At 42.1% G+C, this 238,492-nt stretch overlaps 4 protein-coding genes across 4 annotated transcripts; 2 read left to right on the plus strand and 2 right to left on the minus strand.

Annotated features, from left to right (window-relative positions):
- Positions 1-31,291: 31,291 nt before the first annotated feature.
- Positions 31,292-173,506, minus strand: rngtt (RNA guanylyltransferase and 5'-phosphatase). Its single transcript, XM_024377821.2, has 17 exons — positions 173,370-173,506; positions 173,051-173,267; positions 168,849-168,958; positions 168,244-168,347; positions 168,024-168,112; positions 164,027-164,102; positions 162,144-162,399; positions 161,325-161,434; positions 159,934-160,035; positions 136,889-137,024; positions 133,804-133,875; positions 105,423-105,587; positions 79,549-79,617; positions 43,516-43,616; positions 37,271-37,337; positions 33,877-34,000; positions 31,292-32,511 (listed from the first exon to the last, which is right to left on the minus strand). The coding sequence occupies exons 2-17, from the start codon at positions 173,112-173,114 to the stop codon at positions 32,345-32,347; spliced, it is 1,812 nt and encodes a 603-aa protein (XP_024233589.1). The 5' UTR covers positions 173,115-173,267; positions 173,370-173,506; the 3' UTR covers positions 31,292-32,344.
- A 3,147-nt stretch (positions 173,507-176,653) lies between these two features.
- On the plus strand, positions 176,654-179,854 carry LOC112217502 (proline-rich nuclear receptor coactivator 1). The gene is made up of 2 exons (XM_024377822.2): positions 176,654-177,290; positions 177,995-179,854. The coding sequence occupies exons 1-2, from the start codon at positions 176,940-176,942 to the stop codon at positions 178,472-178,474; spliced, it is 831 nt and encodes a 276-aa protein (XP_024233590.1). The 5' UTR covers positions 176,654-176,939; the 3' UTR covers positions 178,475-179,854.
- Positions 179,855-182,027: 2,173 nt separating this feature from the next.
- LOC112217503 (peptidase M20 domain-containing protein 2) lies at positions 182,028-195,122 on the plus strand. The gene is made up of 7 exons (XM_024377823.2): positions 182,028-182,533; positions 188,023-188,171; positions 188,737-188,879; positions 189,080-189,234; positions 192,050-192,185; positions 192,323-192,430; positions 194,512-195,122. The coding sequence occupies exons 1-7, from the start codon at positions 182,120-182,122 to the stop codon at positions 194,700-194,702; spliced, it is 1,296 nt and encodes a 431-aa protein (XP_024233591.1). The 5' UTR covers positions 182,028-182,119; the 3' UTR covers positions 194,703-195,122.
- A 4,485-nt stretch (positions 195,123-199,607) lies between these two features.
- Positions 199,608-207,747, minus strand: LOC112217504 (gamma-aminobutyric acid receptor subunit rho-1-like). The gene is made up of 9 exons (XM_042300654.1): positions 207,627-207,747; positions 207,078-207,184; positions 205,276-205,343; positions 204,894-205,117; positions 202,051-202,133; positions 201,765-201,905; positions 201,499-201,651; positions 201,105-201,301; positions 199,608-200,910 (listed from the first exon to the last, which is right to left on the minus strand). The coding sequence occupies exons 1-9, from the start codon at positions 207,695-207,697 to the stop codon at positions 200,617-200,619; spliced, it is 1,338 nt and encodes a 445-aa protein (XP_042156588.1). The 5' UTR covers positions 207,698-207,747; the 3' UTR covers positions 199,608-200,616.
- Between the last annotated feature and the right edge of the window lie 30,745 nt (positions 207,748-238,492).

Genomic DNA, 238,492 nt, shown 5'->3' on the forward strand with positions numbered 1-238,492 from the left:
ATGAACTCTTGGGAGAAGTCAGGAGCCTGCAGGACGGGATCAGAGCACAGGCTATCTTTTAGCAACTGGAAGTCTCATCCTTCCACCCTACACAGTTTGGCAGGTTTTTCTTGATGAGGTTTGTGAGGCAGCATTTTTTTGGATTGGCTGTCAGCCCTGTAGCCTCCAGGCTCACAAGCACCGCCTGTGGTAGCAGCAGGTGGCTATCCCAGTCCTCGCTGTGGATGACCACATTATCTATGTACGTCGAACGTAGAGATGGTGTTTACACCCCTAAAGTTGTTGCAGAGCCGCATACTACCGTCGGGTTTGGGGACCAGGACTATGGGACTGGACCACTCACTCGTAGATGGCTCGATCACCCTCATCCTCAACATCTCCCTTACCTCGTTCTTTGCGATGACTCGGTGGGCCTCAGGAATCCTGTAAGGCCGGATATGCACCTTCTTGCCGGGCTGATGAAACAGGACATCTGTTTGTCCTGGGAAGGGCGAGAATACCCTGCCGAATTGCGCAATCAGCTTGTCTCGCCGTCTCAACTGCTACGGCAGGAGAGTTCAGCCATGGCATTCATCCTCCACGGTCATCAAAGCCACACTCTCCTCTCTCCCATGGTACTTATTCAGCAGGTTGATATGATAGTCCAACTCTATCTTCCTCCTGTCCGGTTGCTTGATGAGGTAATTGACCGGTGAGACCCTTTCCGTTACCTCGCAGGGCCCCCTCCACTGCACCAGGAAGTGGAGTTCGGGCGTGGGCATGAGTACCATCACTTTCTCTCCCACGTTGAAGTCCCTGGTTCCCTGGTTGGTTAGAATCGTCTTGGGAAGGCCCACCCGGAAGAACAGCATAAACAATTCCTTGGCGATTCCTTTTGACGACATGTTGCGAAGGGGTATGGCCTCTGGGAACTTGGTCGCGTAATCTACGACAACCAGGATGTACTCATGTCCTCTGGCGGATTTCTGGAGGTGTCCCACGAGGTCCATAGCTATGCGTTCGAAGGGGGTCTCTATAATGGGGAGAAGAATCAAACGATTACGCAGGTGTGGCCGTACACTGACATTGAGCACACATCCTACAATACCTGGGCACAGCTCGGGTGACACGAGGTCAATAGAACCTCTGCATGATTCTGTTGATTATTTTGTCCCGTGCCAGGTGTCCTCCTAGGATGTGGGAATGAGCTAGCTGTAGGACAGTATCCCTGTATGGTCTAGGCACCATTAGTAATTCCTGTTTTTCACCCTTCGTTGCACGACCCAATACAAGAGACCCCACCTGATTGCATAGTAGGGAAGAGAGGGCTCATCTTCCCATCAACATTTCTCCCATTGATCACCTTCCTCATGGCATCCCATAGGTCTGGGTCTCTATGCTGAGAGGTGCCAAACTGTCTCTTTAATTCTTGTGGCAGATCGACCTCGGTAGAGGGGTGGGGAGGTTGTTCCCCATCCCCTTCGGGGGTGCCCGAGGAGAATCCCTTCCATGTTCCCTCCTCTGATGGGGCTTCAAATATAGCCCTTAGCCTCTGGTTGCTCCTTCCTTCCTCCGTCGTGTATAACCCTTCGCAGGTGTCTTCATCGGATGTTTCCTGGAACAGCTGTCGGAGGCGTTGGGTCTGTATTTCTTCCTCTGCTCCAGAGGACGAGGCCGAGGCTACGTTTTATTGTAGGGCTACTACTTCGGGCTTGGACTTGGGTTTTTTCTTTCTCTGCTTTCCTGCCCCCCTGCGGTGGCCCGGCACTTGGCGTATGATAGAGAGACCTGATCCCCTTTGTCCGGTGCATAACATCATCTGCCGAAGCTCCATATATAGGGAACAGTCTCTCCCGACCAATAATGGCACCTTCAGCTGGGGTAAATTCCCCACCCTGACTGTACACCTTCCTTTCAGGGTGAGAATGGACAGATTCACGGTGGGGTAATAATAATCAACAGAGATGATCCTGCCCTCTCGGCCCGGGATGCGTGGGGACGGGTAGCAATGACTCGGTGGCCATGGACTCGTCCTTTCTGGGACATTGTGGGGCATGGTCCGGAGACTGGCATTTATTGCACTGACCCTGTTGTATGGATGATGACTTCTACCACGTCAGGAGTGGGTTTCGGTGACGATCGTGCCGGGGTTAGTCGAGGGAACGGGCTTGGCAGAGTCCTTCCGGTCCTCCTTTTGACAACTCCCATGTAAATCAGTATGTTTCCACAGCCTGGGCTATGTCGTCGGCTGACGACGGGTTTGCTTGCCTCATGACTATTTTTAAGTCCCTGGGTAATTCCCTCAAAATCTTGTCCACTACAAGCGTCACTACGGCATGTCCTACTCCCTTTCCGGGCTCCAGCCACTGTTTCGTTAGTCTTATGAGTGCGAAGATCTGGGCACGGACGGGTTGGTCGACCATATAGGTCCATTGACGGGCAGTCAGCTGGTACCGGGATAGAATCTCGGTTTTTAATCGCCCATAGTCAGCAACTTCGCGGGGGTCCAGGTCATTAGTAGGCTTCCTGGGCAATCCCAGTCAAAAGAGGAGCTAACTAAGGTGGCCGTCCTTTTGAACGTCATGATGAAAGCCTCAACATCATCCTCCCTTGAGAGGTGAGGTAAGATGGCGTGAGCAACCGCTCTCGGCTTCACTCTCGGTTCTTCTCGCCGGCTCAGCTGTTGTTGCATGAGTTCTATGGTTGTCTGCTGTGCCGTGATCAACTGTTGTAGTAGAGTGTTCTCCATCCTTCTTGAATGGTTCCTGTGACTACAGGTAGATTTTCGTTTTCCTCATTTATCCTTGTGTCACTCGTCCACCTAATGCCCGCATTCTCCATTCTCTGCCAATGTGGACTAAGTACTTTGAGGTTGCTCTAAAGCGGGAAGGTGGAATAAACGAGTCAGGAGCAGGTTTTCTTAATTGACCAAAGTTCTCTATTGACGTATTCCTTTCTTCTCAAACACTCCAACACAATCAAGGATGATCTCCCAAGGAAAACACATCTCCTTCTTTACAAGAGCAAGGAACATAAGGAGAGTATCTTTAAACTATAACATAAATCACGGGAGTGTCACTGCCTCAACGATCCGTCCGTGGAGAGCTCCCATCGGGTGGTCGTCCGGATCCGTGGTGGCCATTCCCAAGAGGTGGTGTGTCCCCTTCTTCTCCCTTCCAACAGGCACGTCCTCTCCTTTGTAGAATCAAACATTCTTTTCTTTCTCCTCTCTCTGCCTGTTCCCTCCTCTCTCTTGTAGGGGAAAGAGAATAGCTCATTAGTACCGTCAGCTGTGCTTAATTGCCTCTGATCACCTTGACTCACATGCTGGGCTGGGCTACTGTCCGTGTGAGCAGCCTGCCCTCTGGTGGTCCTTCCACATGGACTACTGAAGAGAGTCTCTGCCACTCTTTTTGCATCTATGGATGCTAAGGTTTTTAAGCCCTCTCTACGCACAACTACTGTACCTACATGATCTACAATGTTAATATTGTTCATCCCTTATCCAACTCACACAGGCTTTTGTGATATTTAAAAAGCTGCTACACCTTCATATGAACGACATCATTTCTTAGGAATGAGTAAACACTATAGTATATAGTGTGATCATTTTGGTCAATACAGTTTGCAAATCAGATGACACAAGCGAAACACATTGCCGTCTGAGTCTCACATCATGTCATACATTTTGTTCCTGTCAGGGCTCAGATGAGCATACAGCACGACATAGAACTTGGAATGAGATATTCAAGGCCCTATCACCAAGGAATGAACTTTTCCTTATATCATTTTCAGTAGAGTGCACTTCATGAACTGCTCTCATGAACTGGAAACGTCCTGTTGCGATCACAGTCGTTAGGGTGACATGCAGGATAAGAATCAATCATGTTGATTTGAGTGAATGAAATGTATTTCCCCATTGCCATCTGTAGCCAGTGGTTATTTTCTTGTGTCCTAAATGACACAAATGATACACTACAAAGTATACTAGTTTTCTGGTCATAACTTACACTGGACAAAAATAGAAACACAACATGCAACAATTTCAAAGATGTGAATAAGTTAGTTTATATAAATAAATTAGTCAATTGCAATACATTCATTAGTTCCTAATCTATGGATTTCACATGACTGGGAGTGCAAATATGCATCTGTTGGTAACAGATACCGTTAAAGAAAAGTAGGGGCGTGGATCAGAAAACCAGATATTGGCTGGAACTGGACACACTGTCGTACACGTCGATCAAGAGCATCCCAAACATGCTCAATGGGTGACTTGTCTGTTGAGTATGCAGGCAATGGAAGAACTGGGACATTTTCAGCTTCCAGGAATTGTGTACAGATCATAGTGGCATGGGGCTGTCCGTGCATTATCATGCTGAAATATTAGGTGATGGCGGCAGATGAATGGCATGACAATGGGCCTCAGGATCTTGTCACGATATCTCTGTGCATTCAAATTGCCATCGATAAAATGCAATTGTGTTTGTTGTCCGTAGCTTATGCCTGCCCATACCATAACCCCACCGCCACCATGGGGCACTCTGTCCACAATGGTAACATCAGCAAACCGCTTGCCCACACAACGCCATCTGTCTGGTACAGCTGAAACCGGGACTCATCCATGAAGAGCACAGTTCTCGAGCATGCCAGTGGCCATCGAATGTGAGCATTTGCCCACTGAAGTCGGTTACGACCCGAAATGCAGTCTGGTCAAGACCTTGTTGAGGACAACGAGCAACAGATGAGCTTCCCTGTTTCTGACAGTTTGTGCAGAAATTCTTCAGTTGTGCAAACCCACAGTTTCATCAACTGTCCGGGTGGCTCGTCTCAGACCATCCCGCATGTGAAGAAGCTGGATGTGGTGGTCCTGGGCTGGCGTGGTTGCACGTGGTCTGCGGTTGTGAGGCCGGTTGGACGTACTGCCAAATTCTCTAAAATGACGTTTTTGGCCGCTTATGGTAGAGAAATTAACATGACATTTTCTGGCAACAAATCTGGTGGAAATTTGCGGCATTGTGTTGTGTGACAAAACTGCACATTTTAGAGCGGCCTTTTATTGTCCCCAGCAAAGGTGCACCTGTGTAATGATCATGCTGTTTAATCAGTGTCTTGATATGCCACACCTGTCAGGTGGATGGATTATCTTGGCAAATGAGAAATGCTCACTAAAAAGGATGTAAACAAACATGTGCACAAAGTTTGATAGAAATAAGGTTTTTGTGCATATGGAACATTTCTGGGATATTTCATTTCAGCTCATGAACATGGGACCAACACTTTACATGTTGCGTTTATATTTTTATTCAGTATAGGGTTCCATTTAGGACACACGCTCTGAGTGCTATGCAGTCTCCAGTCTGATCAGTCAGCCTCTCTGTGTGGGAGGAGCTGAGGCCTACACTGGCAGGCACAGTTTTATTTATTCCACTGTGCCAGCCTCCTAATGCATCAGTAAGCACCTCATCATTCTCCCAGCCTAACTGAGCCTTTGACATACAGGATCTGTCCGGGCAGCATGCATAATCAGCCCCAACCTGATTTCCCTCTAATGGGGAGAATTATATTAGCCCTCCATCCCAGCCTGGGCCATGGGCTGTGTGTCGAAAATGGCATAGTATTCCCTATATAGTGCATTACTTTTGACCAGGACCCATAGGGCTCCGGTCAAAAGTAATGCACTATATAGGGAACAGGGTGCCATTTGGGACGTAGCCATGGAAACCTGCCACACTCCTCTTCCAAGTGAAACAGCACATTTCCTGGAACAGAACACACCATAATGGCAGTTAATTAAATGCAGTGATTGTGGCAATCATTGTGGAGCATAATAAACTTATGCTAATAAAGGGTTTGTTAACAAGTCAAATGTGATTTAAAAAAAAGCTTCCTCATTTGTTTGTTAAGTTGGTAACAAATGGATGCATTGCTGTGTTCTTTTGCCAGTAAGCAATAAAGGTGAACATGACCATTTTTTCTCCTCAAATTTAATCATGTGTTTTACGCATAAATTATGAGAACTAAGGAACAAATTGCTGATATGTGGTGCGTCCATAAATAGTCACTTCAGCTATGGTATATTTACAGTTATGCAGTTCCTGATAAATGACTGTTTCTACAACTCTGTGATGGATCCAACAGCTTGCTGTAGTCCACCAGAATATCTCTGCGTCATTTTACAGTGCAGATGCTGTGTTTGTTACACAACTTTAGTATTTTCAAACGGTTGTAAAATTATGCAAGTAACCTGCAATATCTCCTATTTTCACCTGCCAAGTGCATTTTAAATGTATGTGTTTGTGTCCGGAAGAACTTCAAGGTACAATTGCGATGACGTGACATGTAATTTATATTTTATTTGCATGCATCAATCCTCCCCGGTGTCATTATGGCCACAAAACGCCTACCTGCTTTTCTGGCAATGCTTTTATTTTTTAACCATTATTTAACCAGGTAGGCTAGTTGAGAAAAAGTTCTCATTTGCCACTGCGACCTGGCCAAGATAAAGCATAGCAGTTCGACACATACAACAACACAGAGTTACACACGGAATAAACAAAACATACAGTCAATAATACAGTAGAACAAAAGAAAACAAAAAGTCTATATACAGTGAGTGCAAATGAGGTAAGATAAGGGAGTTAAGGCAATAAATAGGCCATGGTGGCGAAGTAATTACAATATAGAAATTAAACATGGGAATGGTAGATGTGCAGAAGATGAATGTGCAAGTAGAGATACTGGGGTGCAAAGGAGCAAGATAAATACAGAAATACAGTATGGGGATGAGGTAGGTAGATAGATGGGCTGTTTACATATGGGCTATGTACAGGTGCAGGGATCTGTAAGCTGCTCTGACAGCTGGTGCTTAAAGCTAGTGCTTAAAGCTAAAACTGATTGGATTTGCAGATGAATGAACACCACTATGCACCTTTGGGGCATGTAAACATATTTCCCAAACATCTCCACAAATGTAATTTACATACGAATCCTCAGTCAAAGTGACAAATGGGGTCATTTCAATATTCCCAATTGCATTGACAAGAGAATATATATATATATATATATATATATATATATTTTACAAAACAAAGCCAAAATGAAGCCATGCCTGTTGTCTATCCCAGTGCTCTGCCTATATCAAATTCAGTCAGTGCCATTAATGGTTAGATACAGGAAACCAACTATTAAAAAGCAGGTCTTTACTTATACAAGAGGATCAATTGATTGGTTAAAGAGACAATGTTGAAAGTATGTGTATGATGGTTAATTGCATTCCTCCATCCATGTCCTTTGTTCTCATGCCAGACATGTCTCACCAGAGGAGAGTATTGCCTTTGCCATATGGCTACTTGGCAGTTCCAAACTGCCAATGGAACAACAGCAGTGGAGGTGTAGAGATGTCCCAGACAGACCGAGGCTCCCTCCTCCCTATAGAGTGCACTACTTTTGGCAAGGCCCGCACTTAACCCCTAGCAGGCAGCAGAGCAACGTGGCCTCAGAGCATTTCGTATTAATCTTTATGTAAATCGGAGATACTATATTAAGTATGATACACTATATATATATACACAAAAGTATGTGGACACCGCTTCAAATTAGTGGATCTGGTTATTCAGCCACACCCGTTGCTGACAGGTGAATGAAATTGAGCACACCGCCATGCAATCTCCATAGACAAACACTGGCAGTAAAATGGCCTTACTGAAGAGCTCAGTGACTTTCCAAGTGGCACCGTCAAGTGAGTTTGTCAAATTTCTGCCCTGCTAGAGCCCTGGTCAACTGTAAGTGCTGTTATTGTGAAGTGTAAACGTCTAGGAGCAACAACAGCTCAGCCGTGAAGTGGAAGACCACACAAAAATCGTCTGTCCTCGGTTGCAACACTCACTACCGAATTTCAAACTCCTTCTGGAAGCAACTTTAGCACAAGAACTGTTCGTCAGGAGCTTCATGTGTCACGACTTCCACTGAAGTCGGTCCCTCCCCTTGTTCGGGCGACGTTCGGTGGTCGACGTCACCGGCCTTCTAGCCATCGCCGATCCACTTTTCATTTTCCATTTGTTTTGTCTTTGTTTTACACACCTGGTTTCAATTCCCCAATTACATGTTCATTATTTAACCCTCCGTTTTCCCATGGTTTTTGTGCGTGTTTGTTTGTTGTATTTACAGTCCGTATTGTGGGCTCGGTATGATCGACTTATATTTGAAAGTCTTGAGTAAATTTATGTGTATTACTCATCTCTGTTGTCCTGCGCCTGACTCCTCTGTACCAGCTACACCCAGACCTATTGCATCATGAAATGGGTTTTCATGGCCGAGCAGCCGCACAATAGCCTAAGATCCCCATGTGCATTGCCAAGCTTCGGCTGGAGTGGTATAAAGCTCACCGCCAATGGACTCTGGAGCAGTGGAAACACGTTCTCTGGAGTGAGGAATCATGCTTCACCATCTGGCAGTCCGATGGACGAATCTGGGTTTGGCCGATGCCAGGAGAACGCTACCTGCCCCAATGCATATTGCCAACTGTAAAGTTTGGTGGATGAGGAATAATGGTCGGCTGTTAGTTCCAGTGAAGGGAAATCTTAATGCTGCAGCATACAATGACATTCTAGACGATTCTGTACTTTCAACTTTGCGGCAGCAGTTTGGGGAAGGCCCTTACCTGTTTCAGCATGACAATGCCCCCATGCACAAAGCAAGGTCCATACAGAAATGGTTTGTCAAGATCGGTGTGAAAGAACATGACTGGCCTGCACAGAGCCCTGACCTCAACCCTATCAAACACCTTTGGGATGAATTGGAATGCTGACTGCGAGCCAGGTCTAATTGCCCAACATCAGTGCCCGACCTCACTAAGGCTCTTGCGGCTGAATGGAAGCAAGTCCCTGAAGCTATGTTCTAACATCTAGTGGAAAGCCTTCCCAGAAGAGTGAAGGCTGTTATAGCAGCAAAAGGGGGACCAACTCCATATTAATGCCCATGATCTTGGAATGAGATGTTAGATGAGCAGGTGTCCACAGGCTTTTGATCATGTAGTGTATGTTACATTTCGTATGGTATGTATTAACTTGTGGATGTCCATCATCCATTTCGTATGATATGTTACGAACTACAATTCGTATGATATGCTACGAATTGCAATTTGTTCAATATGTTATGAATTTGCAAAACATACAACATGTTACTAATTTGCTAAATGTATGATATGTTACGAATTCCAATTTGTTGTGGCTAACATTAGCCAGCTTAGGGGTTAAGGTTAGGAGTTATGTTAAAGGGTTAGGGGAAGTGTTAGCTAACATGCTAAGTAATTGCAAATAGCTAGAATGTAGTAAATAGTTTCAAAGTTGCTAAAACGCTAAGGTGGTCCGTGATGAGATTCAAACACGCAAGCTTTGGGTTGCTAGACGTTCACATTACACGGCTACCCATCCACCCCAACGATCTCCTTTCAGGTTTTGCCTTAAGTGCATTCAGAAAGTATTCAGACGCCTTTACTTTTTCCACATTTTGTTACTTTACAGCCTTATTCTAAAATTGATTACATTTGTTTTCCCCCCTCATCAATCTACACACAATACTCCATAATGCAAAAACAGTTTTTAGGAAATATTTGCTAATTTATTAAAAACGGAAATATCAAATATTCATAAGTATTCAGACCCTTTACTCAGCACTTTGTTGAAACACCTTTGGCAATAATTACAGCCTCGAGTCTTCAAGGGTATGACACTACAAGCTTGGCACACCTGTATTTGGGGAGTTTCTCTTTTGGCATTCAGGCCAATGAGTTCATTCTTGGTTCCATCAGAGCACAGCATCTTGTTTCTCATTGTCTGAGAGTCCTTTAGGTGCCTTTTGGCTGTCATGTGTCTTTAACTGAGGAGTGGCTTCCGTCTGATCTCTCTGCCATAAAGGCCTGATTGGTGGAGTGCTGCAGAGATGGTTGTCCTTCTGGAAGGTTCTCCCATCTCCAGAGAGGAACTCTGGAGGTCTGCCAGAGTGACAGTCGGGTTCTTGGTCAACCTCCCTGACCAAGGCCCTTCTTCCACGATCCTGTCTCAGACCTCTACGGACAATTCCTTCTACCTTCTGGCTTGGTTTTTGCTCTGATATGCACTGTCAACTGTGGGACCTTATATAGACAGGTGTGTGCCTTTCCAAATCAATCGAATTTACCACAGGTGGACTCTAATCAAGTTGCACAAACGTCTCAAGGATGATGAAGGATGCACCTGAGCTCAATTTCGAGTCTCATAGCAAAGGGTCTGAATACTTAAGTAAATAAGGTATTTCTGATTTTTATATATTTGCAAACAATTCTAAAAACCTGTTTTCGCTTTGTCTTTATGGGGTATTGTGTGTAGATTGATGAGAATACAGTGGGGAGAACAAGTATATGATAACCTGCAAAATCGGCAGTGTTTCCTACTTACAAAGCATGTAGAGGTCTAATTTTTATCATAGGTACACTTCAACTGTGAGAGACGGAATCTAAAACAAAAATCCAGAAAATCACATTGTATGGTTTTTAAGTAATTAATTTGCATTTTATTGCATGACATAAGTATTTGATCACCTACCAACCAGTAAGAATTCCTGCTCTCACAGACCTGTTAGTTTTTCTTTAAGAAGCCCTCCTGTTCTCCACTCATTACCTGAATTAACTGTACCTGTTTGAACTCGTTACCTGTATAAAAGACACCTGTCCACACACTCAGTCAAACAGACTTCAAACTCTCCACAATGCCCAAGACCAGTGAGCTGTGTAAGGACATCAGGGATAAAATTGTAGACCTGCACAAGGCTGGGATGGGCTACAGGACAATAGGCAAGCAGCTTGGTGAGAAGGCAACAACTGTTGGCGCAATTATTAGAAAATGGAAGAAGTTCAAGATGACAGTCAATCACCCCCGGTCTGGGGCTCCATGCAAGTTCTCACCTCGTGGGGCATCAATGATCATGAGGAAGGTGAGGGATCAGCCCAGAACTACACGGCAGGACCTGGTCAATGACCTGAATAGAGCTGGGACTACAGTCTCAAAGAAAACCATTAGTAACACACTACGCTGTCATGGATTAAAATCCTGCAGCGCACGCAAGGTCCCCCTGCTCAAGCCAGCGCATGTCCAGGCCCATCTGAAGTTTGCCAATGACCATCTGGATGATCCAGAGGAGGAATGGGAGAAGGTCATGTGGTCTGATGAGACAAAAATAGAGCTTTTTGGTCTAAACTCCACTCGCCGTGTTTGGAGGAAGAAGAAGGATGAGTACAACCCCAAGAACACCATCCCAACCGTGAATCATGGAGGTGGAAACATCATTCTTTGGGGATGCTTTTCTGCAAAGGGGACAGGACGACTGCACCGTATTGAGGGGAGGATGGATGGGGCCATGTATCGCGAGATCTTGGCCAACAACCTCCTTCCCTCAGTAAGAGCATTGAAGATGGGTCGTGGCTGGGTCTTCCAGCATGACAACGACCCAAAACACACAGCCAGGGCAACTAAGGAGTGGCTCCGTAAGAAGCATCTCAAGGTCCTGGAGTGGCCTAGCCAGTCTCCAGACCTGAACCCAATAGAAAATCTTTGGAGGGAGCTGAAAGTCCGTATTGCCCAGCGACAGCCCCGAAACCTGAAGGATCTGGAGAAGGTCTGTATGGAGGAGTGGCCCAAAATCCCTGCTGCAGTGTGTGCAAACCTGGTCAAGAACTACAGGAAACATATGATATCTGTAATTGCAAACAAAGGTTTCTGTACCAAATATTAAGTTCTGCTTTTCTGATGTATCAAATGCTTATGTCATGCAATAAAATGCAAATTAATTACTTAAAAATCATACAATGTGATTTCCTGGATTTTTTTAAAGATTCCGTCTCTCACAGTTGAAGTGTACCTATGATAAAAATGACAGACCTCTACACGCTTTGTAAGTAGGAAAACCTGCAAATCGGCAGTGTATCAAAATCGGCAGTGTTCTCCCCACTGTATATATATATATATTTTTAAAAAACGATTTTAGATCAAGGCTGTAACCTAAAAAAAATGTGGGAGAAGTCAAGGGGTCTGAATACTTTCCGAATGCACTGTATCTTATGTAACCATACCAAAAGTAAAATGTACTAATTTGGATGTCCTGGAATATACATGTATTATGTTACGTCTAGTCTATGAGACCAGTCTGAGGAGCGACGCCAGTCTGTACACCTCTTCCTCACTCTCTCCACATGTACTGTATATATCTGTCGACACCCTCCACCACTCGACTCCACAAGCTTACTCAACCAACCGCCTAGAATATGTTGTTGGCATGACAACCACAGAGGATTCTGACGACTGGTTGCATGACACACACGAGGACGAAACACATTATAGAGCTGAAATACAATATATATTTCACACGGAAGTCTTTGAGTGCAATGTTCCGAAAATAAGAGCCAATTACAAGACGTCTCATGTCAGAAGTCTGAAAGACATCCAACATGTTCAAGGAAACACTCGTTCAGTACAATGTGAAGTGGTTGTATTTTGCACTGATAGTGACGGTGCTGTTGAGCAGAGGAATACGATCGAAGCACCAAGGTTGAAGCAGAGCAAAAAACATCAGCATCCATTGCATAAACAAACTACAGACCAACCAAGCTCTGCTGCCAGACAGGAGTGCCACAGATGAGGTGTTGGTGTTCTTCCATCACACACGCTAACCACGTTTCATGCTGTATAAAAGTCCATATAGAAATGATCACGACAGCTGTGATGGAAATAGGAAGTTTCGGTAGAATTTTATAAATGCTGACAGTTAATTTGTTTGTTCCTCATGGTGGGATCGTTTTGTGTTGGTAATAGATTAATTATGCGGGACATTGCGGTGGAAACGCCTTATGCGCAAAATATTGATATAATAACATATACAAGTAAAATTGTCGTCACTGGATGATATTGCGCATGCAGTTCATTAGGTTACAGAAATTATTATGATGAACTTCACTGAGTGGTGAAAGCGCACGTTGATGGGCTTGGTGCTCATTTCCAATCAATATCGAGGGTTTTATGGTGACATGATCATTGATGCTTGGCTGCGGTTTGCAAATAAAAATAATCTCGCTCTTTTGTTCATACTAGTCTCATCATGTAAACTATACCAGCACCGTATCTGCAAACTGTTGACTAGAGCTTACGTGCCGATACCAGAGTGGGCATACGCTATAACGTTTTTGTTGTTGTGAGAAAACCACCAGTAGGGTTGAAAATGCGAAGGAAACCCATTTAACTTGTATTTTATATTCGGTATATGGGAATTTAACAGCAAAATGTATTTCATGTGCACTACGTCAACGCGCACATCCTTTTATGCATAATTTAATTAGATGGGAACACATCTCTGGTGGGAAAATGCGCATATTGTTTTTATGCTGTTTTAGAATATTTGCATGAAAATCTGTTGCCAATTGGATGGAAACCTAGTTTATGACAAGGGACTTCTGGAAAGTGTTGATTGAGGAGCAAGCTGTACAGGGACAAAGCAGTACAGGGACTAAAGCGTGCGTAGTCTCAGAAATCCCAGACCTAGGGTGTATGCTTGAACATTGTTAATGTGAGAGGCAACCTGTCTGCCTACAAGAGAGTACTCAGCGTGAGGAGCGTATGGTCTTTAGGCTCAGAACTCTAAACTCTATGTGTCGGGGTTTATGGTGCAGAAGTGATGAGACTCAAATCTATAAAATAAATAAATAGCTCATATAGGGAAAATCCCCTGTTGCGATCTTGAGTACACTGTCATAAAAGCCTTGTAAATGACAGCTTAATTTTTATCAATATGAACAGTGATATTTATGATGCACAAATGGTATCATATCTCCATAGGTTTGTCCAGTATCTTGTAAAATAGTTTTATGTCCTACACTCAAAACATTAGGGGTTCAACAAGGGTTTTTCTAAGATCCTCAAAGTTCTTTGAAGAACCTTAAGGTTCTTGGCACTGAAAATTGCCCCCAAAAGGTTCTTCCAAGAACCCCAAAGGAGGTGGGGTTCATCGAGGAACCTCCTTAGTTGATGGGGGTTCTTGCAAAAACCTAACTGCCCAAATGACACATTTGGATTTGAAAGGACAGCAGGTGCAGAAACTTAACTGAACAATGTAAAATTCTCCTCAATTTAAGTTAAGTTTTGTCCCTTGTAGTATGATCTAAATTAACATTGTTTTATGATGATATCATCTATCTTTTCATATTTGTGCAAATCTTTGTAAGACAGAAAATGGACACAATTCAATGGATATCAATCAAAGAGGCAAGAATATGTAGGCTATAATAATATGTTGAAGGCAAGCTGTATTGGGTGCAGGTGACTGAACTGCTCACTTTTGTGTCTGTGTCTCATCGATGGGGCTGTAGGGAGCAAGTTGAGAGCTTCAAGTTCCTTGATGTCCACATCACCAACAAACTAACATGGTCCAAGCACATCAGCACACGATTGTATTCCTGTTGTATTCGACAGATAACATTTGATTTGATTTGGTATTGATACGTTATGGGGATCACATTTACCATCCTCCTTTACCTCTTCAATAAATATCTCATAGGCCTCTATATTATGGACAAGGTATGTGTATGAAAACCATTATCAAAACAGTTTTTTCATTTACATTTACCACAGAAACCAAGGTATGAATTCTGTTGTGTGCATGTTTTTGTAAAAATAATTTGATGAATATGACAGGAAACATGTTCGATCACCATTCAGTGCAAAATCATGCTGGCTATGGATACGTAGAACATCAACACATTAACATCAACAGGCCAGAGGATATACCCATTGGACTCGGGGCTCTGCTAGGAGTATAACTCATATTTAGATTTTTTTTATTCTGTTTTGCTACTAAAATTATAATTCATCAGAGGTGTAGGTGGAGGGTGAAATTTGGGAATCCAAAAAATTGTAATTGTACAAATGATTACATTATTTTCAGACTGCATTCTTTTCCCGTTGGGTGATCTTCTTTTAGATCAAATCGCTAGGTGATTGTGTTCCCCTAGTACTCGAGAAAATCCTGTCTCCTCCATTTTCCTTTCATCTTTCTGATCGGTTGTTTTTCAGGGAGGTGTTGCTGCTCTCCCATGATACCCCATGATCAGGGGACATTTTTCAGTGCCTGGCGTTAAATATTATACCAGCACCACCAAAGACGCTGCACTAGTAATATGTTTTCTGTGTTATTGGGTTAGAACGAGGACGCTCTTTGATGTGGGTAGGGGCAATATAGCAGGGCATTCAACGTCCAATTCCTTATTACAGCATAATGCCATAACTCAGAACCACAGGGCTTGATGCCGCCTCTGCTCAGAATTACACAAAAGCACTGCACATGGCTTTACAATGCCTCTTTCTCTCCAAATTCATTTTTCTCGTGCACCCTAAGAACCCCCCGACTCAAACATGACTGGAAATTCCCCACAGCCTTGGAATAGATCATTACAAATATGTCAGTCAGAGAGGGCAATTTCAAACATCTGTCTCTCTTCACTCTCTGCATTACACAGTATCTCAAAGACTATACTGTATACTGTACGGATCACTGAAGGCTTTACCTTGAAATGCTATCATTGTCCACAATTTCATATACATAACAATCTTTCTTGTTGATACCTTGATTCAAAGTTGGATATTGTTCTAATACTCCCCTCGACCTTCAACATGTTAATCTAAGTTTGCAGGAGGCTTTGAAAACCATACCAACTTTGAAAAAAAGAAGGAGGAAACATCATTGTTGGACAAATGGAACTCGGAGTGTTGTCTCAAAGTGTGTGATCGTTGAGATCAGATGAACCTCAGACGACACAAAGTCTTGTCGCATAACAATGGCTGCTAACAGAAGAGTGGTGGGGCTCCTAGGCTCAGACAAATTCAAATCTACAGTAACACTTTCGCTGAAACCGCCGTAGATAGATGATTGTACAGAACAAGTAGATCTCTAGTGTCTGACTGTGGGAGGGTTGAGGTCAGTGGAGAGGGGGTGACTAGGTGTGAACAGCCCTCAAACCGAAGACAGTGTTCCTATCGTCACCCCATGGATGTGTTATTGGGTTACAGAGTCACAAGCCTCAGACAACCAGGTTTTGCTTCCCGAAGGTGGAAAGCCTGTGAATTGAGTACAAAGTAACCTGAAAGCCTCTCTGACTTAAACCTGAAGAAAATAGATGTCTTGTGTAATATACCCCAGAATGTCAAGGTGTAAATATTCGTACTTCACCTGATGTTTTACATTATAAAAATGAGCTGTAGCACCACTGTGATGCAGGAATGTTTTGCGGTGTGCACACAGAGCCAGTTGTCTTAGCTGCGGAGCTAGAGAAAATTTACCCTATCACACTGTATCTGTCACAGTAACAACATCAGTCTGAGACAAGACCCAAAGCCAAACGTGAGTCATAGGTTTTGTGTACACTCACATTCCAATAAATATCTGTGCTTATGCTTGTTTTTTGTAGCCCTGATCTCAGAGGATGGGGTGGAGGAGGAGGAAAAGAGATGGGTATGTTGACTGTAAGACATAACCGTCTGGTTACCAAGATGGCCCCTGTTGAAGCCCACTGCCTGTGTCCCAAATGGCACCCTATTATCCATATACTGCAGTACTTTTGACCAGGGCCCATAGAGCTCTGGACAAAAGTAGTGCACTATAAGGGAATAGGGTGCAATCTCTATGAAGTAACATGAATAACATAACTATTACTCTGCTTCTCAAGCATCTCATTCATCTCCTCTAGCAGAGCAGTACACAAACCCTCTAATGTAATAGTGATACATTATATGAATAAAGAGATTCTCTCAAACTCAAAGCTCCAAAGCAGGACAGGGAAAACAAAAGCTGATAACAAAAAAAAAGTGAATTATTAACACAGCTGCAAGTAATGGGCAGAGAAATCAAGACACAAATGAGAGGTGGTAGAAGTTCATTTGAATCCAGATCATTTGAATCCATCTGTATTAGCTTTTGGATTGACACAGTGAAGCCTTGTTGTCTGTGTATTTTGTCATCATACACGTGGGATTTCTCCACCTGATTACTGAGCTCTATATGTATGCTACTGTGCCGGGCTATAAGGTTTTTAATTATTTAATCATTCCTATTGGCCGGTCTTTGCCATTAGCACACATATTTTGGTTTATCTCTACAGAGTCCCATTACAGATGTCATCCTTTCTTATTATTCCTGCTTTGGAAGCAGTGCCGCATACTACTATTAACGTCAATAATAATGGCTGTCTATTTGAAACGGTGCCTCCCGGACTCGGTGTGCCTTGGCTCAGGTAGAGCTCATCAGAGGGATTTGGGATTTTGAAACTGTGAATGTGAATTTGGTTGGATTGGAATTGGAAACAAACAACCCCCAGCTCTCCATTTTATGTAGCAAGATATTCTACCTCTCCTCAGGATTGCTGTCATAGTGTATAAAATATAAAGATAGGAGGCATATAGTGCATTCGGAAAGTATTCAGACCCTTTGACTTTTTCAAGATTTTGTTATGTTCTAAAATAGATTAAATTACATTTTCCTTAATTACATATACACACAATACCCCATAATGACAAAGTGAAAACAGGTTTTTCATTTTTTTGTGCAAATTTATACAAAAAATGTATTTTGTTATGAGACTCGAAATGGAGCTCAGGTGCATCCTGTTTCCATTGATCATCTATAAGATGTTGCTATAACTTGATTGTAGTCTACCTGTGGTAAATTCAATTGATTGGACATGATTTGGAAAGGCACACACCTGTCTACGTAAGGTCCCACAGTGCATGTCAGAGCAAAAACCAATCCATGAGGTCGAAGGTATTGTCCGTAGAGCTCCGAGACTTGATTGTGCTGAGGCACAGATCGGAGGAAGGGTAAATAGAGCTGCCCCCCCGGCAAAACTGAGCAATCGGGGGAGAAGGGCCTTGGTCAGGAAAGTGACCAAGAACCCAATGGTCACTCTGACAGAGCTCCAGAATTCATCTGTGGAGATGGGAGAACCTTCCAGAATTTCAATCATCTCTGCAGCAATCCACTAATCAGGCCTTTATGGTAGAGTGGCCAGACGGAAGCCACTCCTCAGTAAAAGGCACATGACAGCCTGCTTGGACAAAAGGCACCTAAAGGACTCTCAGACCATGAGAAACACGATTCTCTGGCCTGAATGCCAAGCGTCACGTCTGGAAGAAACCTGGCACCATCCCTATGGTGAAGCATGGTGGTGGCAGCATCATGCTGTGGGGATGTTTTTCAGCGGCCTGGGACTGGGAGACTAGTCAGAATTGAGGGAAAGTTGAACAGTGAAAAGTACAGAGAGATCCTTGATGAAAACCTGCTCCCGAGAGCTCAGGACCTCAGACTGGGGTGAAGATTCACCTGCCAACAGGACAACGACCCTAAGCACACAGCCAAGACAACGCAGGAGTGGCTTCGGGACAAGTCTCTGAATGTCCTTGAGTCAGCCAGAGTCCGGACTTCAAACGCACATCTCTGGAGAGTCCTGAAAATAGCTATGCAAGTGACACTCCCCATCCAACCTGAAGACGCTTGAGAGGATCTGCAGAGAAGAATGGGAGAAACTACCCAAATACAAGTGTGCCAAGCTTGTAGCATCATACCCAAGAAGACTCAAGGCTGTAATCGCTGCCAAAAGTGCTTCAACAAAGTACTGAGTAAAGGGTCTGAATACATACGTAAATGTAATAACAGTTTATGTTTATGATTTTTTTAAAACTGTTGTTGCTTAGTCATTATGGGGTATTGTGTGAAGGTTGATGAGGGAAAAAACGATTTAGTCCATTTTATAATAATGCTGTAACGTAACAAAATATGGAAAAAGTCAAGGGGTCTGAATACTTTCCGAATGCACTGTATAACGTTAAGACATCAGCGGATATAGACAACATTCCATATAAGCATGCTGAAATTCTGCTATTTCAAACTATTTTTTAAAATCCAAAATGTTAATTTAGGGTCGGTAGCAGGCTGATCGGTCGGCTGTTTGAATCAGTAAAGGGTGCTTTGCTATTCTTGGGCAGCGGAATTACTTTTCCTTCCCACCAGGCCTGATCTCACACACTTTCCCATCGGCTTAGATTGAACAGATGGCAAATAGGAGTGGCAATATAGTCCTCTACCATCCGTAGTCATTTTCCATCCAAGTTGTCAGTACCAGGGGCTTTGTCATTATTGTTTATTTTATTTTATATATTTGCACACATTTCTAAAAACCTGTTTTTGCTTTGTTATTATGGGGTATTATGTGTAGATTGATAAAAAAATAAATAATCTGTTTTAGAACAAGGACGTAACGTAACAAAATGTGGGAAATGTCAAGTGGTCCAAATACTTTCCCGAATGCAATGTAAACATAAGAGAGCAATAATTATCCACAGGTCTCCACAGAAGTATTTTGCCACTTAAGAGCCGGCATTAATGCAGGACATATGTAAAATCACGAGCTTATTCTACAACCCCCCCCGAATAAGGCTCATAAGTGTGTTTCAGTTTCATTCTCAAGTCCATTAACAGCTGTTTCATATGTACACATAAATATTTCACACTTTGGAACCACTACATCACATTTTTCACAGAAAACAGCAGAAAAGAAAGACAGAAAAACTATGCGACGATGACTACCTTCTGGTACTTCACCAGGAACACGTTCAGAGAGAAACGCTTGACACCCAGTTTAAAACGAGTGAAAGGGACCTCTTTTCATGCAAATACATCAATTAGTCTTTTAGCAAATGCAGGATGAAAGTACTGTACTTTTTGTTTTTGATGTACCACCACACTCCACCCCTTTCATAACACAGCTACAGCATAACAAAATGTAACACTTTGAGGAAATGATCATTTTTGCAATTGAATATGGGGGAATTTAATGGAGATAATGCATAAAAGTTAAGTAGTATCTGTTGTACCATCCTCCTTAATAAATCACTAAAGCTGCCCTGTGCCAAAACACATGTTTTTTAACCGGAATATGAATAGAACAGCACATAAACTCAGCAAAAAAAGAAATGTCCTCTCGCTGTCAACTGCGTTTATTTTCAGCAACTTAACATGTGTAAATATTTGTAACAAGATTCAACAACTGAGACAAACGAAACAAGTTCCACAGACATGTGACTAACAGAAATTGAATAATGTGTCCCTGAACAAAGGGGGGAGGGTCTAAATCAAAAGTAACAGTCAGTATCTGGTGTGGCCACCAGCTGCAATAAGTACTGCAATGCATCAACTCCTCATGGACTGCACCAGATTTGTCAGTTCTTAATGTTACCACACTCTTCCACCAAGGCACCTGCAAGTTCCCGGACACTTCTGGCAGGAATGGCCCCAGCCCTCACCCGCCGGTCCAAAAGGTCCAGACGTGATCAATGGGATTGAGATCCGGGCTATTCGCTGGCATTGGCAGAACACTGACATTCCTGTCTTGCAAGAAATCAAGCACAGAACGAGCAGTATGGCTGGTGGCATCGTCATGCTGGAGAGTCATGTCAGGATGAGCCTGCAGGAAGGGTACCACATGAGGGAGGAGGATGTCTTCCCTGTAACGCACAGAGTTGAGATTGCCTGCAATGACAACAAGCTCAGTCCGGTGATGCTGTGACACACCGCCCTAGACCATGACAGACCCTCCACCTCCAAATCGATCCCGCTCCAGAGTACAGGCCTCAGTGTAACGCTCATTCCTTCGACGACTAACACAAATCCGACCAGCACCCCTGGTGAGACAAAACCGTGACTCATCAGTGAAGAGCACTGTTTGCCAGTCCTGTCTGGTCCAGTGAAGGTGGTTTATGCCCATAGGCGACGTTGTTGCCGGTGATGTCTGGTGAGAACCTTCTTTACAACTGGCCTACAAGCCCTCAGTCCAGCCTCTCTCAGCCTATTGGGGACAGTCTGAGCACTGATGGAGGGATTGTGCGTTCCTGGTGTAACTCGGGCAGTAACTCAGGCAGTTGTTGTTGCCATCCTGTGTGTTCAGATGTACCGATCCAGTGCAGGTGTTGCCACTGCGAGGATGATCAGCTGATATTGCAATTTATTGGCCTGGCGACATCTGCAGTTCTCATGCCTCTATTTTGTTTGGTGTTTTTCCAGAGTCAGTAGAAAGGCCTCTTTTGTCTCCTAAGTTTACATAACTGTGACCTTCATTGCCTACCGTCTGTAAGCTGTTAGTGTCTTAAAGACCTTTCCACAGGTGCATGTTCATTAATTGTTTATGGTTCATTGATCAAGCATGGGGAACAGTGTTTAAATCATTTACAATGAAGATCTGTGAGGAAATTTGGATTTTTACGAATTATCTTTGAAAGACAGGGTCCTGAAAAAGGGAGGTTCCTTTTTTTGCTGAGTTTATAAACACACTGTTCTCCTGTCAATCATCTCTTGCCATGCGGACCGGAGGCAAATCAACAGTGGTTGTCAGTCACACTACAGCAATCACTCTGACCCATATCATCCATCCCATTAGAAACCCATTAAGACAATAATTTACATCTCAAATCACTACATGGATTGGCTATAACATTATGCTAACGCCACCTACTGAAACCACATAGCTATAAAGCTACATCTATGTACACAAGCACACAGACAGTAACAGGGCAAATATAAAATATTAGCAATCAGTGGAGAGGGATGAGGCTAGTATTAATTAATCATCACATACACTGAACAAAAATATTAATGCAGCAATTGAAAAGATTTTACTGAGTTACAGTTCATATATGTATGCAACTTTTCAGGGAAGTTAGGAATCAATATTCACAGGCAGTTAGGAAAGCAAAGGCTAGCTTTTTCAAACAGAAATTTGCATCCTGTAGCACAAACTCCAAAAAGTTCTGGGACACTGCAAGAGCACCTCCTCCCAGTTGCCCACTGCACTGAACCTAGGAAATACTGTCACCACCGATAAATCCACGATAATTGAGAATTTCAACAAGCATTTTTCTACGGCTGGCCATGCTTTCCACCTGGCTACCCCTACCCCGGTCAACAGCTCTTCACCCCCCACAGCAACTTTTCCAAGCCTCCTACATTTTTCCTTCACCCAAATTCAGATAGCTGATGTTCTGAAAGAGCTGCAAAATCTGGACCCCTACAAATCAGCTGGGCTAGACAATCTGGACCCTCTCTTTCTAAACTTATCTGCCACAATTGTTGCAACCCCTGTTACTAGCCTGTTCAACCTCTCTTTCGTATCGTCTGAGATCCCCAAAGATTGGAAAGCTGCCGCGGTCATCTCCCTCTTCAAAGGGGGAGATACTCTAGACTCAAACGGTTACAGACCTATATCCGTCCTACCCTGCCTTTCTAAGGTCCTCGAAAGCCAAGTTAACAAACAGATCACCGACCATTTCGAATCCCACCGTACCTTCTCCGCTATGCAATCTGGTTTCCGAGCTAGTCATGGGTGCACCTCAGCCATGCTCAAGGTCTTAAACGATATCATAACTGCCATCGATAAAAGACAATACTGTGCAGCCGTATTCATCGACCTGGCCAAGGCTTTCGACTCTGTCAATCACCGCATTCTTATCGGCAGACTCAACAGCCTTGGTTTCTCAAATGACTGCCTCGCCTGGTTCACCAACTACATCTCAGAGTTCAGTGTGTCAAATCGGAGGGCCTGTTGTCCGGACCTCTGGCAGTCTCTATGGGGGTGCTACAGGGTTCAATTCTGAGGCTGACTATTTTCTCTATATATATCGATGATGTCGCCCTTGCTGCTGGTGATTCTCTGATCCACCTCTACGCAGACGACACCATTCTGTATACCTCTGGCCCTTCTTTGGACACCGTGTTAACTAACCTCCAGATGAGCTTCAATGCCATACAACTCTCCTTCTGTGGCCTCTAACTGCTCTTAAATGCAAGTAAAACTAAATGCATGCTCCTCAACCGATCGCTGCCCACACCTGCCTGCCCGTCTAGCATCACTACTCTGGACGGTTCTGACATAGAATATGTGAACAACTACAAATACCTAGGTGTCTGGGTTAAACTGTAAACTCCTTCCAGACTCACATTTTAAACATCTCCAATCCAAAATTAAATCCAGAATCAGCTTCCTGTTTCGCAACAAAGCATCCTTCACTCATGCTGCCAAACATACCCTCGTAAAACTGACTATCCTACCGATCCTTGACTTCGGCGATGTCATTTACAAAATAGTCTCCAACATTCAACTCAGCAAATTGGATGCAGTCTATCACAGTGCCATCCGTTTTGTCACCAAAGCCCCATATACTACCCACCACTGCGACCTGTATGCTCTCGTTGGCTGGCCCTCGCTTCATATTCGTCATATGAAACTCACTGGCTCCAGGTCATCTATAAGTCTTTGCTAGGTAAAGCCCCGCCTTATCTCAGCTCACTGGTCACCATAGCAGCATGCAACCGTAGCACGCGCTCCAGCAGGTCTATTTCACTGATGACCCCCAAAGCCAATTCCTACTTTGACTGCCTTTCCTTCCAGTTCTCTGCTGCCAACGACTGGAACGAATTGCAAAAATCACTGAAGCTGGAGACGCCATATCTCCCTCACTAACTTTAAGCATCAGCTGTCAGAGCAGCCAATCTGTAAATAGCCCACCCAACTCTCATCCCCATATTCTTTTTTTTATTTTGCTCCTTTGCACCTAGTATCTCTACTTGCACATTCATCTTCTGCACATCTTCTCTCCAGTGTTTAATTGCTACATTGTAATTATTTCGCCACTATGGCCTATTTATTGCCTTACCTCCCGAATCTTACCTCATTTGCACACACTGTATATATACACTTTTCTATTGTGTTATTGACTGTACGTTTGTTTATTCTATGTGTAACTCTGTGCTGTTGTTTGTGTCACACTGCTTTGCTTTATCTTGGCCAGGTCGCAGTTGTAAATGAGAACTTGTTCTCAACTGGCTACCTGGTTAAATAAAGTTGAAATAAAAAATAAATAGAAAATAAGGAAATCAGCCAATTGAAATAAATTAATTAGACCTTAAATCTATGGATTTCACATGACAGGGACTACAGGTGGGCATCTATTGGTCACATACCATATATAAAAATAATAATAAAAGATAAGGGCGTGGATCCGAAACCCAGTCAGTATCTGGTGTGACCACCATTTGCCTCATGCAGCGCGACATCTCCTTCACATAGAGTTGATCAGGCTGTTGATTGTGGCCTGTGGAACGTTGTCCCACTCCCCTTCAATGGCTGTGCGAAGTTGTTGGATATTGGCGGGAACTGGAACACGCTGTCGTACACGTCAATCCAGAGCATCCCAAACATCCTCAGTGGGTCACATGTCTGGTGAGTATGCAGGCCATGGAAGAACTGGGGCAATTTCAGGAATTGTGTACAGATCCTTGCGCCATGGAGCCGTGCATTATCATGCTGAAACATGAGGTGATGGCGGACGATGAACGGCATGACACTGGGCTTCAGGATCTCGGCACGGTATCTCTGTTATGACGCCAAACTGCAGTCAGGTCAAGACCCTGGTTAAGACGGTGAGCAAGCAGATGAGCTTCCCTGAGACGGTTTCTGACAGTTTGTGCAGAAGTTCTTTGGTTGTGCAAACCCACCGTTTCATCCCCTGTCCGTGTGGCTGGTCTCAGGGGATCCCTCAAGGTAAAGAAGCCAGATGTGGAGGTCCTGGGCTGGTGTGGTTACACATGGTCTGCGGTTGTGAGGCAGGTTAGATGCACTGCCACATTCTCTAAAACAACGGAGGTGGATTATGGTATAGAAATGAACATTCAATTCTCTGGCAACTGCGCAGGTGGACATTCTTGCAGTCAGCATGCCAATTGCATTCTCTTTTAGAGTTGCCTTTTATTGTCCTCGGCAGAAGATGCACCTGTGGAATGATTATGCTGTTTAATCAGCTTCTTGATATGACACACCTGTCTGGTGGATGGATTATCTTGGAAAATGAAAAATGCTGACGAACTGGGATGTAAACAAATGTTTGTAAAGAATTAGAGAAATAAGCTTTTTGTGGGTAACATTTATTTTATTTCAAATCATGAAACATGGGACCAACATTTTACATATTGCATTTATATATTTTGGTTCAGTATATTTGATTTGGAGTGCACATTCTGTAATATTTGCAGTCAAATTGCCATCAGAGCATTTCATTTGCCAGTGTATAAGTGACATGGATATGAGAGGCTGTCTTCAGTTCTACGTCCATATTTTTCCAAGACTCATCTCAATACTCTAAATGACACTGACTGCATCGCAGCGGCACCATGTCCGTTCCGGTAGTTAAACAGTTGGTGTAATCAAGAGCTAATCTCTTTACCATGCAAATACGTTCGTTAGGGTTTAATTGCATCTGTACCAATCAAGGCTTTTTTTATGTTGTTGTTGATGAACATAACACTAGGCATCAGAGTGATTCATGATACCTATCCTTCAGCATGAAGTTAGTTGACAACGTAGAAGTTCCACAGGAGGAGGAAGATGGGATCCTACTGAAGTACTATCTTAAATTTGACCAATTTCTCAAAGTAGGAAAATAATCTGGCTGCAACAAGATGTGAATTATTATGTGATAACATTAATGGATATTTTTTAAGAGGGAATGACAAACTTTAAAAGCCTTTTAAAACTTTGAATATAGTACAAGTAAAAACAAAAAAAACCTGGAAAGTTTTCCTGCAACAGGGAGATCAAATTAAGATCCTACATCTGTACATGTGGCAAATATGAGCACCCACCCATTTGTATGGCTCATCATGTTACGAAAGCCAGAAAAGATACAAAGGACTGATTGTTCTGAACTGGAGGACTTGGATAGCCTGGACCCAGAACATGTTTGTGCTCTGGCCTACTCCATTGTGATTGTCAAGCTGGCATGACAATTCCATCAAGAGTTGGCAAATGGCAGAAACAGACTGGCAACCAGGCTGGGCATTGGCATACCAGACAGACATCTGAGGGCCAAGGAATGCATGGGGCTGATAGAAACGTGAGGTCGAGACATTGTGACAGGAGCAGAAGGGCCCTGCCATGCCTACGATTCTGATGCCCAGGATCTACTCCACCAACCTGTGCCAGTTGAACGGCTGGCCGTGACACTGCAGTCTGTCTGATGAGAAAGTCATACTGTACAGTAGGTTCAAAATGGGTCCGACTCATTTTTCAGATGGCCACCTACATGCAATTAAATGTTTAATTTCAGGAGGGTAATTGGGTCAGACCAGACTGATTTAAAGCTAGTGCAAACCGCCCTGTTGAATCAGTTCTACAAAGACAGATGTATTGTGACGTTAGGGAGAGCGGTTGAAGGGGGCATTTCACATCTCTAATCATATTCAAAGTTAGGTTGTTATTAGCTACCTGCTTGCTCCTCTCACCTGCTTGATCAAAGATGTGATTTGGGCTCCCTTTTAAATAATAACAATGATTGTACACACTGCACACATGCACTCACAATAAAAGACTACGGTTCTTCTTCCCAATGCCAAACCACTCTCAACAAATGCAATATTCAAGATCACAATACATATCGAGCAGAACTGCCATTCGGTCTCTTCTCCTGTGGGGATATGAGTGTGTGTTTGAGTTACAGAATCCCAAAAGGCACACACACACCTGAACCAAGTGTGATCATCGTCCAACCCTGGAGTTAACACACACAGTACAGTTTACCAGCGGCCCACCACACCGGTACCCTGGGTCTCGATCCCACCCTGTGCAACTGGGTCCTGGACTTTCTGTCGGGCCGCCCCCAGTTGGTGAGGGTAGGAAACAACATCTCCACCCCGCTGATCCTCAACACTGGGGCCCCACAAGGGTGTGTTCTCATCCCTCTCCTGTACTCCCTGTTCACCCACGACCTGCGTAGCCATGCACGCCTCCAACTCAATCATCAAGTTTGCAGACGACACTACAGTGGTAGGCTTGATTACCAACAACGACGAGACGGCCCTCAGGGTGTGGTGTCAGGAAAATAACCTCACCCGCAACGTTAACGAAACAAAGGAGATGATCGTGGACTTCAGGAAACAGCAGAGGGAGTACCCCCCTATCCACATCGACGGGACAGTAGTGGAGAAGGTGGAAAGTTAAGTTCCTCGGCGTACACATCACAGACAAACTGAAATGGTCCACCCACACAGGAGGCTAAAGAAATTTGGCTTGTCACCAAAAACACTCACACCTTTACAGATGCACAATCGAGAGCATCCTGTCGGGCTGTATCACCGCCTGGTACGGCAACTGCTCCGCCCACAACCGTAAGGCTCTCCAGAGGGTAGTGAGGTCTGCACAACGCATCACCGGTGGCAAACTACCTGCCCCCCAAGGACACCTACACCACCCGATGTGACCAATAAAATTAGATTTGATATTTTCTTTATTTTTTGGGTCTCTTGCACTGACTCTATGCACACACCCTGGACTCTATAAAGTTATTAAATTTTTTATCTTTACCACACACTCACACATATCCACTGACACCCCAACACACACTATTGTTCAATAGTTTGGGGTACTTAGAAAGTTTGGGGTACTTTGTTTGAAAGAAAAGCAATTTTTTGTCCATTAAAATAATATCAAATTGATCAGAAATACAGTGTAGACATTGTTAATGTTGTAAATGACTATAGTAGCTGGAAACGGCTGTTTTTTTAAACAAACTATCTACATAGGCGTACAGAGGCCCATTATCAGCAACCATCCCTGTGTTACAATGGCACGTTGTGTTAGCTAATCAGTTTATCATTTTAAAAGGCTAATTGAACATCAGAGAACCCTTTTGCAATTATGTTAGCACAGCTGAAAACAATTGTGCTGATTAAAGAAACGAAGCAAAAATCAGGTCTTCTTTAGACTAGTTGAGTATCTGGAGCATCAGCATTTGCGGGTTCAATTACAGGCTCAAAATGTTCAGAAAAATATAACTTCGTCAGTCTATTCTTGCTCTGAGAAATAAAAGCAATTCAATGTGAGAAATTGCCCAGAAGCTGAAGATCTCATACAACGCCGTGTACTACTCCCTTCACAGAGCAGTGCAAACTGGCTCTAACCGGAACAGAAAGAGGAGTGGGAGGCCCCGGTGATCAACTGAGCAAGAGGACAAGAACATTAGTGTCTAGTTTGAGAAACAGACGCCTCACAAGTCCTCAACTGGCAGCTTCATTAAATAGTACCCACAAAACACAAGTCTCAACATCAACAGTAAAGAGGCGACTCTGGGATGCTGGCCTTCTAGGCAGAGTTTGCAAAGAAAAAGCCATATCTCAGACTGGCAAAAAGAAAGAAAAGATTAAGATGGACAAAGAACACAGACACTGGACAGAGGAAGATTGGAAAAAAAAATGTTATGGACAGACAAATCTACATTTGTGGTGTTTGGATCACAAAGAACATCCGTGAGACGCAGAAATTATGAAAAGATGGGGGAGTGCTTGACGCCATCTGTCAAGCATTGTGGCGGCAATGTGATGGTTTGGGGGTGCTTTGGTAGCGGTAAAGTGGGAGATTTGTACAGCGTAAAAAGGATCTTGAAGAAGGAAGGCTTACCACTCCATTTTGCAACACCATGCCATACCCTGTGGACGGCGCTTAATTGGAGCCAATTTCCTCCTACAACAAGACAATGACCCAAAGCACAAGTCCAAATTATGCAATAACTATTTAGGGAAGAATCAGTCAGCTGGTATTCTGTCTATAATGGAGTGGCCAGCACAGTCATTGGATCTCAACCCCATTGAGCTGTTGTGGGAGCAGCTTGACCGTATGGTACATAAGAAGTGCTCATCAAGCCAATCCAACTTGTGGGAGGTGCTTCAAGAAGCATGGGGTGAAATCTCTTCAGATTACCTCAACAAATTGACAACTAGAACGCCAAAGGTCTGCAAGGCAGTAATTGCTGCAAATGGGGGATTCTTTGATGAAAGCAAAAGTTTGAAGGACACAATTACTTAAATTAAAAATAATAATTTATAACCATGTCAACATCTTGACTATATTTCCTATTAATTTTGCAACTCCTTTCATGCATGTTTTCATGGAAAACAAGGACATGTCTAAGTGACCCCAAACTTTTGAATGGTAGTGGACACACAAATAACACGCGCACTCATGCATACCGACTCCACACACACATTTTCACTCACCACATACGCTGCTACTACTGCCTATTATCTATCCTGTTGCCTATTCACTTCATCCCTTCTGTACCTATATGTATATACAGTGGGGCAAAAAAGCATTTAGTCAGCCACCAATTGTGCAAGTTCTCCCACTTAAAAAGATGAGGCCTGTAATTTTCATCATAGGTACACTTCAACTATGACAGACAATTATTTATTTTTTTATCCAGAAAATCACATTGTAGGATTTTTTATGAATTTATTTGCAAATTATGGTGGAAAATAAGTATTTGGTCAATAACAAAAGTTTCTCAATACTTTGTTATATACCCTTTGTTGGCATTGACAGAGGTCAAACGTTTTCTGGAAGTCTTCACAAGGTTTTCACACACTGTTGCTGATATTTTGGCCCATTCCTCCATGCAGATCTCCTCTAGAGCAGTGATGTTTTGGGGCTGTTGCTGGGCAACACTGACTTTCAACTCCCTCCAAAGATTTTCTATGTGGTTGAGATCTGGAGACTGGCTAGGCAACTCCAGGACCTTGAAATGCTTCTTACGAAGCCACTCCTTCGTTGCCCGGGCGGTGTGTTTGGGATCATTGTCATGCTGAAAGACCCAACCACGTTTCATCTTCAATGCCCTTGCTGATGATGGAAGGAGGTTTTCACTCAAAATCTCACGATACATGGCCCCATTCATTCTTTCCTTTACACGGATCAGTCGTCCTGGTCCCTTTGCAGAAAAACAGCACCAAAGCATGATGTTTCCACCCCCATGCTTCACAGTAGGTATGGTGTTCTTTGGATGCAACTCAGCATTCTTTGTCCTCCAAACATGATGAGTTGAGTTTTTACCAAAAAGTTATATTTTGGTTTCATCTGACCATATGACATTCTCCCAATCTGCTTCTGGATCATCCAAATGCTCTCTAGCAAACTTCAGATGGGCCTGGACATGTACTGGCTTAAGCAGGGGGACACATCTGGCACTGCAGGATTTGAGTCCCTGGCGGCGTAGTGTGTTACTGATGGTAGGCTTTGTTACTTTGGTCCCAGCTCTCTGCAGGTCATTCACTACGTCCCCCGTGTGGTTCTGAGATTTTTGCTCACCGTTCTTGTGATCATTTTGACCCCACGGGGTGAGATCTTGCGTGGAGCCCCAGATCGAGGGAGATTATCAGTGGTCTTGTATGTCTTCCATTTCCTAATATTTGCTCCCACAGTTGATTTCTTCAAACCAAGCTGCTTACCTATTGCAGATTCAGTCTTCCCAGCCTGGTGCAGGTCTACAATGTTGTTTCTGGTGTCCTTTCACAGCTCTTTGGTCTTGGCCATAGTGGAGTTTGTAGTGTGACTGTTTAAGGTTGTGGACAGGTGTCTTTTATACTGATAACAATTTCAAACAGGTGCCATTAATACAGGTAACGAGTGGAGGACAGAGGAGCCTCTTAAAGAATAAGTTACAGGTCTGTGAGAGCCAGAAATCTTGCTTGTTTGTAGGTGACCAAATACTTATTTTCCACCATAATTTGCAAATAAATTCATAAAAAAATCCTACAATGTGATTTTCTGGATTTTTTTCTTCTCATTTTGTCTGTCATAGTTGAAGTGTACCTATGATGAAAATTACAGGCCTTTCTCTTATTTTTACTCGTTATTCATGTATTTATTCCTTGTGCCACTATTTCATAAAAAACAAAACATTGTACATTGTTGGTAAGTAAGCATTTCACTGTTAGTCTACACCTGTTGTTTACGAAGCATGTGACAAATGCAACTTGATTGGTTTCTTTCTCAGTCTATAGTCCATGGCACAATCACCTCCAAATCAAGCCTCTTAATGATTATTTATGTGCATGTGTGGGCCTCCAGCTGTATGTGAATGACTACATCTCTGAGGCAGTCGAATACAAGACAAAAGGTAGTGTGGCTTTGATGAGGATTGAGCAGCTTTCATGTGTTGCAAGAGGGGAAAGTGCCTTGGCAGTACAACTCATCTACCCCCCTCTGTCTGTTCCCCTGCTGCAAGAAGGGCACAAACAGACAGAAACATTCAGAAAGACAGACGCACACGCACACACACTAGGCAGACAACAATACAACCAAATAGACCAGAAATACGCAAAACATCATACACATGCAGTCACACAGAGAGACAGAAACACAAAGGAATATTCCTCAAATGGTATTTCATTTTAAGATCGAGCAACATGGAATCAGTCGTCTGTAATCAGCAGGAAATAAGTGAGTATGAACAAGTTCTGATGAAAATATGTTCCCTTTTCACATGTATTGCTTTAATGGATCAAAACCAAACAACAAATGCAGTAAACCAGTCATATTCTGTTATGAACCAGGGCAGTCCTTAAGGGGAGGAGCTGTTACAAAAGCAGGGGTTGGGGTCAAGGGTTGAAATATTGTCCTACACACATGAGAGAAGAAAAATACAAATGGAAAAACACAGGAGGAGCGGCGTGCTTCTATCATCACATTTCCCAAGCGGTTGCCGAGTTTATTCTGGGGTCTGACGACATGGTAACGCAACGTGGAGGCAGGGTGCGTTTGTTACACACCCACTGAGGATAAAGCCTGTCATGGTTACTAATGTTGTCAACTACTAAATGTGTCAGAATATGTCAGAGGAATAGCCGTCTCTTGCTACTAAAACAATACATTGAAATATGTGCTTGTGAGTTCCTTCACGTCATTGTTGGGAGATGGAGAGGAGGCATCAGATGATTGTTTGTTTCCCATCTGATTACCACCCTCCCAAATACAAATAGCTAGACAAAACATTTACAAGATCTGCATAGTCAGGTGCTGCTGTAGTCATAATACCAATTCGTCTGTTGTTGACCAATAGATTAGTTGGGAGATCCTTAAGAAAAGGGAAATAAAAAAATAAAATCAAAATTCAACATTATGTTTTTTTTAAATCCTTTTAAAGTACCATAGCAATTACAGTGAGAAGGGGTGCTACATGGGGATACCTAAGGGGATCTCTAAGCAATTCAATCAGATCTTTTTAAAGTCTTTAATTAAGAAAGCCTTTTCGAGGCCGACAAACAAATGGTCAGAGATAAGAGGGGCTTTCCAAATGTCTGTGTCACTGGGGGACGGTGACGGGACGAGGGCGGGGGGGGCTGTAGCCATGAAGGACCTTCCTCTGCAAGCCACATACACATATTTCTACACTGGCCCAGCCCACTCCCGCTGTGTGGTGCTCTACGGTGCAGCCCGGTTGGGTCTCTTTGGAGCAGGAGGGGGCATGAGCTCCGTGTCTGGGTCAGAGGGGCGTTTCCGGTTCTGTCCTTGGGCTCCCAGGGCACAGCGGTCCAGAAACTCATAGAGGTTTTCTTTCGTGACAGGATACTTGATGCTGTTACACACAGCTGGAAGAGAAGAGAGAGACACAGACAGGAAGTTAGCTCAGACATGATGATGGACTCTTCCTGGGCTTGGTCCACCTCGAAATCAGGCCGTTTCTGCAGCTACACAGAAAAAAAATACCAAAAGTCCAGGTAGTTTTAAACCTTTTCCTTTTGTGCCCTACCCCAGGGCACAATTGTACTGCAGCAACTCTAATCTCTTGTGGACAGACCACATAAACATGAATGGTACCATAGATCTTTCATGATACAACTGGATGCTTGAGAAACCGAGCAACATTAGTTCCGTTTTTTTTTTTTTTTGTCACTGGTTATTTGGACAAATCACGATTTCGCACGTCTTAGGATCTTTCAAATTTCAGAAAGGGGACGGGGGGCATTTTGTCCATAGACTTGCAAAGAGAGAGGGTGGAGCTCTTCGTTCTGGTTCTACCTCTTCTCTTAACACGTTTGGGCAACAAATGAAATCGAGAAACTGACCAAGTACGCAGGACTTCAGTTCTGGGTTAACCGATATTACAGCAACTCTAATACACGGTAACCTTCCAAAAATACTCAGATTCCTTTGAGGGAGTTTCAGGAACTTCAAAATATATGTTTTATATGTTTTGGCTCCCTTGACATTTGTAGCTAGAAGGCTGGCAGAATTCAAGCATTCGACAAACAGTTGGGAAACCGAGAAGGCAAAAGGAAAGAGTATGGTATACCATCAGTGGACATTGCTACAATAAAAGAAAAACAGAATAATGAACATCATACACAAAGAGAATAAGTTGCTCTCCTTACATGCAAGTGTAATCTCTTTTCTCTTGGGCGCACACACACATACACAGTTCTTCTATTCTCGTAGGGACCTAAAATTGATTTCCATTCAAAATAATATTTTCCATAACCCTAAACACTAACCCGTTACCCTAACTGTTACCCTAATTGTAACCATAAACCCTAAGATTAAAATAGCCTTTGTTCTCATGGGGATGTGGGACATTTTTTCTTGTTTTACTATACTCGTGGGGTCTTCAGGTCTTCATGAGGATAGAAGAACCAACCAACACACACACACACACACACACACACACACACACACACACACACACACACACGAAAGTAAGACAGGATGTGTGTTTGAAATATAGATGAACTAAGCCATTAATCTAATAGGCCCAGTAATTTTCTTATTGTAGACAGAGATAAAGAGGCTGCAGATATTAATACAGATTGCTCCAGGGCTAGCCAGGGAGTCAGTCAGGCAGCCAGGTAGGACAGGCAGGCATGCTCTCACCCAGTGTGTCCAATAAACACCAGCTGGCAGCCAAATAGCATTGATTTTGTATGGCAAACATTTTTGGGAACACCCTGCTCACTCACCCATGGCTGTGTCGTAAGAGTTGGGGAAGCTCTTGTCTACCCTCTGTCTCATGAACACCCAGGTGTTGTTGTTAAAGGAGCACTCGATGATCTTGTTGTCGTACTGCTTCAGCTCCTTGGAGGCCTATAGAAGGAGAGAGGAGAGTCAAGGTGGTTGGTTTAGAAGGTCAACATTTATAGTATATTATTGACTACAATAATTCTGGTCCTCCGGTCACAATATTGGGACTTACATTATACAGCAGTAACAGTTTGACAGTGTGTACACTGTATGTACAATTGAACACTGCATATCAGGACCAGTATTTGTGTCATCTGTTGCCCATTTGTCATGAGCTTGATTACCTAGATTCTGTTTTCAAAAACTACCATTTGTGCTATTTAGTAGCTGGATTCCTTAACAGCAAATCAAACAGGCACCTTCTACTAATGCAAAGTCAAAGGTGATATAGGATGAGCCAAACTTCAGTACGAAGCTCTCATCGCTTTGGTCTTATGTTCCACTGATATTGACTGTTCAATGATTTAATATCCATCTACATGGGTGAGGTGGTGTTTAAGAAGCTACGGAGAGTGGGGCAGAGATCACACTTCTAGGGCCAAGCTGGGTGGGGCTCAGATGACTGGTGTGGGCCTGCTGCCAAGCTGCCCCTGAGCAGATGAAGGGGCAGCAGACGCCAGGGAGTGGGCAGCCCTGCCAGGAGCACAACACCTTGACTGGCAAGACCAAGCCCTAAGTAAGAGCCCGATTGCTCTTGGAGAGAATGGCATCTGGGTACTCAACAGGGAAGGGAGGTAGCTGTGTGTGTGTGTGTGTGTGTGTGTGTGTGTGTGTGTGTGGAGAAAAAAAAAGGGTGTTGAGAGTGGGTTTGTTTGAACGAGACAGAGGGGACATGCTCAGGTGTACATCACACCACAGAGAGCATGACCTTGAAAAAAAAAAAGTGGGATCAACCAAAAATCACACATTTTAAGACTCAGGGAGTACACGTTCTCTCACACTAGCCGTATCACTAGTGTCTCAGAGCCAAGTCGCAGTACGCCGTTATTAAAATGAGAACACGCACACATTTAGCTGTCGTGATCTGTCGATTAGGTTCCATTTCCAAACCAAACACATTTTTCCCCCAGACCTTCCTAAGAATAGCTGAGAGACTAAACTCAGGAGGAGTGATAGAACGGGCGAAGAAATGTGTTACACAAAGGCAAGCGGGGCGAGCTGCCAAATAACAATGCAGGAGGCAAGTTTGTCAGGCAGGGAGTGGAGTCTGTCCTGTTTGCTGGGATCCCATCCTAGTTGTGTGTGAAATGCTGGCTGCCTTGTCTCCCCACCGCTTGGTGTTTAATCCGTCCAAATCCACTTCATTATGGTCTCACTCCTGCAGCCATCTAGCAGGAGACTCCGTGCAAAGGAAAACTCACTACCACCCCAATCTATTATTCTGGGTTTTCAACTGGACTATATAATAACTATGTCAATCTGTTCTCCATGCCCCACTCTTCCAATCATGGCGAGTTTAGGACCAGCAACTCCGCTACGGGGGGAAAAAATGATATTGTGCTTCATCATAGTGTCACAGCTGTGACTGATTGACTCATAAACAACATGACTCCGTTAAGAACAACAGCCGTGCCTTAACGCCTCTACACAGCCACCTTTTAAATGGGAAGAGTGTTAACAGTCTCGCACTGTGCCATTAAGTGAGATCAATGTCTGGCTACCAGAGGAAATGCTGTAGTTTCCAAGCAAAACTATTAACAGATGCAAATTGGTTTCGTTTTGGAGAGAGATTGAAGGGTATATTGATTTCTGTCTGCATTAAAGCAGTCAATTATCCACTTGGAAAATATCCAGGGCCTTAAAAGAAGACAAAACGGGCAAATCATAAGAAGTTGCTTCTATACGGAACAAAAATAGAACTCCTAACAAGCATATCAAATCAAGATCTTTTATGTAAATTATTCTTCCTAAAATTACTAAAGAATTGAGTCTGAAATTACCAAAACAATCTAGAGGCAAACAGGCATACATAAAATGTGTCCCATTAACTAGTGCTTAATTTGGAAATCGGGAGTTGCCGGATAAAAAAAAGTGAGGGAGAGAGGGGGGTGGGGGGACCTGGGGGGCTCTGAGCTGAGATACCGGAACTCATTAAAAAAATAAAAATCCCCTTTTTAATAAAGCATTGCATGCAGTATCATCAATTTTGCGCAGTGGCATAGAGCAGTAGAGTAAAGGTGCTTGCAGAAGTTTCAAACATGGGGGAACGTTTTTTTGTAGCTTTGGGTCCGGGAAAAATGTGGCCTTTTATAAACGCATTTCATGCAATTCGACATCATTTTACATGACTGAATCTTTTTTTAACGCTGCACAAATGATCAAAATGCCAGACTACTGACAAACTAAGAATATCTGAGATCAATAAAAACAACCATGTCTTGAATCCACCAATAATTGCCTAGGCCTAGGTGTGTGAAGACAGACATATTGCACGATATGAGGAGGAAATTATAGCCCTAAAAACAGCTTTCCAATTTCACTGACTCACCCAATGACGCGCCGCTCACTCACCTGTGATGGCAGATGCGTTTGTGCCAAAAGCTTAGCTCTCTTATTTTACTTTGTAAAACAGTGCTGTTCGCTCAATAGGCCTATTTGGAAGATAACACATTTTTGGTAGCCTACAGGTAGATTAGTCTTCTCTTTTCAGCAGGAGCCATTTTCTTTCCAACCTGTGTTCTCCTGTGATTGTATTTGAAATATTTGCGAAAGGACTGTTTTGGCTGCATGCTGTTCACAGACAGACTTGCGCACGTTCCGTCCGGACTGTAGGCCATGTCTCGTGATTGGGCTACACACCATTTAAAAAAATAAAATAAGCTATTGATCCTCTGTGGCTAAATTATAAGTCTACTCCTGGTGTAGTATTCAGAATTATTTATTTTCAGTGAATCTAGTTGTGAGAGATTCAGGCGTGCTTCTCTCTCATACCACATTGACCGCCATGCGTTGGTCTGTCTCTGGGCTACAATGTTGCGCAAACCATTAACCCGGGCCGGCCCAACACAAATCCATTTTTAGAATATCAAGCATGTTTTCACATGAACGTTTTTTTTAGGGGGCAGGAGAATTAGAAAAGATGCAACTCGAATTTACACTGATCGCTTTTATTGGAAGTTTTACATTGCAATATATTTTTTCATGCCAGGAGAGCTACCGGTACGAAATAGTCCAAAACTGAGAGGTGGATCCGGATAAAATTAAGCACTGCCATTAACCCACATAAGTATAATACAATGAGACTGAGATGCATTACACTGTCCCTCCCCTGGAAAATTGATCACTATCTGGGCAGGTGATGTACACATTGACACATCCAGCTTCTTGTCTCACCTTCATCTGTGCAAAGGGCATGTCATGGCTGCCGACGTAGAGCAATCCAACAGTCTGGGGAAGCAACCTGCAAAGACAAAACATCTTCATTAACACCCCAAGACTCCCTGAGGTCACCCTGAGCGTCAAACGCAACACAGCACCCTCCGCTCTGCTCGTTAGAGAGAGACAACAGAGTTAGCCTACTACTGCACACCGCTGATTACCAGCTAGTAACAGAATGATATGCTGCCAACATCCACCATCACACCTCCCATCTCTGGGTGCGTCGCAATAATATCGGCTTTGTACTGAAGTGTGCACTCATTCTTATACCAGTCATTTCCTTTCAAATCAGTGAAGGGAACAAGTATAGACATTGGGAGGAAGGAAAGATGTTTGGAATGTAGCCTTTTTCTCAGAGCATCTGGAGGTTCAACATGTAGGGTACTGAGTGCAAACACACGACGATGACGATGCCACATCTAGGGGGCAATTATAGCTATGCCCAAAACCCACAGGCATCAAACTGAGCACCTTCTACCTGGAATGTTATAACGGTTTTACCTCCTCTCCATACATCATCCGTCTGGCTCTACGTCAGCTATTTTAATTATGATTTCTGATCACCAGCTGTGAGCGCTCAGCAGTTAATCAACCGTAATGTGGCTTTATCAGGGGTTTGTGTGTGTGTGTGTGTGTGTGAGGCCCCAAACAAGTGGTTCGCTGGCCCCCCTGTTCCTGTAACCATGTGCTTTTCGGGTCTCATCCCAGGGAGCACACCCCACAGCTGGCCTTAATGAAACACTCATCTCTTCCCCCCAGCCCATGGTTATTTCGGGATAACCATGGGCAGCCATCGTCTGCAGTTGATACGCACACAAACCCTCCCCCCACCAGACCTAAACACGGTCTCTGACGATACTGTCACTGGCTTCCTGCTCCTGGTTGTCCCGACAGCATCACTTAACCAGTGAGACGCACCGGCGGAAAAGAGGGGGCTAGCGGAACTGATGTTCAAACCACAGTGGGTGGATTTAATCTCACCCACCATGTTGGGTCATCCTGTTGGAGACCACCTATTGGGTATACATGGATTTGGGTTAAGGGGAAGGGGAGGGGCCTGCCTCTCCACTCCCTTTTCCTTTGTAATGACAGTGGTGAAGAGAGGGCAGGCAGGAAGCAGCCGTCAACACTGCCATTGAACCCTCCGGCCTTCCATGAACTGATGGAAACAACTGGAGAGCAACCCTGAGAGTTCACAACATAACCTATCACGCCACACGCGCCCGCCAAGGGTCTCTCGCACGCTTCTTTACCCAACCTCTGTCCGACGTCCAACTTTCCTAAAATAGCATACTTTGCTCTCCTAAACTGCATGGCTGTGTATTCACCAAGCCCTCGTCACTGACAAAAAAGTAAACCATGACAAAATGTACAATTCTATTCACATGGTGCTCCGAAAATAACCGAATGTATCACAGTCATTAAGGCTGATACTGTGAAATGACAGTCTGCCTGTGGCCTCTGTCATTTCAATTTCTGGATCTTTACGTGAGATGCTAAGTTGATGTCCCGCTGCAATCTGAATAGGTTACTCCGTGTTACTTAGTGTTTCACGTTTGACGATTGCTCAATTGAGGTACAAACGACCTAAAATCCACTGAGTAAAGGTGATAACGTGCATTTATAGCCTACCTTACCCAAATTGAATCAAACACATTTGGGAACAGGACTTACGTTTGAATCCCCAAATCACAGAGAGCCACAGTCAACGATACAGCTCCAGTGTATTGAAACGGCCTGCGTCCAACAAGCTTCAAATGGACTGGGGCTGAGCTGCCGGCAAGGGCTGTGGGCCACAAGTGCATTTCAGATAACTTGTTCGACATGCACAACAGTCATTTCACAGAGAGAATACAGTCCCAAAGGAACATGTATTGTCCTGACAGATCTCCTTCTAGATGCTGAAGGATGGAACCAGATGGATCTCTGGCAGCATCCCAAATGCTACCGTATTTCCCCTACATAGTGGACTACTTTTGACCAGGGCATAAAAGTAGTGCACTAGACAGGGAAAAGGGTGCCATTTAAGACTCAGCCTCAGTCTCTTGCCACTGCAGCTGGCTGGGAGGGGGGTACATAAACTAAAGCCTCTAACCCCTGCCTGCCTGCTGTAAGCTGCTTTCCTGCAGGGCCATCAAGCCTACTCTCCCCGGAGTCCTGTTCAGCAGCTGATAAAAGTGGACACAGATTACTCACCTTTTGCTTACCGAGGTGGAACATTTGGTATGCATATACTGTACTGAGGTGGGAAGTTTTGAGCTAAGCTTTTTCCAAGGACAACAGACCTGTTAATAGAGAGCAATAGTAACAGCGTTTTTTTGTAGGCACTAACCCCGCCATGCCTCATTGGCCAAAGCCTATGGGGGAAGTTGAGATTTTTAGGGGTTTTGGAAAAATGCTAAAAATAAGGTCTGTGGTAAACACAGGCTTAGTTTCTATGTTTTGTTCTATGAGATAATCTTCATGTGCTAATGTTAGCTAATTGGGCTCCCGAGTGGCACAGCGGTCTAAGACACTGCATCTCAGCGCTAGAGGCGTCACTACAGACCCTGTAGGCTAAGCCCGTTAACTAACCCCAGACCTTATTTTTGGTATTTATCCAAAAACCCGATTCTTTCCCCATGAATATTCCCCTAGGAATGGCTGAACGAACCAGAGGTAACACATTTCCAGTTTTTAGGACTACAAGCTGGCGAGTTCTATTGCAAGTGTGTGGCTGTAACTCCGCCCAGACCTGTCAGTTGGTGTAACAACACCAGTGTCCCATATGACAGAGGCCAGGCAGAGTCAGAACAGGCCCAGACATGGCTGGCCCCCGTGGAGCATGTCCACTCTGCCTCAGCTTTGGTAATTCATATTCACACAGTGTTTTTAATGGAATGTTATTCTGGTTTGCATTCTCTCCCTACATCTCTCCCTACATTTATTAATTGCGACTTCTGATATTCAGCTGTGAGCATTCAGCAGGTAATCCACTGTAATGGGGTGCAGTATCAAATACGTCTGGCTGGCACCCTGTGGAGTGGCCCTGTCCAGTCCACCTGGGCTGCCGTGATTCATATCCACATATCGCTTTAACAGGGGCTGCCTGCAGTCAGGTCTCACCCCGATTGGTTGAATTTACAATGACGCATGCTGAAAATGTTTTATTGGCCCAATTAGAGGTAACCTCTTCAGAGAGAAACCGAACTCGATTAATCCATAAATCAAGTTGCCATGTCAGAATCCAAAGCACTACTTCTTCCATGCCCCACATGGTAAAACTCCTTTAATTACTTGCTGTCTCTTTCGCTAACTGTCTTCTTCTCTCTCTCACGCTCCCTCTTCTTCCTGCTCCCTCTCTCTATCCTCCTTTCCTCCCTCCACCAAAACATCCTTTTCTCACGGCTTCTCCTCCTGTTTTTCAGTTGAGGTGATGAAAGTCGTGAGACTGTGAGCTGCTTCTTCTCTGTAGCACAGAGAGCAGAGACACGCTGAGGGATGGAGTGGGCAGATAAACAAGCACTTGTTCCTTCTCTGTCTTCTCTAACTGAGACAAAGACATACTTAATGACCTGCACCACTAGTGGGCTCTGAGGAGAAGCAGAGGAGCGCTAATCTGCCAGCTAACAGCACTATCAGAACTACACTGAACAAAAATATAAAACGCAACATGTACAGTGTTAGTCTCATGTTTCATGAGCTGAAATAAAATCATTGGTGTGCCAGAGTTCGTTGTAACGGTCTTAGCTCCTGACAAATACAGTCATGTGAAAAAGTAAGTACACACCCTGGAAAGAATCACACAAAAAAGTAAACTTAGATCATGTTAAGTAATTAAAATAAACAAAAACGCAATATACTTTTGCAGAAAAAGTTAGTACACCCCGAGCTTTACCATCACATAAAATCGCAAAAATTAGAATCAGGTGCACCAAAACAGGTGCAAATGATTCTAAAATCATTAGAGAGTAACTTGCGAAGTTCTAGCCTTCCATAAAGATTAGAAACTTGGTCTGGTTTGGTCATGCCAACATACTATCCCAGATTATTGATGCCCATGCGTCTAAGAGGGGTTACAAATACATTTCCAAGCTATTAAAATAACATAATTCCACTGTTCGACGGATCATCTACAAATGGAGGAAATTCCAGACCACTGGCAATATACCTAGGACAGGTTGTTCCACCAAATTTAGCCCAAAAGCTCACCGAAAGATGCTCATAGAAGTAACATCAAGGGATCTACAGGCCTCTCTTGCCACAGTCAATGTCAGAGTGCATGAGTCAACTGTCAGAAAGAGACTGCACAAAGGTGGCCTACCTGGGAGGGCAGGAAGGAATAAGCCTCTGCTTTCAAAAAATTATATCAAGACACGACTAACGTTTGCCAGACAACACCTGGGTAAAGACCAAATCTACTGGAACAATGTTCTCTGGACAGATGAGTCAAAGGTCGAGTTGTTTGGCCGCAATGCCAGACGCCATGTTTGGCAAAAACAAAAAACTGCCTTTGAACAGAAGAACCTCACACCAACCGTAAAGCATGGAGGCGGTGACATCATGGTTTGGGGCTGCTTTGCTGCCTGAGGGCCTGGCCAACTTGCCATCATTGAGTCAACCATGAATTCCATATTGTACCAGAGAATTCTTGAGGAGAATGTGAGGCCATCTGTCAAAAGAGCTGAAGCTGAACCAAACATGGATCTTGCAACAGGACAACGATCCAAAACACAAAAGCCAAGCTACAAGAGAATGGCTCCAAAAAATAATCCTATCGAAATGCTGTGGGGTGGGGGAGGGGAATTGAAGCGGGCCGTGCATGCAAGAAGGCCCTCACGGTTCTAGCAGTACCTGACACAGTTCTAGCAGTACTGTAAAGAAGAGTAGACAAAAATTCCTCCCAGTTGATGTAAGAGACTGATCAACAGTGATAAGAAATGGCTACATTAAGTTATTTCAGCCAAACGGGGCAACACCAGCTATTGAAGCTAGGGGGGTACTTCATTTATCCGCACAATGGAATTGCTTTTCTGTTGATTTTTGATTAATAAATGATTGCGAAGTATAATCTTTCAGTGCAATTTGTTAAATTAGGTTACCTTTATCTGTCAATAGTGTTGAAGTGAAGATTACATTACATATCCATCTGTCCAAATATGTAGAAAGAAACTGACTGTATGCCCCACTCGCGACAGTGTTTGAGCCCTGTCTCGGACACTTTCCCGTCTATCCCCCTCTGTGTTCATCTCCCTCTCTGATTTTCCTACCATACTTTGGAAAATAAATAAATAAGGTGGTTGGAATTCTGATCTCCTTAAAAAAAACTTTTAAAAAACCTGAATGGCTGTGCGCACTGCAGTGAGTCTTACTTAGTGCCAACTAAGAAACCTCATCTCACGGACGAGCATAGCAGTACCTGGGAAGGTGCTGAGGGAATGAGGTAGCAAGCAGGCATTTTCTCAAATATACTCCCAACATGATTTATTTAGCATGTTTGATGTATTAGCTGTGGACCTATAGGAAACATTTTACAGCCCAGTAAAGTACAGTACAGCACAGCAGTGCCTGGGGTAGGTAGTAGGTACAGAGGAACTGAGAATAATGGGTCAATTTAATCAAAGGTATTTTCTGGAAAAAACTCCCACCATTTCAGGAGCAGGCTGGCAAGATGAGATTAGAATCTGTTGGTGATAAATATGGCGTTCTAACCTAATACAGGTGGAGAAAGTGAAAGAGAGCTCGATGGAAATTGCCTATCAGTAGGAAAACATCCGATTCATTTGTGGACTTTCATATGTACAATGAAAGGAATGGAAGTCTGCAGTTCAGGCAATGGCAAAGCCTGCTGACTTCTATTCCGTCTTCATTATCGGAAGTGGCAACAAAATACCAATGTGTCTTGGACAGATATTACAGTTGAATTCAATAAGGGCCCGTGGCAGAACATAATGTCAGTAGTTGTGGGTGATTCAAGGTATAGCTCATACAGAAAAAAAACATCTTATATAATAAGAATGATACAAACAAAAACAAAACAGAAATGTCTAAAAGTAACAAAACATGGTTCAAAGCGATTAGCGGACACTCACTCACTACTACTATAGTACGTGGTTAGGTTTGATGTCTCAAACTACACGTATGTGTCTAAGAGATGGGGGTTTGTTCTTGCAGTGGAATCATCACGCAGCCAGAGCGTTTCCCTAGCAACAGTGACTCACCCTTCTCCTCCGACTTTAGTGATCTTGAGGCGGAAGTCTACAGAGTTGAGGCTGGGCGGCTTCCACTTGAGGATGTCATCACATCGCCCAGCTTTGTATTTCTGCAGACACACAAAGAGAGAGACCGATATTAGATCCGATTGGCATTCATTGTCATACAAACGGAAAAGCTTACTACAGCGCACACATTTCACGCATAATACACATAGGACCACAGGAGGAAACAAACAATAGTAGACAGTCAGATTTAATAGTATACCCCCGCCCTACACCCGCACAAAGGAGGAAGCTACATGTCAGATCATTCATTCCAAACACACAGCACACTGGCATGCACTCAGAACATCACCTGTATTTAGCTTTTATTTGTTGTCTGAGTTCTATGTTTTGGATTGCTTTTATTACTGAACAAAAATGTAAACGCAACAATCTCAAAGATTTTACTGAGTTACAGTTCATAGAAGAAGAAAAACAAAATCAGTCAATTGAAATAAATTCATTAGGCCCTTATCTATGGATTTCACATGACTGGGCAGAAATACTCAGTAGCACTGTGGGACAAAATTTCAGTGGGCTTTTATTGCCCCCCAGCACAAGGTGCACCTGTGTAATGACCAGGCTGTGGGTAAAAAGGGGGTGCAACTCAATATTAGGAATAATATTTTGTACACTCAGTGCTGGGGCACGCTCAAACATTAGCAAGCTTTTTTCATCCTAATGTCACCTTGGGGATTAATAAAGTACAATCTCATCTCAATGATTTCTTGATCCATGAACAAATTACTAAAAAGGCAGAATAACATGAGGTACAGTATGTACCTTCACACTCTTAAGAGAAATTGACTGAAAATCCAAGTATTTTACACGGCTCCCTTCAGAAAATCACCACGTTTTTCAAAAGGCAGCCAATATGTCTGAAGGTAAGCTCCATTCGTAATCGATTTGGAGAGCTGAAAATTACATATTGTTCAGGGAATGGCTCAAAACCTTGAACATCGACTTTGTTCCACTTCCAATTTAGGGTAAAAATCCTGTCTTAAAAATGAGTAGTAAGGTAGTCAGGTTATACATAATGGATAATAATTAAGCTTCCATGGCAGGTCTAAAATAGGATGCTCATATTGTAGTTAAAAAAGAGAAGGCTTGTCAAGAGCAATTTATAGATAGATATTGAAAGGGCGGGAGTAGCCTACATGAATTCATAACTAATCAGAAATTAATTTCTGGAGAATCCAATTAAAAGCTGCAAATGGAAGTACAAATTCAACGTTGCTTTTAGGTCTTACGACGAGGTCTACAACGAGTAGCCATATATTCTGTCCTGATGATTAGGCTACATGTTGTCATAGAAATTAGCATGACATAGATTTATATACATACGGTACATGGGATTTATTTCATCTAACTCATATGCAACTAGTGTAAAGAGTGTGAATGTGGTATTCAGGATGTAAAGCCATACAGTGTGACGGGGCAGGAACAGATGTGTCAATGGTGTAAGTGTCAGATTGCCCGGTAACAGAACTATCCCTCCACGGATTTCCTCAAAGAAGGCATCACATGGGCATCATAGTGCCACCATCTCCATTTCCACCCACTCTCACTATTCCAGAGAGAACGTGGAAAGGAAAGCATTTCCTGGAAGAATGTACAGTAGAGAATTCCAAGAAACCAATCCCCATGGGAAAGGATGGCGCAAGGATTTCAACAAGAATTTAAAAGGAGAAGTATAGGAATATATAGACAGAAACCAAAACAAATCCCATTTCGCCATAATAAATAAATGTTTCCTCAAAGTAGCTATCAGCAAGGTCAAAGCTGGTAAGGGAAAAAAAATCAAGCGCGAGTATTAAGGGGGTGAGGAGGTAGGGGTGACATGGGAGAACTTGGGAAGGTTGAACCTCAGGCAGGCTGCAGCGTTCTGGATAAATTGTAGGGGTTTGATGGCACAAACTGAGTTCCTCAGTATTAAACTAGAGTAGAGTATTTACTATAGCCTACATCATAAATAAAACGATACATAATAATAATGTCACTCAGTTGGTAAAGAATGGTGCATAGCGTCAGGGTACTGGGTTCGATTCCCGGGACCACCCGTACATTGCATTTGGAAAGTATTCAGACCCCTTGACTTTTCCCACATTTTGTTACGTTACAGCCTTATTCTAAAATTGTTAAATTAAAAAAATATCCTCAATCTGAATCAGGTTTTAGGAAATTTTGCAAAGACAAGATTAAATGAAGTATAGTCTGATGGGTGAACATATGATCACTTGAGAGAACAGCTCTGCAGCCTGAGGCAAGGGACAGAGCACAAGCTTTCTTTGCGACTTTCTGAAATCGCCAATAGCCTATAGTCGCAGCCCATATATGTTTTTATTTCTAAAGACATTCTAAGGTTTGTATCACTCACAAGTCAAATTGACAAATACCTCTAAATCTAGCGTATAGGACCTGTTTCAAATGATCACTTTTGCCGTCAACATAGCCATTCATATGCTCACCGGAATTGGAAAAAATATCCTTTCTATTTTATTCAGCTAAATTCAATTATATTCTTCTTACTAAAAAATCATAATATAAAATAATGCCATGGGACTTACAGGCAAATTTTGTCAGCTAATTGAACAAGCCTACAGCATATGGCATGGAGCATAGCCAGATAAACGATCCATAATAATAATGTCACTCAGTTGGTAAAGAACTCATATTCTGTTCTTCTGAAATATATTTCCTTCATATGATATTGTTTCTTTAGACCTGACAAAAAAAAAGGATTTATTGTGATGGTGTATATAAAATGTATTCATTATACCTTAATGTAATGTTCCAAAGGCGTGCATCAGCAGCTTGTATGCAGAGTCCTGGAGATGCTAAAAGTGTTTATGTTAATTAACAGTCAATTACCGTGAGACCGGCAGACTTTTGCACGTCGATAACCGGCGGACAAAATTTCATGATTGCCAAGAGACCTAGTCCTGGCTCTATATAGTAGTGTGTGTTTCCTAGCCCTCTGTCCTGGACTTATGGACTGTGAAGAGACCCCTGGTGACATGTCCTTTGGGATATGTATCGGTGTCTGAACTGTGTGTTAGCTGTTTGAACAGTGAACTGTTTGGTGCTTTCAACACGTTAATACCTCTTGCATAGACAAGTAGTGATGCAGTCAATCTTTCCTCAAGCTCTTGATATTAGCCCTCAGGATACATTTAAGGGCCAGCTGTGAGGCTCTGTTTAAGGACAACTGCAATTTGCTTATGTCCTACTTTGCAGCACTTCACCATATAACTGGGCAGTAGTCCAGGTGTGATAAAACCTGGGCTTGTAGGACTTGTTTGGTTGTTTGTGATGTCAAGAAGCAGAGCAGCGCTTTATCACAGATAGACCTCTCCCAATCTTAGTAACCATTGCATCAATATTTTTTGACCATTTCAGTTTACAATCTAGGGTAACACCAAGCAGTTCACTCTCCTCAACTTGCTCAATTGCCCCATTATTCAACACAATATTTATTTATTTTAGGGTTAAGCACGGTTTTTAGTTTTTTTTATATATTTAGGACTCTCATTACAGTAGAGGTGCATGGGTAAAATGGATATTACAACCTGGGTGTTGTGATAATTGCATTATTTGCTCTAGAAACTGTTAATTCATGTGCCTTGCGACCGTGATATATACAGCCCTAAAGGCCGAGACAATAAGAGGACACAGCGGGGCAGAGTAATTTCAACCACACCTTTGTTTTACCACAAAACCAGATAGCAACCTCTGTTCGGTGAAGGCCACAAAGCATACTGCATTTAACAGACAGTTACATGATCTACAGCATGGTCAAGTTAATGTTTTTGACATTTTCGGACCACTAAACAACTATTGACTTAGAACCACAGAGAGTTACAAAGAGTTAAAAAGTCACAAAGAAAACAGGAGCTTCCTCCACTATTCCAGCACTGTTTCAACATTCCTATTTGAAGTAGATATTGTGTGTTTGCATTGATATGTAGGCTACGTGTGCCTTTAAAACAAAAAAAAGGTATGTAGTTCTGCCCTTGAGCTGTTCTTGTCTATTGATGTTCTGTATTATGTCATGTTTCATGTTTTGTGTGGGACCCCAGGAAGAGAAGGTGCTGCTTTTGCAACAGCTAATGGGGATCCTAATAAAATATCAAATACCAACATCAAATTACCTGTGCTTATGCTAATACAGTGACAACTAAGACACCAAAAACAATTCAGTCCAATCAACATAAGCTAAATATGATGTGGCTTACCATGGTTCTGATTTCGGTGTGCGTATGCAAGTAGAAAAACATGTCGACTCACCCTACTTGTAGGGAAACGCCAATGCCATCCTCCTCTCTTTCATGTTGATGAAACGGTCTATCACTCTGTCATATATAGTACACACTTATTTTTTGTTGTCCTAGGCTACCTGGCTAAAATGTTTCCTCGCTAGCCTAACTTCCATTTATGGGCAACGTTAGCCTTCTACATCTAGCTACATATTGAACTTCCATTCTCTCAGGCCAGGGGCACAACAATGTATGAATTAATGGTTGGATCAGAATCGCAGTAATAAATCATTGGCCAGTAGCAGTGGTGACCCGTCATTCAGGGCAGGTGGGGCAGAGTTCCCAGTTGTCTTGAAAGCACAATAAGACTTTGATGACAAAGTTTGATGACAAAATTTGCCCATGAAGGACCTCTGTGCCACCTTCGTGTTCAAGTGAGCACAGCACAACAAGGTGAGTCCAAAAATGTAATGTATGCTCCTGCATGAATGATGTAATATGTCAGGGAGATATGTACACTGTCGCTAAGAAAGTAATACTACAGTAAGTATGTTGTGTAGTAAGCTGTTAGTGCCTCACCCTAATAATTTGGTCTATTTTCACCTCTGAATTTCGCCACCTGTTCTGACTTCATGGTGCACATGTAGCCTATAACCTGTTTTTGAGAAATGTAATAATTGAATATTGTAAGAGCTTTTATTGTCTGATTATATGCCCCTTTTATTTATCCTACGATTCTGACTTGGTGTACAAGGAGAACACAATAAGAACGGCCCATGTTCTGAATTCTGTTGCTGTACATTTCAAGTGCTGAACAAATAGTTATATTGACCATGTCCGTCCTAGCTCGCTCATTAATGTCTTAATCAAAATTACGGATGGCCTCTTATCCACTTGTCGTCCCCTCATCATGCCATACTTTGTACATCTCAATTGTCAGTAGAAACCACATTTGTTGAAGCAAGTCAGCCAAATCAGCTATGTTTTTTTTAAAGGCAGTAAATGAGGCTGAATTAACTGTCACTGCCAGACAAGGCTCAGCTGATAGACAGGAGGAGCAGTGGTATACTGCAATTAATGTATTGTTTAGAGTTGTGTTGTGTCTTTGCTGACAAATATCCCACATTTATTTTGTTTTTGCCCCACCAAGATGTACACCACTTGCCAGCATGGAGAATTAAGTAAAACCACAAGTCCAAATCCCTATCTCCATCCATGGCTAATTTTGGAAAGTGCAAATTGTATATCTAGCTAGCCAGCCACCGGAGGACAACACCACAACGAGATGCAACAATTCAAGTTGTCAATGACGTATGCACTCAATGCGATTTAACAGGAGTGACACGAAACTCACTTTTTTTGTTGTGCACCAAGACCATTCACAGTTGAGCTCGCTCAGATTAGCACTTTTTATTTTTTAATTTTTTTTTTTATTTTTTAAATCAATGTTCGCTGGCTTCCCTTGCATCCAATGCTATGGGCTACAACAATGTCATATTATTTCTAAATCAGGTAATTGCCAACTTGTATAGAGACAGAGGGGCGCTGTTTCGTTCACTCGGATGCTTTCTACTGTGAGATACATTCAGCCTTTTTATAATTGAAGGAAAATTATGAAACAGAGAAAGAACAAAAAAATTAAATGTTGGTAAAAAAATGTTGGTAAGCCTGGCTTCAGGCCTTTATGGTAGAGTGGCCAGGCGGAAGCTACTCCTCAGTAAAAGGCACATGCAGCCCACTTGGAGATTGCCAAAAGGCACCTAAAGACTCTCAGACCATGAGAAACAAGATTCTCTGGTCTGATGAAACCAAGATTGAACTCTTTGGCCTGAATGTCAAGCGTCACGTCTGGAGGAAACCTGGCACCATCACTACGGTGAAGCATGGGTGGCAGCATCATGCTGTGGGGATGTTTTTCAGCAGCAGTGACTGAGAGACTAGTCAGGATTGAGGGAAAGATAAAAGGAGCAAAGTACATCGAGATCCTTGATAAAAACCTGCTCCAGAGCGCTCAGGACCTCAGACTGGGGGCGAAGGTTCACCGTCCAACAAGACAACAACCATAAGCACACAGCCAAGACAACGTAGGATTGGCTTCAGGATAAGTCTCTGAATGTCAAGTGGCCCAGCCAGGTTCCGGACTTGAATCCAATCGAACAACTCTGGAGATACCTGAAAATAGCTGTGCAGCGACACTCCCCATCCAACCCGACAGAGCTTGAGAGGATGAGGATCTGCAGAGAAGAATGGGAGAAACTACCCAAATACAGGTGTACCAAGCTTGTAGCGTCATACTCAAGGTTGTAATCGCTGCCAAAGATGCTTCAACAAAGTACTAAGTAAAGGGTCTGAATACTTATGTAAATGTAATAAGTTTATTTTTGTGCATTTTTTAAACTGTTTTTGCTTAGACATTATGGGGTATTGTGTGAAGGTTGATGGGATTTTTTTTTTGGAATAACGCTGTAACGTAACAAAATGTGGAAAAAGTCAAGGGGTCTGAATACTTTCCGAATGCACTGTATAACGTTAAGCCATCAGCATACATAGACATCATTCCATATAAGCATGCTGAAATTTTGCGATATCAAACTATTTAAAAAAAAATCCAAAATGTTAATTTAGGGTCGGTAGCAGGCTGATCGGTCGGCTGTTTGAATCAGTAAAGGGTGCTTTGCTATTCTTGGGCAGCGGAATTACTTTTCCTTCCCACCAGGCCTGATCTCACACACTTTCCCGTCGGCTTAGATTGAACAGATGGCAAATAGGAGTGGCAATATAGTCCTCTACCATCCTTAGTCATTTTCCATCCAAGTTGTCAGTACCAGGGGCTTTGTCATTATTGGTGGACACTCATTTTATCACCTCTTCCACACTCACTTCACAGAATTCAAAATTACTATGCTTGTCTATCATTATTTGGTCAGACGCATGGATATGAATGTTCAGAGCTTGTTGTTGGAATGAAATACGTAAGTTTGCTAATCTTGCCAAAGAAAAAGTCAGTCAAGTAGCTGTCAATATCAGAGGGTTTTGTGATAAATGAGAAATCTGATTCAATGAAGGATATATATGAATTGCCTTTTTGCCCAAAATTTCATTTAAGGTACTCACAAGCATTTTACTATCATCCATTATAATTAATTAATTCATAGTACAGTTTCTCTTTATTTTTGTTTAGTCACGATTTCTCAATCAGCCAATCGGCTGTGCAGACAGATTTATTTGCAATTCCATTTGCCTCGTCCCTCTCAACCATACAGTTTTTCAATTTCTCATCGAGACGCAGGGTTTAGTAGTTTTAAAAGTCTGTGTTTTAATAGGCGGATACTAATCAGTAACTGAATGCGCAAATTCAGAATTGTGTCAACTGATTGCTCATCATTACACACAAACAGATCAGCAAATATTCTTCACATCTTCTACATAGGAATAACAACAACAAAAAAACTTGTAGAAGCTTGAACTTCGTTTTAGTTGGAACTAAAACGACAATTGATCTATGTTATCCAGCTCACACACTCCAATGCCAAGCCCCCATCAACACGTGTGCTGAGCTATTCAGGCATTACCTTAATTAAATAAGCTTATTGATAGAGGAGCTCAGTGAGGCAAACTTTTTTGCAATTTTTGGTTCACTTAAGTGAAAGCCTGTCTCATTCAGTCCAAAGAGAATTAAAATAGAGCAGAGAACAGTGTGTCCTTCTCTTTTTCCTGTGTCCCTGATCTAGCGCTGCACGTAGGCGGAGGCCTTCCCCAAACCAGCGCTTTCCTTCACAATGGCCATTCAGCAGAAGCTGCCAGAGAGCATGAAAAACAGGGCACCGTGCTCTTAAAGGACTTCCACCCCACCAACATATGTTCTTCTGAACATTCTTCAATAAAGGCAGTTATGTGGTACGGTGGATAAACAGGATTAAGGTACAAACGCAAAACAAGTCTCAGCAAAGTGAATTACTCGGTCTGAAAACTCTGTACCGTGGTCAGTGGAGAAAAATGAGAACCGATCACTAGTATAAAAGGCTCTGCAATTCTGTTGGAGGGCACATAGTTCACCAAACTGAACAAAAAAAGGGAAACACACACACATATATATACACACACACACAAAAGTATATGGACACCCCTTAAAATTTGTGGATTTGGCTTTTCAGCCACACCCATTGTTGACAGGTGCACAAAATTGAGCACACAGCCATGCAATCTCCATAGACAAATATTGGCAGTAGAATGGCCTTACCGAAGAGCTCAATAACTTTTGTGTGGCACCGACATAGGAGGCCACTGTACCAATAAGTCAGTTCATCAAATGTCTGCCCTGCTAGAGCTGCCTCGGTCAACTGTGCTGTTATTGTGAAGTGGAAATGTCTAGGAGCAACAACGGCTCAGCTGCGAAATGGTAAGCCACACAAGCTCACAGAACGGGACTGGCGAGAGCTGAAGCTCGTAAAAATCATCTGTCCTCGGTGAAACCCTCACTACCGAGATCCAAACTGCCTCTGGAAGCAACGCCAGCACAATAACTTCGTCGGGAGCTTCATGAACGGGTTTCCATGGTCGAGCAGCCACACACGCCTAAGATCACCATGCGCAATGCCAAGTGTGTGCTGGAGAGGTGTAAAGCTTACCCCTATTGGACTTTGGAAACATGTTCTTTGGAGTGATGAATCACGCTTCACTATCTGGCAGTCCAATTGACAAATCTGGGTTTGGCTGATGCCAGGAGAATGCAACCTGCTCCCAATGCATAGTGCCAACTGTAAAGGTTGGTGGAGGAGGAATAATGGTCTGGGTCTATTTTTCATGGTTTGGGTAAGGCATCTTAGTTCCAGTGAAGGGAAATCTTAATGCTATAGCATGCAAGGACATTCTAGACCATTCTGTACTTCCAACTTTGTGGCAACAGTTTGAGCCTTGACCTCAACTCCATCGAACACCTTTGGTATGAATTGGATTGCCGATAGCGAGACAGGCTTAATTGCCCAACATCAATGCCCGACTTCACTAATACTCGTGGCTGAATGGAAGCAAGTCCCTGCAGCAAATGTTCCAACAGCTAGTGAAAAGCCTTCCCAGAAAAGTGGAGGCTATAATAGCAGCAAAGGGGGACCAAATCCATATTCATGCCCATGGTTTTGGAATGAGATGTTTGACGAGCAAGAAAACTTTAGTCAAATTTTAACAATGTGTATTTGTCCCCAGACTTTAGCACTTTTTTGTTGTTTTGTTAACCCCCTTTTCTCCCCAATTTCATGATATCCAATTGGTAGTTACAGTCTTGTCTCATCGCTGCAATCGAGGACAGACTTTAGCACTTTAACACTATGCAGCTGCAACTCTACAAAAACATTTGCCTACATCAATACGAATGAAGTGGCAACAGCTAGGCTGTAAGGTTCTGTATGACTGCAGCTCAAGTCACAACCACATGCATAATACATACGTAACAAATATAGCTCTAAAATGCTCTGGAGAGATGTAATATAGCCTTGCTACAGCAATGCAGAATTACAACCATATATAAGCTTAGGGAAGGGTTCCCCATACATACATATATATATTGTTTGTCTAATTTTCATTATTGGACATTAGACTGTAAAAAAAAACAGGAACTCAGCTCCAAGTTATTAATTTTTCGAAATCTGTTCCCAAATATTCCTAGGCATAATAGAAAGACGTGATCATTATTATTGGTGTACAATAACTAATAAGTGATTGGATTTATATGGCGCTTTTCTACCAACTGAGGTACTCAAAGCACTTTACATAGTAGGAGGAATCACACCTCATCCACCATCAATGTGTAGCACCTACCTCAGTGACGCATGGCGACTATTTTTTGTGCCAGAATGCTCACCACACATCAGCTATCAGGTGGAGAGGTGAAGAGTGATATTCCAATTAGGAATGAGGGGGATGATTAGGTGGCCATGATGGAATGTGTCCAGGTTGGGAATTGAATCACGACACCCCAGTGGTGTAGTGGAGGGTATATGCAGGTATACGCTGTATACCCACTTATTTTTCAGTGGGAATTGTGTGAACTCACTTCTTAATCCCCACTGATACGCATCAAAGTAGTGTAGGGGAGGTATATGCTGTATCAATTACTAGGGCTGATAGAACAGATTGGAATGTTTAGCTTAAAATGTTGATAAACTATTATTTATCCACATTTTAAGCGCAACAATGTACACACGGCAGTAGGCCTATGTGTGAATGTTCAAAAATGCAATTTGCGGGAAAACACCGGTCTAAAATGCGCACCGCACATGCAAGAGGTTTCATGGACAGAGATGGAAATATCCATTAGGAAGAGGGGGGATTTAAAGATGCAACAACTATCATGGGTTGTTAATATGATTAGGATAATGCCTTTGGCTGCTAGACAATGAAAGAACGTGGAAAGAAAACCAATATGAGGAAGTCGTTATAAAAATAACTGCGTCCATGTTTCTATGGTGGGATTTTGGCTATAGGCTACTTTGAAGCAAGGTAAGACATGCCTCATAATATGAAGTAAAACGTCACAGGATTGAAACAATTAAGGAACGGGAATGATATAGCGATGCGATAGGCCTAACCATCTTCTGCTAGATGGTAGCCCAGATGGCCCACGCCTACCTGTCAGAATGATATCATGATGATTATATGCATCACTCCTGTGGCCATTTCTTTTGCAAACTCCATTTCATGCATTATAGGTATTCCCAAAATGGGGTGGGGATACGCGCAATGCCGTCGGGGGTATGCCAAATTAAACCGTGATTCACTTGTCTTTTCTAAAAATAAAAAAAAACTACATTTGGGTGAGTTTCTTTTCCTCGCCCGAGTAGCCTCGTTCCACTGCCAAAATAAAATTAAGCCATCTAGTGTTCAGCAAAATAACAACACAATGTCAAATACAGGTTACCTAGTCAAATAACTAATATCCAATCACATTAACCATTACTCACAAGCGGGAAACCTTCAGTCTTGTGCAAACATTTAGAAACAAAACATGACAATTTGAAAAATAAGCCACTGGAGTTTGAGATTGCATCATCTGTGGATCTGTTGGGGCGGTGTGCGAATTGGTGTGGGTTTAGGGTTTCCGGCATGATGGTGTTGTTGTGAGCCATGACCAGCCTTTCAAAGCACTTCAAGGCTACCAACGTGAGTGCTACGGGGCGGTAAATCATTTAGGCAGGTTACCTTTGCTTTCTTGGGCACAGGGACTATGGTGGTCTGTTTGAAACATGTAAGTATTACAGACTGTCAGGGAGAGGTTGAAAATGTCAGTGAAGTCACTTGCCAGTTGGTCCGCACATACATTGAGTACACTTCCTCGTAATCTGTCTGGCCCCGCAGCTTTATGAATGTTGACCTGTTTAAAGTTCTTGTTCACATTGGCTACAGAGAGCGTGATTACACAGTCGTCCGGAACAGCTGGTGCTCTCATGCATGCTTCAGTGTTGCTTGCCTCGAAGCTAGCATAAAAGGCATTTATCTTGTCTGGTAGGCTCACGTCACTGGGCAGCCCGGATTAGTGTCCCGCTCTTAGTAAGATCCAGCTTTAGCCTTTAGCTCAGTGCGGTTGCTGCCTGAAATCCATGGCTTCTGGTTGGGAAATGTACATTATTGTGGGGATGACTTTGTCGATGCACTTATTGATGAAGCCAGTGACTGAGGTGGTATACTTCTCAATGCCATTGGATGAATCCCGGAACATATTTCAGTCTGTGCTAGCAAAACAGTCCTGTAGCATAGCATCCGCGTCATCTGACGACTTCCTTATTGAGCGAGTCACTGGTACTTCCTGCTTTAGTTTTCGCTTGTAAGCAGAAATCCTGGTCAGATTTGCCAAATGGAGGGTGAGGGAGAGGCTTTGTGTGCGTCTCTGTGTGTGGAGTAAAGGTGGTAAAGGAGTTTTTTTCCTCTGGTTGCACATGACATGCTAGTAGAAATGAGGAAAAATGGATTTAAGTTTGCCTGCGTTAAAGGCTCCGGCCACTAGGAGCGCCGCTTCTGGACAAGCATTTTCTTGTTTGCTTATGGCCTTATACAGCTAGTTGAGAGCGGTCTTAGTGCCAGCATCAGTTTGTGGTGGTAAATAGATGGCTACAAATAATATAGATGAGAACTCTCTTGGTAGATAGTGTGGTCTAGTGTGACCTCAGACGAGCAATACCTCGAGACTTCTTTAATATTAGACATCGCGCACCAGCAGTGATTGACAAATAGACCCCCCCGACTTACCAGAAGTAGCTGCTCAGCCCTGCCGATGCACGGAGAAGCCAGCCAGCTCTATATGATCCGTGTCGTTGTTCAGCCACGTCTCGGTGAAACGTAAAATATTACTGTTTTTAATGTCCTGTTGTTAGGATAGTCTTACTAGTAGATTAAGTTTGTTTTCCAATGATTGCACGTTGGCCAATAATACAGAGGGAAGTGGTAGTTTACCTACTTGTTGGTGAATTATTACTGGGCCCCCAGCCCAACTCCCCCTTTTCCTCCATCTTTTCTTCACGCTGACGACGGTTAAGAAAAAGCAGTATATATCCTTCGCGTCGGACTAATTAAAATAACAAATCTTTGTCCAGTTCGAGGTGAGTAATCGCTGTTCTGATGTCCAGAAGCACTTTTCTGTCATAAGAGATGGTAGCAGCAACATTATATACAAAATGAGTTACAAACAATGTGACAAAACGAACAAAACAGCACAGTTGGTTAGGAGCCAGTAAAACGACAGCCATCGCCATTATCACTAGTCTGAGTGCCAGTCAGTTTGCGCAATCACGCCAACTCCTTCTGTCACTAATTGTCATGCCAAACATGATTTAGGACATACTTGAGTGGTGTATTGTAGACACAAATGATAACAGCAGGAACAGAAGGAACACAGATATGCCTAATAAGAACCTACATTTACCTCACACACATTGGATGTGTAAAAGATTTAGATGAATACAGGTAAGGAATTATGCTGTCCTCAATAAAAACCACAGCGACTAACTTACCCCTCGAGACTCTAGACTCCTGGGTGACCTTAGAGTTGTTTCTCTGAAGGAAAAGTACTTTTAAAATGTTTTATTACTGTTGTTTCGCAGGAGTATCTACATTATGAAAGTACAAAACAGACACTCGACGTGAACACATAGCACTCCATCTAGCGAATCCATTTATATACAGTGTCTTGCGAAAGTATCTGGCCCCCTTGAACTTTGCGACCTTTTGCCACATTTCAGGCTTCAAACATAAAGATATAAAACTGTATTTTTTGTGAAGAATCAACAACAAGTGGGACACAATCATGAAGTGGAACGACATTTATTGGATTTTTCAAACTTTTTTAACAAATCAAAAACTGAAAAATTGGGCGTGCAAAATTATTCAGCCCCTTTACTTTCAGTGCAGCAAACTCTCTCCAGAAGTTCAGTGAGGATCTCTGAATGATCCAATGTTGACCTAAATGACTAATGATGATAAATACAATCCACCTGTGTGTAATCAAGTCTCCGTATAAATGCACCTGCACTGTGATAGTCTCAGAGGTCCGTTAAAAGCGCAGAGAGCATCATGAAGAACAAGGAACACACCAGGCAGGTCCGAGATACTGTTGTGAAGAAGTTAAAGCCGGATTTGGATACAAAAAGATTTCCCAAGCTTTAAACATCCCAAAGAGCACTGTGCAAGCGATAATATTGAAATGGAAGGAGTATCAGACCACTGCAAATCTACCAAGACCTGGCCGTCCCTCTAAACTTTCAGCTCATACAAGGAGAAGACTGATCAGAGATGCAGCCAAGAGGCCCATGATCACTCTGGATGAACTGCAGAGATCTACAGCTGAGGTGGGAGACTCTGTCCATAGGAAAACAATCAGTCGTATATTGCACAAATCTGGCCTTTATGGAAGAGTGGCAAGAAGAAAGCCATTTCTTAAAGATATCCATAAAAGTGTTGTTTAAAGTTTGCCACAAGCCACCTGGGAGACACACCAAACATGTGGAAGAAGGTGCTCTGGTCAGATGAAACCAAAATTGAACTTTTTGGCAACAATGCAAAACGTTATGTTTGGCGTAAAAGCAACACAGCCCATCACCCTGAACATACCATCCCCACTGTCAAACATGGTGGTGGCAGCATCATGGTTTGGGCCTGCTTTTCTTCAGGAAGATGGTTAAAATTGATGGGAAGATGGATGGAGCCAAATACAGGACCATTCTGGAAGAAAACCTGATGGAGTCTGCAAAAGACCTGAGACTGGGACGGAGATTTGTCTTCCAACAAGACAATGATCCAAAACATAAAGCAAAATCTACAATGGAATGGTTCAAAAATAAACATATCCAGGTGTTAGAATGGCCAAGTCAAAGTCCAGACCTGAATCCAATCGAGAATCTGTGGAAAGAACTGAAAACTGCTGTTCACAAATGCTCTCCATCCAACCTCACTGAGCTCGAGCTGTTTTGCAAGTAGGAATGGGAAAAAATGTCAGTCTCTCGATGTGCAAAACTGAGAGAGACATACCCCAAGCGACTTACAGCTGTAATCGCAGCAAAAGGTGGCACTACAAAGTATTAACTTAAGGGGGCTGAATAATTTTGCACGCCCAATTTTTCAGTTTTTGATTTGTTAAAAGAGTTTGAAATATCCAATAAATGTCATTCCACTTCATGATTGTGTCCCACTTGTTGATTCTTCACAAAAAAATACAGTTTTATATCTTTATGTTTGAAGCCTGAAATGTGGCAAAAGGTCGCAAAGTTCAAGGGGGCCGAATACTTTCGCAAGGCACTGTATGTGATGGATCGCACATTGCATATAAACAGCCAACTGTCACTGCCGATGAAATCAGTGGGTTTACCATAGTAGGACAGACAACATGAGGGTGCTGCCCAGTGGAAAGGCACTGAAGGCTGAATATACTCCGGCCTGTTTCTGTCCGGTTCTCCACGCCATCTGGACCTACTGTGGAGGAGTAGCACCAGTGATTCCCACTATACTGCGGTTAGCCTGCTTGGATGTAAAGATCACCTCTCCACACTGCTAATATGACAGAACAGTCAGGGGTATCATCAGAGGACTCTGGTGATGTGTCACCCTGGAATGAGGTATTCCTGGTGCCCATAGAGAACACACGGTGCCCAGTGCCGTTTGAGACACCTACAAAGCAAAGATACAGAGCTGTATTCTGCTATTACAATATAATCCATCATCTGACACAAGTGCAGAAATGGCAAGGCTGAATTGTGAACGATATTATATAGTGTACATTTCAAATATAGCATAAGTCAAATGACGATCTATTGCTTAGAGATCACTCCCTTCCCATCACAGTAATATTCACAGAGAGTTCTCTTCTTTGAATAACAGCTTTTTGTTTGCTCCACGGCAGGCTCTTTGTTAGTGTTGCTGAGGAATAAAGACAAAAGGAGGGAGCCCTCCACTAAATCCCCTCCCAGGAGAGGAGCCGCCTCTGTCAGCGCTCAGATATGCACGCAAGCACGCACGCATAACCTAAGTGCAGCATAAATCATGCGACAAACACCCTGCAGAGACGTGACCACAGCCACCGCCCAAAGATACCGACGTATACATTTATAAGCCCGGAGTTGAAAGGTAACATGAAAACATTCCATCTAAATTGATGATATCAATTATCTCAGGGACAATTTTCTCAAAATGAGCAGAATGAGTGTATTAGGAGGAAGTGATGTTTAAAGGGATGCACTGGCTCATTTATAAAACCAAATTCATCTGTTATCCACTGAGTGAAAGATTAGCTATAATCATATCCAAGTAACAATATTTCATTATAAATCACTCCAATCTACCACAGCCCTCCCACATTGGGACCAGACAGTCCGCACCATGATATATTTGCGTCATTTTATTTTTGTCTCCATTGGAAATTATGTATTATTTAAGATGAACACAGTTCATGGGGGGGGTCTTATGGGTTTTCGTACACTCTGTACAAAGAGCGGTGGCCCATTTGCTATTTAGCCATCTGTGACAATGACACTGTTCTGTTATTATTAATGCCCCCCACACAAAGAAACATTTCCCAAGAACACTGTGTTGGGCAAGATAACCAAAGAGCAGTGAGTAAGAACCACTGCTGTGATTATATTACTGCCTGGACATTTAGCAGTCAGATCCAAGCACCAACTGGCATTAATACTCTGTTCATCTCCAAAATATCTGCATCCCAAATGGCACCCTATTCCCTATGTAGTGCGCTACTTTTGACCAGAGCAATATGGAATAGGATGCTATTTAGGGGACACACCCAGTCTACCCCCAGTTCACGTTCAAACTAGGAGAATATACAGTGTGACTAACAGAAAAGGAAAAATAAGCATTACATTCTTCAGAAAGAAGAGATTTCTACACGGCATAAATCCTGGTCCAATATTTCCTCAGTCTTTTCCATTCCGTCTTCTTGCAGAATCCAAAAAGCCAGAGAGAGCCCGGAGGTATGAACCCCCCATGGCGCTGAAGATCAAAATAAATATTTTGTCTGTGATAGCTAGGCTATTCCTCCGTGCCACCATGGCAGGTCTATGTTTATTGGGAGTAGTATCGCTGTTTCGGTGCCAGGAGAGAGGTGTGTGTGTGTGTGAGGGGCTCTGTTCTACTGGGCATAGGTAACACTACCTGACATTTGTTTGTTTGGAGGGGTATGGCTCAGTTGGTTGAGCATGGCGCTTGCAACGCCAGGATTGTGGGTTCGATTCCTGGGGCCACCCAAATAGACAAAAACATATGCGCGCATGACTAAGTTGATTTTGTAAAAATGTCTGCTAATGTCTCTTAATTGGCTAACACAGTCAGAGGTTGTATCCCTCTACGCTGAGTAAATAACACTGTGGTAATAATTACTACTCTTCCCTGCCTTCTGCTTGCTTTAGTTCAAGCTAATGAAAAAAACTCCCACACCTGGGGGTTAAGCTTCTAAAAGTACATTTGTTGTTCTTAGAGTTCATCGAACTCTGGGTAAGTAGAAAAAGGGCTTTATTGTTAGTCTCGCTCTATCCATTTAAGGTTCTACACACTGTTGGCTTGAAGCAAATTAAAGTAATTAAACAAAAACAAGTACTTTGCAGTGTCCATTTCAGTGGAAGCACAGACTGTTGTTGCAGTAGCACCTCCAGAGAACAGCAGGTTTGACAGGCTGCTTGTCATGCACAAGAGGAGAATGTGCTTTCACATGGACCACCACATTCTTTGTATGTGTAAAAGAATAAAGGTGATTCTAACCAAGACATCACACCAGCTAGCACCAAGACATCACACATAACAAAACACACATCTTTCCGACAGTACATCAACGTTACGACCTTAATCACTCAGTAACCTTACTCCAAGTGGTTGGCAGTACATCAGATAAATTGTGAACAGACCATCTGCTTATGTCAATCTACACCCCAAGAAGCTAAGTTATGAGAGAGAAAAGTCTAAATAAGAAAATACTAATCTCTGATATGGCATACTGTATAATCAGTAATGAGGTCAGGCATGATTGTGCTTCTTGGAAAGCCCCATCCCACAATCATTACAAAACATGATTTAATTTATATCTGAGACAGACAGGGACTGGTCTAAGAATAGAAAGGACACAAATCATAATCCCTGATTAACACAAGGCATCGGACACATCCCAAGTAGCACCCTATTCCCTATAGTGCACCACGTTTGAAGGAACATGGTGCCATTTGGGACACACACTTGGTGTCAGTCAGTGGTGCTGTGTAGGGGCTGTTGATTTTCTTCTGGTCAGTAGCCCCAGTGTGACAGATAGATATGTGGTCCAGTGGGGTGTCTGAGGCAGTGGCCGTGCTATGATCCGACTGAGCGGCTGCAGATAACAGTCCCACTGGGAAGCATTACCGCAGGGGAGCCAGTGAACATCGGACGGACAGACATCCTTCCTGGTGACAAAGATATGAGGGGGAGGATAAGAGGGGGCCTGGCTCTCCGTGCCACCAGTAGAGAAAGGAGATGATTGATACACACACTGATGGAGCTGATGTTTCAGACTGAGGGCAAACAGTGGTGATAGGATAAACAGGGGAGGCAGGTGACCGTAGACTGAGAAGTGGTTCCTCAATTAAAAGTTTAGAACTTATGATGCAGTGTATTTCTGTCATAGCGCCAGACTATCGCAAGGGGGAGTTAGAACGCTGATTATGCTTTTGGTTTCCCTCCCTAAAAAAAACAACAAAGAATGAATTCTGAAATTAAGTGTGAAGAGAGTGATAGCCCTAGTTTATATAAAGTGAGTTTCTTTGCAGATGTAATTAAGAAACTGAATGAAAGAGTGGACTACAGCGACAAAAAACCTACAGGCAAGTCATCAGAATGGGCCTCATTTATGCACATTGTGAAAACCTTTACAAAAATGTATTTTGTTGCAAACCTCTAGGTTTGTGGCAAATTTGCTGCAATCTAAATAGTGTGTCAGAAAATGTTGCCAGTAATGGTGAATCTGAGGCAGACCTTTTTCAACAATAATATTTATTGCCACAACAGTTCGCCAGAGTTTTTTTTTCTTCTGACAAACATTTCTCTCAAGGTTCTATTTGAGTCTGTGGCAACAATATTTATTGCCACAAGTGGCAAACAGTTCACCAGATGCCGTTTCTGGTGAACACATGAGTTCTAAGACAAGTAACCGTTGATGAGCAATCAGGGGGATTACAAAAAAATCTGATGGAAAAAGGAAACCAAGCTATCTAGCTAGTTACCTACCAAAGTTGTTCGTGATTGTCTAATTTAAGATTTCAACTTTCAGGCTTCCCGAGTGGCACAGAGGTCTAAGGCACTGCATCGCAATGATTAGATCGCTAGATTCTGAGTTTGAGTCCAGGATCTGTCGTAGCCGGCCGCGACCTGGAGACCCTTGGGGCAGTGCATAACTGGCCCAGCGTCGTCCGGGTTAGGGGAGGATTTGGCCGGCCGGGATGTCCTTGTCCCATCTCGCACTAGCCACCACTACTGTGGCGGGCCGGGCACAGTGCACGCTGATACGGTCGCCAGGTATTCGGTGTTTCCTCCGACATATTGGTGCGGGCGGCTTCTGGGTGAAGTGGGCATTGTACCAAGAAGCAGTGCGGCTTGGTTGAGTTGTATTTTGGAGGACGCATGGCTCTCGACCGTCGCCTCTCCCGAGTCCGTATGGGGGTTGCAGCGATGAGACAAGATTAACTGCCAATTGGATACCACAATTGGGTAGAAAAAGGGGTAAAACAATAAATAAAAATAATTAAACTTCCTAATAAACTTTAAAATTGTGTTAACTAATTGAAGCCTAGGTAGCAATGTAATGTTTTATGAGATAGAGCGCTGACAGACATCTGTCAGCGCCACTGATGTTAGCCATCATATTTTTGCACAATTAATTTGATAGCTATCTAGCTACCTAATTTTTATTTTACCTTTATTTAACTAGGCAAGCCAGTTAAGAACAAATTCTTATTTTCAATGACGGCCTAAAACAGTGGGTTAACTGCCTGTTCAGGGGCAGAACGACAGATTTGTACCTTGTCAGCTCGGGGATATGAACTTGCAACCTTTCGGTTACTAGTCCAACACTCTAACCACTAGGCTACCCTGCTGCCTAAACACATATTTTTAGGTGAATACTAGCCAGTCAGAGGAGCTGACAGATTGAAATTAGTATAAACAAAATCCCATAAAACATGACATTTCTACCTCGGCATCACTCTTTGCTGTAGGCAGTGAAACATAATTAAAACTGAACCTGGTAAATCTAATTTAAATTTACTGATGGCTTAAGACCTATGGTTTTAACCTTCTGGATGAAGGAATTATGTTGAAGAAAGAAAAGTACCTCTTATGAGTTTCCGAGAGCCGATCCTTGAAATGACAAAAAGAACACATTTATTTAGAATAATTGTTTTTATGAATCCAGACAGTAGGCTATTATTCCTCTTTCCTGCATGACTTAATTTGTCTGCATGTATATTCAACATTTGGATAAAAAGAAACCATGCTATGGAGGAAATTCATATTTTTATTTTCAAAATGCAATGCGGCACATTGACAACTCAAATTGCTTTGAAAGAGCCTTCTAATTTAAACCTAAATAATCAAGTCCCAGAATTGAATACAGGCTTTAAAAAAATCCTACATTTATTTTGAATCGGCCTACTCAACTCTTATCCAGACTCACTGGTCTAAACTCCTATATGGCCTGCGTATGGTCTATAAATGAAAGCCTAAATTAGAAAACAAATAAACCTACTAAAACAACTTTAGGCAAAGAATTAGCACATTTAATTAGCACAAATATTCCAGTCATCACTTCGATGAAAGACTGAATTAGCCAACAAATAAAGCTACTAAAACAATAACTTAAAAAAACAGTCCATTCATCACTCGGACTTCTTCCAATTTCTTAAAAATAATTGGGGTGGAAATCTTCAGTCAACATGTCAAGTGTAATTGTGCCATTATTATTCAAGTTCAAATCTGGGACTACCCAACATTTTTTTTAATGCAGGACTCTGGAGAGAGAGACTCTGCACAAAACATTCACACCTCCGTTAATTTACAAAAGGATAGTCTAATAGCTTGGCTAGGTGTGAAAAATCCACCAAATTGTGCCACAGTTTAGGCACAGATAGATGCTGCGGTCAGTCTTCTGAACGAAGGTAGAATAGAGTCTACCACGCCCACTAATGATAATGACATGATTTATTACTATAATGATATGACTTATTACTATAATGATAATAGTAAAAACAACAATAAGGAAATCAAGAAAGGTAGGAGGAGCGAGCGCTGCGTCCTTATTACAGTATGTGTCAAACAGGTGCTGTTTGATTACAATCTTTTTTCTGACCGTTTGGAACAGTGTAAACACAAATACAATAATAATTTACAAACAAATTATAAATCAATCCCAGCTAGTCTGTTCTAAAGAAAAAAGGTTTTCAATTCTTCAGTACAGCAAAGATCAGGGGCCCAGGGCAGTAACATTCAGCTCATCTGATGAAGGTGCAGATGGGATCAGATTCAAAGATCGAGTCATTGAAGGCAGACCAGCAGAAAGAGAAACTCTGAGGGCAGAGACGTGCGACGGCTGATGGATTGATCCGGAGACAGGCGGCATTGACGGAGTGCCAGGGCCGCATTCGCGTAAAGTCAGAATCACAGACCTGATTTGCCCTAACTAAAAATGCATCTACCTCCTAAAAATAAGTTAATTTATTATAATCCACATAATAACTCATACGAGACGAGCTGCAGCGAGAGGAGACTAACTGCGTATGTCAAAGACGATCAGAAAGAATGTGTAGTTTAAGCTGGGTATAAACACAACAGATCTGGGTTCCAACAGCCCCGGACACAACTCATTGGAATGCCCCCACACCATGGCCCAACTAGCAATTTATACCAGTTCAACAAAGTTTCTGACAACGCGCAAAGAAAAGAGGCAGGGCTGAGGGGCAGGAATCTTAAATACAGGATGGTATCAGTGATTTGGCTATGCATACTGCAGGCCAGGGCTGCCAAACCCTCTTCCTCAAACCCTCAGTCCAACCCTAATTTAACACACCTGATTCTACTAATTAGCTGCTCAACAAGACCTTAACTAGCTGAATCAGATATGCTAAATTTGGGATGGACTGAAAACCTACAGGACAGTAGATCTCCAGGAAGAGGGTTGGGCAGTTCAGCTGTAGGCCTATAAATTGTCGGGAATAATGCGCCTCTTTCAAAGCATGAAGCTGAAACAGAATATAAACCATTAATTGTTTGAAACTTGGACGTTTTACTCCATATAGACCTTATGAGGAATTTCTTACCTTGCTTCAATAGCAGAGCAAAACCAGACCATTCAAACTTTGAGGGAATTAATTTATAAACACTTCCTCATATGCCATTGAAACTAGTATATTTTCTGTTCTCGGTTTTCAAATCACAAATAAAGCTTTATGCTGCAAAATAGCCTTCTAAATAGACCAAGCCTTCATTAGTTTCAGAATATTTCAGCTCATACACTCAGCCAGGCAAACAAACAGTATTATAGTTTTTTCACACTTTACAATAGTGTGACAAAGTAAAAATACCGGTAATCAATTAGCCGCATTAGCTTGGCCTATGTGTGAAAAATTCCCCCCAATTGCCACAAGTTGTGCCTCCGTGTCGACAGACAACATTGGTTAAGGCCTACAGTTTTTAATTAAAAGAATGAAGCAAATCAACTTTATAATAGGTAATGATTTATATACAGTATATTCAATAGAAAGGAGCATCTACAGTATTTGTTTATCAAGCTCTCTGGTTTTTTGTAATGAAAGATACAAAATGCAGATGTTTACTTCAACTACATTTTAGTTGCACTCCCCCCCCCAGCGCCAAGACCATGACATCATCAATGTATTTGTTGTATTGTTAGTTACTCTAGTCAAAACATCTTGATCTTTGTTTGTAGGCTTGGCAGAGCTACGAATATATGTATTCAGATGATGCCAAACAAGTTTGATCAGGTTCAAAATCAGGAGACCTATACTACCGGTCAAAGGTTTTAGAACACCTATTCATTCAAAGGTTTTTCTTTATTTGTACTATTTTCTACATTGTAGAATAATAGTGAAGACATCAAAACTATGAAATAACACCTATGGAATCATGTAGTAACCAAAAAAAGTAACCAAATATATTTTATATTTGAGATTCTTCAAATAGCCACCTGTTGCCTTGATGACAGCTTTGCACACTCTTGGCATTCTCTCACCCAGCTTCATGAGGTAGTCACATGGAATGCATTTCAATTAACAGGTGTGCCTTCTTAAAAGTTAATTTGTGGAATTCCTTTCCTTCTCAATGTGTTTGAGCCAATCAGTTGTGTTGTGACAAGGTAGGGGGGGTGGGGTATACAGAATATAGCCCTATTTGGTAAAAGACCAAGTCCATATTATGGCAAGAACAGCTCAAATAAGCAAAGAGAAACGACAGTCCATCATTACTTTAAGACATGAACGTAAGTCAATACGGAACATTTCAAGAACTTTGAACATTTCTTCAATTGCAGTCGCAAAAACCATCAAGCGCTAATGATGGAACTGGCTCTCATGAGGACCGCCACAGGAAAGGAAAACCCAGAGTTACCTCTGCTGCAGAGGATACGTTCATTAGAGTTATCCGCCTCAGAAATTGCATCCCAAATAAATGCTTCAAAGGGTTCAAGTAACAGACATCTCAACATCAACTGTTCAGAGACTGCATGAATCAGGCCTTCATGGTTGAATTGCTGCAAAGAAACCACTACTAAAAGGACACCAATAAGAAGAAAAGACTTGCTTGGGCCAAGAAATACGAGCAATGGACATTAGACCGGTGGTAATTTGTCCTTTGGTCTGGAGTTCAAATTTGAGATTTTTGGTTCCAACCGCCGTGTCTTTGTGAGACGTGGTGTGGGTGAAAAGATGATCTCCGCATGTGTATATCCCAGCGTGAAGCATGGAGGAGGTGGTGTTATGGTGCGGGGATGCTTTGCTGGTGACACCGTCCGTGATTTAAAATTCAAGGCACACTTAACCAGCATGGCTACCACAGCATTCTGCAGCGATACGTGATCCCATCTGCTTCGGGCTTAGTGGGACTATCATTTGTTTTTCAACAGGACAATGACCCAACACACCTCCAGGCTGTGTAAGGGCTATTTTACCAAGGAGAGTGACGGAATGTTGCATCAGATGAGCTGGCCTCCACAATCCCCCGACCTCAACCAAATTGAGATGGTTTGGGATGAGTCGGACCGCAGAGTGAAGGAAAAGCAGCCAACAAGTGCTCAGCATATGTGGGAACTCCTTCAAGACGGTTGGAAAAGCATTCCAGGTGAAGCTGGTTGAGATAATGCCAAGAATGTGAAAAATCTGTCATCAAGGCAAAGGGTGGCTATTTGAAGAATCTCAAATATATTTTGATTTGTTTAACACCTTTTTGGTTACTACACGATTCCATGTATTATTTCATAGTTTTGATGTCTTCACTATTATTCTACAATGTAGAAAATAGTAAAAGAATAAAGAAAAACCCTTGAATGAGTTGGTGTTCTAAAACCTTTGACCGGTAGAGTACATGTACAGCAAGGTTTGCGTTAGGAAAATGTTGCGCCGGACTGGCAACATTTAAATTTACTGGAAATTTGAGAAATTGAACAGACCCATATGTATTGCACACCCGCAGCAATGCACACAAGGCATTAGACCACGTGCAGATGTTCGTTCCATAAAGAAATTAGCAGGGAAAACAACATTGTCAAAAGGGCACTGCACATGCGAGCTGTTTCATGTGACAGATATGAAAATTTAGAAGGAGAGGAGATCCAATAGGCTAGTTTGAAGCAAGGTAAGACATGCCTTATAATAATATGCATTAAAACTTTCAGGTTTCAAACAATTAAGTACACTACATGATCAAAAGTATTTGGACACCTGCTCGTCGAACATCTCATTCCAAAACCATGGGCATTAATATGGAGTTGGTTCCCCCCCTTTGCTGCAGTAACAGCCTCCACTCTTCTGGGAAGGCTTTTCACTAGATGTTGGAACATTGTTGCTGGGACTTGCTTCCATTCAGCCACAAGAGCATTAGTGAGGTCGGGCACTGATGTTGGGCGGTTAGGCCTGGCTCGCTGTCGGCGTTCAAATTCATCCCAAAGGTGTTCGATGGAGTTGAGGTCAGGGCTCTGTGCAGGCCAGTCAAGTTCTTCCACACCGATCTCGGCAAACCATTTCTGTACGGATCTCACTTTGTGCACTGTCATGAAATAGGAAAGGGCCTTCCCCTGAAATAGGAAAGGGCCTTCCCCAAACTGTTGCCACAAAGTCGGAAGTACAGAATAGTCTACAATGTCATTGTATGCTGTAGCACTAAGATTTCTAAGAGGCCTAGCCTGAACCATGAAAAACAGTCCCAGACCATTATTCCTCCTCAACCAAACTTTACTGTTGGCACTATTAGGGCTGTGGCGGTCATGAAATTTTGTCAACTGGTGAGTGTCAAGCAAAAAACTGCATGTTTCACGGTAAATGACCGCTAATTAACATAAACACATTTAGCATCTCCAGGCTTCCACACATAGTCAAGCCACTGATGCAGACCTTTGGAACATCTACATTTAAAAAAAGTATATTAAATCCATGTCCAGATGTCACAATAAATCCATTACTTATTATAGACAGGTCTAAAGAAACATGAAGAAAAGGTAGTCTATTTCAGAAGAACAGAATAGCATACCCTGCCATCCTTATGGTAGGCCCTGATCAGGCTATGCTATACGGTTGTGGGCTACACTAGTTCATTTAGTTAAGATTTGCTTAGAATTCTGTGGCATTTTATAGCGTGAAGAATACAATTGAACACAGCTGAATAAAATAGAAAATATATTTTCTCCAAACTATTTGAGGGAGTGCAGACATGTGGCTGTTCTGTGTTGAGCGGTTAACAAAGAAACAGGTACTCCTATAAGCTTAATTTAGAGTTATTTATGTAACTTTAGTTATGATAGAAATATTGGGCTATATGTTTTGATTTTGAAAACATTCTAAGGCTGCATGATCAAATCAAATTTGTATTAGTCACATGCGCCAAATACAACAGTGAAATGCTTACTTAAAAGCCCTTAACCAACAATGCAGTTTAAAAAATACGATTTAAAATAAGAAATAAAAGGAACAAGTAATTAAAGAGCAGCAGTAGAATAACAATAGCAAGACTATATACAGGGGGTACCGGTTAGTCGAGGTAATATGTACATGTAGGTAGAGTTATAAAAGTGACTATGCATAGATAAGAGTATAGCAGCAACGCAAATACTCTGGGTAGCCATTTGATTAGAAGTTCAGGAGTCTTAATGCTTGGGGGTAGAAGCTGTTTAGACGCCTCTTGGACCTAGACTTGGAGCTCCGGTATATCTTGCCATGCGGTAGCAGAGAGAACAGTCTATGACTTGGGTAACTGGAGTCTGACAATTTTTAGAGCCTTCCTCTGTCACCGCCTTGTATAAAGGTCCTGGATGGCAGGAAGCTTGGCCCCAGTGATGTACTGGGCCGTACTCACTACCTTCTGTAGTGCCTTGCGGTCGGAGGCCGAGCAGTTGCCATACCAGGCAGCGATGCAACCAGCTCTCAATGGTGCAGCTGAAGAACTTTTTGAGGATCTGAGGAAGATATGACGCTCATGATGATTAGAAAAAAAGTTGCATGAAAAGAGATCTGCTTTGTTTTTTTTTGCACAGGCTGTACACACTTCATTAGTCTCTCCTTCACAATTTGACAATAATTGATAATGCCTTGAACTTCCCAGCCGCATTTGCCCCCCTCCCAAAAATCCATGCCTTTTGTGGCCAGTGGCCGTTGTGCTGAATATAATAATTATAATTCCCTTCTCTCGGCTGCGTGCAAAAGCACCTCTCACTCACATGGATCTCCATCATGTGATCGGGTCTTTCTCACAGGCTACAAGTGAAGACAGACACAACGGGGACACAACTGCGTGTGTTCTTATCCAATTTCGAGGCGCATATTGAAGATATTGGAAGAACTGTCCACATTTACTTTTCATCAGCCAACAAGTCATCAATGCACTGAAATAGCAAATGGAGGACGCTTTTGCCGTGGTTAATTTTTATGCCAGCCAGGTAGGCTATACTCCTGTTGTAAAGAGAAGCAATGTGCTTCATATTAGGAAAGTTGAGAAATAAATATAGCAGGCATAACCTATAGAAAGCTGGATGGGATCCTTCTCTTTTTAATAGAGGCATTCACTCTGTTCTCACGCAATTGCAGAGTCCATAGCAATGTTGCGCAACTTCCACTGGACCGCTTCATCCATTAAATATCTTGGAGTATATCTACCAAAAGATACACCCAAACTTTATTGCATGAATTACGATCACATCAACAAGAAAATATATGATGACCTAGACAGGTGGAATTCACTTCCCTTAGATCTTAGTAGTAGAATTGAAACAATCCAAATGAACATCCTGCCAAGGTTACTGTACTTGTTCCAATCACTGCCCATAGAAATCCCACCTAAACAGTTTAGGGAATGGGATAAACAGATATCAAGGTTTATCTGGAACAGTAAGAGACCAAGAATTTGATATGCAACAAACATTACAATTACCAAAAAACTGTGGGGGTATGGCCTTACCAAACCCAAAAGATAATTTTGTGTCAGCCCAATTGAGACCTCGTGTGTTGGTGCAATTCAGAATACGAATCCAAATGGAAAGACATTGAGACTACTTTGACAGAGATACCCATCGTCAGTTTTGGGAAACAAGGACATGGTAATAGAAATATACAATAGACAAAATCAGTGGATTAATTTCTCTCTTATTAAGACATGGTTTAGGGTAGTTAAGCAAAATAATTTAGACAGAGAGATCAAACTGCTGAGTTGGCCCGCATACGACCCCAGCTTCATCCCTGCAACTCAGGACAGCAGATTTAAACATTGGACGCAGAAAGGCATCACATCATTCAGTACAATTATAAGGAATGGGGACCTAGATAACTTCCAAGACCTAAGTAAAAAACATGGCTTGGATAAACAAGATTTTTACAGATACCTACAAGTTCGACACTATTTCTTAAGGGAGATAAGTGATTTGAGCACCTCAAAATTGTATCCAAGTATTTACTAACGCATACAACTTGGGGAGTAACAAAAAAAGCTTTACACCACTCCAGCTGATGCTTGGCATTACGCATGGTGATCTTAGGCTTGTGTGCGGCAGCTCGGCCATGGAAACCCATTTCATGTAGCCCCCGACGAATAGTTCTTGTGCTGCTGTCGATCCATTCTGTGAGCTTGTGTTGCCTACTAATTTGCGGCTGAGCCATTGTTGCTCCTAGACGTTTGCACTTCACAATAACAGCACTTACAGTTGACTGGGGCAGCTCTAGCAGTTGACTGGGACAGCTCTAGACTTGTTGGGAAGATGGCATCCTATGACGGTGTCACAATGAAGAGCTCAGTGACTTTCAACAAGGCCATTCTACTTCCAGTGTTTGTCGATGGAGATTGCATGGCTGTGTGCTCGATTATATACATATAGACCTGTAAGCAACGGGTGTGGCTGAAATAGCCGAATCCACTAATTTGAAGGGGTGTATATGCTTTCAAAATGCATACTGCCTCCAGCACATTGCAAAGTGGTGTGTGACGTGCTGATGAATCCTACCTTCCATTGCCGCTTGATGCAGTGTTCAAAACAACTGAGAACTCGGAAATATCTAACTTCCGAAATGGGAACTCGGAACAAAACGAGCTCCGACTGGGAAAAATATTTTTGTACAGTCATCCAACTTGGGAACTCAGGCCTCTTTCTAGAGCTCCAACATTCCAACCTGAAGATCACTGATGTCATGATTTGACCATGTATTTTTCTCAGTTCCCTGTTATCTTGAAAGCACCATAAGATGCTACAGCAGCAACTCTGGCGCTGTCTGACGTATGCTGTACGCGTTTGATAAATAAGATACATAACAAATCTACTGTACACACGCGCCAATTTTATTCCACAAAATTATGCAAATTAACCTATAGACCAATTAGCATGATCAGTCAAATGTATTTCTAGCGACTGGCATTTCCACCAATGAATAGGCTAAAAAGCATTATTTCGCAATGGGATTGTTTCTTCTTCTCCCGGACAATTGGTCGGCGCAAATTTTATTCATCGGTTTATACATTTATTTTTATTTTTAAATTGGACAAAAGCCGGCTAACAGAAACTGTGATATAGAGTTATTTGAGGCATTGAATAGAGACAAGCAGAAAGAGAAATTCTCTGAGGGCAGAGATACGGGCAATGGCTAATGCATTGGTTCAGAGCCAGGTGGCACTGACGGCGTGCCATTGGCAGAGAATGACACATTGAAAAGGGCGAGGGACACTGTACAGTAGCTTAATCAACATCTGCACTGTGTCTAATTCAATAATATATTTCTACTACTGTAGATGCTGTGTTTTTATTTTTAGAATACAGTACTGGGCTTATAGTAGTGATGGTAGTGATTGGCCACAGTACACGCCTTGATGAGCCATTAAATTGGACAATAGCCAGCCAAAACTCTCATAATAGCTAATTGGTGATCAAAACTAAATTGAATGAGAGGAGAGGTTGGTGTTCTTCAGGAAGAAAATTAATTCTTAAAAACAAAAATAACCGTAAATAAAAGAGAATGGAACCAGTCAAATTTGAATTGAAACGACCAGGTTTAATTGAAATGACCAAATGTCGGCCTTTAACCACCCGACTATTTCACACAATATTGTGCAAATATTGATATTTTTGAAAGACTTGTATTAACAGATGTTTTATGAAATTGTAATTATGAAGTGTATTCACAATTGCACGGTACGATGAGCTCTGCTCAACTTCAAATGCCGTGATTAATAAATGGAGTAGATATGCTCAAAGTTCCCGTCTGGTGGTTCGAACGAGCAATAACGGCACGCACGGTCATGCACCATACTGTACCACGGTGTCCCGCATGCTATACCACAGTATGAATGCTACTTTTAATTGAAGAACCACTGTAGGCAGAGCTCTATTGGAGAACACACCCTGGCTGCACCTCAAATGGCACCCTATTCCCTTTATAGTGCACTACTTAAACATTTCTCTCTCTTTGAACAGAGGTGCTTTGACGCAGTAACACATGGAATATGTATTAGCCCCCTGGTTAAACGTGTGAGGTAAGTCTGAACAAGAAAAGCAATTTATATCATGCTGTGATAACTTGTAAATTTAACTGATAATTAAGTAACATACAGAGACGTAAAGAGACCTGATGACAAGATGGATGGTATGGACAGCTGTCTCCCTGTTTCCTGTACTTGTCTTGAACATTTTCACACAGCCCACAGCTTCAAAACACACTGACAGGTTTGATTCACACATGATGAAAAGCAATCACGGCAGGCTGTTCACCAAAGGCAGTACAGATGCTCCAAAATAGCTCATCAAGACAAACTATCAAGAGTTCTACTGAACTGAATGTTTCTCATTATATTAAAATGAATTGCAGATGTTTTCGCAGGTGAAGCAATATGCTTGTGTTTCTAGCTCCAACAGTGCAATAATACCTAACAATAAAATAATAAAACAACCCAGAAAAAAAGTGATATACTGTAAGATGAGCCATGACTAGAATACAGTATGTATATATATTAAATGGGTGAAACAGTATGTAAAACATTTTTAAAGTGACCAGTGTTTATAGGGCAGCAGTCTCTAAGGTGCAGGGTAGAGTATCGGGGGTAAGCCGCTAGAACAGAGACTGAGGTTCAGGGCAACTGTTTAACAGTCTGATGGCCTTGAAATAGAAGCTGTTTCTCAGTCTCTCAGTCCCAGCTTTGAAGCACTTGCACCAGAGTATGTGAGTGGAGAGCAGCTGGGGTGGATCGTGCCCAACTTGACTAGAGCGCGGAGTGAGATTTGCAAAGCCTGGTGCTTCAGCGTTCGCTCCCGCTCTAATTTCACTCCCGCTCTAATTTCACTCCAGTAAGCACTCACTTCAAGAGCTCAGGGCATGCTCGCCCAGCATGCATGTGTAGTCTACTTGTGCGCTCCTATGGCCCCCTTGCTTTAGCTACTGTCATGGAGTTAAATATTTTAATAAAGAAACTGATAAAACACACAGATGCTAAATCAAGGTGACTTACAAAGATGAGGACCAAAATCAAGAGACGGCGTGCGGTGATGTAGTGTCAACAGCTCAAGAATCATTGTGGAATCTGAAAAGACACGTAGCCCGAAAGCATGATGGTGTACTTACTACAGTACGTGAACATGCTAAAAGCAAGGAACAAGGTGGGTAAGATAACAATGCGCGCCATTGTAGCAAAAATAATAAACAAAAAATATGAGCTCTTAAACGTTTAGTTCATTATTGTTCTATTTTCTATACAATAGGCCATAATTTATTATGCCCCAATAGGCGTGGCATATTCAAGGACTTTCCATTTTGATTGGCTTATTTTGTACAAAAATCTTTAGGCCTACCTAAATAAATAAAAACAACTCTGCATCTCTGCTCAGTTGGCAAGAGTGGCCCAAAAAGTAGCATCCCCAGTGGCTCTTCAAGTGTGGGAGAGGATATTCTCCACTCCTGGCCTGCTCTCCAGGCACCATCACATGAGCCTGAAGCCACAGACTGGCCAAATTCGTGTTTCTAAAAATGAATTCAAAGGCACGAAGCCATTTTTTGTTAAATGTTTTATTTAATTCTGAGTCAGGCTATATGCGCAAGTTAAAGACTATAATGATTAAATACAACGAAAAAGTAATTTAAATGCTTATTGCTTTATGTCCCTACCAGTCTATTGTGTCGCACACGCAAATGCTTCACAATGTATTTATTTGTTGGCTTTAGCCTTGAAATAATAGAGCCTAAATAATTAATTTATGTTCTTTCTTAGGCTCCCTGTCTGGCTCCTGACCTATTTAGAGTGTTTATATGCTGTTTAATATGACATGTAGCCTATTTGAAATGATGTTTGCTTTTTACATTCACCTTTTCATGTTTATTCAAATACTTTTCATTCAAATCCATATAGTTTGCTTTCAATAATTCAAAACCAAATGGTAGGTCCAGGTAGTCACAAAAATAGATGGATGTTGGTTAAATTGTGAATTTAATAAATGGAGCGAATTTGGAGCGGAAGCGCGGAGCGGTTTTTAGCGGAGAGGTTGGAAAGTACCTGGAGTGACATGAGCGAGACTTCCAGCTCGCATACTCTGGCCTCTACGGTCTTCTCCTTCTAAATGGTAGCATGGTGAACAAGCCGTGGCTCGGGTGGCTTAAGTCCTTGATGATCTTCTTGGCCTTCCTGTGACACTGGGTGCTGTAGACACCTGGAGGGCAGGCAGTGTGCCCTCTGGAGAGCCATGTGGTCGCTTACGGTGAAATTGATACAGCCCGAAAGGATGCTCTCAATGGCGCATCTGTAGACGTTAGTGAAGTTCTTAGGGGCAAAGCAAAATTTGTTCAGCATCCTGAAGTTGAAGAGGCGTTGTTGCGCCTTCACCACGCTCTTTGTATGAAGGGACCATTTCAAGTTGTTAGTGATGTGCTCGACGAGGAACTTGGAAGCTTTTGACCCTCTCCACTATAGCTCTGCCGATGTGGATGGGGGCGTGCTTTCTCTGCTGTCTCCTGTAGTCCACAATCAGCTCCTTTGTTTTGTTGACGTTGAGGGAGAGTATTTTCCTGACACCACTCCGCCAGGGCTCTCACCTTCTTCTTGTAGGCTGTCTTATCGTTGTTGGTAATAAGGCCTAACACTACTGTGTCGTCAGATGATTGAGTTGGAGACGCGCGTGACTACACAGTCATGTGTGAACAGGGAGTACAGGAGGGGACTGAGCACACACCCCTGTGGGGCCTGCGTGTTCAAATCATCGTGGCGGAGGTGTTGTTGCCTACCTTCACCACTTGGGGTCAGCCCATCAGGAAGTCTAGGACCTAGTTGCACAGGGAGGAATTCAGACCCAGGGCCCTGAGATTAGTGATGAGCTTGGAGGGTACTATGGCGTTGGAAGGCTGAGCTGTAGTCAATGAACAGCATTCTTACGTAAGTATTTCTCTTGTCCAGGTAGGATAGGGCAGTGAAGCAGTGCAATGGCGATTGCGTGGTACATGGATCTGTTGGAGCGATATGCGAATTGTAGTGGTCTAGTGAATCGGGTAAGGTGGAGATGATATGGTCCTTTACTAGCCGCTCAAAGCACTTCATGATGACAGCAGTGAGTGTTTACTCACGTCGGCCCCTTCACTGTGAACTTTGCTGTTGGTTTGAGGAGGGAGGAAGGTCATTCAGCGACATTATCCGGCCTGGCAGCCTCTCCACCAGCAAGCCTATAGACAGCTCGGCCATTTCGGGTCCTACATCAGGCCACCACATAAGCGTCCAAACCTCGAAAAAGGCCAGTATGCATCCAATCCACCTCTTAGTCAGAGCTGAGAACTTATCAGGTGCACCCCATCAGTCACAGAGGGCACTCTGACCCTCAGCCAGGCTACAACAATACAAGCATCACAAACATTGGGTATGCAGACAGAGGCTTAGGCTGTGTTCCAAAAGGCACACTATTCCCTACACAGTGAGCTACTTTTAAAGAGGGACCATACGGCTCAGGTCAAAACTACTGCACTATGTGAGGAATAGGGTGCGATTTGGGACACAACCTTATTGTGGGAGCCAGGCAGGGCTAGGCTATTTCTACAGACGAAAAGTCAATGATGGCTCCCAAACATATTATTTATTCTATGTTTATTTAAATGTGGAACATATTGCACCCGAGGGCTTTCTCAGCACAGTACCTAATGTAGCTAACGTGTTTTTTAAATAAATACAGCCATAAATTACAACAATGTACACTCCTGACTTTAATAGCAAAAAGATATACACCGAAAATGGACCGTAATTAGTATTTTCCACACAGCCCCTACTTACTCCTAAAGTGGGGCTTACGCTCCAAAGCCAATCATAAAAAGGGCTTCTGAGAAAATGGAAGAATTTCCAAGCCAGAACTGTTCAAAAAATATGCGAGGATCATCGATCAATGGAATTGTTATGAGGGAGAACAAGAAGGGTAAGAACAAAGTGGGAAAGAGGCAAACACGGTGGCTGCGTAACAAATGGTACCCTATATAGTGGACTACTTTTGAGTCATATGCGCCCTGGTCAAAGGTAGTGCACTATAATGGAAATAGGGTGACATTTGGGAGCATCCAATGTACCCGGCTATAATGGGGGAACAGGAAATTACCACTGTGATATTAATAACATAAAACGACACATCAATTAGCTCCCCTGAAAGAGACGCCTATTCCCGTCGGAGAGCCAGCCACTCTGAGTTCCGGTGGAGTGCGGGGCTGCTGCAGCCGCGCCAAACCTGCACTCTGCAGCCTAATTTCATTCCCAGCCCAGCACACCCAGGAAACTGGCTCCTGCTACCTGACAGCTACTGAGCTTTTCCATATTCTTCAATCATTATTTCTAAAATTATAGAGCGACGCAAAACCAAAAAACTGTTCACGGCGAGGGGGGATGCAAACCAAAATAATGAGTTGTAGACGCTGGGGGAAAGTTCTGAATTAACCCAGGTGAGTGATCTCAGGCTGCTGCTTGCTTTCAGACAAAATAGACTGACTTAAATGGCTAGTGCTATTATCGAGGCAAAACTTGATTCCTTGATGCACAGTCACTTGAGTGAGAATCCAATCTGACAACTTGGATCATAAGAAAAAGCCATGGCCATTGTTTTGCCCATAGGGAAATGACAACAGGAGTTGAAAAACTGTTTTCTTCTAGCAGGTGCATGGCTGGACAAGCTCTCTCTCCAGCCCAAAGAAGGAATATAAATATTTCACCTGTGAACTAACAACTGATCGAATGAACATTCATCTCAAGGGATATAGGCAAACAGGTTGGATTTTTAGGTGGAGTCCAAATCTACCCTCATTTCCTAGTTAGGGGAAAGGTTCTACGTATTTTACTTCCCTTCTATGCCTGTCTATTGATCCGTGTTGTCTTTGTCAAATAGTCCCATCTCCTGGTTTGGCTATTTCAGTGATGATCAATCACTTTCTTGTTGCTACTCAATGATTTACAGCTGGACCAGGGATATGAAATCAATATTGTAACACAGAGACATAAGGAAGAAGACAAGGCTCCTGATGGCAAATAAATGAGAACTCCGAGAAGAGGTCAGGGCAAAACAGCCCTCAACACAAGAAAGGGAAAAGTAGTTAAATACATAGACACTGCTTGATAGTTTGTTTGACACCTACCGTAGCAGCTAACTAAAGCACAGACTGAGTAAAGCATATTTTTTACGAGAATAAATGTCTAACACCTGTGGCGCCAAACTAGAGAATTCGTGAAGGTAGTACCCCGACGGTATTAGGAAGAGACGGGGTTGATGCACGTCGCACAATGTGCAGCATCAGAGAGAAGACGTTGAGTCAGATCGGAATAGCAACTTGTATGTAAAACACTCTGCCTCCCCGCGCCCAATCAATCTGAACGTCTGCAGGTGTGCACAGCTGCACACCACTTCTGATTCTACTTACCCCCATCACATATCTCTCTCTAAATGCCACCCCTTCCGTTACGCTGTGTAGACACTATCGGTTATCTGAGGTGATGTTGTGCTAATTAATTTACTATGTACAGAGCCATGTTGTATCTCTCCAGAGAAAAACACGTCTCTGCAAACTATCCAAATAGGGGACACTGTCCCTCCTTGAGGGAGGCAGATGATGTAAGTCCACGATTCATTCCCCATATAAGGGTAATCTTCCCTGGGACCGCTGCTGTAATAATATCATCATAACATTGTAAGAGTAGTGTTGGTAGAGAAGGCTATTTCCCACCAACACAAAGCAGAGATGGCTTTCCTACCTTGACCCTTTTACAGTGCTGACAGTAGCTGTTCCACACGTGTCTGACCTGTGGACCGTGTGAGTGCAGTTTTGGGCATGCCTTCCTTCACAGTGACAGGAGGGCAGGTAGAGGTGACTGACAAAGAGTGAGCCCAACAAATAACCTTCTCCAGAAACCTGAGGCGGAGTCCTACCCCGCTGCCTTATTATTAGAGGGAAGTCGATGAAAACTTGGTGCTGCTGTGCAATTAGCCTGTAGACATAACCCAGTGCTTTGACACAAATAACAGTGTTTAAGACAGACTCACCCCGCAAGGCTGGAAGATAAGGCCGTCGACTTCATGGCTGACCTGGGACGTGAAGCTGCCTTCCAGGAGCTGGAAAAACACAACAGGAGATATCATCAGCAACAGGACAGACAGACAGTTACTGTACAGCAAGGAATGGAAATAACAAGCTGGAGTCTGGTTAATAGAATGACATCTATATCCTCCTATAAGCTCACACATAATAACCATGGATTGCATCCCAAAAGGCACCCTATTACCTTTATATTGCACTTCTTTTGACCAGAGCCCTATTGTCCATCTTGTCAAAAGTAGTGCACTATGTAGGGTATAGGGTGCCATTTGGGACGAAGCCATGGTTTCTATTATAAGGCAGAAAAGCAATCCTTGTAGAACTATGCTGGAGGCCATCTTTTCCACCCACCAATCTATCAATATACAGTAACGCAATGTATCGTCTATTGTGTTACTGTATCAGTATCAAGCACTCATCTCAGTGATTGATATCACATCAATCAAGCTGGAAACATCAATGCACAGTTGCACACCATTTGACAGTTTAGGCTTAGGTTAATGACCGAAATATCACAGACCACATAAATAATTAGGCTCATGATGGCAGGAAAAGAGAGGCTTGTTCAGCTCCTCGATTAAGGATGACAGATGTTCAGCGAAAGACAATCTACAGTACCATATTGGCTGAGGCATCCCCAGGAGAGGAGACTTAGATAGATGAATATAGCTTTTACAGTAGCCTGAGATTAAGCTGTACTACATAATCAGCTAACTGAATATGGTCTTCAAATAAAGACAGCCAAGAGCAGAACATTTGGGAGAACCTTCCAGAAGGACAACCATCTCTGCAGCACTCAACCAAAATCAGGCCTTTATGGTAGAGTGACCAGATGGAAGCCACTCCTCAGTAAAAGGCACATGACAGCACCCTTGGACTTGCCAAAAGGCACCTAAATGACTCTCAGCCCATGAGAAACAAGATTCGGCCTCCCGGGTGGCGCAGTGGTTAAGGGCGCTGTACTGCAGCGCCAGCTGTGCCACCAGAAACTCTGGGTTCGCGGCCAGGCTCTGTCGTAACCGGCCGCGACCGGGAGGTCCGTGGGGCGACGCACAATTGGCCTAGCGTCGTCCGGGTTAGGGAGGGCTTGGTCGGTAGGGACATCGTTGTCTCATCGCGCACCAGCGACTACTGTGGTGGGCCGGGCGCAGTGCACGCTAACCAAGGTTGCTCCGACACATTGGTGCGGCTGGCTTCCGGGTTGGATGCGCGCTGTGTTAAGAAGCAGTGCGGCTTGGTTGGGTTGTGTTCAGAGGACGCATGACTCTCAACCTTCGTCTCTCCCGAGCCCGTATAGGAGTTGTAGCGATGAGACAAGATAGTAGCTACTAACAATTGGATACCATGAAATTGGGGGAAAAAAGGGGTATAAAAAAAAGGAGAAACAAGATCTGATGAAACCAAGACTAAAATCTTTGGCCTGAATGCCAAGCGCCACATCTGTAGGAAACCTGGCACCATCCCTATGGTGAAGCATGGAGGTGGCAGCATCATGCTGTGGGGAAGTTTTTCAGCGGCAGGGACTGGGAAACTAGTCAGGAGCAAAGTGCAGAGAGATTCTTTATGAAAACCTTCTCCAGAGCGCTCAGCACCTCATACTGGGGTGAAGGTTCACCTTCCAAGAGGACAAAGACCGTAAGCACACAGCCAAGACAACGCAGGAGTGTCTTCGGGACAAGTCTCTGAATGTCCTTGAGTGGCCCAGCCAGAGCCCGGACTTGAACTTGATCTAACATGTCTGGAGAGGCCTGAAAATAGCTATGTAGCAACGCTCTCCATCCAACCTGACAGAGCTTGAGAGGATCTGCAGAGAAGAATGGGAGAAACTCCCCAAATACAGGTGTGCCAAGCTTGTAGTGTCATACCCAAGAAGACTCAAGGCTGTAATCACTGCTAAAGGTGCTTCAACAAAGTACTGATTAAAGGGTCTGAATACTTATGTAAATGTGATATTTCAGGGTTTTATTTATAAAACATTAAGAACAAAATTATAAAAACCTGTTTTTACTTTGTCATTATCGGGTATTGTGTGTAGATTGATGAGAAAAAAAAAAAATCAAATTGTAGATAGCCGGCTAGTGATGGCTGTTCAACAGTCTGATGGCCTGGTGATAGGTGTTTCTCAGTCTTTCGGTCTCTGTCTGCTAGATGGTAGCAGAGTGAACAGCCTGTGCTCGGGTGGCTGAGGTCCTTAATGATCTTCTTGGCCTTCCTTGGACAGAGTGCTGTAAATGTCCTGGAGGTCAGGCAGTGTGCCACCGGTGATGCGTTGGGCTGACCACACCAATCTCTGGAGAGCCATGAGGTAGAGGGTGGTGCAGTTGCCTTACCAGGCGGTGATGCTGCTCGACAGAAGGCTCTCAAAAAGGTGCATCTGTAGAAGATCCACAATCAGCTGTTTCACTGTGTGGCCTAATATAAAAGAGCGGAGTTGGAGCAGCCTGTGGCGACATGTAGGCTGGCTGTATTATTATTAGTGATGTTGGCCCTGATGCGGAGGTTGCAGCAAGCTGGGGCCCTGTGGTAAAAAGCCTAGAGGAGGAAGGGAGGGACGCAGGCAGCCAGCCAGGCTGTTCAACAGAGGCACAGACAGCTGCCAGATGGGAGAGACAGATACAGCCCAAAGCTAGGCATAGGGGCATCAGGGAGCAGGTATTAATATGAAAATGCAGTTTATTGGGATGAATCTTATCCTGGAGGCAGAGCGATTTCTACTAGATGGGCCAGTGGCAAAGTAAAAATGTGCAATATATTGTCAAAATTCATGAAAACAAAGTTAGGCATAAGGTTAGCAGTGCGGTTAATGTTCGGCTTAAAGTTAGGTTTAAAATAAGATTGTATGACTTTGTGAATGTGCCAGCTAGTGACTACCCTACAGAGCTGCCTGCAGTACATGAGTCATCCAATAAATACCAATCTGCTATTAATATGGGCACTGTACAGCAGCCTCAAAGTACGAATAAACTCAACTCACAGTTCAGTTCATTCATTCATCTTTCCAGTGGTGTAAAGCACTTATGTAGAAGGACAAACATTTTCCAATTCACACACTAATCAAGAGAACAACCCTGGTCAGCCATACTGCCTCTGATCTGGCGGACTTACGAAACACACATGCTTAATATGTAAATGATTTTTTGAGTGTTGGAGACAGCCCCTGGCTATCCGTAAAAAATAACTAACCAAATGAAATGGTGCCGTCTGGTAGGCTTAATACAGTGGGGAGAACAAGTATTTGATACACTGCCGATTTTGCAGGTTTTCCTACTTACAAAGCATGTAGATGTCTGTAATTTTTATCATATGTACACTTCAACTATGAGAGACAGAATCTAAAACAAAAATCCAGAAAATCACATTGTATGATTTTTAAGTAATTAATTTGCATTTTATTGCATGACATAAGTATTTGATACATCAGAAAAGCAGAACTTAATATTTGGTACAGAAACCTTTGTTTGCAATGACAGAGATCATACGTTTCCTGTAGTTCTTGACCAGGTTTGCACACACTGCAGCAGGGACTTTGGCCCACTCCTCGATACAGACCTTCTCCAGATCCTTCAGGTTTCGGGGCTGTCGCTTGGCAATACGGACTTTCAGCTCCCTCCAAAGATTTTCTATTGGGTTCAGGTCTGGAGACTGGCTAGGCAACTCCAGGACCTTGAGATGCTTCTTACGGAGCCACTCCTTAGTTGCCCTGGCTGTGTGTTTTGGGTCGTTGTCATGCTGGAAGACCCAGCCATGACACATCTTCAATGCTCTTACTGAGGGAAGGAGGTTGTTGGCCAAGATCTCGCGATACATGGCCCCATCCATCCTCCTCTTAATACAGTGCAGTCGTCCTGTCCCCTCTGCAGAAAAGCATCCCCAAAGAATGATGTTTCCACCTCCATGCTTCACGGTTGGGATGGTGTACTTGGGGTTGTACTCATCCTTCTTCTTCCTCCAAACACGGCAAGTGGAGTTTAGACCAAAAAGCTCTATTTTTCTCTCATCAGACCACATGACCTTCTCCCATTCCTCCTCTGGATCATCCAGTGGGTCATTGGCAAACTTCAGACGGGCCTTGACATGCGCTGGCTTGAGCAGGGGGACCTTGCGTGCGCTGCAGGATTTTAATCCATGACGGCGTAGTGTGTTACTAATGGTTCTTTGAGACTGTGGTCCCAGCTCTCTTCAGGTCATTGACCAGGTCTGCCGTGTAGTTCTGGGCTGATCCCTCACCTTCCTCATGATCATTGATGCCCCACGAGGTGAGATCTTGCATGGAGCCCCAGACCGAGGGTGATTGACCGTCATCTTTAACTCGTTCCATTTTCTAATAATTGCGCCAACAGTTGTTGCCTTTTCACCAAGCTGCTTGCCTATTGTCCTGTAGCCCATCCCATCCTTGTGCAGGTCTACAATTGTATCCCTGATGTCCTTACACAGCTCACTGGTCTTGGCCATTTTGGAGAGGTTGGAGTCTGTTTGATTGAGTGTGTGGACAGGTGTCTTTTATACAGGTAACGAGTTCAAACAGGTGCAGTTAATACAGGTAATGAGTGGAGAACAGGAGGGCTTCTTAAAGAAAAACTAACAGGTCTGTGAGAGACGGAATTCTTACTGGTTGGTAGGTGATCAAATACTTATGTCGTGCAATAAAATGCAAATTAATTACTTAAAAATCACACAAATGTGATTTTCAGGATTTTTGTTTTAGATTCCGTCTCTCACAGTTGAAGTGTACCTATGATACAAATTACAGACCTCTACATGCTTTGTAAGTAGGAAAACCTGCAAAATTGACAGTGTATCAAATACTTGTTCTCCCCACTGTATATAGATTTTTTTTTCAAGTATTTAATACTTATAATTTTTTATACTTAAGTATATTTTAGCAATTACATTTACTTTTGATACTTAAGTATAAGTAAAACCAAATATGTCTAGACTTTTACTCAAGTAGTATTTTACTGGGTAACTTATTTTTCCTTTTCTATTAAGATATCTTTACTTTTACTCAAGTATGAAAATTGGGTACTTTTTCCACCACTGATTCTTTCTTTCAGACCAGTCAGACAGACAAAGTACCCTGCATGCAAACACTACCATTGTTGTGAACAAACAACTACATTTACATGTCCATAAATAACAGTGAAATAGAAATTAAAGTGGAGTTCAATTTCATTGCCATGGCAGCTCATCATATACTCATTATCTATGCACACAGCATTTTACTCAAACACAGAACAAACGCTGAAAACAGTTGAAAATGCGTGACACATTTCAAAATGTCACCACGGGTGGTGGTAGCAATGCAACGTGGCTGCTAAAATATCTCCAAATGTCACATTGCAGTCTCTTTACAAGAACCAGAGCGTGAATTAATGCCAACGTAAGTCATGAAAACAACCAAGAGATGAACAACAAAGGAAGATCATAAGATGCCTTCTTGCCCCTCTTTCGTATCCATAGTTTTACAATCAATGGTTTACAAACAATTAGCCAGGAGTTATTTTTCTCCATGTGCCATAAAGTGCTATAACATGAGTGGTAAACGGGATAATGGACAAAAAATGCCATTGCTCCTCTATAAGTACAGTCCTGCATTAGCCAGAAGGCAGGTTAAGGTATCATATCCACTAGGAGAGAGAGGAGACGGAGCTGAAATACAAACAGCATTATACAAGGCAGGAACATAACAATCATATTAATACAGAACTGTCATCACTGTATCAAACTTGCCGAGTGACTGGAGTCAGTGACACTTAGTCATCATGTCTAATCATGGAGAATGAAGAGTCTCTCTCTGTATTGTCAGAATCTGACATTTAAGTTAGATTAGGCTGTGTGCATGGTACAAGAGCCTGTAGCTAGGAGACAGAGGTACTTCAGATGGCGCTTCTGCACTCTGAAGTCAGGAGGAGGAATGAGACGAAAGGAGAGAGGTCGTTCCACCTCAAAAAGCACAAGAGGATTGAGACTCAGATCTCAGATCGTTCTGAGATCATTTCTGTACTTAGAAACAGATAACATTAGCATTTCTTCAACAATATTTTGTTGAAATATAATTTTATTTCTGATAAATTAAGTCAATTGATTGCACCCAAATTGGCCATTTTAAATTATAGGATTCATATAATATTAAATAAACTTTGTACACAACATCTGATTTGGATCCTCAAAAATTCTTACAATGAGTAAGACATGAGGATTCCAAAGAAAGGGTCAAAAGCCACACACGGGCCCCCCACGCCGATCCCAACCCATCGAACAAGTATATAGTATCAGTTCTCTGTTTGACGAGTAGTATGGAGCTGCGGATCAGAGTATTGTTTCTTCATCCTATGTAAAGCATTCTCAATGAATTTGGTGATGTTTTTTCCCCTGTTCAGAGAAAGTCATTGAAGTTGTTAGGTTTATGTCCCATCCTACATCCTGACATTACCAGGTTCTGTCCACTACAGGGTGCTGCTCCTGCTATTAGTTGATTATCTTTTAAGAATCCCCCCACCCCCTCAATGTTAAATGGATAGTTCACCCAAATTACAAAATTACATATTGGTTTCCTTAGCCTGTAAGCAGTCTATAGACAAGGTACGACAGCAACCAATGCATTGATTTTGTTTACCTGGCCACTATTTCGAAGGTACCATTGACTTACATTGGATTTGTGCAACAAATGCTACAAAGTTAGCATTTGAAACAGTGGCCAGGTAAACATAACCAAAACATGGGTTGCTGTCATACCTTTTCAATAGACTGCTTGCAGGCTAAGGAAACCAAAATGAAATGTTCTAATGTGGGTGATTAAAAAATAATAAATCACCTAATAGCAGGAACAGCACAATCTAGTGGTCAGAAGGTGGTAATATAAGGATGTAGGATCAGGATGGGAAATAAACTGAACTTCAATTACTAATTTCTGACATAAAAACAAACAAAAGAATCACAGAGAATGCATTACATAAGATGAAGAAACAATACTCCAAGCCGCAGCTCCATATTACTTGTCAAACATAGTGAATTGATATTGTATATTCATTGTTGTGTTGGGATTGGCAATGGGAGTCGGTTGGTGGCTTTGAACCATTTCTTTGGAATCCTCATGTCTTACTCATTGTTAAAAAAAAATTGCATGTCCAAATCAGATGTTATGTACCATCTTTATTGAATATTATATGAATCCTATAATAAATATTTAAAAAAGCCAATTTGGGTGCAATCAAATTAGCTTAATTTCTCAAATCAAATTATATTTCAACAAAATAATGTTGCAGGTATGCTAATCTTACCGTTTCTAACTACAGAAACGATTTCAGAACAATCTGAAAGGGTGGGTGTCATGATATGGAACAACAGATGAGCGGAAAGGTGAGATTAGGAGGCTGTCAACAAGCGGCATAAGCCGAGGGCACAGTCAACACGTAGGAAATGTGAGGTATCCGCTTATTACTTAGAAACAATGCTTCATCACAATGGAGCTAAACACACAACAGACCTGCACCTGACAGATTTCTTTATCGTGAGGCGCAATTGATTTCGGGAGTCAAATTCTCGAATGTCAAACACCGTTAAGATGCAAAGAATGCGTTAGGGGGAAATAATGAAATAAGCCTCTATCAGAATGGCTGCTCGGTGGCTAAGTGGTGAAGACCTGCCAATTGCCACAGTTGTAAAATTAGATAAAGTAGTGGTAATGGTTCCTTCAGCTGGCAGTAGATAACCCGAGACAGTATTTGACAGTGACTATTACCACTAAAGAGAAGCATCAGGGCAAGCTGGAATGGAATAATAGTGAGTCATTCCGGTTCCATACGGAAGTTCTACTTTCCATATAAAGAATACAATTATTCTGCTTCCAGCCAGACAAAAAATAACTGCTGTTGTCTTTATGATGCAACTCTATGTAGGAGGAACACTGGTCTATCTGGAGTTCCCTTTCAGTTCTTTGACACCATAGTACACCCACCACCTCCAATGCATCTCCAAGCCATCTGAGAGAGAGATTGAAAGAGGGAGACAGGGAGAGGTGAACACAGGGTGAGGAAAGATGAGCCAAGGGAGACCTCCACCGACGCACCCACCTCCATAGAGGAAGTTCCCTTGGAGCTATGGTTGCTTGGAAGTTACAGAGAGGGGGCCGCAGCCCAGCAGCCCAGGCTTTCATGCTAAACCTGTTCAGGCAGGATTCACAAAGCCTTCGCCTGGAAAGCCTGCAGAGAAGATGAAATCACACAGTCCTATTAGGAGATCTATCAGGCTTCCACAGGAGACGTCAAGCGGAAGGAGGGACTAACTACTGTACCTGATGACTAGCGTTGCACTCGACAGAGAGACAAAAGGTAAAATGGAGTACCCATCTTCATGCCATGGTGATGGAATGGAAGTCAGTGTATTTTTCTCCCCTACAATTGAACGTCAAGGTTAAATTTCACATAGTGGCACAGTAATGAATCATAGTTGGGTCGGAGAAGGGCTGAGTAACATTAAAACAACAACGAGCATGCCATCCTCCCTGCAATCTTTTTGTTGTTGTGTGGGTAGATCAGCTTTAATATTGCAGATAGATTGTAGCTTCCATCAATGAAATTGTCTGCATCACTTCCAATCACCCATATATTTTTTTGTGAAACGGTTCACAAAACTCACAGTTCGGTACAGTACAGTGGTGTCACGGTTCGGTATGGTTTCGATACATCGACAAAATAAATGCCTGAGAAATATGTCATTTGTATTTAGATTTTCCATTATTATAATACGAAACATGGGTAGCTTGAATTCCCAGGAGCATATGGAAACAAAGGGACAACAAAAAACATGAAATAAAATAGTCATTTAAAACAGAACTTCAACAAGAGTGCATAGTCCAGCAGCATATATCAAAATTAAGTCACATAGCAGTGCCTTAAACAAAATAGGACCACTTGAGACTGGTTACTTGAAAACAATTAAAAATTAAAACTCAGATTCACGTTTTTCTTTAAGAAGATCAGTCTATTTACATTATCTGCAGTGAGCACAGATTGGCTTCCAGATTAACTCTGATAGCAGTCTTGACATCCATTAAATTGAATTCCATCTAGTAGGGACATCCTGGATTAGTTTGTGGTTTGGCAGCTCCAACATCTCCTGTTTTGTCTTGAAAACATAAGCAGCAGTTGTGCTTTTATGAAAGAAGGATACCACCTTCCTGGTCTTGGCTAGGAGGCGAGAGATTGGATTCACTGACATCGTTTTTTGAGATGCAGATTAATAACGTGAGCAAAGCATCCCATCTGTGGCCCCAATTCAGCTAGTGCAACTGCATTTACGATATTTCTAGCGTTGTCAGTGGCCACAGGAATTGTTACATTATCCCTCTCCAACTTCCACACTGCAACTACAAGTTAATTTATACGCCATTGGTTTAAGCAATAATATTTTTTATACAATGAAATATATTTTCCTAGTTATAATGTATGATTAATTTATTGTTCAGTTCTCAAAAGTTTGGAGTCACTTAGAAATGTCCTTGTTTTCCATGAAAACATACATGAAATGAAAAGGAAATGAAAAGGAAATACAGTCAAGATGTTGACAAGGTTATAATGATTTTTAATTGAAATAATAAAAGTGTCCTTCAAACTTTGCTTTTGTCAAAGAATCCTCCATTTGCAGCAATTACAGCCTTACAGACCTTTGGCCTTCAAGTTGTCAATTCGTTGAGGTAATCTGAAGAGATTTCACCCCATGCTTCCTGAAGAACCTCCCACAAGTTGAATTGGCTTGATGGGCACTATGGCACGGCGTTGCAAAATGGAGTGATAGCCTTCCTTCTTCAAGATCCCTTATACCCTGTACAAATCTCCCACTCGACCCCAACCAAAGCACCCCCAGACCATCACATTGCCTCCACCATGCTTGACAGATGGCATCAAGCACTCCTCCAGCATCTTTTCATTATTTCTGCATCTCACGAATGTTCTTCTTTGTGATTCGAACACCTCAAACTTAGATGGGTCCGTCCATAACACTTTTTTCCCAATCTTCCTCTGTCCAGTGTCTGTGTTCTTTGTCCATCTTAATCTTTTCTTTCTTTTTGCCAGTCTGAGATATGGCTTTTTCTTTGCAACTCTGCTTAGAAGGCCAGAATCGCCTCTTCACTGTTGAGACTGGTGTTTTGCGGGTACTATTTAATGAAGCTGCCAGATGAGGAATGGGGAGGTGTCTGTTTCTCAAACTAGACATAATGTACTTGTCCTCTAGCTCAGTTGTGCACCGGAGCCTCCCACTCTTTCTATTCTGGTTAGCGCCAGTTTGCGCTGTTCTGTGAAGGGAGTAGTACACAGCTTTGTACGAGATCTTCAGTTTCTTGGCAATTTCTCACATGGAACAGCCTTCGTTTCGCAGAACAAGAATAGACTGACGAGTTTGAGAAGAAAGTTCTTTGTTTCTGGACATTTTGAGCCTGTAACCAAACCCACAAATGCTGATGCTCCAGATATTCAACTAGTCTAAAGAAGGCCAGTTTTAACCAATGAATGTTTTTCTCATATAATTAAAACTGTTCGCAAGGTGTAGGCAAGATCATAAGCAAATAGGTAAACTGGGATATGACTAAAGTGTTTTCCACAAATAGAAAGGTATTTACCTTTCCATGGTAGCAAGATCTTATGAATTATTGTTAACTTTCTATAAAGATTTATTGGAGTGAGATCATTTATTTATTTTGGGATATGTATACCAAGTAGTGTATATCTACAACACCATCAGACCATTTGAATGGTAAACTACATTGTAAAGTAAAAGTAGCATTTTTTTGTGATCCAATAGGTAATATAGTACACTTATCATAATTTGGTTGTAATCCAGAAAGGTTAGAATAATTATCTAGATCCTCTATGATGCTGTGGAGGGATCCAAGTTGTGGATTTAAAAGAAAACATGAATCATCAGTGTACAATGACAACTCTGTTTTTAAGCCCTGTATTTATAATCCCTTGATATTATTGTTGGATCTGATTTTAATAGCTAACATTTTGATGGCTATAATAAATAGATATGCCGATAGTGGACAACCTTGTTTTACTCCTCTTCACAGTTCGAGAAGTAGCCATTATTTACTATTTTAATCCTAGGGTTACTATACATGATTTTAACCCATTTTATAAGATATTCTCCTAAATTGAAATGTTCCAGGCATTTATATATAAACTCCAATCGTACTTTACCAAAAGCCTTTCAAAGTCTGCTATGAATAACAGGCCTGGTTTCCCAGATTTATAGTGTTCTATACACAGTGTTCTATTGTTTCCAGTACTTGCTTTATATTATCTCCAATGTATCCATGTACAAAACCTGTCTGATTAGAATTAATAATGTCCGACAATACCTTTTTTAATTCTATGCGCTATATATTTTGCTAGAATTCTTTGCATCACAACACTGAAGTGTAAAGAGCCTCCAATCTTTATATTTCTCACTTGTATCCTGTTTCAGTAATAATGAAATCAGACCTTGTTGAGTATCTGATAATCTACCATTTACAAAGGAGTGGTTAAAATATGCTAATAATGGTCCTTTGAGTACATCAAAAGGTTTGGTATACCTCCACTGGTATGCCATCCAGCCCTGGAGTTTTCCTAGACTTAAAGCCTGTAATTGCATCAAGAAGTTCCTCCTCTGTACTTTCACCTTCATGAGTCTTTCTGTACGGCTGTTATTTTGGCATTATTAATATGAAAAAAATCCATACAATTAGCTTCAGTTAGAGGAGAAATTAAAACATATGCTTTAAGTACTTAGCTTCCTCTTTCAAAATATAAGTTGGTGAATCATAGGTGACTCCGTCACTTGTAACAAGTTTCAGTACATTATTTTAGGTTGCATTTCTATGCAGAAGATTTAAAAAATAATTTGGTGCATTTCCCCCCCATATTCCATTAAGTTTGCTTTATTATTCTAATATATTACACTTGATCTTTGTTGAATAAGTTACATTTTTTTGTTTTTCCTTATTTTGAGCCTCTATGGTACAGTTCTTATTGGGATCTATCTGTTCTGTTTCCCTTTGTTAGTATGGACTCCTATGACCTAAATTGCTTTTGTTTTAGAGATGAGTACTGAATTGCATGGCCTCCCTGCATTCTTTCACCTCCCTCTCTCTATCCCTCCCTGCAGACCACAGGTCTGATATCAGCGTACACCTTCGCAACAAATCGCATATGAAGAACTTACCATCAACAATTCTGCTGGTCCGTGTAATATTGATATTATACAATGGTAGGTGATAACGTCATGTAAGGCGCTTGATGATCTGTAGTATTTACAATGCCTAGTTCACTATTCTTCTTCACACCCATTTCCCATAAAAATAAAATCGCTACCATTGCAACCTCCATGCTTTATTGAACGATCTGTCCCTGAGTGCTTGGTTCTCATCAACCCTGAACTCCTACGCTGTACCAGATATAATAAAAGCATGTTTTACAAAGGCTGTGAAGGTAACAATCACGGGTAACGAGCCGGGAATGGTGCTTGGCAACCATTCTAGAGATAAAACAAGGGCACCCTACAAACCTTATTCCAAAAGTAGTGCACTACGTAGGGGGTAGGGTACCATTTGGGACGCACCCAAGATCACATCCCTGCTCCTAGCTGCCCCGCCCGCCTTCTCTCAGAGGAAGCTGCTCTGGCAGCCAGCCTCTGAACTAAGTAGTGAAAGTGTTGGAGGATTTTGATATAACACATTCAATAAATAATGTACAATTAACAAAAAGGCTAGGATTTAATTTCAGAGCCACAGCTGGTGTGACTGTCTATATGATAAAAATGCAGTTGCATGTAAATGGTCTGTTATCGCCTGAGAATCTTTCACTCAAAATATTAATATCATTATGCAGGGTTCTCCCCAAAGCAGGTAAGAGAGGAGCTGTGCCACGTTGTGGACTGACTGTGCCACTATGTACATTTTTATAAACATTTTATATGGTATTTACATGTGTTCAAAAACTCAGAAATCTCTGATTCCAAAAGGGGGGCACTGCCCACCTCTGGGAACTCCCCCTGGCCGTACTCAGCAGCACCACCTTCTTAATAAATACCTTCTTAATCCTGACCTGATTGATCATGGATCATTTTCAGATAAAACTGCAGAATCAGCCTAAAACATTAATTAATTAACTATCTGATACAAACTGAATTTCTCGTCAGAGAATCTCACATTTGAAGTGACAAAATCACACATAAGTAAAAAAAAAAATAAAAAAATAAAAACATTTTTAAAAAAAGTGTTAAACGGGGGTGTTTATGAGATATCTGCACTGAGCACAAATCAGTAGCTTAGGAATGGAAACAAGCTGCTCACATCTACCACAGAATAGTGACACCTTATTCTCTTTCAAATGACTCAATCTCCTCTGAAGCGCATAAAAGCAGCTCCAAATGGCTGCTCCCGGAGCACTGTACTGGCTATGTCAGATTAGGGGACAGTCTTATAGAGAGACACACAAGATAAACTCTCCATAGAATAGTGGTCGTAGTTCAGTGGCACAGGCCCACTGCAAAACTGAGATTCACTCTAATCTACAGAGGGTAGGGCGTACGGCCCTGCCATTCAGGACCTCTATACCAGGTGGAGTCAGAGGAAGGGCCGAAACATTTTCAAAGACACCAGCTACCCATGTCATAGACTGCTCTCTCTGCTACCGCATGACAAGCAGTACTGATGCACCAAGTCTGGAACCAACAGGATCCTGAACAGCTTCTACCCCCAAGCCGTAAGACTGCCAAATGTTTAGTTAAAGGTGCAAAAATGTGTCCGTGTTGCAAAAATTTGAATAGATCGCCTAATTTCAGAGAACCATTGTACCGTCTAAACCACTGTGAAATACACTTTCAATAACCAAAAATATTGTATTTTCAGCTGTTTGAACCTGGTGTGTTGTAAGTATATATGGAGACATACTACGTATCAAGATGTCACGCACAATGAGGGGGATTTTTAAAAATTATTACTGTATCAGTAAAAGCACAGTAAATCACGTTCAGCATTAAAAGCCATCTGACGGCTGTGAGTAAACCACCAAGGTTTTCACAGAATCCCGACATGTACACCATGAGCATACAGAGGGAGAATTCATAACACTGCGATACTGTTTTGCCTCATCATTTCTTCCATACCTGCAATTTTCCATACCTGCAACTTTCACTCCACTCCCTACATAGCACACTTCTATTGATCAGGGCCCTGGTCAAAATAAGTGAGCTATAAATGAATTGGACTGCCATTTGGGACACAGACTAAGATGGGGTCCCTGTGGCTCAATTGGTATGGCAGTCCATTTGCTATATAAGAATATAGACTCAGTTGGTTAAGCCTCCCTGTTAAATACACAAGCTGACATGAGAGAGCATGGGGCAAGGCTAACAACTGCTACTTACTGCCTGCTGGACTCGAGTCAAACAAGGTTAGAATGTATGAAGCTGCGGCGGAGGACTTTAGGCTTTGATGGATGGATTCAATAAAACCATCATCAAATTAAAGAAATTCATGAGCAAGATGCTATATACACACTGCCATATTTGATTTGGTCAGTTCAGTGTAGCGATCACTGAAAGTGATGATATGCCACCGTGTGTATCCAAAACTGATCTTGGGCAAGTGACTGTCCAAGACTTGCTGACTCAGGATGAGTTTTATACCAAACAGTTCAGTATTCAAGATGAGTGATTATTTTGTATTGCAAATTCAATTGAAGGTGGTGGCAGTGGCACATCCACTTACTGCAGACATGAGTGTAGGCAGGGAGGCGATCCCTCCCTTCAACATAAGAGCAAAGAGTTCATTTCCATTATGCCTCTGAACATATCCCCCAGCAGTGCCTGAACCCTCCACTCTTCCAGCCCTAAAGTGATACCTAAAATCAAAATTAAATAAAACGTATTTGGGTCACGTGCCAAATACAACAGGTGTAGATTTGACCATGAAATGCTTACTTACGAGCCCTTTCCCAATGATGCGGAGTAAAAAATATAACAATATGAGGAATAAAAATACACAAGAAAGAAGCTACAGTATATACAGGGAGTACCAGTGCCAGATCAATGTGCAGTGGCACAAGGTATTTGAGGTAGATATGTAGCCTACATATAGGCAGGATGGTTGCTGGCTTATAAACTTAATGATGAATGAAAACACTACACTGAATTTTACACAACTGCAAAGCGATCTGGGATGCAACGGGAGCCGGAGGTACCAATAAGGACTTAATTCTGTCTGGTGTAATTCAGCAGTAAATTAGCACTTCGGGTCCAATGCACACTCAAGTTCTGTAATGCTGAGCTTGTGGCGAGTCTGGTGTGTCACGTGCGTTCAACTAACATATGAAAAAGGTAATGATAGGGATAATGACGCTTGTTGCATCATTTCCCAGAAAGCACCCGACACAAAGGTCCTCACACACGACTGTCTGACAGAGCTCACAGCAACAGACAGAAGAACGTAGCCATATTCGAATACCCACACTTGCCTTCAAAATACTATGCATGTTAGGTATGCGAAAATAAGATGTTTTTATATGAAGTGAAATTTCAAAAATAAGTTTTAATATCAGGATGTTCTATTAATTTAGTATTTTCATCTAGTAGAGTTTGCTGCACACTTTAGGGGAAGAGAATCATCTTTCTAGACTCACGTGTGTTTGACAATAGCTGATAATGAGATAATGTCAGGCATCAATGCAATTGTGCATTAGATTACGCATTCTCTGGATGGGTAAGCCTAGTATGTGTTGCTTACTGCATTAGTTGTTGCAAAAATGTATGTTCTAAATAGTAGGTAGTACAATTAGTACGTAGTTTTAGTAAGTAGTAGGCAAGACAGATTTTGGACAGAGAGAGAGAGCCTGTCTTTTTCAGAGTTTTAACACCAATATAAGAGTCCTAGGGGCCCTGGTCAAAAGTGGTATAAAGGGTATAGGGTGCCATTTGGGATGCAACCAGGAGGGCGTTATGAGTCATCCGCTGAGGGCGGCTGAGCAGAGGCCTTTCTGACAAGGTGGTGTCTGACTGAAACATTGAAAAGAGCTCAGAACACCACCGAGAGCCAGGCTTTCTGAGCACATCTGAAGATTGACTGACACCTGCTGACTTCACTCAGTGAGCTCAAGGCTCTCTCCAACTGTTAGTGTACAAGCTCTCTCTAAGCCTGGAGGGCATGTAATGGAGTGCCAAACTAAAGACAAAAAAGACATTGTTATGGCAATCACACACTCATCACTCCACAGAATACACCATTGACTACATTCATTCATCTGCGTCATTACATATTGCTTAATTCTTTTTCAGACGAGGCCTTGAAGAAAGCTTCTAATTCCCAAAAGAACAGAGGTAAACAAACCTTTTTAATCATCGATCTGGCAAGTCTTCGCCCTTATAAAAGAAGGTAAGCTACATGTTTCTCTTTGTAAGGCACCGTTGAAGGGAAGAGAGAATGCATGTAGTCCTTGAATCCAACCATGGTAATTGCTGCGATGTTACCAAGGACAGTGTTGCAGGGCATTGTGGATGGTGTGTTTGAGTGCACTTGCAGTATGGTGTGGAGGGGGTGGTATTGATGGAATGTTCTAAGGCAGTGTCAACAATACATTCTTTGCATTTTCTCTTGGTTGTGTTTGGCCTATTTATCAGACAAAGTCTCAAAGTTTTAATACAGGAGAAGTTTGTACAAGAATTTTCTGAGAACACAAAAATTTGCTTTAGAAAAACATATCTGAAAGGTTACTTGCTTTAGGTTTGCTGCAAGCGAATGAATGATTACGCGCTTCTACAGTTTGCTATTAATTGAATACTGATAAGGGGAAGCAGGGATTTAATCAGCATCAACATTTTTAATTACATTAAATAAAAGGTCATATCACTTCTGTAATGATAGAGTTCACAAAATGGCACACTGAACATTCTCGAAAACTTCAAAGACGGCAATCCGGACAAGGTCTTGGTTATTGCACAAAAAAAACACAAAAAACATAGACCAAAACTTCTGATTCAAATAAGGCAATCTGGACAGACCTTGGAATTTGTTAAATACACTTAGATAAGGGAAGGACAGAACACCTTCCAATGACATTCATGGACACGAAAACAAACAAAAACAATGAACATTGTCTAAAACGTCTAATAAAAAAAAAGGCAAATCTGGACAAGACCTTAGAATTGCTTAACATAAGCCTACCTAGATAAGGGAAGGACGGAACACCTTTCATGAGCACACACACACACAAACACATCCCCCACCATCCTCATGACTAGCTCCTTCTCCTTCTCCATCCCTGGACTACAACTCCCTCCCCAGTCCCCACCATGTTCACCTTGAGCTGCTGGAGGGCAGGCAAGCGGTGCTAGGCGGGCCATGATTAAAAAGAGCTTAATGTTTTATTTCTCAACTTTCTCAAAAAGCACAGTTCCCATTCGCCAATCAAGTGTATAGGCAACTAGGCAGGCTTCAGTGCATCACACACCACTTTGCAATGAGCTGGAGGCAGTATGCATTTTGAAAACATATCCTTAATTGTTTGAAACCTGAACGTTTTACTACGTATGAGGCATGTCTTACCTTGCTTCCAAGTAGCCTAGCCAAAATCCAACCAAACGTGCAGGCAATTATTTTTTATAAAGACTTCCATATGCCACTGAAACCAGTGGCCTTTTTCCTCTCATGTTCTGTTGGTTTTCAAATCAAATGTATTTAATTGTCCAGTAGCCAAAAGCACAAATCCTAGTCATTTTAGCAAGCCATGCTAGTTGTTGCATACTTCGATGTCCCCTCTTTCAAAATGTCTAATGGATATTTTCCCCTCTGTCACATGAAACCCCTCACAAATGGTGTTTTCCTGCTAATTGCATTATGGAACGAACATTCGCACGTAGCCTCGCCTACTGCCTTAAAATGTGAAGAAATAACAGTTTATCTAAATTGTATGCTAAAAGTTCTGATCTGCAGCATGAGCCTCATTGCTTTTTTATATTTTGGGGGATGAAGCCTAGGCCTACTGGTTGTATGCATTTGGGATCTATCGTCCCACAACTGTCCCAGAGTCTGTTTGGAATAGGCCATTTCTTTCTCGCACAGACTGACAAGCTTAGGTAAACTTTCCTACTATGGAGTACAGTAGATTGACATAGGCTCGTGATTGTGCTGTTTGTTACTCATCTTATTGCCTAAGTAAATGTGGAAAGTTACTCTAACATACATGGCGTGTGGGTTTCATGTTTGGGGAAGCTAATTTATCATCATAAAAATTAACCTTTATAACAAAGCATTCTCGCATTTTCAGACTTCTAGCCTTCGATTCCTAAAGTGATGATTACATTGGATAGTCATAATTTAGGCTAATAATATGCAGCGAGTAGTGGCATAGAGTAGGCCTAGGCTATATCAGACGGCCTACATTTCTTCTCCTTACTTTGCAAAGGAAAACGCCAGCCTTTGATAAATACACTTCATGCAATTCTACCAAACCTTATATGACCGGAGACATTAGCAGAATCTTTTTTAATACAACAAAAATGACAGGGCAACCTACTCTGCCGACACTGACCAACATTGTCTGATCCATATACAGTTGAAGTCGGAAGTTTACATACACCTTAGCCAAATACATTTAAACTCAGTTTGTCACAATTCCTGACATTCAATCAGAGTAAAAATTATCTGTCCTAGGTCAGTTAGGATCACCACTTTATTTTAAGAATGTGAAATATCAGAATAATAGTAGAGAGAATGATTTATTTCAGCTTTTATTTCTTTCATCACATTCCCAGTGGGTCAGAAGATTACATACACCTAATTAGTATTTGGTAGCATTGCCTTTAAATTGTTTAACTTGGGTCAAATGTTTTGGGTAGCCTTCCACAAGCTTCCCACAATAAGTTGGGTGATTTGTGGCCCATTCCTCCTGACAGAGCTGGTGTAACTGAGCCAGGTTTGTCGGCCTCCTTGCTCGCACGCCTTTTCAGTTCTGCCCACAAATTTTCTGTAGGTTTGAGGTCAGGGCTTTGTGATGGCCACTTCAATACCGTGACTTTATTGTCCTTAAGCCATTTTGCCACAACTTTGGAAGTATGCTTGTGGTCATTGTCCATTTGGAACACCCATTTGCAACCAAACTTTAACTTCCTGACTGATGTCTTGAGATGTTGCTTCAATATATCCACATAACTTTCCTCCCTCATGATGCCATCTATTTTTTGAAGTGCACCAGTCCCTCCTGCAGCAAAGCACCATGATGCTGCCACCCCCGTGCCACACGGTTGGGATGGTGTTCTTCGGCTTGCAAGCCTCCCCTTTTTCCTCCAAACATAACAATGGCCATTATGGCCAAACAGTTCTATTTTTGCCTCATCAGACCAGAGGACATTTCTCCAAAAAGTATTATCTTTGTCCCCATGTGCAGTTGGTTGTAGTCTGGATTTTTTTATGATGGTTTTGGATCAGTGGCTTCTTCCTTGCTGAGCAGCCTTTCAGGTTATGTCGATATAGGACTCGTTTTACTGTGGATATAGATACTTTTGTACATGTTTCCTCCAGCATCTTCACAAGGTCCTTTGCTGTTGTTCTGGGATTGATTTGTACTTTTCGTACCAAAGTACGTTCATCTCTAGGAGACAGAACGAGTCTCCTTCCTAAAAGGTATGACGGCTGCGTGTTCCCATGGTGTTTATACTTGCGTACTATTGTTTGTACAGATGAACGTGGTACCTTCAGGAATTTGGAAATTACTTCCAAGGATGAACCTTTGGAAGTAATTTCTAGGCCAGACTAGGCCATAGTAGCAAAGTAATTACAATTTAGCAAATTAACACTGGAGTGATAGATGAGCAGATGTCTACCTTTGTTATGGCAAGCCAAATTAGTTGCGGAGTAAAAATGTGCTTAACAAGTCACTTTAAACTAAGTGCAATAATAGTGTTTAACCAGATTTTTGAACGACTTCTTCATCTCTGTACCCCACACATACAGATAATTTAAAAAAGGTACCTCAGTCAAGCAGTGAATTTGAAACAGATTAAACCAGAAAGACCAGGGAGGTTTTCCAACGCTTCACAAAGAAGGGCACCTATCGGCAGATATCCACCATGAGACCAATGGTACGACTAACACTAGAAGCGCTAAAGTAGTCAATTTTGAAACTAATTTCGCACACAACAGATTAAATACATTAACTAAAGTATGAGGTTGGGGGGGATGGGTGAGTTGAGTGGGGAAGCAAATGATGCATCATTTGGTAATCACCCATTGTGAAAGAAGAACAGGGCAGGCTATTGTACTGTTTTGATCTATTCGAATTATAATCTCAAAAAAGGTATGTACCCTATATCAGTCCACCAAATCCAAGCAGTCTGATCAGTCTACTCTGACCTACTTGAAGTAGGCTGCACAGTGAGAGCATGCAATTGTTCATGCTGAAAGGCTTTCAATATCTGGGAAAAGATCCACATTGGGCAGCAGGTTAGCGAGTGTCGGAGATGAGGCTTGTAATGAGGCTTGCGGAATCTTACATTGACAAGGGGACAAATGTCACCATGGACAATTTCTTCACTTCACTGTCATTGGCGAATAAGTTGCTTGCAAAGAAAACAAGCCTGGCTGGCACCATGAACAAAGTGAGATGGGAGCTTCCACCCTCTGCGCTAAATATAAATAAGGCACCTGCACAGCCGTTGTGGTGGTGGTGGCAATTCACTTTTTGTCCTGAACACATAACTGAGTACTTTATATTCTCAAGCATAGTGGTGGCTGCATCATATTATGGGTATGCTTGTAATCATTAAGGACTGGGAATTTTTCAGGATAAAAAAAAGAAAGAAATGGAATAGAGCTAAGCACAGGCAAAATGCTAGAGGAAAACCTGGTTCAGTATGCTTTCCACCAGACACTGGGAGATGAATTCAACTTCAGCAAAACATTAACCTAAAACACAAGGCCAACACTGAAGTTGCTTACAAAGGAGACCGTGAATGTTCTTAAAACATTCTGAAATTCTATGGCAAGACCTGGAAATGATCAACAACCAATTTGACTGAGCTTGAAGAATTTTGAAAATAATAAGAAATGGGCAAATGTTGCACAATCCCGTGTAGAACGCTCTTAATGACTTACCCAGAAATCTTCACAGCTGTAATCACTGCCAAAGGTGATTCTAACATGTATTGACTCAGGGGGTTAACTACTTATCTAATAAAGATACTGTATATTAGTGTTTTGTTTTTCATAAATGTTTTACAAATGTTAGAATTTTTCTTCCACTTTGACAGTGTCTATATTGTTTACAAAAAATGACAATTAAATCCATTTTAATCCGACTTTGTAACAAAATGTGAATAAAGTATTGGGGTGTGAATACTTCCTGAAGGCACTGTAAGTTAGTATTTGTTGCATGCGAAATATAAGGAAAGCTATTAATAAAAGCTATTACTGAGCTGGATAAGAGTGTTTGCTAAATGACTCAAATGTAAATGTAATTGACTGTGGGCTCTTGCACAAAGCTTAATTAAACCCAGTGAGTGAGCACATTTAGCTGATGTGAAAGAGCATTCAGTGACACTATTCATTAAGCCCAGATCTTTTCCTCATCTACTGTCAGTCATTTCAAATGACAAGAGGGCTCTCCATCTGAACCCTCTCCCATACTCCAGTCTGCTAATGGGCCCTTAACTTAGACCAGAGCTAGGGTAAATCTAATCTAAAGCCTCATCTTCCACTCAGCACATGCTTTCTGCCTCCAAGAGGTCAATTTACCAGTCCCATCATGTCCAATTTACTGAATAAAAGGCAAAACGATAAAAAAAAACAGAGGAACTATAAGTCCTTTGTATTCCAACAGCAGACCAGCTATTGCAGCCAATTCAAAACAATTTCAAACAAAATAAAATAGATAATCCTATATAGTCCAATTTGAAAAGAGAACCACTAGAGAACGCTGCCGGGCGTCTCATTTAGCATATGCATCAGATTAATATCAACCCGTGAGGTGAGCAAACATAAAAACCAACGATTGATAAATAGTGCATAAAGAAATTAGTGAAATATATCCATGTAAAAATATAACAATAGTTATTTGTTTAGATAGAGTAAAGGATATGTTTTGTATTATTCTACAAAAGTCCTAGTGAAAAATGTAGGCCTAAAGCCAATTTTCAACACTTTAACCTTTTGCGTGTAGGGGGCAGTATTTTTGTTTTTGGCTAAAAAAATAACGTACCCATTTAAAACGGCCTATTTCTCAGCCCCAGAAACTAGAATATGCATATAATTGTCATATTAGGATAGAAAACACTATAAAGTTTCCAAAACTGTAAAAATATTGTCTGTGAATATAACAGAACTGATATTGCAGGCGAAAACCTGAGGAAAATCCAATCAGGAAGTGCCTCTTAATTTGAAACCTCTCTGTTCCTATGCATGCCTATCCACCATTTAAAGGGATATCAACCAGGTTCATTTCTATGGCTTCCCTAAGGTGTCAACAGTCTTTAGACATAGTTTCAGGCTTTTATTTTGAAAAATGAGCGTGAAAGATCACATTGCGTAAGTGGATAGGTGGGGGCTCTCAGAGTGAGTTTGGCACTACAGAGTAAAGCGGCCATTGTTTCTCCCGATGTTTTTGAAAAACCTACACACCCGTTTGATATATTATCGAATATATATTTTAAAAACAACCTGGGGATTGATTATAAAAAACGTTTAACATGTTTCTATGGAAAATAATTATTTGGAATATACGTCTGCGTTGTCGTGACCACTCTTTCCTGTGGATTTCTGAACATAGCGCGACAAACAAACGGAGGTATTTTGGGTATAAAAATAATCTTTATGGAACAAAAGGAACATTTGTTGTGTAACTGGGAGTCTCGTGAGTGAAAACATCTGAAGATCGTCAAAGGTAAACGATTCATTTGATTGCTTTTCAGATTTGTGACTTAAGCCAATGACCCATCAACAGTCTAACAGTCAAATAAATACATTTAATTTATGCTATCTGATGAATAATAATTTGGTTGTGTTTATAAAAGTTCTTAGGTAACAGAATACTGAAAAACTATTATTTCAAGGAACATAACAGCATTTTCATTAGTTTATGTAAGTCTAGGCTACAAGTACAAACGAAAAAGCACTAGTTCAAGTCCATCAGAAAGAAGTCCATAATTTAGTTTGAGCAAGTCTAAAGAAATATTGTTGAAATAAAATGTATTGAAAAGAAAACAGAAGTAAGTTTATTACGTTACTAGTCTTTGCTTAGTAGCCAGAGCGATGCAGCCGCGAGTGTGGTCATGTGCTGAATGCATGGATAGCCCAGATATTCTTGCAAAAAGTGAAATTTGGAAATAGAGCTCCACCTCTTGAATTTTGTAGAGATAAGGTAAGTGTCATAGAAACTGCAAAATATTATCTTTCTGATACTATATAGAAATGTGACTCTGAAGGAGGATTTGATAAACTGATGCTTCTTTCCCTGCACCTGTCAAATATAAGATTTGCCCATCTCTTCATTTACAATTTAACAACTGATAATATTGTCCCTCAGACTATTGTACATTTCATCCTGTCTATAATCTACGTCTTATGTGTGAAATTATTTTCAGTATAGTCCTGATTGGCCGGCTGTGCAGGCTGACAGGCATGGTTTCACCTCGCTTATCAACTTGGATAAAGTCAAGGATATGTTTTGCACTAGTCTAAAAGACCTACTGCAACCCATAGCATGTTTTAGTTTCCCTTACACTATTGTTGCACTAAAATTAAATCACACTTTTCACCCTCATCATTGTTAGGCCTAATTTAAATTTGATTGTTAAGTAATGTGCACAATTATCGCCCATTCATCCATTTGTCATTCATTCAGTGGGATGGCATCGTTTGATTCCCATTGCGCATCAACTCGGATAGAGTCAATGATATGTTTGGCGTTACTCTAAAGGCCTACTGCAACACTTAGCATGTTTTCATTTTACCTTACAATAAATCTATTACTAATCTAATTTATTGTAAATAAAACAGTCCAGGTAGCAGCTTATTTTTACGAAGTAAAATGTAAAAGAGAATGACATCAATCCGCAAGGATCGCGGTCAAATTATGTGCTATAAACATGAGCGCCAACGCTGATAAATAGGCATAAGAAACTTATCTTTCTAAATTAAATCGACCTCCTCACCCTCATCATTTGGTTGGGCATAATTTAATTTTCAATAGTTAACCAACGTGCACAATTATCACCTATTCATCCTTTCATTCATTCAGTAAGGAGAGAGAAAGCGCCTGGCTGGGTACCAACGTCTTACAGCGCATTGTTTTGGAGGGTTACTTTGGGAATAGGTATAAAGAAAAACAGGTCAAAGGGCTCTAAATACTTCTCTGTGATTTCTAAATTCAGACAAATTGAGCAATGTAAAATACAAACATTTAGGAAAGGTCAGGGAAGGAGCAGGACGTAGATTTTTATTGCGGATTACTTTACAATCAAATGTCAATGACCGTTGGTCTATGGCAGTTCTAGTGTTAATTCAGGGGAGCTGGAAACTTGAAGAAAACCCATCACACAGCCTCGGCCTCATTGAAATATCATAAAAGGAATTTCCGGCAAACATGCCATGAAGTGGAAAGCTGCGCCACCGGCGAATGAATAAACCAGATTCCTATTCCCCCATTTCATGATGTCTCTAACAGAGATATGGCTGTACGCACTGCAGATGGCCTCAGCATCAGAACAAAGACATAGCGAATGAGGCAGGCGTAACTCCAATGACTTCATTTCTGGAATATCTTAATCTACATCCTGCTAACAAGACAGTGGGCAATCTGTCATAAAAGCCTCAGACAGGAGGGGTTGGAAGTTGGAACAGGGTTTACCAGGGGGGTAACCCAGTCATTCATGGCTAACATTTCATGCAGGACAAAACAGGCTCCAGCACAAAGAGATCAGTGATAGTAGCTGGGACTGGAGCTGTTCCCTGCTTCCGCCATGACCAGACCTGCCATATGAACAGTGGTGGGAAAAATGTGAAGACTGCCATAAACCCTTGCTCCCGCTACTCTGTTATCAGGCATTTAATGGAACCTACAGAGCTACAGTTTCCCACTGATCTGGCGCAGTGAAGATCTAGTTTTTTTGTGCAATGTCCTTCGGTGGAGCCATTATGAGACTGAGGGTGCAGGGCCTTGCTGGCGAGTTTTAATAGCATTTGGAGAATAAAAACACTCTTGTCCTTGTCAGTAGAAGCACATGATCTGCAAACACAAATAACTCTGTATAGAGGTAGGCCGGGATTCCTAATATAAAAAGGCTCCTTAGAATACCTCCATGATCTGTGAATAATCAATTATAGATTGCAAATAGTGGAGCCACATAGGCCATTTTCAGGGCTAACAATTTTTTCTGTTGATTTAGTTTTTATGAATATTCCCACTGTTTAAAAAAAGCTTTGATCACATTTATTTTTCCATTAATGGTGACAGAGGAATCTACAATGCCCTTTGTACGAAGGCCGTCAAAAGCAGTCAATCTACAGTAAAAGCACAGCGTGGGAAGAAAATGCAATGTACCCTTTATGAGAGCACATTAATACTTCAAGATTAATAAAACATATTTGTTTCAAAGTGAGAAAACAAAATCGGCGACTGTGAAGGCATTTAAAGTTTATCTATCCTGTTGTTTTGATTAGGCCTTAGACGAGTCCCTGAACTGATGGAAAAGTTAAATAATGTATTAGTAACATGTACGGCTAGAATGTCAGACCACCACAGACTTGTGATGATCTGGCCCTGGCACAGTTTGTGCACATGCATGCGTGTATTACCTTTCGTGCTGCGTGGATGTCAAAGAATGGCTTGTTCCTGACACTGAAGGGCTCCTTTGTCTTGTCGATCTGTCCCGTCTTCATCTTCTCCATCCGAGGGGAGATGATCTCTTTCTCTATGCACAACAGCCGAATATTGAAATCACACTGACCGACCGGCTGACCCTGAAAGACAAAACAGACAAACAAATGAATCATCTTTGAACACAGCGTGAGGCTTTGCATTTCTATAATTCATTTGAGAAGGAACTAATGCAAAACCTGACTTGCTAATACAAAGGCAATTTTGATTGCTAATATCTCCCCCACAGCTCAATGGTACAGTGAATATGAACGCATTTGGATGTTTTTACTTGGTTGATATTTTCAAACGAAATCCAATCTTTCATATCTTCCTCTCGATAGATTGGTCTAGATATGACAAGGTTACGAGCTGCCAATCCAGTGCCATGGCAACAGTGTACAGGTCTGAATAATCATGAGCTGAACTGAAGAGAAAGAAAGGGAGAGAGACACAAAAAGACAGAGAGAAGATGAGACAGAGACCGAGATTGAGATTGTTGAGTTCTCTTGGGATAGCTACAGCCAGGGCCATCAAATAAAGAGCATCACTAAGGCAGCCAGAAGTCACAGGTAATGAGTGTCTGTGTATTCAATCAACGTTTTAGTGAGGTCGCCATGCCAACGGGTCTCGTCTAATGTCCTCCACTCCTGTTTTTCACACAGAGCTTCTGAGAAAAGGATAGGTTCACTTCAGACTGACAGCAGTATGTCTCCCAAACCTCAGGGACCACAAATCTTCCGTTAGGCACTAAACGGTCAGTCCGTTCTCATCCATTTGGTGCCTAATGAATATGACCCTGAACACGGACAGAAACAGGGATGGACTACACTCTCGAACTTGCCAAATCGTTTTTCTTTGCGCCCTAATGAATATGACCCAGGTCTATGAGGGTAAATCATTGACACATCGATTTGAACGTGTAGAATATATTTGTAGTTTGTACACACAATTTGCTAGTGTGTAACTGATGACTTATGAAAATAATAATAATCTGTAGTTGTAAACATATTCTCCTACAGGTAACTTAATATTTGCGAGCAATAATTGCATCTGTACATGTCAATTTCGCGCCCTTAGACTTTTGGCAGTGCTTTAGCGCCCTATGTGTCAAAAAGATTTGTAAATGTGCAAACAGAGATTTATAAGCAAGGAGAGAGAGTGAGTGAGAGCAGGACCTCTTGGAGGTGGGACCTCTTTCTTCTAACCAATCAGATGAGGTTAACACAGACCAGTATACTCTACAGTGGTTGGTTGGTGACAGCTCACAAGGGGCCGTGTCAAAATGACCTGTCAATCAAGACATACATTACCAGGTTACCACTTGTATCCACCAAAGACTGTTCATCAAAGAAGCCCAGCTGTTAGTTGTCATGGCAGGTAAGTTTAAAAGCCATTCTTTTATGGCTAGTTAGCAAGCTTTTTTCTTCTGTAATATTGTTTTTGGAAGCTATTGTCCAAGTCATTGTTATTAAGAGTTCGCCAAAATCGATTAGGTAAAGTTATTTTGCAAACAATTTTGAAGCTAACTAGCTAGCTTGATTTTGTATGGAGCCATAGCTAGCTAGCACAACCATTAGAAAAGTAATCATTAATCTGCTAAGACCAAAAAACGGACATAAATCCCATGAATATTGATCAGCCAGTTAGATCTGAATATTTAGTAGAAGCACGACTGAAGGTAGAAACTAATTTGTTTAGCTTTAGACATTGACTGCATTCTGTAGCTACTGCCCTTTGATTAATGCAAATCCCTATCTAAACCATTTAAAATGGTCTGTCTCCACTCTGCAATCCACTCCCAGTTAAACAGGGTCCGTTCGGGTCTCCGTCAGCTCCACAATGCCATGGGAGACGGGATGGACATCCAGAACTTCCTGGCAAAAGTCAGCAATGCCTGGAGGCAAAGCATCAACATCATTAGGAACCTGAAGGATGTCAAATAAGCAGGGATGCAACACAGTCAGCTAGCCTCAGCTGTGGAAAACGTGTATATTAATAAATATATATTTTCAGGTATGTTCCGCTGCACCATTAAATGCCACTTGAATGGGAACTATTATTGATGGCTTGCATTGTATTTGATATGACAATGTACAGTTAATATATTTATGTATGAATATTTCTCCTCCCTTCCTGGGATGTGCCTGAGAGGGTGGCAGACACTTTGTTAATGATAGAGCAAGCCGAGGTGCTGGGGGGCCATCACAAGCGGAGGACCCTAGAGAGCTCATGGAATGACCTCATGTACAGTCAGTGTCGCTTGGGCAGCAAGATTATGCACAACTTTAACCTCATGCGAAACTACTTTGGCAAGTTGCAGGGCCTGTCGGACAACCTGGCCAAGAATTTGTGGATAGTGCTTCAGCGAGCCATGGGCAAGGCTGTAGGCAACAGTGAGCAGTGACACTGGTGCAGTGCTTCTCCACAAACACCGTGGCAGGTTCTTCAAGCTCTGCTACAACACTGTCCATGAGGGTGTAGGAACTGGCTGCAGAGAACCTGACGGCCAACAAAATGTCTCACATTAATTGGGTCCTCAATTAATACCTACAAAGGCAAGTCAGTACTGGGACTCATGTAGCATCAGTGATATCAGGGCACCAGTCCAAATCACAACTTTCTACCAATTTCGTGGTATTCAATTGGTTGTAGTTACAGTCTTGTCTCATCCCTGCAACTAGCGAACGGACTCGGGAGAGGCGGAGCCAGAGGCTGATTATCTTCCAGGTAGATACGGAGCCATTCATAGTCTTCCAGTTATCATATCGGTAAACCGTACCCCCTTTTGTCGCATCAGCATGAATTTCTTAAACAAATGGGGGAAAATAAGTGGTCTATAGATGGTACAGTAAGGTTAAGTAAGGTTACTTTCAGTGATGGAACATCAGGAATTTCGGCACTGGCCGAAAGTACCCTCTAGGCACAAAGTACCTCTGGCTAGCGGGCTAGCTTCACATCCATCCCTAGTTATTTCAGTGTGTATTTGTCCAGACCTGAGAATTTATTCTTGTCTGAATACGTACCACAGCAAGGGCTCTATTTGGTAAAACTTTCTGCGACATTGAAGGTCGCCAAGAACACAGCGGCCTCCATCATTCTTAAAGAGAAGAAGTTTGGAACCACCAAGACTCTTCCTACAGCTGGCCGCCTGCCAAACTGAGCATTCGGTGGAGAAGGGCCTTGGTCAGGGAGGTGACCAAGAACTCGATGGTCACTCTGACAGAGCTCCAGATTTCCTCTGTGTAGATGGGAGAACCTTTCAGAAGGACAACCAGCACTCCACCAATCAGGCCTTTATGGTAGAGTGGCCAGACGGAAACCACTCAGTAAAAAAGGCACATAACAGCCTGCTTGGAGTTTGCCAAAAGGCACCTAAAGGACTCTCATACCATGAGAAACAAGATTCTCTGGTCTGATGAAACCAAGATTGAACTTTGGCCTGAATGCCAAGCATCACGTTTGGAGGAAACTTGGCACCATCCCTACTAGAGGTTGACCGATTAATCGGAATGGCCAGTTAATTAGGGCCGATTTCAAGTTTTCAAAACAATCAGAAATCGGTATTTTTGGACACAACGATTTGGCCGATTTTTAAAAATACCATTATTTAACTAGGCAAGTCAGTTAAGAACACGTTCTTATTTTCAATGACGGCCTAGGAACGGTGGGTTAACTGCCTTGTTCAGAGGCAGAATGACAGATTTTTACCTTGTCAGCTCGGGGATTCAATCTTGCAACCTTACAGTTAACTAGTCCAACGCTCTAACCACCTGACTCTCATTGCACTCCACGAGGAGCCTTCCTGTTATGCGAATGCAGTAAGAAGCCAAGGTAAGTTGCTAGCTAGCATTAAACTTATCTTATTAAAAAAAATCTATCAATCACTAGTTAACTACACATAGTTGATGATATTACTAGTTTATCTAGCGTGTCCTGCGTCGCATATAATCAGTGCAGTGCGCATTCGCGGAAAAAGGACTGTCGTTGCTCCAACGTGTACCTAACCATAAACATCAATGCCTTTATTAAAATCAATACACAGAAGTATGTAGGTGTGCAGCAACGCTCCCCATCCAATCTGACAGTGTTGAAGAGAGTCTGCAGAGAATAGGAGAAACTCCCCAAATACAGGTGTGCCAAGCTTGTAGCGTCATACCCAAGAAGACTCTGTAATCACTGCTAAAGGTGCATCAACAAAGTACTGTTTTTGCTTTGTCATTATGGTGTATTGTGTGTGTAGATTTGCGGGGGGAAAAAAACAATTTAATACATTTTTGAATAAAGCTGTAACATAACAAAATGTGGAAAAAGTCAAGGGGTCTGAGTACTTTCTAAAGGCACTGTATATTATAACGCCACACACCTAACATCTTAGGCGAATGGGTCAAAATGGTCTAATTCTCATGGTATACAGCAGGTGTCAATGAAGATTAGTTAAGTGAGTACTCTCCCCCAATTGCTCAGTTTAGCCAGGCGGCCAGCTCTAGGAAGAACCTTGGTTGCTCCAAACTTCTTCCATTTAAGAATGATGGAGGACACTGTGTTCATGGGGACCTTCAATGCTGCAGAAATGTTTTGGTACCCTTCCCCAGATCTGTGCCTCGACACAATCCTGTTTCGGAGCTCTACGAACAATTCCTTTGACCTCATGGCTTGGTTGTTGCTCTGACATGCACTGTCAATTGTGGGACCTTATATAGACAGGTGTGTGCCTTTCCAAATCATGTCCAAATACACTGAATTTACCACAGCTGGACTCCAAGTTGTAGAAACATCTCAAGGATGATCAATTGAAACAGGATACACCTGAGCTAATGAATACTTGCGTAAATAAAACCTGTTGTGCAAAAATGTCTGAAAGTTTTTAAAAGTTTTTTTTAGCTTTGTCATTATGGGGTATTGTGTGTAGATTGCTGAGTTTTTAAAATATTTTTTAGAATAAGGCTGTAACGTAACAAAATGTGGAAAAAGTCAAGGGGTCTGAATACTTTCCAAAAGGCACTGTAGGTATAAGCTTAAAATGTGTTAATTTATCTTTGGGGAAGATTAGTATTGGTGAGACGAACATGAAATATCAACACTAACCCAAGTTGTGTAATTGCTGTTTCAAGACATTTGTCTATGGGTTTTAGTATTGTAATATTTGACCAGTGCACCTTCCTACCGTCAGGGTGCAGGGCACAGTCTTTGCCAGTGAGAACCAAAAGGGACCTAGCTTTGTTCCTGCTTCCAAAAGACTACTGAGTGAGAAGGGCCGCATTCTCTTCTACTAGGCCCTCTGCACCACCAACTCCCACCATATCCTAACCCAATTCAGAAGTGGTCTTCGGTGAGATGCACGTTTTGTCCACCATGACTGGGAAAGGCCCAGAAGATCCTTCAAGCACCTGGTTTGCATCCCAATATTGTGTTCATTGTTTTCAAAGCCCTTTAAGTAATGAGACTAAGACTGTGACAATTAGGAGAAAAATGACTATACATGTGTGGGCTACTATGCTATCTAAACTATGGATGCAAGGACAATGTTTTAAAATATATGGCTCAGTTGGTACAATCAATACAACGACTTATGACAACAAAAACAATGGGTCAAAACGTTTTTTTTTGGAGTTACATAATGGGGTAAGACAGCTATACTAAGGACAGTCAAACAAAAATCATCCTAAATAGGGGTTAAAACAGTATCAATAAATTAGTCTTAATGCAAGCAGATCCAAAAAAGCTGTGTGATATGCACTATTGGACTGGGATTGCAACATCTCCTGTGGACCTACCAGTTGACCACGAGCACCATCCTGTCTTGGGGGACCAAACAGCTCAATACAAACTGACCCAATAACGGCATAACCTGGAGGCCTAGGAGAGCCAGACAGCCCTTCAGTAAATTAATTAAGTAGCATCTCACGAGCCTTGGCTTGTTGCGAGCCGGAACAGCATCTCCTTAATGCTGAGACACATTGGGTCTACAGTCTTTGGTTAACTCAGACAGGGATCAGGGATCAGTTTAATGAGAAGGAGTAATCTAGCATGCATTAAACTGAACCAGTGGTTTAGTAGGCCAAGTCATATTCATATGAAATGGAGAGACAATAGAACATTTGGGCATCTATAACAATAAGACACTGGAGTGTCCACTATAAAATAAAATAAAATAAAACTTGGGCTATTGGCCCAGATCATCCGCCATATGTGAGAGTGAGTGAGTGAGTGAGTGAGTGAGTGAGTGAGTGAGTGAGTGAGTGAGTGAGTGAAAAAAATAAAAATAATTCTGACCGGATATTTTGGCTGCTTTAGTGAGACTCTTAGCTCCGTCTACATTGTTCTGTTGCTTGGTATAAATAACATATTTATTAAAATAGGCTATAGCCAATAGGAATATAGGCAATTTACTCAATGTCAACCGTGCATTAACCTGCTGTGTGCTGCCTGATCCAATTCTGATCGGAGTAATTGTTTGATATTATGATTTGTTACCATCCATTCGGACAACTGAAATCTATATTCTGGTCGTCTGACTTAAAAAACTTTTTTTTTTTTTTTTTAACTTGCCACGGACAAGCGGAAAAACCTTAATATCGAGCCTTGGTGGTCTATGAAAACTTCATCTGATTGGTTAGAAGAAACAGGATCCACCTCCAAGAGCTCATTCTCTCCTTGCAAATCACTGTTTGCACATCTACAAAGCTTTTGTCACGGTAGGGAGCTAAAGCAATGCAGATGCAATTATTGCTCACAAATATTAAGTTACAACTTAGCCAACGCTATTACAACTACAAATCTATTCTACACGCTCAAATCGTTATGTCAACGATTCACCGCAGCCTAGTCAGCCCAGCCACTTCCCAGTCTGGCAGGGTGGAGGGAGCTGAGACTGACAGTTAGTAAAATAAGCACAGCACTTTAGTGTCTTCAACCATCGCTTCATACAGCAAGAAAGGCACTGATCTCAGTTCTTGTTCCGGGAAGTCAAATCCAAGTCAAGTCCAAATTCAAATGTCAAAGCCCTTAGTTATTCATACAGCAAAGAGAACACAAAACGCCACCAAAATTCTGCAGCAAGAAAAGCGCAGAGAATCATTTTTCCTAAACTGAACGAAATAGAAGGAAAATAAACAATGACGTAGTAATCAGATTAGAGCGCTGCAGAGTGACAATAGCAGCCTTCATTTGCAATCCAGTGGCAGTCTTATCTGCTTGGATGTGCTTCAGTAAAAAACACCAACTACAGTCACTCATTAGCAGGAACGGACTGCTGGAGGGGCTGACAGGCGGCTGATGAGCGTTAATTGCAGCACAGCCTATACATCATCTTCAACATTCACTATGATCGTCCTCATGATCATAGACTAAGCCATATACAGTATTCTACTTTCTTTGGACTTCTCAAAAGGCTTTGATGTAGCCTAGCCTACATGCAAACAGCATTGACACAGATTGTGGCTTTTCAGATCTTGCTGAAATTACACTCCAAGAAGCCAAATGAAAGAGAGAAAAAGAGAGAAAGAAAAGAGACCCACAGAGAGAAAGAGAGAGAGAGACAGAAGCTTGCAGAGAAAGATTGTTGTGACATAATGTTCTCAGCAGAACTGAGAAATACTGAAATGCAAGCCTGAAGCCAGCCTGTAAGGTTGGAGATAAAGCTGCAGCACTTTAGCCTATACCCAACATAGTGCACTACTTTTGACCAGAGCTCTATGCCCTGGCTGAAAGTAGTGCACTAAATAGGGAGCCATTTGCAGGGCCATACATATGTTTGTGCCCCAGGGGAGCAGCTCAATGCTTAAAGTAAAAATTCACCCATTATGACGGTTATATAGTTTTTTTTTTGCATTTCTGAGCGATGTTCTATCGATTCACTGGGTCATTTTATGTTTATCTGAGCTATTGCCGTTCAAGCAGGCAGAAATCTGACCGGTATGAAGTAGCATTGCGATAAAGCTGCTCTTACTACACAAGTCAATAGGAATACGACTTTTAGATTGCGAAAACATCTATGATACATGTCAGATTTCAATACTGGCCGATGCCATAACGATATTCCTACTATGATACATTTGTCATTTAACAGAGTGTCTCACACATTTCTCCTATTTGTCTGCCAATTCAGTCCAGGGTGCATTGCATGTTGCGAATGTCAGACTGAACATGGTGAGATTGTAAACTCCTAAATTGACAGTGCAGTTTGTTGAGGCGATTTTATAGCTAACTAGTTACTACTGATATTGACTTTGGTATTATTGTGTGCAGCTACGTTTGCTCGCTAGCTAGCTAGCCAGCCCATAGAGTGCTTTGCAATGTAGGTTTTGTAGTCGACTTGAGCTGCAACAGACTTCCACAAGTTGCTACCAACCTTATAACAACGAAATTAAACATTTGTTCACAAATGTAAATTATAGGAATGAGTGGGATTTGAAGGAGTGGATTTTTCCTTTAGCACTTCATGTTCGGAAAATTTCACAAGAACAAAACGCATGCGGGTAACAACTGGTTGACATTTAAAGCTTCTTACACCCCGTCAAGAAGAAAACACGCTCTCTGCAAGCCAATCAGCCGCATGGGACGCTTGTGCATGTGACGGCATCATCTATAAAGTGGCCACACAACACCGGGGGACTCTGAATCAATACATTGCTAATCTACGGGGAACCATCAAGTAGTAAAATAAAGGCTGTTACCTCAGTATACATGTATAGACTGACCAGGTGAATGCTACTGTATGATCCCTTATTGTCACCTGTTATATCCACTTCAAACCAGTGTAGATGAAGGGGGAAGACCGGTAAAGAAGGATTTTTAAGCCTCGAGAAAATTGAGACATGGATTGTGTATGTGTGCCATTCAGAGGGTGAATGGGCAAGACAAAAGATTTTAGTGCCTTTGAATGGGGTATAGTAGGAGTTTTTCACACTCAACAGTTTCCAGTGTGTATCAAGAATGGTCCACCAGCTAACTACACACAACTGTGGGAAGTATTGGAGTCAACACGGGCCAGCATCCCTGTGGACCGCTTTCGACACTTCGTAGAGTCTATGCCCCAATGAATTGAGGCTGTTCTGAGGACAAAAGGGGTGCAACTCAACATTAGGAAGGTGTTCCTAATGTTTCATACACTTGGTGTATATTTATATGCTGCACCGTTATGTAAAGGCTATGCCTCTTGGGTGCTAGTAGGAATCATAGCTGAGTAGAACATCACTGTGTAGGGACTGAGGACCATCAACTGAAACTTCTATAAAACAGCTCAGGGAATAATACCTCACTTCTCAAAATGTGCTGCTCTGAGGGCTTATTACAGTGCTGTTTGATAAAAATGTAGAGAATGAGACACTTCAGCAGCCGTATAATGCAGCCGCCTTGGTGACATTGCTCGCCTCCAACTCTCGAAATCTGCACACACAACCTCTAAAGACAACGAATGTGTCCCAAATGGCTCCCTATTCCCTATGTAGTGCACTACTTTGGTCTAGAGCTCATATGGTTCTGGTCGAAAGTAGTGCACTACATAGGAAATATGGTGCCATTTGGGATGCACACACTCCCGCACCTGCCTGCTAGGCTTCAGTAACTTTGGTTGGGCTTTGTGAAGACAAATATAATTACTGCTATTATGAATGGATGGTGGGCAGAGGGGATTATGTAAAAACCCTGTGAGCGAAAAACGAGAGTTTAGTTATTTTCAAGAAGATTTATAGCATTTTGAATTCAAATGTATTATGCTCAGACTCAATGTGCAATTATGTTCAGACTCAAAGTTTCCGATTACATTACAATTAAGAATGTGTTTAAACTTTTTTTTGGGGGGGAATTCACTCGATGTCTTAACTTATGGTGCAATTTCGAAATTTGGTTGCGCATCAGCAGATTTGATCTTGTTATGTCAGTCACTGACAGTCAATTAGCCCATGTCAGATAATTGTTTTTAGATTGACAACTCAGTCTAACCATCACTTTTGTTTGTGTGTGGGGGGGGGGGCTCTGACTGCATGTGTGGGTATGGATGTGGTTACGCAGACCCGCGAGCCACCGCGGCCCCTCATGGAGAGTTTAGATTTTTCTGGGCCCCACCCTCATCAAAGTTGCCCATCCCTGGGCTAGACTTTGGCTTGTTGAAGCAGTTCCTGCGCATTTCACAACACAGCGTCACTGGATGAAAAGATTGAATTCTATCCAATTCACAGCAACTCAAAGCAGAGCATAATGTTCCTGGAACAACAACTGGTATCAAAGCCAAACAATTTTACACTGTGTGTGTCATAGGGGGAAGAACACGGTGGAAGTGTGTGAGACAGCTACAAGTGATTCAAAACAGTTATTCTGGGCATGTGCAGTCCTCTAGACTGTTCAGGTACAGTTCACTGGGTACAGTATGCCTGCTGCCAGAGAGAGTCTAGAGTAAGAAATACCAAGATTCTCCAACCTTACCTTTTACGTTTTGATTTGCGCTCTTAAAATCGAAATTCAAAGGGAGCCCCTTTGAAAGTTTGAAAAGCGCATTCAAATTCACTTGACCCGGCAAAGTACAAAGATCAATAGGAGTCAATTAACATAATTAATGCCATGGCATTTTGTTCATACAGCCAGAAAAGCCAAAAATGACACAAGGGACAGACTAAACAAAGCATGACAAATATATGCACAAAGTTAAATAACCCAATTTAATTAATCCCGAGGGACACTAGGCCGGGGCGGCAGGGTAGCCTAGTGGTTAGAGCGTTGGACTAGTAACCGGAAGGTTGCAAGTTCAAATCCCCAAGCTGACAAGGTACAAATCTGTCGTTCTGCCCCTGAACAGGCAGTTAACCCACTGTTCCTAGGCCGTCATTGAAAGTAAGAATTTGTTCTTAACTGACTTGCCTAGTTAAATAAAGGTTAAAAAAAAATAAACACTAGAAAGCGTGCTATGGGATAAATGTGGATTGTTAGAGCTCTGCTAAATTTTGAAAAAAAAAATGGCATATTTATCTTAATCTCTCACGACCTATAAATTCAAACATTCATCTGACAAGATGAAAAGGCACCAAAAAAAATAAGGTACTTTGGACAAGATGGACTATGAATCGATGCTAATATCGCCGACCCACAAGGAGTTAGCTGAAGATGCTTGCTCCCAAGAGCTCCCCCCCAGAACTCACTCAGAGCAACCTACTGGTTGCTATAAACAAATTAAGCGAGGAGGTAGACAAAGTTGGCTGCTATCTCAAAGAATATTGGGACTATGACCGGAACTGTGAATGAAAGGTGCATGAGGTCGAGCAGACGATCACGGGGCCAGGCTACAGGACATTGAGAAACAGTGCAAAACATTAAACTTAAAAAAAAAAAAAAAATTCAGCTGAAAACCTGCCTGGAAATGCTTAAATCACATTCACGATAGCAGAACATCCAAACCTTTGGGATACAGGTAGAGAAAGGGAGGCCCACTGAATTTGTAATCGGAGCTGATACCGGCCCTGCTGGGGAGTGAAAACTTCAAAACACACATCCTGACCGATCGCACACACAGATCATCCGCACCAAAGCCAGTCAAGGGCGCACCACCAATGCCAATCATCGCACGCCTGCAGATCCCCTCAACTATAATGGAGCTAGGGTGTCCTTCTACCCAGATCTTACTTTGGAGGTGAGGAACGAACTGAAATATTATGATGAGCGGTGCAAAAAAGGCAGGGCAGCCAACATTTGATATGGATTCCTTTTCCCAGCCAGGTTCAAGATGACAGTCGAGGGATCATCCCGCTTGTTTGAAACTCCAAAAGAAGCCAAATTGTTATTGGCAAGCAAGCGCTCTGGCTGAGGAACCAAACCTGTCGTTGTCAGACGGCTAAATGGCCAAATATAGGCCAGTACTGTGTTTGAATTTCTTGCCGATGCTCATTACGATGAACATTGGAACTTATGATTGGTGAGATGTTATTGTTTATAACATTGTTTAGCCGATCAGGTTTTAGTCCCACTCATCATCATCTCCGTGAGAGTTAAGATGTTTTTTTTGCAACGCATCTATAGATGCGGAGTTAACTTAGGTTATATGTCTAGGCACCATAAGGTTTGTGTGTTAGTGACTTCCTCCAGCAAAGCACCCCTTGACTAAGTAGTCAAATCAAATTGAACTAAGGTTGGGAGGGGGTCTGTGTTTTATATTTAGTTTCAGTACAGGTGGTATGATAAAACCAAAAATGTCCCACCATCCTGGAACTTGACAAAAACAATGTGTTCTAAAACAAGTAACGGCACATAGTAGGCCTAGTGGAATAAAGATAGTACGTTGGAACTGTAATGGCTTAGGTCAGTTCGTTAAAAGAGTTAAGGTTTTCTCCCCCATCTTAAATCACTGTCCGGTGTCATGGTGTTTCTTCAGGAAACTCATTAAAAATGCATGGCTCGGAACAAACTACAAGTCGGCTGGATTGGTCAGATATACCAGTCCAATTCTGATGCAAAAGCGAGGAGGGTAGCTATTCCTTTTATTTACTCATCCTTGTTTTCAGATCCTAATGTCAGTATATTATTGAGGTTGGTACACTGAATTGGATACCAATAACCTTGGTTAATTTATATGGTCACAACTTCGATGATCCATTATTTTTCCAAAGGGTATTTAAGTCCATAACAAATATATTGGATACAAATGTTATTGTGAGTGGCGACTTCAACTGTATTTTGGATCCTCTTTTAGATAAACAGCTATCAAGGTCAACAATCAAATGTCAGTGTTTGTCTAAATACAAATGACAAACGTTAACATTGCCGATATTTGGAAACTGACGCATCCAACAGATAGGGATTATTTTTTCTTTTTGCCAGTTCATAACTCATATTCCAGAATTGAGCACTTTTTTTTGCTGCGGCTGTTACATTTCACGTTGATTCTAAATCACAGGCCATTCTCCACTCTCCATGGTGCTGAAACTGGACAATATGTCTGCAGGTCGGTGACTGTAGCGCTAAGATGCTTACCTGTTGAATGATGAGGCTTTCTGAAAGTATTTGAAGGAGCAGATTACTTATTTTCCCTTTGAGCTAACAACACGGGGATGTTGATGACTATCTTTTGGGAACCTCTCAAAGCTGTGATTAGAGGACACATTATTTCATATACATCGGAGAGGAAGAAACACGCCAATACTAGGCTGAAAGAAATCGAACTAGAGTTAGGGGAGCAACAATTCCTCGAATGAAGTCCTTGAGAAGATCAAGTGTTGAAATATGAGTACAACAGCATCCTTTAGAAATAGGTAACCTATTTACTTGATAGAATGAAAAAATATATTTTGAACTGGGTGACAAACTCCATAAATGATTTTCAAGGCAGTTACGGCATACACAAGCAACTCAAGCTATTCATAAAATGAAAGACCGGAATGGTAAAATTGTAACAGACCTGGGGAAATCAATAAATGCTTTGCACAGTTTTACTCAGAGCTATATCAATCAAAATGTGATCCTGCTGAGCCACAAATTATTATAGTGCTTTCTCACCAAATTTGAACTTCCTAAATTAGACAGGGGGGCAGCAGTTGCGCACGATGCCTTGATATCTCCTCTAAAGTTTAGTACAGCGATGGCACAATATTCCAAACAACAAGGCTCCCAGGCCTGATGGATAAATAATACAATTGTATTCGTACTCTGCCAGACTAGCGCTGCTTCTGTTGCAAATGTCCCACAAACATTGTATGAGGCTACTATAGGTCTGATTATGGGGGGGAAAGAGTGGCCACAGATGTTGCCTCATCTCTGTGGCCTCTATAGAAGGTGTTGACAAAAAAATATTGGCAAAGCGTTTTAAATAATATATTTATGATATTATACACCCCGACAACACAAGTTTTATCCCAGGCCGACACAGTGGGGTCCGGAAATATTGGATCCCTTGATAAAGATGAGCGAAAACGACTGTATAAAATACACATACTGAGCTATAATTGTATGCTCAAAACATACATATTATATTAAACTAATACAATTGCTCAAAAGAAAGACATTTTGTTTAACAAGTAAATAATACAAAATATTGGATCCACTGTTTTCAATCCCACTGCAAGGATAACGACAAAATACTTTTTGTGATTGGAGAACACATCGGGAGGGATCTTAGACCAGCGATTCTCAAAATGGTGGGTTGCGACCCAAATTTGGGTCCTCACATATGTCGCTAATTATTCTACGGATGAGGTTTTCAAAGAACATTTGTGAAGATTAGTATTATATATTTTTTAAACTTTTGTTCTGAAACACTAATGCTACACATTGGCGTGCAGTGCATTGCTTATTGTTGCTGGCATTACACATACACCGTGTGTCCGAGATAGCTCCATTCTGACTGAGCTTTTATGCCACACGCACTAATCCAATAAAATGAGAGCGCTCTTGAGGACAGAACGTGCCAGACCACAGAGCGCATAGCAAATGACTACTATGCCCTGCAACTGGAAGAATCCACAGATGTGGCAAACCATGCTATTCTCATGGCGTACTTGAGACATGTGTGGGAAGAGGACTTCCAGGAATCATTTGATTAGTGCATATTTGCCCACCACCACAACTGAAATTTCCAATACATTGGACCTATATCTGGGAAGTACTGTCCGTAGAGCTCCGAGACAGGAATGTATCGAAGCACAGATCTGGGGAAGGGTACCAAAACATTTGTGCAGCATTGAAGGTCCAAGAACACAGTGGCCTCCATCATTCTTATATAGAAGAAATTTGGAACCACCAAGACTGAGCAATCAGGGGAGAAGGGCGTTGGTCAGGGAGGTGACCAAGAACCCGATAGTCACTCTGACAGAGCTCTAGAGTTCCTCTGTGGAGATGGAAGAACATTCCGGAAGGACAACCAGCAATCCACCAATCAGGCCTTCATGGTACAGTGGTCAGGCGGACGCCACTCCTCAGTAAAAGGCATGACAGCCTGCTTGGAGTTGGCCAAAAGGCACCTAAAGGGGGGTGTCCTCGGATGGGGCCACAGTGTCTCCTGACCCCTCCTGTCTCAGCTTCCAGTATTTATGCTGCAGTAGTTTATGTGTCGGGGGGCAGGGATCAGTTTGTTATATCTGGAGTACTTCTCCTGTCCTATTCGGTGTCCTGTGTGAATCTAAGTGTGCGTTCTCTAATTCTCTCCTTCTCTCTTTCTTTCTCTCTCTCGGAGGACCTGAGCCCTAGGACCATGCCCCAGGACTACCTGACATGATGACTCCTTGCTGTCCCCAGTCCACCTGGCCATGCTGCTGCTCCAGTTTCAACTTCCACCTGACTGTGCTGCTGCTCCAGTTTCAACTGTTCTGCCTTATTATTATTCGACTATGCTGGTCATTTATGAACATTTGAACATCTTGGCCATGTTCTGTTATAATCTCCACCCGGCACAGCCAGAAGAGGACTGGCCACCCCACATAGCCTGGTTCCTCTCTAGGTTTCTTCCTAGGTTTTGGCCTTTCTAGGGAGTTTTTCCTAGCCACTGTGCTTCTACACCTGCATTGCTTGCTGTTTGGGGTTTTAGGCTGGGTTTCTGTACAGCACTTTGAGATATCAGCTGATGTACGAAGGGCTATATAAATAAATTTGATTTGATTTAAAGCACTCGCAGGCCATGAGAAATAAGACTGGTCTGATGAAACCATGATTGAACTCTTTGGCCTAAAATGCCAAGTGTCACGCCTGGAGAAAACCTGGCCCTATGGTGAAGCATGGGGGTGGCAGCATCAGGCTGTGGGGATGTTTTTCAGAATTTGTTCGTAACTGACATGCCTAGTTAAATAAAGGTTAAATAAAAAATAAATAAAAATACCCTGACTTGTTCTGAACAGTGGCACAAGCACCTGAATGCCCTCATGACCCCTTTCTATGCACACCAAAATGTCCCTGAAATGCATTGTGAAAGCCTAAGACTTTAATGTTGTATGTTATAACTTAGCTAGTCATGTCGGCCATACAACAGGCTTTCAAATTATGCCCACCTGACCCAGATTGCAATTTATAATAGACTGTTGTTGGATTGCGTAAAAAAACAAACAGTAATTGTGTTGCAAGGTTGTGGTCCAAAAAAAAACCAAACAAGCATGCTTGCTCTAGTTCCTCAACAGCACAGCCAGGAGATCTCAAAAAAGCACGTTATAGTTGAAGACTCTTATTTCAGTCATAACACTGCATTGAAATTACTTAGGAACTGTGCTGATTAAACCCTTGAATGAGTAGGTGTCCAAACTTTTGACTGGTACCAGTCAAGAGTTGACAACTACTCATTCAAGGATTTTTCTTTATTTTACAATAAAACTATCAAACAACCCATATGGAATCACGTAGTAACCAAAACAAAAGTGTTAAATCCAAATATATTTTATATTTGAGATTATTCAAAGTAGCCACCCTTTGCCTTTGACAGCTTTGCACACTCTTGGCATTTTCTCAACCAGCTTCATGAGGTAGTCACCTGGAATGCATTTCAATTAAACAGGTGTGCCTTCTTAAAAGTTAATTTGCGGAATTTCTTTCCTTCTTAATGTGTTTGAGTCAATCAGTTGTGTTGTGACAAAGCAAAGAGAAACGACAGTCCATCATTACTTTAAAGACATGAAGGTCAGTCAATACGGAAAATTTCAAGAACTTTGAAAGTTTCTTCAAGTGCAGTCACAAAAACCATCAAGCGCTATGATGAAACTGGCTCTCATGAGGACCGCCACAGGAAAGGAAGACCCAAAGTAACCTCTTCCGCAGAGGATAAGTTCATTCGAGTTACCAGCCTCAGAAATCAGCAATTAACTGCACCTCAGATTGCAGCCCAAATAAATGCTTCAGAGTTCAATTAACAGACACATCAACAGTTCAGAGGAGACTTCGTGAATCAGGCCTTCATGGTCAAATTGCTGCAAAGAAAACACGACTAAATGGACACCAATAAGAAGAACCTTGCTTGGGCCAAGAAACACGAGCAATGGACATTAGACCAGTGGAAATCTGTCCTTTGGTTTGATGAGTCCAAATTTTAGAGTTTTGGTTCCAACTGCCGTGTCTCTGCGTCTCACAGAGTAGTGAACGGATGACCTCCGCATGTGTGGTTCCCACCTTGAAGCATGGAAGAGGAGGTGTGATGGTACTATGCTGGTGACACGGTCTTGATTTATTTAGAATTCAAGGCACACTTAACCAGCATGGCTACCACAGTATTCTGCAGCGATACGCCATCCCATCTAGTTTGCGCTTAGTGGGACTACCATTTGTTTATCAAAAGGAAAATGACCCAAAACACACCTTCAGGCTGTGTAAGGGCTATTTGACCAAGAAGGAGAGTGATGGAGTGCTGCATTAGATGACCTGGCCTCCACAATCACCCGACCTCATCCCAATTGAAATGGTTTGGGATGAGTTGGACCGCAGAGTGAGGGAAAAGCAGCCAAACAAGTGCTCAGCATGTGGGAACTCCTTCAAGACTGTTGGAAAAGCATTCCAGGTGAAGTCCAAGAGTGTGCAAAGCTGTCATCAAGGCAAAGGGTGGCTACTTTGAAGAATCTCAAATATGAAATATTTTGATTATTATCATTTATTTATTTAAATACTTTTTTGGATAGTACATGATTCCATGTATTATTTCATAGTTTTGAAGTCTTCACTATTATTCTACAATGTAGAAAATAGTAGAAATGTCTAAACTTTTGACTGGTACTGTATATGAGTTAAGTTCTGTTTGGGCCTCCAAATGTGTGATTCTAAATCAACACTACAGTAAATGTTCATATCTCTGTCTTTTTGTATTGGAAAATATAGATTTTTTTTTTTTTTTTAAATTATAACAAGAGTCTTGGGACCTGTCCCATAAAAAACAAATGAATGAATTAATAAATAAAAATAAATTAATGAATTAATCCCACAAAAGAATGTATCATATAGCCTCAGTACACTGAATTCATTAGATAGGACTGGATACAATGAAGGAAATATGCTTTGTGTGGAAAAGGAAAAGCCTGTTGAGAACAAGACAAGCCACAATCAAGTGCATTATAGACGAGCTCTTAGCGAGCAATTCAACCGAGGGACTTGGAAGGAATCTATACATACATGGACATAAAATCTATAACATGCACCACCACAAATTAAGTGAGGAGCGGGAATACAGTAATTAGTGAAAATTCAGAGAAGCAGCAACAACAACAGACTCAAACTTTGCTACTCTCTTGGCTAATCTGGGATGAAACACATTAAAATGGTGTGAGTCGTGACCTGTTGTCACTAGCAGCGTAATGATTAGGTTCCCCATGGGACCTCACCAGTGTTTTACAGTTGTTGTGGGCTCTGAAGCACTTTAAAAAAGCAGGAAGAATTATAAAACAGTCAGAGAAAGGCATCTACGTCGTAAAAGCATTTTAGATTTCCAATGAATGCTGGGGAGTAGGGACAGTTACAGCTGTGTATTCACTAGGGCTGTCCCGACAAAAATAAATATTGGTTGACAGAGTCATCTGTTCTTTCGACCAATTGAAATTTTAAAACATATTTTTCCATATATAAACACATCCTATGCGTTTTAATCAAATCTCAACTATATGCACTGAGCTTGTCTGATGCTTTAAGCAAACTGTTTGATGAAATAATTAACCCACAAATGACAAGAGGGAGTCTGACCACAATTTATTTGATTGTGCTGGGCCTGGCTCAGACTTGCTGCTTTGTGTAAGAATAAAACAGCGAGTGACTGTGTGACTAGAACCCATTGTCGCTCTGTCCTCCTGCAGCGACCACCACAGAACATGAGTGTATATTTGCGCTGTCTGTTGCTGAAGCTGCAACACAACTACAGCCATTTCTGACTAAAAAGTCGTTACCAAAATCCCTCATTTGTTTAGGAAAAACAATCCCTATTCCCTCAACACTTGCTCTCTTTAGGTGACACATGTATGCATGTGACCAATATCATAATCACATCAGTAAATTGGATATAACAAACTATGAACACCGTAACACGTGAGAGCAAAATGGATGCAGAGGACGTGACAAATAACCCTGAGACGGGGAAATGTTTACTGGTTGTGCAGGAGGTAAAAGGGGACATCAGATGTGTGGAACAAATTTGACTAGTGAAAAATTCTGGAGCTCAAGAAAAAGGTCAGGAGCAAGCGATGCGAGCATATTATGTGTGCCAAACAGGTGTTGTAAAATTACAACACAATTTTTCTGACCGTTTGGAACAATGTGAACACTAAATAAATGATAAAGCGTAGCAGAGAGTGTCAAAGTTTTTTTGGTAAAGCCTTTATTACAGCAAAGACCACAAAAACAGTCGCATTTATTTGTGAATGCAATTTCCGAAATAGAACGTTTTAGGCATACTGTTTACGCAAATTATTCAATGGTCGAGTATTACATATCAGAATAATAATAACAATAAGGAGATCAAGGAAAAAGGAGGGTTATTATTATTATAAATATAATTTCTGACAATTTGGAACAGTGTAAACAAAACGAAATACATTATAAATACCAGAGAGGCTGGTCTAACAACAACAAAAAGTCTAAAGCCTTTGTTACAGCAGAGCAAAGATTAAAAACAGCCAAATTCAGGAAACCATTTATCAGACATGTGGTTGCATGAGGCTTGTTGCTCACGGAATCAGTAGGCTATTAAAACACTCAAACAGGATCCGTCTTATTTCTGTAGATATGATCATTTATGAAGCCAGGCACATTTAACAGTTAGACTATTGATTAGACTAGGGATGCACGATATATCGGAAATCGGCAGATATTTGCTAAAAATGCCAACATCGGTATCGCCCGATGTTTAGTTTAACGCCCCGATGTGCAAAACCGCTGTCAAAGCTGACTTGCAAACCTATATAATGTAGGTACATGACGCAATGGACGCTATGTAAAATGTTGCATTATAAAAGTGCAACACAGCATTCCTAAATTAGCCCACACAATGTCTGCTGTGTGGATCGAGCAGTCAACAAGTCGAGCAGTCATTTGAAAGAAGAAAATTTCAGCGAGACAACCCAAAAGGTGAAATCCATTAAAGCCAAGAGAATGGAATTCATTGCCCTTGACAATCAATTTCTCTCAGTCGTGGGTGATGTTGGCTTTCGCGGACTGGTCGAGCACCGATACACACCACCAAGTGCGCTATTTTTCAGCCCTACCGGAGTTACACAGTAATAGCGTCACGACATTCATACTATGGAACGCCATTTGGGTCTTTGCTTGTCAGAAAAGATACAGTAGCACTGTCAAAGCTGTACAAAAAAGTCTGCAAACAAGCAAATACCAGCCACGAATTATATTTACAATACCGCGTTGGTAATAAGGCATCATTTGTTCGACCGCAACTTCTGGGGTAGCTAACTTAACTTTGGTCCCTAGCTAGCACCAATACAAACAGCCTGAAAACAATGATCAGTAGAACCTGCAGTCATTTTCATTATTCTTAGGAATTATTTCTGAATCCTTGTGAGTAAGTATTAGCTAGGTTGCCACTTGTTGTTCGCCTATTGAAATTGAACTTCAGTTCATGAAAATAAATAGCTAGTCAGCAACTTAACCCTGTTGCGCAAAGCTAACGTTATAAGCAGCCAGCTAACTTCATCTGGCTAGTGAGGCTCGACCGCACCGGACTATGTGTTGTGAAGCTAGCCACAATAAGGATTAGGCATATTTGCGGTTATCCTTCAAAATAAAAGTATCATTGACAGTAATGCAAATGAATAGAAATAGTAGAATTATGCCATACTTTTGTTTTGACAGCTAACCTCAAAGTCCACTATTGTGGCTAATCCTTATTGTGGCTAGCTTCACATAGATGGGTCCGCCCACCATTAATCAAAAAAGAACGGTCTTATAAATGAAGGTTATTTTAGACGACACCTAGCTATATAGTTAGCTAGCTAACAGATTATGACGTGTTATTTGACACATTAAAGTGTTATTTGACGTGTATCTTTTTTGACACGCAAAGACCCAAACGGCGTTCCATAGAAATCCTGGTTGAGAATGAAACGACTGAACAAATTAACAACAAAACAGCAAAGCAAGTAAGTGAAAGAAATTTTGATTATGTTTTACTGGTAATGGGGACATACGTAAATGCCAACAAAATAAATATTTCGTCAGTGTGGTGCGTGGGTCACCTTTATTTAACTAGGCAAGTCAGTTAAGAACAAATTCTTATTTACAATGACGGCCCGAACGATGCTGGGCCAATTGTGCACCGCACTATGGGACTCCCAATCACGGCCGGGTGTGATACAGCCTGGATTCGAACCAGGGACTGTAGTGATGCCTCTTACACTCAGATGCAGTGCCTTAGACCACTGCGTCCATGTGTGTGTGTTAACTATTTAACTGTACTAGAATGCTTAGGAGAACGCTAAAATTATAAATATCGGTTATAGGGTTTTTCTTTTGGCAAGGAAAATATCGAATATCGGTATCGGCCAAAAATGTCATATCGGTGCATCACTAGATTAGACCTAATTAAGTTGGGGTTTCCTCTCTCCTCACTTCTCTTAGACAATTAAGACAATGGCTGTTTTCTTGTTCTCAACACCAATATGCTGGTTAACTTTGCTATTATGTATAAAGCAACATAAAGCAACACATCTAAGAAAAGTTGCCAATACAACAGTGCACTGATATGTTTCAGAACTGCGGACAGTGAACACTATCCAACGTGGGAGAAAGCGCCTTTCTTATAAAATAATATTTTTATTTTTGTTGCACCATTGTTCTTATAATATAACCATATATAATTTCAGTAGCAAATGTCAGACTGATGGACTGTGCCATCCCCACTGCCTCCGCAATTGCACAGTCCACTCAGACCAATGTCTTGTAGTATTGACAAACTATGGGGAGACTGCAGTGATCAGTGACATCACAACAAAGACCACACTCCCTGCATTGGAAATCCCCATGGTCAAAACTTAGACCATAGCAGTGTGGCCCTAGGCTGGTGTGCAGCAGAGCAGAGCCAGTCTGGAAGTAAGGCTCTAACGCTCCAAGGTGACTGCAGGGGAGCACACAAACATACGAACAGACAGACCCAGACACACACACAGAAGCCTCTGGGTGACAGGAGGTATGGCAAGGCTTAACACGCACGCAGAACAGTTATCTCAGCAGGCACGACACAGCAATAAGGACTACCGGGCTAATATCAACGGTATCACTCAGCGTTCACACGCAGTGTACAATGAGAACATTATTTTTTTCTTCTACCACACCTAATGGCACACCTGACCTCATCTGTGCATAATGTTAACTACATAAGTCACTTGGCCATTGGCTTTTTAACTTCAATTTAATGTCTTCCATTAGAAAATCAATTAAGCATAAACAGTGATGCTCTGTCAGGAAATGAAAAATATTAAATATGGAGATGAGTCTGTGACATTTCGTCTTTATCATGACACAGCTCTTGGATTCCTCCCCAGTTGGTGGCTGACAGTGAGTGGCAGGGTTTAACTCTGGGGTTGACAGACAGGACCTTTCCAGGGAAAAAAAGAAAATCGTATTTAAAAACCCCTGGCAACAACATAAAATAGAAACATTCTTTCCTTGACTCCGGGTGGTGGTTAGGGTCAAGAAATTACATTTTTCAAGAGGCAACCAGTCATACACAATGGATCAGCATTGTGGCATTGTGTAGAATGACTATTGACGTTATGAACCGTAATGGAGTAATGAAGCACGAGCTATAAATCAATCCATAGAAATAAAAAATTGTAAATGTAACCAAATCGACTCAACCCTACTGCACAAACCCTTCAACCAAATCTGTGTAACCTCGATCTATAGCCACCACATAAGGTCAAAGGGAAACATCCATAGAAATAGAATGAATAGAATCGCTTGTCTTTTTACTTATATTTTCCCCTTTATTTAAATCAGGTTAGATAAGACATTGAGAACACATTCTCTTTTACAACAAAGAGCTTACCAACAAGGAGCAATGACTCCGGCAGCAAAGCAGACAAGTGAGTAGCGACTGGTGATTGATTGTAACTCCCCCACAGGGCAGCAGGCAGGCAGGACACTAGGTGGTCCTCAGTGTGGAGCCAGGTCTGGGCGGCTTGACTAGGATAATGGAGGAGGCCAATAATGGGCTAGGTACTGGGGATCAATACTGCAGCACTTAGTGACGGCTCCGGGACACACGCAGTGCTGCTAACCTCTGTGCCTGATTCTTGCCGGATCATTCATCTAAGCTCGTCTGGTATATGAAGATGAAGATACCTATTGCCTATCATTAAGGCTTGGCGTTATACTGGATTTTAATTTATACAGTACAAGTCGGAAGTTTACATACACTTAGGTTGGAGTCAATAAAACTTGTTTTTCAACCACTCCACAAATTTCTGGTTAACAAACTATAGTTTTGGCAAGTCGGATAGGACATCTACTTTGTGCATGACAAGTAATTTTTCCAACAATTGTTTACAGACAGATTATTTCACATATAATTCACTGTATCACAATTCTAGTAGGTCAGAGGTTTACATGCACAGTTGACTGTACCTTTAAACAGCTTGGAAAATTCCAGAAAATGATGTCATGGCTTTAGAAGCTTCTGATAGGCTAATTGACATAATTTGAGTCAATTGGAGGTGTACCTGTGGATGTATTTCAAGAACTACCTTCAAACTGCCTCTTTGCTTGATATCATGGGAAAATCAAAAGAAATCAGCCAAGACCTCAGAAAAAGAATTGTAGGCCTCCACAAGTCTGGATCATCCTTGAGAACAAATTCCAAATGTATGAAGGTACCACGTTCAGCTCTACAAACAATAGTACGCAAGTACAAACACCATGGGACCACGCAGCTGTCCTTCTGCACAGGAAGGAGATGCGTTCTGTCTCCTAGAGATGAACGTACTTTGGTGTGAAAAGTGCAAATCAATCCCAGAACAACAGCAAAAGGACCTTGTGAAGATGCTAGAGGAAACAGGTACAAAAGTATCTATATCAACAGTAAAACAAGTCCTATATCGACATAACCTGAAAGGCCGCTCGGCAAGGAAGAAGCTACTACTCCAAAACCTCCATAAAAAAGCCAGACTAAGGTTTGCAACTGCACATGGGGACAAAGATCATACCTTTTGGAGAATATTTCTAACTGTATGGCCATAATGACCATCGTTATGTTTGGAGGAAAAAGGGGGACGCTTGCAAGCTGAAGAACACCATCCTAACCATCATGTTGTGGGGGTGCTTTGCTGCAGGAGGGCCTGATTCACTTCACAAAATAGATGGCATCATGAGGGAGGAAAATTATGTGGATATATTGAAGCAACATCTCAAGACATCATTCAGGAAGTTAAAGCTTGGTCGCAAATGGGTCTTCCAAATTGACAACGACCCCAAGCATGCTTCCAAAGTTGTGGCAAAATGGCAGAAGAACAACAAAGTCAAGGTATTGGAGTGGCCATCACAAAGCCCTGACCTCATTCCTATAGAAAATTTGTGGGCAGAACTGAGAAAGCCTACAAACCTAACTCAGTTACACCAGCTCTGTCAGGAGGAATGGGCCAAAATTCACCCAACTTATTGTGGGAAGCTTGTGGAAGGCTACCCGAAACGTTTGACCCAAGTTAAACAATTTAAAGGCAATGCTACCAAATACTAATTGAGTGTATGTAAACTTCTGACCCACTGGGAATGTGATGAAAGAAATTAAAGCTGAAATAAATCACTATCATTCTGTCATTTCACATTCTTAAAATAAAGTGGTGATCCTAACTGACCTAAGACAGGGAATTTTTACTAGGATTACATGTCAGGAACTGTGAAAATCTGAGTTTAAATGTATTTGGCTAAGGTGTATGTAAACTTCCGACTTCAACTGCACCGGTATTGATGCGCGGACCAGTTCGGGTTTTTACTTTACCTTCTATAAAACAGTATTTCAATGTTTGGTTTGTTAAATGTGATACACCACTTTGTTTTTATAGTCTATGCCGATAGTTCAGTTGTCTCCCTCCCTCCATCCCTCTCACTCACCAAACCCACCCTGTCATTCAAGGAGTGCAGTTGGTGTTGCTCGACCACAAGATAATTCGCCGATGGTTCCCGCTTCAGACTGCAGGGTCAATGCAGCAGATGCAACAACATGTTGACGGCAACAATGTTACTTTCCACTTTGCTTCTTAATATAAATCCACAAGTGTTCTATAAATTACACAATTAGTTTGTGTACAGAACTGTCTGCAAAGAGCTAGTGTCTTTTCTTAGCAAGTTGTGGCTAAAATAAATCATGTAGGCTGGCTATAATAAAATGTACTGAGTCAGAGCAAACGTAGCTAGCAAATACAGCCTGATACCAGCGCTGGCGTAGGCCTAAATTAGCACGCTGTTTGTGTAACAGTATGTTCTAAATCAGAGGAATAGGCGAAGCATGAATATGTTAGCCAAAGATTATAGGGTCCCATTCCCCTGGGAAACACTGACCAACACATTGGTTCCTACCCTGTCACAATAACACCTCCATAGAGATCCTATTAGTATTCTAATTATTCATTCTATGAACACCTCCATGGCATTTTTATTCGTTGCCATGTCAAACACTGTATTCAAAGGGGCCCACTTTTACATTCCAACTGTAAAATAATATTTATATTTGAACGATTACAACAGTTAACCCTAGTGTTTTGATCTAAATTGAAAGTCAAATTGCAATATTTGGTTAAAAATAAGGCCTAGACTTTTTGCCCATATCGTGCAGTCCTACATGGAAATTATATCAAATGAGATCAACTTTTGGATGAATTGTGACTGAACAGTATAAAACAGACGGAAAAACAGAGAAAGCCCCACTGAAAACACTTAGAATGTATGTGTTGCCACCCTAGGGTCATACACAACTCAAAGCAAATTTAGTATTACTGAAAAACATAAAATACTCTCATCCTGTCAAAAATGTGAACAAAAATATTGTGACACACACACAAACAACCGTTCGAAAGTTTGGTGTCATATTGATCAGAAATAGTGTAGACAATGTTAATGAGTATTGCAGCTAGAACAGGCTGATTTCCTGTGTTCCAATGGCACATTGTGTTAGCTAATCCAAGTTTATCATTTAAAAAAACCTAATTGATCATTAGAAAATCCTTTTGCAATTACATCTGAAAACTGTTGTCCTGATTAAAGCAGCAATAAAACTGGCCTTCTTTAGACTAGTTGAGTATCTGGAGCATCAGCATTTGTGAGTTCGATTACAGGCTCAAAATGTACAGAAACATTTTTCTTTTGAAAATCATCAGTCTATTCTTGTTCTGAGAAAGGCTATTCCATGCGAGATATTGCCAAGAAACTGAAGATCTTGTACAACACAGTGTTCTACTCCCTTCACAGAACAGCGCAGACTGGCTCTAACCAGAATAGAAAGAGGAGAAACAGACGCCTCACAAGTCCTCAACTGGCAGCTTCATTAAATAGTACTCGCAAAACACCAGCCTCAAAGTCAACAGTGAAGACGTGACCCCGGGATGCTGGCCTTCAAGGCAGAGTTGCAAAGAAAAAGTCACCTCAGACTGGCCAATAAAAAGAAAAAGATGGGCAAAAGAACACACAGACGCTGGACAGAGGAACTCTGCCTAAAAGGCCAGCATCCCGGAGTCGTCTCTTCACTGTTGACATTGAGACTGGTGTTTTGCGGGTACTATTTAATGAAGCTGCCAGTTGAGGACTTGTGAGCCTTTTAACATGATAAACTTGGATTAGCTAACACAACGTGCCATTGGAACACAGGAGTGATGGTTGCTGATAAATGTAGATATTCCATTAACAATCTGCCGTTTCCAGCTATAATAGTCATTTACAACATTAACAATGTCTACACTATTTCTGATCATTATTTTTTATTTTTTTAAATGGGGGATTTTTTTGTTGTTGCTTTTCTTGCAAAAACAAGGACATTTCTAAGTGACCCCAAACGTTTGAACGGTAGTGTGTGTGTGTGTGTGTGTGTAATATATGCAATGTTGCCCAGCCCTAGGCATCAGCACTAGCTATAAGTTCAATAGACATCAGTAGGAACCAGTGGAGGCTGCTGAGTGAAGGACGGCTCACAATAATGGCTGGAACGGAGCAAATGTAATGGCATCAAACACATGGAAACCATGCGATTGATGAATTTGATACCATTCCAACTATTTCGCTCCATCCATTACCACAAGCCCGTCCTGCCCAATTAATGTGCCACCAACCTTCTGTTGTAGGAACACTATCTGCCACCACCTTGTTTTACTCAGGCTCTTAAAATAGCATACAGGACATTTCTCATGAGAAAAAAACAGCAGCAATCTCACAGCTCAGTGAAAATGAGTTCTGAGGATGAAGCCAGAGAATACATAATCAAGGTGCGTTCTGAATATTACCCTATATATATATATTGCACTACCCATAGGGCACTGGTCAAAAGTAGTGCACTTTGTAGGGTACAGGATGCCATTTAGGATGAAGTCTTACACTTCTATACCAAATATTCTCAGAAAATTGGTCTGTGGCAATTATCGCCCCCCCCCCCCGAAACTAATTAGCAGTAAATTGATAATAATTAGTTTCAGTTTAGAAGAAAATCAAGCTCAATGATCCTTAGCTGGGTGTATTCAGAAGTTGGTGCATACAATGGAACTTGGGAGATAGAAAAACAAATATGTAGTTTGCGGATGCAGTTAAGCATTCAGAAAGTCACAGGCCCGCCAAAACATAAAACAGGCTTGCGGTCAGAGGCCACTCAAACTGCTGAGAGGGAGATATATACAAAATGGTTTTGCAAACTTGTTTAGCAATTTCAGAATGGCTGCTCAGTCCTCAGACCGTAGCACTTGTGATAGTCTCAGACAGTGTCCTGGATCTTCATGATCAGGGTTTACTGAGCTCTGCTGGCTGACCAGCGAGCTGAGCGGTCTGGGGGGGGTGGGCAGTCTGAGCTGCTCTCCTCTCCTGCTCTCCCCTCTCAGGCAGAACTAATCAGTCTGACATACAGACAGGCTGCTGTCTGCCACCATGAACAGTGGCAGGATTGACAATGGTGATAGTGAAATACTCGACAGACAGCTTCTCTCTCATGCCCAGCCCTGGTCTGATGATCTATTTATATTCTGTCCTTAACCAGGATCACCAGGGGCTGACACTGTGGACTAGAGAGGGGACCAGAGAGAGGTCAAAACAGGGGGCAGAGTGGCTGCTAATGGGCCTGGTGGTTATGGGGGACTGACTGACCCTGGGCGTACTGACTGCAACCTGATAGGTCTGGCACCTCTTCAGGGATGTAGGGGAATTTCATGGGCAACAAGATCTCTGCTGAACGGGCATGGCACTACTCACGTTGAATTTGATGATGTCATAGATCAGGTAGCGCGGGACGGGCTGGCCGTTTACCTTGTCGATAATCATCTCCTGTGGAAACAAGAGACAGAGGGGGTGATGAGGACAGACAGAAACCGAGAGAGAGAAAGACACCGAGAGACAGAGGGAAAGAGAGATGGGGGGGGGCATAATGCTAAAACAGTGTACGGGAGACACATTCTAAGAGAAATAATTCTAAATTTGTGGTCCAATTAGACAGGGAGCGAGAGGAGCTGAGCATGTTGGAAAGTGCCCGTCAAACGATGGGGGGGGGGGTTAAACCGAGCGCTCTTAAAAAAGGGGCTGGCTGTGTCTCCTGTGGGGTACATACGGCAGACTGCGGCACACATCAGAGATGAGTACCATGGAGAGGAATGGGAAACGGCAGCAGAAATAGATTTACACATTCATCATTCAACATTGTGGAGTTGAGAATCAAGTACTTCAGAGCTGGTGAAAAGCACAACTGACACATGACTGGGTTTCACAGCCACGTTATGCAACTAGGTGTCTGCCAGTTGAGGACTTTGTGAGCCTTTTAAAATGATAAACTTGGATTAGCTAACACAACATGCCATTGGAACACAGGAGTAATGGTTGCTGATAATGGGACTCTGTACACCTATGTAGATATTCCATTAAAAAAATAAAAATCAGCCGTTTCCAGCTAAAATAGTCATTTACAACATTAACAATGTCTACACTGTATTTCTGTTCAATTTGATGTTATTTTAATGGAATAAATATGCTTTTCTTTTAAAAACAAGGACATTTCTAAGTGACCCCAAACTTTTGAACGGCAGTGTGTATACAAGAGAGAGAACCAGAGGGCGCAATATATTTACACATTCATCATTCAACATTGTGGAGTTGAGAATCAGGTACTTCAGAGCTGGTGAGAAGCAAGAGAGAACGATAACGAGCAAGCGATAATGAGCGTGAACGAGCGCGAGAACGAACGAGAGCGCGAGAACGAACGAGAGCGCGAGAACGAACGAGAGCGCGAGAACGAATGAGAGAGCGTGAGAACGAGCGTGAGCGCGAGAACGAGTGCGAGCGAGAGAGAGTGAGAACGAACAAGAGAGAGAACAAAATATATTAATAATATCCCAATGGGTATCATATCGTAGGCTAAGCATCATACAGTACTACTGCATCACCATTCTGACACATTACCTGTAGGGACATCAACGGAACTACTGCTTTACAGCTAATATGGTACAATATCACTCCAGTTTTTGTCCTTTGAAGGGATCTTACTCAAAATATTTACTCCATTGTGAGTGTACAAACACAGGCAAATAAAAGACAACACTGAGTGAATTGCTCTGGGGGGATGAATATAGTTGTATCTCTGTGAGTTGACCTCTGTACATGCAGCAGTGCAGCACACTGAGGCAGTAACTGTTCTGTATTGTGTGTGGGGGTGTATGAATAAGATAAAGTGACTAGCAGCAGAGCCACTACCACAGAAGAGCTTGTGATTGAATGTATGCAGCAACAGTTCCACAGGCAATATATCTGCAAACATGAAAATACATTTTAGGTCTCTGGGTAGAGTTCACTGAAAACAATGACATGAATTCCAAAACACACAAGAGAAGCCTTGTGGCAGAGGCAGATTTTGTGTAAGTAGTAAGATTCTATGAAGAATCTATGGATGAAACTGAGCATAGCTGAGTCATGGTTCAGCCACAGGTTCTTTCTGGACATGGACTCTGTTAGCACCTGTCATCAAAAACAACACAATAACAAAAAGGACACCAAGAAGCCTTGACAGGCTAGACAGACTGTCACATCTGCAGAGTGGAGCAGCTTCAAAAGCCTGCTAATGTGTTCCCTGCACAAAAGGCCCAAGCAAAGAGACAACCCACCATCTCAATCAGTCACTGAATTACCGAAGATGCTTGAGAATAATATTGCTCAGAGCATGAAAGACACGTCCGTCTTAGAGAAAAGTGAAGATGGCTAAGCAAACTCACCTCTCTAACAAGCCCCCCCACATAATTGGGCTGCTGCACAGAAGACCAGGCATTGTACACCGACATGACGCATAATGGCATCCAGCCTCTTCTCTCCCCGGTTCCGATTAGGGAGGGTGATAATGACTGGTGTCTTGTGCACCTGCTGCTTGGGGAGTGCTGGGACCTGGCTAAGTCCCAAATGGCACCCTATTCCCTGTATAGTGCACTACCTTTGACCAGGGCCAACAGGGAATATCACTATATTTGGAATGAACACCTTTTCTAGTACAAAAACTCTAGTAGCCCGGATTGGCCTGTTATTACACGGTGAAGACATGACAGCCACTAACAATTAGTCTCCTGGGAGGAAGGCATCTACGCAGTACAGTACAATACAGAGCAGGATAAAGGAGGATGAATCCATGGTATTTCTGGTATGATTTACGAACAGTGTTTCCCCTCCTGTCTTGTAAAAGTGGATGTGGTGGCGGACTGGGTGAAAGGCACACTGCTCTCACTGTTCTCCTCTAGGCCTAGGTGTTGATAGGAGCCACAGGGTTCTCCTGGTGTGGAAGGAGGCTGACAACAGCTACTTTTTGCTGTCAGTCATGTGTAGGTGGAGCAGCAGGGCGATATGAGTAGGGGTATGGGGTCAGGCAGGGGACAACGGGTGGGAAGAATAAAGACAGTATGAGTCACCATTCTGAGACTTTAAAAAAATGTAACTAGGAAAGTCAGTTAAGAACAAATTCTTATTTACAATGATGGCCTAGGAACAGTGGGTTAAACTGCCTTGTTCAGGGGCAGAACAACAGATTTTTACCTTGTCAGCTCGGGGATTCGATCTAGCAACCTTTTGGTTATGCTCTAACCACTAGGCTAACCACTAGGCTAACCACTAGGCTAACCACTAGGCTAACCACTAGGCTAACCACTAGGCTAACCACTAGGCTAACCACTAGGCTAACCACTAGGCTAACCACTAGGCTAACCACTAGGCTAACCACTAGGCTAACCACTAGGCTAACCACTAGGCTACCTGCCACCCCATCACCGGGGGGGGATAAAGGACACATACACAGACAGAGTGAAGGACTTACCCCATCAAGTAGTGTGTTGGCTAAGTGAACGCGGAGGTCTTTCCGAAAAGGGAATTCTAGGTTGGCTATGTGGAACACCGAGTTGTCTCTGTCGATCATGTGAACCTCATTCTTCCCATTTATCAGCATCATATACCTGTGGAAAATAGAGCAAAGAAACCCTCTTTAACAAGTTTACTTAACATTTTTAAGTTAACAACTATTTACTAGTAAGTAGCAAACATTCAACAAACAAAGCAGAGGCAGTATACATATTGAATGCTGTAAATTGATGGCAAAGTTTCACTCCAACTGGAATTGGCTTTTTACATGGATTAAAAACCAAGTCAGACAGCCATTTTATAGCAGACAAACAGCTGCATCCGGATTTCTCCGAGCTGCAGATTCAACTGCATTTCTTACAGTTAAAAACAAAACTTTGTTGGGTTAATGCTGCAATATATAACTTTTTGGCAACCCGACCAAATTCAAAGAGTATGTGATAAGTCAAAAACGTTTGTGCAAAAAGGGTCAATGCAGATAGTCCTGGTAGCTATTGGTTAAATATTTAAAGCAGCAATATTCAACTTTTTGGGTGACCCCAGCAAATTCACATAGAAAGGTGTTATAGATCTGTCATTCTCCTTGAAAGCAAGTCTAAGAAGCGGTAGATCAGTTCTATGTGCATATTTCTATGCTTCTAGTTATGTTTAGTTTTTTGGGTCTTTTACTTTCGGTTTTGTACACCAGCTTCAAACAGCTTGAAAATACTATATTTTTAGTTATGGAAAATATATTTCACAGCTGGTAGATGGTACAATACTTCTCTACACAACGACTGCTTGTTTTGTCACAAACTGAAATTAAGCGAACTATTATAATTTTTGCAACCAGGAAATGACAGCGCAATTTCTGAAACGTTACACCTATAATAGAGTATCTGGGGAACAACACAGACAAACTCCAAACTTACCTCAACCCTCTACTTACAAAAACAGCCTCATTATATTCTAGTGCACGTAGACACTTCCAAACCAATTCTCTCCTCTATTGACAAAACTGAATGACAAAAAAAAAATCACAGGCTCTGATATATTGTGATGTTATGTCCTAAAGCACCTCTGCTTCAATGCAAATGTGCCAGCCTCCAGTTAGACATGGCTCTATCTTCAAATAGCACAATGTGCTGCTACATTCACAGGCAGTGGCGAGGCGAGTTGTTTCACTGATAGAGGAAGTTTTGGCACCAATCCCGAATTAGTTCCTCTGGCATTTGCAGGTGAGATACAAGACTTAGTTTGCATTAAGAAATACACTGCACTATCATTGGCCTCAGGAAGACCACAAACTTGCAGTACAAACACAGTCCTTCACCATTTTATCATGATACTGTAGATGCATATTAATGTTTTTATTCTGAGAAAATTTGAGAAAGCTCTTTGACTACATCTACACTACAGGACTAGAGGCAAGGACATACACCACTGATCCAACCATTCAGGAGGAGTGGTGTCCTTATCTCGCTCCTTCTCTTTGGCCTTGCAGATTCTTGAACAGTACTTTTTCAATGCCACAATAGGACACACACACACACACCGGTCCTCATTCAAATCACCACAGTGCAAATTAGAATATCCTCAAGAAAGAGAGGTGTGAAAGACAGGACATTGCAGTGTATCTCTGGGTTTTTTAAGAAGCTGCTAAGCAAATATGATAGGACCCAGGCTCTCTTGCTCCAGTCTATATATTTACATGAGTGATGTTGCTAGCAGTCTGTCACAGCTCTGTCTGATTACTGTCTGATCCCTCCATCACACCAACCAGATGGAGGGATGAAGTGGAGGATACAAAGCTTTACTTGAATTACATACCTGCAAACATCAGCTTTTACACTCAGACAAACTCTTACTTTTAAAAAGGGTGGACAGTGAGTCACTTACTCACCGTCTCCGACAGGATATCTGTTTGGTAACAGTGGTGGTGGTGGAGACCAATTAGAAGTTTGTGATGACGAAGGGGACTTGGGATGGACGTACAGTATGTTAAGGATGGGACAACCCCTATGATACCCATAGTATCACCCATAGCATAGACACACAGAGGATGGAAGAGTCCACAGGCACTAAGGTGGGGGTATCTGGGTGAAAGATACAGAGGCAGTGGGGGGGAATAAAGTCTGAGTGCTCTAGTTCAGTGTTTCCTAGCTCCAGTCCTCAAGTACCCCCCAACAGCACACATTTTTTGTTGCAGCCCCAGACAAAAACATCTGATTTAAATTGTCAAGGGCTTAGTGATTAATTGACAAGTAGAATCAGGTGTGCTTGTCCGGGACCACAACAAAAATATGTACCGTTGGGGGTACTGGGAGAAAGAACAAAGAGCAAAGCGCAAACAAAAGCTGTCAAGCCAAATGCTCCTGTTTGGGTAATTGAATTTTAAAAAATCTACAGTCAACAGGAAAACTTATGCGTAAAATGAAACTAAATTAAAGTCAACATCAGAACATGAAAATGCCTGATCTGATTCCAGGGGTATGGAGGTTCCCAAGGAGAGCTGAGGGGATGTGATCAAACACGCGCACACATTTCCTCTTACAATGAACACACACAAAAATCTGCTCGGCAATGATTACATGACAGAGTTGACGAATCCAGTTACATGCTTCCAGGAGGCCGACTGGTCGCTGCTCTCTCTCTCCATCGGCAAATGCCAAGCATTGAGTGAAGCAAGATGTTTTAAATGAGCAACTCTGTTTCATTTCCTGTTTTATTCCTAAAAAAGGTGAAGTATCCTAATCAACGCATCCTAAACCAGTGAGCAAATTAGCTCGCCTCCCCATTACACCACTTTATGACATTAGTGCAATCATGCAATGCTAATGGCACCCGGCTTACTTTGCAAACTACTAAATTAACACAAAAGGTGGGCCTGGCCTATTGGGTGGCGATGTGAACCCATTTTAAAATGCAGTGATAGATGAACAGCTCTTCGGGGGAGAGGAGACTGGTGGTGGTGACAGAGATACAGCTGAAGTCGGAAGTGTACATACACTTAGGTTGGAGTCATTAAAACCTGTTTTTCAACCACTCCACAAGTTTCTTTTAACAAACTATAGTTTTGGCAAGTCAGTTTGGACATCTACTTTGTGCATGACAAGTAATTTTTCCAACAATTGTTTACAGACAGTGAAATAATCTGTATCACAATTCCAGTGAGTCAGAAGTTTACATACACTAAGTTGACAGTGCCTTTAAACAGCTTGGAAAATTCCAGAAAATGATCTCATGGCTTTGGAAGCTTCTGATAGGCTAATTGACATCATTTGAGTCAGTTGGAGGTGTACCTGTGGATGTATTTCAAGGCCTACCTTCAAACTTAGTGCCTCTTTGCTTGACATCATGGGAAAATCAAAAGAAATCAACCGAGACCTCAGAAGAAAAATTGTAGACATCCACAAGTCTGGTTCATCCTTGGGAGCAAATTCCAAATGCCTGAAGGTACCACGTTCATCGCTACAAACAAGTATATATACACACCATGGGACCACGCAGCTGTCATACAGCTCAGGAAGGAGATGTGTTCTGTCTCCTAGAGATGAGCGTACTTTGGTGTGAAAACTGCAAAATCAATTCCAGAAAAACAGCAAAGGACCTTGTGAAGATGCTGGAGGAAACTAGAGGTCGACCGATTACGACACACACACACACAGTGGGGCAAAAAAAGTATTTAGTCAGCCACCAATTGTGCAAGTTCTCCCACTTAAAAAGATGAGGCCTGTAATTTTCATCATAGGTACACTTCAACTATGACAGACAATTATTTATTTTTTTATCCAGAAAATCACATTGTAGGATTTTTTATGAATTTATTTGCAAATTATGGTGGAAAATAAGTATTTGGTCAATAACAAAAGTTTCTCAATACTTTGTTATATACCCTTTGTTGGCATTGACAGAGGTCAAACGTTTTCTGGAAGTCTTCACAAGGTTTTCACACACTGTTGCTGATATTTTGGCCCATTCCTCCATGCAGATCTCCTCTAGAGCAGTGATGTTTTGGGCTGTTGCTGGGCAACACTGACTTTCAACTCCCTCCAAAGATTTTCTATGGGGTTGAGATCAGGAGACTGGCTAGGCCACTCCAGGACCTTGAAATGCTTCTTACGAAGCCACTCCTTCGTTGCCCGGGCGGTGTGTTTGGGATCATTGTCATGCTGAAAGACCCAACCACGTTTCATCTTCAATGCCCTTGCTGATGGAAGGAGGTTTTCACTCAAAATCTCACGATACATAGCTCCATTCATTCTTTCCTTTGTACTTATCAGTCGTCCTGGTCCCTTTGCAGAAAAACAGCCCCAAAGCATGAGGTTTCCACCCCCATGATTCACAGTAGGTATGGTGTTCTTTGGATGCAACTCAGCATTCTTTGTCCTCCAAACACAACGAGTTGAGTTTTTACCAAAAAGTTATATTTTGGTTTCATCTGACCATATATATAAAATTCTCCCAATCTTCTTCTGGATCATCCAAACGCTCTCTAGGAAACTTCAGATGGGCCTGGACATGTGCTGGCTTAAGCAGGGGGACACGTCTGGCACTGCAGGATTTGAGTCCCTGGCGGCGTAGTGTGTTACTGATGGTAGGCTTTGTTACTTTGGTCCCAGCTCTCTACAGGTCATTCACTAGGTCCCCCCGTGTGGTTCTGGGATTTTTGCTCGCCATTCTTGTGATCATGTTGAACCCACGGGGTGAGATCTTGCGTGGAGCCCCAGGTCGAGGGAGATTCGTGGTCTTGTATGTCTTCCATTTCCTAATATTTGCTCCCACGGCTGATTTCTTCTAACCAAGCTGCTTACCTATTGCAGATTCAGTCTTCCCAGCCTGGTGCAGGTCTACAATTTTGTTTCTGGTGTCCTTTGACAGCTCTTTGGTCTTGGCCATAGTGGAGTTTGAAGTGTGACTGTTTGAGGTTGTGGACAGGTGTCTTTTATACTGATAACAATTTCAAACAGGTGCCATTAATACAGGTAACGAGTGGAGGAAAGAGGAGCCTCTTAAAGAAGAAGTTACAGGTCTGTGAGAGCCAGAAATCTTGCTTGTTTGTAGGTGACCAAATACTTACTTTCCACCATAATTTGCAAATAAATTCATTAAAAATCCTACAATGTGATTTCCTGAAATTCTTTCTAATTTTGTCTGTTATAGTTGAAGTGTACCTATGGTGAAAATTACAGGCCTCTCATCTTTTTAAGTGGGAGAACTTGCACAATTGGTGGCTGACTAAATACTTTTTTGCCCCAATGTATATCCACAGTAAAACGAGTCCTATATCGACATAGCCTGAAAGGCCGCTCAGCAACGAAGAAGTCACTGCTCACAAACCGTCATAAAAAAGCCAGAGTACGGTTTGTAACTGCACATGGGTACAAATATCTTACTTTTTGGAGAATAGTCCTCTGGTCTGATGAAACAAAAATAGAACTGTTTGGCCATAATAACCATCGTTATGTTTGGAGGAAAAAGGGGGAGGCTTGCAAGCTGAAGATCACCATCCCAACTGTGAAGCACGGGGGTGGCAGCATCATGTTGTGGGGGTGCTTTACTGCAGGAGGGACTGGTGAACTTCACAAAATAGATGGCATCATAAGGGAGGAAAATTATGTGGACATATTGAAGCAACATCTCAAGAAATCAGTCAGAAAGTTAAAGCTTGGTCGCAAATGGATCTTCCAAATGGACAACGACCCCAAACATACTTCCAAAGTTGTGGCAAAATGGCTTAAGGACAACAAAGTCAAGGTTTTGGAGTGGCCATCACAAATCCCTGACCTCAATCCTATAGAACATTTGTGGTTATAACTGAAAAAGCGTGTGCGAGCAAGGAGGCCTACAAACCTGACTCAGTTACACCAGCTCTGTCAGGAGGAATGGGCCAAAATTCACTTATTGTGGGAAGCTTGTGGAAGGTTACCCGAAACATTTGACCCAAGTTAAACCATTTAAAAGGCAATGCTCCCAAATACTAATTGAGTGTATGTAAACTTCTGACAAACTGGGAATGTGATGAAAGAAATAAAAGCTGAAATAAATCATTCTCTCTACGATTATTCTGACATTTCACATTCTTAAAATAAAGTGGTGATCCTAACTGACCTAAGAGAGGGAATTGTTACTAAAATGAAATGTCAGGAATTGTGAAAACTGACTTTAAATGTATTTGGCTAAGGTGTATGTAAACGTCCGACTTCAAATGTAGATGGCAGATCACTTGGTAGTTCCAAATGCAAATGCACTACATTTCCACAGCGTGAGCAGCAGTAAGAAGACCTGCAGGTGGGGAAAAAAACAGAATCAGATATGGATTACACCTAATTAATTTGCCATCTATACCAGCTTGTTCAGAGATCTCTGGAAGGCATCCAGGTCCCTGAGAAGTGGGGTACAATGGCTGTCCCCCAAATGGCACTCTATTCCTTAGAGTGCATTACTTTAGACCAGCACCCAGGGGTGCATTTGGGACTCAAACAATATGAGGCAGACCCTGAGAAAGAACTCCTGTTAAAGAACCTCTCAGCCAATGAGAAACTAGCATCCACTCTCATAGCAAATCAAGACCCCCAAAAGTGACTTGTTTCGGTCTTTCACTCTTGACCTGTAACAGGATTACGTGTAAGGTCAACAACGTGCTGCCAGAGTAAAAGGCATCTAATCTTCCAGCTACAATGACAGTGCAGGTCTACAAAGTAGGGCCATAAAAACTGTTGGACCTAATTATTAGAAAGACAAAAAAGTGTGACAGTGCAGGTCTGCTGGAGCTATACTAGTCCATAGAGAGGATGTTGGTTGAGTTCCTCATCCCTGTGAGTGAAGAGTGGTGAGCCACACCTGCCTTGCAGTCCTCTGCTCCTATAGACTCTGTTCTGGAAGAATCAATGCCTGCATCTACTCTGCTGACAACGTCTCAGGAGTCTGGACAACAGCCTCTTCGGTATCCCATAATACACATTCAGGCAAACAGTCAGACACAGACACACGCTTTAAAAGATGTTTAGGGTTGTGGCTTTGTTGGCATGCATTAAAAAGAAAGTTGAGTTTTCCCCACCAAGACGTACATTATAGAAATCACTAAAGAGTCTGGTTCCTCTCTAGATTCTTCCTAGGTTCCTGCCTTTCTAGCCACCGTGTCCCTACATCTGCATTGCTTGCTGTTTGGGGTTTTAGGCTGGGTTTCTGTAAGGCACGTTGTGACATCTGCTGATGTAAAAAGAGCTTTATAAATACATTTGCTTAATACTGACATCAGGGCATAAAATTAAAAACGCCTGCCACCCGCCAAATGCAGAGGGAAAAAAATATATATTTCACCTGCCACGTAAGCGGGTGGTCAATTTTCAGGGCTCTACAGCGCGACCATGACAGTCACATTTGCAAATAAAAATAGTCAAAAGTCAAGTATGAGCACATGTGCGAGTTGTGATTTCCAGCAGAAAAATGCTGCAGGTGCTATCTTCAAAGGTTCTGCCATTTTGTTCCATAGCTGCTAATCGCACAAAGAAATATTCGTATATCCCACCTCACACAGCAGCTCTGCCTGAGTTAACCGCTTATAGATTCATTCATGGAAGCACTGCACACAGGTATAAACATTTGTCTAATTTACTTAGTCTACAAAGTGAGACTTTGTCCTCTTGTTTTTTGGCTATTTACATTGTTTTGTTCACAAGCTTGGTTGTTTTTCAATGTTACTTAAGAACAAATCCTCATTTACAATGACGGCCTACACCAGCCAAACCCGGACAACGCTGGGCCAATTGAGCAGGGCCCTATGGGCCTACCAATTAGGGCCGGTTGTGATATAGCCTGGATTCGAACCAGGGTGTCTGTAATGACGCTTCTTACATTGAGATTAGAGGTCGACCGATTAATCGGAATGGCCGATTAATTAGGGCCGATTTCAAGTTTTCATAACAATAGGAAATCAGTATTTTTGGACGCCGATTTTGCCGATTAAAAAATAAAAACATTTATACCTTTATTTAACTAGGCAAGTCAGTTAAGAACACATTCTTATTTTCAATGACGGCCTAGGAACGGTGGGTTAACTGCCTTGTTCAGGGGCATAACGACAGATTTTTACCTTGTCAGCTCGGGGATTCAATCTTGCAACCTTACAGTTAACTAGTCCAACGCTGTAACCACCGGTCTCTCATTGCACTCCACGAGGAGCCTGCCTGTTACGCGAATGCAGTAGAAGCCAAGGTAAGTTGCTAGCTAGCATTAAACTTATTTTATAAAAAACAATCAATCATAATCACTAGTCATTTGCGAAAAAAAGCACAATCGTTGGAAGACTGTACCTAACCATAAACACCAATGCCTTTCTTAAAATCAAGACACAGAAGTATATATTTTTAAACCTGCATATTTAGCTAAAAGAAATCCAGGTTAGCAGGCAATATTAACCTGGTGAAATTGTGTCATTTCTCTTGCGTTCATTGCACACAGAGGCAGGGTATATGCAACAGTTTGGGCAGCCTGGCTCATTGCTAACTAATTTTCCAGAATTTTACGTAATTATGACATAACATTGAAGGTTGTGCAATGTAACAAGAATATTTAGACTTTGGGATGCCACCTGTTAGAAAAAAATATTAAAAATATTTCACTGAAATAAACGTTTGTTTTCGAAATGATAGTTTCCAGATTTGACCATATTAATAACCAAAAGGCTCATATTTCTGTGTGTTATTATGTTATAATTAAGTCTATGATTTGATAGAGCAGTCTGACTGAGCGGTGGTAGGCAGCAGCAGGCTCGTAAGCATTCATTCGAACAGCACTTTTGTGCGTTTGCCAGCAGCTCTTCGCAAGCACAGCGCTGTTTATGACTTCGAGCCTATCAGCCTAATGGCTGGTGTAACTGATGTGAAATGGCTAGCTAGTTAGCTGGGTGTGCGCTAATAGCGTTTCAAACATTACTCGCTCTGAGACTTGGAGTAGTTATTCCCCTTGCTCTGCAAGGGACGCGGCTTTTGTGGAGCGATGGGTAACGCTGCTTCGAGTGTGGCTGTTGTCGATGTGTTCCTGGTTCAAGCCCAGGTAGGGGCGAGGAGAGGAGAGGGATGGAAGCTATACTGTTACACTGGCAATACCCAATAGTAAAAAGGTATATGAAATACAAATGGTATAGAGAGAAATAGTCCTATAAATACTATATTAACTACAACCTAAAACCTCTTACCTTGGAATATTGAAGTCTCATGTTAAAAGGAACCACCAACTTTCATATGTTCTCAATGTTCTGAGCAAGGAACTCAAACGTTAGCTTTTTTTACATGGAGAAGTAAAAGTGCAATATGTGCCAACACTTTGCTTTTGCATTATTTAAACCAAATTGAACATGTTTCATTATTTATTTAAAGCTAGATAGATTTGTATTGATATATTAAGTTAAAATAAGTGTTCATTCAGTATTGGTGTAATTGTCATTATTACAAGTAATAATGATCTTCCAATAATCGGTATTGGCGTTGAAAAATCATGTTCGGTCGACCTCTAATTGAGATGCAGTGCCTTAGACCGCTGCGCCACTCAGGAGCTGAAGAGACGGCGTCTACTTGGTTTCCACTAGAGAGCACAGCCAAAGTCAAAATGGTCTATATCGTAAAAAAATCATGATGTCTTAAGGTTAGGGTTAAGCATAATGTTAGCAGTGTGGATAAGGTTAGGTATAAAATAAAATTTTAAGATGATACATTTTAGAAATAGAATGGGTTAATTTTTTAAAACCTTTATTTAACTAGGCAAGTCTGTTTAGAACAAATTCTTATTTTCAGTGACAGCCTAGGAACAGTGGGTTAACTGCCTTGTTCATAGGGCAGAACGACTTAATTTTACCGTGTCAGCTCGGGGATTCGATCTTGCGACCTTTCAGTTACTAGTTCAACACTCTGACCACTAGGCTACTTGACTTTGTGGCTGTGGTAACTAGTGATGACTGTCTACTAGTAAGTAGTCAGATCCAAAATCTCTCACACACACACACACACCTCTCGCCTTTAGAGGGGCAGCTTTTTACTCGGGTCACAAAATGAAATGGATCAATAATTCACATTAATTCTTTCTAATACCTTTCTTGTTTTAGAAACAATATAAAGCACGGTCATCCATTTGTTTGGGGTGGATTTTGACTGATATAATCTGAGTGTCTGGTCTATTTAAAAAAATAAAAAATATCTACTAAACCTGCCACAGTGGTTGGTGGACCAAAAAGTTAATTTTAGGCCCGGGCGCACATGATTACCCCAAGGCCTTCAGCCTTGGTTGGGATGTAGGCTTCTCTTTCACACATAATTTACAAATGCGAACAACCCATCTAGGTAAACGGAGTGCTTTTAGAACACTTTCGGGGCCAGACATATAATCTCATTCTAATCATTACATTGAAATGGTTCCAGGTGTGCCGTGGAAAGTGGAGCTGTAATAGTCCTCCACATCTCTACTCCACTGGAGGGGATCAATACTGGGCAGTGAGAATGACCCAGGTCTATAGGGCTGTATCGTAAATGGCCTTACTTCCTAAATAGTGCACTACTTTTGGGGAAAATTATGCCATTTCAAATCAAATTTTATTTGTCACAGACATATTTAGCTGATGTTATTGCGAGTGTAGCGAAATGCTTGTGTTCCTAGCTCCAACAGTGCAGTAGTATCTAACAAGTATCTCCATCGTTTTGTTGACGTTGAGGGAGAGGTTATTTTCCTGGTACCACTCCACCAGGGCCTTCACCTCCTCCCTGTAGGTGCTCATCATTGTTGGTAATCAGGAATACAACTGTTGTGTCATCTGCAAACTTGACTGAGTTGGAGCCGTGGGTATATCCACAGCCGTGGTTATATCCACAGTAAAATGAGTCCTATATCGACATAACCTGAAAGGTCGCTCAGCAAGGAAGAAGTTACTGCTCAAAAAGAGTCATAAAAAAGCCAGACTACGGTTTGCAACAGCACATGGGGACAATGTCCTCTGGTCTGATGAAACAAAAATAGAACTGTTTGGCCATAATGACCATCGTTATGTTTGGAGGAAAAAGGGGGAGGCTTGCAAGCCGAAGAACACCATCCCAACCGTGAGGCATGGGGGTGGCAGCATCATGTTTTGTGGGTGCTTTGCTGCAGGAGGGACTGGTGAACTTCACAAAATAGATGGCTTCATGAGGGAGGAAAATTAAGTGGATATTTTGAAGAAACATCAAGACATCAGTCAGGAAGTTAAAGCTTGGTCGCAAATGGGTCTTCCAAATGGACAATGACGCCAAGCATACTTCCAAAGTTATTGCAAAATGGCTGAAGGACAATAAAGTCAAGGTATTGGAGTGGCCATCACAAAGCCCTGACCTCAATCCTATAGAAAATTTGTGGGAGGAACTGAAAAAGCATGTGCGAGCAAGGAGGCCTACAAACCTGACTCAGTTACACCAGCTCGGTCAGGAGGAATGGGCCAAAATTCACCCAACCTATTGTGGGAAGCTTGTGGAAGGCTACCTGAAAGATTTTACCCAAGTTATACAATTTAAAGGCAATGCTACCAAATACTAATTGAGTGTATTTAAACTTCTGACCCACAGGGAACGTGACGAAAGAAATAAAAGCGCTATTATTATTCTGCCATTTCACATTCTTAAAATAAAGTGGTGCTCCTAACTGACCTAAGTCAGGGAATTGTTAGGATTAAATGTCAGGAATTGTGAAAAACTGACTTTAAATGTACTTGGCTAAGGTGTACGTAAACTTCCATCTTCAACTGTATTACTGTTGTCCAGATGGGATAGGGCAGTGTGTACAGGTGCATCCTCAATCTACACACAATACCCCATAATAACAAAGCGAAAACAGGTTACACATTTTTGCAAATGTATTCAAAATACCTTATTTACATAAGTATTCAGACCCTTTGCTATGAGACTCGAAATTGAGCTCAGGTGCATCCTGTTCCCATTTATCATCCCTGAGATGCATTTACAACTTGGGAGTCCAGCTGTGGTAAATTCAATTGATTGGACATGATTTGGAAAGGCACACACCTGTCTATATAAGGTCCCACAGTTGACAGTGCGTGTCAGAGCAAAAACAAAGCCATGAGGTCAAAGGAATTGTCCGTAGAGCTCTGAGACAGGATTGTGTCAAGGAACAGATCTGGGGAAGGGTACCATAACATTTCTGCAGCATTGAGGGTCCTCAAGAACACAGTGGCCATTGATTATTCTTGAATGGAAAAGTTTGGAACCACCAAGACTCTTCCTAGAGCTGGCCGCCCAGCCAAACTGAGCAATTGGGGGAGTTAGGGCCTTGGTCAGGGAGGTGACAAAGAACCCTATGGTGAACTGAAAATGACTGATTTTAAATGCAGCTCTGCCTGGCCTTGCATACAATGGCTTCAGAAAACATGAAGTTTGAGGAGTCGAGACAATCTCTCTTACACAAGTACAATTTTAAAAAGACACCACCCCTATATTTTCTCTGAATTGGGCCGATTTTCTTGGAAAAACAACAAAAGATTGAGTGTAGCTATATTTTGGAAGTGGGCAGATGACACGCACAGAGGGAAAAAAACATTTATTGCAGGGCCAAAGTCGTCCACCTGCCATCTAATTGGCCAGTTAGCCATGTCTCTGCTGTCACTCTCTGAAGGGCCCTTTCTCATCAGTCAAGGATAAGCCACCCCCCACCACCACTCTCTCTCACTCCCTCTTTCAGCCCATCATGACACTGTATACCCGGTGCCAAACTATCATGGATCCCCAAAATGTAGGCCCTACAACAATTCAAAATTACCTATTATCCATACTGGCAGAAATCCCTCTCCACCTGCAGCCCCAGTCCTCCAGTGAGGTTATAAAAGGCAGTTTTTCCCCCTTGTCTATTTCTCCAGCGCTTTGATCCTAATGATGCGCAAACGGCCATTGTTTCGGCTGAGGCCTGAGCGACAGCAGCCCCCCCGGTGATCCTCAGATCAGACCAAGCAGCTTTGCAACATCAATAGGTGAGCAGCAGAGTCTACTGTCAGACAAGGCATAGCTGCTATTTACAGCTGCTATTCTGTGAGAAATACAGGTGCTCCTCTTACACAGCCACAGCCAGGCATAGGTCTTAAGCATAGATTGCAATGTTGCGCAAACCATAAGCTTGGGCCAGCCCAATGCAAATATCAACTCTTGGTACATTTGATGCGTATTCTAATTCAAATCCATATGTTAAATGTGGTTACATTTATGCTACCTACCCTTTAAACTACATCAGGAGACCACTTTTGAGGTCTGTGAAAAGTAATTTTTTTGTGCAGATATCCTTTAATTCAAGAGTGCACCAGCAAGAGACTTGGCTAGCAGTGTTTTTGTAGCGCAAGTTATTGCAGAGATTTATTAAACAAATCACCACTGGATTGATATCATTCAGCCAGGTAGGCAGACTACTTTCTACTGTAGTTCACACTTCATTTAGAAGGTTTTTGGGAAAGCTTTTCCAGCGACCAGAAGATATTTGCCATTGGCATCGTCGATGACTGCTACACAGCAGAAGACAAAAGCGAATGCACAGACGAGCATTTCCTGTGCCGTTGCCTCTTCAGAAGGTTTACAGAATACCTAAATCACTGCTGCATTTGATTAATGTCTAATGATAATCTTGGCCAAATTACAAGATTATAAATTCAATACATCTGAATGTTGTTGAATTACGTTTTAATGTCGGGATTCCTTCTGCAGCACAAATTTTATAGGGTCCTACTAATACCTACAGTGGTGGACGAGTGTAGAAAGGCTCTGAAAGATGACGATAACTAGCTTAGATGTATAGGATCAAGCACTCTGACAGAGCTCCAGAGCTCATCTGTGGAGATGGGAGAACCTTCCAGAAGGACAACCATCTCTGCAGCACTACACCAAATCAGGCCTTTATGGTGGTGGCCACTCCTCATCAAAAAGGCACAGGACAGCTCGCTTGGAGTTTGCCAAAAAGGCACCGAAAGGACTCTTAGGACCATAAGAAACAAGATTCTCTGGTCTGATGAAACCAATATTGAATTCTTTGGCCTGAATGCTAAAGTCACGTCTGGAGGAAACCTGGTACCATCCCTACGGTGAAGCATGGTGGTGGCAGCATCATGCTGTGGGGCTGTTTTTCAACGGCCGGGACTGGAGCAAAGGTTCACCTTCCAACAGGACAACAACCCAAAGCCCAGTCAAGACAACGCAGGAGTGGCTTCGGGACAAGTCTCTCAATGTCCCTGAGTGGCCCAGCCAGGGCCCGGACTTGAACAAGATCAAACATCTCTGAAGGGACCTGAAAATACCTGTGCAGCGATGCTCCCCATCCAACCTGACTTAGCTTGAGGGGATCTGCAGAGAAGAATGGGAGAAACTCCCCAAATACAGCAGTGCCAAGCTTGTAGCGTCATAGCCAAGAAGACTTGAGGCTGTAATCGCTGCCAAAGGGTCTGAATACTTATGTAAATGTCAAAGTTGAATTTTTAATACATTTGCAAAAAATTCTAATGACCTGTTTTTACTTTGTGTGTAGATTGATGAGGGGGGGAAAAAAAAAAAAAAAAAAAAAAAAAAAAAAAAAACTTAGATTTTAGAATAAGGATGTAAATGCCGAACACGTCAAGGGGTCTGCATACTTTCCGAATGTACTGTACACTATATATATATATGATGCTACTGTATCAATCAACAATTGATTTGTTCATGTCATCACAGCATAGGAGTCATTCATGTCAATAAAATGACAAAGCGACCATTAATTTTTTTTTACGTAAACAATAGGCCTAAACGGTTCCATTTCAGAAATTGCATTCACGAATGAAAGTGATCGTTTTTGGTCTTTGCTGTAATAAAGGCTTTACAAAACTCTCTGATACGCTTTATCATTTATTTAGTGTTGTTCAAATTGTTCCAAAGGGTCAGGAAAATGATATTGTAATCTAACAGCACCTGTTTGGAACAGTGCTTGCTCCTTACCTTCCTTTTCTTGATCTCCGGTATTTCCCACAACTAGTCAAATGTATCCCACAAATCTGACTTCCCCTTCACTTCCTGTGCAACCAAGTTCATTTGTCACATCCTCTGCATCCATTTTGCTGTCACAAGTGTTACGGTGTTCAGAGTTTGTTATAACCAATTTATTGATGCGATTATGATGTGCCATAGGTCAGGCCCTATTGGTCACATGCATGCGATGTTGAGGGAATGTTTTTCCTAAACAAATGAAGGATTTCGGTAACAATTTTTTAGTCCGAAATGTCTAAGTAAGTTGCAGCTTAAGCAACACAGACAGTGCAATAACACTGTTGATGTTCTGTGCAGCAGGGAGGAGAGAGTGAACTGGTGCTGGTCATAGCTAGTCTGAGCCAGCCCCGGCACAATCAAATCAATTGCGGTCGGACTCTCTCTAGTTGCTTGTGTGTGAGTGTCTTAATTATTTAAATCAAACGGTTCTCTTAAAAGCATCAGACAAGCTCAGTGAATATAGTTGATTTGATTAAAACACATGGGATGTGTCTATATATGGAAAAATACACATTTAAAAGATGACTCTTGGTCGAAACAACATTTTTTTGGGGGGGGGGCCAAAACTGGGAGGTGGGGTAACCACTTTGTTATTGTTTCTATTAAGGATTCTAGCTACAACTTTCAAATTAAGATCCTACATCTGAATATTGAAAATCTGGCAGATCAACACAATAAAAAGTTAGTGAGAGGCATAGCATAATAACTGCCAACATTAGATAAATAACCAGTGTCTAAGTCTCTGTCAATAGCAAGCCTAGAGATACAATCTAACCCAACGCCTTACACCATCAGTTCTTTCTTTTTTTATTAAACACCATCAGCCCCATTGATTGCTCATTTTGAGAAAACTGCAGCTAGGGTAGAGAAAGGGGTGCGAGGAAGGAGAAAAGAGGAGTTAAGCTCTTGTCCACTGTTGGGCTGAGATAATGGAGACCCAGGGACCACATTGATTAGTGTCACTCTCCCTCTTCTCCAAACCTTGGATCAGGACAAGGATCAAACCATCGCTGACAGCCAGGAGAGCCCCCCCCTCCCCCAAGACCACTACGTCCCAAACTACTCAGACCCCCCTCAGTGGTCCGTCACTCCTGCTGACCAATCTTGCAGGACCAGCTTGAGTCCAGAGACACATTTCCAATACAGCAGTTAAAATGTGCCCTGCCAGGCGGCATGCGGGATATGTAACGACTGAGATAAGAGTCAGGAATTCATTGCATAATCCGTGAGGGGCCTGGGGAAGATAAATTAAGATCAAACTGCACCTTGGCAATCAATCAGTAAATTTCCTTCCTGAAGAAATATGCGTGAGCATCCTTGAAATTCCAATTAAATAGTATCGCCAACATGTGGCAATAATTTCACAGCTCTAACTGCTTCTGGCATTGAGGGCTCATATTTCAGTAATGTGAACACTTATTAATTATTATAAAACAGTTCTGGTGATTAATTACGGCCGAAGGTGGTGGAGATTAAAAACTAATCTCATCATCATAGCACGGGAGCATATGCAGCTCAGCGAACGCCTCCAACGCCGCCACACAAGCAATTGACCCAGGGTGCATCTTCTGTCCCAAATGACACCCTTTTCCCTTTATCGTGCACTATTTTGACCATGGCCCATTGGGCTCTGGTCAAAAGAAGTGCACTATATCGAGAATAGGACGTCATCTGGGAAGCATCCTGAGAGAGGAGGCGATCAGATAGGTGCTGCTTTTCAGGCTTTATGTAGCTAAACATCACCATCATTAATTCGAGAGGACGTTTAACCAGGCCCAAGGAGGAGGGGGGTGTATCAATATCATCAATGCTCTTTATTCAGCACCTGCGTGTTTATCGCACCTGACAGACACACAATTCACATATTGAACTTGTTATTTGCTAAACAGGGAAACACATCAAACTGGTGGTCCTGTGGCTCAGTTAATGGAGGTTGGGGCTTCAAACAAGGTTATGGGGTCACCAATGTGAAAATGTAAGCATTACCATAAGTAGTTTTGGATAAAAGTGTCTGCTAAATAGCATATATTATTATATTAAACTGTGTGAGGTGAAAGAAAAATTGCAAACAAAAACACAGGAAAACCAGCAAAGCATATCTCTGAAATAAATATTCCCCTTATCTGACAACAACCTCTCACATTTCGAAAAAAAAGACCTTGCTACAAATGGAGCTTTTACAACTTCTAGCTATATGAATGGCCCTGAAAATGTTGTGAAATTGCCCATGACCACTTAGTGGGCTTCCAAATGGGCCCCATTTTTCATCCCCACAGACAATAGAAGATATCCGGACACGATCTGTCGGAACAAAAATGTTCCCGATTGACAAAATAGGCGCAATTTCATTTCATCATCGTGAGACCTTAAAATGTCAACCATCCTCCAGTGACAAGAGCAGAGGTACTCATTACCTGAGCTCTACCGCCGCCAAAGAAGAGACAGCTAATCATGCAAATATCCACGCAAAAAAAAACACAAAAAAACTTGCTGAATAATCCCATATGCTCTGCACGCATCCCAAACCAATGTCCAACATTCAACTCAGTGTGAACCTTCCACACTACCTGGATAGAAATAGAAGAATAAGATGTAGGCCTAAAGGAACAATGACTAAGGCATTACTGTTGTCAGCTTAGCACACTGGAGGAAAATAGGAAGAAAAAAAAAGTAAGAAAAACCCACTAAGCCATTAAAATGTCAGTTTAGCTGAGGCAGCGGAGCATAATCTAACTGATGTATTCTCGTCTCTAAAAGCTGTCAAAACAAAAAGGAGGAAGGCCGGTGGCTGCTAGAGGGAACGTAAACTTAAGAAGACGCTGTGTCGGACGTCACCAGGTGAGTTTTTCTGTGCGGAAGTTGAGCTTTTTTGCAGCAGGGTTCTACTTTTGATATTGGCCAAGCAGCTTGCGGTGAGACTCTTCCGAGTTGCTAATGATGAGCTCCGATTGGGTTACTGGGGTGTTCACCCCTATGCCATTCCCCCCAAAACTGCACAGGTACAGAGTTCAGCTCCTTTGAATGCCCCATAAAATGATTCACTCCTCCTTTCGATTTGGAATTATTTAAGCTCTCTATTACACAGAGCCGTATATTTCAGAAGACTTCAGAAGGCTTCAGGGCCTATTATAAGCAAATCTGTTCGATTCAATTTCTTGAGCAAAATCCTGAAATGGTATGCAGTGCACACAGTTATTACTTTTGCCATGTGGCAGACCATGTCGGTGGAACTTTTAGGAACGGGTTTGGCCGTCTTATTTTTTTTGTAAGTCTGTTTGTCTACTGTGAAGAACATTTTTTTTTAAATGCATTTGTGAAAAAATATCTGGAGACCTGCCCCCGCAAAAACAGTAATTGCAACAAAAGATACATCAAAACTAGTGGTGTAAAGTAACTAAGTAAAAATATTTAAGTAGTATCTATACTTTACTATTTATATTTGACAACTTTACTCCACTACATGTAATTTTCACTCCCATACATTTTCACCTTACACCCAAAAGTACTTGTTACATTTCAAATGCTCAGGCAGGACAGCAATATGGTCCAATTCACGCACCTATCAATTTCACACGTAGTCATCCCTAAATGCCTCTGATCTGGCAGACTCACTCAACATAACAAATACTGTGTTTGCAAATAATGTGTGCCCCTAGCAGCTAAGCTAGCTAACTAACTAACTAACTGGTGCTTCCTTGATCAGTCAACAACAGCTAACTAGGTTTCCTGTTGATATCCAACTTTTAGCTACAAACCATAGGATTAAAAATAGAAGGAAAGGAGAGACGGTTGTTGTGTGGAGGATCTTTATTCTTGTTGGCTAGCCACGATAGGTAACATTAACATGCCAACTAACGTTAGCTTGATAACTGCTTCTAAACAGCCAGCAGTCTCCTACAAACCACATCATTTGAAATGGAAGTGACTTGCGAGATAGCAAAACGGACAAAAGCATATACAACTAACACCGGCTGTGGATTTCTAACCAGCTTGTGCAGTGTGCAATCCTGAGACCTTCCTAGTCTCCTTCTCCCCACCAGAGAATTTGGGGGAGAAAAAGGAAAAAGCTACTGGATGACAATGTTTAAAGCAAAAGTTTTGTTTCCAAATCAAGTTTGAGGTGGGGTTTTACTGAATGTTTTCTTAAAATGAATGCTTTTTCTACACCTACAAGTAAAGGATGGATCAACAACATATTTTGGGTATGAGCCCCCCCCCCACACACACACACACACACGTTGACCTAATTATTCAAGGCTTCTTCTTTATTTTTTATATTTTCAACATTGTAGAATAGAGAAAACATCAAAACTATGAAATAACACATATGGAATCATGTAGTAACCAAAAGAAAGTGTTAAACAAATCAAAATATATTTTAGATTTGAGACTCTTCAAATAGCCACACTTTACCATGATGACAGCTTTGCACACTCTTGGCATTCTCTCAACCAGCTTCACCTGGAATGCATTTCCAACAGTCGAAGGAGTTCCCACGTATGCGGAGCACTTGTTGGCTGCTTTTCCTTCACTCGGCGGTCCGACTCATCCCAAACCATCTCAATTGGTCATGTGATGCAGCACTCCATCACTCTCCTTCTTGGTCAAATAACCCTTACACAGCCTGAAGGTGTGTTGGGTCATTTTCCTGTTGAAAAACTAAGGGCAAACTAGATGGGATGGCGTGTCGCTACAGAATGCTGTGGAAGCCATGCTGGTTAAGTGTGCCTTGAATTCTAAATAAAATCACTGACAGCGTCACCAGCAAAGCACCACCCACACCTCCTCTTCCATGCTTCAAGGTGGGAACCACACATGCAGAGTTCATCCGTTCACCTACTCTGCGTCTCACAAAGACACAGCGGTTCGAACCAAAAATCTCAAATTTGGGCACATCAGATCAAAAGGACAGATTTCCACCGGTCTACACATTGCTTGTGTTTCTTGGCCCAAGCAAGTCTATTCTTATTGGTGTCTTTAGTTGTGATTTCTTTGCAGCAATTTGACCATGAAGGTCTTAGTCACGCAGTCTCCTCTGAACAGTTGACGTCGAGGTGTCTATTATTTGAACTCTGTGAAGTATTGATTCGGGCTGTAATTTCTGAGGCTGGTAACTCTAATGAACTTATCCTCTGCACCAGAGGTAACTTTGGGTCTTCCTTTCCTGTGGCGGTCCTCATGAGAGCCAGTTTCATCATAGCACTTGATGGTTTTTGAGAATGCACTTGAATAAACTTTCAAAGTTCTTGACATTTTCCAGATTGACTGACCTTCATGTCTTAAAGTAATGATGGACTGTCGTTTCTCTTTGCTTATTTGAGCTGGTCTTGCCATAATATGGACTTGGTCTTTTACCAAATAGGGATATCTTCTGTTTACCCCCCTACCTTGTCACAAGAACTGATTGGCTCAAACACATTAAGTAGTAAAGACATTCCACACCTTTTTGGTGACTACATGATTCCATGTGTGTTATTTCATAGTTTAGATGTCTTCACTATTATAAAAATAAATAAAAAACAGTACAAATAAAGAAAAATCCTTGAATGAGTAGGTGTCCAAACTTTTGACTGGTACTGTACCCATATCTTCACTGGACAGTTACTGTTAGACAGGGGTAGGCAAAACTGGTCTTGGAGTACCACAGGTACTACAGGATTATTATGTTCCAACGTGGGCACCACACCTGGTCAATTGATCAGTTAAGTGATTGCCTTAATTCAACACACCTGGTCTTCCAGGTCGGTTAAATCAAAAATATGAAGTGCCTGCGGTACTCCAGGACCAGGGTTGCCCAGACCTTCTGTAAGAGATGTCAAGGGGTGTATTCATTAGTCTGATTACATCCGTTTACTTCAAACAGATTTTTTTTTGCAACAAAGACAAGAGTTTATTGGAAAAAAATTCAGGTAGGTCCCTCCCAGTTTCATTCCATTTACTTCCTACAGCAAACGGTTTAGCAACAGATTTCCGACTAATGAATACACCTAAGGTAAGAGGTCTCTTGCTGAGTGATGAGACGCTCTGAGGGATGGGGAGTATGTAGTCTCAGAGTGCTTCTAGCATTGAGCTGTAACCTGGATAGATACCAGACAGCATGTTAAAAGGTTAAGTAAACTCAAAAGGTAGACAGCTGCATCAGCAAGAAAGCAATCCCCGAAGGCAAATCTCAGGAAGTATCATTGCTTCGATATCTCTAAGCCCTGTTATTGGTATACTGATGGAGCAGTACTGTGCATTGTATGATAAGACATCTTTATCTGGTGTGAAGGGCTCAATTTGCTCTAGCAAAGGACAGATCAACGTCAGTTTCTGACAGACTTGCATTTATTCAATGACTTCCCACTACTTTCACTTCCATTATCTTTGCTTCCCTTCCAACTGGGCATTTAAACAACGACTGGGACCTGTTCATGATGACGCTACTCAGTCATGCATGAATGAACTGGCACGACTCAATCCCAATTGATATTACAACAACAAAAACTACAGAGCAACAATTTGAACATTTACCATGGCTTCCAACCCACAAGGGCTCATTCATAATGTACTTTGGAATGCAGGCCAGGGGAAACAAATAAGCAAAAAGCCATAGAGTGAGCTTGTTTCATCTCCTGTACAATAAGCGATTGGAGATGCATTAAAGTGGCAATAAGATGAAGGAACATTGTAAGAAGTGGTTGGAGGAAAGCTGAAAGGCAAGCAGGCAGTGGGCGGGAAGGCAGTGGGCGGGAAGGCAGTGGTTCCACCACAGGCGAGCCGTTGCAAATTGAATAAAAAGGCCTGGCTGGGCTCTCAGGAGAAAACAAGTTACTCTCATTTATCTGAACAGCACATGGGGCCTGCGTCCCAAATGGCACCCTATTCCCTATATAATTCACTTGCCCTATGGGCCCTGGTCAAAAGTAGCACACTATGTAGGGAATAGTGTGCCATTTGGGACACAATCAGGAGTTTTAGATGGGAAACCCATCTCGGCTCTGGAAAACCTAAATCTGCTCTAAGCACGGCCTGCCATCAGCCTTTGTACCGACGAAGGGAATTGCCCCTAAATGATTGAGGTAGGCCTGATTCTTCTCACTTATATAAGTACGAGCGTCTGGGGCCTTTCTTCGAAAAGACCCAGAGCGCCAAGGACCCCCATCAGTGACATTGACCAAGGGTTGGTAGTTGAAGAGAGCTGGTTGGACATGGTAGTTCCTTCTTGGATGGGTGCCAGGTCTCCACTGACCACTCACCTCACTCCCTCAGGAAATGAAAGCACTGATATGTCAAATTTCTCAAATTGACTGCATTGCTTCATGAAATATTCACCAGCGTATCAAGAGAGGAAGTGTTTCAGCACAGGCCGCCAGAATACTAAAAACAAGTACAGCCCCTGGACAGGACGATGGCCTCCAGGGTATGGGAAGGCAAAACAATTCACACTGAAAAGTGATTGGAAAGATGATATGTGTTAGTCTGTTGGGAGTCTTATTCCAGTGGGAAGGAGATTTGTGGGAGACAACCACAGCCCCTGGGTACTCCTGTGGCTTCCTCTGTCCAGCCAATCTGCAATTAAAGCCAACCTCCACACAAACCGAGTAGCGCTGCCACTCAAGTGCGCTGGGCTAATCGAAGACGATTAAAATCCATGTTTGCAGTGTACGGGAACAATGTTAGTATTCAGCTCACAGCCCTGACTAAAAGGCCAGGAAAATGAATGATAAATGAAGCCGGGGGATCAGTGCCGAGTGCCCAGTCAGATACTGCCATATAAAAAGGCATGTGCTGCACACTATAATATTCCTGCATATTGTCAGTGAGGACTAGAAGCTAAATACCAGGGAGAGGAGAGAAAACAGCTAAATAGCCAAATCCACTGCACAAATTGATTCATATTCAAGTCCTCCAGTGAAGCACAGTTGGATAGGAATTCTACAAGTGTGTTAACCAACCTGTTGTGAGCCCTTTGTGGTCATATAGGAGGAGAGAGGACACCGAAAGACGAGGGACTCACCGTGTGCCGTCGGCCTTCCAGCTGACCTTGTAGGGATTCTGTTCCAGAAAGCGAAGGTTCCGCCTGTCCATGGACACGGGCTGAGCACCTGGAAACCCGGACCTAGAACACACACACAGAATACCCTTTTTATCAACAATGCCCTGGTGAGAACATCAGCGATTGGAAATTCAGACGGCTTTATAAAACTCTTACATGAAACTCCTCTCTTATATGAGACATGATGCTGTAGAGCTGAAACACCACAATTCCTCCATATCGCTAGTAAAGAAAAAAGACACCTACGGCAGAACAGTCATTTCCTACCCATGTACCGCTTAAGGCGTCTGCATACTAGGTTCGGTTTGCTCCTAGCAGAATTCAGCTTGGCGAATTGAATGTCTGTGCCTTACATACTCCCTTAAGACCTTATCTTGAAAAACGAGACAAAAAGGGGCAATAGTAGTCTCGCCCTCGAGACACCATAGCCAGTGTACACTTCATCAAAAAAGTCCAAATTCATCTAAGATTATAAAAAATATATTTGATTTCTTGAGTTATTTTGTTCCGCGGACTTAGCCGCACAATTTTACAATTTTGGTTCAGTAATTCTCAATTGAATGAAAACGAGTCTCTCATTGAATGACAAACACTTAATTGAAGAATCCTTACTGTTGACCAATCACCAACGAAGGGCCATAGACTTCAGCTACCACCCTTCGGCATGCCACAAGAAAAAATGGCGAGTGCACAAACTGCCCGAAAAAAACCCTTGCTGAAGACCAAAACGAACAAAAACGTCACAAAATATGCACAAATCGGTTTGTGTCCAGGGTCTGTTGCAGCCGACCAGGAGACATGGGGCGGCGCACAATTGGCCCAGCATCGTCCGGGTTATGGGAGGGTTTGGTTGGCAGGGATATCCTTGTCCATCGCACTCTAGCGACTCCTGTGGCGGCCCGGGCGCAGTGCAAGCTGACACGGTCGCCAGGTGTACAGTGTTTCCTCCGACACATTGGGGGCGGCTGCCTTCCGGGTTAAGTGAGCATTCTGTCAACAAGCACTGTGGCTTGGTTGGGTTGTGTTTCGGAGGACGCACCGGTTCTCTACCGTTGCCTCTCCCGAGTCCGTACAGGAGTTGCAGCAATAGGACAAGACTAACTACCAATTGGATACCATAAAATTGGGGAGAAAAGGGGTAAGAAAATATATATACACAACAAAAAAATATGCACAAACTGTTTTGGATGGGAAGCATGCGAACGCCTATAACAGTACCAAGCCTATAAAAATCTCCAGTAAGAGTGTGTCACACACACACACACACACACACACACAGTGCTACTAGAAGGGAATATATGACAAAGAGAGAGAGATTGAGAAAGAGATCAGTAGAGAGAAAGAATCCTCACTTTTCCCATTCCGCAAACTCCTGACACTTCCGTTGGATCTCGGCCAATTTAGGCTGTGTGGTGACCTGTGTGACGCCTTTCACTGTGACCCCCTCCACGAATATAGCACCCTGAGAAAGAGAGAGCACACAACAGGTTGGGACTTGGACATTTGGGAGAAGACATTTTTAAAAATACATTGACGTCCTATTCAAAACACACAATCCGAACAGCTCAGGGAAACAGCCAAGAAAGTACATTTGGGGAAGATTTTCTGTTATCTAATGCATCATTCCATGGTGTGGTGCACTCATTGGGTATGTGACAGACTATGTCCCAAATGGCATCCTATTCCCTATAATAGTGCACTACTTCTGACCAGAGCTCTATGTGCCTTAGTCCAAAGTAGTTCACTAAATAGGAGTGCCATTTGGGATGCAGGTTGAAAAATAGATGAGGGCCCCGTATCTTTTTTATATATCTTTCTGGGGATTTAAGCAAATTTGCCCTCGTTTGTATCACTTCAGAGGAGTTTCCTCTTGTACCGAGTTAAGAGGCATATGATGTACATTTGGAGAGCGCCAATATCAGAGGGTCCCACGCGGCTCTCAGTCACACCACATGAGCTATGTGTCATCTGGAGCAGAACCAATGGATATCCTCTCTCAGCTCCTAAGCTACAGCCCATTTCCCCAGTGCTCGGTCACTCTCAGACTGTATCCCAAATGGCAATGCATTTCCTATATAGGGGTTAGTTTACCATTAGGGACACAGCCTCTCTACATGGAAACAGCCCATTTCCCCAGTGCCCTCTCTTTTCTCAGTCAGTCTGAGTCTCACAAATTTTAGTCTCTCCTTCCTCCGTTTCCCCGGCGCCGACTCAGAGGAGGAGGGGCCTGACTGAGACTCTTGGCCAATCACGTTGCCATCGTCGTCCTGGTCGCCGTCGTCGTCATCGAAGCACCACTCTGGCAGCGCGGGGGCGGCGGGGGCATCTTCGACGTCTCCATAGCGACGGAAGAGCTCCTTGAGGTAGTCGCCTTTGTAGATCCCAGGGGCGCGGGCCTGGGCGAAAGCAGCCACCGCCGCCTCGACACTGACCCACATCAAGAGACACACAGAGGAACACAACAGAGCATCAGTCAGGCCCTGGATTGTAATGAGATTTGAAAAGTGTAACCTATTCGGTCTGACATGATTGAGAAAACTGTGCCCCTTGAACCGATTCCTCTTCTACTTAATGATGATTCAGGTACAGGGCTCTACGCTGACCTTTTAAATTTATTACAAGGAGCACGTGGGCACCTAAGTAGAAAAATGAAGGCGCACACAAAGAAATTCAGGAGCACAATTCAAAATATTTGGAGGTATTAAAGTTAGAATGCTTCATTTTTCTAGGCGCACTAATGCTCCTAAATTAATATTTCAGGTCGCACAGCAGAACATTTAGACGCATATGCAAGTAAAATGGTCGCACGGTAGGGCCCTTGATCCAATAAAAACAATTGTTTACCCCCCCCCAATAAAAACATCAGTCAGGCGCTCTAGCCTCACAGCAGACCTCCTTTAGAGACAGGACGTCAATGAGCCATCAGTGTACTAGACGTCTCAGCTCAACAGTCCTATTTGACCAATGGCCAACCCTGTCAAAAATCCTTCAACAAACGTATCTGATCAGATCGCTGCTAAGTAGCAGAGTAGTTATTGTATGTCTGCTGACTGATTCTGTGGCTGACAGTGTGAGAAAGGAAATATCAACCACATGTGATAGTCATCCAGAACCAGAACTGATGCACATGTCAGACTCTCTCTGTCTGTGTGTACTGTGGGACTATTTAACCAGAGGAAATGGGGGAGGGGGGGAATGAGGTTGTTCATCCTGCCTATACCTCCAACACTGAGCCCAAGGGAATTTACAGATTCCGCTAACCTTTCCTAGACCCATTTTCAAATACACATTCTCTTCCTGCCTAAAGACACAATCATCCCCTGCCTTTCTTTTCCGCTGCAGTAAATGATTCAGCACCTCTGGTGTCAGGTGTGGAGTTGACTCTTCACCACCAACCTAGGAGCTTCTGTCTTTCCCCAAGCGCGACTTTATTGACACTGACAGCATCCCTCATTGTGACATTACATTTGGGACACAGTCAAGCTGTCATCAAGGCAAGGGGTGGCTACTTTGTGGAATCTAAAATATATTTTCATTTGTTTAACACTTTTTTGGTTACTACATGATTCCATGTCTTATTTCATAGTTTTGATGTATTCACTATTATTCTACAATGTAGACATTTTTTTTAAAAGAAAGAAAGAAAAACCTTGAATGAGTCAGCGTGTCCTAACTTTTGACTGGTACTGTATATAGAACCCAGAGACTTCTATTGCAGAGCTGTTTGAATGAAGTGGCCAGTTTTGTATTGGCGCTTTATCACATGTTTGGGCAGGTAGAAATAGTTGTAATAGAACCCAACCCGGTCAACCACAAGGCTTAAATCTGCTTCCACGGCAGCATGGCTCCACCCCTAAGGGGACTGCAGGGGTCCATCCTGAACACACAGAAGTGATGCAAGCCATACCACTCTGGGAATTGTGTTGGTTGTGTGGTCAATGTTGGAATACGTGAACATGTGATTTGGCAGTGACACACACACACACACACAGAAGTCATGTGTGATAAACACAGTTCTGTGGGGTGTTGATTGATCGGGATGGCTAGGCCTTACCTCCAGTCCAACTTCTCCACCAGGTAAGCACAGATCAGAAAGCCTGTCCGGTTGAAGCCGTGTGTGCAGTGGACACCTGTGGGAGAAGAAAGACACTGCACATGTTAATAAAGCAAAGTGCCCATCTGTCACTACAATTGGTGTGCGCGCACGCACACACACTTGCATTCAACAAAACGCAAATGAGGCAGTCCAATAAACCTGTCACTTTCTAACAATGCATGACGTGAATCCTATATGTCAAGACAGGAGGTGGTGGAACTGGTGGTGGAACTGGTGGCCTGGCTACGCATAATACCCACTGGGTCTGAGACGCCTAATTGTCTGCTGGGCGATACTTCTCTAGGTGGGGGATGGTCATATCATGGATCATTTAAAAAAAAAAATGTATTGATTCAATTGATAAAATATTCAATTTGGCCTTTAGTACCAAATCCCATTGAAACACATTGAATAGCATTCATAAAATGGCTAAACAAAAGGTCATAAAAAAAGTGTCTGTAATTTCTAGGAGATTATTGTTGTTTTATTTACATATTTAACACCTTTCTTGGGGTAGGCACAAAAGTCTCCATACTAGCATAGATTTTATTAAATCGTGAGAAGATCGATTTTCGGGATGTCTCACAGACTGACAAACACTGCTCTAGCTCTGCCACCTTTCACTAAAGACGCAGAAGTGAGACATCAGCAGATCTCTCTAGCTTAAACTAATGGATATTGGAGATTTTGTATCATGTGCGTCAATCGACTCTAAGGGGTTTTAAAGTAACTGCCCATTGAAAATCTCACTTTTAAAAAAGGTCATATTTTGTTAACTCACATCCAAATAATATTGACTCGTCCTATAGACCCCGTTCCAGTACACAACACACTGACGTCACGCAGAGATGCGTGCGACTCCTGGCTGCAGTAACAAAGCCATCATCTGCACCCATTCAACACACCCTAGATTTACGTTTGCATTACTTCAAAACAAAATACCTTTTTGGGGTTCTGATACGCTTACACAGTTTTGATTCTTTCTTGAACAGTTGCTAAGATTATATTTGGTTGTGATCTTTTCACAAATAAAAATGTGGGATGCAGTAGTTGTTAGCTAGAAAGCTAATTGAAAATAGGCTGTAAAAAAACCTAGCCAAAGAGCCATTGAAGTTTTTTTTTTTTTTTTAAGTATAAAGCAGTTGATTTTCAATGACCAAACATTATATTAAGCAGGACATTCATACGAGCCTTAAAATCCAATTATAATACAAAAGTAGTGTGAAACGTACTCATTATCTTTTTATGCTGGTATCCTATAAGATCCCCTTCCGTGTTCTGCCACCAACTTGCGAGCATTGCCCTTGTGCGGCAATGTTTGCAAACACAGAAAGGGGTCAAAACACATTTATGGCCAAAGCATAAATTGCAGGGGAAAAAACAACTTACAAATAACCCCACATCAAACAGAACATGATGTCATCTTCTTGAGGAGGACCAGCTTGCAAATAAGAGCTCTAGAGAAAGATGAGCTGGCCAATCAGCAGTCTACTTGCATAAATATTTTGAAAGACCGGTATATACCCAGACCATTCTGTTGTTGGGGTACGCCCACACCATTCCAACACACAAAAACAGCTTTTTAACATACTGAATGACCATTTTGGGGGGGGACAATTTCACTCATATTGTAAGTAAATAAAGATCATATTTCATAGAAATCTGAAAACACTGGACAGTTACTGTAAAACCAGTTCACCAGCCACTATGTCTAGAGTTTATGCTACATACACAAAGGGCCCGTATTCATAAAGCATTTCAGAGTAGAAGTGCTGATCTAGGATCCGTTTAAGCTTTTTTTAGATAATGACCGGACAGGGAGAACCTGATCCTAGATCAGCATTCTTACACTGAGTTGCTTTGCGAATGCGAACGGCAGACCCGAGACCCGAACGTTAGGGGAGGGGTGGAGGAAGGACAGAGAAACAGCCAGGGCACACAGGGAATTGGTTAATTTATTTTTCAAAGCAGGGAAGTATAATAGGGGCAAACAAAATCTTCACTCTTTAAAACGTATGTCAGTGGCGGAGCATCTATCAGCATTGAGATGTGATTTGAGAGGGGGGAGAGAACAGGTTGGATTTTAGACTCTAGGACTTGTCAGTCTGTGAAGCATCTCCCTCGGCCATTGTTATTCAGCGGTTTCTATCAACTTTAAAGGGGGAGATGGAAATGGAGATGAAGTCTCCGGTAATGATGAGGATGTTTATTTGAGGAGGAATGATGCAAGGAAATTTGTCTGCTAATTTCATAGCTGATCTACTCCCCCCCCCAAAAGAAAATAGGGTTACATTCACCAGTCCTGCTGTCTAATTTCAACGTCTGCATTAATACCAGAGAGAACAGATAAATATCAATGGGTGGCCGACAGATGACATTTTTATAATGACATTCATATATTCTACCCTGGGGTTCCAACAATTTCATTTACAACACGGCACTGAGGGGCGAGCAGCCGGAACACAGGTTGCTGTGGAACTGCACTACCAGAGGCCACAACAGAGTGCCACAGAGCCCCCTGCTGGTCACAGCTTGGAAGTACACCTCAGTGCTACAGTAGCCTTGGACGGAGCTTTGCCAAAAGACGCAATGTCTGAATACCCGTACTTGCATTCTAAATAGTACGCATTTTGGGTATCCGAAAAACAAAGACTTATAATATGTGAAATATTTTAAATGTAGTATGCTTTAAATGCCAGGATGTCATACTCATTTCGACTTTTCATCTATTAGAATTCGCTGCACAGTACTGAGGAAGGGAATCGTCTTTAGAGACCCACGTGTGTCTGACAACAGCTTATAATCAGCGGAAGAGATTCACTGTACCAAAATGAACGAGTGGCAGGAATTAACTTAATGGCACACTAGATTACGCATTCTCAGTAGGATTATCCTAGTATGCTGATATTTGTTGCTTACTGTATTCGTTTTTTACTACACTACATTTAGATTTGTCATTTAAGTGCCTTGCTCAAGGGCTAATCGACAGAGTTTTCACCTAGTTACCACGGGTATTCAAACCAGCAACCTTTCGGTTACTGGCCCAACGCTCTTAATCACTAAACAGTACGATCTAAATAGTATGTAGTACAATTGGTACACATTTTGCAGTGTAAATAAGTAGTAAGCGAGACAGATTTCAGACACGGCCATAGTGTCCATGGGAACAGTGCAGTGCAACAATTTAGACATCAGGAGAATCATTTAAAGCATCCTGGTCGTGTAGTAACATCTGTTTGTGATAGTTGAAACATGCACTTCTTAACAACCGCCTGCTTAACCCGGAAGCCAGCCGCACCAATCTGTCAGAGGAAACAGTCCAACTAACGCCAGGAGTCTGGCTGCTGGGGCCCGGCCCACCACAAGGAGTCGCTAGAGCGCGATGAGTCAAGTAAAGCCCCCCCAACCAAACCCTCACCTAACAGGGCGACGCTTGGCTAACGACACACAGCCTGGGACCGAACCCAGGTCTGTAGTGAAGCTTCAAGCACTACAATGCAGTGTCTTAGACCACAGCGCCAACTCGGGAGGACCTAGATGGGATTACTTTTATAACATTTTGCAAACCTGTTTTATAGTATTTACAAACACAAAATGCATCATATCATAAAGAGCTGAAAGAATATTAGGAAGAGAAGGTGACTGATAAGATGAGAAATTGTTGGTAGTTATTTCCTGGCTCCCCCTAGTGTACAAACTTGGACCTACACTTACTTTGAAATTCTGTTTTGTAGTGATAGAGGCATATGCTATAATACAACGCCCCCAAAGAGGAGACTTCTGTTCTTTGGGATATTGTTGCACCAGGTTAAAACGTAAATGAATTACACCTCACGACTCTTACCAAAACGACACCAAAAATAACATGTTTTTCCACATGAAGAACACGCCAGACCCTGGGACATTGTCTGACAACGAAGAAGAAATGTACAGGTCCAGTACAAACATTCCTTACCTATTAACTCAGTTGGAGTCTTCTCCATGAAGTTCTCACATAGTCTGATGAACATCGCAGTGGTCTCCGCTGAAGGACACTCTCCATGGCTAAACAAGGAAGGAACTCATCACAACATATTCAATCAAGAAATTATATCATTATTTTGAGCTAGTGGCATTTGTATGTGTAAACATAGACAATTAATCTTGAGTTTTAAAAACAGGTCACTCATACATACCCTTTGCACTGAAGCTTCACATATTTAACACCCTCTTTTTCGATCTCGTTGCGGTCATAGAAGCGAGTAGTGTTTGTTAGATCAACAAGCAAACCCATTTTAACCTAGAGAAGACACAAAACATATGTTGACATTAGACTACAGTGATGAATTGAGCACAAATGTATTGTAATGAAGTAGGCAGGGAGCAGGTCTCGAACCCTCAACCTTCAAGCCGAAAGTCCAGCGCGCCATCGACTGTGCCTCAAAAGCAGGCTCAAGCAGCAGTCGATATCTGCGTCGTGACACAACTCCCTCTTTTCAAAGAGCACGTCCTCGCACTAGTTTGCGTCTCAATGTCTGATAGGAATGCACTCACTGGCCATGCACACGCACGTTCATGGATGGAAAGTCTGATCACTTCTAACACCAATGTAATGAAACAGGCAGGGAGCAGGTCTCGAACTTTCAACCTTCCAGACCCAAGTTCAGCACACTGTGCCCCAAAAGCATGCTTAAGCGGCAGACTCGATATCCGCTCTTATAAACCCAGGGTCGTTACAGTATATTTTCCCAAACCGAGACAAATTACTAATAAACACATTTCAACATCAGGAAAGACATACCTTTAGACTCTTTAAATACTGGGAAAGCATGCTTGGATGAAACCGGTTCTCTTCTGGCACTTTGTCATCATACTTTGGGCCCAACATAGTTTTCATTGGCAGGAATTTACCTGGTGAGACAGTGAAAGTAAGAGGGGTCGCAGACAGGTCACAACATATGCAGACACCATGAAAACAGTACCACTCATATATCTACACTCACTGCCCTGTGTTTTCCATACATCGTGACATGGTTAATGGCCAATTTGCATTAAATAAAACGTAAAAAGGAGTGCCCCTAGTAAGCATGATACATTTTATTTTTTATAATACAAAAATCAACTTACATTGCTATATCAAACATGTCTAACAAAACACAGGTATTAACAAGAAAATACATACAAAAAATATCAATAAAATAATACAAAAAATAAACCATTTTAGTGCAATTGCATTCACTCTGAAAAAATCTTATTATAATGATTAAGGAAAATTTTATTCTTGTTGTTATTCACTAGGGTTAATGTTTTAATTAGATAGTTGAATTCAATCAGAAAAATGTGTAATTTTGGTATAGAATTTTGGCATTTCTTTTTGTGTATGAAATACTTGGCAACAAGAATACAAAATAAAAAATGTACAATAATTTCAGTGGTCTTGTTGTCATTGCAATAATAAGATATTACATATTTCATGTCAAAAACATAGGCATTGTTCATAATGGTAAATAAGTATTTTACACAAAATTACAAATTTTGAAGTGCACTTCCATAACTTTGTTTGGTATACAGTATTTGTAAGGCCTTAACCATGCATTTTTCCAGCTAATGTCAGGAATAAGCGTGTTCCAGAAAAACTTTCCTCTCGGTGTAAGTTGGTTTTGCGAATGAAGAATTTGTCTTATATATATTTATTACAACAAGCTCTCTCAAGTAAGCCCACGCCTTCCAATCTGAGTTCTGGATAAACTTCGTGATCATTACCAAAGCTAAGTTGAGTTTTCATTAGTGTAGTTAGACCACTGGGAACGGCTTTGATCACAGAAATAAACTCTCTGAAAGGTATTGGAAACTCTTTCAATGTTATAAATTGTTCATATGTGAGAATATTACCATCGTTGTAGAAAATATCAAGAACAAAGTCCATATTCCTCATGCAAGCTGGGGTAGAACAATGACTTATTCCTTATAGTTATGTCTGAATTATTCCACAAAAGAGCTTTATGTGGGGAAAAATTGTACAGGAAACATATTTTCCAGGCCATTAAAGCTTGTTGGTGAAACCTAGCCAATTTAGCAGGTAATCTTTCAGGAATATAATTACATTTCAGTAACAATTGAAGACCTCCCAATTTATTAAACACATTATTTGGAATGAAATACCATATTGAATCAGTATTGATCAAATATTTTTTCAACCAGTTTATCTTGAAAGTGTTATTTATGTCAACAAAATCCAACACTTCTAGACCGCCTTCAGCTCTTTTGTTAGAAAGGACTGATTTGTTTTAGTTTGTGAGACTTATTTTTCCAGATGAAGTCAAGAAAGGTCTTATTGATCTCTTTAAAGTAGCAGGATTTACACATAACGATAATGAGGTGTACACAAAACGAGACAGTCCCTCTGCCTTGGACAGAAGTACTCTCCCAAGTATAGAAAGATCTCTTTGTAGCCAATTATTAAATATATTTTTAGTTCTCTTAATTTTAGGAGAGAAATGTAAATGTTGTCTGACTAAATGGTTTTTTGACAAGATGTATTCCTAAATTACAGGAATATTTTCAATTTCTTGATCATCAGAGTCAAATAAATACAAGATTTCACATTTAGAAACATATTAATCCTGAATGATGCAATAGAAAATGCAGTTATAGCATTATGGGCGACCTGGTCTTTGTCTCTTAAGAAAAGAGTAGTATCATCAGCCAGTTGGGATATTTTGATTTCTTTGTTAAAAATGGTTAAGCTACACAAATGTGCATTATTCAGAATATCTAGAGATAGAAGTTCCACAACCAAAATATATAAAAATGGGGAAATTGGGCATCCCTGTCATACACTTCAGTTGATCCTGAATCTTTTGGAAATATTAAGGTTTAGTAGCACAGAACTATTTATATCTTTGTAAAACATGCAAATTACTTTAATAACATTTTCCCACCAAATCCAAAAAGTTTAAGAGACCTAGAGAGAAATGAATGTTCAATTGTGTCAAAGGCTTTACAGAAGTCCAAAAATAGGACAATTATCTGAGTCAATTGCATCTGAATAATCTATAAGGTCCAAGACTAAACGAATGTTAGAGCTCTTCATAAATCCTGTTTGAGTCTAATTTATAATGGTATCTATTACTTTCTGTAATCTTTTGGCATAAAGCAGAGCAATCAATTTGTAATCAACATTTAATAAAGTAATTGGTCTCCAATTGTCAATGAGAGAAGGGTCTTTATCGGGCATCGGAATCAATGAAATAAGGCCCCGTTTCATAGCGGAGACCATTTCCCCATTTTTAATGCAATCTTGAAACACATTGAAAATCGGGTATTCTAGTAACTCCCAAAACTGTGTATAGAATTCAACTGACAGGCCATCAGGGCCAGGTGATTTCCCTTTTTTCATTGAATTCAGAGCCTCTCTAATTTCTTCAATTGACACAGGTGAATCACAAACTGAGTGGAAATCATTCTCAATTACAGGGACATAATTCTGTATGTGGCATATGTAGCTTTCACAACAATCTTCCTGAAACTGAGAGCTGTAAAGGTTTTCATAAAAGGAATTGACAAATTATGATATTGTAATGGGATCTTTGCATAAAACATCGTTAATTTTGAGTGCAGTAAAAGATTTTCTTGTAGTTTCTCTTTTCAAGTGCAAAAAAGTAACTAGTGTTTCTTTCCCCCTCTTCAATCCATTTTGCTCTTGACTTTACAAAGGCACCCTTTGCCAGATCCTTGTAAAGCTGTTCAGATTCTAGTTGTAAAGACTTGAATACAGACTCCTCTTCTTCAGATAGATTATCTTTCTTTAGAAAACTGTCAAGCTTGCTCATCATCTCCTTTTCTCTAAGGTTCTTTAAGTGCGTTTAATGGCTACCACTGACTTTATATTTGAAAAATTCCCATCTACTTCCATGACCCAAGTATTTTCTTGCAAAAATATCTTTAGCTAATGATGATGTTTTCAATGAGAGTAGTATCTTTAAGAAGTGTGTTGTTTCATTTCCAATATCCGAGTACCTTTTGATTTTTTAGTTGCTTGTAAATTCAGGAAAATCAAGTGATGATCAGAAATGGGAGCCAACTGGTGATCTACATCTATAACAAATTGTAACAAAAAGGGGAAATTAGGAATAAATCTATTCTAGATTTAGGTGACAGTTTTGTTGGTCCAGGTAAAACCCTTAGCATCAGGGTTGAAATAACGCCAGGCATCCTCAACACAGAGATCCTTGCATAATGTAGTGATAATGTTACTATTTTGAGGGTTTTGACTCGTTCTAGGAGTTAAACGATCAGCAGATGCATCAAGTGTTTCATTAAAATCGCCTGAAATAATTAGAAAAGCCTCTGAGTATTTGTTGCTTAAATCCTGTACTTTCACTGGTAAATTGGGTAAAAGGGTCTTATTAGGAGCATGTGAGTTATGTCCGTATACATTACAGATGATGAAAATAGCATTGTCAAGTTTAACAGTTACTATGACCCATCTCCCGTCTTGTGAAGATGTGGCTTCTAGAAGCATGATTCATTTTTATGATTCTAAACGAATGGCATGTGACGTTTCATGTAGCCTAATCTGGCTGGCTAATCCTAAATACAAAAACACACACCATTTTTTTGCTGGGGTAGCTATAGAAACACCGACCATTAGTGTTTACTTTAGCTTCATGTTTAGTCAGTTTTTCTTGTTGGGCAAGTCATTTTAGCATGAATACATGCGTATTGCTGGTTTGTTGTGACACGTGATGTAATTTACTAGCCTACAAGGACTAACAAAACGTTAGACTAGAGACAAAATCCCTATGCTAAGGTAACGCGTGGTTCTCGTCCAGCACATACTTAGTAGATCAAACGAAATGCCTTGAAAAGGTCTGAATCATTTGTGTAAATACAACGTGAGACAGTTAATGTTAGCTAGGTAGCTTGTGCGCCACAACACCAGTATTGTGGCTACTAACGTTAGCCAACGTTGTAGCAACACAACAAGCTTTCGCAACTCACCTGCTACAGGTTGTCCTCTTCTAGGACAATTCCGCCATCGAGGGGGAGGCCCAGTGTGTGACATTTTGCCCAAGAGTGGCTACGGTAATTTCACAAACTGAGGATGTAGCTAACGTTAGCCACAGCAAGTCCGTCAGCTGAACATCGGTGTAACGTTTCCTGGGTGATCACCCTTCACCGCGAGCTCTCGGGCGCCAATGCTCTGCGGATTTGGGGCCTTGAAAATGAGGTTGATTTTGTTAGATGTAGGGCCTAACCTAGTCCTTATGGTCTAATACAGGAATACGAACATTTATCCACGTGTAGTTTTTTTACTCACGGTTGCTCAATGTCCAAATGTCGAGGTAATTCTCCGTTTTCTCAAGAACCCAAATAAATGTCCATGAACGAACTAAAATCTAATTCTCAATTTCTCCCAGTGTGCACCGCGCTGTTTTGCCATTAGATGGCAGTTACTTAAAATAACCATTAGGTGGTAGACTAACCCCAAAACTCCTCGTTGTTTAATGTGTGGAAGAATATTTTGTAAATTATGAAATTGTACAACCGCAATAAAATATGACACAAACACAGTGGTGTAAAGTACTTACGTAAAAATAGTTTTAAGTACTACTTAAGTATTTTTTTCAAATCTGTACTTTACTTTACTATTTATATTTTTGACTACTTTTACTTTTACTTCACTACATTCCCGAAGAAAATAATGTACTTTTTACTCCATACATTTTCCCTGACACCCAAAAGTACTAGTTACATTTTGAATGCTTAGCAGGACAGAAAACATTTCAAATTCATGCATTTATCAAGAGAACATCCCTGGTCATCCCACTTTTACTCAAGTATGACAATTGGGTCCACCACTGCACAGACATATATTTACAAATGTTGCTACATTAGTTAGATATGGCTTCTAGGGACACAACAAAACAGGTGGGATGGTCTGTCATCATGGATTGCTTCTAAGACACAATATAGTTGTATTATGAAGGTTGAAATGTGTCTCTTCATTGCTCTTTCTTTCCACTCAATCTGAAACAATGTTAACCAACTACTTTCCAACAAAGGGAGAACCTTTCTCCGTTTTAGGATCTCTACATGCCTCATCCATGCAGCTCTCCATGCCATCCTTCATATCATATGTATGAATTTGAATATTAATTATATATTATTGGTCTGATGTTGCCATATACTGTAGATACAAAAGGGATTCCAATACAATATCTGATCCATTCAACACATAATTATACAATGTAAATAAGATATCCTGCCCATATCCCTCATGACAGGCATAGATGTAGCCATGTCTGATCATGTAATGTTGCTCACCTGAGTGCAATAGTGTGGTTGTGCATATCAAAATCAAATCAAACTTTGTCACATGCGCCGAATACAACAAGTGTAGACCTTACCGTACTTACAAGCCCTTAACCAGCAGTGCAGTTCAAGAAGAGTTAAGAAAATATTTACCAAAAATCAAAGTAAATAATTTAAAAATAATTTAAAAAATTAACACAATAACATAACAATTACGAGGCTATATACAGGGGGTACCAGTACTGAGTCAGTGTGCGGGGGTACAGGTTAGTTGAGGTAATGTGTACTTGTAGGTAGGGGTGAAGTGACTATGCATAGATAATAAAAAGAGAGTAGCAGCAGTGTACAAAACAAATGGAGCGGGGTCAATGTAATAGTCCGGTAGCCATTTGATTAATTGCTCAGCAGTCTTCTGGCTTTGGGGTAGAAGCTGTTAGGGAGCCTTTTGGTCCTGGATTTGACGCTCCGGTACCACTTGCCATGCGGGTAGCAGAGAAAACAGTCTATGACTTGGGTGACTGGAGTCTCTGACAATTTTATGGGCTTTCCTCTGACACCGCCTATTATATAGGTCCTGGATGGCAGGAAGATTGGCCCCGGTGATGTACTGGGCCGTACACACTACCCTCTCTAGCGCCTTACGGTCAGATGCCGACCAGTTGCCATACCAGGCGGGGATGCAACCGGTCAGGATTCTCTTGATGGTGCAGCTGTAGAACCTTTTGAGGATCTGAGGACCCATGCCAAATCTTTTCAGTCTCCTGAGGAAAAGGTTTTGTTGTGCCCTCTTCACTACTGTCTTGGTGCGTTTGGACCATGATAGTTCGTTGGTGATGTGGACACCAAGGAACTTGAAACTCTCGACCCGCTCCACTACAGCCCCGTTGATGAGAATGGGGGCCTGTTCGGCCCGCCTTTTCCTGTAGTCCACGATCAGCTCCTTTGTCTTGCTCACATTGAGGGAGAGGTTGTTGTCCTGGAACCACACTGACAGTTCTCTGACCTCCTCCCTATGGGCTGTCTCATCGTTGTCGGTGATCAGGCTTACCACTGTTGTGTCGCCAGCAAACTTAATGATGGTGTTGGAGTCTTGTTTGGCCACGCAATCGTAGGTGAACAGGGATGTACAGGGTGGGACTAAGTACACACCCCTGAGGGGCCCCAGTGTTGAGGATTAGCATGGCCCATGTGTTGTTGCCTACCCTTACCACCTGGGAGTGGCCCACCAGGAAGTCCAGGATCCAGTTGCGGTGGGAGGTGCTTAGTCCCAGGGTCCTTAGCTTAGTAATGAGCTTCATGGGCACTATGGTGTTGAACACTGAGCTGTAGTCAATGTTCCTTTTGTCCAGGTGGGAAAGGGCAGTGTGGAGTACGATTCAGATTGCATCAACTGTGGACCTATTGAGGCAGTATGCAAATTAAAGTGGGTCTAGGGTATCTGGGAGGATGCTGTTGTGAGCCATAACCAGCCTTTCAGAGCACTTCATGGCTACTGACGTGAGTGCTACGGGGCAGTAATCATTTAGGCAGGTTACCTTCGCTTCCTTGGACATAGGGACTATGGTGGTCTGCTTGAAACATGTAGGTATTACAGAGAAGTTGAAAATGTCACATGCTCATGAAGCAGAGGAATAGAGCACAAATATGCCCATGATAGGATTCATTTGAATTCCCTTAATTTAGGGGAAATGTGACCAGGACAGCTGTCTACTATACTATGAGTGTACATCAGACCACCAAATCTTAATACTCATTGTATAATCTTTGTGTGTGTATGTGTGAAAAGAAAATTTTATGGAAAAAAATGTTGATCAGGATGACCAATCACAGAGGGTCTGCTCATGTGATGAGACATTCCCCACCCCCCGCCCAGCAACACAGGCAGCAGCTGTTGCCTAGCGGATTTGATGCTGCTGGATCCAACCAGGCAAGCAGATGTACAAGAGCTCAGCAACAGCTTGCATGTCCTCCCTCGGTGGGATCTGAATACTAAAACAGTGCTGGCTGCCTGGCTCAGAGGACAGACACATGAAGAAAACAATTATGTGTGTCTGGAAAACATCTCTATGTGTAATGAAAATGATTATATTGCTGTGTTACATTGACAGACATAGAGGCAGGCGGCCAGTCAGATAGATATCCCCAGGCTCGGAAAGTACCCATCATGAGAATGAATGACAACATACATTAAATAATTTCCAACGTGGGAGGTCTGCAATTTCGTGCTTCTCCTGCATTATCCAATTAAAATGGTGGCGGCTACCTACATCCGGGGTTTTGCGAGTAGCGTGTATAGTTAGGAAGTTGTCATGCGCGATGTCCATCGCTTCTTCGCCATCTCGGGTCTTCTAAAAGCTCGCGTAGAATTGGGAAGCTAGCTACGCCTTCAACATCGTTGAACTCGTCTTCAATGTATTATCAAAAACACACTGCGGAGAGGTTTTTGGACAGACTTCAGTTCCGCCAGCGACGAGCTTAGAGACTAACTAGCTACTGTTAGCTGTTGATAGCGAAGTGGTAAGGTAAATAACTTAACGCTGCCTGACTATTTTTCAAAAGTTCTCTAATTTCGTCGATGTGTCCTCCCTCGCCACCTTCACGGGACTTTGAAGTCATGTTGGGCGAATCACTAAGTCACCCTATTAAACACAATAAGCCATCCGTTTTGACATCCCACCATGTCGGGGCCAGCCTAAGCAAACCAAAGCAAGCAATGTTGAAGAAAGGTGGGAGAAAATTGCGTTCGACAACGTTGGGGTTACAGCGGACACACCAGCAAAAACCGATGAGGATCAACCCCATGCACCTGGCAGACAACAATGTCGCAGTTTCGAAATCCCCAGTGCAGAGTGCCGAGTTCGCGACCAACCGGACCCAGGCGACTGCGTTGACCCTTCACTATCTTAAGCAGGGAACAAAGAAAGAGGTATACAATTGAGTTAATTTGAGAACGAGATTGTTTTCGTTCTTATTATGTGCGTGTACATTTGTATTTCGGTTATTTGTTTATTCTTAATGAAATAGTATGTCGCTTTGTATCCATTAACCACCATTCATAGTGTAAACATTACACAAATTCGCTTGAAGCAGTGGGATGGAGTCCTTCCCCTACTTTATTTTTGACGGCTAAAAACTCAACGTTTGCATATTTACACTGATTCAACCAACGACCCGGTTCTAAAGTAGTGCACTCACAAGGTTAACGTACCAGAGTGATTATGAACGACAACTAGGCAGAGTCAAACGAGACTGCCTGCCAACTTTGAATGGAAAAAATGACGTACGTTAACTCTACTTCTAACGGCGTGTACATGTTTGGAATCGGGCACTGGTATTATTACCAGTGGACCTATAGGAATAAGGTTCACATTGTATACTGTTTAAAAAAAATATTGACCAGAATAGACGTGTTAGAGGTATTTAGGTTACTTGTTTTGAAGGATTTAAATATGCTGGCGATGTGCCAGTTCCTGAGATAGTTAACAAAAGGCATTGACACAAAAAAAACAAATTACATGGAACTGGCAATTGTTTCTTTCTTCAAGTGTTCTTCTTAGCAATCAATTTGCATAAGTGTTAGAATGGTTTTGACCCTTGTGAGATTGTAATTTAGTTTTTCTTTCCTACCAGCTACTGAAGTCAAAAAGTGGGAGAGTGGAGAGAGCCATAGGACCAGCAGGCCAGTCTGTCCACAACCTCAATAGACACAATCAAGATGCCCAGAATCTGAACACCCGGAGCCATAGGAGTAGGCATTCTAATGCACCTGGCAATGCTCTCTCAGTAATGAAAAACCATAGCAGCTGCCACCAGAAGCCACCCTCTGCTCCCTTCCAGCTCCTCCGTCGAGAGGAGAAGAAGTCCTTCAACTCAGCTGACAGTGCCAAGATCGTGAATGTATCCCCAGCTGAGCTTGTACCCGAGGAGGAGCTCAAAGACGGAGAGAAGATCTATGCTGGAGCTAAGTTCAGCGAGCCCCCATCTCCAAGTGTCCTGCCCAAACCACCCAGTCACTGGGTTGGTGAAACTGTCCCCCAACATTCCGACCACAGCCGTGAGAAAATGACTTTTCATTTGAAGTCTTTGCTGAAGGTTGAAGATAAACCTTGATCACAATGGATGGAAAAGCTGGAACGATCCTTCTATACCCGATCAATGACAACACATTTGGCACTGAAAAACTGGACCGATAACTTAACAGCAACCGAATGTAATGAGTTTTTGATCTGTAATACAATTTCACATAGTTTTGAGCAAGCAGGCTTGTTTTTATTTGATTTTTAATGAACTTCTGTAAACATGTAAAATGACTATTTTTCATGTTATTTTAACAGAAAGTATAGTTTTGTTACTGAAGCCCAAAATATGTTCACCATGAACTGGTGCACTTTTTTACTCTAAATAATGGGCTGCATTGCCCATTTTATGGGACATTGAACGTAAGAAAACATTTTACAAATTTGCACAAGACTGACTGAAAAACAAAACACGGGTCCCCATAGCGGCAAGCATAGAGCTGTGACGGTTTGGGGTTCTGTGAACCTCACCCCACCTGTTGTGGCTGCTATTGCCCTGAAAGCACTGTAGAGGACAGAACTCTCTAGAAGGAAGATTGTTTCACAACTCCTGTACTACAGTACACATTTTCGTCCTGTAGTACAAAAATAATCTTGCCAGCTCAACGGCCGATTGAGCTGGCTGGGTGGGTGAGATTAAGAAGATGGAGTGGCAATGTGAAAGTCTCAGAATCAATGATTCCCTTTGAAGAGGACAACTGCTGCTGCAGAAAACAGACATTCAGCACTGAGTGCTTATTCTTTTAAATCTCTAGCACTGACTCATTTGTTTTGTTTTTTTAAATGCTTTGTGTTTTTATTTCATGTCTTTCATTTTCCCATCTAAAGCACAGAATTATATTTACCCGAAGTGATCTTGATTATTATGTAACACCTTTGACCCTAGCTAACAGATTGTAACGGACTAATGTGATAAGATCCTGATGCTCCATTAGCTGTTACAGATTAGGTACTGTTTGGCGTAACACAGAGAATTTTTGACCAACCTTAATGTGGCGACACTTCCTCAATTCCTGACAACCAGTGTCTTCTAAACGTCCATGTCTAGTTGCAGGGAGTTTGGTTTGAATTTCGAAAGTGCACCGTTACTAAATTTAAATCAATGTGTATGCCGCCATCTTGTCTATTTCAAATCTTCTCTCATTGACCAAGACAGGTGATTTGACCTCTGGAGCCAGGTAGCTGCTAGTTCGTGTTCCTTGACTCTTAGTGATGTCACAATGATGAAATTGTATTACTGTACCGAAGATCGACTCATGTTGTTGCAATTGTTAAAAGAAAAGTGATTTTAGTCCAGTCACTAAATTTGTATTCATTTTTTTTTTTTACACCCCCGTCCCCCACATTGGTAATTAGAGAAATGTTTTGGTGCATTTAATATCTAAATTGACATTAAAATATTGTCTACCCCCAATATGTTGTATGTCTGTTCCCCACCAGCTCTCACCAGAAAAAATGTCTCAGTTGAAAAGGCTGATGGCACAAATTTCTTAATGCCAGTCAGTCTTCCCATAAATGTATGGGTTTATTACACTACATCTAATATATGTTATTAATCAAATATATATTAGATGTAGGCTCTTATTAATCAGATCACCCTGTTGCAGGAGAACTTTCCTCAAAGGCATCTTAATTTTTTTTTTTTTTTTTTAGGCTTAAAAAGGCTTCTGAAGTTTAATTTCCACTTTGAAATTTCAGACTTGATTTTTCCTTATGAAAATGTATCAACCCTTACAAAATGTCCATGAATTATAATTCACATTTCCTGTTGCTGCAGCATTATTTTCCTGCTGTAGCAAACCTGCACAAATGAAGATCCTACATCTGTATACAACATCAGAGTATGAGTAGTACTCTAGTTTCAGTATTAATGGTAGTGGTTAAGTTACACAACAGTGAAAAATAAACTAGCAACAATGTAATGCAGTGTGCCCACTTTGAACAGTGCAACTAACCTTGTTTAATTCAACCAGGCTGAATGTATCTGAATTGCTGTTCTAGACTGACGTAAATGGATGAGTGCCCCCTCTGACCATATATCATTATGCAACATGTTTACTCAGCCTGAAGAACATTTGATCTGGCACATAGTCATGGCCAAAAGTTTTGAGAATGACACAAATATACATTTTCACACAGTCTGCTGCCTCAGTTTGTATGATGGCAATTTGCATGTACTCCAGAATGTTTTGAAGAGTAATCCGATTAATTGCAATTAATTGCAAATCCCTCTTTGCCATGCAAAAACTGAATCCCCCCCCAAAAAATGCTCAGGAATGGCAACAGGCAGGTGTGATTGCATCTGCACGCACAGTGAGGCGAAGACTTTTGGAGGATGGCCTGGTGCCAAGAAGGGCAGCAAAGATGCCACTTCTCTCCAGGAAAAACATCAGGGACAGACTGATATTCTGTAAAAGGTACAGGGATTAGACTGCTGAGGACTGGGGTAAAGTCATTTTCTCTGATGAATACCCTTTCCGATTGTTTGGGGCATCCGGAAAAAAGCTTGTTCGGAGAAGACAAGGTGAGCTCTACCATCAGTCCTGTGTCATGCCAACAGTAAAGCATCCTGAGACCATGTGTGGGGTTGCTTCTCAGCCAAGGGAGTGGGCTCACTCACAATTTTGCCTAAGAACACAACCATGAATAAAGAAAGGTACCAACACATCCTCCGAGAGAAACTTCTCCCAACCATCCAGGAACAGTTTGGTGATGAACAATGCATTTTCCAGCATGATGGATCACCTTGCCATAAGGCAAAGTGATAACTAAATGGCTCGGGGAACAAATCATTGATATTTTGGGTCCATGGCCAGGAAACCCCCCAGACCTTAATCCCATTGAGAACTTGTGGTCAATCCTCAAGAGGCAGGTGGACAAACAAAACCCCACAAATTCTGACAAACTCCAAACATGATTATGCAAGAATGGGCTGCCATCAGTCAGGATGTGGCTCAGAAGTTAATTGACAGCATGCCAAGGAGGATTGCAGAGGCCTTGAAAAAGAAGGGTCAACGCTGCAAATATTGACTCATTGCATCCACTTCATGTAATTGTCAATAAAAGCCTTTGACACTTATGAAATGCTTGTAATTAATACTTCAGTATTCCATTGTAACATCTGACAAAAATATCTAAAGACACTGAAGCAGCAAACTGTGAAAATTTATATTTGTGTCATTCTCAAAACTTTTGGCCACGACGAAGCTATTCTTCAAGTAGGATAATAGCAGGAAATTAACTTTAAAACTGCCACATTTTCTCCCAGCCTCATGGCAAAATGTGAACAAAAGCATGAGATGCACTATAAAATAGCAACAAAAAAATCTCTGCCCCATGGCAAAAACTAGAATTTCAGAAAATGTGCTTTAAAACGGCAGCATTTTCACTTAGCCTCATTACAAAATGTATAGAATAGCATTATAAAACAGCACATTGTTTTCAATGCACCATGGCAAAATTTGTTGAAATGCAGTAAATTGGCTGATCCCCCAAAAACTGTCGGTGCCACGGGCCCCAAATGCAGTAGTCTGGCCCTGGTGTAACATTCCCGTTATAAAACATAAACATGCCCTTTGACCAAGATTTAAAATCCAACACTCCAGTCAATCTGAGCAAATGAAGACTCCCTACTGTCTGCAGTCCAGTGTTTAGTGCTGACTCAGTCGACTCGTTATAAATGGCTCAGCACGCTACAGATACGCTCCTGGAGCTAAAACAAAAAGTTGGCAGTTGTATCGACGAAGCCAAGGACAGGCTTCATCGTCTTAGTAAAGACATATGGAGTTGCCCAGAACTCGCATATGAAGAAAGAAAGTCCCACGACAGGTTAGTTACATTTTTCTCAGAGGAGAAGGGATGGACTGTGGACAGTCATTTTAAGCTCGAGACAGCATTCCGTGCCATATGGGGACCTGTCGGTGGCAAGGAGAACAATAATGTCATAAATGTTGGTTTCTTGAGTGAATACGACGCACTGCCAGGCATTGGACATGCATGTGGCCATAACCTCATTGCGGAAATAGGAGCTGCTGCGGCGATCGGATTGAAAGCTTTGGTAGAACACACACCCGATTTCCCCGTCCCTGTACAGGTAAAATGTTTCAAGATATATTTTACGTGCAAGCTCACAGTTTCATTAAAATGTTGATTCAAAAGCGTTAACAAGAATGAGAAAGTATGCCTACTGTTTTTCTTCACGGTTTGTCAACTCTTGCACATTTTAGCAGTCCATATTGGAAACAGGTTCTGTGTGTCTCACCGACATAATAGGTCGTGCGAGCCGGCCACAAGGCACGCCCAAGTGCAAAGCACGCTCTCCACTTACCTCCAGTGTTCATTTTAGTGTTTAGTATTTTATTAGGATCCTCATTAGCTACAGCAGCGATATTCCGGGGACCACACAAAACAGAAAGCATGACATAATACAGAACATTAATAGGCCTACAGCAAAAGGACAGAATAAGAAGAATACACACTTTAAGTACATTTATTGCCTTAGCATTCCATTCATCATGTTCTCATAACCGCAAAACTGCAGCCATTCCATTTTCCCATATATTGTGATCCTTTGCTTTACTGTTACAGGTCCTGATATCCTAATCTCACAGCACCAGTTGTTCTGTTTAACACCACAGTGAATATCTCACATCAGGAACCATCTGTGTCCTTTCTTCATAATCACGTAACTCATAGACACTACTGAATGCAAGTGCAACACCAGAAAATATGAACGCAATAATCACGTGGAGTTTCGCTGAATTCGTTAACTCCTGCTCAGTTCCCCTGTCGTGAACAGAGGCACATATCATATCGAGTTGCACCTACATTTCACCCCTGCTATGTTCTCACGACGTGAACGCAGCAACCATGAATCGTATCGGGTTGCACGACCTCAGATAAATTCCCCGGCCGTGAATAAAGCAAAAGTAAAAACACCTCACTCCCGCCAGAGTTACACAAGCACAAACATTTCACAGAAATGTTGCATCAGCCTACACCTAAACATGACCGATCTGACATTCTGTATGGGGCTCCCGAGTGGCGCAGCAGTGTACGGCACTGCATCTTAGTGCAAGAGGCGTCAATACAGACCTTGGTTCGAATGCAAGCTGAATCCTATCCGGCCTGATTGGGAGTCCCGTAGGGCAACGCACAATTGGCCCAGAGTCGTCCGGGTTTGACCGGGTTATGCCGTCATTGTAAATAAGAATTTGTTCTTAACTGGCTTGCCTAGTTAAATTGAAAAAATGTGTGATGGAAACGTGGTGATTTTTCAGTCTGATCAACTGTAGTCTACTGTGATCAACTGGATGCTACTGATTACAACAGGCCTTGTCCCCCCTGGCAAGGATGAAGACATTTGTAATGTCGTGTATTTATATTCAATTTATTTGTGTTAGGATAAAATTGTTTTATCCTAACGCAAACACATGGGCTATAAATACATCAATTGATTTTCTGAAAATGTGAATGTAATCGAATTTGGTTTATATTTCAACTTGGGCTGGCTAGGTTACCTTGACCTTTTCAATCCACAATTATTAGCCTACCTGAATGTAAAAAAAACAACACAACAGTGATGGCATAGACTGTGAGTTGCTTTTTTAATTGCAGTTGCATAGGCCTACACGATGTAAACCTGCATAATGCAAGCTCAGCCCTGTGAGTTCTATTGTCCAGTTGTTCTCAAACGTTCACGAAAATGGTTTGTTCCTACAGACATTGAGTCAAGTGGCAGTGACTTGCTAAAGCAGGCAGACAGACAGACATCGAGCCATTCAGTTACTGTTTGGTTGAACATTAGAATGGGCACAACAAGTGACCAAAGCGACTTTGAGCATGGTCTGTGCCAGGCGCGCCAGCTCCAGGATCTCAGAAACTGGCGGGCTTCCTGGGTTTGTCAAGCACAACTGTGTCTAGGGTTTACAGAGAATGGTGCGTCAAACACAAAATATCCAATCAGCTGTAGTCCTGGGGGTTCGAAAACAGCTCTTTGATGAGAGAGGTCGAAGGAGAATGGAACGAATCGTGCAAGCTAACAGGTGCGCCATAAGCAGCATGAGTTCATGGCCCCATCCAGCCTGGTGTCAACGGTACAGGCTGGTGGTGGTGGGTGTAATGGTGTGGGGAGTGTTGACTTACAGTTCATATAAGGAAATCAGTCAATTGAAATAAATTCATTAGGCACGAATCTATGAATTTCACATGACCGGGCAGGGGCGTAGCCATGGGTGGGTCTGTGAGGGCATAGGCCCACCCACTGGGGAGCCAGGCCCAGCCAATCAGAATGAGTTCTTCCCTACAAAATGGCTTTATTACAGACATAAATACTCCTCAGTTTCATCAGCTGTCCGTGTGGCTGGTCTTAGACGATCCCGCTGGTGAAGAAGCCGGATGTGGAGGTCCTGGGCAGGTGTGCTTACGCGTGGTTTGCGGCTGTGTAATGATCATGCTGTTTAATCAGCATCTTTATATGCCACACCTGTCATGTGGGAGGATTATCTTGGCTAAATGCTCACTAACAGGGATGTAAACACATTTGTGCACAAAATTGGAGAAATAAGCTTTTTGTGCATATGGAACATTTCTGAGATCTTTTGACACTTTACATGTTGCATTTATATTTTTGTTCAGTATAGATGGGTGTATCTAATAAACTGGCCACTGAGTATATATTAAAGTGAGTCAAAATAGGCTGCCATGATGTTTGTTATTATGTACTAACCATGCTGTCACTGGTGTAGTGGAGGGTATATGCAGGTATATGCTGTATACCCACTTATTTTTCAGTGGGCGTTGTGTAAACTCACTTCTTAATCTCCACTGATACGCATCAATGTAGTGTAGTGGAGGTATATGCTGTATCAATTAATAGGGCTGATAGAACAGATTGGAATGTTTTGCTTAAAATGTTGATAAACTATTATTTATTCACATTTTAGGCACAACAATGTACACACGGCAGTAGGCCTAAGCATAAATGTTCAAAAATGCAATTTGCGTGAAAACACGTTCTAAAATGTGATGCAGAATGCACATGCAAGCGGTTTCACTAAATGGCTCGGGGAACAAATCATTGATATTTTGGGTCCATGGCCAGGAAACCCCCAGACCTTAATCCCATTGAGAACTTGTGGTCAATCCTCAAGAAGCAGGTGGACAAACAAAACCCCACAAATTCTGACAAACTCCAAGCATTGATTATGCAAGAATGAGCTGCCATCAGTCAGGATGTGGCCCAGAAGTTAATTGACAGCATGCCAAGGAGGATTGCAGAGGCCTTGAAAAAGAAGGGTCAACGCTGCAAATATTGACTCTTTGCATCAACTTCATGTTATTGTCAATAAAAGCCTTTGACACTTATGAAATGCTTGTAATTATACTTCAGTATTCCATTGTAACATCTCACAAAAATATCTAAAGATACTGAAGCAGCAAACTCTGAAAATTAATATTTGTGTCATTCTCAAAACTTTGTGGGAGGAACACCAGAAAATACGAATGCAATAATCACGTGGAGTTTCACTGAAGTCGTTAACTCCTGCTCAGTTCCCCTGTCGTGAACAGAGGCACATATCATATCGAGTTGCACCTACATTTCACCCCTGCTATGTTCTCACGACGTGAACGCAGCAACCATGAATCGTATCGGGTTGCACGACCTCAGATAAATTTCCCGGCCGTGAATAAAGCAAAAGTAAAAACACCTCACTCCCGCCAGAGTTACACAAGCACAAACATTTCACAGAAATGTTGCATCAGTCTACACCTAAACATTACCGATCTGACATGCTGTATGGGGCTCCCGAGTGGCGCAGCAGTGTACGGCACTGCATCTTAGTGCAAGAGGCGTCAATACAGACCTTGGTTCGAATCCAAGCTGAATCCTATCCGGCCTGATTGGGAGTCCCGTAGGGCAACGCACAATTGGCCCAGAGTCGTCCGGGTTTGACCGGGTTATGCCGTCATTGTAAATAAGAATTTGTTCTTAACTGGCTTGCCTAGTAAAATTGAAAAAATATGTGATGGAAATGTGGTGATTTTTCAGTCTGATCAACTGTAGTCTACTGTGATCAACTGGAGGCTACTGATTACAACCACAGCTGCATATGCTACAGGCCTTGTCCCCCCTGGCAAGGATGAAGACATTTGTAATGTTGTGTATTTATAGTCAATTTATAAAGGATAAATTAATTTTCTGAAAATGTGAATGTGATCGAATTTGGTTTATATTTCAACTTGGGCTGGCTAGGTTACCTTGACCTTTTCAATCCACAATTATTAGCCTACCTGAATGTAAAAAAAACAACACAACAGTGATGGCATAGACTGTGAGTTGCTTTTTTAATTGCAGTTGCATAGGCCTACACGATGTAAACCTGCATAATGCAAGCTCAGCCCTGTGAGTTCTATTGTCCAGTTGTTCTCAAACGTTCACGAAAATGGTTTGTTCCTACAGACATTGAGTCAAGTGGCAGTGACTTGCTAAAGCAGGCAGACAGACAGACATCGAGCCATTCAGTTACTGTTTGGTTGAACATTAGAATGGGCACAACAAGTGACCAAAGCGACTTTGAGCATGGTCTGTGCCAGGCGCGCCAGCTCCAGGATCTCAGAAACTGGCGGGCTTCCTGGGTTTGTCAAGCACAACTGTGTCTAGGGTTTACAGAGAATGGTGCATCAAACACAAAATAACAAATGTACACACGGCAGTAGGCCTTATGCGTAAATGTTCAAAAATGCAATTTGCGGGAAAACACCGTTCTAAAATGCGCACTGCACATGTAAGAGGTTTCATGGACAGAGATGGAAATATCCATTAGGAAGAGGGGGGATTTAAAGATGCAACAACTATCATGGGTTGTTAATATGATTAGGATAATGCCTTTGGCTGTTAGACAATGAAAGAACGTGGAAAGAAAACCAATAGAACAGGAGAACGCATATGAGGAAGTATTTATAAAAAATAATTGCCTATAAATATAGCTGGCTGTAAGGGTTTTCCTGTGGTGAAGGAGAAGCGGACCAAAATGCAGCGTGGTGGTTATTCATGTTCTTTAATAAAGGAACTAGACATGAAATAACTAACAAAACAATAAATGTGCGAAAACCTAAACAGTCCTATCTGGTGCAAACACAGAGACAGGAACAATCACCCACAAACACACAGTGAAACCCAGGCTACCTAAGTATGATTCTCAATCAGAGACAACTAATGACACCTGCCTCTGATTGAGAACCATATTAGGCCGAAACATAGAAATACCCAAAACCTAGAAAAACAAACAGACTGCCCACCCAACTCACGCCCTGACCATTCTAAATAAATACAAAACAAAGGAAATAAAGGTCAGAACGTGACACTGGCTATTATCTCCACATGCAAATAAAAGCCTCACGCTGGGAAAGAAAATCAGCTCTGCATTGTTGCCACCTCACTGTAACCCCCAACTCTAGGGTAACCTCCCTTACACATCCAATAACCTGAAGCATCATTCTTGAGCGCATTGTAAAATAGGATTTGCATGAACCTAATGCTCATTTTCTGGACACATTGACCAGCCAACTCTTCCTCCACAGGTGACAGTGTTGGGAACCCCAGCAGAAGAGGATGGAGGGGGTAAAATCGACCTGATAAGAGAGAGAGCGTTTGATGGCATGGACGTGGTATTCATGGCTCATCCCTCACAGGAGGATGCTTCCTGGCTTCCAGATGTGGCTGAACACGAGTAAGGTTATTTCAAGGGCTCACACACAACAGTCTAATTGTATTTTTGTGGCACCCGATGGCACTACATTCCTTTTATAGCGCACTACTAAAAGGGTACATATGGGAAACATACTCAATCTTTCATAATCCCACTTGTCATAGTTAATGGCTGCTAGAACGGAAAACATATTAGGTAGAGATCAATGTTGTAGAGTGCAATCCATTGTTGGCAGAGAACCCCTTGTAAAATATGCATGAACTCTGTACTGGGGCCCCTAGCTGCATTGCAGTGCTATTTCAGGCTGCAGTCAGACCAGTTGCAACATGTGAGATACCGCTGATGAATCTCAGAATAAACCAGATCAACGTCATGACTCTGAGGCCTAGGTCTGGTTTCTTGTTTCATTACCAGTGAAAGGCATAAGTTGATACACACTCAAAAATGTTGTAAGTGGTACTGACTAATAGAAGAGTAAACTTGTGTAAAAAAATATATATATATTCAGATAGTCACACACTCTAAATATGCTTCCAATATTTTATGGGTAAAGACCAACGTTTTGGCACAATTTTTCTATTTCCAGTGTCATAGTGAGATACCATGGCAAGGCATCTCATGCTGCAGCCTATCCCTGGGAAGGGGTCAACGCGCTGGACGCTGCTGTCCTTGCCTACAATAACCTTTCAGTGCTCAGACAGCAACTCAAGCCAGACTGGAGAATCCACGGTGAGGGACAGCTCAGTTAACATAAACACGTACTGTATGTTCCTCCTGATCTTGTCTTCAAGAGTAATATTTATTTCCACAATAACAACTTCAGAGCCATTTTAAACTCTACGCAGAAGGAATGCGAGGCCTGCAAACTCTATGCAGCAAACATTTACCAAATATAGTTCTACATTGCTTCCTTGTGTGGTCCTGTGCAGGTATCATCAAGCATGGAGGGGTGAAACCCAACATCATCCCTGCCTACACAGAGCTGGAGTACTATCTCCGAACTCCCTTGCGTAAAGACTTGCCCACCATCAAGGCCAAGGCTGAGATGTGTTTTAGAGCCGCTGCCATGGCAACTGGCTGTGAAGTAAGCACAATGACAAAATCACCACAAAGAAGAAAATAATATAATAATAATATAATCATTTAAGAGAAATATGTGAATAACTTATCTTTTTGCGTGTCACACATTATTGTTATATTTAACAAACAAATTTCCTCAACATAATTTTCCAAAGTAGGAAAATTAATTCAATTCTGAATTGAGTTATGAATTAGTCTATAATTAAAATTAAATTCTTGAATTTTAATTACATTCTAATTGGCCTCACTCCACAGGAAGCAGCATTTTTTATTGAATTTGATTGATAGGAAGTAGATTATTTTGACGTCATGTATGGTTACCAATACTATGTTTAACATGTTCTTGAAACATTTCATATTTAAAACTCATCCTAAAGTCTATTTAAATAATTACAGTCCTCTGGAAAAATTCTAAGAACATTTTGTAGGTTGTCTGTAATAATTCATAATTCACTTACATGTTATAAAATATTATGGGGGAAAATAATTTCCCAGAATGCATTAGATCATACACTCTAGAATTGAAGGGAGCAACCTAACACATCATGGCAAAAATACAAACAAAATACTGTTTGGCATCTTTCAGTTATATAATCCAGTTTATATTTGAAATATCTATATTCTTTGCAGTAATAAGTGGAAGATGCTTTTGGCAAAATGTTTGAGACTCATGTTTCATGTCTCCATTGATTTCTTTGAATTGGTTTGAATTAAATTCTACTTCCTTCAATTCAAATTCAATATGCTAAGCAAGTGATGCAACATTTTCCTAGTCTTTTAACTGGTGTAGGCTTTTTGAATGATATCCACAAACACAAATATAATTGTGCCTTCAGAAAGTATTTATATTCCTTAACTTATTCCACATTTTGTTGTGTTAAAGCCTGAATTCAAAATTGGTTAAATATTTTTGTTTTCTCACCCATCTACAGACAATACCCCATAATCACAAAGTGAAAACATGTTTTTAGAAATTCTATCAAATTTATTGAAAATAGAAATACAGAAATATCTAATTTACAGAAGTATTCACACCCCTGAGTCAATACTTTGTTGTAGATGCACCTTTGGCGGCGATTACAGCTGTGAGTCTTTTTAGGTAAGTCTATAAGAGCTTTGCACACCTGGGTTGTACAATATTTGTTCATTATTCTTTAAAAAAAATCAAGCTATGTCAAGTTATTTTGAATATCATTGCTAAAACAGCCATTTACATGTCTTGATTTTCAAGCCGATTTATGTCAACTGTAATTAGGTCACTTAGGAACATTCTATATCGTCTTTGTAAGCAACTCCAGTGTAGATTTCTTTTAGGTTATTGTCCTTCTGAAAGATGAATTTGTCTCCCAGTCTCTGTTGGAAAGCATACTGAACCAGGTTTTCCTCTAGGAGTTTGCCTGTATTCAGTTCCTTTTTATCCCAAAAAACTCCCTAGCCCTTGCCGATGACAAACATACCCATAACATGATGCAGCCACGACCATGCTTGAAAATATGAAGAGTGGTACTCAGTGATGTGTTGTGTTGGATTTGCTCCAATCATACCGTTTTCTATTCATTTCGTTGCCACATTTTTTGCAGTATTACTTAAGTGCCTTGTTGCAAACAGGATGCATGTTTTGGAATATTTTTATTCTGTAGAGCAGGTGTACCCAACCTTCTTTGATGTGAGATCTACTTTTTCATTTGCCAGTCTGATGAGATCTACCAGTCTCTAAATCTAAACCAACCAACAACAAGTATGAAACGCAACACACCACTGAGCATGGACCTGCTGCTATTTGATACCCAAATATAATGTGGACCAATAACATGTTTTCCACAAATAAGTGCAACTAATTTAATGTCCTACCTTAGTGTTACTTTTGGCATTGCGTGGATACTAGTAGTTTTTCATTGTCAAGGCTGTAGCAACTTGTTGCAAGTCTCATGCAGGCCACAAAGTGGTCATCAGTCATAGTAGATCTGTACTTAATGTGAGAAAATGCAGACTCACAGAGGTAGGTTGATCCAAAAAGGGCTGTTAAGTGGAGAGCACATATTCTTATGTTGGGATACTTCTCTAGCAGTAGCTCCTAGAACTCTTCCTTCATCTCAGTGGTTGCCCTGGAGTTCAGCTGAATGTCAATTTGAAGGGTGAGAATTTCAGTTTCTGCTATAGTTGTGTCCAACTGAACATGTGATCCCATTTTGGAGGCAATGACTTCCACATTTATGTCTGTGCCAAATGGAAAGCACATATAAGTGGCAATAGGCTCAAGTGATGCAAAGTCAGTGAAACGACTGTCAAACTCAAATAAGATGCTCTAGACTTATTGAACGCGGAATGAGACCATGCAACTCATTATGCGATATGTTAAGCACATTTTTACTCCTGAACTTATTTAAGCTGGCCATAACAAAGAGTTTGAATACTTATTGACACAAGACTATTAAGTTACATTTTTTTTTCAATATTTCTCTACAAACCAAATTCAACTTTGACATTATGGGGTATTGTGTGTAGATCAGAGGCACAATTTCAATAAAAATCCATTTAAAATTCTAAATGTAGAAAAAAGTAAGGAATTGTGAATACTTTCCGAAGGCACTGTATATCAATGACTGCGTTTTCACGAATTTGCTAATATAATCTTCAAGCCCATTCAAAAGATTAGGGGACATGATACGGCAGTAAAGAGGCGGTTACTTTTACAGAATATTCAAATTCTGATTCCTGTTGGGTGTGGCCAATGAGTTGAATATCATTAAATTCAGAAATTCCAAATGGACCCTAACCCTGATCCAAAGCGATTCACCAAAAATATATATTTTTTAAAGGTTGAACTGGAGTTCGCAAGGAATGCCTTTCACAATGTCCTGCGGAATCCCACCCTGCATGGGTTGTATGAGGTAAACGGCAAGGCTTTGGGGATGGAATTCACTACAGATGAAGATGTCCTCAAAAACACCTCTGGTAAGACAGCAACTGTGCTTTCCACAGGCTATATTGTGGTCATTGGAAGAACTAGGAGGCGATGTTCTTGTTATGCAATGAAACTGTAATGCTGTAATGTAGAATGAAAGACCTTTGAGTGTTTGTAATCTCCACAGGCTCCACAGACTTTGGCAATGTGTCTTTTATTGTTCCCGGAATCCACCCTTACTTTTACATTGGCTCAGATGCTCTAAACCACACAGAGGAATACACCGTAGCTGCTGGTATGTCTTTCTCATACACCTGAAGTCAATTAGAAACACAGTAGACACGGTGCATTCGGAAAGTATTCAGGCCCCTTGACTTTTTCCACATTTTGTTATGTTACAGCCTTATTCTAAAATTGAATACATTGTTTTTTCCCCTCATCAATCTATACACAATAACCCATAATGAAAAAGCCAAAACAGGTTTTCTGAAATTGTAGCAAATGTATTAAAAATAAAACACTGAAATATAACATTTACATAAGTATTCAGACTCTTTACTCAGTACTTTGTTGAAGCACCTTTGGCAGCGATTACAGCCTTGAGTCTTCTTGGGTATGACACTACAAGCTTGGCAGACCTGTATTTGGAGAGTTTCTTCCATTCTTCTCTGCAAATTCTCTCAAGCTCTGTCAGGGTGGATTGGGGCCACTCAAGGACATTCAGAGACTTGTCCCGAAACGCAGGAGTGGCTGTCTTGGCTGTGCGCCAAACTTCTTTAATTTAAGAATGATGGAGGCCACTGTGTTCTTGGGGATCTTCAATGTTGCCATTCCCCAGATCTGTGCCGTGACACAATCCTTTCTCGGAGCTCTACGGACAATTCCTTTGACCTCATGTCTTGGTTTTTGCTCTGACATGCACTGTCAACTGTGGGACCTTATATAGACAGGTGTGCCTTTTCAAATCATGTCCAATCAATGGAATTTACCACGGGTGGACTCCAATCAAGTTGAAGAAACATCTTAAGGATGATCAATGGCAACAGGATGCACCTGAGCTAAATTTCGAGTCTGATAGCAAAGTGTCTGAATACTTATGTAATTAAGTTTTTTTTAAATATATATATAAATCTGCAAACATTTCTAAAAAACTGTTTTTGCTTTGTCATTATGGGGTATTGTGTGTAGATTGATGAGGGAAACAAATCATTGAATCAATTTTAGAGTCTGTAACGTATCAAAATGTGGAAAAGGGGAAGGGGTCTGAATACATTCTGAATGAGCTGTAGTCTACTCCATTAGATAGATAAAAGTTTTTTTCCCCCCAGTTCAGTTCAGTAAGTCTTTATTGTCCCAGAAGGGCAAATATGAGTGCAGCATAAACATAAAAAAATATGTATGAAACACAAACAGGTTTGCCTACCCCTGTTTTACAGTAGCTGTCCAGTGAAAATACAGTACAGTACCAGTCAAAAGTTTGGACACCAATGGTTTTTCTTTATTTGTACTTTTTTTCTACATTTTCGAATACTAGTGAAGACATCCAAACTATGAAATTACACATATGGAATCATGTAGTAACCAAAAAAGTGTGTAACACTCTTGATGCCAAGAGTGTGCAAAGAGTGTCTGTTACTTGAATTTGTGAAGCATTTATTTGGGCTGCAATTTCTGAGGCTTGTAACTCTAATGAATTTATCCTCTGCAGCAAAGATAACTCTGGGTCTTCTTTTCCTGTGGCGGTCCTCATGAGAGCCGTTCATCGTAGTGCTTGATGGTTTTTGCGACTGCACTTGAAAAAACTTTCAAAGTTCTTTAAATTTTCCAGATTGACTGACCTTCATGCCTTGAAGTAATGATCAATTGTCATTTCTCTTTTGCTTTTTTGAGCTGTTCTTGCCATAAAATGGACTTGGTATATTACCAAATAGGGCTATCTTCTATATATATACCCCCCCCTCAAATGCATTAAGAAGGAAAGAAATTCCACAAATTAACTTTTAACAAGCACACCTGTTATTTGAAATGCATTCCAGATGGCTACCTCATGAAGCTGGTTGAGAGAATGCCAAGAGTGTGTAAAGCTGTCATCAAGGCAAAGGGTGGCTACTTTGAAAGATCTCAAATATAAAATATATTTGGATTTGTTTAACATTTTTTTGGTTACTACATGATTCCATATGTGTTATTTCATAGTTTTGATGTCTTCACTATTATCCTACAATGTAGAAAATAGTACACATAAAGAAAAACCCTGCAATGAGTAGGTGTGTCCAAACTTCTGACTGGTACTGTATATTATGTAATATAGTATTCAACCATTCAACCATTTTTCACATAGGCTTACTTGTGTGTGTCTCTGAATCCATCGTCTAGGTGATGATAAAGCTCAGTTCTACACCCTGCGGGCGGCCAAGGCTCTGGCCATGACAGCACTGGATGTGCTGCTGTGCCCAGAGCTGCTGCAGAGAGCCAGAGAGGAGTTAAAGGAGGCTAACCTAAAGGAGGAGCGGGCCCTGAGAGGGGCCTCAGAGGCCAAACATTGTGGAGGGGCAGCCCAGCACTGAACCACATACTGTATACTAACAGTAGGCTCTGGCAGATAGCCTACCATGTCATCTCCTGCCCACCTGATTCAACCAATCAACTTCATGATCTTATTGAAATTAATTACCTAACTTAGTGTGGGGCTAGAACAAAACCCTGTGATCTGTAGCTCTCTGTTGACCAATGTTTGTGTTCACTGATCTTTCTGGTCAAAGGTAACCATAATAGAGTGAAATACTACTGATCCGCTGGTCAGTTTTGATATTCCAACAGCTGATGATGGGCTATTGATAGGAGGAAAATCTTAATCAACTTGATTTTCAGCCATTTATGGGGCCCTAAAAACACTATTTGGTGCTTCTACCAAAGATATGAGTCTCTGTTATGTGTGAGCACTTGAATTGTTATTATCATTACATTATAAAAACACCCTCATTACATTTTGTAAAGCCTTTTCTTTTGTAGGATATACCTTTCCAGGTTTTGGTTGAAATTAGGCTTAACTCCAAACAAATGTCATATCAATGTGGCATTGGATAAGCAGGTTTAATTTCAAATACGTTGCTCGCCTGATCACTGGGCTCAAAGAACCAATCACACAATGTCTGTTGGAGACAGACAGGTCTCCTTATAAGGTGCCACTCGCCCGCCCACTGGTCATTCTCGCCTCTCTTCCTTGCGGAAGAGACTATGCTCACTATGCTCACTAAAGTCTTCCTACTGAACTGTTCTCAAGCGAACAGTAAGGTTAACACTGCCAAACTTGGGGCCTCAGCTCCTGTCGATGGTGTTGAGTACTGACCAAAAGGAAAGTTTTGCTTTGAGTATACAGCTAGCTATCGAAACTTAGTTAGCCCACACCGCAAGGCTCGCTGGAAAGTTAGTTAAACACACCAGCATTACTACCTGCAAAGGTAACATTGCTAGCTCCTGTCTCTTGTCTAGCTAGCTCAAAAGTTAGCTAAAAACACTACAACGGGCTAGCTCTCGCCGGAAGACTTAGCTAAGCTGGGTAACATGCTAGGTCAGCACTCGCTTTCCCGTGCACCCTGTGCACGGTATGGACTTTCCCAAGACCGCCCTCAAGTGAAGGCTGTGAAGAGCAGTCCTTTTGTGGGCCCTATCACCCTCACAGCCTGCAGGTGAGGAGGCTACCACGCAACCTCAACCCACATGGGTGGAGGTAGCAGAGAGTTACCCAGAGGACTTCAAACCACTGTTTGATGAGCTTGCAGCGGGGGAAGGGGAAGGGGACCTTGTCATTGACACGTTTGGTGATTTGATTTGATTTGATTTGACGAGGAAATGACTGGCATCTTCCCAGAGGAAGAAGAGGGGGAAGAGGAAGCCCCAGGCTTGAGGCCCTCTTCCTACCTCAGTGGAGCTAGGATACCCAATGACAGATTCGGACTTATCGATGTCTGCAGACGGACAGTGGTCAGACTCAAGATCGCGGAGGAGGACAGGGGCTTTGGCAAGCCGCCGGTGGTCGAGCCGTCACTGGCTAACCACCTCAACCCCAGTGCCTCGTCAATGACCACCACTGCTCTCCCTGAAGCGTTTCACCGCCTCCATATTCCATAAGGTCTACATATCTACGGCATGTTCTGTATGTGCATTGAACGTAATGTCCCTACTGTTGGCTTACCAGGCCAATTTGTTGCTAGAGATAGGCAATATCTTAGGCAAAGGCACAGTCATCCAGTACCTATGGGACGATATCTGTCATTGCAGATCTCAACCTCCGGGCCTCCAGAGTCGTCATACAAGGTTGTGGGCGCGCCATGAGCCTTGCGGTGGTGGAGCCTTGTGGCTCAACATGTCCAGCCTCTCGCACAAGGAAAAGGCAGATTTCCTCCATAGTCCTATCGCATCGAAGGAACTGTTTAGGCCTTCTGTCGCCATCATAACCGATACACAAGAACTTTGTACGGTAGGCGAAGCCTTTAACTTCTGTTGTCCCCAAGAAGCGTCTGCTAAATGACGGCAGCGTAGCCTAGTGGTTAGAGCATAGGACTAGTAACCGAAAGGTTGCAAGTTCAAATCCCCGAGCTGACAAGGTACAAAATCTGTCGTTCTGCCCCTGAACAGGCAGTTAACCCACTGTTCCTAGGCCATCATTGAAAATAAGAATTTGTTCTTAACTGACTTGCCTAGTTAAATAAAGGTAAAAAAAAAAAAGATCTGGGTAACGTGGTAACCTGCTCTCCCCTTCCATGAGCCAAGGCCTTGTGGTAGGGAGAGGGCAACATGCTGGCACCAGGATTGTCTGCAACGCAAAACCCTCAGCAACGCACCAGGCTGCGAACCCTTAGTTCGACTCTCCTAACAGAGGTCAGCGGGGGAAGCGGTCCTAAGCTGCTGCCTCATCGAGGTCCCGCCCACTTAATTCCCTTGGGGAAAGAAGGGACGTCCTACCTAGGGGTACGCCTCCAGCGGCAGTGAGGGGCATCCAACAGTTTACTTCGTGTCCCGACCTGCACTTCTTTTTTAAAGAGATTAATTTGTTCAAAACCGTTGTCTTTCTCTCTCTTTGAGTCTACTACTCACCACATTTTAGACACTGCAGTGCTAGCTAGCTGTAGCTTATACTTTCAGTACTAGATTCATTCTCTGACCTTTTGATTGGGTGGATAACATGTTGCAAAAGCTCTGATGAGTTGGCGGATGTCCTCCATAAGTTGTCATAATTACTATGTAAGTCTATGGAAAAGGGTGAAGCTAGCTGTCCTCCGGCTACACCATGGTGCTACCCTACAGAGTGCTGCTGAGGCTACTGTAGACCTTCATTGCAAACACAGTGTGTTTGAATCAATTATTTGTGAATATATTTTGTATCGGTTTATCTAAAAAGGCTAACTTTTTAAATGTTGCACAAAATAAATAAATAAATGAGATTCACTGAGGAGGATGGTCCTCCCCTTCCTCCTCTGGGGAGCTTCCACTGTCACAGACTGTCTCTCAGCGCTCCGTAACTGGAAGAGACCCTCGATCTTCTTCTCACGCGCTCCCCTAAGGGGTAGTGTCATCGTGAACAGGGTGGGGTGAAGTGCACGAGGATCCCCACAGCACTGCCATACCTTAAATGACCTAACTGCTGACAGTGTTTTATTCAAACTGATAAACTTTTTGCTCTTCCTTCGATATTATCATATCCTTGTCAGGACAGACAATACGACTGTAGTGGCATACATCAACACACCAGGGTGTCACTAGCTCTCTGCATCGACACAGACTAGCTGTCAAGACTGTGGAGCAGGGCACACTTCCTCTCATTACGCACGACTCCTCTCATTACTTTTTGTCCAGAGGGAACCTGTTACGTGTAGACTCCATCCCCAGGTGGTGAACCAGATCTGGGAGTGATACGGTCTAGCCGCCGTAGATCTCTTCACAGCACAAAGACGTGTTGTCTATTGTTCTTGGCGATAGCAGGATATACACCACTGGGATTGGACGCGCTGGCACACGCTTGGCAAAGGGGTAATTCTCTACGCTTTTCCTCCTCTATGCTTGATACTCCCCACTCTAAACAGAGTGAGGGAACAAGTATTATCCTTCATCTTGTTAGCCCCTCGATGGCCAGGGAGGCTCTGGTTAGCGGTTCTGGTTAGGCTCTGAAGCCTTGACAACTACCGTTGCGCAGGGATCTTTCGACCCAGGTGGGCAGAGAGATTTTACACCCTCACCAAGAAACCATGGCCATCTGGACCTGGCCTGTGAGAGGATACATTTGGTGGTGTGGCCGAAAAACAGTTCACTGTTAAGGTCTATTCAGCCGCTATCTCTGCCTGTCATATAGGCTTCGAGGACAACACAGTACGGAAACACCCTCTGTTACGAAGGGAGAGCATCGCTTACGCCCAGTCTCCAAGCCTTTAGCCCCATCTTGGGATCTTTCTTTTGTGCGTGGGCCGATATCACAGCAACCTTTTGAGCCGCTGGAAATATCTCTCATTCAAGACATCTTTGCTGATTGCACTTACATCCGCACAGTGAGTGAGTGAGCTGCACGCAGTCCACCATTCGTGCCTACAGTTTGCCCCAGAGTTATCAAGGGTAACATTCTTACCCAAACCCGCCTTTATGCGTTTGTGGCAATTAAAATTGTCTCGCTTAAAATTGAGTTAATGCCTTTCCACCCGCCGCCCTGCACTTCTACGGAAGAATAGCGTCTCCACTGTTTATGTTCAGTGTGTAATTTGTGCATTTGCTTGGATGAAGTGAGAGTGTTGCGCTACAACGACAATAACCCCTACCTCTTGGGCACTGTTGTAAGGCATTTCCTTAAGAGAGATTTGTGTTGTGGCATGTTGGACCACACCTCATACCTTTATTACTTTACCTTCTGGATGTCACTGCATCTTCTGTTGGTGTATACTGCCTCACTGTTGAAGCCACTGAGGGGGTGATGTTCTTGGGACTACCCTGGCTTCAGAGAGCATTTCTGCTGATATGGGAGTTGGCTATATTCTAATGTGAGACATCTCAGACATGCTCTCCGAAGCCAGGTGTACATAGAGTCAGTGCAAGATGCAGATCAATGCAGATAGTCCGGGTAACCATTTCATGAACTATTTAGCAGTCTTATGGCTTGGAGGTAGAAGCTGTCTCGAAGCCTGTTGGTCCAAGAGCCGATGCTCTGGTACCGTTTGCCGAAGGGTAGCAAGAGTGAACAGTCTATGGCTTCGGGGGCTGAAGTATTTGGCATTTTTTGGGGGCCTTCTTCTGACACCGTCTGATATAGAGATCCTGGATGTACTGGGCCGTCCGCACCACCCTCTGTAGCGTTTTGCAGTCAAGGGCGGTGCAGTTGCCATATCAAGTGGTGTTGCAGCCAGTCAAGTTGCTCTCAACGGCGCAGCTGTGGAACCTTTTCGTGATCTGAGTGCCCATGCCAAATCTTTTCAACCTCCTGAGGGGGAGAGGGGCTCACCTCATTCGCCACTTGACCCGTCTGTCTCCAACAGATGTTGCGCGATTGGTTCTTCGAGTCCATAGAGCCGTGAATCCCGTCTCACTCATATTAGCATAGAACCGGGGTTACCGGGGTTACGCAAGTAACCCTAACTTTTTTATCTCTTTATCTTTATCTCCTTTTCAGGAAATGTAATAATTAATCTGACAAAAGTCTACTGATAATAATATTTAGGGTTTTCTTCAATCTGTTAGTCCAGTAGATTTCATTGCACGTGAATGAAGCTGTCATCATCATATAATAAATATGTAGCCTATTAACTAAATGTAAGAATAATGTACAGAATTCACAAACAGCCATTAGAAGAAAACATTTAAATCAATGACAAAATAAAAATGTCAATAACCTGTCCCACATGTTGAATCAAACACTAAAATAAATGAGAAGGGTGCGCAGAAACGGAAAGAAATGCATGGAATAATTTTTAACCAGTTAACAGATTCATGCTAAAACACTGTACAAGTACTGTTATTCAATACATATTCAAGCATATCCAGAAAAGGGGGAACACAAATCAAATAGGTGTAGTGGTCCATTTTGTAACCAAAATACACAAAATGATACCCTGAAATTATATAGCACAGTTTGAAATAACCATTTGGACACTGTTTTCATAGACATTGCATTAACGTTTTACAAAGTTGCCAAGACATGCAATTCTGGATGCTACTCTCATTTAAACTGCACAATAATGTACTTATTGTTACAGAAATTATTTGGTATAGCTTTGTTCTCTCACTTAAAGGAAAATACCGCTCAAAAACTATGTTTTGGTATTTGCGTTAGTCCACTGTTGATACAGTCCCAAAATGCTTTGCATGTCAGCAATCACATTTAAAAAATATAGAACTTTTAAAACATAGAAAGTGTCACAGTATAAAGAGTGTAGCAACATGCTGTGACACTTTCTGTGTTTTATATCTGGGGAAACGACCTCCGTTCCATTCTGTGCATCTTTAAAGGTAGCAGGACCAGTAGATGATGTTAAACAGAGTATACGACCCAGGAAAGATGACCCGGGAGTACTTGTCTATGGCGTGGGTGTCGACCCACATGCTGCTGTAGGCACTGGAGCCCACATGTCCTGTGATTTGGTTGTTCTCCTCAATGTCCAGATGGACCATCATCCTCTGCTGCTTCATGGCGCCGTTCTCCTCGAGCATACAGCCATAGTTCCCCGTGTTGTTGACGTCCTCCTCGCTGTAGCTGCCCATCACGCCCGGGTGGGTCATGCCACAGGTGCAGGGCAGCTGCAGACAGACACAGAGATCGGGTTTGATCCCGAGCTACAGTACTCACATTTTCCATCCGACAAGCACATACTGTACACATCTAGCCTACACTTTTTCCAGAGGAATTTTAAATGGTAAACTCTTCCCAGGGCATATTTTACAGACTGAGAAACTGACACTTTGGATCCATGGATTGTTAAAATGGCACTTACCCTTTCTCGTAGTTTTTTTTCCTTCCGTTCTTGCACCGTAGACAGGTAGTTCACTGCAGCGTACTCTATCACCGATAGGAACACAAACACAAAGCTGACCCAGAGGTAAATGTCCACAGCTTTGATGTAGGAAACCCTGGGCATGGAGGCGTTGACTCCAGTGATGATGGTGGACATGGTGAGCACCGTGGTGATACCTGGAGCACAGCACAACACACAACGTCTGTTCAGAAAGATTGAAACTTAGGGACACAGCAAGATATGCTACCGAAAGCAGAATATCAGTGGTATTTAGGCTTTGTAATAACGAAACATCAACCCTGTAGAAGACAGAATCATAATAAGCTTCGAACAAGCGCTGGCTAAAATCTTGGACTACTAAGGGCTAACTCACCCAGAGGAACCCTGGCCGGTACGGCCCGGCGGTCGATCCAGAAGGACACCCAGGACAACATGACCATCAGAGTCGCAGGGAAGTAGGTCTGGAGCAGGAAGAAGAAGATGTGGCGTCGCAGGGTGAAGGTGATATACAGACGGTTGTACCAGCCTGGAGGGATTATTACATATGTTATATACAATGCATTGTATTAGCATAACAGAAACCCAACCTTGATAAATCACAGTGAATAGCAGGTGCTGTTTCAGCCTTCAGTGCTGTACCTGTGCTGCTGTAGAAGGCTAGTTTTGAGGTGGTTTGGAACTCCTGGATGAGGAACTGGGAGAGGGAGATATTTTCATCAGTGCTCAGGGAATTGTTCCCTTTCTTCCAGTAGAGCATCAGATCGTCATCCGTGTACGCATCTGAAAAAAAAGGGGCTTGTTGTTCAGTGTCCACCACTTGAAACAAGAGTCTATGAACAGGTGCATTATATTATATAATTGAATGTGACAGCAGAGAGAGAGAGAGAGTCAAAATGGAAGTGAAGTCATCAGAGCAGAGACTCACAGCTCTCGATCTCCAGGGAGCAGGTCTGTGTGTCCAGAGGGAAGCGACTCAAGTCCATGCTGCACATTGATGTCACTGTCACCCTGCGTGAGAACACAACACAGACAGCTGAGTACAGCCTGGTCCCAGATCTGTTTGTGCATTTGCCAGCGCTCTTGCTGTCATTGCCAAGGCCAATGTTTGCAATGACAATGAGTGACAAGGAGTTGACATTTTAGCACAAACAGACTGGCACTCGGGCTAAGATCAGTAGTTCTCCGGGTTTTCACAGGAAAAAACATGTATATTTTGCAGACAAAAATGCTTGATTTTGCTGCAGCAATGCTGACATTTTGCATGGCAAAATGAAATGATTTTGTCCAATTTATCATGAAAATGCAATGACAAAGGAAAAAGTGTGTTGATGTGTGGCTTGATTGAACCATATTATGGGGTAAATGTGCGGCGATTGGTAGAAATTGCGATCCCTCTTTTTGTACTGCAGTGATGGTTCAGTTGCTTGCGTTAATATTGCGATGATTTGACTGTTTTATGCAGAACTAGTGAAGTGATTGGTCAAATTAACAAGCCCACACATAATATGCGGGAATGGTTAAAATTATTATAATAAAAATAATAATAATACTGTTCAGATCGCAGAATCCTGGAAGGACTGTCCTATAGGTCAAGAAATACACTGAGTAATGTAGATACAATAATACAACGAGAAATAGGTTGGGGCTGGGGGATGTGGGTGAATATGTGTTGTTGTATATCATATTTCAGACACATACAGTACACACAGAGTCCGTTGTTTGAGGAGATTTGGAGCCCCCAGGGCAGGGATGAATACATGAATATAGCAGAGATAATCCAACTCAGTATAGAAGAGACCCGCTGCTACACGGGATCCTCTGGGAGGGAGGTCCACGTATAGTAAACAGGTATTTAATCCCCTTCCCAATCTGTTTCTGTCTGTCAAATCTCTGGTTCCAACCCCCAGAGAGATTAACCCTAATGATGAGCCTGCATTGTATCTAAAGTAGAACACACACCACCCTGTCCCTCCACAAATCCTATACATCCGTAATGACAGAGAAATCCTATAATCCACCGCAAGATTGGGATTACAGACGGCCTGTGTGTCTACCAGGGCAGACTTCACAGTCCCAAAACCAGAGTTTTGGGAGCAGGATCGCTGACTCCACCAGTGATGGAAGTGTTAATGACTATCCGTGTCCACAGGTGTCAAGAAGACTGTATGCAGTGTGTTTTGACTGCCAGCAGAGGGCGCTACGGACACAGACATCTTGATACTGGCTCTTGTTGACTAAACTCTCAATTGGACCAACTGGATTACAAATTCAGTGTCTCTCTTGGGTCCAGCATTCTGATTACTCACTAAAATGACAAACTCACTTTCTGCCTGCAGCTTGCCTATACTTTACTGACAAACAGTTTATCACCACATTCATTAAATGGTGTTGTGATGATACAAACTGCATGTCTATTTATTGGTCAAGTTAAATATATAGACACACTTGGCCAGGATATAGATCCCACAATAACAGCATGACAGCACTTTACCATTTGCAAATTGCTCATGGGTGAAAAAAAAGAAGAATGGAAGGTTTAAATTTAGCCTGCCTCATCTGTCAGCTATGTGATTTGCGTAATGAAATCACTTTGGGGGTAAATTGCCAGTTGGCAAAGACTAGTGTTTACAACACCACACACTTCTCTTCAGTTGATTCCATTCCAAATAGTGATCAGACCTAGCAAACTACATTTCACCCATCATTTGTCGGCTTTTTCTGGATTAATTTTACGTAACAAGCTACTGTACTCACTACAGTTCACAAAGGTATCTGCTTAGCTAAAACCTTGGTGGTGGAAGAGGTCAGGGCTGGTTCCTGGCATAAGCGACATAAACAGTTGCTTAGTGCCCCCGGCCACTACGGGGCCTGACCAAAAGCATTACAATTTTTTAGGAACTCAGTGGGGTCTCAACTTACTATTGGGAGTAAGAATAGTAGAATACACAAGGTGCAATTTCAAAATGTGTGCATAATTACTTTTTCTCTTATTATGTCTCTCACTGACAGTCACTCAGGCCATGTCATCTAACAATTGTTAGATCGGTATTTAGTCTAGCCAACTATCATGACAAAATACCAAACAGGCACGCAGGGCACATGCCCAGGGGCCATGATCTCCAGGGAGCCCCCATTGACTTCGTTAGTCATTCTCACTCAGATCATGTTAGCATGGCATAAGCAATTACAGGAAATTGCAAGAAATTAGCAATAAAACTGCAAAATGTTCCTTCTACCCAATGGCAAAATGTGTAGAACTTTAAATGTGAACTATTTCTCTCCACTATCAAGAGGAGGGGGGGGCCCAGTAAAATGTATTTTTGGCAAATTGGAAAACTATTAATTGCACTACTGTTGACCAGAGCCTTATGGGCGGCAGGTAGGCTAGCGGTTAAGAGTGTTGAGCCAGTAACTGAAATGTTGCTGGTTTGAGTCCCTGAGTCCACTAGGTGAATAATCTGTCTATTTGCCCTTGATTGAGATGTAAAATGTAGGTGGGGGTCCCCTAACCAAATCTTGCTTAGGGCCCCCAAAAGGCTAGAGCCGCCCCTGGGTGAGGTGATTTTCTCCCATGCTATGTAAAGCACTTTGAGTACCTCAGTAGGTAGAAAGAAGCTATATAAATCCGATCCATTATTATCAAGCCTTCCAGTCTCAGGCAATGTTACTCATCATCACAGAAGTATGTTTCACTAAACCTCTTCCATTACCCCAGTATGCTTTAAACTGAGAACAAAACTATAGTTTGACTCTGACCAGGTGAATTACCTTTGGCTGTAGAGCACCTTGCCATCGGGGTAGACTCTCAGCATGACATTATCTGTGGTGGTGTCGTGTGTGAAAGACTTCTTGGAGTGGACAAAGAACATGTCTGGCACCCAGATCTTCTTGACCAGGCGCCCGTCAAAGGTCATGCTCTTATTGGTGGTGCTGTGGAAAGAGAGGCGCTCGTCTTTCCAGTAGTGTCTAATATACAGGGTCATGGTGAAGTCCTGAAACACAGAGCATGACAATGCTAGTATTTCAACAGAGCCATCACATATTGTCTTGCCTTCTTCTTTCCAAATCCTCAAATCATGGATGATCTATGCATCTTGGATGCTTTATTTTGGTTTACATCACAGCTCACAGAAAATATTGAACCACTTACCATGTCAACTTCTGAGATCGTGTCCAGACTTTCCACCTGAACATCAACTCCAACTGGAACAGCAGGTCCTGCAAAGATACACAACTCAAATCTGATCTTAATTCAAAGGAAAACATGTAACACATAAGTAAACAAATTCCATTGGGCTGTCACAGTTAATCAGTTAACTTGAGGTCCATTTTGAAAAATGTCAGGCACTCATTTAAAAAACAGTGTTCAAAATGAACTGAAAACATCCCAAATACATAAATCTATACAGCTAAAAACAACAATGCGACGTCAAAACAAGTTAAGATTGAGGTTAAGGAAAGTGTGCTTTATCAATTTACTGGGTTTAGCTTACTGTTACTTTGAGCAAAATCAAGATGTCAATATTCTTATGTTTGTAAAAAATCCTAAATTAGAGTTCAATTTTAGCACACTTCTGAAATCACAATTAATCACAGAAATCGTGATTAATCACAGCAAATCCTGCGACTAACTTGATAAAAAATATATATTATTTGACAGCACTATAACAAAACCAATCAGATATGTTAACATTTATGTAACTCGTTTCTTTAAATAACTTATAGTTAATTATCGGAGTAGGGGTAATCTTGACAGTACATAATTAAATACAGACAAAAACAAAAGGTCAATGGCTATCTAAAATTATACTTCCAAAATGCTGTAATACTAAACTGTCTGGATTATGAAGCTGTATTTAAGGGCCCTGTTTATCCAGACAATTCTATTAAAAACCATGAGCTTTTTCTCCTCTAGTCCCTTTCATCCAGAGCCCTGCAAAAAACACAAGCTGTCATCAAGGCAAAGTGTGGCTACTTTGAAGAATCTAAAATCTAAAATATATTTTGATTTGTTTAACACTTTTTTTTGGTTACTACATGATTCCATATGTGTTATTTCATAGTTTTGATGTCTTCACTACTATTCTACAATGTAGAAAATAGTCAAATAAAGAAAAACCCTTGATGAGTATGAGTAGGTATGTCCAAACTTTTGACTGGTACTGTATGTACGTATAACCACAATGTAAAACAGTCAAAGATACGACTCAGTTATAAGAGCCTACATTGCCTCTTAGTACAAAATGATGTGGCAATGTTGTTGCATGCTCAAGTGCAGATTCACACAAGATGATATAGCAGACATATTGCATCTATATTGTTAATACATGGTTGAGTCAGTATGCTGTAAAATATGTCATATCACATGGAGCAATCACACATCAACTATTCACTGGCTTTAAACACCACCGCGGAATTATAACCCTGCATTTTTTGTTTACGTCTGTTACAATTCACTGTCTGTATAGATTATTCTGGAATCTTAATAATTTTTGGACTTAAATTACATCTCAATTTATCCCCTTTTATTGGTGTTTTTCAGTAAGCAGTAGCTGGATTCGGGTCCCAAGAAGGCTTCAGATTAGAGAAGTCAGAGAAGTGTTATTGAAACCCTGAGCTCCAGACTGGTGCTACTACTGTGTAATTAATCACAGCAGACATAATCCCAGTTGGTTATCTCATCAATTCAAGGCACACTGCAGCACGAGACATCGTGTATATCTGCTTATGAGAACTGATAAAGGCCTATATCTTCACTTGAGTAAAACAGCTGCAACTTTTCAGAAAATCTGTCATCGACATCAATGCATGATTTAACCACGACTTAATGATAAATCATGATTAAGTAAGAATTGAAAGTATGTCAGAAAATATTGGTGAACTGTACAGTAGGATGATGACGATAATGATAGATTTGTAAGGCTCGCAATAAAGCACTTAAAAAACCCTCACCTCCAAAGCCAGGCCTCATTGTGAAGTCGTGATCATTTATGCTTAAGAGCTGTTCTGAATTACTCATGGTGTTTTTGGTGATATCCGGAATCCTTCTCAGTATAGGGCTGTGAGGAGGGGACAAAAACATGACTAATGAAACAAACGGTTTCAAATTACACTTATTTTCATTGTCTCTGAACCTCTAGCATACTGTCAAGACTATTCTGCCCTGGATCAATTTGTGCTCTTGCCAACTCCACTGCTGTCACTGTCAAACCAATCATGTTTGGTATGACAATGAGTGACAAGTTGTCATGATGGCACAAACAGACTGGCACTCAGGCTATATGAAAACCAACCATCCTATCGAATGGTACCCTACATACAACATGTATTTGTCCTATAACAATAATAATAATAATAACAATCAGAAGGCAAAAGGGCTTACAAAATATAATATTATCAGAATATCCATAGAATTATGCTTATATTCATGAGGATTAATTAATTATGGCAGTGTTTTTCATTTCAAGTTGGAACTATGCATCACAGGGCATATGAACTTACCTTGACCCTGCCCATGCTAAGGATAACATGCTGACCACACCGAAGCGAGCGTTGCAAAATAATGTACACATACACGTTATTCAATCATTGCACTGCTCGCACGCGTCAACGAGCGTCTGCGTAGCCAGGCGCTAAAATGGAACTTGGTTCTATTTGTGACACTTGATACGCTGCAAGTCCCGCCTCTCCCATCCCCTCATTGGTTTTTGGAGCATATACCCACGTGCCATCTCCTTGTGCATTTCAGGTAAACAACCCCATGTTTATATCCCAGGACACATTAGCTAGCAAATTAGTTTCCTTCAGGCTTCTTTTTCTTTGTACGTTATATGGCTGTTGGCAACCAACTTTAAGGTGCATTACCACTACCAACTGGAGTGTGGACCTCAGTTCATCTTTCAATCACCCACATGGGTATATGCTTCTAAAAACCAATGAGGTGATGGCACGTGTGTATATGCTCCTAAAAACCAATGAGGAGATGGGAGAGGTGGGTACTTGCAGCGTGTCAAGCATCACAAATAGAACCAAGTTATATTTTAGTGCCTGGCTACGCAGACGCTTGTTGACGTGCGCAAGCAGTGTGGGTGCAATGATTGAATAACATGTATGTGTACATTTATTTTGCAACGCTAGCACACGTAAGCGGTGTGGTCAGCATGTGAGGCTAGATTGCACAGGGCTTGGTAAAAGGCTTCAAAGCCGACTATTTTATTCTCTGAGTATAATTTAAAGTGGAACTGACAGCGTTTTAACAACTTTGCAGAAATTAAACAAACAATCAATGTCAGTAAAAAATATAAAATTCCTAGTAATATGCAACAATACCAACTTTATAAGAGGTTTAAAAATAGGTTACATTTGACTCAAAATTCCATGACGTACAGTAAGGCATTGTTTGCAGAATAGATGGATGCAGTTCAATGCATGATTAATATAATTCACCAATACATTTCTTGGTAGTCCAAAAAATATTGCTATCAGGTTGTAAATCACAGCTGGCTTGGTACATTGTTTTCTGCCTCCATCCATTCAGGATGCACTGTTACAGTTTCAATGACTCAATATTTTGGACAAAAACGGACGAATGTAACTGGGCTGGGAATGCCAATACAATCAAACTAGCAAAGGAAATGATCACAAGTCAGTCATAAAGGGGGGCAATAGGCTAGCTATTTATTTAGTAAGCTAAACACTGGAGCCTAGAGTTAGCTAACTGGATAACAGTCGTTCAACTGTTATCCAGGGAGGATGTCATGTCATTGGAGGAGTGGGTGAGTGACCAACTCTTTCCCTTCATCTCGCTTTTCGGTGGCTATGCAGGTGTCATTTGGCTAGCTAGCAAGAAATGGGAATCACTTTGCTAGCTAGCTATGCTGAGCTTGGAACGAATGTTATCCAGTTAGCATATCTCTTGCGTTGGTAAATTCACTCTGGTTATCTACTCCGATTTCAGAGCACTTTCGTCTGAGTGTGTAACGGTTCTCTTGTGGTGAAGGAGAGTCGGACCAAAATGCAGCGTGTAGATTTCGATCCATGTTTAATAAACTAACGTAAAACACGAATCAATTATAAACACTACAAAACAAAGAACGTAATGAACGTAACGAAAACCGAAACAGCCTATACTTGTGTACACTAACACAGAGACAGGAACAAGGACACTAAGGACAATCACCCACAAAACCCAACACAAAACAGGCTACCTAAATATGGTTCCCAATCAGAGACAATGACTAACACCTGCCTCTGATTGAGAACCATATCAGGCCAAACATAGAAATAGACAAACCAGACACACAACATAGAATGCCCACCCAGCTCACGTCCTGACCAACACTAAAACAAGGAAAACACATACGAACGATGGTCAGACCGTGCACAACCTAAACCTATAGGGGAGGGTCTGGGTGGGCATCTGTCCGCGGTGGCGGCTCTGGCGCTGGACATGGACCCCACTCCATAATTGTCTTAGTCCACCTCCTTAGCGTCCCTTGAGTGGCGACCCTCGCCGCTAACCTTGGCCTAGGAAACCTAACAACGGGCCCCACTGGACTGAGGGGCAGCTCCGGACTGAGGTAGCTCGGGACTGAGGGGTAGCTCGGGACTGAGGGGAAGCTCGGGACTGAGGGGAAGCTCGGGACTGAGGGGAAGCTCGGGACTGAGGGGAAGCTCGGGAGTGAGAGGAAGCTCGGGAGTGAGAGGAAGCTCAGGAGTGAGAGGAAGCTCAGGTAGGTTGATGGATCTACCAGATCCTGGCTGGCTGGTGGTTTCGGCAGATCCTGGCTGACTGGCAGATCCTGGCTGACTGGCGGATCCTGGCTGACCCTGGCTGACTGGCGGATCCTGGCAGATCTGGCGGATCTGGCAGATCCTGGCTGACTGGCGGATCCTGGCTGACTGGCGGATCCTGGCCGACTGGCAGTTCCCGGCTGACTGGCGGATCTGGAAGAGTCTGGTTGACTGGCGGATCTGGGAGCGTCTGGTTGACTGGCGGATCTGGAAGAGTCTGGTTGACTGGCGGATCTGGAAGAGTCTGGCTGACTGGCAGATCTGGAAGAGTCTGGCTGACTGGCAGATCTGGAAGAGTCTGGCTGACTGGCAGATCTGGAAGAGTCTGGCTGACTGGCAGATCTGGAAGAGTCTGGCTGACTGGCAAATCTGGAAGAGTCTGGCGGATCCTGGCAGACTGACGGATCTGGCTGCTCCATGCTGACTGGCGGCTCTGGCTGCTCCACGCTGACTGGCGGCTCTGGCTGCTCCATATAGGCTGACAGCTCTGGCGGCTTCTTACAGACTGGCAGCTCTGGCGGCTCCGTGCAGACTGGCAGCTCCTTGCAGACTGGCAGCTCCGTGCAGACTGGCAGCTCCGTGCAGACTGGCAGCTCCGTGCAGACTGGCAGCTCCGTGCAGACTGACAGCTCCGTGCAGACTGACAGCTCCTTGCAGACTGACAGCTCTGGCTGCTCCATGCAGACTGGCAGCTTCATGCAGACTGGCAGCTTCATGCAGACTGGCAGCTTCATGCAGACTGGCAGCTTCATGCAGACTGGCTGCGCTGAACAGGCAGGAGACTCCAGCAGCGCTGTAGAGGAGGAAGGCTCTAGCTGCGCTGAACAGGCGGGAGACTCTGGCTGCGCTGGAGATGAGGAAAGCTCTGACAGCGCTAGATAGGCGGGAGACTCCGGCAGTGCTGGAGAGGCGAGGCGCACTGTAGGCCTGATGCGTGGTGCTGGCACTGGTGGTACTGGACCGAGGACACGCACAGGAAGCCTGGTGCGGGGAGCTGCTACCGGAGGGCTGGGGTGTGGAGGTGGTACTGGATAGACCGGACCGTGCAGGCGCACTGGAGCTCTTGCGCACCGAGCCTGCCCAACCTTACCTGGCTCGATGCCCACTCTAGCCCGGCCGATACGAGGAGCTGTAATATACCGCACCGGGCTATGCACCCGCACTGGGGACACCGTGCGCACCACTGCATAACACGGTGCCTGCCCGGTCTCTCTAGCCCCCCGGTAACCACAGGAAGTTTGCGCAGGTCTCCTACCTGGCATAGCCATACTCCCTGTGAGCCCCCCCCAAGACATTTTTGGGGCTGACTCTCGGGCTTCCGTCCGCGCCGCCGTGCTTGCTTCGCCAACCTCATTCTCCGATAACCTTCCGCGCACTGCTCCATCGAATCCCAGGCGGGCTCCGGCACTCTCCCTGGGTCGACCGCCCACCTGTCTATCTCCTCCCAAGAAGTATAGTCCATACTGTACTCTTTGGGCTGCCCCTGTTGCCTCCTCTCCTGCTGCACCTTGGGGCGGCTACACTCCCCTGGTTTAGCCCAGGGTCCTCTCCCGTCGAGGATTTCCTCCCAGGTCCAGAATTCCTTATTACGTATCTCCTGCTGCCGCTGTTGCTTCTCCTGCTGCTCCTGCCTGTTGACACGCTGCTTGGTCCTGTTGTGGTGGGTGATTCTGTAACGGTTCTCTTGTGGTGAAGGAGAGTCGGACCAAAATGCAGCGTGTAGATTTCGATCCATGTTTAATAAACAAATGTAAAACACGAATCAATTATAAACACTACAAAACAAAGAACGTAATGAACGTAACGAAAACCGAAACAGCCTATACTTGTGTACACTAACACAGCGACAGGAACAAGGACACTAAGGACAACCACCCACAAAACCCAACACAAAACAGGCTACCTAAATATGGTTCCCAATCAGAGACAATGACTAACACCTGCCTCTGATTGAGAACCATATCTGGCCAAACATAGAAATAGACAAACCAGACACACAACATAGAATGCCCACCCAGCTCACGTCCTGACCAACACTAAAACAAGGAAAACACATACGAACGATGGTCGGACCGTGACAGAGTGTGCCAGCTCGCAGAATAACTGATGAATTTACGAATGTGCAACACCCGCTAAATATGACCGGTATCAGTAAATGTTGACAAAAAAAAATATTCAATTGTTACCAGCAGCACAGTTAGTCACAAACGCTCTAGATAACATGTAAACAGCCTAACCAGCTCTGCTAGGGCGAGTAAAATGGTCAGAGTGAGGTGTTCTCTCATTTGTGTCTAGAAGTAGCTAACAAGCTAGCCAACTTTAGCCAGTTAGTTTGGGTGCTTGACTACCGTTGTGAGGAACGCTTGGATTAACCCTACTCCTCCTCGGCAGAGCATCCAGTGCCAATAGTGCAGTGTGCGCTCTGAACACTTGGAGAGCCAAACGCTTTGAATTTATTAACAGACAATCTGACGACACTCTGAATTGACAAACGACCCAGAGGGCACTCTGATTCACCGGAGGCAATTCACAAACGCACCCTTAGTTGTCAGTCAAAGGTATTTGGCATCAAATCAAATCAAAATCAAATCAAGTCCAATTTTATTTGTCACATACACATGGTTAGCAGATGTTAATGCGAGTGTAGCGAAATGCTTGTGCTTCTAGTTCCGACAATGCAGTAATAACCAACAAGTAATCTAGCTAACAATTCAAAAACTACTACCTTATAGACACAAGTGTAAGGGGATAAAGAATATGTACATAAAGATATATGAATGAGTGATGGTACAGAGCGGCATAGGCAAGATACAGTAGATGGTATTGAGTGCAGTATATACATATGAGATGAGTATGTAAACAAAGTGGCATAGTTAAAGTGGCTAGTGATACATGTATTACATAAAGATGCAGTAGATGATATAGAGTACAGTATATACATATACATATGAGATAAATCATGTAGGGTATGTAAACATTATATTAGGTAGCATTGTTTAAAGTGGCTAGTGATATATTTTACATCATTTCCCATCAATTCCCATTATTAAAGTGGCTGGAGTTGAGTCAGTGTGTTGGCAGCAGCCACTCAATGTTAGTGGTGGCTGTTTAACAGTCTGATGGCCTTGAGATAGAAGCTGTTTTTCAGTCTCTCGGTCCCAGCTTTGATGCACCTGTACTGACCTCGCCTTCTGGATGATAGCGGGGTGAACAGGCAGTGGCTCGGGTGGTTGTTGTCCTTGATGATCTTTATGGCCTTCCTGTGACATCGGGTGGTGTAGGTGTCCTGGAGGGCAGGTAGTTTGCCCCCGGTGATGCGTTGTGCAGACCTCACTACCCTTTGGAGAGCCTTACGGTTGTGGGCGGAGCAGTTGCCGTACCAGGCGGTGATACAGCCCGACAGGATGCTCTCGATTGTGCATCTGTAGAAGTTTGTGAGTGCTTTTGGTGACAAGCCAAATTTCTTCAGCCTCCTGAGGTTGAAGAGGCGCTGCTGCGCCTTCTTCACGATGCTGTCTGTGTGGGTGGACCAATTCAGTTTGTCTGTGATGTGTACGCCGAGGAACTTAAAACTTACTACCCTCTCCACTACTGTTCCATCAATGTGGATAGTGGGGTGTTCCCTCTGCTGTTTCCTGAAGTCCACAATCATCTCCTTAGTTTTGTTGACGTTGAGTGTGAGGTTATTTTCCTGACACCACACTCCGAGGGCCCTCACCTCCTCCCTGTAGGCCGTCTCGTCGTTGTTGGTAATCAAGCCTACCACTGTTGTGTCGTCCGCAAACTTTATGATTGAGTTGGAGGCGTGCGTGGCCACGCAGTCGTGGGTGAACAGGGAGTACAGGAGAGGGCTCAGAACGCACCCTTGTGGGGCCCCAGTGTTGAGGATCAGCGGGGTGGAAATGTTGTTGCCTACCCTCACCACCTGGGAACGGCCCGTCAGGAAGTCCAGTACCCAGTTGCACAGGGCGGGGTCGAGACCCAGGGTCTCGAGCTTGATGACGAGCTTGGAGGGCACTATGGTGTTAAATGCCGAGCTGTAGTCGATGAACAGCATTCTCACATAGGTATTCCTCTTGTCCAGATGGGTTAGGGCAGTGTGCAGTGTGGTTGAGATTGCATCGTCTGTGGACCTATTTGGGCGGTAAGCAAATTGGAGTGGGTCTAGGGTGTCAGGTAGGGTGGAGGTGATATGGTCCTTGACTAGTCTATCAAAGCACTTCATGATGACGGAAGTGAGTGCTACGGGGCGGTAGTCGTTTAGCTCAGTTACCTTAGCTTTCTTGGGAACAGGAACAATGGTGGCCCTCTTGAAGCATGTGGGAACAACAGACTGGGATAGGGATTGATTGAATATGTCCGTAAACACACCAGCCAGCTGGTCTGCGCATGCTCTGAGGGCGCGGCTGGGGATGCCGCAATCAAATGGGCGCGGCAGACAAGTTCCCATTCAGTTGTCAAAACGTGTGTTGGGACAAGCATGCATTGGCAGGCAAGGTGCAGAAGGACGAGCAGACTACTATTCCCCATCGTTTATCAGTTTTTTGACAGCCAACAGGCTGAAAAGGTTTGAGAGGGTTTATCTAATGTTCCCTCGTTAGATTTTAGCTCATCTCGCTCTGGCTAGCATTAGCTGTTGATCTTGTTGTTGATGTGCATAACTGGGTTGTTTGATCAATAGACGGTAAAGTTCGCAAATGTAAGAGGACTCCTGTGGTATTTACATTTTTGCAGAAATCCATTCAGGTGTATTTTGACATTTAAAAAATATATATATTTAATCTTTATTTAACTAGGCAAGTCAGTTAAGAACAAATTCTTCTTTACAATGACGGCCTAGTGGGTTAACTGCTTTGTACAGGGGCAGAATGACAGCTCGGGGATGTGATCTAGCAACCTTTCAGTTACTGGCCCAACGCTGTAACCACTAGGCTGTAACCACTAGGCTACCTGCCACCCCAGGTAGCCGAGTGATTGTTTTCTAATGATCTAAAGCCACTCTGTTGCTACTGCCTGTAACCACACGGTCCAGTTAAAAGTGAATGATGATAGGCCAGTGTGGCAAATGCCTTATTTGCATGAAGGCCTACTGTAGCTCTGATTGGTTATGGCGCACTGGTCTGCGTAGACTCCGGTCCTGGACAAGACATGTTTTTATTAGGTTTTATTTACTGCAAACGCACGGCCCTCGTTCCCACATGATATTGCTTTAGAATTTTCACAAATGCCCTACTATACGTCATACCCAAACATTTTACGAATATGTATATGAACCGATTTTAATGAGATTTCATTTAGCTAAAATGCTGTCAGTTCCACTTTAACAAAAGCTATACTCTTAAATAAGTATACTGAACAAAAATATAAGCGCAACATGTAAAGTGTTGGTCCCATGTTTCATTAGCTATCTCAAATTTTGTGCACAAATTTGTTTACATCCCTGTTCTCCTTTGCCAAGATAATCAAGAAGCGGCTTAAGCAGCATGATCATTACACAGGTGCACCTTGTGCTCGGGACAATAAAAGGCCACTCTAAAATCTGCAGTTTTGTCACACATCGCAATGCCACAGATTTCTCAAGTTTTGAGGGAGCATGCAATTGGCATACTGACTGCAGGAATGTCCACCAGATCTGTTGCCAGAGAATTTAATGTTCAATTGTCTACCATAAGCTGCATCCAATTTTATTTTAGAGAATTTGGCAGTACATCTACCCGGCTTGACAACCACACATCAAGTGTATGGCGTCATGTAGTCGAGCGGTTTGCTGATGTCAACTTTGTGAACGGAGTGCCCCATGGTGGAGGTGGGTTTATGGTATGGGCAGGCATAAGCTACGGACAACGAACACATATGCATTTTATTGATGGCAATTTGAATGCACAGAAATACCGTGACGAGTACCTGAGGCCCATTGCGAGGCCAATTTATTTTAAGGTATCTGTGAACAACAGATAAATATCTGTATTCCCAATCATGTGAAATCCATAGATCAGGGCCTAATGAATTTATTTCCATTGACAGATTTCCTCATATGAACTTTAACACAGTAAAATCTTTGAAATTGTTGCATGTTGCGTTTATATTTTTGTTCAATAAAAATAACCAAGTAAATAATCCAGTGGTGATAGATCCTCTGGACTAAACTCTGTCAGGGAGACTGTATTTTGATTAAGAATTCTTACCTGCCAACCTTTTGATGTCCTTTTACTGCCAATGGTACTTCTCTTTTGAATCTATAACAAAAACAAGAAAAACGGGATCTAAAGGACACTGTATCAACATGACAGTCCATTCAAACAGCCCATCAGAAGAGTTGTTCCCAAGTCCCATGTGCGTTGAGACATCTTCAAAAATAACACTACCATCAATTTGCACCAGCATTCATCCACTTGGTGGTAGTGTTGCTGACCAGGGCATTGCTTAAAGCATTGCTTGAAAGTAGGAAGTACAGTAGGATAGGGCCCTGGTCAAAAGTAGTGCACTATATAGGGAATAGGGTGCCATTTCCATGTTTGTTTTGTCCATGCAGCTGCTAGGACTACTGAGCACCATTCAATTTGAGTGTGCAGGTTAGAAGCTCTTTAGGAGAATATTCTCCAGGCTATTAGAGGAGTCACTACTTTAGCATTAACCTAAGGGATTAAAAGGGCAAAGGGTATTCTGCCATATCTTTTTCACTGATGTAATCTTTTTCTCTAGAAATAATCTTAATCTGGGAATTATGATATGATTCCCTCATAACATATAGAGTACCAGTCAAAAGTTTGGACACATCTACTCATTCAAGGGTTTTTCTTCATTTTTAATATTTTCTACATTGTAGAATAATAGTGAAGACATCAAAACGATGAAATAACACATATGGAATCATGTAGTAACCAAACAAAGTGTTAAACAAATGAAAACGTGAGATTCTTCAAAATCGCCACCCTTTTCCTTGATGACAGCTTTGTACACTCTTGGCATTCTCTCAACCAGCTTCACCTGGAATGCTTTTCCAACAGACTTGAAGGAGTTCCCACATATGCTGAGCACTTGTTGGCTGCTTTTCCTTCAATCTGCGGTCCAACTCATCCCAAACCATCTCAATTGGGTTGAGGTCATGTGATTGTGGAGGCCAGGTCATCTGATGCAACACTCCATTACTTCTATCATAGCCTGGAGGTGTGCTGGGCCATTGTCCTGTTGAAAAACAAATGATAGTCCCACTAAACACAAACTAAATGGGATGGTGTATCTCTGCAGAATGCTGTGGTAGCCATGCGGGTTAAATGCGCCTTAAATTGTAAATAAATGACAGACAGTGTAACCAGCAAAGCACCCTCACACATCACAATTCCTCCTCCATGCTTCACGATGGGAACCACACGTGCGGAGATCATCCGTTCACCTACTCTGTGTCTCACAAAGACACTGCGGTTGGAACCAAAAATCTCAAGCAAATTCAGTTTACAGAAGACTTTTTGCCTTGCTTTAGAATCCGTCAGGTCAGAGGTTGACTGATTTGGTCCATTTATGATTTGCAATGAATTTCCAATTTAAGACACCCTTCTTTGTAGAAGAACAATATAGTTTCATATCATAATACAATAACTTAAGCCCCTTTTGAGTTATGAATGTTTAAATGGAAGTTAATTCCCTTTTATGCACTTTTCTCACGATACGTATTCTGACCTTGAATTTAGGCATGAGGTAACATTTCAACCGGCTATTCGTTCAGGGTGGACATCACAGAAATGGAGGTGTGTCTACAGATATGCCACATTCTGACTTTGATTTATTTCCCTCATAATTCCACCACTATTAAGTGATGAAAAGATGATTAAGGTCGAGCAACCTGTTGATTCCAAGTGGAATATCTACTTGATTTTTTCAGATATATGCACTGTAATTTACAAATTGATAAGAACTATTGATAAGAGCTAAGTAATTTTACTAGGCAAGTCAGTTAAGAAAAAATTCTTATTTTCAATGACGGCCTAGGAACAGTGGGTTAACTGCCTGTTCAGGGGCAGAACGACAGATTTGTACCTTGTCAGCTCGGGGATTCGAACTTACAACCTTTCGGTTACTAGTCCAGCGCTCTAACCACTAGGCTACCCTGCCGCCCCAAATGGGGTAAACGAGTAAGCTGTTTGGATATGGGGATTGGAAATTGTCATGGACGTTCATACTGAGAGAGACGGTCATTTCTTCAAACTATCATCTTTATTTAATATCGATGAATTATTGCAATAATGAAGCCGTCGACCTCACACTCTTGAGTGTGTTGCCGAGAGCTAAACTGATAATGAAAAAAAAACAGAGATCTTATATAGGAGACCTAAAATGCATATACAGGGCTGGTTCCACCGTTCCCATGCTGATTGGTTGGCATCATAAGCCACCTTGGGTTCATCTCCTGGTTATCTGCACGGATTTTGTTTTACCCCCAACCCGGCTTAGTTTCCCAGATGCCAGGATGAAGATGAAACAATGAGAGATTGTTCTAAACTCTTCCAGGCTATCTCTATCTCGGGTCACACACACCACATATTGTCTATGGAATGCCAGCTGTAGGTTTTTATCACAAAGTCATTGTCAGCTCAAGCTATCGCTAGCAAAACCTATTTCCTTGAACATATGCCCAGGCTAACTGCAGGAAGTTAGAGTGGAATCCATCCCTTTACAGAAACACAGCATTAATAGAACAGAAATGTCTTACTATTTATTAAGTATTAATTGTTAATTAATATCAAACAAATCAGATAAGTAGGTCATTTTTTTCTCACAAAATAAAAATGAATATTGTTTTAGATCTATTTGAACTTATAATCGCTGGAGACAAATGTGAAACCAGTTACATGGCAGCAAACTAAAGCATATTAACATTTTGACTTTCCCACAGTGATGTTTATGAAATGTGCCATTATGCAGAATTTAAATTGTGTGGCCTTTTAACTTCAAGGGATGAAACTTGGAGACGCAAGCCAAATGGGTACATGTGAATGTGATGATGCAAAGCATTACGCAATAACAGTCGCGGAAAATCTGATGTTGGTCACTCTCCAATGTTTTAATTATATATCCAGACTTTCTCTGTTTCCTATTTCTATCATGTTAAATATTAGCCACTTTCAATATTGTCCGTCAGTAGTACTGTTGGATCCCTTCAGTTGGTATAGTCTACATTTCGTTTCATTCTTCTTCTTCTGTAAATGCTGTCACGGTGGTTGTTGCTAAGGATCACTAACAGTTTACCATATTTAATGTCAAATAAAAATGACATGTTGGCTAATTAAATAAGCACACACCAAGCTGTTTGAACCTGACGCATGATGCAAAACTTGACTGTGTCATCACACAGTTCCATGGTGAGTGCGGGCAATAGACCAGGGTATTGTACACTATTCTCCCTATCATAATTATATCTACACTAATCTTCCAACATCACCATGGTTTGAAGAACTGAATGTAGCAATTTTCTAAATGAATCAAACCACCTTTTTCCTTTTCTTTTGTGTGTAAAGACTCTCAACCCATTTCTTCATGATTGCCAAGGGATCATGAAAACTTCCCTAAACCTACATATTGTGAAACATCAGTGTTTTTAAATCTATGCATGGGTTCCGAAACGCATATGTTTTGATGACTGTATTTTATTGATCTCCATCCTGAATGCCTTCTCCATAGGCTACATTCTAGTTGTAATTTATGATAGCTGGATACAACTGTAAAACCAGTCACATGGCACAGGCTGGTCTCATAGACTAGAAGTAACATAGTAAACAAAAATCTGAGACACTTAAATTAGTATATGTTTTGTTTGGTATGGCTACATAAGACAGAAAGAAGGTTACTTTAGGCAAAAATGAAAGGAGGTTGGGTGGACGTATAACGCGAACATCTATCATACGTGTTCGAATCTCATCAAGGACAACTTTAGCATTTGAGCTACGTTGTAACTACTTAGCATGTTAGCTAACCCTTCCCCTAACCCTAACCTTAACCCTTTATCCCAACACCAACCAAAAGGTTGCTAGATCAAATCCCCGAGCTGACAAGGTAAAAATCTGTCGTTCTGCCCCTGAACAAGGCAGTTAACCCACTGTTCCTAGGCTGTCATTGAAAATATGAATTTGATATTGACTGACTTACCTAGTTAAATAAAGGTTTAAAAAAACGTAACCTTAATGCATAGCTAACATTACCCACCAAAAATTGGAATTCATATCATGCGTATTGCAAATTCATAACATATTGTACATATTGCACGTAGTAACATATCATACACATTTTAATTCGTAACATATCATGCGAAATGAATGATGGACATCCACAAATGAATACATACAATAGGCCGACCAAATATAACATATCATACTACTTTTAGTGTCCTGAATTTTCTTTTACTATGTTACGTCTCCCCAGCTACAGGTTGTATGGCAGTCAACTGAAGCATAACAGCATATCAACTTTTCCACAGTGAAGTTTATAAAATGCTGGATGAAATTTGGAGATCCAAGCTATAGGCTTCTGTATAGCCATGTGCAAATGATAGTATAGTGCCAAATCTACTGAGTTGATTTAGGATTTCTAGAAAGTGTCAATTATATGCCCGGACTTTTCACTGTTTAAATGTTGTTGTTTTTTAGCCACTCTCGGTAGCAACCGTCACTTATACACTCTTAGAAAAAAGGGTTTCAAAAGGTTTCTTCGGTTGTCCCCATAGGAAAACAATTTTTGGTTCCATGTAGAACACTTTTTTTGTTCCAGGTAGAACTCTTTTGGGTTCCATGTAGAACACTCTGGAACCAAAATAATTCTACCTGGAACCAAAAAGGGGTTTTCAAAGGGTTCTCCTATTGGGACAGCTGAAGAACCCTATTAAGTTCTAGATATTTTTTTATTCTAGACATTTTTTATACCCACATACATTTATAACTGTCACTTTAGTGTTAGTTTCTTTACATTTTCCATCATTCCACTACATCATTAGTTTACCTTTCTTTCCACTGTCACTTTCGATAGCAATAGTATAATAACATTGTGCAATAATTTGGGACATGGAGCCTATTTGAATCATTATGGAACACAGTCCACACGTAGAAGTTTAAACCTGGAGACTGGCGCATGGTTCCTGACTACTTGACCGTTGTCATCACACTTCCTTGATTATAGTAAAGATTATTAGGGTAGGTCTATAGGACTACTGTTCAACCCCTATTTTACACTTTCCTCACCTTCCAATATTTCATAGATTGAACAATTGAATATTGCAACTTTCAGGAGGAATCAAACCACTGTATTTTTGATTCACCAATATATTTAGGGCGTAAAGGTTCTCCAAACCTGTTTTTGTATTATTCATGAATATGTTCCTAACCCAAAATAATATACAAGATCAGAGTATTTTTAAATCTACCAACTGGTGCTGAAAAGGAGATGAATATGCGTGTGTTTACATGGCTTTCTTTCATTGATCCCTAATATTCTGAACCTGTTCTCTCCATATATTCTAGTCAGTCTGTTGAGAAAATGAAGATGAAAGGTACACCAAATTTAAAGGGATGGCTTTAGATAAATGTACTAAAAAAACGTACTGAATGTAGTGAAAACTCCATGAGAAAATATGATGGCTAGCATGTGGGAGGGTTTCAGTGGTTTAATTACATTTATTCAGCGTGTATTCAGCGTGTATTCAGCGTGCGCAAGGGCACCACGCCTGCAAATCCTGTTACATACCTGCGCAAGATAAGTCTGAATACCAACTATTGAGAAGTGCATAGGAAAGGCTTGCGTAGGAAAGGCGTACATTTCCTATGTCTGAATCGGGCTCGTAATGCCTATATACTCAAAGCTATAAACATTCCAAGCAGCTTAAGCTTGGTCTTAAAATGAAAAGCCTCAGTAGAAAGAACTCTGGTGGGAATAAGACAGGCATGAGTGAAGCTCCTCAAAGGTGGTTGACCTAAAAATCTTAAAAACAAGCCGACACTGATATGCGAAGCCATTTCCTATTTTGACTTGCAAATCTCAAATAATGCTTCAAACATCATGTTGCTTGAATAAGAAAACCACTGGAATCATCACCCACATAAACAGTTCCAGACAAATCAATGCCATATTCTTCTCACAAGGTCAGAGAGGATTAATATTGGACTATGATCCTCTCTAGGTATTGTAATGGAAAGTAAAGGTGGAAGGTGTACACAAATCTGCAAAATTCTTTCTCAATAAGCCTCAGGAAGCAACGTAATCTTAACTCTCTCAGCAGATGCCTCTGGGATTTTAAATAACATGACAGTATCGTTGATTTGATTGTTTTAGGCAGGCGCTGACTGAGTCAGTAATGCAATGCTCTTCAATGAGTTCCCCTGCCGGTCCATTGTGCTAAGGGATTGGTCCACCACGATAAGGGTGAGGCCGGAACATCCATTTGTGGCTAAGCAGACATCTGGCACATCAAATGTGAATTGATGCAATATCTAAGGATCAACGCAAGGCCTACAGGAGATCATCGCTATTTAAACATAGTACAGTGTAATCTTTATAACCAAATGGACTGTGGGCCCTCATTTGCGCAGTGTAATTTGTGCAATACAGCGCAAGACACACAGACAGTGCCTGTTCACACAAGTTTGAATACATTGGGCCAATACGATGAGGAGTTTGTCCTGCGTGTGAGGTGCCAGGTGAACAGGGAAAGGAAGTGATGTGATTGGTCAGGACAAGCACTTGGCAAAAGCCATGCTGATGGCTAAACGTGCTGCGACCAACATCTATTCCTACAGAAGGTCACTGATGTGACTAGAAAACCTGCTGTCTCTTTAGTCCTAGGGCACTGAGACATGACATGATGTGGTGTGAGGGTTGCAGCGAAGAAGCACTGCAGGGAAAAGTTAACTACAGTCCTTCCGATGTGACTGGACAGGGGCCAGCTGTATTCAAAGCACCACATAGGCGACTGCATGGCATACTCGTGCACAGCCACATTGAACTACAGATGTCGGATCTTAATTTGATCACCCTGTTGCAGGATAACTGCAATCAGTCCAAAAGTCCAGTTTCAGAAAATAAAGGCCTGCTATTCCCTTGTTGACATGAAAGGGAAATGTTAAACTTTACCTCCCTTATCCTACCTCATTTGCACACACTGTGTATAGACTTTTTCTATTGTATTATTGACTGTATATTTGTTTATTCCATGTGCAACACAGTGTTAATGTTTGTGTCGCACTGCTTTGCTTTATCTTGGCCAGGTCGTGGTTGTACATGAGAACTTGTTCTCAACTAGCCTACCTGGTTAAATAATGGTGAAATAAAAAATAAAATAAAAACTTGTAGTGTGTTTGAGGTTTAAAAATGTTTCAAAGGTGTGTAATTTCCACTTTGAAATTTCACTCTATTTTCTCTTACGACAAATGTATAAACCACTACAAAAATGTCCATTAATTGTACCCCCAACAGCACACATTTTTGTTGTATCCCCAGACAAGTGTGTGCTGTTGGGGGTGTGCTGTTGGGGGTACAATTAATGGACATTTTTGTAGTGGTTGATACATTTGTCGTAAGAGAAAATAGAGTCTGAGATTTCAAAGTGGAAATTACACACCTTTGAAACATTTTTAAACCTCAAATACACTACAAGTATTTTTTTATTTCACCATTATTTAACCAGGTAGGCTAGTTGAGAACAAGTCATTGTCAGCTCAAGCTATCGCTAGCAAAACCCATTTCCTTGAACATATGCCCAGGCTAACTGCAGGAAGCTAGAGTGGAAACCATCCCTCTACAGAAACACAGCATTAATAGAACAGAAATGTCTTACTATTTATTAAGTATTAATTGTTAACTATTAATATCAAGCAAATCAGGTAAATAGGTCATTTTTCTCTCTCAAAATAAAAATGAAAATTGTTTTAGATCTATTTGAACTTATAATCGCAGAAGACAAATGTGAAACCAGTTACATGGCAGCAAACTAAAGCATATTAACATTTCAACTTTCCCACAGTGATGTTTATGAAATGCGCCATTACTTGAGGACTGGAATTTGGGGAAAACTGTACTAGATGTCGCCCAAATGGATCAAATTACTAGCCTATAAATCAACAAATCAATACGGTGACATCATTGGTGTATTAAAAATCACTTTTAATTACAATGAGATTTTGCTCTTTTGCTTTCCAATCGGATAACCTTCAGGTAGCAAAGCCAGAACAATAACCATAAATGTAGGTTACGTAATCTGATTAAGTGATTTTTCTAACCATGCACCTTGCATCAACCAAACAAAACCCTCTATAATGCAGTAGGCATCAGGATCCAATCCCAGCTACATAAATAACACATCTCAATACACACAGAATTGTGAAATACTGACATTTTCATAAATAGTCCTAGCACAAACTTTTAAAATATGACTTTACTCATTCAGGTCAACAAACGAATATCCTATACAATAATAGCCTATACCTAAGAATGTGGATATAGGCCTAGCTTCACCACAAATAGCAATGGATGTGACCAGCTATAGTCTAAATGCATCATGCCAGCATCTAATTCAAGTAATTACCTCCTCATTATATATATACACACTACCGGTCAAAAGTTTTTGAACATCTACTCATTCAAGGGTTTTTCTTTATTTTTTACTATTTTCTACATTGTAGAATAATAGTGAAGACATCAAAACTATGAAATAACACATATGGAATCATGTTGTAACCAAAAAAGTGTTAAACAAATCTAAATATATTTTATATTTGAGATTCTTCAAATAGCCACCCTTTGCCTTGATGACAGCTTTGCACACTCTTGGTATTCTCTCAGCCAGCGTCATGAGGTAGTCACCTGGAATACATTTCAATTAACAGGTGAGCCTTCTTAAAAGTTCATTTGTGGAATTTATTTCTGTCTTAATGCGTTTGAGCCAATTACTTGTGTTCTGACAAGGTAGGAGGGGTATACAGAAGATAGCCCTATTTGGTAAAAGACCAAGTCCATTTTATGGCAAGAACAGCTCAAATAAGCAAAGAGAAATGGCAGACCATCATTACTTAAAACATGAAGTCAATAAGGAAAATGTCAAGAACTTTGAAAGTTTCTTCAAGTGCAGTCACAAAAACCATCAAGCGCCATGATGAAACTGACTCTCATGAGGACCGCCACAGGAATGCAAGACCCAGTTACCTCTGTTGCAGAGGATAAGTTCATTAGAGTTACCAGCCTCAGAAATTGCAGCCCAAATAAATGCTTCACAGAGTTCAAGTAACAGACACATCTCAACATCAACTGTTCAGAGGAAATTGCATGAATCAGGCCTTTATGATTGAATTGCTGCAAAGAAACCACTACTAAAGGACACCAATAAGAATAAGAGATTTCCTTGGGCCAAGAAACACGAGCAATGGACATTAGACCGGTGGAAATCTGTCCTTTGGTCTGGAGTCCAAATTTGAGATCTTTGGTTCCAACCGCAGTGTGTTTGTGAGGCGCGGTGTGGGTGAACTGATGATCTCCGCAATGTGTATTTCCCATTGTAAAATATGGAGGTGGACGTGTTATGTTGTGGGGGTGCTTTGCTGGTGACACTGTCTGGGATTTATTCATAATTCAAGGCACACTTACCCAGCATGGCTACCACAACATTCTGCAGCAATACGCCATCCCATCTGGTTTGGGCTTAGTGGGACTATCATTTGTTTTTCAACAGGCAATGACCCAACACACCTCCAAGCTGTGTAAGGTCTATTTTACCAAGAAAGAGAGTGATGGAGTGTTCAGTGAAGTCGGACCGCAGAGTGAAGGAAAAGCAGCCTACAAGTGCTCAGCATATGTGGGAACTCCTTCAGGACTGTTGGAAAAGCATTCCAGGTGAAGCTGGTTGAGAGAATGCCAAGAGTGTGCAAAGCTGCCATGAAGGCAAAGGGTGGCTATTTGAAGAATCTCAAACAAATCAAAATATATTTTATATTTAACACTTTTTTGGTTACTACATGATTCCATATGTGTTATTTAATAGTTTTGATGTCTTCACTATTATACTACAATGTAGAAAATAGTAAAACTAAAGAAAAACCCTTGAATGAGTAGGTGTTCTAAAACTTTTGACCATTAGTGTATATACCCTATATAATCCATTAATTTGAAGGGGTGTCCACATACCTTTGTGTGTGTGTGTGTGTGTGTGTGTATATATATATATATATATATACACACACATGTAAGGTCCCCTACAGAGAAGCATATGAACCAATTTCAGATGAATTTCTGTTTTGAAGGATATTAAATCTCATCTAAATGGTATGATGCTACTTACAGCAGGGAGGAAAAGTGATTGTCATTTTGAGCGTGGCTGGTGGTAGCACAAATAGATTGCAGTCCTCCCTCGCTTTTTGTCCTGCTTACCTGCCAAAAGTGTACCCGCCAATAATACTCACAGCAGAGGTAGAAGCAGCCAAGTACACTTTCACAATAGAGCATAATTCTCAGTATTCATTAGCATATCCTATGCATGTCCATGAGCATCTTGCAATACACATCAAGTGCTGCCTGTGGTGATTGATATTAGTCTATGACCATTTCAAACACATCAATCATGTAGCCTACCTGATTTGTCTGTAGTTCTGAAGCACATGCCCCCTTGGACCAACCGACCTCACAGATGCGCCAACCACCGAGGCAAGTAGCAGCAGCAGTAGGAGGACATCCGTGGGCATAGTGTCCACACTGACAGCGTTCTGGACCCAGATGTCCAAAAGTCTACTTTCAGAAAATAAAGGCTACAGTGAGAACTTTTTATGTGCCTCAGGCATGATCCCTGGTACCGTTCGCGCCAAAAATACTATAGACACAAATTCACACTGAAACATCCGAGGTATTTAATCTCACTGTTGGGAAAGCAATTTCGCCTAAACCTATAAATCCTTCCACGTCAGATGGCTCAGATGTTTTCCCCATCGTATATGTGTGTGAGCATGGCGCAGAACGTCCGGTTTTCCCGGCTCTCAAGAGCAGATCTGTTAGCTCTGGTTAAAAGGCGAGAGTGAGCTACAAGGCAGTTCTGTCCCTAGCCTAACATATATCCGTAATTGAGCACATTATATGATATTATTATAGGGCGGAATTATTTCAAATGATCATGTGGGCTGAAATACCTCAGAACATCTGACACGAGGCTAACATGCCCTCTGCCAAACATCTTTAAATACAGTAAAACATTTCATAAAGTAAATCCTATGACAGTCGTTTTAAACAATGTTTTCACAATACCATATTGATAGCAGGGTTGTGCTCAATTCAGAATTTTATTGAGAATGGCTCAAAGATTTCAATTCAACAGGACACAGAATTGCAATTCGAATTAAAGGAAATATAATTGGATTCAATTAAATTCAAATGCCTCTTCTATTCTATACTGAACAAAAATATAAACAGTTCGTACAAGGAAATCAGTCAAATGAAATAAATGCATTAGGCCCTAGTCTATGGATTTCACATGACTGGGAATACAGATATGCCTCTGTTGTCACAGATACCTTAAGAAGGTAGTGTAGGGGCGTGGATCAGAAAACCAGTCAGTATCTGGTGTTACCACCATTTGCCTCATGCAACGCGACACATCTACTTCGCAATAGAGTTGATCAGGCTGTTGATTGTGGCCCGTGGAATGTTGTTCAATTGAATGTGTTGAATGTTGCTGGATAGTGGCGGGAACTGGAACACGTGGTCGAACACTTTGATCCCAGAGCATCACAAACATGCTCAGTGGGTGACATGTCTGGTGAGTATGAGTATGCAGACCATGGAAGAACTGGGATCCAAGAATTGATCCTATAAGATCCTTGCTACATGGGGCTGTGCATTATCATGCTGTAATATGAGGTAATGGCGGCGGATGAATGGCACGACAATGGGTCTCAGGATCTCGTCAAGGTATCTTCCCATTCAAATTTGCATTGATAAAATGCAATTGTGTTCATTGTCCATAGTTTATGCTTGCCCATACCATAACCTCACCGTCACTACTGGACGTACTGCCAAATTCACTAAAACGACGTTAGAGGTGGCTTGTGGTAGAGTAATTAATGTTCAGTTATCTGCCAACAGCTGTGGTGTACATTCCTGCAGTCAGCATGCCAATTGCACGCTCCCTCAAAACTTGAGACATCTGTGGCATTGTGTTGTGTGACAAAACTGGGCATTTTACAGTGGCCTTTTATTGTCCCAAGCACAAGGCGCACTTGTATAACGATCATGCTGTTTAATCAGCCTCTTGATACGCCATACCTGTCAGGCGGATAGATTGTCTTGGCAAGGGAGAAATGCTCACTAACATGTAAACAAATTTGTATCAGCTATGAAGGTAAGACCCATGTCGGATAACCAATAGTTTAATAATCAGGCAGGCAAATAGACAGGTCAAGGCAGGCAGGGGTAAATAGTCCAGAGAAGTGGGGGGAAGGTACAGGACAGCAGGCAGGCTCAGGTCGGTAATCTAGAGGTTGGGCAAAGGTACAGGACAGCAGGCAGGCAGGCTCAGGCAGAGTGGTCAGGCAGGCAGGCTAAGAGACAGTACCAGCAAGGGTCAAAACCAGGAGGGAGAGGAAAAAGAAAGACTGGGTGAACCCAGGCTCTGAGACAAACCACCGGTAGCCTTGAACAAACAAGACAAACTGGCACAGACTGACAGAAAACACAGGTATAAATACACAAGGGATAATGAGGAAGATGGGTGACACCTGGAGGGGGGTGGAGACAATCACAAAGACAGTAGAAACAGATCAGGGTGTGACAAAAAGAAATTGAGAGAAATAAGCTTTTTTTGCACATGGAACATTTCTGGGATCTTTTATTTCAGCTCATGAAACATGGGATCAACACTTTACATGTTGCGTTTTGTATTTTTGTTTAGTGTATATTAGGCGTAGTCTATACAAATATACATCCTGTAAATAACATGTCGTTATATAGGCTACATGCACATAAAATATTGATGAAACAATAGATTTTGCTGACAAACTCTTAAAATGAATGATCAAGGAAAACAAAAACTGTATGTGAATATTGTAAATTATTGTATTTCATTAATCACTTATATTTTAAATATGGGGAAAATACTACATTTTCTAGACTACATTGATTTAACCCTCATGTTGACCCTAAAGCCTTCAAAAATAATCCAAACAAACTAAATGGTTGGTGGAAATACACTATATATAAAAAAGTATGTGGACACAACTTTAAATTAGTGAATAAAGCCATTTCAACCACACCGTCGCTGACAGATGTATAAAATTGAGCACACAGTCATTCAATCTCCATAGACAAACATTGGCAGATGAATGGCCTTACTGAAAAGCTCAGTGACTTTTAACGTGGGATGCTACCTGCTACCAGTTCATCAAATTTCTGCCCTGCTAGAGCTGCCCGGTCATCTTCAAGTGCTGTTATTGTGAAGTGGAAACGTTTAAGAGCAAAAAGGTTCAGCTGCAAAGTGATAGGCCACACAAGCCCACAGAAAGGGACCGCCGAAGGCTGAAACGCGTAGCGCGTAAAAATCCCCTGTCCTCGGGTTGCAACACTAACTACGAGTTCCAAACTGCCTCAGGAAGCAACGTCAGCACAATAACTTTTCGTCGGTCGCGTCATGAAATGGGTTTACATGGCCAAGCAGTCGCACATAAGCCTAAGATCACCATGTGCAATGCCAAGCATCGGCTGGAGTGGTGTAAAGCTCGCCGCCATTGGACTCTGGAGCAGTGGAAATACATTCTCTGGAGGTATGAATCACGCTTCACCATCTGGCAGTCCGATGGAAGAATCTGGATTTAGCAGACGCCAGGAGAACGTTACCTGCCCGACTGTATAGCTCCAACTGTAAAGTTTGGTGGATGAGGAATAATGGTCTGGGGCTGTGTTTCATGGTTCGGGCTAGGCCCCTTAGCTCCAGTGAAAGGAAATCTTAACGCTACAGCATACAGTGACAGTCTAGGCAATTCAGTGCTTCCTACTATGTGGCAACAGTTTGGGGAAGGCCCTTTCCTGTTTCAGCATGACAATCCCCCCATGCACAAAGCGAAGTCCATACAGAAATGGTTTGTTGAGATTGGTGTGGAAGAACTTGACTGGCCTGCACAGAGCCCTGACTTCAACACCATCGAACACCTTTGGGATTAATTGGAATGCCGACTACAGGCCAGGCCTAATTGCCCAACATCAGTGCCCAACCTCACTAATGCTGTTTTGGCTGAGTCCCCACAGCAATGTTCCAACATCTACTGGAAAGCATTCTAAGAGTGGAGGCTGTTAAAAAAAAATACAAGGGGGACCAACTCCATATTAATGTCCATGATTTTGGATTGAGATGCTTGATGAGCAGGTGTCCACATACTTTTGGTCATGTAGTAAGGCTATTCTAAGCACTAAGGTTAAAATAATATGAACATTGTTTCCAGACAAAAGTCATATATTGTTTGGTATCTGGAAGTGTCAGATTCAATGAAACTCTCATGTTCTATGACGGAGTTGAATTTCATTGAATTGCACTGAATTCAATTCTACTTCCTATCTCTCAAACTCAAATTCAAATTCTACATCCTGGGAGGTGTGGCCAATTAAATTCGAATTTCAACTCATAAATTGTTTGGGAGTCAATTGTCGCTGGAGGAGCAATAATGGCGCCGGAGGAGATGGCTGCCGTTTTACGGTCCCCTACCCAATTGTGCTATTATGTATGTTTTTTTTGTGTTATTTGTAACTTATTTTGTACATAATGTTTCTGCCACCATCTCTTACGACCGAAAAGAGCTTCTAGATATCAGGACAGCGATTACTCACCCCGTACGGGAATAATACTTTTTCTTTAACGAGTTAGACGCAAAGGATTTATTCCAGACACCCGACAAGGCCCTCATCCCTGTCTTTCGCAGGAGAAAGAGAGGGAGAAATCGGGGAAGTAGATCTGGGTGCCTTGTAAGGATATGACGGCGAGTTTACCATAGGTCCTATTGGCCAAAGTACAATCATTGGATAATAAAATAGATGAGCTACGAGCATGTATATCCTACCATTAAAAACTGTAATATCTTATGTTTCACCGAGTCGTGGCTGAACGACGACATGAATAACATACAGCTGGCGGGTTTTACGCTTTCGGCAGGATAGAACAGGCGCCTCGTAAAAGTATTCACACCCCTTGCCGTTTTTCCTATTTTGTTGCATTACAACCTGTAATTTAAATGGATTTTTTATCTGGATTTCATGTAATGGACATACACAAAATAGTCCAAATTAGTGAAGTGGAATTAAAACAATAAGAGACTCCCCAAACATATGGAAGAAGGTACTCTGGTCAGATTAGACTAAAATTTAGCTTTTTGGCCTTCAAGGAAAACGCTATGTCTGGCGCAAACCCATTACCTCTCATCCCCCCAAGCTGTGGGGATGTTTTTCATCGGCAGGGACTGAGAAACTGGTCAGAATTGAAGGAATGATGGATAGCGCTACATACAGGGAAATCCTTGAGGGAAACCTGATTCAGTCTTCCAGAGATTTGAGACTGGGATGGAGGGTCACCTTCCAGCAGGACAATGACCCTAAGCATACTGCTAATGCAACACTCGAGTGGTTTAAGGGGAAACATTTAAATGCCTTGGAATGACCTAGTCAAAGCCCAGACCTCAATCCAATTGAGAATCTGTGGTATGACTTAAAGATTGTTGTACACCAGCGGAACCCATCCAACTTGAAGGAGCTGGAGCAGTTTTGCCTTGAAGAATGGGCAAAAATCCCAGTGGCTAGATGTGCCAAGCTTATAGAGACATACCCAAAGAGACTTGCAGCTGTAAGTACTGCAAAAGGTGACTCTACAAAGTATTGACTTTGGGGGGGGGGGTGAATACTTATGCACGCTCAAGTTTTCCATTTTTGGTCTTATATTTAGCATCTTCAAAGTATTAGGCATGTTGTGTAAATCAAATGAAACAAACCCCCCAAGAATCCATTTTAATTCTAGGTTGTAAGGCAACAAAATAGGGAAAATGCCAAGGGGGTGAATACTTTCGCAAGCCACTGTGAGACAAGGGGTGACAGTCTATGTGTATTTGAAAAACAAAAGTTGGTGCACGAAATCAAAGGATTCCTCAAGGTTTTGCTTGCCTGAGGTAGAGTATCTCATGATACTCTGTAGAACACATTATTTGCCAGGAGAGTTTTCAACTATATTCTTCGTAGCTGTTTATTTACCAACACAAACCGATGCTGGCACAAAGACCTCACTCAATGAGCTGTATACGGCCATAAGCAAACAGGAAAACGCTCATCCAGAGGCAACGCTCCTAGTGGCCGGGGACTTTAATTAATGCAGGGAAACTTAAATCCATTTAACCTAATTTCTACCAGCATGTTAAATGTGCAACCAGAGGGGAAAAAAACTCTAGAACACCTTTACTCCGCACACAGAGACGCATACAAAGTTCTCTCTCGCCCTCCATTTAGAAAATATGACCACAATTCTATCCTCCTGATTCCTGTTTACAAGCAAAAACTAAAGCAGGAAGTACCAGTGACTGCCAATAAAAAAGTGGTCAGAAGAAGCAGGTACTAAGTAAGCTACAGGACTGTTTTGCAAACACAGACTGGAATATGTTCCGTGATTCCTCCAATGGCATTGGCTTCATCAATGTGCATCGATGATGTCGTCCCCACAGTGACTGTACATACATACCCCAACCAGAAGCCATGGATTACAGGCAACATCTGCACTGAGCTAAAAGGTAGAGCTGCCGCTTTCAAGGAGCGGGACCTCTAACCCGGAAGCTTATAAGAAATCAAATCAAATCAAATCAAATCAAATCAAATTTTATTTGTCACATACACATGGTTAGCAGATGTTAATGCGAGTGTAGCGAAATGCTTGTGCTTCTAGTTCCGACAATGCAGTAATAACGAGCAAGTAATCTAATTAACAATTCCAAAAAAAACTACTGTCATACACAGTGTAAGGGGATAAAGAATATGTACATAGGGATATATGAATGAGTGATGGTACAGAGCAGCATAGGCAAGATACAGTAGATGATATCGAGTACAATATATACATATGAGATAAGTATGTAAACCAAGTGGCATAGTTAAGTGGCTAGTGATACATGTATTACATAAGGATGCAGTCGATGATATAGAGTACAGTATCAACGTATGCATATGAGATGAACAATGTAGGGTAAGTAACATTATATAAGGTAGCATTGTTTAAAGTGGCTAGTGATATATTTACATCATTTCCCATCAATTCCCATGATTAAAGTGGCTGGAGTAGAGTCAGTGTCATTGACAGTGTGTTGGCAGTAGCCACTCAATGTTAGTGGTGGCTGTTTAACAGTCTGATGGCCTTGAGATAGAAGCTGTTTTTCAGTCTCTCGGTCCCAGCTTTGATGCACCTGTACTGACCTCGCCTTCTGGATGGCAGCGGGGTGAACAGGCAGTGGCTCGGGTGGTTGATGTCCTTGATGATCTTTGTGGCCTTCCTGTAACATCGGGTGGTGTAGGTGTCCTGGAGGGCAGGTAGTTTGCCCCCGGTGATGCGTTGTGCAGACCTCACTACCCTCTGGAGAGCCTTACGGTTGAGGGCGGTGCAGTTGCCATACCAGGCGGTGATACAGCCCGCCAGGATGCTCTCGATTGTGCATCTGTAGAAGTTTGTGAGTGCTTTTGGTGACAAGCCAAATTTCTTCAGCCTCCTGAGGTTGAAGAGGCGCTGCTGCGCCTTCCTCACGATGCTGTCTGTGTGAGTGGACCAATTCAGTTTGTCTGTGATGTGTATGCCGAGGAACTTAAAACTTGCTACCCTCTCCACTACTGTTCCATCGATGTGGATGGGGGTGTTCCCTCTGCTGTTTCCTGAAGTCCACAATCATCTCCTTAGTTTTGTTGACGTTGAGTGTGAGGTTATTTTCCTGACACCACACTCCGAGGGCCCTCACCTCCTCCCTGTAGGCCGTCTCGTCGTTGTTGGTAATCAAGCCTATCACTGTTGTGTCGTCCGCAAACTTGATGATTGAGTTGGAGGCGTGCATGGCCACGCAGTCGTGGGTGAACAGGGAGTACAGGAGAGGGCTCAGAACGCACCCTTGTGGGGCCCCAGTGTTGAGGATCAGCGGGGAGGAGATGTTGTTGCCTACCCTCACCACCTGGGGGCGGCCCGTCAGGAAGTCCAGTACCCAGTTGCACAGGGCGGGGTCGAGACCCAGGGTCTCGAGCTTGATGACGAGCTTGGAGGGTACTATGGTGTTGAATGCCGAGCTGTAGTCGATGAACAGCATTCTCACATAGGTATTCCTCTTGTCCAGATGGGTTAGGGCAGTGTGCAGTGTGGTTGAGATTGCATCGTCTGTGGACCTATTTGGGCGGTAAGCAAATTGGAGTGGGTCAAGGGTGTCAGGTAGGGTGGAGGTGATATGGTCCTTGACTAGTCTCTCAAAGCACTTCATGATGACGGATGTGAGTGCTACGGGGCGGTAGTCGTTTAGCTCAGTTACCTTAGCTTTCTTGGGAACAGGATGCCCGCTATGCCCGCCGACGAACCATCAAGCAGGCAAAGCGTCAATACAGGACCAAGCTTTAATCGTACTACACCGGCTCCGGCGCTCGTCGGATGTGGCAGGGCTTGCAAACTATTACAGACTACAAAGGGAAGCACAGCCACGAGCTGCCCAGTGACACGAGCCTACCAGACAAGGTAAATTACTCCTATGCTCGCTTCGAGGCAAGTAACACTGAAACATGCATGAGAGCACCAGCTGTTCCGGACGACTGTGTGATCACGCTCTCTGTACCAGATCTAAGTAAGACCTTCAAACAGGTCAACATTCACAAGGCCGCAGGACCAGACGGATTACCAGGACGTGTACTCCGAGCATGCACTGACCAACTGGCAAGTGTCTTCACTGACATTTTCAACCTGTCCCTGACTGAGTCCAATTTGCTTACCGCCCCAACAGATCCACAGATCTCTATTGCACTCCACACTGCCCTTTCCCATCTGGACAAAAGGAACACCTATGTGAGAACGCTGTTCATTGACTACAGACACGCTGATCCTCAACACGGGGGCCCTCAGGAGTGCGTGCACAGTCCTCTCCTGAACTCCCTGTTGACTCATGACTGCATGGCCAGGCACAACTCCAACACCATCATTAAGTTTGCAGATGACACAACAGTGGTTGGCCTGATCACCGACAACAATGAGACATCGAGGAGGTCAGAGACCTGGCCGTGTGGTGCCAGGACAACAACCTCTCCCTCAACATGATCAAGACAAAGAAGATGATTGTGGATGACAGGAAAAGGAGGACCGAGCAGCCCCCCATTCTCACCGACTGTAGTGGAGCAGGTTGAGAGCATCAAGTTCCTTGGTGTCCACATCACCAACAAACTACCATGGTCCAAACACACCAAGACAGTTGTGCAGAGGGCATGACAAAGCCTATTCCCCCTCTTGTACTCCTGTATTCCTTAAGGAAGATTAGCAGTATATTCCTATACTCCTTATGGAGGAGTAGCAGTATGCACCTGCACTCCTGTGCTCATTGTGTACTCCTGATAGTACTATAAGTATACTCCTGATACTACTGTATCATTAGACTATCCCGACCTGCAAACAGGATCAGGACAGAACCTGGAAGTGTCTGAATAGGCTAAAACACAGGGAGCGTAATACTATTATGTGCCAAACTGAAATCTGAGATTAACATACTAAAAAGCAGCATCTGTTCAGGCCAGGCAGAGTCACAAGGGCGCATCAACACAATTTAGGGATTGGCTGTCAGCACCACACATAGTAAAAGGGATGTAGACATTTTTTTTATGGTTTAGGGCAGCACCACAGGGCAAAGCCAATATTTCTCTGCAGAAAAGATTTGTAAGTTACTAACTTCATGTTCTCTGATGCACATGGTGTCATGATATGAGCTGTCCTATTACTGTATGTGGCATTCAAATGGAAGTTAATCTGCCTCAGATTACATAGGCTACAAATTATGTAAAATTCAACCCTAACCCATGTTTGTGTTTTTTATTAAACAGGATACTCGGGTTAAAGCTAGGGTTAGAGTTGAACTGGGATGTGGACATGAAGCTAGGGTTAGGGTTAAGATTGGAGCTGGAGCCAAGGTTGGGGTTAACTCTAACCCTCAACCACAACCCTAACCTTCACCCTAACCCTAGCTGTCCACATCCCGGTTCAACACTAAACCAGACTCAACTAAAACCCTTACCCTAACCCCTAGATTAATGTCCACATCCCGTTTCAACCCTACCCCTAACCCGGTATTCAAGATATCAGGATGTAAAATGCAGTAGTTCTCAATGACAGCAGTGTGCACTACAAGTGCAATGCATAGTGTTATAGCACCACCACCTGCTGTTCCAGAGCCTTGGCACACACAAGACTACAGGGTACACATTTACTTGGATTTCATTTGAACAAACATTCTATTGCACACCTTTCAACCAATAGAGGGCGGCATGGTCTAAAACAAGTTTTAGAGTGTAAATTTCTCTTACAGAAATACCTACCAGATAGAAAAGTACCTGATGGCAAGGTCTTCTTTTATGAGATACTGTATATATCTAATTTAATAAGGATTTTTTTTTAAATGCAATGAACAATTGATTGGAATTATAAAATGCTTTTACAGATGCTTAAAGTGATTTGCACATGGGGGAAACTCACCCTATCTACTGCTACCAATGTGTATCACCAAAGTAGCCATAGCTTCAGAAAGCTCAACACATCAGCTATCACAGAGGTAATCCAATATGTCTCCCATGACATAAATCATTTAGAATGGTGTTGCAGTTCTTTCATAGCATGTGTGGCAGTTTAATTTTGTTTGAACTGACAGATTTTCTCCCACCTCCCCAATCACTTCTCCCCACACGTAATTCATCTGGATTTGGTGGGCGGAAGATTGCAGCACTTGATGCAAAGCCAACCGCATGACATTACATAGTTCTTTTTTTTTCTTAATCTCTCTTCATTAGAAATGAATCTGCACTAACCAATTGTCAACTGATGATGATGGTTCTGTTGAATATAACAATGAGCATGGCACAATACAATAGTATAATATTTACTGTAGATGCTTGTTAAAATATTTTTTACAATATACTGTATGAATATGAATTATGTTATACTTATAATATATTCTATTATACTTCAAGCTGATTTCATCAACTTTGGTAACTTGGGTAAACAATGGAATTAACAAAGCAATTAACGGTAAAATCCCCTACTGAATTCCAAACCCACATAATGGTTCTGAGTATCAATTTAGCTATTGAACAAATCAACATAGATCTTATCATTAATCTGTAAAGGGAATTTGTGTTTGCAATTTTTTTCAACACAAATTCCGCACACACACACGCATTATGTTCTTCTATCCTCGTGAGGACCTACAATGTATTTCCACTCAAAATTCTATTTACCCTAAACCTAACTTTAACCCTAATTCTAACCCTTACCCTAACCTTAACCAATAACCGAAACCTAACTCCTAAAACTAACCACTTACCCTAACCATAATTGTAACCCTAAACCTCACTCCTAAGTTTAAAGTAGCCTTTGTCCTCATAGGGACTATCCTTGTAGTGACTTTTGGGGATTTCAGGTCCTCACAAGGATAGAACCAACACACACACAAAGAGTTGTCTAATCATGATACTTAAGCCCTGTATTAGGGTGTATTTGTAGTGAGGATTGGATTGCCAATCCTCACTACAAATGGGCATCCAATCCTCACTACAAATGGGCATCCAAGCCCCCTCACCCTCTGTTACTGGTTTACTGAGGACCACAGACAGTGGTCATCTGATGAGTCAACAATAGACAACATTTGTAGACAGATTACACCATGTAACAGGCATCACTGTAACATAACAGGGTTTAGCATATTTGCATAAATGCCAGTTAACCAGAAACAGCAGTTGTTTCTCTGCAGACAGAGGACAAAGGATCAAACTGTGCTGTGGATCAATGACAGTGATGTCATTTTTCTGCTGAATGTGTAACGAATCTCTTCTTCGCCTGAGGAGGAGTAGGAAATATCGGACCAATGTGCAGTGTGGTAAGTGTTCGTCATATTTATTACACTGAACACAGAAAACAAGCGAATAAAGGAAAACCGAAACAGTCCCGTATGGTGAAAACACTGAAACGGAAAATAACCACCCACAAACAAGAGTGGGAAATCCGGCTACCTAAGTATGGTTCTCAATCAGAGACAACGATTGACAGCTGCCTCTGATTGGGAACCATACCAGTCCAAACACATAGAAATATAAACCCAAGAACAAAACATAGAATGCCCACCCCAACTCACGCCCTGACCAACCTAAAATAGAGACATACAAAAGGAACTAAGGTCAGGACGTGACAGAATGAGTTTGCCATATCACATGACATCTATGATGTTCAGTAGGTCAACCACTAGGCCTCACTTGATTGGTCAATGCTATATCAGGCATACCCTGCTGAAAGGGATATGTAGGCAATAGGCAACTGTACTGTAGCTCCATTATGT

This window comes from Oncorhynchus tshawytscha, linkage group LG18 (assembly GCF_018296145.1).
Source record: "Oncorhynchus tshawytscha isolate Ot180627B linkage group LG18, Otsh_v2.0, whole genome shotgun sequence".
Lineage (NCBI taxonomy): Eukaryota > Metazoa > Chordata > Actinopteri > Salmoniformes > Salmonidae > Oncorhynchus > Oncorhynchus tshawytscha.

Excerpts from the sequence above, each read along its gene's own strand:
- rngtt (XM_024377821.2), bottom strand. The coding sequence starts at position 173,114 with ATGTCACACACTGGGCCTCCCCCTCGATGGCGGAATTGTCCTAGAAGA. Across the intron at positions 168,113-168,243 it reads GTGAAGCTTCAGTGCAAAGG|CCATGGAGAGTGTCCTTCAG; the intron begins GTATGTATGAGT and ends TTCCTTGTTTAG. Across the intron at positions 137,025-159,933 it reads TGGAAGGCCGACGGCACACG|GTATATGATGCTGATAAATG; the intron begins GTGAGTCCCTCG and ends TATTTTCCACAG.
- LOC112217502 (XM_024377822.2), top strand. The coding sequence starts at position 176,940 with ATGTGTCCTCCCTCGCCACCTTCACGGGACTTTGAAGTCATGTTGGGC. Across the intron at positions 177,291-177,994 it reads AGCAGGGAACAAAGAAAGAG|CTACTGAAGTCAAAAAGTGG; the intron begins GTATACAATTGA and ends CTTTCCTACCAG.
- LOC112217503 (XM_024377823.2), top strand. The coding sequence starts at position 182,120 with ATGGCTCAGCACGCTACAGATACGCTCCTGGAGCTAAAACAAAAAGTT. Across the intron at positions 188,172-188,736 it reads CCAGATGTGGCTGAACACGA|TGTCATAGTGAGATACCATG; the intron begins GTAAGGTTATTT and ends TTCTATTTCCAG. Across the intron at positions 192,431-194,511 it reads GGAATACACCGTAGCTGCTG|GTGATGATAAAGCTCAGTTC; the intron begins GTATGTCTTTCT and ends TCCATCGTCTAG.
- LOC112217504 (XM_042300654.1), bottom strand. The coding sequence starts at position 207,697 with ATGTGTACATTATTTTGCAACGCTCGCTTCGGTGTGGTCAGCATGTTA. Across the intron at positions 205,118-205,275 it reads CGATCTCAGAAGTTGACATG|GACTTCACCATGACCCTGTA; the intron begins GTAAGTGGTTCA and ends TCTGTGTTTCAG. Across the intron at positions 201,302-201,498 it reads ACCGGCCAGGGTTCCTCTGG|GTATCACCACGGTGCTCACC; the intron begins GTGAGTTAGCCC and ends GCTGTGCTCCAG.